Raw genomic sequence first — 288,358 nt, 5'->3', positions numbered from 1 at the left:
AACAAAATTTATTAAGTAAAAACAAAACCATATTTTAAAATATTCTTCAATTAGAAAATTCACCATGTAATAAATGTATTTAAACTTAGAAAAGCAATTCTTGCTAATAAGAACATCAGAGGCACATGTTTAAGTGTTCCATGTCTGCTTTATTCTTTGTATATTGCAACTAAAATCACTTGACTAAAAATAAGAAAATCCTGAGATTTCTCAACTGTCTTTATAAGAAATTACTGTGGTCATATGCAATTGTGTCTGTACACATTCATGCGTTTCCATGTGTGCCTCTATGAAGCAGCAGAGATATAACTGTCATAACAAGTAACACAATCAAAGATTAATCATTTACTATATTCTGAGTTCTAGATAAAAAGCTGACATCACAAAGCAGTTATTTCTTCTGGCTCAGTCTCTGCTGTCAGCATGAATGGCTCCATAATCCTTGAATGAGTCTGACAAAAAAGCTAATAAAATATACGTACAACCTCTGAAACACTTAGAAAAAAGCATTTGTTTTGTGTTATATATCCTATTTTCACAAAAACTATTTCTATAATGATTCAGTAACCAAGCAATAACACAAATACACACACATGCACACACACACACACACACACACACACACCATGCTTGATATCTGGCAAATATTTTTTCCCCTTCATTCTTATCTATGTTAGTCTCCAAGCTTGTTACAAAACAAGACATTACTTTCTTTGGGTCAATTTATCAATATCTAAAGGTACATACCTTATTTTTAAATCAATTTTCCTCCATGCTGCATGCTGAACCATCTTCATAAAGAAAGAAGTCTTAGAAAGAATGAGCAAGCTTATTGCTCCTGTGTGCTCAATTATAAGTGTTAGAAGACATAGCCAAGATGACAGTCTGTGATGTCAAGTACTTGGAAGAGATAAAGACAGGTTTTCTAATCCCTGTGGTTACAAGTAATGAGGGAACACATCATAGTCCAGAAACTTCATTCACTTGCACATATCTCTGAGGTTGGCTTTAATAGGTCATTTCTTCCCACATGAATAAATAAAACTAACCAAAACATGAAAGAGTGTTTTCTATCAAATTCATTATTCTGGAAAGGCAAAAAAAAAAAAAAAAAGTGGAATAAAGAGTTACACATTTGAGTAAAGAGTCTCCATCCCTGCATTCAAAATGTAACCAACATACCTACATCTTCAGAGAGAAAATGACTTCACATAATGTGGTCCCTTACTGTCAGAGTTCTGGAGTAAAAGTGGTCCCTAGGAATAAGACCAGGCCCAGTCTTATGTAAGACTCACATGAATGTGAGTTAAGAGAGGACCCCAGGCACACACTGCAAAGAATCAGGACCTCACCACCTCAGAGTGCCCTGAATTCTCTATGATCACACCCATTAAACCTTCCTTTTGTTTGCAGTAACCATCAGGCTCCCAGACCCAGTATCTTCTTTCTTTCCAAAATCCAATCTTCTTTACAGATTTGTAATTTCACTTCATTTTTTCCTGCCATCCTAGTAACTGAGACCCTTTCCCTAGAGTCAGCTTGCATTTTGATATAAGCTTTGCTTATCATTCTTTTCAAATTATTTTTCTAATGGAAACACAGATCTGACCAAAGGACATGGCATCTGTTGCTGGCCTCTCTGTTTTGCTCCTATAAGTTTCATAGCAGAAAGCCTGAATGTCTTCCTGAGATTTTAATCTCAATTTTAAGGTAGTCTTCATACCTTCTCCCTGAAGACACCTGGCTTCAAATCTCATGAGATATTTTCAGAGGCTAGCACTCATTGCTGCTGTCACCTGCCATCCACCACTTATTCTCCTCTGGGCTCACTGATTTGAGTGTGCTTCCAGTAGTACTCTTAATTTTCTGTAAAAAGAATACCTAAATGGATCTAGTAACAACTGACACTTTTGTTCCTTGAGCTCCATTTCTCTCATGCTCTTGTCTTCACCTTTCATTGTTTTATTCAGTCCTGTGGTTCCAGTGGGTGCAACAACTCCATGACCTTAGATTCTTGATGTCGTACATTGAATACTATCTCTTCTCTCTAATCCACTGTATAACCCTGACCCTAAAATATTCTAAAGCCCTTGAAACTCCCATTCCATTGATCTTACAATTTTTAAATTGTTTCTTTTCTACTTGGTGTCTCAGACTCTCTATTCCTAAAATTTATGTCCATTGTCATTAATTAGCTCAATTAAATATCCTCTAAGCTATTACTATGTGCTACTCTGAGTGTTTAGGACATATTAGCACTTGGGGATGAGAAGGTCTTTGCCTTCATGAATAATAAATGTAGTTATTCCCTTGTATATATACTAATGTATCAGTCTATTTAAGCTAAATTATTCTATGATAACCAATTAACCAATTACACCAAGATATTAATAAATTCCCTCCAAAATGTTTCTATATACCCATATCATACGTTTATCAGTTGACTTTGGTGTTACTTCATTAAACCAGGAATAGGCTACATCTTCAATTTATCCATTATTGGACAGAAAATAAATATAGTATATTCATATGATGGTCCTAAAGGTTACAGCTTTTAAGGGAAACATTATTTCCACTAAAATTTTATTGTCCCAAATAAACAATGTGTTCTACATATATAAATATTATTTTTGAACTAAAAGTAAAATTAGGCAAAAATATGTAGTCAAAATTAAAAGTATAAGATACCTATGGATGAAATAAATGAAGGGACAAGGTAGATTTTTGTCCTTTAACAATAACACAACCTGACCAAACCATAGCTATTGTTATATAACATCTCTGCTCATCCTTTTCAAATTTGATTGATTGAATTGATTGATTGATTTTTGGTATCAGGGATTAAACCCAGGGGCAATTAATCAATGAGCCACATCCTCAGCCTTTTTATTTTTTTTTAAATTTAATTTTTTTTTATTTTTAGATATACATGAGAGTGAATTTATTTTGCCATATTATACAACATGGAGTTATTAGGATCCTATTCCTGTGGTTGTACATGATGTGAAGTACCCTGATCATGTATTCAAATACAAGAATAGGAATGCTATGTATGATTAATTATACTGTCCTTCCTCTTCCCCTCCACCTTCATTCCCCTTTGTCTAATTCAATGGACTTCTATTCTTCTCCTCCCAACCCTCCCTTGTTGTGGGTTAGCATCGACATATCAGATAGAACATTTGACCTTTGGATTTTTTGGGACTGGCTTATTTCACTTAGAATGATGTTCTCCAGATCCACCCATTTACCGGCAAATGCCATAATTTCATTCTTCTTTATGGCTGAGTAATATTCCATGTGTATATATGCTACAGTTTCATTATCCATTCATCTGTGGAAGGATACCTAGGTCAGTTCCATAGCTTGGCTAATGTGACTTGAACTGCTATTGATGTGGCTGCATCACTATAGTATGCTTATTTTGTCTTTTGGGTATAGACTGAGGAGTAGGATAACTGGACAAAATGGTGGTTCCATTCCAAATTTTCTAAGGAATCTCCATACTATTTTCCATAGTGTTTGCACCAATTTGCAGTCCCACCAGTAATGTGTCTTTCTGCCTACATCCTGGCCAATGTTTACTGTAACTTGTATTATCCATAATTTGCATTCTGACTGGAATGAGATGGAATCTCAGTGCAGTTTTAATTTGATTTTCTCTAATTGCTTGAGATGTTGAATATTTTAATGTATTTTTGACCATTCATATTTATTCTGCATTGAGTGCTTGTTCAGTTCCTTTTCCCATCTATTGATTGGGCTATTTGTTTTTATGGTGCTGTTTTGAGTTCTTTGTATATCCTAGAGATAGCCTGCTTTTATTTTTTTTATTTTCAGACACAGTCTTGCTAAGTTGCTTGGGCCTTGTTTCATTTGCTGAAACTGGTTTTGAACTTGTGACCTTCCTGTCTCAGACTTGGGAGCCTTGGAATTACAGGCATGTGCTACCACACCCAGCTCTGCTTATTCTTGATATGCATTCTTATTGTTTATTTGACTAGAAGAGAAGAGAAGTACATGTGGTATACCAAAACTTCACATGTGTGACAACAGAGATGATTATTAATAATGTCAATAAATACAACTATGAACTTTGTGTTATGGTTTGAATTTGATGTCCTAAATTTCCTCTAGGTCATAAACACTAGTGTGACAGAATGTGACCCGATTTGGAGATAAGGTCCTACAGAAGTAATAATGTGAAGTGGGGTCATTAAGTTAGGCTGCGACCCAAAACTTGTGTCTTTACAGAAGAGATTTGATCACAGGGAACCTGACATATAAAAGCACACAGGGAGAAGTGGTCACCTTCAAATACAGTGGAGATGTCTGAGTTACATGTTTTCCTTGCATTCTCAGGAGGAATAAACCCTGATAAGACTTGATTTTGCAGTACTATCCTCCAGAAGGCTAAGACAATAAATATCTGTTGTTTAAACATCTACTTTGCAGTACTTTATTGCAAACCTTAGCACTCTATTATAATCTCCAAGCTCTCCACTTAATCTCCAACCTCATACTTTCTCTTCCAGTCACCAATAACACATGACCCATGGTCTGCCTGATGAGGACTTCACTTCCTACTAATCTGAAAGCAGCCAACTCTTAAGAAGGAGGCTTCTGCAGACTTTCTGTAATGTATCCTCATATAACAGCATCTGCATAAGTATACCCTGCATCATTTCCTGATGGCATGGATGGAATACCCCTGCTTCTATCAAAAAATCCACCAGAACACTTCCTTCCTCTCCTCAAAACGTATCACTTCAGTAGTTCTTCTCTCTTCCTCAACATTTTATTCTGTCTCTATTATAATAGATCTTTCACTATATAATATCTCTTCAAATGGAAAATATTTTAATTTCATTTGGTTTATCCAATGAATGTTTCTTCATTCACAACCATAGCATGGTTCCTTGAAATCATTGACATTTTTCTTATCTCTAGTTCCTCCCACACTTTCTTTAAAATCTGTTCAGAACAAGCCTCTCACCCTTTGCCCTCCTGATCCTACTCCCACTGTGGTTGGTAGAACAATGGTGACCAGTGAACCCTGCTTCCTGATACTTTTGCTTTTGTGTAATTCCTTATCCTCCAGTGTGGGAGGGACCCAGGCCTGGCTTTGAGGTCTTCCAGTATGTGTAAGGTGAAGGGATATGCACAGTATACCCAGGTGAATATGTCCTTATCTCACATGGGCCTCTAGCTGGAAGACTCTCTTGCTCGATTGCTTTGGAGAAACTGCGGTCAGTTTGTAGAAACTCACTTGGCATGGAACTGGGGACAGCTTCCAGACAACAAGAAACTGAGGGCATCATTGGACCAATGACAAGAAACTAAGTTCCTTAGTCTAAAAGTGTCTGAGGAACCAAAGTATGATGAGAACTGCATGAATTGGAAAAGGATCCATTCACAGTCAAGAGGAGATGCAGCTGACACTTCAATTGCATCTTTCCGATGATTCCTTTTAGCACAGAACTTAGTAAAACCATGCAGATTTCTATACACAGAACTATGAGTTTTTTAAAAGTGTGTTGTTTTATCCACTTATTTACATTACTATTGTTATGCAGTGATAAATAATGTAAATAATGCACTCACCCAGGTCAATTATGACTGCCATGTCCTTAAACTTAATGATGGGGTCTTATTCCTCCTCTTAGTTGCTCTTCAGGTAACATGGTTTATTACTCCCTTCTTCTTTCCTTGGGTTCTAGAATTCTTTATTTTTGCTAATTTGCTTGTAGATATTTCTCAGTCTCTTTTCTGGATTACCATTTTCTCTCCAAAACTTTAATATGTAAGTTTCCTAGGGATCTAGTTTAAAGTAATGATCTGTATTTGAGCTTGAATTATTGGACTTCAAGGAATTGAAATTCAGTTTAATCTTAGGCTAAAAGAAATCTCTTCTTCTCTCTCTCCAGCATGAAACATGGAGATGATAAAAGTAGAGGTAGCTTCGGTGAAGGACTAGATCCTTAATAGTGCCTCACATCAGTCTTTTCTCTCTCTCTTCTCTCTCTCTCCTCTCTCTCTCTCTCTTTCTCTCTCTCTCTCTCTCTCTGTCTCTTTCAGTCTCTCTTTTGCCATTGCATTTCTCCTCATCCAGCCTGGGATGACTTTTTCCTCTCAACTTCAGTGCCATATTTTATTCCCCTATGATATGTATAAAAAAGTCACAGGTAGCAGCAAAATGACTGAGATGTTTTTATCCTGAACTCTGGCAGTGAAAGAGTCACTTGTAAAGCATGAATAAAGTAGCAATAAGAAGTTTAATTAACTAGAAGTTGCATTTTTAGAAAATCAAAATATAGTAGATAAAAAGGTAAATATCCATTACACAGTAGTAAACTCTATTAAAATTTTAGCTTTTCTTTCTAATAATATGCTTAGTTTTGAAATGTGCTTCTTAAGTAACAATAACAATAATAATTATTAGCTTATTTTATTCTCACCACTTTTCATGAACTCTAATAAATATCTTATAAGCATATCATGTTACCCTAAAGATTTTTTAATGTGTAGACACTATTATTATTCTCATTAACACAGGAGGAAATTCAGACAGCTTACGGGATTCTCCTAAGGTACCTCTATTATTAACATTTATAACTGAAGTTCAAACAGGCTGGCTGATTCCAAACTCCTACACTAGATATTAAATTTTTCTAAAGGTATGAATCTACTGATGCCAGTTTTTATGGGAGCTGGTCCCTCCAGGTCCTCCAGTTTGTTGAAGTATAGACTATGATGACAAGTATTCCTTAGGTTTAAAATGATTCTAATAATCCTGTACTACAGTAAACTTTCTAACTTCTTTAACCTCTTCCTTGTACTTCATTTCTCTAAAGGACAATTGAAGTAGAGGGGTGAAACCCATATTTGATTAATTAAATAATATAGTGTACTATAGATGTCCTTGTCATATGGCATTTTCACTATTAATTATTATTATTGTAAACAGTTAGATGTCAAGGTTGTTTTTTCCCAAGCAATTGTGTTTCACTCTCTTAATCTGTCTTTCTTAAAAATAATTAAGATTAATTATAAATCAGAGTTATTGATATTAGCTTGTCTATCTTCAGTTTGGGGAGGAGGAACTATGATTGGATTATAGTTAAAGAAAGTTCAGGAAGCCTAGGATTAAAAATAACTTGAATTTTTGTGTCTGTTTATCATAGCACTGGAGACAAGTTATTTTAAATCGATCAGACTAGTTTATGTGCCTCAGTAATCCACCCATGTGAATCTGTTACCTGTATTTTCTGACTTCACAGTATCTCACACTCAGAGATGAAGTAATTTTCATTTCTGCTTGATGTTGGGCTCAATCATGTGACAAATATTTTCACGAGCACAAGGCAGAGTGATGTCAGGCAATTTTTGAGCCTTCACCTTACCTTTTACCTCTTCCCTCTTGTGCCTCTGCTGTTTCCATGAGATAAAGCCTGTCAGAAGGAGGCTGAAAGGTACTGGATCCCAGCAGACTAAGCAAGGCTAAGGAAGGCCTCCAGGTTGACCCTCAACCAGTATAGTGGGGAGTGAACCTGTCCCTAGATTCATGGCAATAAATTTTGCCTGCTTTAAACAGCCACTTTTGTGATGCTTTGTTGCATGTCATTTCTTAGAACAAGTAACATAGGTTAAAACTTCATATATTAGATTAATGCATAAGTACACAAATACATAAAGACACATATTTCTAAAGAAAGAATATTTGTGATGTGGGGATATACACTTGTACACACGTGCTGAGAGAGGAAGACGAAAGGGATACGCTGTTACACATTATGTATAAACCTATAAAGGTTTATGTGTTTTCACATGTAAAAACTTTATGCAAAAGTTAGTTTCTTCTTTTACATAAATTCACAACAAAAGAGTAATGTATCCCATACTTTACAGCATTGATGGGCTCTCCAATTAAAAAGGGGTTTTCCCTGGGTTGGATTCAGAGTTTTCATAATCCAGTGGACATTATCCCCAAATAACCAATAGCCATAACTTCATTATAAAAAACCATCTTTGGGCTGGGGATAGAACTCAGTTGGTAGAGTGCTTGCCTCACAAGCACAAAGTTCTGGATTCAACTCCCAGCACTGCAAAAAAAAAAAAAAAAATCATCTTCTATATAGTAAACTTTAACCAACAATTTAACAAAGTTAATATACTAAAATTTTGTTCTGGAAATTTACTGCATATGAAATCTCTCTTAATTGTTTTTATTAATAATTTCAGGAATATTCCAGTAAGGCAATATGACTTCTTTTCTTTCCTGCCTTTTTTAGTTATTTATTTTGTGGCCGAACTAATCAAACTTAAGTAACCACAATTTAAAAGGTTGGTAGGAGTTTGAGAATATCTTTGCCCCATAAGGACTGTATGGAATTATGGAATAATTTGACTAATTCAGTACATTTACAACTCAGTAGCGAGGGAGTGAATTATGGATTGATGATCATGTGTTTTGTTAGCATACATTTTATAATTCTTTCATCAGTTTGTACTGTCTAATTATGTGTGAGGAGTTATATTCTTTTATTTCAAAGGCTCTTCAATGTGTGGGATGACAGAACAGAGGAAGAGAGGAGTTCTTTTAATTGCTCCCAGCACTGAAAACTCTTTTATGTTTAGTTGGGATCTGAAATAATTTGATCCTCCTTTCCTCTCAAAATAAATTTGGACAACAAAGTAAAAATACATAAACAAACACACACATTCTGCCCATTAATCAAGTAAGATCAACATTCTGAAGTAAAAGCACAGGTATCAGTGAACCCATGTTGGTGATTGTGAGAGAACAACCAGAGCATTTTACTGCTTCTGTTCCCTTTGGTTCATATAAATATAGGTACTGAGGTACAAGAGTATGTTTTGTAAACAAAATCTATTTAATTTACTTCTCGGTAATGTTTTCACAATTTTAGATGAATAAATCTAAATTTGATACTCATAGTAAATGTTTCATGATGGAATAAATTTTGTAACATTCTACATTTACATTTTCTAAATATAATTTTTTATCTTAATACAAGCGTCCAAAGACCAACCAATTAAATCAATCCATTACTGAATTATTTTTAAATGAAACTAGAAAGTGAAATAATCTGCCTAGGGAACGTATGAATTGATGTATTTGCACTCACTTATTGAGATTATACAGTAAAAGGGTGAAATAATTACATCTTAATTTAAAACTACAATAATTTCCCAGACATTAGTAGATGAATATAAAAAAGTAATAAAGCTATTCTGAAACTCATTTTCAGTTGCAATATTTTCTCCAGGATTAATAGATATTAGTACATACATAAGATATATTAAAAATCACAGATGGAAATATTTGTCTAAAATGAAGAGAAATAGCAAACTAAATTTAAAGCACATTAAAAATCATTCACTATGATCAAGTGAGGTTCATCTCAGGTATGCAAGGATGGCTCAGTTTGTGCAAATAAAAAAATCCTGTAGGATTATATCAACAAAATGAAGGGGAAAACAACCACATGATAAATTTGGACACATACAAAAAGTATTTGACAAAATCAAGAACGCTTCAAAATAAAAATTCTTGGCCAATCAGTAAGGAAGGAATATACCCCACATAATAAGTAATAGCTAATTGTAAGCTACTATCAGCACACTTTGTTTTTCAATGTCAACTTTGTGATAGACTCTTTTAAAATATTATCTCTACTACATCCATTAAATGCATCCTATGGCATTGATAATATAAAAAATGAGTTGCTCTTGAGATGATTTTCACGTTTTTATTCCATATATATTTTTCAAGTTTTCCATAAGACATTTTACCAAAATTAGGGACTGAAAAATTGCATATATTTCCTGAGCCATAGAAGGCATTACAAGAAGCTCAGGACAAAATATTGTATGAAATTCTAACAACCATGTAGGACCTTAATGTTTCTGTATAAATCTTCTGATTTTTCTCCAGTTTCAATCATTCATTGACATGATATGTCTCTAGATATTTCTTAAATAAGACAGTGGGGATAAATCTCACTGAGTGTGCACCACAAGTCTGACTGCTCTAACCTCGTGCATACAGACAACACAAAAGGGAAGGCTGAAAAGACTTCATGACCAAGGACAGCCAGCAGGAGACGATTGAGATGAAACACACAAAGTCATGCTCAGAGATAGTGAAAAGGTATTAATACACTGAACACCAACTGGGAATTGGTAGTTCACAGAGTACACAGTAGACCTGGCAATGAACTAACAGTTTATAAATGTGTGGAACCACAAGTGGTAGCTTGTTAAAGTTGTGCTACTGAGACAGAATCAGATATAGAAGATAGTATACCTTGGATGCATATGTTGTTCTGAATGAAATAAAAGAGAGGATAGTAAGTATCCCACAAAAAGCCAGTTTCCTGATCTGTAAAGATAATATAAATTATTAGCTCTCTATCTTCCAAAACATAAATTATATAAATGAACGAAGAACTAATAGTAAGGGAAACTTATAAACTAAGGTACATGATGTTAAAAAAAAAAAAAAAGTCACACAAGACAAAGCAACAATAACAACAAAATTACAGGAATAAGCCAGGAATTGCAAATTGCTGATAGAAAATTTTGACAATAAACAAATCATGAAACTGGGGGGAAAAAAAAACTCACACAACTTTGCAATCAGAACCATGAACCACGTCCAACAAAGAAAAATAACACTATAAAGTATTACCTTGAATCAGGGATCCAAACCTAAGAACAGAGTAAAAATGATTGAGATGAAAGAAAAGTGAACCAGGTGAATTTTGTATTAGTTATTTCCCTAAAGAGAACTATCAAAGAAAATGAACCAGACAACTATTTGAAACTATAAGCTGGAAAATTTTGTATGAATGAAAGTAGAACAGGTATATACATGTTGCATGTATTGGTATTTCCTACATTAATAAAAGCATCCCAATTCTCTGACAAATGGAATGTGTATGGAGGCATTTTATGAGGAATTAAAAACCAGTTCTTTAAAATATTTGCAACTTTTACTGTCTCAATGAGCCTGAAACCTCATATAATATGGAGGGGGACACAAATCAATGCCTCTTGGGATACCAAGCCACATGGAGGATAGTTGACTCAAGGTTTGTCTAGACCCACTTTGAAACTTGGATTAAGAAATAAACATTGTTTTGATATACCAAAAATAATTTAGTTATATCACAATCAATATTAACCTGTTTGGTCACAAACAGTTATTCATGGTATAATAATAAAACCAAAAGGAATTTGTGAATGAATTTTAAATAATAAATCAAATTAATATACAACTCTAATGTGGATAGCCTCTGACTTATCATATTAGAATACCTTCTGGGCTTTGGTAAAGCCCAGAAATAGCTTTTTTAAAAAGTTCTCCAAGTATGTCATCATAGCAGAAGATCTCTCCTTTACTGAAATGAAGTCAGTACATGATTATGAAAATGCTTCAGTGAAAATCTGCTTCAAGAACAAAATATGCAGAAAATTTATCATTACAAAAATCATTATTTTTTTCTGTGCAGAAGGTAATTTATTATTTCAATGTGATTCCATATCATCATGCATGATTTGCACCTACTGATGTTTTGCAAAATTTTTCATTTCAAAGATGATTGCTTTGTATAGTTTGCACTTCTTCTATTTTAGTTTGCATCATCCTCTGAAAAACTACTTGTTTTTTGGGCTAGGGTTCTCATTAAAGTTGTGATGACTGATTGCAGTTGATGTGTACTGTATAATCACAAAGCTTAGTCACATAGCTTGAAACAAGTATGGCATCTAGTCTTTCTTAGAAAGCAATTAGGTAAAATTTAACATCTTTATAACCAAGATTGCCTTCTCTTAAAAAAAAAAAAAAAGTCGCTCCACCTGTCTTCAATTTTACATTCAAATCACATTTCAACTTTTAAAAATCCCTTTAATGATTTCTCTATGTTTTCCATTTTAGATATTTTGACTCAGAATCCTCAGTAACTTGTACTTTTTCATACTTTTAAATTATTTTTCACTGGAACAATGGAACAATAATTTTAGTATCTTATAATATGGTAATTTGCTCTTATTTTCCTTTCTCTCTCTCTCTATATATATATATGTTTATTATATATAAATATAATATATATAAGTATTCTTCATATAGACAATGCATAGAGAGATATGCATAGATGAAATTTTCCTCATTAACTTGTGTGTAATATTGTCACATATATATAACCCTTCTTGTTTAGTGACTGATGTTATTTTTCACCCTCTCATCTCATCACACAAAAGATCTGATTGTCCCTCTAGGAAAGACTTACTTTTAATTGACTTATAAAATGGAAATCATTGCCCACTTTGAGCTTTCTGTTTTGACATGCAATTCAAAAATGTATTTACGTTGCTCTGCCCAGGAAGTGTGCAGGAAAGGTTGAATGAACAGAGAAAGTTTGAGACCAGAAAAGATCACTTTAAGGTGTGAAAAAGAAGAGAGTGTTTCTAAGACTAATTCCTGTCCTATTTCATCCAGCATGCAGTTTCACATCATTATTAAAATTTTCTAAGAGCATTGTATTCTTAACAATATATGAAACCAGAAATTCCACATTAATTTTTAATGTTCTGCAAGATGTCCATGAAAATTACAAGTTATAAATTTGCAAGGTTTTATTAGTAGACCAGTTGTCATGGGTGTACTTGTATTCCAGATGATATAATGAAGTCTTAATCCTCAGTACTTCACCATATGATCTTCTTTGGAAGTAAGGGTCATTGTGGAAGTAACTAATGAAGTTGGAATTTTTCTGGATTAGGACAAGCTCTTAATTCAAAATGATTGAAAATATTATAAGACACAGAGAGAGAGAGACATAGAGACAAAGAGACAAGCAAAAAACATTCCATGTAATCACAGTGGCTGAAATTGGGGTTACGTAGCTGAAAATCAAAGAATGCCAAGGATTTTCACATAAGGAGAAAAATAAGTACAAATTGCAAAAACAGATTCTACTTTGGAGACTTCATAGAGAGCATTGACTTATGGAGACCTCAATTCGGGAGTTTTTGTTTTTGTAATAGTCAGTGAAGGCATTTTTGTTGTGTTAAGCTTCACATTTTATGGTAAATTGCTGTAGTAACTTCAAAAAACTGACACAGTAGCTCACAACAATAGCACTTCATTCAACAGAAAGAGTTGTATCTTTGCCAGATTTTATTAGAATACACATCCACACAATACCAATCAACCAGTAAGTATTACACCTTATCTTATTTTACTTTGTGCTTTTGGGGGGGGGGGATATCATAAGAGTGTGTTGGTAGTATATGACATAACTTCCATAAGCATCAGTATTGAAAAATAAAGCTAGAGTTTGAAAACTCTGGCAACGTGGATCAACATAATTCATCAGGTAGTGCCCATTATATTTTCTTGAATATTTATTCTTACTGTTCAATGCTCTTTTCACATCTGTAATTATATATTTTGAATTGGAGTCCTGGAAAGCAAAATTTAAGTTATCACCTCTGAAATTAAAGAACAATACTTGCTATTTTAGAATACAATATTGTTATGGTTTGATCTAGAGGGTCCCTCAAAGTATCATGTGCTGAAGACTTGGTCCCCAATGCAGCAATGCTGGGAGATGTAGCTTCTCAGAAGTGATTGTGTAATGAGGTTTCTTCTGTCCTCAGTGGAACTTCATCGGTAGGCCAGCAGACTACTGAAAGTGGATGGAAATTATAGGAAGGTTGAGCAGGGTTGGAGGAAGCAGGTCACTGACAGAACGTCATTGGCACTATATCTCTTCTGGGTCCTCTTTCTCTCTTTCTGCTTTCTGGCTGCTATGAGGTGAGAAGTTTCCTCTACCATATACTTCTGTCATGATATTCTGTCTTTCTCTGCCTCCAAAGAAATGGAAATCATTGACCATGAATTGGAACTTCTATAAACATGTGCCAAAAAACATCTTTCCTTCTCTAAGCTGTTTTTATAAAGTGTTTGTCACAGCATTGAAAAGCTAACACAATACCTGAAAATAATACCTGTATTTTTACTAATATATACTTAAATACGGGAAAAAAATCTAATGAATGTGCATTAAGAGAAAGCTCTCACCTTCTATAAATAGCCTTGTAATACCCATGATTATCAATTTTTGAAGAAAAAAATTTCAATTCATATCTTGATTAGTGGTAGAAATAAATCACAGCAGAATAGTCAACTTGTAGTTCAAATATTCCTTTGGCTCCAGGTGAATAAAAATTTTCTTACAGATTTATTTTATTGAAACACTCACCTTTTGATCTTTCAAATTTATTTAAAGTATTTTGAGGTCACTATTAGTTTAGACTTCCCAGAATTGTTCAGGATTATGAGTTTACACATAACAGCATAAAGAAGTTTAGATTCTTAATTTTAAATGTCAGGGAAATTATTTTCTGAGTCTTCTCACCCTGTTATTTTTCTACTGATTATGGCAGTTAGCTGTGTGCTGGATCCACTACCCTGCTGTGGTGTTAATCAGACGAGAGAAGACCCTGCTGGGAGTTGTGGTAATTACACTGGGCTAGTTCATCTCTTTTTGAACTCTCTCTAGGTTTTCATTTTTTTGTAACAACAACAGTGATACTAATTAAAAATGGATGTTAATTATAAAAGTTTAAAATATTCTTTCTTTGCAAGTTTTCCACTGATTAAACAGATAAACTTGTATATTTCTGTAGTTCTTTTGTCCAGCTATAAGAAAGTTAAAAAAACAAAATATCTCAATACAACTATTTTTATAAATGATAAATGTTCCTTTATACAAAAACATATTTTTCATCCTCATTTATGCATATTTTGCTCCCTAAAGTCTTTTTACTTATTAATAAGTAAATCTTCTATTAAACTTTATGGCTTATAAATTGGCATCCTGCTTACAAAAAGAGTGAAGTGTTTATTGAAGCTTTGAAAACCAATCTTTATTTATAGAAGGTTACTAAAAACCAGCTAGCTGATGTTTTGCAGGAATGACAAATGCAAATAGAATTTGATGTTAATGCATGTATGTATCCATTGAGGTGTTTCATCCAAACCTTTTTTTTTTTTTTTGTATTCACATTAAATTCATAAAATACCCACTAATGCAAATGAATGTGTAGAATATATATTGATGGAATTAGATATCTGAAAATAATAAAATCAACTTAAAAATCACAAATCTATTAGTAATATATGTTGGCTACAAATGATAGAGAAAATTGGTAGTAAAATCGTGCCTAGAGCATATGAATAGAAACATTATAAAAAATCTTGCGAACATCTATATGCTTAATTTAAATGTAAAGCAGTGATTCTAAGGCTGAGACCCCTCTTAGTTGTCTTTCTATTTAAATTTAATTTTTAACTTTGGATAGGAAATACTAACAAATCCAGAAAACATCATCTAAAAGAACAAACAATTCTGACTTATAAGCACTGGATAAAATTCTAGCAATTATTCCGTGAAATCTGGGACAAAGAAGCTAATTTAGCATATTATAAAATTCTAGGGGGAGAAACAACAAGTTCAGCAGAACTGTCAAAGGTTTAGAATATCTTTACCCATTATGGGATTAATCTCTCTGGAAGCACAAGATCTGAAGTAAATCATGAAAGGAGCAATCACATTTTAAGTGTTAATGCAGCCAAAGAGAATGTCACTTTACTGATAACCACAGCATCTTTAAATATTTGATGTTTGAAAAAGTTGGGTTTTTGAATTTAGTCCTCCATCAAATTCTCTTAAAACACACATAATTTACCTAATCAAATAAATTTAAATATTAATATAATGTATTAAGTATCTTATTTCACAAACTTTGTATTCAAATACTGCAAATAAATTATGTGAAGTGTTTAATTTCTTAGACATTTTTTTGTTTAAATATGTTTAACTCTGTTATCACCTATTGTTGATTCTGAGATTCTGTAATTTTTAAATTCAGTATTTATACCTGAGTTTCCAAATGCATACCTCAGATTTACTCCAATGTCATTGTCCCAGTAGTGAACCATTTACAGAGGACTGATCTGCCAGTGTCTTAGTAGACTACGAAAAATGGCTTTGACAGCTGTAAACTCCATGGAACCACTGAAAATGCCAACTTAATACAGTTTAGATGGCACAAATATCATACTTCCTTGTGCTAGAAATGAAATGCATTATACCAAAAAACAGAAAAGCAAAGGAAAATATTTGATATTAATTATTAATCGTAACTTTTAGGAAGTTACCATATGTGTGCCAGCCATAATTTCCTTATTTAATTTGTTATGGGAATTCAATTAGGTAATTGGATTAATAATATAAATATATTATTTAAATAACATTTAGAAAACTGTGAATCAATTTTACCATTTTGACCATCAAGTTTCTAAGTATTTGACATATTCATGGGAAATTTCAAGGATCTTTGAAATCAATAATACTATTTTGCTAAAAAAAAGATGGTTTGGAGAAATTATTTGTTGACCTGTGAGCCCAAATCTGTATGGTAAACTATGATATAAGTTTAAAACTCTTTAATATATGACAAACTTTTCTATAGTTAACATTTGAATACACACATATTCAGTTTCTAATGATATTATTGTGAAAATTCCATTAAGAAAACTCATATCACTTCATGCAAGTGAAAACATTCATGCATTTTATTTACAAAGTCATTGACCATATACCATTGTAAAACTATTATTTATAAATCTTTAAAACACAAAAAGTAATAAATATTTCTAATATTGATGCTCTTATTTGATCTGAATTCTGCTTTAATTAATAAGAAATATTATAGGCTTTTCCTTGGTGATATTCTAATGAAAGGAGAAAATTTTGCTGAGAATGTGCTATATTGAAATGTTTGATGAGTCATATATGTTCTAAATTCTGGAACTTTTCCAACAGTTTCTGAGCCTCATTCTAAAATGATTTGGTCTTAATGAACTCACCAACTTTTGAATCATTTATAACCCTAAAATCAATATTCTCACATATTTTATGGTCATTCTTAGACATGCACAGAGAAGTGAAAAACTTTGATTCACCCAATGTATATCTTCCCAGCTCAGTTTGAACAGGAAACACTTCGCCATTTTGAATCAGCTCTCATGCTGCAAAGGAGTGTCCCGTTTGTGATCTATTTGTTGCTATATATTAAGAATTTGCATGGGTTTTTTTTTTTGGTGATTTTGCTTTTAAAATGGTCCCAATTGCAATGCTAAAATACTATCTCCTATGTAAGCACAAAAGAAATGTGATTTGCCTAATGAAGAAAATGTATGTGTTGGATAGGCTTTTTTCAGGAATGATGTACACTGCTCTAGGTTGTGAGTTTAATGTTAATGAATCAACAATCTATGTTAAATAAGGGAGATCAAAAGACTAGAGGAAGATCCAGGGGGAGGGAGGAGAGGAGGACACGGGACGGCACCAGGGAACAGAATCGACCAAATTATGCTATGTCATGTACAGATATACTATAATGAATTCTGTTTATGTGTATAATTATAATGTGCTAGTTGATAATAACACAAAGGACATAGTAGAATAGAACTGCTTTATCAGGAGAAGTGAAGAGAGGGATAACTGAAAGTACTGGGGATTGAGATGGAACAAATTATGATATGTCCATGTATAAATATGGTGTAAGGGGCTGGGGAGATAGCTCAGCTGGTAGAGTGCTCACCTCGCAAGCACAAGGCCCTGGGTTCAATCCCCAGCACTGCAAAAAAGAAGGAAAGAAAAAAAAAAAAAGTTAACAGGGAAAAAAAATAAAATTAAAAAAAATATATATGGTGTAAGGAAACCCACTGTTTGTATAATTATTTATTTTATTTTATGTTTTTAGGTACAGTGGATTGAACTTACCTAAAAGTTCATGCAAGTGAAAATACATGAACTCAACCACTGAACCACATCCCCACTCTCAATGAGTTGTTTAGCATCTCGCTGTTGCTAAGGATGGCTTTGAACTTTTGATACTCTTGCCTCAGAGTCCCCAGTTACTGGAAAGACAGGCATGTGCCTCCCACCACACCTGGCTTATTACATAAAATTATAATACACCATTTGAAATATCTTTATACTGAAACACACATAAACAAGTTCCTTTACTGGTCTGTTGAAAAGTATTTTGTGACTAGAGGAGCATAACCTTGTATTTCCCTAGGAAAGATGGTTCAATATTTTATAATTCTGTGTTCTTGGAGAATGTATAGAATATAACTTCTGAGAATAATGAAAAGTGACTCTTTTTCCCTTCCGGGTTAATTTTTACTCATCAATGTTAATTAATTATAAAAATTGATTAGTTGCATCTTTTGTGCCTACTTGGTATTTACTCAAATGAGTCGAAAATGTGAATCTCATTAAAACCCGCACGTAAAGGTTGATAGCCACATTATTAATAATTGATAAAACCTAGAAGCAAACAGTATGCCTCTCAGTAGAGAAATGGATAAGCAAACTTTGGTATGTCTACATGACACAATATTACTCAGTAACATAAAGAAATGAACTCTTAAGCCACACGAAGACATGAGCAATTTTAAATAAATATTGCTAAATGAAAAAAAGGTCATTTGAAAACCTTTTATATTTCATGATTTCAACTATATGATACTCTGGAAAAAGAAAAAAATATGGAGATAAAATCATCAGCGGTTGCATAGAGTTACTGGGGAGAGAAGGATGAATAGATAGAGGACAGTGTTTTTTAGGGCAGTGATATTATTCTATCAGAGTGCAATGATAGAGAATGTATAAGACTAAGAGTATATCCTAGTGTAAATGACAAACTTTAACAAATAAAAAAATTCAATGTTGTTGGCTTGTCAATTTTAATACACATACCACATTAACTCAATATATCAGACCAGGTGCAGAGATGCACACCTGTAATCCTAGCAGGCTGGCAGGCTGAGGCAGGGTGATTGCAAGTTCAAGGCTAATCTCAGTGACTTAGGAAGACCCTATCTCAAAATTAAAAAAAAAAAAAAAAAAAGGACTGGGGGGGGGTTGCAGCTCAAAGGTAGAGCACTCCTGTGTTCAATACCAAATACTGCCATAAAACAATTAAGAAAGAAGTCCATGTATTAGTGATGGTAGCAACTGGTGATGGTGATAGTGAGGAACATTGAGAATTTTGGATGTCCATTAAATTTTTCTGAAAACTCAACTTTCTCAAAACTAGTCTATTAATTATTTTGATGTGAATTAGTTAATTTTCTTGATTTCAGAGAAAATACATTTAGTTTAGTTAATTTATAGAAAGTAAATGGAGAATTCAGACAAATAGGCTTTGAGACACCTTTAAACAACACCCCAAACTATTACAGCATCACAGGGATATGTTTCTACAGCTAACAGAGCTGCCATTGAATGCTATAGGAAGCATCTGCCACAGCCGTTACCCACTATTGGTGTTTCTCTTGTGACTTCCTTTTTGTGTAACTACACTTCAATGACAGTTCATGGCCTGCTTAGTCAATGAGCTGGCTTGGCAGTGTTCCTGCACTGTCCTTAAGAGAATTGTACCCAAACTAAGATGTCTTAAAGCAACGTTTCTTCATTTATTAGAAGAAGGGGGAACAAATTCTGAGAAGTCTAAAACATTAACAGTTCACTATAATAAAACAATTTCATAAATAGAAAAGGTAATCTGAAGACATTGGCAATACTGCATTTTTACCTCATGTAAAATTCTGGTAGTTGAGTCAGTAAAAAATTCAAACTTCTGAAAGAAATTGAAAAGGTTACAGTTTAATGCAAATTTATTTAATGTTATATATGAGACTTGATTGATACTTATTAGATTACACTCACACTGTTTATTTATTTATTTTTATGAATACTAATCTAGCCAATTTCCTTTTCTAGTTTCTATTTTTACCAGCAAGTCCCTTCAAAGAAAATTCTACTCATGCTAGATTTCCCCTACTGCATTTAGGTCTCTATTCCTGGAACTTCAGTGCCATAACTGTAAGTTAGCAATGCCCTCTTATTTTTTTTTTTCTATTTTAAATTTTATTTCAGCTTCAAAGAAAACTATGACTCCTTACACTGTTGAAGCCTCCTGTTAAAAATTCTCTCTCATTTATGAAAGGATCATATCTACTTTTCCACCTATTTGATTGCTCCTTAGCAATTGATCTAAGAATTCCTAATCACAAACTTTATTCTCCCTGTATCTTCACCCCTAAATGAACTTATCCAAATCCATTGCTTTACAGAGTCCTCATCTATTCCTGTTTCTTCCATTTAATCTCTATATTTTCACCTTTCTGTGGTACAGAACCAACAATTTTTTCCAGTGGACATAGCAGTGTCCTCTAGTATTCATCTCCTGTGTGTTAAAACATGTTACAGGAATAAATCCACTCTTGCACCTATAGTCCTTTCTTACATTAAAAGCATTGCTAACCACACAGATAAAGCAAATCTGGGGTATTAAATACTCATGAGTTCATCAAAACCAACCAATCCAAATCCTATATATCTTTATACCTAACTATGATTTTCCATTTTTTTCTTTCTGCTCCCAATGTCTCAGTCAGACTCTTGCTTTTTCTTGTGTTACTTGTTGCATTTTATTAGGTTTCTAACTCTTTTGTTCTCTGTAATTTTTCTCACTAGTCCCTTTCACACTATTTGCATATAAGGTGAACATGTAAGTTTCCTTCAATTCCTTCAATGTTTTACCACAGCCTATGAAATACAGTCCGTGCCTTTCCTTGTCTCTGGAAGCCATTCATCTTTTAGTCTCTGCCACTGCCCTTAACTCTTCAGATAATCAAAAGTGATCCATCAGTTTGCCTTTTCCTATGCATGTCATCCTCTGTTACAATTTTTGTGGCAAATTCAGAAGTAGGGTGATGTAAAGATAAATGACTGGGATCTAGATAAATCTGAGCATGAATTCTGACTCTGCCTCTTACCTGTAATTTGGGTAAAACATTTCTCTGAGTTTCAGCTTCCTAATCTGTAAAATGGATATACATATCTGAGGAGGCTGTGGTAAGTTATAAACTCCTTACACTTTTGCAAGTGTTTGGTACATATGTTCCATAAGTTAAGTGTTACTTATACTCTCCACAGATATCTTACAATTCACCCTTTTATTAATTCTCATTTATGAATTAATAAATACCTACTATGTGTTAGACTGAACTAAGAGTAGGAGATGTGATATTTCTATGAAAAAAACAGGCATATTTCCTTTGATTGTTCTTGTCCTCTTATTTTTACTTTTGTTAGTTCTGATCCAAATGTTTCCATTATTTATCTGAAAAACCTACAATTGTAGACTAAGCAGTGTTATATGCATCTTCTTGCTGTAAAATTTGTGAAAAATTACTTAAACTAAGCCTCAGTGCAGACCTCATATACATTTTTATATTCTTGTCTTAATTTTAATTTTTATTTGGTTTACTGTTAGATTAAAAAGACTCTGAGAGTGCAGAGTCCATATCTTATCATGCCTATATCTACCCACAAAAAATAGAACATAATTCTTAATTTAAATATTAATCTTAGATGTTTTAAAGCTTATACTTACATTTTACCAAATATATTTTACAAAGGTAACTATTAAGACTATTTAAAAATAGTAGATATAAAAAAATCTAAAAATAATCGCAAAAATATCATTTGAACAGTAAAGACATTTCTATGGGAAAAAATAGGTTAGATTGCAGCATAGTGCTCATAGCCTCACTAATTAGTATTTGAGATAATAAATTCCATAAGAGTTCAAGGTGGAAAAAACATCACTGTGGATTACTCCATTTAAGGGAAATTTCCATGGAGAGTTCAACTTTAATGAGCGGAGAGAAAAGGCAAGGACATTACAGGTGGAAGGAATGAAGTAAGCAATGGAGTAAAGCCAGGAAACTGGTGTATTTTATGGGGAAAATATTAGATCAATTTTCTAAAGTAAAGAATTCACTTAGGAAAGTAAGGAATGATAAATTTGGAGACATGCAGACCAGCTTACAAGATATTTTAAGGCCAGTATTTTAGAGGAGCTGCATGATTTAGACAGCATAGTCATGGCAGTTAATTCAGGAGGTGTGGAAGTATGTAGCCTTGTTCAGTCTTGTTATGAATTACTTGAAGATATAACTGCTAGGTATTTCTAGTAGGAGAGATCAATTAAAAGTCAATTGAAAAAAAAAGTCAATTGAAACCATCTTATGGTGAAATAATGAGAGTCAGAAATAGAGTTTCAGTATATTATTTAATCTGCAAGTGAATCTAATTATTTTTGATGTCAGAGTGATTGCAATATATTCAAATAAAATATGAAATTTTTCTGAAATGCATACAGTTTCCATAATTGTATTCTATTTGATTTATTTTCAAAAGATACCTGAAATGGATTGAATTGCATTCATGTAAATTCTACCAACTTCTCTAATAATTGTTTTAGATAAGTAACATTTGTATTTACATTTATTAAACCTATGAATCATTAAAACAATAGAAAAGAGAAAATGATTGGAATAATTTCATCTTTTATAATGTTTATAATCTGTTATGGAGACAGTCAGATTTCTTAATATGATATTAAAAATAATGTGTTATAGATTGTAAAAGGAAGAAGAAATGGAATTACATTGGTTCCTGGCATTTACAATAGTCAGTAGACCCATTAATCAGGTATCAGACACATTAGCATCTTGAGCTTTGCACTAGGCTGCCTGACCTAACGTGAGCTGAATTTTGTACTATGTAGAACCACAGTTTTCTAAAATGTTGTTTGTTAACCTCTGCTGACCTTCTGTACAAGGATCACTTTTTCCTTAAATTACCCAGAGTGTCTATACCCAATCCCCTTCTTAAAAGACAATTTAACTTCTGTCAGCACCAATCATAAATACTAAAAAGAGATGTAATTTCCAATCGCTTTGCTTTGTAAAGCTATAAATGCAACTGCCATTTTGTAAAATCTCAGAGAATATTTTCAAGACTGCTTGAATCTGCAATTTCTCAGTATGCAGTCCTAACTAGCCCCAAATAAGTGTAATTTCCATCCATCTTGACTAGGTTGTTTTTATGCTTGGTCAACATCTACAATATTGGTATTGCCTTCATTTAGCATATCATCTGGTTTTCCCTGCCTTTGTTAATACTCAGAAAACCATAGCCCAAAAGGTGAGTGAGTATAAATATATAAATATATAATACATATATATAAATGTATTTTTTTGACATGTTGAGCAACCTTGAATTAAAACTCATTGTAAAACCTCAGAAGCTTCCTCAAGACCCAGGACTTTCTAACTTTACTTTTTATTTTCTTCCCAAATCACAGGGCAGCAGCTCTCCTGGAGTTCCCTTCTTCCTCGAAAGAAGTGACAAAAACTCTGAAAGTACTGCAACTGTCCTACATGCCCTCTCTGGAAATAAATAACCAGGTAAAATTAACCCACAGAAGAAAGAAGACTCAAAGGGTCACTAAGCCCAGATAGCGTTTCCTCTGTTCTTCCAAAGGCAACTCTGACAGAGTACATAGGAGACAAGATCTCCATAATAGGACAGCCTCCATTTCAGTGAAGTTTTGCCCCTCCCTTTTCAAATTCAAATTCAAGTGTGTGTGTGTGTGTGTGTGTGTGTGTGTGTGTGTATTCTATATATAATACATTTTTATAAACATGTTTACGTCTTTCCTATATTTTGAATGTTTAATGTCCATAATTCTAATTTTTTCAAGACAACAATATATATTTTGAATATTTAATTTTCATAATTCTAATTTTTTTCAAGACAACAATATATTTTTTACCCTGTGTGGCATGCATACTTATGATTTTAAATCTTTCCAAGTAGATGACAAGGAAAACTACCATTTTGGGAATGTCTGATTTTGATCTTTGATTGTTTTTTTCTTTTTCTTTTTCTTTTTCTTTCTTGAGAATTGACTGAATAATACTGAATTTCTTCAGGCAACTGAATTTTCACATACATATTCATTCAGTTTTGATTACTAAGAGGACTAATTGGTGATCACCTCCATCTCTTCTCTGAATCCCAGACATTACTCTCTCAGTTTAAGGTTTCCAAAGAAATATGATAGAAGTTAGAATTTCAAAATTAGTGTAAATACTAAAATCTTTATCCTTAGCAGTTGATGTTTAAATTTTGTCTTGGTTGTTCAATATCTTTTCTATTGATTTTTAAGTTCTCATATCATCTGTGTGCTCTCTGTTTTGGAAAATTTCCTGCCTTCATTATTAAGCATATTGTCTCTTTTATTTCATCTTTTTACTGTTTCCATTAGAATTTTTTTTTTAAATTTTATTTCTTAATAAGACTTTTAGGTTAGCTGTGGTCACGCCTTTTCTTTCCTCTTCCAAATCACTTGCTGCAGATTACTTTTAGGAGTCAAGAAACATTGTTGGAACTCCAATTTGTTTTATGTATTGAAAGTCTTGTCTGATTTCAAGAGAGAGGAGTAATTTGGTCACCACAGATGAATTGGAAGTGAACAGTATGTCAAGGGTTTTATTTCATATTACACTCTGACAGAGAAAACTCAATTTCATAGTCTATATCGGTCAAACAATGCAAGAGAGCAAGCACAACCACATTGCTAGGGGAAGGACCTGAGCAGGACAGGGTTAATTTCTGGAGAAAGAAACATGGCAGGTCTGGTTACTGGTATGAGAGTACCCTTTTTTCCCAGGGGTAATGTAACCAGGTCACCTGCAAACAGAATTGACAATATACAACTGCTAAATATGAAATGACAATGCAACTTTGGATTCTAGAAACTTAGGCTGGACCTGTAGATGTAGTGGTGAATATGAATACTGGTTCATTCTATCTATGTCCATATTTAGATCTACATCTACCAATGCTGTGGCATCAGGGTCATAGTCAGTTTTCTCATTCAGAAAGCTAAACTGAAATGCCATTTCTCACAGACTTTCCAAAGATCATGCCTTTTAAATGTCATTCCCTCACTAAAGAACTTCCATATCAAGATTGAGGGCAACCGACATCGGTCTTGTCATTATGTCACACGCACCATTCTTACTGTAATGTAGATTTATTTTTACATCATTCCTCTACCTATCTACCTATCTACCTATAAACTGTTTATAGTTCTGCCTTTCTTTTTTGAATTCTTTCTTTCTTGTATTTTTTCTTTCCTGTTTTCTTTCTTTCTTTTCCTCCCTCCCTCCCTCCCTCTTTCTCTCTTTTCTTTCTTTCTTTCTTTCTTTCTTTCTTTCTTTCTTTCTTTCTTTCTTTCTTTCTTTCTTTCCTTCTTTCTATATCCCATTGTCATGTATGTATTACTTACTTTATTAAATGATAAAAGCAGAAGCTTATGAGGTGAATTCTTTAATCAATGGTATAAAGATGGCAAGACTTTTGAGAGTTGACAGTCAATCTAAATCTGTCCTTTCAAAACTAGTGTTCTTTCTTGTCTTTCAACTGTTTTACTGACACTAAAAATAGAAATGATCTGAGTGTGATTAGATTAGGTGTATTTATTTTCTGTTTTCTAAAGCAGAAGTATACACATTTGTTAGACTTGCTAAAATAGAATACAGGAGCCTAAGTGACTTAAGTTCTGTTGAACTTCATTGCTTACAGTCCTGGAGGCTGGAAGTGCAAGATCAACAATGTTTTGTTCTGGCCCTCTCCCTGGCTTACAGTGGATGCCTTCCTGTTGTGTTTTCACATGGTCTTCCTTTTGTGTATACTTTTATATGCACAAACCTCCTCTTTTTTTTTTTTTTTTTTTGGTGGTCCTTCGGATTGAACCCAGGGCCTTGTGCTTACTAGGCAAGCATGCTTACCAACTGAGCTATATCTCCAGTCCTAAACTTCCTCTTTTTATAAGAATATCTGTAATTTTGGATTAGGTTCCATGTAAAGGTTTCATTTTAACTTAGATCCCCTGTTTCCAGATAGGTCAACATGCTAATGTATTGAGGGTTAGGACTTCAAAATAAAAATTGAAGAGAGAATCAATTCCTCCCATAACGGAAAGCATTTGTGAGGTAAGTCAATGATCATTGAACTTGAAGTCAGAAAATCTGCATAAAATAGTGTATAACACAATAAGTGATTCAACTGGTTCCTAGTTCCTCATCTGTATATGGAAGTAATACATATCTTGAAATACTGTCATACGATAACATATACAGAATACTAGGCATAGTGTCTCATTCACCATAGCAATACATTTATTACATGTGCGTATTTTGTCATTGGCAACATGCATGTTTCTTTATTCTTATAGTCGGTTAAATAATCTGAGAGAAAAAACTGAAAATTAACATGGATGTCTTCGTTGTGCTTTTGCAAGCAACACATTGTTTTTTCATGAAGAACATATTTGAACATAATAGATCGAATATGCCCTAAAAGTGTGATAACATTTTTAAATAGCTCAAATTTAAACATTTTAGTTCCATTTAGTTTTTCATGAAGCTCTTGTTCATGCATCATTGATTTATGTACAGTTGTCACAAACAGGATAGGCCCATATGTTAAAAGCACGTGGCATTTTTTGTGACTGTCCTCAATCAGATTCAGCAGATTAATGATAGTTGTAATATGCCATTCCAGTAGTCAACTATAAGGTCTTAACTCTCCTCCATTTCAGCTTTGTCTCTTAATCTAAATCATTAATCTCCTTAGGACTTTGAGTCTCTTTTTAGGTTTATTGTTCTGCATTCAACTTGTACCTCATTTACAATATCCCTTTTCAAGCATAATTTTGTAACAAAGAATTCTTATTGATTAATGTATTTGTCTATTGTTATATGAGCTCATCTTAAATATATCTCCCCCATCCCAAATCTCCTGATTTCAGTATTTCAAATCATTTAACCTTTTATGTCTTTGTAATGCCCTTCCATGTAAGATCAGGCACAGTGGATTTACTATATTTTCTACTGCAAATTAAAAATCCATTTGTTCAGCTTGACTTATGCTTAGTGACAGCTCTGTGTATTTTTCATTGTGATGTGCATACATGAAGGACACAGTCTAAGAATTCACTGCCTTATACTTCAACTGCATTATGAGGTGGATGTAATTGGAGTAATTACTACTGCCTAAGTTTTTATTCCTTTTTTCATTAAAGCTCTCATCATGCCAGGGAAAAGGATAAATAATATCCAATACCTGACTTTTATTAGTTTCTGTCTTTGTTAAATGTGAATGATGTGAATGGCAATAAGAAAGGCTATAAAAATCATAAATAAAACATTAGCACATTTTTGTAATAGTGCAGGTGTAAATGTCACTAATGAAGTAAGAATAAATATGTGATGTTAATTACTCTGGTTTGCCTAACAGTAAAATGTGAAAGGAAATGTAGTGCTTGATAAGAAGGAAAACAGGAAAATCAGATATACTTTAACATAGAAAGACACTATTTTTTTCACTTTCCAAATAAGAGTACATAATTATTATAGATTATACTGTACACTAGATCTTTTTCAGAGTTATTTTCTAAGCACGTAAACTCATGTACAGCTATTATTCTTTTACCAGGTCATCCTAAAACTGATACAAACATGTGTGTGCATACACACACACACACACACACACACACACACACACCTGATATATATAATATATATCATGTGTGAATATATATATACATAAACACACACACTTTATCTGTAATAAATATACTTCTGCAAAGTCTTTCTTCTGTGTATCAATTGATATTTTTTGACTGCTGAGAGATAAGAAAGCCAGCTATGTTGGAATTAGGTTTAACCAAATGTAAGTAGACCAGCGATTAACACATAAATATCTAAAAGGTAACTAAAGTTTGTAAACTATTGCAATGATTTTTAAATCTTAATTACGTTGAAATTTTTGTGTTTTTTGGTTAATTTTTGCTACATTCCAGGAGGGAAAAGAAAGGTACTGATTATGACCATAGCTCACTTTGTAATTCTCATTATTTCCATTAGTACAGGTCGAGGAAATAGACTCCTGCACTAATAACCTCAACCTTAGAGTTGATTGTCGCACAGAACTCAAGTTTTAGTGATTCTTGAAGAAACTGTTATTTTTTCCATGAACACTGCCAGTCCCACAAAGTAATTCATGGAACTTTGCACCTGATGAAATACATGACTTTCTACTTGGAAAACATCTTCCCAAGAATATTCATCACTCCTTTACCCGTAAAATGCCTGGGAAGGAAGGTGTAAACATATTATCTTTAGTCGGGATATAAAAAAAAAAAAAAAAAAAGAGAGAGGAGAGAAACCATAGATGTAGATAAGCTGTGAAAACCAGTGAGAGATGGAGATGTGAAGAATATGTGAGAACATAAATAAGAAATAATCAGATTAAATACTATTAAATGCATGTAATTACCTAACTAAAGAGTGTTTCCAATCCATATGATTTCTGAAAGGTCCCAGCAACTTTGCTTATATAAATTTGTATTATTGTTCTTAAAGAAGGCTTCCTGAATTTTCTTCTGACCCTATAAAATGTAAATATATTTCTATATAGGATTTTACCAGTGCAATAGTGGAACTGAAGAAATAGTCTTCATTACTAAACATTGGATCCATGTCTAGAAAAAAAAACACACAAAAAAAAAATCTTTAAGAAAATGGAAGCCTACGGATTAATGGAGGAGAAATATACAGTACATATTAAAGATAGCATAAACATGTACCAAGATTTTTGAAATATCACATAAAAAAGAAGAAAAACATGATCAGAATTACAGGAATGAACACATTAACAATATAATAGAGCTTCCTAACTTCTAGAAAAAGTTTCCTTTATAGACCGTGAGCACCAGCAACATTTAATGCAGTAGTTCAACAGAGTGGTATTGTGTATCTTCAATTAGTCAAGTGGAATTCTAAGCACTGAGGTTTGAGTAGTAAACAAGAGTAGGTAGGAGTCAGACCCTCTGTGATCAGAGCAAAGCAAAGCAAGGGAAGGCTGGTGAAAGAAACTTTAAATAAATAGACAAATGACCAGTGCGACATATCAAGAGTAGGAATGTTTTACAATACTCGTGAGAAATAATTCAAGTGAAAAATCCTAAATGAATACAAAGGATATTAGAATCACATTTACATATTTACTAAAAATCTGTGCAGTGCAACAGAAAATAAATAGATTTATCCACTGAGCTACAACTTAAGTGTTACTTTACTTCAAATGAGAACTGTACCCACTTCATTAAGTCAAGAATGTAGAGAAAAAGAGATTTTTACACTGTCAGTGGGAATGCAAGTTAGTACAATCACTATGGAAAACAAAACTGAGAATCCTCCAAAAGCTGAAAATAGATAGATTCCCACTTCTGGGTACATATCCTAAGGAAATAACAAACAAAAGACATACTGCATGCCCATGTTTATTATAGCACGGTTTTAAAAATTAAGGCATTTCTCTTGGTCCTCATTACCAGATGAATGAACAAAGATATTAAAGTAAAAATACTAATGGAGTATTATTCAGTCATAAATACCAAAATTGAGTCCTATCATTTGCAGCAAAATGTGTGGGTCTGGATGACATCATGTTAAGCCAAAGAAGCAAGACACAGAAAGACAAGTATTCCATGGTGTCTTCCATATGTGGAAACTGAACAAAAAGCCCACCTGAAAGTAGAGTAGTAATTATTAAGGATAGAGAAAGGTGCCAGTGAAGAGGGATGAGATTGGAAGAAGGGTGGATATGACAATGAACAAGCATACACTGTATGCATGTACACAAATATATCCCTGAATCTTTGTGCTATTAATAAGTGTTAATAAAATTATTTTGGCTTAAAGACATTTTAAAATGTTTTACTATTTTTGAAGAAGTTGGCATAAGTGTATTAGCAACATCTAATGAGCATAGATGAAATAATAGCACAAATCATTTCTATCATGTAGCTCTTAGCAAAAAGTTGACTTCTATCATTTCTGAATATATCTGTTAGTTGAAAATATTTGAACTGATACATTGCAAGCACATGTCACTCAAAATTATGTATTTTCATGTATACTTGATATTTTTTCCACTTGGACTTGAGAAATTTAAACTTTTCTTTATTTCTCACTCTATCTTTTTCCTATCTTACATGGAAAAGACCCAATATTTCTTTAAGAGCTTTGGGAAGTATAACTCAGATCAATTTAATAGATAGGCAATGTTTAGTTTCTAGTTTCTAAAGTGAATTTTCCACATTTTAAAGGATAAAAATCTTATTTTATAAAATAAACATTTTAATATTTGATTAAGAACAAATCATGTTTTATAAAATATTTATTTCAAATAGTGAAATGCACCTACTGCCTCTTTGTTAAAGTTTTTATTTGCATTAATATTGTGGTGCTATATTTAAAAAACTAATTATGCTAACATTCAAAATGTTGGGCAAGTCTAACTTTAGAAATAATGAAATTAGGTATTATGAAAACTAAGATGATATGCTATCTAATAAAATTAAAAGATTTGCTAAATGTACTAAAAAAGATACTACATATAAATTTTGTTTTATTATTTTAATTGGCTAAATGCATTAAACATGCTAATTGTTAAAAATTCCCAAAAACAGCAATATGTAAAATTATTTAGTAATATAATTGAAAAATGTTGAAGTTATATATAGAAACATTATAAGATTATTAAAATATAATAAAATTCAGAATAGGGTACAATTGATAATAATAGAAAATATATTATCAAGGAGAAATTACAAAAAGCTAAAATAATGTTAAAAACTTTCAAAAATGTGGAATAGAAAATTTTAATTTTTATACAATAGAAAAAATTTTCGAGAAATAAATATATCATTTTGAAGATAATTATACTTCTGAAAAATATTTTTTCAATGTACAGTATAGTGGGTGTTTATATTGTACAATCCAGAAATTCCACTGTAGAATGCAATGCAAGGGCATTCTCATATATTTGCAAGAGGTAAGATAAAAGAGAATATTTAAAACTTGAGTAGGATATAGTTTCTTAAAACAATATACTACAAACTGTAATATGTCCATAAACAAAAATGTAGATAGTGAAATACTATGTATAGATAAAAATGTGGGAATTATATCACACTGATGAATATCCTGAACTTGGTATTGAGCAATAATAATTTCTAAAAGTACACATACAGTGGATTAATTTTGTAATGTTTAAAAACATGCAAAGCAATAGCATATATTTTTTGTGTAAATGTTTAATTAGGTGCACAGCAAACCATTGAGAGGCACAAGGGAATAAGAAACATTAATTTCAAGATGATACAAATCTCTACAAAAAGTAGTATACAAAATAGATAAGGAGTGCATAGGCCATTAGAACTGACTTGGTAACTTTCTATTTATTTTTAAATAGGAAGTGGCTACACAGATATACCTGAATTCATTTTTTACAATTCCATAAGTATTAAATCTTTTATGACAAATGCATAAAATATCTCTTTGGATATATTCTTTTTTTCACATATATTAAGTCAAAATATAATTTTCATGGGACCAATTAAACACTATAATTAATTTATGTATATTTTATTGCAATTTTTGTCATCATTAGTCATAAGACATTTGTTCTATGACTTTCCTGACTTTTTACTTTTCAAAATAGTGTTACCTGTTTTCCATTCTTCATGTTGAAGTAAGAAATTAAGAACACAGCATTTAAAAGATATAAGAAATTAATGTTCACCATCTAGGCTGGATGTATCTTATAAAAGATCTTACATACTAAATCTTGATAGTACAGCACAACTTAATTTGTGCTAGATCTCATTAAATAATAGACACAGAAAAGTAGGATAAAAAGAGGACATTTTCTACGAAATGATAAATCTTTCTAATAATTCCAATAATTATAAGGGAACACATTCATAGATAATCAAGTAGGTAGCTGGAAAAGAATAGGGTAGTTCCAAAGAGCAAATACAAAATAATTAAAGATCACAAATAATCTAAGTAAAATAATTAATATTAATATTTAATATCACTTCTTTAGGCATGTGGAAAGCCTAATGTGCACTACCATTAGTAACTGATGATGCAAATTAAACATCAAAGAGTTATTTGCTGTCCAACAAGAATGATGATCTGATGAGCATTAAGTAAATTCATGCTAATAGCAGTTATTGTCGAAATTCATTCAAAAATTACAGGAATATTTATTCATATTTAAAATAAACATATTACATTTTAAAAAGAAGATCAAATCTTTGGACTCCAACTGCAGAGAAGAAAAAATTCCTAAATTAAATGATACAGGCTTAATACAGTCCAGGAAAAAAGTTAGCAATGGCAAAATGCATGAAAACATTTGGATGTTTATAAATAGGGGAAACACAATAAAAACAATGCCACATTCATAACAGAGAATAAAATGTGTTTAAAAATATTTAAATTGTCAACTATACGTAAATATCAAAGATACTGAGCAAGTAAAATGAATCATTTCTCTTTTAGATTTATACATACTTATACATTATATATTTAATTATATCACTGAAAATAAATAAAAATAGCTATAAAATGTATGTATGTATGGTATCATAGTGAATAATATGCATTCCTTGAATGTGTACTCTTGAATCCATAATCAATAAAAACCTCAGGAATTTTGCATTGGAAGGAAAAATCAAAATATATATTTCAATATATCATCATTTCTATGTAATTATGAATATCTATTATTTATTTGATAAAATTTTTAAAATGAGAATATAAAGCAAATTATGAATCATTATTTTATAGAATTTTAAGAAATCATATGTCTTATACCTTTATTGAAATTTATATTATTTAGAAGCAGAAGAATATAGAAATAAAATAAAATTTATCTCCTAGTATATTAGTATGCAATTTTTATCTCTGTAGGTTATACACTTTCCTTTTCAGACAGTAAATGAGAATTTTTTTTTCCATTTCTTAATCTGATGCTATATGATAGTGATTAACATCTGGGAATGAAGATGACTGAATCGGCGACTGGAAAACCAAAAGAAGATTCCATTCATGTGTACAAATCAAGTCTTTTGATAATGATTGCAGACATGATGTGAAGTGCTTAGTGCTAGTGAATCATAGTTGGTCTAAAGAAGCTTTTGCTGTGAAAAGCCTTCTTGATTCTCTTAACTTTTAATAAGGAATGTCTGTAAGAGGGCTCTAGCAAATCAGAAATTTGTAGTAAAGTACCATCACAACATTCTTGATTACTCCTCCCCAAAGCTGAACCCACCTGGCAATTTACTCACTAAAAATGGACTGGATGGGAAAGGGCATAGGACATTTTTGTTATACAGACTTAAATAAGCAAAAGAACTTCCTTTTTTATAAATCTTTTTACAGAGATGTGGATGCAAAATAAATGTTATGATGAGAACGAAATACTGAGCTTTGCAAATGAATGAATTCATTGATGAGAATCAGAAATGTCCTGTGTAGAAAGAGCTTGACCTACTAGACACAGTCATGTCCTCGTTAAGTCAGCTATATCTTTTGTAGACAGAATGTTTCCATTTATGTTTTTAAGCAAAATCCTTGAAATGGTGTTTGAAGTTGTTGAGGTAGAGGGCCATGGGAAACAGCACCACTGAGAGTTTTAAAAACGACAAGACAAAAATAACTTTGAAATAATAATCACAGGCATAATTGTAAGCATCCACCTATCTAGAAGTCTGCAGAACTAGAATAAGTCCATCTAAAAGAAAAAAAGCAGAATGAAAACTATGTACACAGCATTTTTATCTCATCAAGATATCCGCTTAGGACGAAACTCCTTGTGCCTCAAATCCAAAGCACAGAAGTGAAATAAAGGATACATAAATATGATATTATGGTTTGCATAGTTAAATCATTGAAATAGAATCACAGGATAAGAGCTTGGATATGATTTAACCCATAGAGGAGTGAGGAGATTTGCACACATTTAGGAGAGAAAAGTCATCCATTATTACAACAGGGATTAATACACAGTACTGCCATCCCTTGCTTGGTAAATTTTGTTTCTATAAGAAAATAAAACAATTCTTTATTTAATTGAAGAATAAACATTTATTGGGCCCGTCTTATTAATCAGGTATTTTCTGATAGGATAGAGTCAAGAAAAGGACATCCATTGGGATGACAGTTTAGATTCTAATAGGAAGATAAGCAATAAAAAAATGAAAAAGGATGAAAAATGATAAAAATTTATTGTAGCACAATGAACAATAAAATCAGGGAATTTGATATCAGTTCAAAAGGATTATTTAAACTGGGGTCTGAAAATCTTATCTCAGGTAAAGGAATTTGATGAGGATACTGGGTAGAGGGACTTGAAATTTCCAAATAGCAAAATGCAGACTGAGTTTGAAATACACAAGTATCAGCCAGAAGGCAATGTGTTTGCTGAATAACACCCTTGCTGAAGGGTGTTAATCAAAATGGTGAGAACCATCCAGGGGTCAGATGAAGCAAGATATTGAGAGCCAATAAATAAGCCAAGATTTTATTCTCAGAATACAAAAAGCCAGTGACATATTTTAATCAGGGTGCTATAGTATTTGACTGCTATGAATGTATACATTTGATTTGTAGAAGGGCATTAATGGAATCCAAGAAATCAGTTAGAAGGCTATTGTTTTAGTTTGGAAAATATTAAATGATGCTTTGACTAAACTGCCAGCAGTAAAACTGGGGAATGATTGAATACCCATGGTTTATATTTTGAGGATATACCCTGCAATTCACTAAAACAAATGCAAAATTGGAAATTAGAGAATAAGAATAATAAAGTGTATTCACAGGTTTTCGTTTGAGTCACTGTGTGGGTTTGGACATTGTTAAGAAAGAACAGGGCACTCTGCAATGGAAGTCAGGAACTAAAATTTGGACATATCACATTTAAGAAGTAAATGAAAAGCAACATGGGATGTGAAGTAAACTCTGAGAAGTAGAAGTCTGGAAGTCAAGGCACCTTCTTGGTCTGCTACAAATTCGAAGTCATCTCTTTGTTAGTCATTGACTGGAGGAGGTTTGCTTACAGAGAGTATAGATTAATAAGGACCAAACTCCCACAGTCTCTAACCCAAAGACATGGAGGCAGATTATGTAACATAGAAGAAACGTCCTGTGAGATGAGAAGAAAATGAAAAGAACACGATGCCATGGAAGATATGAGGTAGCATATTTCAAGAAGGAGAGTGTGGCCAACTCCATTACATGGAGACTTTGAAGGCGTAAGTCCTTTGGATGGGCACATTGCAAGTCACTGCCTACCTTGAGGAGATGCATTTATAGTAAAGGACAGAGGAACAGTACCTGAAATTACATGTAATACTAGCACAAAGTCAGGAAAAAAATTGAAACAATAGGAAGGAAAGAATGATTGTGAATTAATTTGGTTTGTTCTAATTTACATGTTTTAAAAGATTTCAGTGCATTTTCAACAGGAAAAATTTTATTATTTATAATTAATCTAAGGAATTTATATAGATTAAAGATTAATGCTGACCACAATGAAATAAATGGTCCACCTTTATTGTATAAAATGATTATCTAGCAAAAATGTGGTAATGATTGTTTACATGAGTAAAATTGCCAGTACTTTAGAATAATAGATAACAATCCTTTCTTTTCCATTTTATTTTTCAATCTATTTCAAAACTAATGCTTTTGGAAATTTTTGATGTCCTAGATGTTAAGAAAGACATCATAGAACTCATGTCCTAGGAGAAATAAAATAAGTGGTGAAATAATTATTAATTTTTACCAATTCCAGATATACTTTATATGAGTTACTTTCTGGGTTACAACAGAAACACCAACTCCATTTTGTAATTGATGTCCTTAGTTCTTTTGTCTTTCATGTAAATTTTATACTATTTGCTAAAATCATCACACTGAGCAAAAGTACAAATGTGTCAAATTGTACTGAGATAGCTTAAAAGATAGCCTCAAAGAATACCCAGAACTTGAAGTTTGCTTTGCAGTAAAATAACAGATGCTAATTTACTTAGTTAACACTGTTGGTTAAGTAGGTAATATTGAATGAACCACTACAAATATTAAGTGGTTACCACTAATAATCCAATTTTGCATTAAAGTAGAACTCCAACTAACTGTAGTGGGTAATTTTATTAAGAGTAATTAATATTTTGATGTAACAATGTTGATTTTATTTCCTATGATAGATAGGTTTTCTCAGCATGTTAGCAGATTAAGATATCCAAGAGATGGTCATTTAGAAATATTATGCATACAAATTCCAGTATCCTGAACAGCATATACCATAATGTAAAAGATACTTAGGGCTATAAAATTAATTAATGTGAATTTCTGTTCTATTTGTTCCTATAGGGTATGAGAAGACCCTGACAGTACAGTAGTTAAAAAAAGGCTGATAAGCATTACCTGTGTTTTAGCACTTCACTTTATTATCTTAAAAATGACACAAGTGTTTCTTAATTTATTTGTCTGAAGAATGATTTGGCTTACTTAGAAAACAAAAACCTAGGGGACTTTTTCCACTTAAGGAAAAGGCATATTTCTTAACATACATTTTTACTGGAACTTACTCAACTTAAAAACCTTCGAATGGGTTTGTTATCTGTAACAAATTCATGAGTTAGGGCATATGATTTTAAAATGGAAACCTATAAAAGTAAAGCAGAGAATTGAAATACCAGCTATCAAAAGGTGGAATCCAACTGTTTATAATTGCTTGTGAATGCAGAAAGTGAAAAGAAGAAAAAAAATAAAGGCTTAATATTTCTGATTCATTTTCATGATCCATTGACCAGCTGCTATGAGGAGAATCACTAATGAAGCATGTGGTTTCATGCTGTTGGACTCCACAGCACGAGTGGCGCTTCACCTTATGGTCACATTCTTTCTTGCTACTAACACCAAAAGGTCCATGTGTTTTGAACACATTAAAATAAGATACGTACATATTATTCAGCTTTCTTTGAAAATCTCTGTCAGCTACCATACCATTTGTGGGAGTGACAGTATTCAGTGGAGCATTGTTCTGTGAAATAGAGTACAGAATCACCCAGTGTGAAGGAAAAATGTAAAATCAAAAGTTTTCCAGAAGCTATTATTTAGTAAGGTTTTTGTTAAGGAGTTAATACTATAAGAGCTCGCCTGTAATTTTTGTTTCTTCTCCTGAGCAAAATTGAGTTTTGCAAACAATCAGATTGTAGTGTTTATTACATGTTTTTGATGTTCCCATTGCTTATTAGTTTTGTGTTCATTTTCTAGCACCGTATAAAACTATGTGGTCTTTGACATTACAGCTTACGATTGAGTGTTGACAGAATAACAATGAGATTTTCTTGCTATGCTATTCTTACAAGCATTAAAAATAATTCACAAATGTACTTGAAGTTCTGGCATGTCAAAAGTGAACAGCATTGTTTTAAGCCACCTGCTGGTTGCAGGGATTGCTCAGTTGATTTGAGGAGTATAAATATGGAGCTCATTTTTGTCTCTGCATCTCATTCTGGCCTTGAAGCTAAGTCTGTGTTTCAAATGCAAAGAATTTGTAGAATTCCCTCCATGAATTCTAGCTGTTTTTAAAGGATGAGAATGTATCTGTGTTTATCTACTAAGACATGCACTAACTCAGAATATTTAACCTAAGTTAGTAAAGTCATTAAGTGTGCTTTTCCTACATTATTTAGTTTATTATAACATGAGTTTGTTTTATGAATAATGCATTATGCATAAAGGGAAATTAGAGAAATTATAGTAACACAGAAGGCCACACTGCTGGCACAAGCTGACTTAGAATTACACTGAAAGCATTTGCCTGGATATTATGGATAAAATGACAATTCATTGCAAGTTACCAATTTTTACATGAAGCATAATGGTAATTTTTAAAACACTTAGGAATATTTTATTTTTGGTTTTCCTCAGAATGGCTTATTTCAGGCTCCCCAGAAGATAAGATTTGAGGATATGAGATGAGGAGAAGGCACTCTGTGGATACATGGGTAAGCTAGACAGGAATGCTATTGCACTAAAGGACTGAGTTGGTTGAAAGGTCAGTTTTAGACCTAAAAAGGATTTTAAGCAAAGTTGTTAGAGCATTAAACCTTGTCAGGGTTACCCACTCAGTCACCTGGAAAGTAGACTTGAGCCTTACCCAAATTGATTTTTTTCTGTTAAGAGAAACTGCAGGGAACGGTCATCTCACCTTAAACTACCCTGCCTGTTGATATCTACTGAGACTATTTTAAATGAGTTCAAACACTTCCAAAATGTCAATCTCTTATTTAAAGGTTAGCATTTGTTATAATTAACTATATAGTCTTACCTTAAATATTAGAAAACTTCAGAAAGTTTTCATCAATTTAATTAATTCATTTATTTATTTTAGATGAGCATGATACATTTATTTATTTATTTATTCATTTATTCATTTATTTATTTATTTACGTGATGTTGAAGATCAAACCTAGTGCCTCACTCATGTTAAGCAAGTGCTCTACCACTGAACTGCAACCACAGCCCTCCATTTTAAATAATGACATCGTTAATTTCATTTATTCATTTTTCCGTGCCATTGAAGATATTGACAATTTATAATCTTGTAGTATTGATATATTATAAAGTATTTTCATTTTTGGTTGGAAAACACACTAAAACATTTTGTTGACATTTAGGCAGATGTTTAGCTAAAAGTAGACACTAACATGAAACATAAAAGTTAAAAAAAAAAAATTCTTAAAGAAAATTAAGTACTTAAAATACCTGAATATATTTAATTATAAAACCTGTGCTAGATAAATGTAAAAAAACAGGAAAGAAAAAACTAAAATAGGAATCAATCATCAACTATGTCAAAATGTCACACGGATGCTTAGTAAGGTGATAATATAAGACAATTTGGCAAGACTATCTACCCTTTGGGTTCCCTGGAGTCTGTCCTTATAACTTTCTTGCCAACCTGTCTTTGGATCGATGTTATTATCTACTTTTACAGGTAATTAAATTGAGGTTCAATGAGGATAACTTAATTGGGCATTCAGTTAACAACATGAAAATGTGGTCATACTGCATACTGCCTCAAAAACCTACCACTTTAAAATAACTGAAATCCAAGTTTCCATAAGGAAGGAAGAAGTAGAGTGAAGAAAAAAATCACAAAACAAGAGAAAAACGGAAAGGAGACACTCTATTCAGACATCAAATAATGAAATGTGCATGACAACAAATGCACTGATTTGATGAAGCTCTAGGCCCTTATTTTGCGGTGGAGTTAATTTGAATTGTATTTCCTATTACCTGCTAGGTAAAGGACATAGAATGCCTTTGCCTCACTGTAGCCAATGTGTTGATATTAGTGGTTCCTCTCTTTTTTAAAATTAGAATATTTTTATCTATAAAGGAGAATATTGGTATGTATATAAATATTTTAAGATGAGAAGTATTATTTTGCTGTATTTTAAAAAACACTTAATAGTTGAAAATAGGTTTCATGGAACTCTAAATTCAAGTATATTATTCAATAATCTATGAAAAGCAATTGTGAGTTTAGAATTTTAAAGTTTCCATCCATAATTGAAAGCATAGTGACATTTTGTTTTTATCATCAAAATCATTTTTTTTTCCTTTGAATCAGAATGTAATTTGAAAGTGGTTAGGACAGGTATCATTGTACATTTTAAAACATGATTATGCCTTTCCTGAGTGATATTTTTGTATTTTGATATGAAGATATAATTTCAATTAAACTTCTAGTACAATTTATCTGAGGTCTTCAATCTGGCTTCTCCATGTTATGAAATTTAGCAAAGAAGTTATAGATCATCAAAATGTTAAGGAAACAAGTTCTGAAAGTAAATTCATGTGAGAAAAGTAACCACTATTTCTGCAAATTAATGGCTATGTAGACAGTATGCTATAAAATAAAGTTTTATAGCTGTATAGGCTGAAAATCTTTAAAAGGAAGATGTTTATAAATTAGAATATATGTGTACAAAATTCTTTTATAATTTCCCCCCAAATTTATATTTAAAATGTTCAAATATTTTGTAAAGGTAAAGAAATTTATAGTGAATTCTTACCACTTACCATTACTATTCATCATTCTTAACACATATTCTCATTTATTTTTTTTCCACACATTTTTTGTAATATATTTTAATGTTTATATTATGTAGTAAAGATTCTCATTAGAGTCTCCTACAGAACTTTGTAAAATATCTTCTCAATTGTTCCTTGAACACACTGTTCTATATAAAACTCTTAACTCATAAAATACGTACAACATGGATTGCACACACACACATGTAGTTTTATAATATTTGCCTTTAGCTAACTCTGAGAATGTGAATTCCAAAAAGGCAAGAATTTATGTTTTGTATTCTTGTATTTCAAATGACAAGAAGAAAGCATGGTGCATAATAGGTTTTCCATATATACTGGTTGTGTTTTATTGTGTGCATATATAATGACAAAAAATATTTCATGCAAATTTTACTCATTTATAGCATATGTATCCTTAAGTTTCCATATGCAGCTCTATCATTTTAAGATTCTTTATATCTCTGCCAATTTGCCGAAAATCTCCTTTATAATAATGTTTTCTATTAATTTTTAAATTATTTTTTTTAGATTCTTTCAAAAGTTATGTCTGTCCTGGATATATAACTGCCAAAGTGTAGCTTTAAGAATGAATGTAGGAGGCTGGGGATATAGTTCAGTTGGTAGAGTGCTTGCTTTGCATGCACAAGGTCCTGGGTTCAATCCACAGCACCACAAGAAAAGAAAAGAAAAACAAAAAGGATTTAATAAGAATGAATGTATGTTGGATAGATAGCATCCTTAGTTGCAATTCCACCATCAGTGTCCTCTTCTTTTAGTTTAGCAATGGACTCTTTCTGGTTCTATAATTTGTCTCTACCTATTTCATCTATTTATTTCTACAAAGATATTAAATAAGTAAGATAATTGAAAACTAAGGTATGTTAAATTCCCCCCTTTTGTTTCAAACCACCAAAGACACATGAACATATAATCTCTTTCTCTCTCTCTCTGACTTGCTCCCATTGTAAATGGAAGCTTAACAAACTTCCAAAATGTGATGTTACAATAGCAAAAGGGTACGCTGAGTTTCTGAGGTCCTGCAGCTCTCTGTCATACCCTCAATTTACACAAAGCCAGCTTCCCAAGCTTCCTATTCTGAGCTGTGCTCTGCTTTGCCTTCCTGACAATCTGTTTATTATGATGAGGTCTCAGCTTTGACTTAATCTTGACATCAGTTGGCTTTTAGCTGAAAATCTGCAATTGAGATGGTGAAGCTGTCACTCTTGTTGACCTTTTAACAGCCTGGTGACAGAGACTCATTTCTTTTTGCTAGACTTTAGTTAACCAGAGATTCTGGGGGCCACTTTAATTCAGAGATTTGGAAACATAAGCTAACAACCTGACAAATAGGATTAAAACATTCAATGTGTGAAAACATGCTTGTTATTCTAGCAGATGACAGAAGAATTTTAGGTTGGCTTATATAAGCTGCTTTTCAAAATACGAGAGCCAAATTCAGCAGAATAATTTCATTTCTCTCTTTGCTTGTGTAGAGTCTTCCTTCAACTAAAACTGTTCAGTTCTAAAAATATAATATCTGAAACTAAGAACTTTCCTAATAAAATTCAAACACAATGGAGATTGGCTACCACACATTTAAAATAATTATATAAACAGTACTTACCACGACTATTGTATGAAATGCTTTTATAAAATATTGCAAGGATAGATATCTTAAAACTCTTAAAGCATAAAAAGTCCACAACAAGCAATAATAAAGTTTCAGAAACATCTTTATTGCTTATGTGGAAATACATATATTTAGTAATCAGATAACTATAAATACCAATTCAAGTTGTATCAATATCATTGAGACAAAATGTGTCATGTCTATAAACTTTTTTTGAACTCTTAAAAGTATCAAAAGATTTATTGATATTTACTCCTTAAGTTTAAAGATACAAGTGATAAAGTGCTTGCCCACACACACAAAGTCCTGGGTTCTGATCCTTAATACCACAGAAAAAATGAAAAAAGAAAAAAAAAATACATATACACATTTATATAGATGTATATATACACTTATATGTTTGATTTTTATCAGCAGTCTTGAACTCTTAAATTCTGTATAATTCTCCTATTACATTCTCAGAAATATGTATTTATGATCTACATTTTAGATCATATTTTCTGTTATTTCTCTGCAATTTTCCCTTTCAATTGTTTGCAATACTTTCCTGATTCATACTAATCCTTTAATAGTAATTCTACCTCATCATTATAATAAATCATTTTAATAAGCATTTTTAAAAACACTTCTGACATTCTTATCAAGCATTTAATAGCACAAATTAAGTAAATGGAAAATCATGATTTCATTTGTATTCACTGTAATAATGTTATTCATAAGGCATTATTTTGGCATCCATGCAAATGCAGCTCTCTATTTCCATGGAAATTTATTTTTATTTTGTCTTTAATAGAGTCAACTTGACTCATTGTTCTAGCTGGTTTAGTTAGTTGAGTCAGATTACCTAAGAAAAAATTCAGGTATAAATGGAAGAGGAGAAATTTCATGCTTTGAATTAATATTTTGTTGACTAGCTTAAAAAATATTAACAATTTAAATTTGTGGGTTAATATACCAATCAGAATTTATGCTTTATCTTCCAAAATACGCTTGGGGACGCAAAAAAATCAACATACTTATATAAAATACTCTCCATAATTGTCTGTTTCTTGCTCACCAGGGTGGTGCACCACCTAGGATGCAGACTTGCTTAAGGAGTAGTCAGAATACATTGTCCTTGTCACCTGTGATGCTTCCAACCTAAGACCAGGTACAGGGCCTCATTAACTGACTGTGTTATCAGTGGACAGGTAATTAGGGCAGAGCACAATTTGTTAGTGTTTCAGTCGAGCAGGAAGCAAATATCCATAACAGAATAAACCACTTGGCTGAATTAAACTCTCATCAGTTTTGATGAGAGTCAGGAAACTCTCGCACTATGTGGATGTTGTGATCATGTTGAATCTTCCTGTTCACAATTTCTAGTTTCTAGAAAAGTGCTTGACCTGGCAATATACTAAAGAACCAGGTTGTTTTTTCAGAAATTGCCAGATAATATCCTGAAATAACCATCCATTGAAGACCTTAATACTGTGTTTTTTTGTCTTTGTTTTTCTTCCTTTGTATTTACTGTCCTAAAAGAAGCCCTGCACTTCACTCTTTTAATTCTGTCAAGAGTATTACATCATATTGAGAGCTTAATTTTCATTGGATCGACTCTTCTAATATAGCCAGATATAATATTTTAAGTAAGCATATTTTTTTTCCAATTAGCAATTATTGTTGAGTATATGGTTTACTCTTACTGTTGTTCTTTCTAAAAAGGGTACTTTGCAATAATTAAGCTTCATTGACACTGACTTAGATTCCCAGTCTTCCAAGGAAAAGGAGTCTTTATAAAAGCCCTTGTACATTAGGCAACCACACACTACCCTGAACTTCCCTACTAGGAAATATTTTTATTAGCTGTCTTTTAGTTTTTTAATCTTCTCTTAAATTTGCATCATGATTAAATGATGTGGATTCAGAATTTGCCAGCCTGTAATTTTATAGTATAATGCTCAATAATAGATTCTTCTTTCTGGTCCTCTCTTTTTCTTCTGTAAATGTAGATAATGCTACTTGACTTGCCAAGTGCATAAAGATATTTTGAACACTAGAGATGATTAGGAATTTAGAGGATATTTTTGATCATAAAGTATTGTCTAACTCTGACAATTAGTATTTCAGACCAGTCTACTTCATATCTTCACATCTAAATTAAACTTGTTACTCTGGATTAGAAGCATGATGAGGGGAATGAGAGAAAAAGGAAGGGAAGTAGCAAGTTTATTTTCAGAAATCAGAAAATGATTAAATGATTTTTGGAAAGTAACTGTCTATTCTAACAATTACTTCTAGTTTTTAAAATTGTTTCTTATTGTAGATAGACAACACGACTTTATTTTAGTTGTTCATTTTGTTATGCAGTACAAAGGATGGAACCTAGTGACTTACCCATGCTAGGCACACATTCTGCCACTGAGCTGCAGCCCTAGCCCTCTAGAATTACTTTTCTAAAAACATAAAATTAACAATATTGTTTCACTGATATATTAAAAAATCTGATCCTTTGACAGCACCACTTCCAAATATGATTTTGGAAGTAAAATGATTACTCCTTTTCTTTCATTGTCATTGTGAATTATATTTTTATATTTTGTGTTTTCAGATATGGGGGAAGGACTACTAGAATGGAAAGAATAGCCAGTGATAAGTCTGAAAGAGAAAACACCACATTTTATAGTATTTGGAAAGTGTCTGATGCCTTTCATTGGGAATTAGATGTGCAGTTTTGTCTCCCTAGAAAGGACCCAAAAGATGAAGCTAACTGTCTTTTGAACTGCAAATCTTGGAACTGAGACTGATGCAAGAGGAAGTCTTTTAAATTTGAAGGGTCCATATCAGAGAGGAACAATCCAAACATGATGATTACTAAGTCAGAGCAGTTGAGTAGAGAGAAGAAAGCAGAAACTGAAATGGTTTAATACAATGAAATCTTGTGGATAGTAGCAACAGAGGTTGTGTGTGTATTTGTGTGTGTGTGTGTGTGTGTGTGTAGAAGGATAATCTCAGACTCATTCTGTGTGTGTGTGTGTGTGTGTAGAAGGATAATCTCAGAAACAAGCTGAAGGAATCAAGGCCAGTTTAGAAGCAGAAAAACAAGAATCACCTGGGTTAAGCCAGCCAGAGTTTGAAGAGTGAACTTTTGTGTTAATTATGAATAGGGTATGCTTTATCAGTAACACAGAACCAAATGATATGTAAAAAACATTTTTTTCACCTGATTTTGATAAGGGCAGTACATATCTATATAATGGTTCCTAAAATGACTCTTTTAAAATGACTATATAAGATGATAAAAAAAATTTATAAATGATAAAAATAAATTACTATTATTGAATAGTTACAATGTTCAAGACATGCAAACAATTTAGAAGCATAATAATATTTGCTCTTCTTATAAGATACTAATGACCACTTCATTTGAAAGAAGAGCTGCGTCTTGGAAGCATTATGCAATTTGAACAAGATCTACAAGAATCATTCATAGGCAAAATATAAGCCAGGTCTGCTCTTCATTCTTGAACTCTGAAAGTTTCACTCTTCACAATTGATCTATCTGTGTATAATTATTTTGTGGGTAACTTTGGCAACTCTTAACAAAGAAAGCTATTTTTCTCCTAAACAAGTACAATTTAATGTCTTTTTATTTTAGTAGTTCTCACTAACATCCCTTAACACCTACTGACTATATGATTAAGTTTTAATACACAAATTAAGTTGTATTCAGCAATAAATTACTAGAAGTCCTGTATGCACTTACAAAGCAGTATTCAGCATACAATACAAGAATAGTGAGGTGGATTTTCCACTTTCAATTTAAATAATTGCTTTCTAACATTTTTGGAGTCATATTCAGAAACATTTTTTTTAATCGTGAACCTGGAATTTTGTATTAATTAGCATATTTTAAAGCAAAATGAGACTTTAGTATTGAAATACAATGAAGAAATATTTTTAGATTAGATGAAAATGAATTTATTTCTGCTAGCTATGAAACCAGGATTTTTTTCCCTAATGCATAGTCAAATACTTCTTAGAGTATAAAATAGTCTACCTTCAGGTAACAAATACTCAAACGTTTCCTTCAATCCTCTTTAAATCTTTTGTAGTAACTCTAGGTATTTGTGATAGACATTGAAAGTTCTGCCTGTCTATAAAACACTGTGTATTGAGAAAAAGAAAAATGTTTTACTTGACTTTGCTTCCTTCTGCATTCTGTATTATAATTTTATTTGACTTTGAATATGAATATAAGAAATAAGAGAAATTCATGCCAGTAAGTGCCAGTACAGTCAGAATGATAGTTTAATTTAATAGTTGGTATGAAGTTTCCTGGTAATCCATTACTAATTTAGCACTGTGATGGTTTAGATATTAGGTATTTCCCAAAACCTGATAGGATGATCAGGTATTCTGTTGGTATATATTGAAACAGTGTTTTGTTAAGAAATAACATGTTTTAAAAAGTTGTTCAGACAATTATAAAATAGTCCTCATCCTAAAAATGGCTCTTGTCATTCACTGGAATTACTTCCCATCAACTTGGAAAATCCTGCGACAATCAAAATTTGAGGGACACCAGGTTACAACCAACTCTGAGCTATAATCCAGAAGTTCTTGTATAGTGGCAGCATAACATTTAATATTTCTATTTTTCCTGAACTTTGAACTAGAGGTGTCTTTAGAAATATCCCACTTTAATACTGCAATGCTTGGAGTAATTTACTCTGTTGCCTCAAAATATCAAAATACTAGTTCTTATCAAGAATGACACCACAAACTCAGGCTGAATTTATCACCACTGTATTTCTCATGGGGCTAGTAACAAGAAATTATTTAAGTAGACTGGGAATATGATTAATAAGACAGGTCCTTAGGGATAGTTACTCAAATGACATTTTTAATTTAAAACTAGAATATGATAAGTCACAATAAGGGGAAATTAGATATTTTGGTTTAATCTTTCAATTTTATGTAATAATTTCTGAATCTGAAAAGATAAACCTAATATTCATGGCTGAGGAGTTGCTCACTGCTATTCAGTGAAGTTTAAAATTACAACAAGTGTCTAATTGAAGGACATTATAAATAAGACATCTAAATTATTAATATATTTTGTTAAATCAGTTTGTAAAGTATTCTGAAAAATTAATTTGAATTTAAAAATGCATAAATGCATAAATGAAGGTCTTAACATAATAGTGTATTTGTTTATGGAAATAAATGGATGTAAGAGGACAATTAAAATAGCAAAACCTGAAAATGGTCATGTATATAGGGAAAGAGGTTTATATTGAAGAAAGAAAATATGAATATCCTTATTATAAATAGAAACTCCTGAAAAATCTCCATAAAAATAGACTTTCACTTAATTAATTTATTTTATTAAACCTAAGGAAATGATAGAAATTTGGGGGAATAATTATATAAAACATTACACAGTATCATCGTACAAATGAGTATCCTTCATACGCTTCAGTTATTTGTGAAGTTATTTATGAAACAGATTTCATGTAAGAATTAATTATCAGTATTGTTCAATATTACATTTTTTATACAAATTATTCAAATGTAATATTATTAACTCTTCTTAAAAGTGCATTCATGAAACATTACTATTTGTGATATTTTATATTTTTCCGTAAACAAAAATTTTCCTTCTCTTTTAAATTGTTCTACTTACAAAGTTAAAATATGCAGTTTAAGTTTAAAAAGTGGAAAAGAAAGGCAGTCTTAAGATTATAAAATATTTTACTGGAATTTCAAGACAATTTTTATTGATTTAAGAAAACCAACATTAGTTTTGTAGTTTTAGTAAACAGTGAGATTATTTAAGGGGAGTAGGACAACAGTAAAAATTATACAGATAAATTATTTGAGATTGACATTTATTTACCCCCAAATTATTTTACAACTATATTTTTATATTAGAATGAGAAACAAATCTGGACTAAAAAATTCTTAAATTGATATTATACTTCAATTTTATGCATGACATTTTATACATATATTTTACTTTGTTTTTGCTATCTTTATATTTTTATCAGTGCATTTTACATTTTAATTACTCATAATAATGTTATTAATTGTGACATATTCATGCACAAGCATAACATAATTTGATTCATTAAATATCCAGCACTTTTATTTTCCTTTCTTTCTCCCTCCCCTGATATCTTCCTCTATAATTATTTATTTTATTTTCATTGGTGCATTATAATTATATGTAAAAATGGGATTATATATAAAAATGGTATTCACTGTGATATATTCATACCTATATATCATGTAATTTGGTCCATTTTATTCCCTAGTTCCCCTTTCTCCTCCTCCCTCCCCTTTGATTCCCCACTTCTACTCACTTTAAATATTACATTGACCACTTCTTTGAGTATAACAGGATAAATAATTCATAGTGAATATACAACCTTTAATGTAGAGGAGAATATTTTGTGCTTGACAGAAAGACCTTTTCTTCCATATCTAACCATAGCATCATCTATATCTTCATACTACAAGTAAGAGGCAAAGATAATTGTACTGGGAAAGAAAGAGGATATAACATTGTTCTTTGCTTATAACTAATATTCACAGAAGAATAAATGAATAAATTACTTAATAAATAACTTGAATACAAATTTGTTAATCTTATAAATATGAAATACAAATGAAAAAGCTCATCTGATGTGGAACACTACTGAGAAGGTGAATTTCAGAGATTTTGCTACAGGTGTCTTCTCTTCCCCTACCTCCTGCTCCTTTTGCTCCTCCTCCTTCTTTTTATTATCAAGAGGTAGTATAAAACATTAATTTTCACTCTTGAAAAATCAATTTTTGCTTATTTTGGTTCTATTCCTATGCAGTTCTCTTTAAATGACATGATACTACTTTTAAACCAAGCATGTTTTGGTAGTTTGGTGTGAACAAAATGACCTTAAATTTTAACATATTTTCATTTTATATAAGTTTTATTTTTAAGTATTTTATTATTTTATTATTTTTGGAGGTGGACTGGGTATTGAACTTAGGGGCATTCTACCACTGAGTCATATCCCCAGCTCTAGTTTGTATTTTGTTTAGAGACAGCATCTCACTGAGTTGAGGTTGACATTTATTTACCCCCAAATTATTTTACAACTATGTTTTTATATTAGAATGAGAAACAAATGTGGACTAAAAAATTCTTAAATTGATATTATATTTCAATTTTATGCATGACATTTTATACATATATTTTACTTTGATGAGACTGGCTTTGAGCTCATGATACTCCTGCCTCAGTCTCTTGGGCTGCTGGAAATACAGGCATGTGCCACCATGCCCAGCTTAATTATGGGTTTAATTGTACGTATTTATGAGGCACCACATGTGCCATGTGATAAATCAACACATGTACACAGTATGTCGTGATCAAATCATTTTGATACATTTGTTCTTCACTTATGGTTAGAAAGGAAGAAACTGATCTAGAGAAAAAAATCTAAAAACTAAACTAAAAAATCGTAAATCAAAGAAGACAGCATTTCTCACTTTCAGATATCTTAAGTGGGGGTGGTATTCTTCAGTTTAAGCAGAATTATTTTATTTCTAATTACTTCTTCCTAATATTTCCCACAGCAAAAGATTCTGGCAAAATCAGTCATAATTTAACAAAACAAGATACAGAGATGCTAAACTACATTTTAATTTATATGGGTCCTTGAATTGTTACTTAAACTTTACTTTCAAAGCCTGTCTATTGTAAATAGTGTCACAGCCCTGACCCTATTTTAGCAATCTCTGGAGATGATGCTTTTCATAGCACCCTGATGGTAGAAGATATTAGAAGTGAAATAGAGACAGTGGTTGGAACACATATGAAATTAGAGAATATGAGACAAACCCATTATTTATTAGGATTAAAGTATTGTCTTGTGCACTGTCTTCTAGCAAGTGTTGAATAAATATTTGATAAATGAAATAAACAGGATTTTATGTCTTTCTAGCTATAAGTTATGTATTGTAAGCCTTTGGTTGGGAAATAAGGCATACACCTTTTCCTATGTTATTGCTATATACATGTATTGAAAGAGGAAATAATTACATAGTGGAAAAATAGTGGGATTTTGTTTGTTTGATTTTTATGAAATTAGGATACCTGGATTCAAATCTCTGTTCTATCATGTACAGACTTTTGATCTTTTACAAGAAGCAAACTTTATGTAATATAAAATGTGGAGTAATCACAGTTTGTATATTTGATGTGAAAATCTAATGAGTTTTGATCAGTGCCTTTATCATAATACTAAAATACTAAAGAAACACTTCTAAGCCCATTTAATGACCTGCAGAGCTATATTGTGTGCTTACTTATCTTAATATTCTAGTATTACTTGCTAAGTGACTCCACATACATATACAAAGTTGGTGGTACTTTAATCATAAACTCATCTCTTAAAATGAATTTTGAAAAGTAAGTGCCTTCAAGGTTTATACTTCTAAAACATTTTTAAAATAGTCACATACTTTGTTATGTTCTCTTTGTAGAAATAGTCTCCTAGAGACTCCCCCTGTGTCAGTCAAGTGGGATTACTTGATGTCATGTTTTAGCATTAATAGAATAAAAATATCCATAGACATATTGGTATAGAAAGATTGAATCTTAATGTTTCAGTAATTAGTAATATAGGTTATGAGACACTTGTCCAAATAAGCAAGGAAATAGATTTCATTGTTGTTATAGAAAATATGAAGTATGCGAAGAACTAACTTGTAATAAGCAATATATTTTAAATTCTTCTTTAGAATATGAATTATAGATATAGATTCTATTGGGCTTGTATCAAAATAATTTTCCAGAGTAGGAATCTTGCTGCTAGTCATTTTTATTCATTTTATTCTGTTTGTATTCACCTTTTCAGTGAAAAATTTACACATTGGTTTCAGGATTTTCTCTGTTGAATGAACATAATAAACCTATCCCCAAGTTGCTCAGGTGGAAAGGAACTGTTAATATCAACAGACTGGGAATTTGAAGGTGAAATTGGTGTCATACAAATATTTCTGGTAGTCACTTTCCATGCAGACATATATGAAAGAGATCAAAAATCTCTAAAGTGTTCCTTTAGACAATACTAAAATTGTTTTCTGTCATATAGATTGACTATCTTTTATATGAAAATGCAACTGGTCATTCTGAAAAGTGTATATTGAACTTATTCTATAGTTCAAAGCATAACACAAATGACAGAGCATGGTACTGGTATGATAATGCTCCTGATCTGTATTAACATCACTCTCATTCCAATGCTCTTTGACAAGTTGATAACAAGTTAGGAACTTCATATAATTCTTCAAAAGACTTCAAGAAAAAGAAAAGCTGTTATATGTAAACTAATATTTTCTCCTTCAGCATATTTATATGAAAATAGTTTTGTGAAATCATTACCCTTTTAGATATTTTCCTATAATATTATCTCTTATTCTACTTATCAATATTTAGTACAAAATTTTAAACAAATTTGATGAAAAGTACTATTGATCTTAGTCCTTCTGAAATATTCACATTAGAGTGGACTGTTGTATCTTTTTGAAAATTACAATTATCTGGGATTTAGAATGGATATTATAATAGATTAATAGATTATAACCAAACAAGGACAAGATAATGGTCTCTTCCTGGAAGTTTATTGTATAGAATGAAGAAAAATGTTAGAGTATAACAAAGATAGTCTAATGATTAGAGAATTTAAAAATCTTCTAATTGTACACAGAGGAAAATCATGGATTTTTGAGCTACAGTAACTTGTTTCTCCTGTTTTAGTTATACCAACATTTGCCAGTAATGTTTTCTCAAGGAACATAACTATGGAATATTTTGTTTCTTGATCATTGAATGTAGGGGAATGATATCATTGATTATTGTGAGGATTAAATGAAAGTTATTGGATTAAATAAAATGTTAATGGATTAGTCCAGAAAAATTACTTTCCAATTTGTAATCACGATTTATTATAGCATTATTTGCTATGCCTCCACTAGTATTCATTTCCTGAAATGGAAATGATATTCTCACTTCCATTACTCAGTTCTTATTAGGACTAACTAATAATCACTGATTCACCATCAAAACTAAGATGGGACCAAAAATAGTATGGTAAAATACAGATATCAAAATAGAGGCTAGGTATGAACTGCCAGTAAATGAAAGGGGTTAAAATCCAGTTGAATATCAGTTCAAAAAAGGATGAAGATATATAGGAAATGAGCACATTATATATACATAAAGAGCACCAACAGTGAGCTTATTTATGATTTCCATTGAAAATGTGTCTTTTGACACCGTGGCTATCTTTGTGTTTGTTCTTTTCTACTGTTTTGTTGTCTTCTGGGACTGTTTTTCATTTTTTTCCTTGTCTAATATGTCTTGTGATAGGTATGTGTTGCTTAAGACTCTTGCTGTCAAATTTCAATCAAATGTACAGAAAAATAATTTTTTTTATGTACCAATGTATTGGTAGTATACTGTTAATTTGTTAAAATTATAGAAATCGTTTCCATTTTTGCATTTCTGTGTTAAGTGAAGTTTTATTCACTATTATTCCAACTTAAGTGGTTTTTTAATTTAATATAATATTCAATGAGAATTTTTTTCAAGTAAAATATATTGTAGAGAAAACATTGATAAACTAATACTTAAAAAAGTATTATATTATAGACTTGGGAAACCATATGACCTTTGTCTCAAATATTTAACTTTGTTCTTCCAAGAGTATCATCCTTAGATGAAATGTGAATGAGTTAGTGTGTCTATGTTATAATAAAACTATATTTACCAAAACAACTTGTTGAGACAGATTTGACCCACAGACAACAGTTTACTGAATACCTTTAGTGGGGTATGGTTTTCCGACAAGCAGCAATGTCACTAAGAAAGGGACCTTTATTAGGGTTCTTAGAGAAACAGAGCCAATAAGATACGCATCCAAATATAAGAGAAGATTTATTATGGAAATCCAGTTTGTACCAAAATAGAGGGCAAGAAGTCTCATAAACTACTATATGTAAGTTGGAGAACTACCAAAGGAGTGGTTTAATTTCATTCAGTATAAATACCTCAGAGAGTTGGGTTGAGGCCCAGAGTCCAACACTCCAGGACCAGAAGTACAGACGTCTGGGGCAAGAGAGGATAGAAGATTCAGCTGGAGAACCAAGAGCAAATTTGTCCTGCCTAGGCTTTTTTGTTATGTCTGTGCTTTCAGTTTCAGATGACTGCTTCCCATGTAGATAGGGGCAGATTCTTCTTTATTCATTCCAATTCTGATGCTAATCCTTTCTAGAAGCACTCACAGACACACATCCAGAAATAACACTATTCCAGTTATCTAGGCCTCCTTTAGCCCAGTCAATTCAACAGAGAAAATTAACCATCACAGAGTCACATCTTATTATTAATCTTTTATGTCTTTTATCAAAGTTCCTAATGTATGCCATGAATTTGATAATTTGCAGTCAGTGGATAAATTAAAAAACTGTTTTCACTGGAAATATTTGAACTAATTTAGCTTTTCAAAATTATACTTTACATGTAATTCAGGATTTGTATCCTATTTTCTCAAACATTTCAACTCCATTGAAAGTGTTGTGGTTAAAAGAAGTTAAAAATTAACACATATGCCTCAGTGAGAAAAGTTTGATTTCTTATTATTCCATGAATAATCATTCATTTACCCACATAATTGATAATAGTTTCTACAATTCAAAATGTGGAATACATAACAAAGAAACAAAAGTAGATCAAACTGTGTTTAGGTAACCTTAACTTCTATATTTTTGTTTATGTTTTGTTTTGGTTGGTTTTGGATTTTTTCAGTATCAAGGATTGAACCCAGGGGTGCTCTGTTAAACTCCCAGCCCTCTTGTGTTTTAGACAGGGTCTCCTTAAGTGCCCAGGCTGGCCTCAAATGTGATCCTTCTGCATCAGCTTCCTGAGTAGATTGGCTCACAGGCATGTACCATCACCCCTGGATTAACTTCTGAATTTAATGCTGATGACTCTAGGTAAGTATAAATAGTAAAAAAATACTCAGGTAATATATATTGGTCATGAAAATTTCTTATCCCTTTGAAGTAGATAGTCTCACTCACACAACCAACTAGAATGTTAAAAGTCCTCACTAAATTTCATTGTATAAGTGAAAATTTTCTCTTGAAAACTGAATATATTTCATGTTTAATTCACTGTTTCAAAAATTCTAAAGTTATTTTGGAACACATTTATTTCAGCAAATTACAATCTATTTTAGTAGTCAATTGTAGTATTAATATTCATATTTCATTTCAGCCTGCAAATAATTCCTGTCCTAATCAGAATATGCAAACCTTTGATATTATTCACTGTCAACATCCCTTTAAGAAATCACATGGGAAACATGTTCATTAGAACAATGAGAGTGCAATGTTAAATAGAGATTTTGTTCTTGAAGGATCTAATAATATTGTTGATAAAGATGGGATGTTTTTAAGAGTATTTTTTTCCTCAGCAATATCTTATTTGTAGATTATAGAAATTACCATCATGTTTGACCATGAAAAAGCAATACAAATGATTGATGATCAAAATTTTCTCTGAATTAGCCATTCAATTTACAAGCAGCTATCATATTGGTTTTCATTAAATGTCAATAGAGATCAACCTCTTTAAATAAATCCTTCAAGTATAGTGAGATAATTACTTTTATCTAATATCACCTGTCATGTTTTCAGAATTTTCACAGTAGCAAATTTAGAATGTTGGAAAAATGAAAACTTTAATTGTGCTTTTATACTAATAATGAACTGCATCTAGAGGTGTAATGAGATAAACATAATGGTTTAGTATAATTGAAGGAAATATAACTTCCTTGTTTTTTACCGAAACATCCCCATGGTGTGCACCAGAAATTATGATTGTCACTGTCTTCACTGTGTGGTCTTCTGATGCAACACTCTGGTCCCGACCTTATATATGAGTCCTAGTTTCCTATCTCTTGAGCAAATTATTGTGCATTTCCACTTGTGTGTGCTGCTCTTACCTCAAAATATAAGGTTTAAAAATTGTTATTCTATTTGTCCTTTGTCTCTCAGTATTCCTATCTCCAAATAAACACAGTCAGAAAGATTGAATTTTCCATAAGGTAATATCCAATCAACAATCTGATGTCTCAAAGATTTAATCTTTCTGCTAATCTGCATTGAAATATTCTGTGTTGGTCTAGACTATCGCTTATTATAAACAAAATATCCTATAGATATTATAATAATAATAATAATTGTAATCTTCAAAGTACTACCAGGGTTACTATTAAAACTAATTTATTGGTGTAAGAATGGATGCTGCCACCTTGCTCACCATGGCATTGTAGATGGGACAGAAGGGGCTGAAAAGAGAAAGGGAAACAGAGACATTTATGGGGGGAAAAAAGAGGGAACGTCTGTGAGAGGAGAGAGGTTGCACAACTGAGAGAAGAAAAAGAAGATAGCAAAGTATCATGTGTGTCAACTGAGTAATACCGTCAAATATTAATGCTATTAATTGTCAATGTTGAATATTGAAGAAAATGATGAATTTTACTGTTGATTTTTATGTTTAAAACAAATGATAACTTGAATTCTGGTTTCTTTGATTTAGTTGATATTTGTATCTCCTACTAAGGAATTTATAAATTTTAGGATTTTGAACATGATCTTGGAAAATGTTGTCTCTACATCAATATTTCCTAATTGGTCATTCTTACCTTTCTATCAGTGCAGTCTAGTAGAACTTTCTGCTCAGTCCAATATGATATCCAATTGCCATCTATGACTAGTAAATATTGAAGTCCCATTAATGTGACTGAAGAGTTGTATTTTCAACTTAATGTAATTTTAGATAACTTGTTTTTATTTTCTGGATTTTTTTATGACACCAGTAGCCTCTTACTGAGTCTATGCTATCTTACCAGTTTAAACGTTATTTAATTCTGCTTATCTCTCTTTGCTTTATGGTGTGTGTGTGTGTATTTGCAATATGTGTATGAGTTCCCATTTCATGTTCTCAACTTCATATATTGTTCTTACTTAAAGCATAGTTCCATACAAATGGTACTGATTCTGTGAATATATTGTGTTCTGTAAGTTAATATTCCACTTCACAGAATATTACCTCCAAATTGGTATTTATCAACTCACTCATCTGATGACTCCTGTTCCTATCTGGTCATTTACTTCTTGTTGGTATTTTACCTCATGTTCAGTGAAGTGTGTGTACTAGTTAAATAATATATTGTGAGGATCCATCCTTCAATGGATCTGATATTCCCTGAGCTCCTCAATAGTGGTTCTAACTGAGAATCTGTAAGTAAGAAAACTAAATTTCCACCTGCAGGAGATATACATTATTGTTGGAATGAACCTCTGGTCCATGCAAGGTAGAAGAAACTCCAATTTAGTTAATTTGCAATGATGTGGCCAAATTGGTCTTCTTCAGGATGGTGTTAAACCAAAAGTTAAGGTTTAGTCTCTTCTGATAGTAAAGTTGGCATAAAGTTATATAAATAAGTATCTCACTTTTGTTAAATAGGAGAACGTGATACTGGGCCTATGTGTAGAGTTCATCTCTTCCACCATGCCTAGTCCATTGTGTGCCCATCAAGCTAGTTCACAAAGTATGACTGATACCTCCTGGCTCTCTACTGAGTTGCCACACTGTGCCTCTGGTGTCATTGATACTTGATGGGTGTTAATGTGTAAGAGAGCAGTCTTCAAAATAATCACCTCCATCCTAAAGATACCTGCCTTTAAGTTTCCAAATCTTGCAGGCCCCTGACCAGTCCATCAAGCTATTTGCCACAGCTCTAAATTTCAAGATATTCTCATATTAGCTGACTATCATTCCATACAAAGAAGATTAAGAGGCATATCAGTCTAATTTCTGCATTTGGAAATTTCTTTTATCTGTCCCTGTAGAATATGCCAGAATGAATCGACAATATAGCTACAATCTGTTTGGTCTTAAATTAATATATCAAACCTACCCATCTGTAAATCTAGCTCAGACTCCATCAACTGGCCTTGAAGTATCTCTCCTTTTTCAGCATTTCCCCAATGAAAAATAATAGAGGGTAGGTTAACAGTGTAACCATGAAGTATGTTGTGATAGTCCATATTATCAGTTCATACAGTTGACTAATGCCCTCTGGTCTCGTTGATCTTAGATACACTATTTCAAAATTATGGAAGACTACTTCTGTGCCTGCCCAGCATCATGTTTTGATAGGTTTGAGAAAACACAGGTCACAATGGTTATTTTTTGTTGTAGGTGAAGACCTAGTAGCATGCAAGAGTTGTATCTCAAAAGACATAATAAATATAGTTCTCTGCTTTAGGTACCATGATTTTGCTCCAGATTTCCAGGAACTTATATCATGATTTTTTCATTTAGTTTTGCCATAAACTCCACATTGCTTGTGGATGCTTTCCATTATTGACATCCAAAAAGAGTCTGCCAAAATGTATGGCCCACACATCAGAGTTGTTTGCATCATAGACTGGTAGTACTGTTGCTTGGTCTTAGAGCTTTTAGACTGCCTACATGTCAGTAGCACTAATTGGTATAGAATGTATTGTTTGTGACATATTGATATATTTATCTCTCATCTCTAGAGCACATTATTTTTACTTTTGTTTATTTAATATATATACCAAGACTTACAGCAAGGTAGACATCTCTTGTATAATCTGCCTATCAGCCTGATATTGCTGATATAATTGAGCATCCTGTGGGATAGACATACAATCTAGACAGATATGAACTCTTATAATGTGAAAGCAGAAGCATTATATAGTTCTGTTCAAAAGAGTAAGGAGTACTGTTGACTATTCCATGTGCATGAACATTTTTTTTGTTCCTTTCCCCTGACTTCAATAGTGAAGAACATGTTTGTCCAACTAATAGTCATGTACCATATAACCCAGCTCTTTCAATCTATGTTAGCAATGATACCACATCTAGTATGGAGCTCTGATTAGTACTACTGATTAGCTAAACTTCTGTAGTCTACAGTCATTCCCAGGATCTATGTGGTTGCTGTAGTAGCCACAGTCACATGAGTGAGTTAAATGAAGATACAACAGAGGTTACCAGCATTGCCTTCTGTATACTTTAAAGGTGTCACTGATCTCTGAAATTTGTAGGACAGAACCTGATTTCTGAACCATATTTCTCTTTAGAGACTGTAATGTATACCAAGTTCAGTATGGGGAGCACAGTTTTATTCCCATGAAGTTTTCCAGGTAAAGCCTTTGTGAATGCCTATTGTCAGACCAAAATGACACACATAATACTTTCATTAATACTTTCATATGTTTCTGGACTCCTCAACCCTTTGGCCATCATTTTAAGACTTTTAAGTTTATTTTAAGGTTATTTTAAGATACAGCCCTCTGAGTTCTGGCAATTTACATTCTGGTCCTAATTTCTTTAGGATTAAAAAATAAGCCTACTAATGAACAAGTTCAATGACTCTCTCTCCTATCCTCAATATCAACCAGTGATATAAAGCCAGCACAAAACTATTTAGTGAAGTTGATACACTCTCCACCAGCATAATCCTTAAAGAATTAAGATGTATTTTGAAATGCACAATAAGCTTGGTGTGCTCTAGAAACTAAGAAAAAACTAGAACAGCTGTGGTGACCCATGCCTGTAATCCCAGTGACTCGGGAGGCTGAGGCAGGAGGATCATGAGTTCAAAGCAAACCTCAACAAAGGTGAGACAATAAGCAACTTAGTGAAACCCTGTCTCTAAATAAAATATGAAATAGGGCTGGGGATATGGGTCAGTGAACTAGTGCCCCTAAGTTCAATTCCCCCAAAAAACAAGTATGAATAGAAAATAGGACATAAGAGTTAGAAATATAGGGAAGAGGCAGGTCCAGGAAGTCTCCTATAGCCTTGAGAGATCATTTTTACTTCATATACATAAATAGCAAATGATTTGAGTCACATAAAGTAGGTGAATTCACTATCTTTACTTAATGTTCAACTTGTTGATTAATCAACAAATGTAGAGGTGTTAGTGGAAGCTGAAATAGCGATATTAGTCCTAAAGTAGTCCTGGAAGAGATGGAAAAGAATGTATAAAGAGGTAAAGACTCAACAAGCATGTGCAAATATATCTAAGCTATTAATATGACTATGAATTGAGTCATTGTTTGCTAATCTCTAAGTCACTTATATATAGAAGTTATGAGGGCATTTAAATCAACTGGAAGAGAAGATCACTAACAACAGTTCACAATTCATATTAATTAATAATGACATTTATAAAATTATGAATCAGTGAATATTCAAAGTATTCATTAAAGTAACTTATGTCAACTGGCCAATTATAACATAAACATCAAACTTACATGGCTAATTCCTTTATATCATGCCATAATTACTTCTGTGTTTATCATCACTCTTGGCTAAAGCCCATAGTACTACCACCACACTCCCCAATTTGTTTAATAGTTCTTTACCCATACGTAATCTTCTTGAGGAAAAGAGAGATGCCATTCATTCTTTTTATCTTCAGATTTTGATCATTTCCCAACATAAAATATGGGTTCATTTTTTAAAAATAAAAACTGAAGTACTATTTTAACAGTATAAGAATCTATTTATATATAGTATGCATATTTGTTTGACTAGTGATGTATTTTATTCAAATAACAAGTAGGGAGTTATCAGTATTTAAAAGTAGATTCACATGTAGGTTGATACAGAATCTGAACCTGTAACTACATATTTGTTTACTGATTATTGGTAGAAACTGAGAAAATAAGTCAACTATACAGTTATAGGAATCAGTTGAGAATATGGGACCAGGAAAAGTTATCATAGACATTGTACATCTTTATAAAGGCACAGGCCAGGAAATGGAACTTCAATGCATTTTAAAGGTATGTCTTTGAAAACGGACACAATAAAATGATAGCTGTTTCTAAAGTTAAAAGTGTGAAGTCAACTTCAGTTTAGAAAACAGAAGCCACTTCAAGGCATTGCAGGTTTAGAGGATTTAATACAAGTCATAGAGTTTATAATAATGTTAAAAACATGGGTTGAACTAACAGCACAGACACCATCAAGATCAAAACGTTTGTTATCGTAGAAAAAGAAGAACGCACAAAGTATCTTAACTAGAAATTCTAAAATGGATGTTTTACAGGAGGTAAATTGAACGTCTCTGAATTGTGCATTTACTTGTTTCTGCTTCAAAACTTCTCAGAAAATTAAGTTTTTCTACCCTTTCCCCCCTCCATATCTCACTGAATCGCTTCCGATCTGGAATCACGCTAGGCAGGCAATCTGGGAAATGCAGTTCCTAGAATCTCTGATGAGTTGCTGAGATATCATAGATCGTAGAAGTTTCTAGTGAAGCAAGGGAAAGGGGTTCCAAAAAGGTAGTTCCTAGCATCTCTTATGACATACAGAGAGATCATAGATCATGGAAAGGCTTAATGAAGCCAAAATAAAAACAGATACCGCAAAAAACAACTATCAACTCAGTATCCACACAGTCATTTTAAACATATTTAATTGCAGAATAAAGTTACAAATTATCCCACATTATTATTATGTCACGAAACTTGGTACAAATTTTCTATGTTCAAAGTTATATTCACTTCAAATAGATACATTAAATTTCATAGTTTCCTTTATCTTTGAGTGATAATTATATACTTAGTTGCCCAGTGGAGTTTATTCTTACTCTTACTTCAATTCTTAAATATCTGGTTAAGAAAATATATTCCATGTTCATAAATATGTCAAAATATACTCTACTGTCATGTATATCTAAATATAACAAATAAAAAAATTAAAATACACTTCTTTGCCTAATCCTAAAAAAAATAAGAATAAATATTCATCATACTAATTTAAGGAAAAGGCGTAAATAAACCAGTGGTGATATGAAATCGCAAAATAAGAATACTGTTTTATTGATAACGAAACAGGAAAGAAAATATGCTTAGTGATCACCATCATCAATATTGCAATGTGTTACGTGGTTATGAGTAGTTGTAATATTTCTATTGTTTCAGGTTACTTTTTCCCTCTTTATTTGACCCATTAATTGGCCAAGATTTCTTACCACGGAGAGGTAAACCAAACCTTTGTTCCAGAATTAGATTTACAATTAATAGTTCTGTCTGCTTTCACTGAGTAACTTTTCATTACTTTTTATCTATCAGCATGGGATAAGGAGTCAAAGACTAGATAATCTTCTAGGTTGTAGAAATATATCTCTTCTTAATCCCATTATATAGTAATTACTTTATTCCATTTTCCCTCACACTTATAATTGAACAATTCAGTATAGTAATCATCTTTTCTTTTTTTTAAAAAAAAGGTTACATACTTAATTTATTTCCAACTCTATAACAGTCAAGGAAGGTGGTGGTTTTTTTTTTTTTTTTTTTTTATGTAAACAAATGGGATACATCTTGTTTCTCTGTTTGTACATGAAGAAGAGGCATACCATTTGTGTAATCATACATTTACCTAGGGTAATAGTTTTTGATTCATTCTGTTATTTTTCTCCTACCCCCCCACTCCTCCCCATCCCTCTTTTCCCTCTATGCAGTACCTCCTTCCTCCATTCTTGCCTCCCTTCCATCCCCCATTATGTGACATCATCCATTTATCAGGGAGATCATTCGTCCTTTGGTATTAGAGATTGGCTTATATCATTTAGCATGATATTCTCCAATTTCAACTATTTGCCTACAAATGCCATAATTATATTATTATTTATGGCTGAGAAATATTCCGTTGTATATATATATATACCACAGTTTCTTTGTCCATTCAGCATTTGAAGGGCATCTAGGTTGGTTCCACTATCTGACTATTGTGAATTGAGCAATTATGAACATTGACATGGCTTTATCGCTGTAGTATGCTGATTTTAAGTCCTTTGGGTATAGACCAAGGAGTGAGATAACTGGGTCAAATGGTGTTTCCATTTCAAGTTTTCTAAAGAATCTCCACACTGCTTTCCAGTGTAACTGCACTAATTTACAACCCCACCAGCAATGTATGAGTGTACCTTTTTCCCCACATCCTCACCAACACCTATTGTTGCTTGTATTCTTGATAATCACCATTCTAATTGGGGTGAGATGGAATCTTAGGGTAGTTTTGATCTGCATTTCTCTTATTACTAAAGATGTTGAATATTTTTTCATGTATCTGTTGATTGCTTGTAGATCTTCTTCTGTGAAGTGTCTGTTCATTTCCTTAGCCCATTTGTTGATTGGATTATTTGTATTCTTCGTGTAGAGTTTTTGAGTTCTTTATAGATTCTGGAAATTTGTGCTGTATCTGAAGTATGATTGGCAAAGATTTTCTCCCACTCTGTAGGCTCTTTCTTTGCATTGCTGATAGTTTCCTTTGCTGAGAGAAAGCTTTTTAGTTTGAATCTATCCCAGTTATTGATTCTTGCTTTTATTTCTTGTGCTATGGGAGTCCTGTAAAGGAAGTCTGATCCTATGCCAACATGATGAAGATTTGCACCCACTTTTTCTTCTACAAGATGAAGGGTGTCTGGTCAGATTCCAAGGTCTCTGATCCACTTTAAACTGATTTTTGGGCAGGGTGAGAGAAAGGGGTTTAGTTTCATTGTGTTGCTTATGGATTTCCAGTTTTCCCAGCACCATTTGTTGAAGATACTCTCTTTTCTCCATTGCATATTTTGGTTCCTTTGTCTAGCATGAGAAAATTGTGTTTATTTGGATTTGTGTCTGTGTCCTCTATTCTGTACCATTGATCTACCTGTCTATTTTGGTGTCTATATCATGCTGTGTTTGTCACTATTGCTTTGTAGTATAGTTGAAGTTCTGATATTACAATACCCCCTGCTTCACGCTTCCTGCTAAGGATTTCTTTAGCTATTCTGGGTTTCTTATTCTTCCAGATAAATTTCATGATTGCTTGCTCTATTTCTGTAAGGTACATCATTGGGATTTTAATTGGAATTTCATTGAATTGGTATAGCACTTTTGGTAGTATGGCCATTTTGACACTATTAATTCTGCCTATCCAGGAACATGGGAGATCTTTCCATCTTCTAAGGTTTTCTTTAATTTCTTTCTTTAATGTTCTGTAGTTCTCATTGTAGATGTCTTTCCCCGCTTTTGTGAGATTGATTCCCAATTATTTTATTTTTTTCAAAGTTATTGTGAATGAGGTAGTTTTCCTAACTTCTCTTTCTGAAGATTCATCACTTATGTATAAAATTGCATTAGATTTATGAGCATTGATCTTATGTTCTGTTACTTTACTGAATTCACTTATGAGATCTAAAAGTTTTCTGGTGGAATTTTCTGGTTCCTCTAAATATATAATCATGTCATCAGCAAATAGGAATAGTTTGAGTTCTTCTTTTCCTATTCATATCCCTTTAATTTCTTTGGTCTGTCTAATTGCTCTGGCTAGATTTTCTAGGACAATGTTGAATAGAAGTGGTGAAAGAGGACATCCCTGCCTTTTCCAGTTTTTAGGGGGAATGCCTTCAGTTTTTCACCATTTAGAATGATATTAGCCATGGGCTTAGCATAGATGGCCTTTACAATGTTAAGGAATGTTCCCTCTATCCCTATTTTTTCTAGTGTTTTGAGCATGAAGGGGTGCTGTATTTTATCAAATGCTTATTCTGCATCTATTGAAATAATCATGTGATTCTTGACTTTAAGTCTATTGATATGGTGAATTACATTTATTGATTTCCTGATGTTGAACCAACCTTGCATCCCTGGGATAAAACCCACTTGATTGTGGTAAACTATCTTTTTAATGTATTTTTGTATGCGATTTACTAAGATTTTGTTGAGAATTTTTCCATCAATGTTGGTTAAGGATACTGGTCTGAAATTTTCTTTCCTGGATGTGTCTCTGTCTGGTTTAGGTATCAGGGTGATATTGGCTTCATAGAATGAGTTTGGGAGGGTTCCCTCCTCTTCTATTTCATGGAACACTTTGAGAAATATTGGAATGAGTTCTTCCTTGAAGGTTTTGTAGAATTTGGCTGAGAACCCATCTTGTCCTGGACTTTTCTTTGTTCGTAGGCTTTTGATGACTTCTTCTATTTCATTACTTGAAATTGATCTATTTAAATTGTGTATGTCCTCCTGGGTCAGTTTAGGTAATTCATATGTCTCTAGAAACCTGTTGATGTCTTCGAGATTTTGTATTTTGTTGGAGTATAGATTTTCAAAATAGCTTCTAATTATGTTTTGTATTTCACTCTTGTCTATTGTGATATTTCCTTTTTCATTCTGAATTTTAGTAATTTGAGTTTTCTCTCTCCTTCTCTTTGTTAGTGTGGCTAAGGGTTTATCAATTTTGTTTATTTTTCAAAGAACCAACTATTTATTTTGTCAATTTTTTGTATTGTTTCTTTTGTTTCAATTTCATTGATTTCAGCTCTGATTTTAACTATTTCCTGTCTTCTACTACTTTTGGTGTTGGTCTGTTCTTCTTTTTCTAGGGCTTTGAGCTATAGTGTTAGGTCGTTTATTTGTTGATTTTTTCTTCTTTTATTGAATGTACTCCATGAAATAAATTTTCCTCTAAGTACTGCTTTCATAGTGTCCCAGAGATTTCAATATGATGTGTCTTTGTTCTCCTTTACCTCTAAGAATTTTTTAATTTCCCTCCTGATGTCTTCTGTTATCCATTCATCATACAATAGCATATTATTTAATCTCCAGGTTTTGGAGTATTTTCTGTTGTTTACTCTGTCATTTATTTCTAATTTCAATCCATTATTGTCTGATAGAATACAAGGTAATATCTCTATCTTGTTGTATTTGCTAACATTAACTTTATGACATAAAATATGATCTATTTTAGAGAAGGACCCATGTGCTGCTGAGAAGAAAGAATATTTGATTTTGTTGGATGGTATATTCTATAAATGTCCTTTAAGTCTAAATTATTGATTGTGTTATTTAGATCTATGGTTTCTTTTTTTTAAATTTTTGTTTGGAGGATCTGTCCAGTGGTGGAAGAGGTGTGTTAAAATCACCTAGTATTGAGGTTTCAAGATGGCAGACTAGAGGGGGGCTGCATTTCATGTTGCTCCAGGACGCAGGATTCAAAAGAGGAGATAGTGAGAGACTTGGGACCAACTCAAAGCTGCCGGGTGAGTCTCTCCCGTTGGGGAGGCGTCCCGGATGGGGCGGTAGCCCTGGAACGCAGGGAACTTTGTGAAGTAGAGTTGCCCGGCGAGACGACCCTCCCGCTGCTGGAGCGGTAAACATGGACAACTGGGATCATCGTAGCTCAGCACAGCGCTTGGACTCGGAGCAACCACTGGGGCTCCGGGCGGCTGCCTGAGGAGGAGCTGCATGGCAAGCTGTTTGGACTCAGAACGATTGCTTCTGAACACCGGGGGGCTGCCCGGAGGAAGAGGAGAAGCGCGGCGGGTCGCTTGGTCTAGGAGTGACTGCATCAGAGCCACAGGCAGTTGCCAGAGGAGGAGGTGAGTGGTGAGTTGTTTGGACTCAAAGCGACCGCTCCTGATCACCCGGGGGGCTACCACGAGGAGGAAGAGGAACAGGGCGGGTCACTTGGACTCAGAGTGACTGTCTAGGGCTACGGGCAGTTGGGGGGAGGAGGAGACACAAAGTGAGTTGCTTGGACTCCTAGTGACTGCATCGGAACACCAAGCGGCTGTCGGGAGGAAGAGGTGTGTGGCAGGTCTCTGGGTCTCGGAGCCATTGTATGGGGCTCCAGGTGGCGCCTCAGAGGAGGGACCGCATAGCCAGAAGATTAGGTGCAGAGCAGGGTCCCAGGACTGGCTTCTTGGTGGAAGAGCCGCACAGAGACACGCCTGGGGCGGAGCGAAGTTTGCAGGAATGCGGGCAGATTCTCTGAGGAGAGGCAGCCTAAGGAGACTGGTCTGTGAAGGGTGAGGCTCCCAGGACCAGGAGGTATGTCTGGGCCCCTGGGAACATTGCAGAGGAAGACAACCCAGCCCAGGTGGTAGTTGTAGAGTGAGGGGAACCTCTAGGAGGGGAACTGACCAGTGAGACCTCCCCACTGGGTGAGTCTTCCCTGCTGGGTGAGTTTTCCCACAAGGACAGTAAAACCAGAGACACAGGCTCAAACAGGCCTTGCCCCAGCCCGCAGCCTAGTTACCCTTTGGATGACCATTGGTCAACAAGTGGAGGCACCTCTGCCCACTAGCAGGGAATATACCCCACCTGAGGGTCACCAACCCTAGAGAGGCAACTTCCTTGTGGAGCACCGCATTATCAACTTCCTCCAAGACTGCAGGCTACTGAAGGATAAGAGGGGATATACTAGCAATCTTCAGGGACATTATAAGTCAATAGAGGAAATCTGCAATATCTTAAGGACCCACTGATTCCTGAACAATATGAGAAAACAAGGGAAGAAAATGCTCCAAACAAATCTAGATGTTACATCAATAAAATGCAACGACAGCATGGCAGAAGAAATGACAGAAAGGGAGTTCAGAATGTACATAATTAAAATATCAGAGAAGCAAACGATGAGATGAAAGAGCAAATGCAGGCATTGAATGATCGCACCAATAGACAGTTAAAAGAGCAAATACAGGAAGCAAAAGATCATTTCAATAAAGAGTTAGAGATATTGAAAAAAAACAAACAGAAATCCTTGAAATGAAGGAAACAATAAACCAAATTAAGAACTCCATAGAAAGCCAAACCAATAGGATAGAACACCTGGAAGACAGAACCTCAGATATTGAAGACAAAATATTTAACCTTGAAAACAAAGTTGAACAAACAGAGAAGATGGTAAGAAATCATGAACAGAATCTACAAGAACTATGGGATATCATAAAAAGGCCAAATTTGAGAATTATTGGGATTGAGGAAGGCTTAGAGAAACTAACCAAAGGAATGAACAGTCTATTCAATGAAATAATATTAGAAAATTTCCCAAACCTGAAGAATGAAATGGAAAATCAAGTTCAAGAGGCTTATAGGACTCCAAATACACAAAATTACAACAGACCCACACCAAGGCACATTATAATGAAAATACCTAACATACAAAATAAAGACAGAATTTTAAAGGCTGTGAGAGAAAAAAATCAAATTATATTCAGGGGGAAACCAATACGGATATCAGCAGATTTTTCAATCCAGACCCTAAAAGCTAGAAGGGCCTGGAACAACATTTTTCAAGCTCTGAAAGAAAATGGATGCCAACCAAGAATCTTATTCCGGGCAAAACTTACCTTCAAATTTGATGATGAAATAAAATCCTTCCATGATAAACAAAATCTAAAACAATTTACAACAAGAAAGTCAGCATTACAGAACATTCTCAGCAAAATATTCCATGAGGAAGAGATAAAAAATAAAGAAGCAAATCAGCAAAGGGAGGAATTATCCTAAAGGAACTCTCAAATAAAGGAGGAACTAAGCTGTGTCAAAAAAAATAAATGAATAAATAAATAAATAAAATTTTAAAAATGAACCAAATGACCAGGAATACAAATCATATCTCAATAATAACCCTGAATGTTAACGGCCTGAATTCATCAATCAAAAGACATAGACTGGCAGATTGGATTAAAAATAAAGATCCAACAATATGTTGCCTGCAAGAGACTCACCTCATAGAAAGAGATACCCATAGACTAAAGGTGAAAGGAAGGGGAAAAACATACCATGCACATGACTCAGCAAAAAAATCTGGAGTATCCATCCTCATTTCAGATACTGTGGACTTCAAGCCAAAACTAGTCAGAAGGGATAAAGAAGGACATTTCATACTGCGTAAAGGAAGCATAAATCAGCAAGATATAACAATCATGAACATCTATGCCCCAAACAGTGGCTCATCCATGTATATCAAACAAACTCTTCTCAATTTTAGAAACCAAATAGACAGTAACACAATAATACTAGGTGATTTTAACATGCCTCTCTCACCACTGGACAGATCTTCCAAACAAAAATTGAACAAAGAAACCATAGATCTCAATAACACAATCAATAATTTAGACTTAGCAGACATTTATAGAATATACCATACCATCCAACCAAGAGCGAATACACTTTCTTCTCAGCAGCACATGGATCCTTCTCTAAAATAGACCATATATTATGCCACAAAGCTAATGTTAGCAAATACAAGAAGATAGAGACACTACCTTGTATTCTATCAGATCATAATGGATTGAAGTTAGAAACAAATGGAAGAGTAAAAAACAGAAACTACTCCAACACCTGGAGATTAAATAATATGCTATTATATGATGAATGGATAATAGAAGATATTAGGAAGGAAATTAAAAAATTCCTAGAGGTAAATGAGAACAAAGAAACATCATATCAAAATCTCTGGGACACTATGAAATCAGTAATTAGAGGAAAATTTATTTCATGGAGCACATTCAATAAAAGAAATAAAACTCAACAAATAAATGACCTAACACTACAGCTCAAAGACCTAGAAAAAGAAGAACAGACCAACACCAAAAGTAGTAGAAGACAGGAAATAGTTAAACTCAGAGCTGAATCAATGAAATTGAAACAAAAGAAACAATACAAAAAATTGACAAAATAAATAGTTGGTTCTTTGAAAATATAAACAAAATTGATAAACCTTTAGTCACACTAACAAAGAGAAGACGAGAGAAAACCCAAATCACTAAAATTCGGAATGAACAAAGAAATATCACAACAGACACGACTGAAATACAAAACATAATTAGAAGCTATTTTGAAAATCTATACTCCAACAAAATACAAAATCTCGAAGACATCAACAGGTTTCTAGAGACATATGAATTGCCTAAACTGAACGAGGAGAACATACACAATTTAAATAGACCAATTTCAAGTAATGAAATAGAAGAAGTCATCAAAAGCCTATCAACAAAGAAAAGTCCAGGACCAGATGGGTTCTCAGCCGAATTCTACAAAACCTTTAAAGAAGAGACATTCCAATACTTCTCAAAGTATTCCATAAAATAGAAGAGGAGGGAACCCTCCCAAACTCATTCTATGAAGCCAATATTACCCTGATACCTAAACCAGACAGAGACACATCGAGGAAAGAAAATTTCAGACCAATATCCTTAATGAACATCGACCCAAAAATTCTCAACAAAATTGTAGCAAATCACATACAAAAACATATTAAAAAGGTAGTGCACCATGATCAAGTGGGTTTCATCCCAGGGATGCAAGGTTGGTTCAACATCAGGAAATCAATAAATGTAATTCACCATATCAATAGACTTAAAGTCAAGAATCACATGATTATTTCAATAGATGCAGAATAAGCATTTGATAAAATACAGCACCCCTTCATGCTCAAAACACTAGAAAAAATAGGGATAGAGGGAACATTCCTTAACATTGTAAAGGCCATCTATGCTAAGCCCATGGCTAATATCATTCTAAATGGTGAAAACTGAAAGCATTCCCCCTAAAAACTGCAACAAGGCAGGGATGCCCTCTTTCACCACTTCTTTTCAATATCGTCATTGAAACTCTAGCCAGAGCAATTAGACAGACCAAAGAAATTAAAGGAATACGAATAGGAAAAGAAGAGCTCAAACTATCCCTATTTGCTGATGATATGATTATATACTTAGAGGAACCTGGAAATTCCACTAGAAAACTTTAGATCTCATAAGTGAATTCAGTAAAGTAGTTGGATATAAGATCAATGCATATAAATCTAAGGCATTTTTATACATAAGTGATGAATCTTCAGAAAGAGAAATTAGGAAAACTACTCCATTCACAATAGCCTCGAAAAAAATAAAATACTTGGGAATCAATCTCACAAAAGAGGTGAAAGACCTCTACAATGAGAACTACAGAACGCTAAGGAAAGAAATTCAAGAAAACCTTAGAAGTTGGAAAGATCTCCCATGTTCTTGGATAGGCAGAATTAATATTGTCAAAATGGCCATACTACCAAAAGTGCTATACAGATTCAATGCAATTCCAATTAAAATCCCAATGATGCACCTTACAGAAATAGAGGAAGCAATTATGAAATTCATCTGGAAGAGTAAGAAACCCAGAATAGCTAAAGCAATCCTTGGCAGAAAGAGTGAAGCAGGGGATATCACAATACCAGATCTTCAACTCTACTACAAAGCAATAGTAACAAAAACGGCATGGTAATGGTACCAAAATAGAAAGGTGGATCAATGGTACAGAATAGAGGACATGGACACAAACCCAAGTAAATACAATTTTCATATACTGGACAAAGGGGCCAAAAATATGCAATAGAGAAAAGATAGCCTCTTCAACAAATGGTACTGGGAGAATTGGAAATCCATATGCAAAAGAATGAAACTAAACCCATATCTCTCACCACACACAAAACTAAACTTAAAATGGATTAAGGACCTCAGAATCAGACCAGAGACCTTGCATCTTATAGAAGAAAAAGTAGGTCCAGAGCTTCAACATGTCGGCTTAGGACCAGACTTCCTCAACAGGACTCCCATAGCCCAAGAAATAAAAGCAAGAATCAATAACTGGGATAGATTCAAACTAAAAAGCTTTCTCTCAGCAAAGGAAACTATCAGCAATGCAAAGAAAGAGCCTACAGAGTGGGAGAAAATCTTTGCCAATCATACTTCAGATAGAGCACTAATCTCCAGAATCTATAAAGAACTCAAAAACTCTACACCAAGAATACAAATAATCCAACCGACAAATGGGCTAAGAAAATGAATAGACACTTCACAGAAGAAGATCTACAAGCAATCAACAAACATATGGAAAATGTTCAACATCTCTAGTAATAAGAGAAATGCAAATCAAAACCACCCTAAGATTCCATCTCACCCCAATTAGAATGGCGATTATCAAGAATACAAGCAACAACAGGTGTTGGCGAGGATGTGGTGAGAAAGGTACACTCATACATTTCTGGTGGGGCTGCAAATTAGTGCAGCCACTCTGGAAAGCAGTGTGGAGACTCCTTAGAAAACTTGGAATGGAACCACCATTTGACCCAGCTATCCCACTCCTTGGCCTATACCCAAAGGACCTAAAATCAGCATATTACATAGATACAGCCACATCAATGTTCATAGCTGCTCAGTTCACAATAGCCAGATTGTGGAACCAACCTAGATGTCCTTCAATTGATGAATGGATAAAGAAATTGTGGCATATATATACAATGGAATATTACTCCGCAATGAAGAATGATAAAATTATGGCATTTGCAGGCAAATGGATGAAATTGGAGAATATCATGCTAAGTGAGATAAGCCAATCTCAAAAAACCAAAGGACAAATGATATCACTAATAAGTGGATGATGACATATAATGGGGAGTGGGAGGGGTTAGTGTTAGGTTTAGAGTTAGGGTTAGGGAGGGGAGCAAGAATGGAGGAAGGAAGGACGGTATAGAGGGAAAAGAGGGGTGGGAGGGATGCGAGGGAAGGGAAAAAAATAACAGAATGAATCAAACAACATTACCTTATGTAAATTTATGATTACACAAATGGTATGCCTTTACGCCATGTACAAACAGAGAAACAACATGTATCCCATTTGTTTACAATAAAAAAAAAATCACCTAGTAGTATTGCGTTGTGGTCTATTTGATTTCTGGAATTGAGAAGGATTTGTTTGACGTACATGGATGAGTCACTGTTTGGGGCATAGTTATTTATGATTGTTATGTTTTGCTGATTTATGCTTCCCTTAAGCAGTATGAAATATCCTTCTTTATCCCTTCTGACTAACTTTGGCTTGAAGTCCACATTATCTGATATGAGGATGGATACTCTGACATTTTTGCTGAGTCTATGTGCATGGTGTGTTTTTCCATCCTTTCACCTTTAGTCTGTGGGTATCTCTTTCTATGAGATGAGTCTCTTGTAGGCAGCATATTGTTGGATTTTTCTTTTTAATCCAATCTACCAGTCTATGTCTTTTGATTGATGAGTTCAGGCCATTAACATTCAGGGTAATTATTGAGATATGATTTGTATTCCCAGTCATTTGGCTCTATTTTTTTTTTTTTTTTTTTTTTTTTTTTTTTTTGAGGAGCCTTGATTTCTCCTTTATTTGGCTGTTCCTTAGGGTAGTTCCTCCCTTTGCTGATTTTCATCGTTATTTTTCATCTCTTCCTCATGGAATATTTTGCTGAGAATGTTCTATATTGCCAGTTTTCTTTTTGTAAATTCTTTTAGCTTTTGTTTATCATGGACGGATTTTATTTTGTCATCAAATCTGAAGGTAAGTTTTGCTGCGTATAAGATTTTTGGTTGGTATCCATTTTCTTTCAGAGCTTAAAAAATGTTGTTCCAGGCCATTCTAGTTTTTAGGGTCTGGGTTGAAATATCTGCTGAGATCTGTATTGGTTTCCCCCTGAATATAATTTGATTTTTTTCTCTTGCAGCCTTTAAAATTCTGTCTTTTTTTTTTTTTATGTTAGGTATTTTCATTATAATGTGACTTGGTGTGGGTCTGTTGTAATTTTGTACAATTGGTGTTCTATAAGCCTCTTGTATTTGATTTTCCATTTTGTTCTTCAGATCTGGGAAATTTTCTGATATTATTTCATTGAATAGATTGTTCATTCCCTTGGTTTGTTTCTCCATGCCTTCCTCTATCCCAATAATTGTTAAATTTATCCTTTTCAGAATATCCATAATTCTTGTAGATTCTGTTCATGATTTCTTACCATCTTCTCTGTTTCGTCAACTTTTTTTCAAGGTTAAATATTTTGTCTTCAGTGTCTGAGGTTCTGTCTTCCAGGTGTTCTATCCTATTGGTTATGCTTTCTATGGAGTTTTTAATTTGGTTTATTGTTTCCTTCATTTCAAGGATTTCTGTCTGTTTTTTTTTTTTTTTTCAGTATCTCTAACTTTATTGAAATGATCTTTTTCTTCCCGCATTTGTTCTTTTAACTGTTGAGTGGTGCAATCATTCAAAGCCTGCATTTGCTCTTTCATCTCAGCGTTTGCTTCTCTGATCATTTTAATTATGTACATTCTGAACTCCCTTTCTGACATTTCTTCTGCCATGCTGTCATTGGATTTTATTGCTATACCATCTAGGTTTGTTTGGGACATTTTCTTCCCTTGTTTTCTCATATTGCTCAGGTATCTACCCCTCTAGCAGTGAAACTCTGAGATATTTCAGATTTCCTCTTTGGATTAATATTGTCTCTGTAGATTTCCAATATCTCACCTCTTAGCCTTCAGTAGCCTGAAGTCTTGGGGGAACTTGATAATGCGGTGCTCCACTAGGAAGCTGCCACTCTAGGGGTGGTGGCCTTCAGGTGGAGTTTATTCCCTGTCAGTGGACAGAGGCACCACCACTTGTTGACTGATGGTCAGTCAAAGGGGATTAGACTGCAGACTGGGGCACATCTGATCTAGGTCTGTGTGTCTTTGGTTCTACTGCCGTGGTGAGAAAGCCTCACCCAGTGGGGAAAACTCACCCGGTGTGGAAGTTTTGCTGAGCAGCTCTCCTCCCTTGCTGAGTGGCCCTCCTCTGCTACGTTCTCTGGGGACCGGAGTTACCACCTGGGCCTCGGACCCTCTCTCTGCGTTGAAGCCTCTCTCTGTGCAGCTCTCCTCTACAATGTTCCTGGTTGACTGGATTCACATTTCCAGCAGGGGAGTCTCACTGGGGTACTCTCCTCCACAAAGTTCCCTGCATTTCAGGACTACTGCCCCATCCGGGGAGCCCACCCAGTGGGAGAGACTCACCTGGTGGTTCTGAGTTGGTCCCGAGTCACTCTATACCTCCTCTTCTTGACCGCTGGGTCCTGTCAAAGATCCTCTAGTCTCTGTAGGTGTCTTAGGAAGGGAGCTGCCCTTCCAATGATGATGGCCACACCCTCAGGAATAATTCTAAATGCCCACACTAGCCTATAAAGAAGTTGTGGAGCCCAAGCAAGGGTGCACTGAGTCAGCACAGAGGCAATTGCAGTGTCCCTCATCAGTAGAGGGGGCAGGCAGGCAGGCTCAGCAATGGCACCTGACCTTGGTGTGGGGGTAGGTGAACTGGCTCACCCTCTGGCTAGCTCCACAATGCAGGCAGGTTGGATGCCTGCCGGCTAACTCTGCAATGCAAGTGGCCTGACGCACCTGCCAGTTTGCTCCACGACTGCAACTGATCAGTGATGGCACCTGTCCTTGGTGCCATCTTTTTTTTTTTTTTCTTTTTGGAATTTTAGTGGGAAGAGTAGCAGCAATTCTCAGGTGATAATCTCAGCTTTCAGATCTAAAGAAATGAGGTATTTCTTCATTCCAATGGATCCCAGGGTATGAAGAGGAAGGATAGAGAATAGAGAGAGGAACAATTGCAATTTGCACATCTCTATTCCCATTTTCTCTGACACACAGTCTATGGGAGTTTAGAGCATATTAAATTTGTTGCCAATAAAAAGCACATATTCCATCACAGGCTAGCCCTTCAGCTCTTACTGTCACCACACGTATGTCATAACTGAGTCTACCTCAGGCAGTCCAGGTAGCCAAGTTGCTTTGGTACAGTGAATATGTAGGATACTTGAAATTCTCGTAAACTCTCTGCTTTATTTAATTTCCTCTGAAATGAGTTGTTTCTTCAAAAGCGATGCTGGGAAGCATAAAATGACCATGAACAAACAATACTATCTAAACCCATTGATGGTACTCTTGAAGAAATAGTGTGAGCCAGAAACACATACACAGAAATAAATGCCTCTTCTTATCGAGTACAAATCAATTCCCTATTATTTATACTGGAGTCCAATGCAATTAATATGTCATCACATGGGTAGATGGTCCGCCTGGACAGAATTAGAGTTCAGGGGCTCAAGTTTCTTCTCTGCTATTCAAAGTTTAGGATTAAGCAGGGATAACAGATTATTTTTACAGAGACTTAAAATTATCACAGAATGTTACAAAGACTTCTATTCTTTTTCTGAATGCAGCTAAAAATCTTACAAATTTACGTATTATTATTTTGTAAATGGATCCCAAAAATGTGCACAAATAATACATCTCAAAACTATGAAAATTCTACTAAAAATTAGTCTTTCTTGTTGTCAGAAACACCAGAGAGGGCCATCTCAACATACTTAGTCCACTTGAAAACTAAAAACCTCACTGAATTATAGGATTTACAATTTTGTGGGTATTTCCTATACTTTCTTCTATACAAGACACATGAGATATACACTGTTGCTTGGTTAACTGGTATAATGGTTAATTTGAATTGTCAACTCTATAGGATTAAGAGATGTTGATGATTAAGTGGCTTCTGGTTGTGCCAATAAGGGCTTGTCTAGGAATGATTAAATGTGTGATAGTGAACTGAAATGGAGAGCCTCCCTAAACGTGTGCAGCACTGCCCAATAGGATGGTGCTTGGATGGAATAAAAGTTGGAAGAACAAGGAAGCAGATGCAGATGCAAGCTTGGCTCTTCTTCTTGAATGGGTTTTTGATTGCTGCTTTAATTATCTGAGGATATCGGACTCTCACTTGTTTACTCTTCCCAAGCAGACTCTGCCGGTCCTTCTCCAGGTAGTTTCCAGAAGCCTTGGTCTCCAACTAGGATAGCATTGTTCCTTCTTGTTCTGGGGCTTCCACCTCTTGGAGTGAGCATCTACTAATTCTTCCAACTCTCTAGACTGCAGAACACCATTGTGGACTATCCAGTTTCAGGTCTTGTGAGCTAGTCTAATAAATCTCCTTTTTATAATCATCCTTCCTGTTGATTCTGTTCCTCTAGGGAACCTTGACTAATACACTCAGTCTATTCAGTATTGGTACATTTTTAATGTATATTCTTCAGCTTGACATTGCTAAGCTGAATGTTTTCTTTGAGCACACTTTACTATACATGAAATACACTGAAAATGTTGTGAAACTGACAACCATCCCTCAGGAAGAAACTCAACCAAGACTGAAGAAAGTAAGATATGCATACTACAGTTCACTGCATCTTCCTAAGCCTTTGAGCAAGTTAATTCTTAAGTACATGTCCTACCTTGACTCCTGAATATCCTCCTTGGGATTTGAGGGCAAGTGCTAAATGTGGTGACTTCACTGATAATGAAGTGTAGGGTACCTTCCTTTCCTTTTTTTAAAATAATTCCTCTACTTAAGATGATCTTTGAAACAAACAGAAAATAATGAACTTGATATCTTAGAATCTGATTGGAAAGACAAATCATGACAGTAAATTTTCTTTGCAATGCCATAATAAGTTAATCAACACACCCTTCCCCCAAACAGTCTCAAACATAAATTGACCTGCTATTGGTCAGACATAAATTAAACAAGGATAATTTAATATGATGAAGAAGATAAGTCTTGCTCATTTGCTTGGGAGCTAGAGAGCCACCACAAAGACAGTTGTATCAATATGTAATTTTGCTACTTTGATATTTCAGGGAGACATAGGGCCTATACAATGCCAATTATTCAAGTCTACCAATCTTCATTGGATTAGCTACTTATGTGGGATTCTGTTCAGACCGTCTTTTAGTAAATTATAAGAAAGGGAAGAATTTTATATTTGTAACTTAGCATAAAAGTTGGTGTGTATAAGGAATTAGGTAAGATTCTTTTATTTACCCATCAATCTTAAACTGAAAACATATATGCAATTATTTCATGACTATTAGCTATTTGCTAATAACATTATTAGCAAAATGTTCCAATCTAGAAGTCACTTTAAATAAAGAAAAGAAAAACAAATAGAAAGAAAATAGAAACAGCAGGGAGAGGGAAGAGTGCAGGGGAGAGAAAGGGAGAGAACGACTCATCTTCATGAAGAAATATGAAACTGTCAATGACTTTGAAAATCAATCTAGTAGTAGTCCAATCACAGTTTGATAAGATGAGTTTAGATAACAATTTATGCATTTCTGTTTCTTTGGTTTTGTCAGTCATAGTTTGTAATGGTAAGGGAAAGTCTTGGGTTGATGAAATCTAAAATAGTTCTGACTTAATAACTGTATGATTGACAAAACGTGCTTGAAACAGAAACTTAATTTGATTGTCAAATGCAGTGTCAGTGAGGCGTCTCATTCCACTTTCACGGTACAACAATAGGAGTTATGTCACTCTGCCTAAATTTGTTTCACTGTACAGTTCATAATTAAATACATGGTCACAAGTACCTTTTTTGATTTTAAACTAGAGAATGACAAGGAAGGATAAAAACTAGATGGCATGAATTGTTATACAAAATAAATAATTCCTTTATATTTACATATACAAATCATGCATATTTGGCTTTTAGTGAAAGCTTGGACCAAAATCATGTACATATTTATAAATATTGTGATTCCTTTAGTTATATAGTTTACAGTTACATATTATTTAGTGTTATTGTTTAAATTATGTCAAATATACACATCCTTATTTGAGGAAATACTAAATAGGTTACACACTTTTTCAGCATATTATATTTTTCTTTCAAGTAATAATTTTGTTTTATGAATTTAGTAAACTATATTTTCTAAAAATATTATGTTTGTGTATGAGTGATATTACATTCAATTCATTTTGATGATTCTATTCTTATCTGAATCATTACATAGATTTAAAAATATCAACTTCCTAATATCTTCAAATAGCATCTCTGTGATTGAAAACAATACCAATTGAATTTGATTTAAATGGAGAATTACATTGTTAAGTGGGTGAGTAGAAATAAATATGAATTCTAGAAATTTAGAAAGTCATTTTACTGTATGGATTCTAGACTTCTCAGAATGTGGATCCTAGAATGGAAAGCCTGACTAGTAATTGTGAAAACTACCTCAACCTCAGTTGTTACTATGGACTGTGTGTGTGTGTGTGTGTGTGTGCGTGTGGCGTTTGCTATTTAATCTTACATTGGATGGTGCTTATGATAATCAGAGATACTTCATTTGAAGCACTAACTGAATGATGCCAATATTGTTTAACAAATAAATGTTGTTATTGAATTTTTTTCCACAATACTTCTTATCATATATTAATCTCTACCATCCAGGTGCACAGTACTAGGGATATGAATGCAAAACACTGGAGAACAAAGGTATTTTTCTAGACATACACTCTAGAATGGGATTATTAAACATAAAAATGCTGAGATAAGATTATGTTAATGATATATGGAAATATAAGTCAGAAAACTCAATTTTTAATTTGTATGCAGGAGAGAGATGAAAAGAAGGTGATATTTGAGCTGAGTGTTAAGGTTTTTTGTTGTTTTTGTTGTTTTCAGTAGTTAAACATGACAATAGAATGTCATCATACATAATATAGAGTACAACTTTTCATTCCTCTGGTTGTACATGATGTAGAATTCCACCAGTAGTGTGATCATATATGCACATACGGTAATAATGTCCAATTCTTCTGCTATGGTTCCTATTCCCATATCCCCTCCCCTCCCTTTACTTATCTCTGTCCAATTCAAAGGAACTCTATTCTTCCCTAGCCCACTCTCCTTACTGTGGATTAGCATACACATATCAGAGAAATTATTTGACATTTGGTTTTTTGGGTTTGGCTTATTTCACTCACCATGATATTCTTCAGCTCCATTCGTTTATCCACAAATGCCATAATTTCATTCTTTAAAACTGAGTAATATTCCATTGTGTATACATACCACAGTTTCTTTATCCATTCAACTGTTGAAGGGCACCTATTTTGGTTCCATAGTTTAATTATTGTGAGTTGAACGGCTATAAACATTGATGTGACTGAGCCACTGTAGTATGCTGATTTTAAGTTCTTTGGGTAGAACAGAGGAGTGGGATAGCTAGGTCATATGGTGGTTTCATTCCAAGTTTTCTGAGGAATCTCCATACTGCTTTCCATAATGTTTGCACAGTTTGCAGTCCCACCATCAATGTGAGTGTACTTTTTCCCCATGTTCTCACCAACATTTTTTTGTAATTGCCATTCTGACAGGAATGAGATGGAATCTCAGTGTAGTTTTTGTTTTAATTTCCTTAATTACTAGAGATGTTGAACATTTTTTCATATATATGTTGATTGATTATATTTTTTTCTTCTGTGAAGTATCTATTCAGTTCCTTAACCCATTTATTGATTGAGTTATTTGGTTTTTTTTTTTTTTTCTTGGTGTTTTTTAAGTTTCTTTATATAGCCTGGAGATTAATGCTGTATCTGAGGTGCATGGGGTAAAGATTTCCTCCTGTTCTGTAGGATTTATCTTCATTTCATTTATTGTTTCCTTTGCTGTGAAGTATCTTTTTAGTTTGATTCCAGTCAGTTTGTTGATTTTTTATTTTACTTCTTGTGCCTTAGGAGGCTTGCTAAGAAAGTCATTTCCTAACCCTACATGGTGGTGTTTTTTACCTCCTTTTTCTTCTATTAGGTGCAGGGTCTCTCTTTTGGTGCCTGAGTCCTTGATTTACTTTGAGTTGTATTTTGTGCATGGTGAGAGATAGGGATTTAATTTCATTTTGATACATATGGATTTCCAGTTTTCCCAGTACTAGTTGTTGAAGAGGTTATCTTTTCTCCATTGTATGTTTTTGGCACCTTTGTCTAGTATGAGGTAACTCTACTTGTGTGGGTATGTCTCTGTGTCTTCTTCTATTTTATACCGTTAGTCTATCTGTCTATTTTGGTGCCAGTACCACACCATTTTTGTTACTATTGTTCTGTAGTAGAGTTTAAGGTCTACTATTGTGATACCTCCTGCATCATTCTTCCTGTCCCTGATTGCTTTGGCTATTCTGGGTCTTTTGTTCTTCCAGATGAATTTCATGATTGCTTTTTCTATTTCTATGAGAAATGTCATTGGGATTTTAATTGGAATTGCGCTGAATCTGTATAGCACCTTTGGAAGTATGGTCATTTTGATAATATTAATTCTGCCTATCCAAGAACATGGGAAATCTTTCCATATTCTAAGGTCTTCTTCAGTTTCTTTCTTTAATGTTCTATAGTTTTCATTGTAGAGGTCTTTCACTTCTTTGGTTAGAGGGATTCCCAAATATTTTATTTTTTTCGAGACTATTGTGAACGGAGTTGTTTTCCTCATTTCCCTTTCAGAGGTTTCATCACTTATGAATAAAAATGCTTTAGATTTCTGCATGTTGATTTTATATCCTGCTATTCTGCTGAATTGATTTATGAGCTCTAGAATTTTTCTGATGAAGTTCTTTGGATCCTCCAAATACAGAATCATGTCGTCAACAAATAGTGACAGCTTGAGTTCTTCTTTTCCTATTCGTATCCCTTTAATTTCTTTAGTCTGTTTAATTGCTCTGGCTAGTATTTCAAGGATGATATTGAAAAGAAGTGGTGAAAGATGGCATCCATGTCTTTTCCAGTTTTTAAAGGGAATGTTTTCAGGTTTTCTCCATTAAGAATGATGTTGGCTATGGGCTTAGCATAGCTAGCCTTTACAATGTTGAGGTACATTCCTACTATCCCTATTTTTTTCTAGTGTTTTGAGCATGAAATGGGTGTTGTATTTTGTCATATTTTGTCGAACACTTTCTCTTTATCAGTTGAAATAATCGTATGATTCTTAACCTTAAGTCTACTGATGTGATGAATTACATTTATTGATTTCTGGATGTTGAATCCACCTTGTACTCCCAGGATGAACCCCACTTGATTGTGGTGCACTATCTACTTAAAATGTTTTTGTATGCAATTTGCAAGGATTTTGTTAAGAATTTTTTTTATCTATATTCATCAGGGATATTGGTCTAAAGTTTTCTTTTCTTGATGAGTCTTTGGATTTGGTATCAGAGTGATACTAGCCTCATAGAAAGAGTTTGGAAGGGTTCCCTCCTTTTCTATTTCCTGGAATACCTTGAGGAGTATTGGTATTAGTTCTTTAAAGGTCTTGTAGAACTTGGCTGAGAATTCATCTGGTCCAGGGCTTTTCTTGGTTGGTGGGCTTTTGATTGCTTCTTCTATTTCAGTGCTTGAAATAGATCTATTTAAATTGTGTACATCTTCCTGATTCAGTTTGGGAGGAGCATATATCTCTAAAAATTTGTCAATATCTTCGATATTTCTATTTTGTTGGAGTATAGATTCTCAAAGTACCTTCTAATTATGTTATGCATTTCAATGATGCCTGTCGCAATCTTTCCTTTTTCATCACAGATTCTAGTAATTTGAGTTTTCTCTCTCCTTCTCTTTGTTAGTGTGCCTAAGGGTTTGGTCTACTTTGTTTACTTTTTCAAAGAACCAACTTTTTGTTTTTTTCAATTTTTTGAATTGTTTCTTTTGTTTCAATTTCATTGATTTCAGCTCTGATTTTAATTATTTCCTGTCTTCTACTCCTTTTGCTGTTGTTCTGTTCTCCTTTTTCTAGGGCTTTGAGATGTAATTTTAGGTCTTTTAGTTGTTGACTTTTTATTATTTTCTTGAATGCGCTCCTTGCAATGAATTTTCCTCATAGTACTGCTTTCACTGTGTCTCAGAGATTTTGATATGTTGTGTCATCATTCTCATTTACCTGTAAGAATTCTTTTTATCTCTTCCCTGATGCTTTCTGTTATCCATGCTTCATTCAGTAGCATATTATTTAGTCTCCAGGTGTTTGAGTAATTTCTGTTTTTTATTTTGTCATTGATTTCTAATTTCATTCCACTATGATCTAATAGAACACAAGGTAGTATCTCTATTTTTTTGCATTTACTAAGGGCTGCTTTGTGGCATAACATATGGTCTATTTTTGAGAAGGTTCCATGAGCCGATAAGAAGAAAGTGTATTCACTCATTGATGGATGGAATATTCTATATATGTCTGTTAAGTCTAAGTTATTGATTTTGTTATTGAGTTCTATGGTTTCTTTGGTTAGTTTTTGTTTGAAAGATCTATCCAGTGGTGACAGCATTGTGTTAAAGTCACCCAGAATTATTGTGTTGTGGTCTATTTGATTCCTGGCATTGAGAAGGATTTGTTTGATGTACATGGATGCACCATTATTTGGGGCATAACTATTTATGATCTTTATGTCTTCCCGATTTATGTTTCCCTTAAGCAGTATAAAGTGTCTCTGATTTCAAAAAATTTTTTAACAGAAAAAAAAACTAAATAGAAAAAAGTAAAAATAAAAGAATACACAACACACCTGTAATATACTATTCAGACATCCCAGTCCTCAATAAACAGATGTATGAAAAATATCTGGTTTCAATAATCTTAGATATGTGAGAGAAGAAAAACAAAACAAGAAAAAAAGAGCGATCTCAATTAAAAATTGAACAATTGTTCAATTGTTTCTGTTGGAATTTTCTCAGCTTCCCTTCAGCAGTTAGGTGGTATTATCTGGATTTTGATGGTACCTCCTCTAAAGGGGGTCCTCAGGTGAAAGGTCAATCCTTGAGGCAGAACTCCTGGAGATGGGGTGTAGTCTTACCTATGCTCTTGTCTCTTCACTAGGAACCTGTTGGTCTGGCAATTTTAAGTCAGAGTACTTCCAAGGTTCAGCATTTCCAGTTCACTTTGGAAGACTGCAACCTGGGAATCCTCTTTGTGGTGTAGGAGCCTGTTTGTAGCCCCCTACTTTGCCTGTGGACCATAAGATTCCTAGTCTCTGATTCGGTTTCTGAACTTATTATTTCCTTCCCCTGCACATTCTAATTCCACATTAGGAGCTTCTCTTCCAGTTGGTCCTGCAAGCAGCCAGATTGGAAGGGGAGGGGAAGCCAGGTGGGGTTTCCAAGAGCAGTATTCCTCTGAGTAAACCTCTCTCCAAGCTTAATTTCCTCCAGGTCACTTAAGCACACTCTCCACAGTGTAGGTTTTCCCCATTCTTTTTTGGGCTGATTTGCCAGTAATTGGAACCCCTGACTGCCAGCCCATGCTCTGCAGCTTTGAAATGATTCCTTCCGCTCTCCTCTTTGCACAGAACCCAGAGAGCTGATGGCCTCATTCCTATACATGGATACTGTGCAGTACAGTTTATTGGTTTTCTGAGGAGTGTCTCTGATTTCTAAGCTCTCTGTACCCTGACACACCTCAGTCTTCCCAAGATTGGGATTTTCTTTAATTCTTTGTGTTGGAATTTACTCAGGCTGACTCCTTACTCCCTGGTGAGTGAGCAAGATCAAGGCCTCAAAGGCAGTTTCAAAGGTTAATGACGATAAATTGGACCACCTTCAGGGATTGGTTAACAACAGTGCACAGTTACGCTAAAGTGATCAACTCATGCTTGCCATATAGTACTAAGAGACTCTCGCCTGTGTGAACCCCACCCCCCCGTACCTTGCTGAGCTTTCAGCTGATTGCTGATTGGTTCCCACCTAGCCTTCACCCTACATAAAACCTGTGTGACTTCCTCAATAAGTGAGTTCCTGCTGTGACTTGTCTCTCTGACGTGTCTGATTGTCCTCCGCCTGGAAGGCTGGTTGCGGGCAATCAGTTGGCCCTACCTTTCCAGGTCTGGCCTTGTTGGGGGGTTCTCCCTTCCTTTGTCACTGGTCGAGAAGAGCAAGGGGGCTAAAGACCCCAACACTTTGTTGCTTTACTGTGTTCACATAGGCAATGCTCCCATTTGTGTCTCCAGCTGTTGTGGCTGTGGGGTTGGGGATCTTTCCCCTTATTCTATTATATAAAATTTCCTGGATCTGCAATCTGTTTTGAGTGTCCAGTATTAAATTCCAGTTAAGTGCAGCCTAATGCTTGATCATTCACTCACCTTGTTGAAAAATTGTTTGTCTGCTTTTCTCAGTTCATGTCATGGATTCACTAGGGAAGTGATCCATCTATTCCACCATCCTCCTACTACCATAGTACCTACTACTATGCATTCATCATTTGGATTAAGTTTGAAGTTGCAGTAGAAAGAGGGAAAGACGAAAATGAATAGGAGACTTTCTAGTCAGAGGAAATAATATATGGAGGCTAAAAGAAAAGAAATGACATAATGAACTACCTGAAAATTGGAGCAAGTGACTCAGATTCAGGCATTTGCACAAGCATGAAAGTTTTACACCAGTCATCTGTATGGAAAAGAGATAATAGCATCCTTGTGAATTGCTTCTTCCCTTCTTGGGGTTAACTAATTAAGGCACTAATTTTTCTCTACCAGAGCCATTTATAAACATATAGCATATACTAAATAATTTTGAGCAATTACATTAAAATATTTTGAAGAATATCTCTTAAATTTTAGTTTGCTTGTTAAAAATAAATGAAGAATTTATGAATGTAAGTTTATCAGGCTAAAATATGCCTGGCTAAAAATAATGAAAACTTTTCTGTTTTGTGTCTAGTGAAATAAAGAAAGTAAAAAATTCAAGACAAAATGACTTACTTCCAGAACAAGAGTTCACACGTATTGTACAAAATATTCTTTTCTTATGCTAAAACAAAAATATATCCTTTTTTGAAAGAAATAAACACAAACAACCCAAACTAAAGTCACATCTGATTGATCCAGGTCACTGCCAAAAGAAGTGAAGAGTTCCTATATTTCTTAAATCTTTATTGAAGTTTGGTTTTGGATATGGTTACATGATTTGACAAATCAGTTTTGTAGTTATACATTGTCATAATATGTACTCTTCACTTTTTCCTTTATCCTACCTAGAGGAATGAAGAACTGGCATGATCAAATACATTTTTTACATATGACTACATGACTGAATCATCTGTAGAATATTTATTATCTGTAGACAAGTGATACTCCTGGATTCTATACCACTTTCATTAAGCATCTATATGCACTGGCAATTTTTCTAAAGTTCTCTCTGGGTAATTCTAAGCAGAAACCCAAATCTGTAATTTATATAAAGCACTCTACTGAACCCTCAAGAAAAGAAACAATCAGCAGAGTGAAGATACAATATGCAAAACAGGTGAAAATATTTGCCAACTATTCATGTGAGAGAGTGTTAATAACCAGAATATATAAAGAACGTAAAAAACAACAAAGTAATCCAAGTAAAAATGTGCAAATGATCTGAATCAATACTTCTCATAAAAAGAAGTGCAAAAGGCCAATAAATATATCAAAAATGCTCAATATCATTAGTCATCAGGGAAATGTAAATGAAAAGTACAATGAGATAACATCTCACCCAACCCAATTTAAAAGGTTATTATTTAAAAAAAAAAAAATACTGGTTAGGATGTGAAGAAAAAGGAACCTTATACACTATCCATGTACTAATGTAAATCAGTATAGCTAATAAGGGGAACAGTATGAATGTTTCTCAAAAATTAAAATAGGTATACCATATAATCCAGTTGTCACTCTTGGGTACATATCCAAAGAAAATAAAATTAACATACAAAAGAGATAAAGAGATATTTGTTTATTGCTTCACTAATCACAAAACTTAAGATTCAGAATCAACCAAATTGCCCACCAACAGATGAATGAATAAAGAAAATAGTTTGAATTAATTTCTTTGATAATTATAGTGAAATATGTATTAAATTTAGTGACTTACTTTGATGAGTACTTGGCATAGGAATACTTTATACTTGACACATTAAATCATGTTAATTGTGTCAGAATACTATTCCTAAACAGACAGTTTACAAAATATAACCAATGATTAAACTGTTCAATCAGTATAATTTTATTTTTTAATTTAAAGGAATAATGAAAGCATTTTAATCCTGGTCATGATATAGATGAGCTGTTAATGAACTTTCCTCCTACCTAAAACAACGACAAGATCTGGACATTAAGTACTTATAATTATACACACACACACACACACACACACACACACACACACACATATATTTAGAGAGAGAGAGAGTACTAGAATATCAAATTCAGTGCCATAACAATTGAAATATGTGGAAAATTAAAGGTGAGTTCCACATTTACCTGAGTGTCTTCTCCTTCGTCTTCTTCTTCATCTTATGTATGTTTTCCAAAGGTGAAAAAATACATTCACTGTTTTTGCATGAGAGAAATAGATTGAAAATAAAGGCAGGCAGGTTAGCCAAGTTTTGAAGATAAGATTCTGAAAAGTAGAAGCTATGTTTAAGGAGTTCTCAATATCTATGAAAATTCCTAGATAAATTTGTTGACTTATTCAACAACAAACATTGGAACATTTTGTTGAAAACAGATTCTGCATGCTCAGTGCCAAATAAAAACATGAAGAATTCCACAGAACTGAAAATACTTCAGTGTATGGACCAGTTATAATGGAAACAAATTATTAAAGAGTCTAACTATTCAATTGAGACACTGAAGGACACCAATGAAAAGAACATACAGAAATGATACATTCTAATGATCCTAATATCAAGTCTCAAAGAGATCACAGTGATCAATGAGAATTACAAAAACAAATATCCACACTCTTCAGAAGAAGACATAATCCAAATTCTCAAAAAGTATTACTCAGGATGTCCCATATAAGATAAAAAGTTTCTGGCCATGTTAAGAAAGAAATTTATTAAGTTATATTCAGGAGGTCAAATTGAAGCAAATCTGAAAATATTTCCATTATTGGAGTAAGAAAAGGAAAAAAAAAAAAGAAAGAATTTGTTAAGTAGAAAAAGTATTTAGCCAAATTGATTAAAAAGATGAGTTAGCACAAGTTAGTGAATGGAAAATTGTGTTAGAATTCTTGAAGTTAGTTAGAAAGAAATCTCCCAGTCTGAGAACTAGGGATGTTGCTCATTGGTAAGTGCTTGTATCATATATGAGAGGTCCTGCGTCCAATCCCTAGTGCACGCGCACACACACACGCACACAGTGTATATATATATTTATATCCAGTGTGAAAAGTATGAAACAGAGGGAACAAAAAGAATGAAAAAAAAAAAAAACAGATAAAAAGCATAGGAGATATGTAGCATATGACCCCAAATCAACAAACATATAAATAAGGTCATGGAAGAAAAGGACAGGAGAATGGGGCAGAAATAATATTTTCAAGTGAAAAAAAACAGATATTTTCCAAATTTCAAAAGACACATACTACATATTCAAGAAAATGAATAAGCAAAAAGAAATTCAAAAGAAACTACAACTAAGAAAATCATAGCAAAATTTAGAGAATGAAATATAAAGAATCTAAAAAACACCCAAGAAATTGAAATAATTTATTTCATAATCAATAATGAAGAAGAAACTTTGCTTCATAACAAAACTATCTCAACTCAAGACAAAGGAATGTCATCTTTACAATGCTGAGAGAAAACAAGCTTGTTAACAAAGAATTCTATGTCCAGCAAAAATATCCTTCAAAAGTGAAGGCAAAGTAAAAGTAGATTCATACAAATGAAAACTTTGTTTTTAAGTATGAAAGAAGTCACATCCCAAAATGAAGCACAAAAACATGAAAAAATAAACACTATTGAAAATTGTAAATATATGACAAAATACAAAATACTATCATTATTCAAATATTTAAAGCAACATTAGATTGTAAGTCTTCTGTATTTTAACATATGTGATATTAAAATATATAATAAAAATGGGCAAAAAGCTAGTAGAGGAAATGAAGTTAATCCTTTATAGTAAGTTTTACATTGTTTTTGTGGGACAATACTAATGGATTGTTACTAGGAAAATATGTATGGTGTTGTTTCTGATATGTAAAGTCTATGTCTCAATTTAAAAGACAAGTAGAAAAGTAGAAATGGAATATACAACAACAAAAAGGTAGTTACAGAGAAAAATGAAATAATAAAAAATATGTAATACAAAAGATACCAAGAGGAAGGAAGCAGTAAATGACCCATAAATACAAACAATAATGTGAAACTTCAGATCAACATTATCAACTTCTATATTAAAATCAGTGATCTAAACATTGCAGTTAAAACACTAAGATCTGCAGGATAAAAATAAGAGCAACCCAAATCATTTTTAAAACATACCCACACAGAGGCATTAAAAATAGTGAGTCACTTAGGAAGTCTATCACATCCAAAGTCATGCACTACTGTTAAAATATGTGATATGTAAAGCTTCTGGGAAGCTTTTATTTAACATACAGTGCAGGAATATGTACAGTATAAAATATAAATGTAACACTGATGACAGTACTACTACAATTTTTTTATTACTGTGCTTTTCTCCTATGTAAGACAAGGTATGTGTTCTCACATAGAACACTGTAGTGCTTTAGTAAATGCAATTTGAATTTCCTTTGGTTTCCACTAGAACAATTTTGGCAGACTTTTCTCTGTATACAATATAGTGGTTTTCCTATTATTCCTTTGGCATATTATTCATTATCAAGTTCATATTCCATGAGCAAGCTTGGTAAATGTGACCTTTTAGTGTAATCTTGAATTATGAATTGGGAAAAAAATCAGACATCTGAAATTTAGTTGTGAGTGAGCTGATGGTTCAGGACCCAAACAGTAGGGATATTCAGTAAGGTACATAGTAATATAAGCAGTTCAGTGGGACGGGAAGGACTCTTGAGGTAGACAGACCTTGCTCCTGCTGTTATACTTCTATGTTTTGAAAGTATTGCCCTGAATTGATCACTATCTAATGTAGACACAAAATATCACATTTCACCATATATATGTATAAATAATATACATCAATCAAATTTTTTTAAATAAAAAATTTTAAAATACAAAAATTTTGATTTTCAGACCAGTCCCTTAAAACCAAGTTCTCAACAACAATGTCACTGTTTCATTTGGTCCTCATGAAGAACTCATGTTTAAGACCCTTAATTCCTCCAATGTGGTATAAAAATAGGTTGTGAAACATGAACTAACTTGCCCAGATCCACAAAGCATGTGACAGAATTTCAAATAATCAAAATGACAATTATCATATCCCTAAAGTGTGACTTACATAAGAAAGTTCAGTTATTTGTGCCAACAAGATGTAATTTGATTTTCTTGTGTACAGCATGCTAGATATAGTGAGGGTGTCATGGTGAAATAGAGTAAGGTTCGATCGTAGTCATGCCCTACTAACTCTGCAATTTGGGCATTATATTGACCATTTCTGAGCATATTTTCTCATCTGAATGGTGAAAAAATTAATGAATGCCTTTGTATTGTGTCGTGGTGATCCTATGAGTCAAATTTAACAAGGTTGAATTATTTCAAACACATAGTAGTTTTTATTGTTAAACACACTCAACAGTTACTTAAAACAAAACACAGATAAAATATACTCTAATTCTTTTGTCTGCATTTTTGAGACCTGAAAATATATGCAGGTACTAACATATTAATCTTTATACCCAGTGGCTGAACTTATCAAAGCAGGTATAGACATGTTCTATTTACTTTTAAGAAGTGTTTACAAGAGTGGTGCTATGACTTTACCTGTTCAACTAGTTTGCTGTATGTATAAGTTTAGTTATATTTTGCAAATAATAAAGTGATTTTAGATAGCCCCTCTTTAAGAGAAAATATCTGAGATCTTAATATTAACCAATAGAGTAACTGAAAAATTTTGAGTCCTATTGTACGCCAAGTAGCAACATTCATGCTGGTAATGCCTCGGTACAAATGAAAAAAGACCATAGTCTCCAAGGAACTCACAGATTGATGGATGGAAATGGACCTGTCAACCAAACACAAAGAGGCAGAATAAAATGTGTGTCCACGAGAAATACCTGAAAACGACTGGTAAATTGTTACCTGGAGAATAACAGACACCATCACAGAGGAGGTGCCATTTATACTGTCTTGAAGGATGAAAAAACACAGAGAATAGCACTTTCCTGGTGGAAGAAACAATGTATGTCAGTGCATAGAGGTATAAGCGAAAATAACTACAGACATTCATAAAGATGCGAGCAGTTCCATTTACCTTGAGCACAGCATGCTCAGATTGGAATCACTGGAACCTCCAGCACCACATGCTCCACCACTCCTGAACATAACCAGTGGCTGGAATTGCACACTTATAAGATTATCTCCCTAGCCTGTGGTTGTTATTTGACCTATCTATCTGCATGTTGGAATCACCACAGGAGACAGAGATTGTCAAGATCTGGGTTTTGCTCTAGAAAAATTGAATTGGAGTCTCTGGACAGGGAGATCGGCAAAGTGCATTTTAATGTGTGTCCAAGACTGAAAACCACAGACCCAGTTACTCCAGCCTGGGTTATGTGCTAATATACTTTCTAAATAGCAAGAGTAGGAGTCAATGGTTCACTCTTTTATTTAACTTAAAAAGAACTTCTCAAGGTCATGTTCACTCTGCAAGATAAAATTATCCCTTTGGGTCCTTAAGAGAAGAAACTCAGGCTTTCTACTGGCATGCCAGTGTTTCTAGCAAAGTACTTTGTTCATAAAAGTACTCCTTATAACTTTGTTTGTTTATGCAAATGATGTTATAGTCAGTGTTTAACCCAGCTAGCAATCTGATTTTGACAGAACTAGCAATCTATTTATCTACCTATTATCTATCTAACTTTTCATATTTGTTGTAACTATAATACAATATCCAGATATATACATTATAAAATATACAACAAAAGTTTAAAGTATTAAAAATATAAACTAAACAATATAAAATTTTTAAAAATTGTAAAACAAGAAAAAGGGACAAAATAGATAAATTTTGTATTCAAAAACTTGAGAGGTAAAAATGGAAAGGGACGTGGTTAACTAAATTCTTTGTGAGGCTTTTATCTCAAATAAATAGGTGACTCCTTATGAAGGAACTATTAGCAGTTCCTATTAACTGAATCAAAACTTCACACACAGGGGTAAATACTCAGTGGGTCACTTATTTTTAATTCTCTACCATTTCTTCTATTTTCATGGGCACTCTTCTTTTTTGAAGTTTTGAGATATTATTTGTCATAATTCTTTAAGAATCTAAGTTTTAAAATTTTAATTATTAATACCAAGCTTTTCAGTGAAAAAATCTCTCAATTAATATTTTTCTTTTCAAATTTGTTGCAGATAATACCATTAATTTTGATGCTATGGCCATTGCTTTTCTAGTTTACTGATGAAATAAAACCTCAGCACAGAAAATATGGACCAATCTGAAAACTGAAGAAATATGTGTGGGCTGGGGAGATAGCTCAGTTGGTAGAGTGCTTGCCTTGCAAGCACAAGGCCCTGGGTTCAATCCCCAGCACCGCAAAAAAAAAAAAAAAGAAGGGTAATTTCTTTCCTTCTTGTTAAACCAATCAAGTACCAAAAAAAAAAAAAAAAAAAAAAAAAAAAAAAAAAAAAAAAATGTAAGAAAGGAGAGAACAGTAAATTTTGTAAGTTTGAAAGCAGATGAGAAAAGTGTTTTATCAAGAAACTTAGATCTTAGATTTTAAGTGAGAAGAACTCATAACCAGTCCTCTAATTCACTGCCTCATGACTTTTGGAGTATTATAGGGGAAGGTTTAAGATATGGGTGGAGCCCAATAGATTACAAAGTCATGGTGATGTTCTAATCTTACTCTGGATATACACAAGTCCATTATACAGTTATTCATTAAACTGTGTTTTATAACCATTAAACAATCAAAAAAGATAGACATATATTATACCTCATGGTTTCCTTTTTGTTTCCTCATTGGAAGAAAAAAAAATACCCAATGTTCTAATCATCATTTATTTAATCCCTATTCTGTTGTCATCTTACTTAATATAGGAAGGAATGATGATATGTAATAAATACAGGTGAATTCAATAAGCATGTAGGGCATTATGTCATAGCCACATGCTTACAGACTGGGACAGATCCTTTAGAATAAGAATTCACAAGAATGAAACAGTACTAGAGCCCCTGAGAAACTGAGCAAGAAGGACAGACTGAGTTTCATCATAGAAATTCAAATTAGACTTTTTTATTTGTTCTGATTAGTTATACATGACAGTAGAATGCATTTTGACATATCATACATACATAAAGTCTGACTTCTCATTCTTCTGGTGATACATGATGTAGAACTATTCTGGTCATGTAATCACATATGCACATAGGGTAATAAAACCTGATTCATTCCACTGTCCTTCCCACTCACATACACCTTCCCCTCCTTTCTCTCCCCTCTGTCTAATCCAAAATACCTCTATTCTTCCCTAGCCCCCTGCTTATTATGAATTAGCATTGGGTATCAGAGAGCAGTTTCAGCCTTTGGTTTGGGGGATTGGCTTATTTCACTTACCATGATATTCTCTAGCTCCATGCATTTACCAACAAATGCCATAATTTCATTCTTCTTTCAGGTTGAATAATATTCCATTGTGTATGTATAACACAATTTCTTTATCCATGTATCTGTTGAAGGGCTCCAAGACTGGTTCCATAGTTTCACTATTGTGATTTGAGCTGCTATAAACATTGATGTGACTGCGTCAATGTAGTATGCTGATTTTAAGTCCTTTGGGTATAAACCAAAGATTGAGATCACTGTGTTAATTTAAGTCAAAGATTAAGAAGTCAGTTTTTGTTTGTTTGTTTGTTTGTTTGTTTCAGAACTGGATTGGATTAGTGGAAATGAGGCACAGTGGCAGGGTGTTATATTTCCTTAGGATCTTCTTGAACATTTAACTACATCTGCACTTATAGCAAAGGTGAACTCTAGTCTTTATGTAATATTATTGTATATTCTGAGGCATTAAGTCTCACATCTACCTAGTGGTATACACCTATTACTTAAGAAAGAAAGTAGAATTCATGGTTATTTATTTCTTGCCTGGAGCATTTTTTATCAAATGGAAACAAATCTGTAAATATTCAAGAAAATTAGTGTCAGGAGGTGGATTTGACATACCAGTTAGGAAAACATGCTAGGAAGCTATGATTATTAAGGCAACAAGTATTGCTTTGATAGAATTTTGGGTAGAATTATTCCCTATAATTGTAAAAACAACTCTCAGAAAATGAGAAGATGTCACACAATGACCAGTTTTCATTAAAAGGAGGGAGCTTAGAAAAATATTTTTAAAAATCCAGAAGACACAAAGGATTTTGTGACAGCAGGAAAAGACAAATTAGTGGGTGTCACTGGTTTAAGAGGATTCTAATGAGATTTGGGGAAAGTACAAACCACATATTGTTAAGAATCCTGATGATGATAGATGATTGGAGACACCTAAATGCCTAAGATGGACTAGTATATGTAGGGTATGAAGAGTGATGGAGTTAACATTAATAATTTGTTAAGGAACAGGAGGGAATTTATATGTTCGGCTCAATTCCTAATTAGAGTTTAATCTTCAGGTTGTAGGAGCATGCCCTTTGGTTTTGAGGTCTGGTTATATATGTTCAAAATAGTACCATGAAAAAATTGTCAGGCAAAACATTCTAGTTTTATATGGGGAGGGGTGAGCAGGTCTTGTCATAAGAGGATGATGGTCGTAGATTCCAGGGTGGTCTTATGAGTGGTGTCATCACACAAGGGGCTGCTGTCTCAAGGTGCCCTCAAGATAATATACGTAGCTTTATGAACATAATTGATCACTGTGGGAAAAAAGTGGATGACCAAGTCACACTTGGTTATAATCTTTATTTTTTTCCCGAGGTCTCATTCTTTTCATTTTATATTTCAATAAAAAGGTGAGCTAGTGTTATGTCAATTTTACTTTAATATTTCTTTCCCAATAATTTGCAGAAGGATTATTATATAATAAAATAATAGCTATAGTAATAAAATTCAAAAAAATTGAATTCTTTTAGTGGCAGGGGTATATTAGTTTTGATATCATTAAATAAATGGAAACCTCAAGTATGAAGATGCATTAAATGAAAAGAAAAAATGCATAAAATATTTTTTACCATAAAGTAATATCCTTAATGTACAGGATAATTAATAAAAAGTTAATTCTAATCTCAAAAGAACTATTTCAGATAGCATTTTACATTTACTGTTAGTAAATTTTTAAGTCTACATAAGGACAGAAAATATATTCCCACTCCGACAAAAATGATGATGACTAAATTTGTGCAAACCTGTTTACTATGATTAATATTCATTATTCCAAGTATTAAAAACCAGCTGCAGACAGGGAGTATAGTTCAGTGGAAGAGTGCTTGCTGAGCATGCACAGTGACTAGGATTTGATCCCCAGCACCACACACATGCAAAAACTTGTTTCATAGAAGATAGAGTGCTACTCATTATTGAAAATATCATGGAGCTGTGCACAATTAAGAGTTTTTGCTAATTCCAAGTTTGAAATCCTACATTTTCAGAGTACTCTCACAAATGGAGAAATGTAGACTTTTATTTAGTAAGAGCTACCCCACCTCCATTTTCTAAGATTAGTAAAAATAACATCGAATCAGGTTATAAAAGTCTCTGTTGGATTTCATGCAAAACTGTTTCCCTGTAGCTGAATTTCAGTAAGAAATTAAATGTATGCAACGTCAGGGATTTAAAGCTTTTATTTGTGAATATTTACTTTACCCTATGATAAAATATTGTGTTTGGTTCCTTTTCCCCCACTTTACATACATTACTTTATCTCAGTAATAACACAAAAGTCTCTATAATAAGTAGTTTTATTTAAAGAAACAAGTAAACCTCGAAGAAATAAGTCTGAAGGAGTCTGGGAATTTTAAATTAAGTTTCTTTGCCTCAAGAAAACACTCAGTCTCCATGAAGAATTCACTAAGCTGTCTTAACCACTTGAAATTTTCTAACATTGAAAATGTGCTTAAAGTTTTTCCTTCTTCATCTGCCCTCATTTGTAGATGAACAAATTCAAACTTGCTTTTTTGCCCACCTTCTATATTTAAAATCCATAATTATTTTAAAACTATGAACTCCAAGTTCAATCACCATGTATTAGTGGTGCCACAGTTTATTTTGGGAAATGTAAAGTTTCATTTTTCCAAGCATTTATTTTCCCTTCTCAGAAATAAATTTCCATAATGCACCAACCTCAAATAGGCAGCTTTATTATTTACACTTCATGGATAAGATTCACTATTGAAAAACTAGTGGAAATTTCATTTTTTTTTTTCTGATCTCGGTTTTCCTTTGAAGCATCAAATAGGATATTGATATTTTTTGGCACTTAAGCTATTTACTTACTGAGACTTAACGAGCCGTTATAAAGTGAGTCATATTCCCTCTGTGCATTTCATACAACTATTACTAGAACTTCTCTTCAGAAGGATTTATCTACTAATCAATATCTTTCTTATTGTGCCATTTCCAGAAGTACTGAAGAGACTTCCCTTCTGAAACAGGGTTGGACTCTCTGGCTTAAGGGTTTTAAGAGTTGTAGAGTGTGCAGCAGGGACTCTACAGGTGGACTTGAAGTTTTGTGATGTGCCTGTGGTCATCATTATTTTTAGGCATTTCCAGGGAAAATGAAAATCCCTCAACTGCATTAACAAGTAGAAAACAAAGTGTGCCAGAAATTTGAAACTATACTTCAAGCTGTTCTCTGTACTGAAAAACATGTCTAGACGTCACTAATCAGATGTTTTTAAATGATTGTTTCTGAAAGAGCCTTTTACATTATAGATCCATAGAGGTATATATAAAAATTCATAATGACCCATGTTGAATATACTCTGAATTCCTTCTCTTCCTTTCCCTAAACTTGGAAATTTGGAACTGAATCAAATAGCAGTGAATTCTGTAAGGATTATACACAAAATTCCTTTTCAATAACAACACTCTCCACGTGATGATATGTGTTTCTATGGATGATTTACAGGTTACAGGCATGCTGTGACCTCTCTCCCAATTGCGGACAGATTAAGCAGAGCTGATTAACAGGGACTAAAAACACTGGGCTATCTTCTCTTATGGGGGTCTTTGTTAAAACCTCCTCTCTGAGCCCTCCCAGTTTATTCGCTTGCAAATCACTGTTCCCAAAGAGGTCTTCACTTCCCCAACCCCAACCTGGAGCCCTGCAGCGCCATCAGCTGTAATATCTTCCTATTTGAGGGACGTCTCTTATTAATCAAAAAACGCGGAATGGAAACCAATCAGATAGAGAGTTCCTTTGGCTTCAGCTTTCTGCCTGTCTGAGTTAAAAGTGATGCTGAAGAGAGAGGCACACTGAGATGCGTGAAGATTCAGCTGTGAAGATACTATAAAAAGAGAAGAGAAGGAATGAGACAGAAGCAGAAACAGAATTATCGGTGCTGAGCACGGCTAGACTCAGTCCCGTTACTAAACAAGGTATGCGTTATTTACTTTGCTTGATAATATAAGCTATTCAGTTTTTGCTTTCTTATAAGCAAATAGTACAAATATTGCTTTTCTCTCAGTTGCTGCATTCTCTCTCTCTCTCTCTCTCTCTCTCTCTCTCTCTCTCTCTAACACTTGGAAGCAGGTAAGAATATATTTTGTAGTGTTTGAATAAGACATGTAAATGCTTAGTGATGAAACATGTATTATTTGCTTATTATACTTTTAGAAAATCTGATATCTATCCAAGCTCCTTTTATAGTCCTCAAATGTGCATATAGAATATTATCCTAAAAATAAAAGTAAACTTCAAATTGCATTAGTGGCCTGGAATTCCTCCCATCTTAGTGTGTTAATGGATATTCTTAGTATATTAATTGGAAATGGACTTCCAGTGGTCTCATAACTTTTGTTTAAATAATTTGATTCAGAATTTTCAAACATAAAGGTATCTTGATTCATAATTTAATAACAAGTGACTTTCTTATTTTCAATATTAAAAATGAAATGATATATAAATAGTAATAATGGATCATATTTAGATGGATATCGGATGTCAGGATTAAGGTGAGCATTTTACATGATAAAGGAGACTTCTTCAGATATTTGTGGTCCTGATCTGTGTCAACATTCTAAATTATGCCTCTTGGCTATACCTGGCAAATATATCTAAATATAATGAGGACATGATGAAAATCAAAGGAAAGGGAATGTGTCAAAAACAAAATAGTCATTTTTATATTTGGACTGATTGAAAATGCATTGATTTGATGGAGTATTGTTTTATTTTCCCCATTGCACCCTAATATAACCAACTCACATTGATTACGTTTGCAAGTTCACTAATTTTAAAAAAAAAGCTTTATGAATTTTACCTGTTAGATTCTCAAAATTCAATAATATTTATAGTTAGATACTGCTAACAGAGTACAGTTATGAGAAAATGTTTAAATATCAAAGGTGCAAGAAAAGGAAAGTTAGAGTTATCTAACTAGAAGATAAGTTCAAATTTATCTGTGTGGTCACATTTTTGTAAGCATGTAATACAATGTGAGGAGAAATCAGTGATGTTTTCTGGAGACTTGTTGTCACTTATTATGTTATGCTGTAGATATATGAGACTTGTGATTTTCTTTCACAAGTCTCCAGAATGCTATACATCAAAAAGAATTAGTGATTTTGTGACATCAAAAACAGTGGTAACTTTGTAAGATAGGAAGAAATACTCAATTGGTTGTCTTTGGTTTTATCTATGAAATTAGAAGTTCACCCATTTTCAATATTCTTAATATGATTAAAAAAATAACATCCTGCATTCAGCAAAAGATGAATCCTATTTTCAAATTTCCATACTGACTCATTGCCTAGGCAATGTTATGTCAAGTGCAGAACATGTTTGTTTACGAAACTGGTTAATACAGGTTTGAATGATTCTGTGGAAGATAGAGAAAATGAAATAGCATGCTTTTCCAGCACATAGCACCAAAGAACTTGGACATAACACAAACAGCATGGAATTGCAGTCCTGTCACCTAACATATGATGGGTTCAACTGAAGTTTTCTCAAATGAGAGAGTGCAGAAGTAACTGTAAACATTTAATAGATATATGCGTGACATGTATATTAATGTATTTTGAAAACTGAGCAAATATAAGGTAAAGTGCAGGCTACAAGTAAATCTAATTCCAGAAATAATGAGCAGGAAAATGTTTTAGGGAAAGCAAATGGTGTTATCATTTTAAAAGTAATGCACTAATTTCCGGTTACATAAATTTGGTAGTACTAATAAAGCAATAGTTACATAAGCTAATAGTATTGTGTAAGAATGAAAATATATTTCTTGCCATATTACACTATGTGGTAATTAAAGAAATGTTTGAAATGGTTTATATAATCATGTCAGCATTTTATATTTATTGCATTTTTCAAATAAAAGTGTCATACACTACCTACCTATGTGTAGCCAAATCCCAATTCAGAGTCAATCTTGAATTTATGTTTTTAAATGCTGTGTTGATAGACCTGATGAATTCTGTGTGGACCAGAAGCTCTTCTGAATGACACCTTGCATGGAGAGATTATGGTTTTGCTCTTTCCTGTAACCCCCATGCACACAAAGCTTTAGTCAATGCCGTATCTCTACCATGCTATATTCACCACGTGAGACTGTTTTTAAAAATGCCTAATTCTTCCTTACTTGTTAATAGCTACATGAGACAAATCATCCTCCCACACCATATTTCTACAGTGTAAGACTGTAGTTAACCAGAATGCTTTAGTGGATGATTAAATTATATAATACAAATTATGTGAGTGATGTGGCAATATATTTATGTGAGAAAGGATAAATCTTGGTGACAGAGAATTTGAAGAATGCATGAGAATGTGTGGCAAATAAACATTGACTAATTTATTTTCAATGGAAGGCAACAGATTAGATGGATCATTATTTAACATTAATACAAACACAGATGCTTCAATGTAACTGATCATTGATTTGCTCTCTTCTTTAAAATTAATTTGGATCACTGATATATACATTTGATTATAATGTCTAATTAATCTCACATTTGTAAAGGAAAGTGTGAAACTTTTTAAAATGTTTGATATAACATTTTAAACATGTATACTTCTGAATTTAAAGATATATGTATTTATATACATATAGTAAACCAATGGCAGTATTAAATGCAGAGTAGGTTTGACTTATGGAAATGTATTAGTTATGAAAGCTATAGTTAGGTTCTTGGGTTTTTACTTCCTAAATAATCTACTGAAAATTAAGTTTTCTGAAGGAAGAAGGAAGCATACTAAATATCACCAAAGCCCATGGGTTTAATGTTAACTTTGCTTGATTTCACAAGATGCTATATTTGTAAATATGATCATTTTACTGTAAGACCTAAGACCTGTTTCCCATAATACAGCAATTCTTTCTTTGTATCTTACATATTTGTTTTAAAAAATGAATTGTTTCTTTAAATATATCCCAAGTTAATTGTCTTAACACCCATGTTGTTATCTTATTTAGGTGTTTAAATAAAATTCTAGAATATTAGAAAAGGGATTTTAAGTACCTTCAACTCTGATTTTACACGTGAAAAACTGAGCATTAGAAGGACAGGGTTGTATAGACAAAGTTCTTCAATCAGAGATGAATAATGGGCAACCTTATGTGATAAACATCTCACATTGTCTTAAAAAGTAGATTAGGAAGACTGACAAGTACTTAGGTAGGTAAGTAGATTGTTAGGTAGATAGCAATAACTTCCGTATTGTTTTAAGTGCCCTGTAGAAGTTCTGTTTCTTATGAGATGCTTCAATTTCTCTGCCTAAAACCACCATTGTCTTCAATATTAAAATATGGTAAGGAGTGCAGAGTGTGGAGAGTGTCCTTACAGCACTTTTATACATTTTTGTTTCAATCCTAACGTGTTATTTACTTATCCCTAAATTTAGCACTCGTAAGAGATGGTCTTAGAGCCACATTAGAAATGCAAAGTGCTGGATAAAAGCAGTCCCTGGAGCCTAACCAGGAGATTTTATATTAGCACTACCAGGAAACACCTCCCAAACATAAAAGGCTTGATAATGCCTTTTACTGGCTGTGAAGGGAAAATGGAAATATCATGAGGTGTTGTTGTCAGTAATGTGTGTTTTATTTATTTTATTTTTAGGATGAAACAGGGGGGAAATGAGAAGAGCTAAATATTTCTTTAAAATTATGTTGGATGTTTTTACTTTATTTATTTATTTTTTTCTTTTGCTATTTCTTGAGTTTGGTGAATTATGAGTTAGTTACAGGAGGAATGACTATGCTCATGTCCGTAATTTCTCTTCAGAACAACATGACTCTGGGTCTTTCTAGTTATAAAACATCAGAACATACAATTATTTCTCATGTATGGTTTAAAATATCTGTCCCTCACATCTAGTTTTAGGGAATTGCTCTACAGTTCTGAAGAACAAGTTTGATTTCATCTTTTTTTTTTATTGCAAAAATTTATTCCAAGTTATAAAGGAAATATTGGGAACTAATAGTTATTTTTAATTTGAGTTTAAAGATTTAATATATCCCAAGGTACACTGGAAGAAGCAGATATCTCTGATGGAAGTGTTATTGGATTGTGCTGCATTTTCCACACTTCATATATTAATAGAATATCCAACGGATAATAGACCTTTCCATCATATTTAGTGAAACAGGATCTTGGGGAATCATACAAAACATCAAATTATACCTACAAGAAATCATTCTGACAAGGGACACAACAAACAAAACATAAAATATGGATAGATGAGGCAAATGGGTACCCATAATTCTCTTCCTGGGTCAAAAGACATGACAAAAATACATACTTTTGTGATAAAACTGGGACATCAGTCCCAAAATTTCTCAAAGGGAAATTTCTCTCCTTCTTTATCATGTATTTTTTTTCCACCAAAGCAGGTTAAATTAACAATTTTATATAAGTACCTGAATTTTTTTTCAAAATATTCATATCTATGTGAACATTTCACAATACAAAGAATTTAGAAGAAATTTAAATAATTTCCCATGTAATACTAATAAAACTACAGATTAAACATTCAAGAAAATTTCTAATTCAAATTACGGAATATCATCTCTATATGTCTATCTTCGTGTTTTTCTATATAGTAACATATATGTATCTCCATTTAAATTTCTATGTATCTGAATTCAGTACTACATGTGTATGTATGGACAGATCCAAAATATTTCCAGAAAATAGAAAGAGATAACAAATTCAATTATTTAAAAATGTAAATTATTTACAGCCTTAGTTATTATTATGCTGTAACTAGGCACTAAAAACCTTTTTTTTTTTTTTTTTTGGTCAATTGTAGATAATGTCATGAACAAACTTTTTTAAGTTAAACTCAATTATAATCCATTTTTTATAGTTGACTCAGATAATTATTTGAATTGGGTAGACTGATTTTTAAAAACTATCCAGAAAAAAATTGTGTTCACAATTTTGAAGTTCTCATAAAAAATATATATCTTTACCCACACATCTGGTGAGTGAGGAAAATATCATGGAAAGTAAAAATTATAAAGTTCTCCCAAGCCAGATTTAAATAAATATTAGATTTTAGATTTTTATCAGAAAATAAAATCCTTATAAATTTACTTTTGTCAGAAATCTCAAGTTTTTTATTTGACCACTTTTGTTGAGGAACAGCTCAATAGGCACTTGATATATTTTGCATTAGTTAGTAAATTAGCAATTTACTCAACTAAAAATTTGTTTTGCATTTAAGTCTTCATACTGATTTTTAATATCATTGTATTATAATTAATAAGAGTACACAAGAATTATTAACACCATCAAGGATAAATGCTTTCATTAAAGCTATTCCTTCTAGGTTAATTTCATAACTTATTTGTACATTATAATGAAACTAAACATGATATATTGAACAGAGTTTGAAAGAAGAGTAACTATTTGAAAAGAAATAGAAACTGTGATATTTTAACTGAGTCTTCACTTTATTCCTTATATCTTAACTAAGGCACATTTAACAAGATTCAGATTTGTATTTCTGACAATAAATAATGTTTAAAGAATTAAATAATTAGTCTACTATTATAATAATATGTATGCTTGTGTATAAATATGATATTCATCTGACTTTTATGTTTTATTTAGAATTCAGCTCCTTGATTCAATTATTTGCAATGAAGAATATTATTATACCTGCAAATATACATAGTTTTCTTTGTAATGAAAATTAACTTTGGCTAGTTTAAATTAGAAAATTCTATAAAATATAAAGCATGAATTCTAGTAATTAAAATTTATTTTGATATCTTACTGTTATTTTAGTACGTTAAAATGAAAAGTTTTTCTATATTATTTACATCTATATCTTATCTTCCTAACTCTAAACAGCAGACATCTAAATACATATGATGTGTCATACATCTTCCTATGAGTTCACTATTTTGGATCTGTGGCCTGTGTTAACCTCAATTTTCAATAGCTAAATATGTAAGAGAAAGATATTTAAATGGAAAGAGAGATTTGAACTTTGGAAATGTTTTGAGATACTAATTAGTTAAAAGAATCGTTCTGGTAATTTTTGTAAATAAATATATTTCAGTAAGAGGCTCTGAGATTATGTTTAAACTGAAATGTAACTATTGAAACCCACAGAGACCAAATGATAGAATCGGGGGAGACAAGTGGTAAGATTCCATAGCAGACTCAGGAGCAGAGTCATGCAACAGTTCACGTTTAATAAAGACACCGTCACAGAGATTTTACTTCTCCCCTGACCTAAGCTGCATTCGGGTTTGCTGCTTGACAGATGAAGCTCTGGCTCTGGGATCTCAAAATGCTTTATTTAAACATGGGTCCAGAGATTGTTCTTTTATGCCTGAGACTAAACTATGTTTATGGAAGTCTTACATTGAAATTGAGCTTTAAACATATTCTGGGATAAACAAAATGTTATTTCAAAGTGAAAATGTCACCTACATATATTTTGCATTATGTTTCAATGACCTTAATTATAAATTGCACTTTTCCAAATTTGCAAGAAATGTAGACAATTGATATGGGAAACAGCTGAGAAAATTCTACACTAGAATGAAATTCCTCTCCAGATTATAGTTTTGGGGAAAGATAACTGCTTATGAAAAATATTTTGTTCTTTAAAATATGTATTTCAAAGCAAATTTTTAAAAATAATTATTTCATAATTATAAAAATACATATATATTCATAGACTACCTTGACTTTCTCTAAATCTGAAATGTTTTCCAAACCATTAGTTAATATATATTTATTAAATTTTCACTTATACATCATTTATCCAAATATAATTAATCATTTTTTCTTTATTAGTATTAGACTTCTCTCAATAAGAACTCATGTGAAAGGTTATTTTTATATCATTGTGAGAAAAAAATTATTAATAATCAACTTATTAAATGTGAATTTTGAACCGATTTTAACATAGGATAGAAAACAGAGATTTAAGATCACAAGTCTTTTTTATTTAGCATTTGATTGAACATGTTCTCAGTGACATATACCCTAATATGATGATGTATCAACTGATATACTAATAAATACATATTTATATCCAGTGCATATGTATATATAATGAATTATTGAGTTACTATTTACAAATACGTCAAGGTGTTGGGAGTTGAACCCAGGACCTCACCCATGCTAGCCAGGCACATGCTCTGCCACCAGGCTGAACAACAGTAATGTGCTATGTTTTGAAACTGTTACCTTTATTTTCTCCTTTAAAAATGATTGTAATCTATGAAGAAAGATCTCCACATCCTTCTTTCATTCTTTCTCTTGAGCTAGAATTCTAAATCATTTTGTGGCTAAGGTAGACTTTAATTGTGTATTTTAATTGTACATTGCCTATTGTTTCCCACAAACTGACCACAGGTCTACGGTGGTTCACAGAGAGCAGACACGATCTTCTCCTGCAGTGAACTGAGGTGCTGCATTTCTGCTGTGACTTGGACTCCTTGTGCTTTCCTACCTCACCACAGCCCTATGGTGGCCACCCCTCTGTCTCCACCCTACCACTTTTCTTCCTTCCCTCCTTATTCTTCCCCTCTCCACTTCTCCTTCACTCTGAAGACAGAATATATTTAACTGCAAGTGTCTATCCTTTGTAACTTGGCTTTCATTCTGGGAGATGATTCAGTGTGTAACAGAAAGTGCCTTTTGCAACAAGAAAAACTCCTCAGATGCCAGGATTGGAGAAAAATTTGTCAATATAGTTCAAGATCAATTTTAGAAACTCCTCTCCTCTGCTGTACCTCTCCATACTTTCACTTTCTAATTCGCTGGAAATGGGCCTTTTAGGGAGTTGACAATTACCAAAGTCATATTTCTTTTTCCTTTTCCATTGTTTTTATTGTTGCATTGTGGTTGTACACAACATCAGGATTTATTGTTGCATATTTATATGTGCACATAATGTAAGAATATAATTTTGTTAATATTCTCCAGTATTTCCCCTTTCCCTCCCCTCCTCCCTCCTCTCTCTCTCTCTCTCTCTCTGACTTCTTTCTTCTATTCTATTGATTTTTCAATTTTCGTGAGATACCCATCCCTCTCCATTTTATTCCCCCTTTTTCCCTAGTTTCCACATATGAGAGAAAGTCGTATTATTTGAAGAGATATAGCAAATCAAACAGAAGGATTTCATGAATAAGAGATTGATTAGTCCAGCATTATAGTTCACCAGCATATAGCTACTTGAGGATTTTCGAGACTTGTTCATAAAAAAAAAAAAAAAAATGTGTATTGAAAAGTTAAGGATTACCCTGTGCACTCAGTACTCTTACAAGAGGTGGGTGGGAGGAGATAGTTGGCAACATATTTTTACACTAACAACTTGGCTGTAGGAGCCCCATACCAGATACATTCAATTTTTCATATTAAAAAAAAATTCTCACATTCTATTTCCATGTGGTAGAACCATCAGTCTATCTTACAACTTGCAGGTGCAGTTGGAAGCAGTGCTTCCCTAGCATTACCACCAGTGTGTCATCCTCGGCGAGGGGAGGCTTGTGGAGAAGTTATTCAGAATATGTCACTGGCCCTTCATTTTCCCTTATTACAAACTCATAACAAGGAAAACAACTTTTATATTATTCATAATAATCCATTTTTCCATCTATTGACTGATTACTTTTCTTGCATTTGAATTTACTCCTTAGTGAACCACTGCATCCAAAATATGAAACTATAATATAGATTGCACCTGCTGTGCTGGGTGCCATGCTGGGAAGGTCACATTCAGATGGAGACAGCAGTTGTTTCCAAATAACTTCAGCCTTCAGACATTCCTTTTGGCCATGATGTTAAAATATCTCCTTGAAATGTCTCCTTTCTTCTCTCTCTCTCTCTCTCTCTCTCTCTCTCTTATTTTCTCCTATATAGCTTAGAATTCATCTAATGGCATTTAATGCCTTTCTAATACCATTAAATTTTTCAAATAAAATTTTGCTGAGTCTAATTTTTCTATTTATTATACACTCTAGTTACTTAAATATCAATTAGGAGCATTTTATGGATTATGCTACTTATTCTAAATTAATCCTGAATGAAGGTAAATCTCATTTTGATATTCTCCCTAAAACTTAAATTAGTAAATCTTGTATGAAACACAGAGCACACAGTAAGGAGAACTATGACTTCTTTTAAAAAACTACTTTTCAAATTAGTTCAATACAATGTTTTTATTTCTCCTTGTTGTTTCCAAATGACCTGTATAGAGGAAAAACAACTTCATGATTTGTAATCAGGTCATACAGGTTATATGTTGCTAAATTCTGAGAGAGATAACCTTTGTCATATTATACTTTGGTCTTTCACTATCTATTCCTTGGTCCACTTTTTTTTTGTTATTCAGAACCTCAATAACTTCTTGGGTATGTGTGTAAGTCTGCATGTGTATTGTGTGTGTGCAGTACTGGTAATTAAACTCAGGGGCACTCTACCACTAAGACATATCCCCAGTTCTTTTTTTTTTTTTATTTTGAGACAGGGTCTTGCTAAATTGCTGAGGCTGGTCTCAAACATTTTCCTCCTATCTCAGCCTCCTAAATTCCTGGAATTACAGGCTTTGGCTACATTGTCTAACTCCTTGTTATATTATTTGAACAACCTGTTAATTGTTTACTTGGTCAACAATTTTTTTAACTACTGATACATACTTTATTGTGTAATTTTGTAAATTAGGGATGGGTCCAAGCAATTTTTCTCTCCTACACTTACCAATCCCACATCCTATCCACAAATACATCAGTACCCCTCGGCCTGGAATTCAAGATTTGAGCAATTTGTTTTATCCTATATTTACATTTTTTTCCTGCTATTTGTGAGTCTTAAAAAATGATGTCTCAGTTTATATCTATATGCTGGCACACAGATATATACTCAAAAGACCAAATTTTGTCAAGAAATATTTTAAGAGCTGAACAATATCCATCTGCAAATTCAAAATTGCTCTTGTCAAAATCTAGTAAAAATAATTCCAGTCAAAACAGATATTATGCTTTATAGGAAGGAAAAAAAAAACCTTTTCCTTCCTTGTCTCATGCTCTTTTTTTAATATTATTCTATTATTCGAGTATTATTTTCTTCCACCATTCCACTGTAACAGTGACTGCCAGTTATTAGACAGTACATTAGTGCCTATCGATATATTCTAAATTCAGGAAGTAGATCCTAACATCTTATTTTTACCAAAGAATACCGGAAAACTTGGTCACAAAGTATCTGAGAACCATTGCTTTAAAATGTAGGTCTTGAATGGTCAGAATTGGTTGGAGAGCTTTGAAAAATATAGTGTTTATGATTTAATATAAGTTACTTGGAAGAAAGTCCATGGAATTCATACTCAAAAAAGGTCTGAATTACTTACCAGTCCACATATCAAAATTTTCTTTTAGCTTACGAACACAACATTATTGGAATATAAACCAAAGTACACAAGATTTATGATATGAATAGACCCATGATCTCTTTCAAATTCCCACAGTTACTTATTATATCTTTATTTTTTTATTTTTATTTTTATTTTTTGGTACTGGGGATTGAACTCAGTGGCACCCAACCACTGAGTCACATCCCTGCCCTGTTTTGTATTTATTTAGAAACAGGGTATCCCTGAGTTGCTTATCTCCTAGCTGTTGCTGCGGTTGGCTTTGAACTCACAATCCTTTTACCTCAGCGGCCCAAGTCACTGGGACTACAGGCATGAATCAATGCGTGGCACTTACTGGGTTTTGTTTGTAGGTTATGTTCACTTCTGGGTGCAAATGGTCTCAAATACCATGCAATAAAACAGAAGTTTAGATAAGCAGTATTTTGTGGTTAGAACAGATAGCATCCTGCGATCCAATATCTTACTTGTAAAACCCATTTTCTTATATGCCTCAGGTGTGAATTCTAGAAAATAATTTTAATGTCTTCAAGTCACAGAGCTTCCTTAGCAAAATGAAGATAGTAGTGTCTATAATTTAGGGCAAGATGAAAAAATACAAAATGGATTCTACCATTATTATTATTGTAAGAATGTGTTCCTCAGGTTCATGATATCTGAACCTGTCCATGCAAAGCATATTGGAATCCTCCATTTGAATAAGGTGAAGTGAGACTTTGCTTAATTTAATGAATAAATTCATTGTTCTTGAAAGTAGGAGAATTGAAATTAGGAGAGTTTAGAAGTAAGATTTTATATTAGGAATATAAATATTCTTACATGATATGGTTCCTGAAGTTTATGTAGCATAGAATGAAAGTATTCAAATTCTGAATAATTTTGTGCTACAAGTTTATACCAGCTTGAAATTAATGTAGAATATTTACTGTCACAGATAAAATATCACCAAGTTTATTGCTTAAAGTTTAAATGGGCATATTATTCGCAGATCTTAGAGATATGAATGAATTATATAAGTCGTTTAGATCAATGGTAATAAAATTTCATAGCATTCATATCATCACATATTTTAATGCCAGATATTTAACTTTCCTTTTCTATCATTTTTATTATTTCCTCCTTTTATTCTTTGAGTTATATTAATAATGACTGTAAAGTAAATGACATTCTTGACCTTAAAGTGAATACTGCATATAAAGATGTTTTATATGTGTAAGAATTTCACAGTGCTTCGAACAAAAATGGTAATAATGCATATGTGTGAGAAACATTTACTAAATGTTACTTAAGTGTTATATTTGTGGTTACTATTAATAATTTAATAGTTACCTCTGTGCTCTATAAAATAGCTTTTGTTATTTATAAAATATATAAAATCTTAAATTATACTATTGAATATATTAGCCCTATAATCACATATTAGTTACAAATAATTTATTCAACCTTCACTATGGATAAAATATTTTTCTGGATGTTGAATTTATAACAATAAATTTTATACAAGGAGTTTTTAAGGTATCCCAAGGTATATTACAGACAAGTTATACAAAAAATAAATAAGACAATCATAGGTGTTAATGGCTTGTGGCAATAGATGGAGTGATGGAGAGTTACTGTAGGATATGATGGAACTTCATGATGGTGCTAGAGGAGTTTGCTTTGAGAAGGTGACATTTGAATTGAGTTTGAATGGAGAGGGGACAAGAATGAGGAATAGCATTTTAGGTGGAAAAATGGTAGATATAAGGGTATAAATGTGTTAACATAATTTGCTTATTTTATAAATAGTTTTATTTAATTTCATCACAATATTATGTATCATTTGGTAAAAATTTTTGTTTTGGTGAACTTTTTCATTGATGAGAACAAATCACCCAAAAAGAACAAATTAGAGGGGAAAATGTTTATTTGGGCTCACAGTTTCAAAGGACTCGGTCCATAGATGGTCAGTTTTTTAAGCTCTTGAAGGAACTAGCTAGAAATTCTTTAATGATAATCCACAGTACATATTGCGAGATCTCTACCACTTGTGCAGAGTAAACAACTATAATGACACTGTTCTTTCTACAAATAACATGGAGCTAAACGTGTTTTTCCTCATACTTGATAAGTACTATATTTTGACTAAAATGTTATAAAATGAAAATAAGACCTAATTTGGATTTTTAAAGACTGTATAATCAAAGTTTAATAGATTTTTTCTGAGAGGAAATTCAATGTTATGTTTCGGTTGAATTGTGTCTTTCTAAGTTATTCCTTAAGAAAGTTCATAATTGCTAAGTTGTCAGAATGATTCATATGCCTTTTTGAAAATAGTAGGGTATTTATGACTTTGGTTTGAAGCTATACCTCTTCTTTCTATACCTCTAACTTTCTATTTCTCTTTTCCCAACCCACATTCTTTCATCCTTGTGTTGAACTACAGAGTAGGCAACAACTTAAGTTTACTTAAATATTGACTATAATGGGTAAGAGTTCAGGTTCTGAGTCAGAAATGTTAGCTCTATTTCTTTTTTCCTCTGTGGTTTCAACATATTTGATCTTCCTCAATCTCAGTAGAAATGTAGATAATTCTAATTCTCAGGGTTAGCAATGACTGTGGTAAAGCATGTATCAAATTATTTATAATAAGTATTAGTCTTTATTGTTATCTTGACAGTGCACTCAAACTTAGTATCAAATTCTAGTTTTGGAGAATTTTATTATTGTATATGAGAAAAGTAGTAACAATATTCTGTGTGTTTCAATTTTTCTTACCAAACTTTTAAAAGAATGTAGAAAATGAAAATTAATTCTGTCTCCATATATATGATGAAAAAGATGCTTTGAGCTCCAGGTACTATTTTATTTGGTTAATGGATATACTTTTGCAAAAGAAGCAGATACCATATTTTTCTTTTATTTTATGTAATAATTTACATTTGTGGGATGCAGTGTCAATATATTGCCCAGGTTCCTTTCAGATTCCTGGACTTAAGTGATCTCTGACTCAGTATCCCAAGTAGCCAGGATTATAGTCATGTGCCACCATGCACAGTGTACATACTGACGTTTAAAAATGCCATATTCTCAACCATGAATACAGAGTGTGAGTAACCAGAAAAATATTTGAAAAACTGATGAAATGTTAAAAAGGATATAAGCAACCACACTTTCAAAATGCACAGAGCAAAAATAATCTCCACCAAGTATCAGACTGTAGAAAATATATTTGTAAAGGTATGAAAAGTATGTGTTTTGGAAGATTTTTATCCAGTTTTCAGCATTAATGAAAATAAGTTGGAGTGATAATGGTTGCTGGTGTAATATGCTATTTTTAAATTAAAAAAGGTAATCATGCAAAATGTGATCACTTTGTTGAAAGAACAAAAATTAAATTGAGAAAAGAATAATTCTATAAAGTCAGGGATTATTACAACAAAACAAACTGACATTTTATGTAATTAATTTTAAAGGTAAGGATATTAAGATTCAAAAAATTACTGAAGGTGATCATGAAGCAGAAAAAACAGGGGTGGTATTGAAGGTCATGTGATGAAGAATGCCTCACTGATATGAATCTTTATATTCTTATAAAATCATTTTTGAATGGTCACTGCAGGTTGGCTAGATATCCAATGCACTATCCATTGTGCCACAGAGTCAGTTACCAACAAAATCGTTTTTGATTCAGGACCATCTCCATGTAAAATACAGCATTATATTAATTATGAAAAACCCAAATTAAAACATAACTGCTTCTCATTACCCATTTGGTTAGGCTTGGCCTTCTCCATAAACCTTACTGTAAGAACAGGATGGATCTGAACCTCCCACACATTAAAAAAAAAAAAAAAAATTAATTTATGCAGAGCATCTATCTTAGGACACTTAAAATGGGGTTAACTAATTGGTTCCCAGAGTGTACACGGTGGGATTATACTCTGCTGTGATATCGTAAAGACAGCAATGGGGGGGAGTAAAAAGACTTAATTTCTGTATTTTGAAAATGATGAAGAGAAGCTAGAAAATATATGAGGGATCCTTCAGTTTCAAATCATTTCAGTGTTTGCAAATGTTATTTTCAACTTTTAGCCATTTCTCTAACAAACTCCCTGTTATGGTTTAGATATGAAGTACCCCCCAAAAGTTCCTGTATGAAACAATGCAAGAAAGTTTAGAAGTATAATGAGGAGTATGAGAGCCTTATCTTTTCAGTGCACTGATATTCTGATAGGGTTTAACTGGGTGGTAACTCTTGGCAGCTAGGGTGTGCCTGGAGGAGGTAGGTTCCTGGAGGCCTGCCTGTCTTTGGGATGTATATTTTCTCTTTGTTCAGTGGAGCTCTCCCCAGTCACTTTCTACACTCTTCTCCTATGATATTCTGCCTCACCTTGAGCCCTAAGGAGTGAGCTAGTTACTGTGGACTGAGACCTCTGAAACCATAAGCTCCCAAATCAACCTTTTCTCCTGCAATTGTTCTTGTCAAGTCTTTCGGTCACAGCAGTGAAAAGTTGATTAAAACTTTTCTATCTTACAGGAAAACATAAAAAAATAGAAACAACTGAAATACTTGGAAATATCTGAAAAACTGCACTTCTTGCCCTCAGTTCTGCCCCCACAAAGGTCCTAAGATGTAGATTGTTCTCTGTGATTCTATTTATACAATATCCATTGAATCTCTTCTACTGGCTTCTACATCTCTCCACATTGATATCAGGATTTCTTTGTATAAATAGCATATGACTTGAAATTTCATTATTGTCACACATATTCAGATATTTATTCATTTACTCTTGTTGGAGCATCTCTCTGCCTCAAGCATTCTGTCAGCCCATTCACATCTATTACTACCTTGTAACAAATCCAAATATCATGCGTGAAAGGAAGATACATTTCAAGCATCTATTTTAAATCTTTTTGTGTGTGCACCAGTTACTTCAATTTGTATAATCAACTAATTAGTTTAAACTCACTATATGTGTTTCTGCAGCTATGAAATTGTGCTATATTTTACACTGTTCACACAAACTGATATTTCACTATGTCAAGGAATTGCATTTTACAGATAATTTAGTTAATACAACTGACCAATTCTTTCTAATAAAAAGTATGTAAGTCAGTTTGACTATTTTAAAGATAAATATTGGGATCATTGAAAAGTAAACAATTCTAATGTCTAATAAATCTGAACTCAATTTGCAAATGACTAGATTGTTTTAAAAGATAACTATAAGATCATTTATTATAATTTATTGTCATCTTTACATAAATCTATATTTTGGATTATTATTTCATCAGATTGTGTCTTGACAATAAGCCTCTTTTAGACTGTTTAGATAATAGAACCATCAAGCAAATTAGAAGAAATAATTATTAAACATGTTTATCAATGGTGTTCTGGGAATAATAACAAAAACTTGAGTATGGAAGAGGAACGTCCCAAATCACTAAAGAGCAATATCCTCTGTTTCATTGTGGTTTCTTGGGGAAACATAACAATAGGAGTATCTGATAGTCAATTAAACATTTGCTTTTACAGACTATTTACATGAAAATATATTATTTATAGGTAAATTATCTCTTCTTGTGATTTTCTACTGGAATGAAAGATTTCTGTTTGATGTTGGGAAGAATAAAATTAATCTATTCACTAATTAATTGTATGGTATAATATCATTTTGCTGGAAAGTACTTCCAACTTTATTCGTCTTTGGCAAAGAAAGCTTTATTTATAATGGTATCGTGCTAAAGTCTATAGGGGAAATGTTTGGCACCTGCTTTGGATATCCACACACAAAATCAGCTTATATAATCTCTTTATCATTGATTTTGCTGAACCCATATATTCCCGGGTTTTGTTTTATATAGGCATCATATTTAATATTACTGTAAAGGGAATTTATGCATATGGAAACAACCTCAATATTATTGGTCTTATTTATATAAGTGTAGAGAAAATCATGTGTTTCAAGTTCCCGGAGGCCTGTATGATTCCAGTCCTTCCTTTGTAAGACTGAATTTTATAAAGAAATTATACTTAATGAAACTTTTATAATTTGTTTTTATTTTTCTATGACTGAAAATGTTTCCATCTGGAACAATACAGAGTTTTAGAACCATAAGTTAATTACTGTCCATTAATATGTCAATAAACATAAGTGAGCATCTGACCCAGTTAAATTTGCATCTAAAACACTGTTCAATTCATATGCGAAACGGCTTGAAAAATCTTACATTCATAAAACTAAGCTACTTAGCACAATGCTTTAGCTCCCTCTTTTGGATGGCCCAGACTACAATATGAAAATAGATGGAAATGCCCTAGCATGCCCTCATTTCCACAGACATGGAATGATATTTGATGCAGTATTTATTCCATTATTAAACTCTATAAATGTCATCATTTTAATCAGTATTCAAATAGACATTAGCCAAAATTATATCTTGAAGTAGTTTCACAAGTTGAATGCTGTCATTGAACATTTTATTTTAAAGCTATGTTAAAGAATGATTTTTGATGCAAGTGTTTTACAAAATAGTGTTTGAAATGAATTAATAGATGTTAAGTTTTATAAAGACTTAGAAACATTGTATCTCCAAATAAAATATTTGAAATCAAATAACCCACAAATTAAGTAGCAATTATCCTTAAAACATTTAAACACCAAGAAAGATTTTGAAAAGTATTGACCCCCAGATGTTGCATATTTTACAAATTCTTGTTTTAAATATTTTTTACTATTTTCCTCAGTTATTTCAATAATGGCATAGACAATAATGCATCAATATATATATAATATAAACAGGAACTTTATGCAATGTATATATACATATATATATACACACACACACGTATAACAAAGTCCTAAATATATTTCTTTTCCTATAATAACATCACAACATAATTTAGTACTGACACTAAAGCAGTACAAATTCATAAAAATCTAATCATCATATTGGTTTTAAGTTTTTAATTTTTCCAGTAATTAAATTATATACATTAAATTATTTAATATCTAATATCAGTAATCATAATTTGTACTATTATACACTGTAATTGATGAGAATAGTTGCCTTCCAGAAAAAAGAAAGGTTAAACTGTTATTTTAATTAACTAAATGTATAAACGTATGGCACATTTTAATTTTTATTTACTTGCAACTGAAACTTGTTTGCCTACCCATTATTTTGGAAAAACAACTTAAAATTACTAAATGATGTTTAAATAATGATTGTCATTAGTATACTCAAAATAATGTAGTAGGCAATTGAGACAATTCAATTTCCACATTAAATTGAGACAATTGCATTTCCACAGCTAAAAATATTTAGACATATTTTGAAATGCAAATGCTATTTTCAAGTATATAAAATAAATTATAATGGAAATATCAATCACCCAATATCCAAATGAAATACAATTTTATTTCATATACTACAAAGCAGTTCACATCCTAAACCCAGTCTTCCAATTGATAGCACCTTAAAGCCAGCTTTCCAATATGATAACACCTGTTCTTGAGCATCAAATTTTATAATAATCTAGATTCCAATCATTATTTTAAGAATCTGATAATATAAAATAATTTTCAGTACTATAAGTAATAGATTAATATTAACAATATTTTCATGCAGGGAAATAATTCTCTCATTTGCTTTCACTTTCTCTTTCTTTTAAATACCATCTTATTTCAAAGGATTTATAAAATCACTATTTCCAATGAGTAAATTTAAAAATCGATTTCACTTGTGTTCGTTTGTACACTTTTTACATATTATTAATTGACTTTATTTTTCTCAGTTAGAGGTAAGTTGTTTCTCCCTTTTCATGCCAACTTTTCTGCCTAATGTGTTCTGTGGAAGAAGAAATGAATGTACACATATAGGAAAGTTTTACCATTAGTTTCATTTTACCATATGCAAATGCTACATATGGCTATTACATTGCAATAAACTCTTCATAAAATGACATCAACATCATAAAAAGATATTTATATGATAGATGTCTGCTGCTCTATATCCATCAATATCTTCATCTTCATGTCTTCATTCGCATGTGTAACAGCAGCTATGTACCTACATTTTCCAGTCTCCTATACTTGTCTTTTTCTTTCTTAACCAAATACTTAATCCTAGTTCCACCTAGGAAATTGAGTCTATCCCAGCATTTATTTCTTTAAAATACGAGTCCATCTAAAACTCTGTTTTTCACCTATTACCACTAAGGATTACTCCACAAGTTTGACAGCTGATCTTGATATTTAACCCAAATTAGTCCCTGTTGTTTTCCTCAGTATTACTAACGCTCAGACCTACTAGTAAATTAATATACGTATATGTACATATTTAGTTATGTATATATAACTATTACACTTTATAGGAGGGGGTGATGAATAAAGATTATGTAGGATTCACAAGTTCCCAGAGAGAAAAAAGAAACCCAAAATGCTGTTGCTAAATCTAAACGATATTTTCCTGAAGGGCCTCCACATTTGACTACTAACTCGTGAATGTGTCCCTCCTTGTCTGCTCATAGCTACGATGCATCTCTCTAAATAAGTACTATCAGGCATGAATTTAAATTTAAAGGTACAGAAATCTTAATCCTTAGATTGTAGAAGAGGATTTTTAAACATAAAATAATACATCATGGTCCTATTAGTCTAAAGATGCCAGCATTAAAAAAAAAAAAAAAATACAGTGTTAAACAGCACTCTTTATATTTTATTATGATACATGAGCATTTGATACATGAGTGTAAGACAAGCAGTTTAACTACATCTACATGACTAAAAGGGGCCCCTGTGAACAGAAAGATCCATAAAGACAAATTGAACTTCCTAATATGAGAATCCTAAAAACAAGTACTAATATTGTCAATATTTTATCATTGATTATAACTGTTATAATTAATTAAATAATTAATGTACTATTTTTCTCTCAATTTTAAGTAGATATAAAATATTTTCCTTTGTGTATGTGTGTTGTTAAATCGACTACATACATATGTAAATATATATATATATATACACAAATATGCATATATATATATGAGGAATAGTCTATACGTAATATGTGAAAAACAAATAACTCTAATTTTTTCTATAAATAGGAGGCTAACCCAGATTAAATGGTTTTCCATTGTTTAGATTACCATAGTTTTTTAAAGTATTTTCATTGGTAACATATTAACCAGTTCAAATAATTTTCTGAGAAAGATAATGGGTCTTACAACGCTTCATTTTAGGAAATGATAAAAAATACCATTTGTATCCTTCAACCTTATCAAAAACAATGCCTAATTTACTATTCTGAAGCATAAAATTACACAAAATTTCATAAAAATTAACCAAGTACTTCCCAAAATGTAATATCAGTGAAAAAAAGAAAGACTACAATACACAAATACATGCACAACTACAATAGGCCATAGATCAAAGGTCTTGTTTATGAACCAGGCAGAAGGCAGTGCTGATAGACTCAGGAGTGCTGAATTGGGATCTAATACCCCCTCACTGGTTTTGCCTTTTGAAATGTGTCTCCTTAAATGCTTTGCTATTAATGAATTTCTAAGCAAAATGAATGTCAATCTTTCTTTAATTTATTAAGTAGTTGGAAATTAAGTATTCAATTCTAAACTTGTTAAAAAATAGATCTAACAGAGTGTTTAAAAGTTAAGTAAAGCAATGTATATTGTGTTTGGTCCTAGAATCAAAAAATAAAAGTTAGGTACAGACATTTCACCTGTAAGAATGTGGGACATGAGAAAATGCTGTAATATTTGGGATTGCCCTGATCTACACAGAGCGCTTAGAGTCCCTGGTGCCTGCCATCAAAATCTTATCAATGAAAACAGAAAAAGATTCACTTTGAACAAATTTCTCAAAGACAACCTAGGTGCATTTCTACATTAGGGGACCTCTGATGTAAATAATGATTGGAAAACATAAGAGTATTTTTGGTGTTAGGAAAACAAACAATAATATCAGAAATAATGAGGATGAACTTAATTATCTAAATTCTCTCTGCTTCTCTGTCTCTGTCTCTCTCACATGAACACATTTTTTTTCTCTCTCTCTCCCTCTCATTCTCTCCCTCTTTGGTAAAGAAGATATGCATTAGGATGTAGTGGGCCAGAATTTGGAAAGGCAGCATGAGATTAGATAATGGAACTGTGGTAAAGAGGATAGATTTGACTTTATGGGTACCAGATTCTAATTCAAACAATATAAACCAAGCATATTCTCTGGAAAGAGACCATGCGGATTGAACCCAATCTTATCCTGGAGGACCTTTCTCAATCTCAATTTTTTCACTGTAGAAGGGACTCAGAATAGTCTTCCCTACATAGGATGTACATCTCCCATCCTTAATTAAATGTACATGAGAAGTATGTGTTTCCTATGATAATGGAAATACAGGACAGAAATAGTATTTTTCAAAAAGTACTTTGACACTTACATGACAGAAACTGACAAAAGTGAGACTGAGGGAAAAAAATCTAGAACGATGACATGAAGAGTTTTGAGGTGAGGAGTTTCTATAGTTACTAATGTTAAAGTTCATGATGAAGGAGAAGAGTAGTATAATGTTTTGGATATGAAGGGTCCCTCAAAATGTCCTTCATTAATGGAGGAATTTTCAAAGGTGAATGACTAGATTATGAGAGCTGTAATTTAATTGGTTAATTAATTCATTTACTGGATTAATAATATGAATGATTGAGTGGTAACTGTAGGCAGGTGGGATGTGGCTGGAAGTGGGTCACTGGGGGATATGCCCTGGAAGGCTACATCTTCCTTTTAATCTGTTTCCCACCCTCTTTCTGCTCCCTGGTCTTCATGAACAGAGGAACTTTCCTCATCTACACCCTTCTGCTACCATATTCTGTCTCCTGTTGGACCCAGAGCAATGGATTCAGTCAAATATAAACTGAAACCCTGCAACCATGAGTCAAATGTAATTTTGATAAGTCGAAATAACTTTTCCTGCTCTAAGTTGTTCTTGTCAGTTATTTTGGTCACAATGATGAACCCCTAATTTACCCAGGAGATAAAGAAAAACTCAAAGAACTTGATAACTCTGGCTCCCAGAACTCCCCATCATATGAATACAACCCTTCAGAAAACTGCCAAGGATTAATACTAAATGCGGGATGGGTGGGGAGGGCTTTCCTTGCTTTCAAACAAAAAACAATATTCTCTAAAATTTTTTGTCTGCTTTGTTAATTTTTCTCAGTCTCAACAAAATTTCTTAAGTGAAAAGTGTATATCCAATGCTTTTGAATTTTAAAGACATTTCTAGTTTTGAAGTTAATTTTATTTCATGATTTCTACAATAGTTTTCTATTACTTTTTATTTAAAACTACTATTTTAGGAGAAAATTATGTAGCCATGTATGCTGAAATTTCTCCCTAAATGAATAGAACCAAGTCCTCAGATTATTTAATGCAGCATTTGGAAAACTAAAAGTACGTAAGCAGCCAAACATTACCATGCCTTATTATGCGATGAATAATATGGAGATTTTCAAATACATTGGTAAAATGGGCTTCCCTTCTGAATCGAAAGCAAACCATAATATGTAAGGTAATGAAACATTTTATAGAGTTTATTTAATTGTGTTCACATTGCAAAATTCTTTAATGATAATACATCTTTTTATCAAATGATAACTTCTCTCATTTTCATTTTTTACCCTACCAATAATAGAGTATATTGATTATCTTACTGTGCTGTGAAAATGAATTGCAAATGTGCCCCAAATCCATACTTCATACAAGTTTCTGGAAAATGTTCAGGGATAAAGTTTATTAATAGAAGGCACTAGAATTGCAGTATTGTCAGAGATTTATTGAGAAACTATAGTTTTCATCTCTAAGAACAGTTTTAATTAAAGAGAGAATGGGCATTTCAAAACCAGTGGTTATTCACATAAAAATATGCACAAAATGTTAAGGGATAGAATTTTTTGCTAATAATTTTCACACATTTGAATTTGCCTCAGTCTGCACAGTCCCTCTTCCTATTTACCTATATCAGTTCTCACGGTGATGAAGATCTCTGTTAGATCAGGATGACAAAATCATTAACTAAAAATCATGTTGCACTGTGTTATTATTAGGAGATGATACCATGGTGAGTGTTCTAAGTACCACTGTTGACACAGACGACCCTCACATGCTTTATAAGCAGAATCCCATTAGAAATACAGCTGGTGAAAAGTAGTGACTTTCATTTGCAAAAGTTTTTGTGTCAAGTGTTTGATAGAGTAAATGGACATAATATAATGCAGGAGAAACCTGCATTAAGTAATTCTGGGAATCTATATTAATTTTCAAGGAACCAAAGCTTATATGTTAGGTTTTATATTTAGTAACATACAACTTTCTAAGAGGCAAGTATTTGAAGTTATTTTAGCTTTGATAAATACATTTCATTTTAGCATTTCATATCGCTGATGCCCAATGGTGCTGCTTAACCAACAGACAAATGTTGCTTTGGTAAATACACAAAGAAAAAAGCAGAGTGAACTGATTTTATGACATAGTAGTTAAATCAGTCTCCTACAGAGAAGAATTCACATATAGCAAGAGGTAAAAGGAATTTAAAGTCTGATTTTAGGAGGTTAGCACTGATGAATTTTTGTCTATTTAGAGATTATTTCTTATGAAAGAGAAAAGATGTATTCTGGAAAGGATTAATATTGAGAACATGATCATGTAAGTGAAAAATAATAAATGCCTTCCCTTTAGAAGTGTCTCTGTTCTAACAGAAATATTGCAGTCCTCTATGAATCTCCTTAGTTTTGTGATAACTCTAGTTAAATTTAGACATTGTAAACTTTAAAGTGTTCTAGAAATGAATTCCAATGATTTGAAATAAGTGCAAAGTGAAAGAGAAGATGGTTGAAGTGTTGAAATAATCCACTACAGTTGTGTGTCTCAGTGCATCCCCAATTTATAAAGTCCAGGTGACAGTTGGAGTCACTTCAAATCTTCCTTCTACAAACTGGATCATAATTCTACATTAACCTCTTGAGATATGAAAAGGATAATTAATTTTCATTGTAAAACACTTTAGATTCACAGATTCTTATTTATTGAAAAACCCTTAGGGAAGTGGAATGGTTGAGAGTGGCAGATGTGGATAAAGATGAAACAATGAAACAAGAGAAGGTCTTATGAACAACAGTAATTACAGTCCATGAACTAGGAGAATAATTGGTTCAACCCTCTCAACTTATGTTTCACTATTTTTTTCTAACACATCTATATCGATATATCTGTATCTATAGCTATTCAAGTCTTTATTACTATATTGATAGTTTATATATTTATATATCTTTTGGGTATCATATTCAGTTCCCAATAAATCATATTAATGCAAATTTTGCCATACTATCTTTAACATGATGTTTTAATCAGATTCCTCGTTTGATTCAGTCAAATCTAATTATTACAGAAAAAACTAAGACAATAACCTGTTATAATCATATTATTATCTCTCAGAATTCATATTTAGATTGCAGCAAATTACTTTGTGGGCATTAGAGATATACTCTCTGATAGGAAATCACAGATATCATTGCAAAAGACTTAATATGGCTCATAGCATCAGAAACTCAAACTCTGTTAGGTACATATTACATCTTACAGAAAGGGAATATTTAGTTCTTACCCATGAAGGGGAAGTCTGAGATATTGGGTTCAGTAGGGTAGGATAGAATTATTGTAGAATTTGTGGGATGTTTTTAAAAAGAAGGGTAAGTACCTGATTGTCAGGATTGGAGAATTCTCTAGGTGCACATTAATTTCTAGTTACAGTGCTAGATGAATAAATTTGAAGTTCTTATTAGAAAGGGAGCAATAATCAGGAGAAGAAATTTCATCCTATTCTGAGGTTCTCACTGTCCCTAATTTGTCTGGTTCAATCACAGCTCATCAATGAGGACATTCTGTCAAAAATTTTATGTTCACAAAGGGAAACCATAACTTAACTCTTAATTACCAGGGTGGGTACCAGATACTGGTTCTCAGCCTTTTTTGTTTTCTACTTCACTACCTAGTAAATGTTTTACTTTGGGCAATGTGTTTAATTGTTCTCAACTTTCACTTTGTATATGTGAAAGGGGAATAACACCACTTTTATCAAGTGCATTTTGGGAATATCATATGATTTAAGATATATGTCATTGATGAATGGCTACATTATGACTAGAGTGTTACAGTTTGAGTGTGTCCCCCATGGATTCACATACTGGATAATTTATCCCCAGGTTTGCAGTGGTAGAAGGTGGCAGAACCTTTAAGAGATGGAACTATGGGTAGGGAATTTGGTTATTGGAAGTATCATCTTCAAAGGAGATGAACAGATTTCTCATAGAACCTTTACTAGTTTCCACAAAAGTGGGTTGCTATAAAAGGAATAAGTGTGGTTCCTGAATCTGTCTTCCCTTCCTGCACTGTTATTTCTTCTGTTATTGCTCCTGTAATTTTAAAGCCATTGCCATGAGGATCTGACATAAGCCAAATAGATAACGCCACATTATCTTGGAACTTCAGCCTCTGAAACTGTGAGCTAAATCAGCCATTTTTGTTTTTAAAGTCTGAGCCTTAAGCAGTTTGCTAAAACGACAGAAAATTACTCCGATAGCTTGTACAATATCGAGATGCCAGTGACACACAATTCTATATATACTGGGAAGAGTGGATATATGGACCAAATAGAAAGAGATGATAAATGTTTGAGGAGACAGATATGTTCAAACAGATTATAATATACAATTTTTACATGCATCAAAACATTATATGGAAATGTACATCAATGTACAATATTTTGTTTCTGTTTCAGTTAAAATGAATGTAAAAATAATTTACTAAAAGATGAACTTAGGTATATTAAATTTATAGAGTTGAATGATTGATGGATGAGATACCACCAGACTACAAGCAGCTGGGCTCCACCAGAAGGATATGTGGGAGCATCTTCTCTAAAGTTTTTGTGGAAGTAAGAGAAAGTAAATATTTCATTGTTTAAAGTAAAATGTGAGCTTTAAAATTCTGAGTTAAAGAATAGTTGGCAGTTTGTGACTGGTGAGGCCTGCTTCATTTTCCTGGGATATGAGCAAACACATTGAGCTGAGTTTCATTTGCTCACATGGGGATGCCGGGTTCATGAGCCACCTAAATATAATGGCCCCACAATTAATTAGTTTAACAAACAAATGACTACCACAAACTGTGCAACATTCAGGATAGTGCCTGGCATGTTCTTCACAAATGCTAATTATAACAATAATAAATGAGTGTTATGTTAGTATTATCATTTCCCTTTCTCTATTGCCCTCCTGCAGGTTTTAATAATAATGGTTCATACATCATATGTGATTGTGTTTGTTCATCTTTAGATAGTCTTTCTGGCTGAAATAAAACCTGGAATTTTAATATCAGTGTTTGCCATTGAGATATTAAGGATATATTCTTTGTAACTATATTGTGTTCTGACAGGGGATTTGCAGAGGGAAGCATTCTAATTTCTTTTTATATTAAAATACCTTCAAAGTTTATTTAGAGTATTTTTTAAGTTTTAAAGCCTGGTGATAGTTTCATGGTTGTTTCTACTCTAACTTTATTGTCCATTTAGATTTCATTTGACTGGTACAATTAAATAATCTATAGATCCAGTATAAAGTTGCCAAATGGTACACTAGACTCACATTATGCCAGAGACTGTGTCTCACTAATTGAAAGCATTACCATGGTGATCACTATAGAAACAGTTAAATTGGTATCAGTGCCAAGAAATCTTTACTATTGATCTGATGATAGCTTATTTCTCTGTACAGTTCAAGAATGCAAATGGAATTTTGCTAAAGTTTTCGTATATATATAGGATGAGGGAAAGGGTAATTTATATATGTAGATATGGTCTCTTCTTTACATCAATCTTTAAAAATTAAATATTCATTATTTAGATAGATCCTTATTTTTAAAGATATCAGACTTACCTCATATAGTTCTTTTACATATTATGTTTCCAGGTTTAATCCTAAAAGTAATTATTAAGCACCAACTATATTATTAAGTATTAAGGCTTTTTGATTTTTATGTGTCTTTAATATATGTTTTTGAGATTTTGCTCTATGAGAGGATGCAATGTGTGGATTTGAAAAATTGTGTTCTGTCTTTAAATCAGTGTTGCAAAGAGAGAGATTGAAGTAGTTTAAAATAACTAACCTAAGCTGAGCACATTTAGAATTAGCAGTGAACCCATAATTTTTTTATTGGGATACATTAATTACACAGAACGATGGGTTTCATTGTGGCATATTTGTTCATACATAAAAACATAATCTGTTTAGTTTGCCTACCCTTTTCTTTCCCCAATGCCACCTTCTGTCCTTATATCTTCCCTTCTAATATCATGGAGTCCCCTCCCCCCTTTTTTTTATTTTTTATTTTTTGCAGTGCTGGGGATTGAACCCAGGGCCTTGTGCTTGCAAGGCAAGCACTCTACCAACTGAGCTATCTCCCCAGCCCGGAGTCCCCCTTTTTTAAAGACCATTTTACATATTAGAAAAAAGTTAAGACACTGATCAGTAAAGGAGATTAATGCTCAACTAGTAAATAGAATAGTTTTCCAGAACATTCTAAGTATTAAATCATAAATATTTTCACATGAATTCTTTGTCAGTATTAAAACTCAGTAGTCCTGCAGCATAGGCAACATCTCTTGACCTCTCTTGGTGAAGTCAAGGAAGTACTACAAATGAATAATAACTACTTATTTTTAATTAGCACTGTATTGGTATCCTGAGGCTACCGTAACAAAGTAGGCCAAGCTGTATACCTTTAAGGAACAGAAATGTTTTCTCTTGCAGTATCAGACACCAAAAGTTTGAAATTAAGGGTGTTGGCCAGGCCACACTGTCTCTAAAGTTTGGAAGTGAAGCATCTTTCTTTGTTTCTTCTGGTTTCTAGTAATTTGGCTTTTGGCATAGTTGCTGCCTCCACCTTCACATGTCAATTCCCCCTCTATGCCTGTGTCTTTTTCTCTTCTTTTAAGAACATCAGTTAAATTGGATTAGGGTCCTATTCAATTCAGGATGACCTCATCTTACACAGGATTATATCTTTGAAGATAGTATTTCCAAATAAGATCAAATTCACTTATATTTAAATGCCAAGAGGTGGCATTTAAATATATCCCTTGGGGGTTCACAATTCATCCTACAACAAGAATTTTCACATGCATTTGAAATAATCTTCAGTGCTTTTAAAAAATATTTCTGGATTTTTCTCACTTAAATATGTCATAAAGGGTTGGGGTGTAGCTCAGAAAGAAATTCTTTCCTAGTATGTACAAGGCTAGAGATTCGATCCCTAGCACGGCATAAATAAATAAATAAATAAATAAATAAATAACCTGTTATGGTTTAGATATGTGGTGTCCCCCAAAAGTTCATGAGTGAGACAATGCAAGAAAGTTTGGAGGTGATGTGATAGGGTTAAATCACATTAGTCCAATCAGTGAAGTAATCCCCTGATAGGGATTAACAGAGTGGTAACTGAAAGCAGGAGACATATGACTGAAAGAGGGGGGTCACTAGGGGATGCCTTTGTGGATTATATTTTGTCATAGTGAGGAGAGCTCTCTCTGTGCTTCCTGGTGCCATGTTGTTCTGCCTCTTCTGCCACATCCTTCTGAGAAATAGAGTAGTCCATCTATGAACTGAGATCTCTGAAATTGTGAGTCCCCAAATAAACTTTTCCTCCTTTCAAATTATTCATCAAGTTTTTTGGTCACAGCAGGGGAAAGGTAACTAAAACAAAAACAAATAAATAAACAGGTCAAGACTTGATCTATCATGTCACTTTACCATGGAATTCTCCAGTCCATTGAAATGTGAATGCAAATGAGGGTGTCTCTTCTCTAAGCTAGGTTTAAGAGCCATGGGACTGTCCATGTCCTCTCTTTTCTCTAGGGGATCAAGGAAGAATCGTGATGGAACTTTCTATACATTGAGTTCATGATAATGAAGTTTGTCACAGTCTCTTAACAAAACCACAGTGTACTTACAGAGTGAGCAAGAATAAATATTTGCTATGAAAGTTTCTGTGATTTTGAAAACTGTCTGTTACAACAGCATAATTTAACCCACTGCAACCAGTACATAGATATTTACCAGAAATAATATGCTGTCTTAAAGAAAAAAATTAAAACTTTAGCATTAACTTAATACTAAGAAAGTCTTGTCAGGGTCTCAAAAGATGGAATTCCAGTTTATGCAGAAGTATAATATTTTGTAAAATTTATAACTTGTGATAACTTGGAGGAAGATTCTAAACTCTGAATTGTAGCAGTAGGGGAAAGTGAAAAACAGAATGTTATTAGTTTGGGCTTGTCACTGTAGCAGTATCTTTGAAGTACTATATAATAAAGAGATCAATTGAGAGAAGCTTTTGTTAGTTTGCCGGCCAGAAGGTAAGGGAATAAAGATGACGAAAACATGAGGGACTAGCAAGAAAAGGGACTAGGACTACTTTTTCTCATTCTCTTTGTAAAATACATAAGGATACCTCTGTGTATAACTGGCTTATTTCCTTTAGCATGAGGACAAACACTGAATGATTCCACTCCTATCAAGAATTTCAGCTAGTCAAACCCATAAATGCAGAAAGGAGAATAGAGGTTTCCAGGGGGCAGAGAGAGTGAGAAATGGGTGTAATGCTCCTGGATGAAGGTACATTTTCAGTTATTCAAGATGAAGATGTTCTGGAGATCTTCTGTACAACTTTATGCCTATAGTTAATAAGAATGTACTGTATAATTAAGAAAAAAAATATGAGATAGATCTCATGATATGTGTGGGTGCTTTTTTTTATCACAATAAAGTAAAAGGAATACCTTTGTGTGAAAATGGATTATTTGAAGTTTTGTAGCAAAGAGCAATTCAAGAGAACAGCAATTCTAATTTTAAACTTCTGAATGTATTATATAAGCAAGATGAAGGATATCACTAAGGTTCTCATTCTCAGTGAATCCTTTTTATTTTACAAAATCTCTCATGTTAAATTTGTGACTGGTTCAATAAAGTTGAGGAGTGATAGTAAGAAAATAAATATAGAAAACCTCAGAAGTATGCTAAAAAAGATACTGCCTCTGTGGAGTGTCTCTTGATATATGAAATTAGAATCAAATAGAGAAGAAGCCCAAGGGTTTTAGACAGTCATCTTGCTGAAAAAACCACCAAAACAAGCAAAAAATTTTGGGATCTTGTTGAGGTTAAAATGCTGCTGGGACAATCTGCTTTCATAGCTAGTGAGTATGTACGTACTGTCTGCGGCCTCCTGCAGGGATAGCCAGAGAGAGCTATAGACATGGGAGCCCTTCTCAGTAAGCAGAACTAAAGACTGAACTCTGCTCACAGGCTTACTCCTGGGTTACCAGTGTTCAAAATTGCTGTTTCAATGAGAGGAATTGAGGGGGAAGGATTGATTGATCAGTGGGGACTAAGCTATAGCTAGATAGGAGTGAGAAGTTCTGGCGTGTTGTTGTAGATATATAGATGTATAGATGTGTGGTGTGCATGATGGTAGATTGTAATAATATGTGATATATATATGTATATATATATAGTTTTAAACATATGTATATTTATATATTTAAATCCAGAAGAAAGTGAATGTCTTTACCACACAGAAATGATACAATTATAAAAGATAAATTATATTCAAACTGATTTAAATGCTGCACAGTAAATACATGTACTAAACATCACATAGTATCTAATCAATATATTTATGTGTATGATTTTACAATATCACTTATATAAATTTAACATAAAAATCGCTATGAATAATCCTGTGTTTCTCTTCTCCTCTCAGAAGAAAGGTATTTATGGTGCTTCCAGTGCCCTTTAGTCACCATTGTTTATTGCTCATGGGGGAAAGCTGGTACACTGTCTTTCCATTCATAAATCTCTTGGTCAGAAGCTTCCTCTAATCTTGATGCTAAAATTATAGCCTGTTACATGACCCTGCAACTGTCTCCCACTCCAAACATGTTGAATCAATTTACAAACTATCAAACTCTTCAACTTATACTTAAGAACAATCCTGGATGTGACTCAGGTGGCATTTTTAAATATTTTTCTCCAAGAGGAAGATTCATTCTCGTGTTTACTAATCAGAAATTCATTATCAGGATATCTGTGTGGTTTACTAGCTATTTCTAATATCTGAGGGCATGATGGGGAAGATACTTCACCCATTCCCTGTAGCTAGACCAAGAAACCTGATTTACTCAATAACTTTTTTTTTTTAATTGATGTATGCCTATTCTGGGTAGAGTTATTATAAAACTCAGTCCAAACTGTAAGTCTGTTGTTTCCTCTCTTAACAAAGTTGGAACAAATAATATTTTAATGTATTACACACAATGAACTGTGGTGGTACTTTAGGTCTTAATGTTTGTAGACTGAATTAGTGATTGGGATCTGGATGGAGAACCACGTCATCTACTACACGACCATATTGAACTTACTATCTACCATAAATGTGCTTATGTCTTTAAAATGATTAATGTAATAATTTATAATGACCATCTCCAATTTCATTTGTAGTTCCCTGGGTAAATACACACTGTTGTAATTTCCTTTCATAAAATATAACTATATTATAACCTAGTCAAAGTTCCAGGAGAAGAATGGCTAATTATATTTTATGGATCCACTCCATTTCAAGTTCGTTCTATACAAATGTTTCATATAATCATTTTATCTCCTCATAAGGTAAGATTATCATTCTCAGTTTAGGCAAAATGGGAAAAAACCCAGTTAATAAATTCAGAAACCCATTAAGAGTATAGCAAACTCCAAATATTGATATGTATCCACTCACTGCAAGTTTACAGTTTGTTCCACTCTCCCATTCTACTTGTCAATGACTATATAAAATTCCATAGTTTTCAAAATGTAAGCTCTTCTGTGTTATAAAGTTAATACAAATATTTTTAGAGTTCATAAATTCAAACTAAAAAAAACTTACACCAATATTTCTACCAATCTTTTAAAGTGCCATTAAAGTGTGTACCTTAGTTATGATTATGAATATGCATATCTGTATTAGAAGCATTTAAGACTTTGCCATCAGTGGAATTTACATATACTAAGTGCCTTGTGTATACAGTCCTTCTCTGAGACAGTGGCAATAATTAGTTCTGCTACTGGAGCTTGTTATTTACTACATTAATTAGGAAGCACACATATTGTTTTACCACAACTATTTTCTAAAAATACTTTCATATTTACATGTTAATTTTTTTCTCATATAATAATATAAGACTTAGATCTTATTTTGTGCTTTAAAAACATTACTCTGTCACCAGAATGACAAAGAACTATTAAAACAACAAAAAACTACCTTGAATATTTAACTAATCTTGCTTATCATTTGTATCTCTACTGAGAAAATTATCAAAATTTCTGCATGTTTATTTTACAATTTATCTTCTAGAGTTAATTCAGTTCCCCTTGCTCCCCTTAATATCGCCACAGAAACTTGGCCACCTACCCACCCATTCCTGTTCTCCCCTCCTTACACTTCTGATTTCCAAAACCAATTCAAGGAAGCAGCTCTGTCAAATCCAACGCAGTTTTACATATGAACAATTTTTTAACATTGAGTCTCTTCTTATGTGCGAAGTACTTACTGTAGGCTGACTCATATAAGATACTCATTAACTTGCATCTGACAGCCTCTGATGTTCATTTCTGAGCTGAAAGCTGACATGAAACCAGAGGCTGAAAATTCATTTATAGCTTTCTCCACTGATTAAAAGTCTGGCATACAAATTCAAGTTTTTCTTTCATTTTCTCAGGAGATTAAATATTAGTCAGTAAATGACTTCTAATGGCAGTGCTTTATTCAGAGATGTGTCATAAACTCTGCCTTGTTATGTATGTGAATCATTTTCCTACTGTGTAAACTGTCTTAGAAGTCAGCCATTGTGTTCACCTAGAAAAATGCCTAGAAAACAAGTACGCATTCCGTAGATATTTGGTAAAAGAATAACTACTTAGATTTCTTAATGATTTTGTAATATTTTTCATAAAATAGGCATGATTTGTTTACCCTCTTCTGCTCTTAGACATTTAGTTTATTTTCCTCTTTTCCCTAATATTTTCTACGGAGTGCTTTCCAGAAATTGATGATGTACTCAAATGAAACACCAGGGAAGGGTTTAGTAGAAGGTGTAGGCACACTTGAAGGAAGGAACTAAGGATAGGTCAACAAGATTTCTTAAGGGCATGAACTCCTTACCCATATTGGGCATGGAAGTGATAGGACTGGAGCTGACATTACTCTAGGGAAGAGACCCTGCTATTCTAGCACAGTTCCATCTGAAGAAGCTGTGGCTTATGTCAGAGAAAAGTAGTCGAATCTTAGAGGTGCAACATGGAGGAAATGAGACCCCTCCTGTCATCTCCCTAGATATCCTGCCTGTGCTTCATGCTCTGGAAAACCAGCCTAGGAGTAGTGAGCCCACAAATTCAGTTCTTGGAGGTTTATTTCCTGTGGCACTGGGGAAAGTAAAGAAGAGCTTAGAGTTAATCTGAAGGGAAAAAATCTTCTAACAAATCTAACAATATTTCAAGATGTAATAAACAGGCTTCTGCCTAAACATGTCTCTCAAATGACTAATTTTTTAGGAGACTTTCTCAAACTTAAGTTACTTGGCCAAACATTGTAAACAATTTTAAAATCTTTTGTTTTTGCATATTGTTAAATTACATTGAAGAAAAAAACTTCAAGATTTTTTCTCTTCACTTAAAATATTCAAATAATTATTTTAGTTTCCCTCTTTATACCAAGAGCTATGCCTGTCCTATTTCATGCATAATAACATTGAATACTGTACTCATTTTTTGTTGAGCAGTTTAGGTATTTTAGCTGAAATATTTTGCTGATATCAAATCTTGTAAACTCAAACATTCATTTTAACATTTGTGTTTTCTTGACTTGCACTGAAATTGAAATTTTATTATTATTTTTAATGCACACTTATAACTACTTTGATAATTTTATCAACTGTAGAATACACTCATGGACTGCAGTACCCTATTAGTCTAGTCCCCAAAACTATAAATTCCAGCCTTGATTTTCCAAATGCATATTTGAATGATGATATCCACTCCCATGTCAAATGAATATTTGATTACCTTGATATATATGTTAAACGGAATATAAGGCTCAACTTTTTCAAAATCAAAACCTTGGCCAAGCACAGTGATACATACATGCAATCCCACCAAATTGGGAGGGTGAGGCAGGAGGATAGTGAATTCAAAGCCATCCTTAGCATCTTAGGAAGGCCTAAGCAACTTAGTGAGATCCTGTCACAAAATAAAGCATAAAAGGTGCTGGGATGAAGCTCAGTGGTTAAGCGCCCTTGCGTTCAATTCCTGATACCAAAAAATATATAAAAACAAACAAACAAATAAATGCAAATAAATAAATAAAATCTTGACTTTCCACTCCCAAACACAACCATATGAATACCTCTAGTGGCTCTTAGTAAATGGCAATCTAATCTGTTGTTCAAAACAAAGTCCTAATTCTTTCCTATTTTCCTGCTTCTTTTTATTTAAATTAATGATTTACTTTAAACAGGGATTATTTTAATTGCCTTCTTACCACTTTTCCTACCTTTTTCCTTATGCTGTTAAGTCCATTTTTCATAACTGCCAGAATTACTAATTCAACATTTCACTTGTATCATGATCTACTCTCCCACAAACCCTCTTTAGGGTGAAAATAGTGTATGATTTTAAGGACTGTGGAGTCTGCTGCCACTTCGACCTCATTGCTGTAGCTCTCTTGTTCACGTACCTACAGGTACACTTTGTCCTTTCTATGAAGTCTTCTTTGATAAACATCATTTCTCCCCCACCTTGCAGTCAAGAATTTGCATTGTGCTGGGTCTTTTCTCTACAGGTCTGTTCCTGTAGAAATCCTAATAGCTTGCTCCTTTACTCCTTTGAGCTTTCTACTCAAATGTCACCACACTGAAGAGGCTTTCTTTGACCTCAGTACTGAAAATAACATTATTTTTATGGTTTGGATGTGAGGTGTCCCCCAAAAGCTCATGAGACTTCTAGCATTGAGACTGTGCTAGAAGGTTTATAGATGAAATGATTGGGTTGAAAGAGCCTTAACCTAATCAGTAAATGAAAGTCTTGACAGGGATTAATTGGGTGGTAGCTTTAGGCTGGTAGGGTGTGGCTGGAGGAGGTGGGTCACTGAGGGTATGTTTTAGGATTACATATCTGGTGAGCTTAGCTCAGTTTCTCTTTGCTTCCTGATGTGATGTCTTGAGTCCATTTCTTCCATGGCACTTTTCCACCATGATGTTCTCTGTCAACTTGAACCCAGAGAAATGGAGTTGGCCTTTTATAGACTGAGACCTCTGGAGCTGTGAGTCCCGAGATAAACTCTTTCTCCTCTAAAATTGTTATTCTCAGATCTTTTGTGACTGCAGCAAACTAACTGACTAAAACAAGTATCTACCCCCAAACTTTTCTCTATTCGAATTGCTTTATTTTCTTGAATAGACTTATATTTTATCATAGTTTTAGATTTATCAAAAAATTGAGAATATAGTTTATAGTATTTCAAAACTCTGCATCCATTTTTTTCTACTTTCAAGATTTTACATTCATCTGATATATTTTTATAACTGATGAAACAATGTTGATACATAATTAACTACCAATGTCCATAGTTTGTTCAGATTTTCCTAGTTCATACGTAGCATTCAGGATTCCATCTAGGATAGTACATTTCATTTAAGAGTCATGTCACTTAAGGCTTCACTTTGGCAAAGATAATTCATCAGAGTTTTCTGTTTTTGATGACCTGAGCAATTTTAGGAGTACTGGTCTTATACTGTGTAAGATGCTACTCCATTGGAATTTTTCAGACTTTATTATCTTATTAGACTGGGATCAGGTGCTTGTGGAAGAGGATCAGGGAGGTCAAGTGACTTCATCTCTTCATCTCAAGAGTCCTTGTTATCCTTTATTTAACATTCTTGATACTGATCTTAATGATCTGGTTGACCTGCTGTTTGTCAGGTTTCTCTAATGTAGAAGTACTTGTTTCACCCAATTTCCATTTTGTCTTTTTGGAAAGGAAGTTACTAAGAGTATGTTATGCTTAGGAAGTGGGCATTTATATTCTTCCTCCATGAGGAAAGAGCATCTACAGAAATAATTGGAATCCATATTTAGAGAACTTCCTCTCTTCTACCCCAATTATTACTCAATCACTCATTTATATTAAAATAAATTTACCAATAATTTATGTATAATTACCCTATTATGTTATGGTACTACTTTTTTAGTCTAATACTCAGATCATTTCAGTCTTTTCCATATGGATTCATCCATCATGTATTATTTTAACATACCCCTATTAATATATATTTTTGTTTTGTATGAGGGGGAGAGAAAGAGAAAGAGAGAGAGAGAGAGAGAGAGAGAAATTTCTTGTGCTAGCAGTTGCTTCAGGCTCATCATATATTTCTTGTTCTTGTACTAGAGGTTGCCATTTCTCTTTGAATCCTACTTTCTTTTATTGTAATATGATTATTAGAAACCAAGACCTGAGGTATAGGTGAGTTACTTGGCACTGGGTGTTACTGGTTCTAGGCTATCACAGCTGGCACAGCAAATAGTATGCACATGTGTGTATAAACCCCACATATCTACATATATCTCTAAATATTGTACCATGTAGCCATCTATATTAATGTAAATCAGTTTACATTGATAACTCCAAATTTTATGCAAAGAGACTTGCTAGCCTCATTCTCTTATCTACTTGTGAATTTCTAGAAGATGAAAACAAGAATAAGAAACCTGACTCTGAGACCTGTTGTTTATTTACTTAATTGATCATGTCCAACAAGAGAATTATCATCCCACATCCTGTGGAAAGAAACTTTATTAACTACATTGCAGTGCATAGGTGCAATTCATTTTCTCTACTCAGAAACTCCCTCTCACTGCCTTCACGGAGTCCATTTCTTCTATTTGTAATGAAGCCAAGTACTCCTGCCACAGTCTGCTTTTCCTCCTGGGGCTGTTCTTCCAGTCCTCACCTCTCTTTTAACTTGTATACATTGTTTTTCTCTGTAAACTTTTTATTCAAAGTTTTATGGTTTGATAAATGCACAATTTGTAGCTCACCACTGTACTATCATACACAATAGTTTCACTACCCAACGCATTTCCTGAATTTCACCTACTAAGCCCTCCTACCCTTCTCTAGAGTCATTGGAAATTGTGGTGATTTTAGAGCTTCTTAGTTTTGGCTCTTTCAGGAAGGCATATAATTTGAATAATTAAGTATGTAGCCTTCTCAGACAAGAATCTATCACTTAGTACTTTTCATTTAAGTTTTCTCATACTTTGTGGGGCTCAAAAGTTCATTTATATCACTAAATAACATTCTATTATAGATGAATATCCCAAAGTTTGTACTTGTTCACCTATTAAGTCACCTCTTAATTTTTGTTTTCTAGAGATTTGAATAAAGGTTAAATAAACATCAATGTACAGGTTTCTGGGTGGAAATTATTTTTTGATCATTGTGTACATACCTAGAAGTGTGCCTTTTTTGTTACATGATAAAACAATGTTTAGTTTTGTAAAACCAAAAACAAGTAAGAGTATCAAATATTTTTCTAAACTGCCTGTATCATTTTGCATTCTCTCCAGCAATGAAGGATAATTCCTGTTGTTCTATAACCATGCCAGCATTTGATATTTTAATTTTAGACATTCTAATATGTGTATTTTAGCAATTTCAATGCAATTATCTAACTGCCAATGATTTTGAGAATGTTTGTATGCCTATTTGCCATCTGTATTTCCATTTTACTGATGCATCTTTTCAGACCTTTGGTTCCCTCTTTAAAGTTTTTAGGTCTTTCTGTTGAATTTTAGGTATTTTGTGTATTTACATAATTGTCCAGTATCATACATGTGTTGCAAATATTTTCTTCCAAATTTTGCCCATTCTTTAATTCTCTTAATAGAGCAGATATTTTTAATCTTAATGAAGTCCTTCTTATCAATTTTAGTTTTTACAAATTATGTTACTAATGCTATATCTAAAACTCTGACAAACTCAAGGTCACTGAGATATTCTCCTGTATTTTGTCTGAGAAATTTCATAATTTATAATTCACATTTAATATCTGGGATGCATTTTGATTCAACTGATATGAAAGATTTAAGGGTTTTATGCAGATTAATTTTTAAAGATTTTGTTTTTAATTTTTTGGATTAGCTTTTAATTATTTATTTATTGCACATGGTTGCCTAGTTGTCCTAAACCTTCTGTTAGAAGATGATCCTTTCCCCATTGAATTGCCTTTGCCCAGCTAGATGTGGATTACCCTTGGTTTTATTTAACCCAATTCCATAATGCATATTACATTTTGGGGCCATCAATTTGAAAATCTTTTTTTCTAGTTTCTGTTGTTCAGGAGCATATTAACAGAAAATATCACCATTTTCTTGTGATGATACCAAATTCTACTTTACCCCAAGCCAATGACATCTAGTTTACCAACATTCTTAAGCAGTTCATAACCTACACTTATTGTTGCTCTAACAGTTGTCTTTCCATCTCTGACACTGGCTAAAATGATTACCTCAGAAAGTATATATCCAAATTAAAATGATTAAAATGTAACATTCTTTTCAGCTTTCTTCTGTTTCACCTGGGTTGTCGCAGCCTTGTGAAGCATTAATTAAACTGATGCAATAGAAACTTGGTGACCTTCAAAAGGCAGATCTTTGTAGTAGAGGAAAAAAATGTACATTTCAATTCCCTTGATCCTCATTGTGGGGGAGTCAGTATTAGAGAAAAATTGTTGGGCTATGTTCTTTTAATTGAAAGTGGATGTGTTTTTCCATATGCTATAGAAATAGTCATAGTCATAGATCCATAGTCATAGATCATTACCATTTCTTTAATCTAGTTCCTCTATCATAGATTATGATTATTTTTCTCAGAATCTGGCAGTGGTTGTTCATACATCTTTATGGTCTGTCATTCCACACATCATCTAATATACTAAAATACATAATGCCATCATAGTTATTTTGGTAAGATGTAGTCAAAACCTTATTTCAGAACTACTCTTATTTGAGTTTATACTGCAAATTTTGTAGGGAAGATTTAAAAACTCAATTTTTAAATCCAGAGGCTCAGTGTTGATACCAAATACAGATAGTTTACATGATGCCAGAAGCTCGTATTTCTGCAATATAATCTAGTTTTCCTTGAATTAATTTCGTACTCTTTATCTTGATGAAAATAGGATACCAGATTACAGCACAATAGTATTAAAAGAAAAAAATCTACAAATGATTTTAGGAAACTTAAATATGTATATATTAAATAAAAATAGCAAACTAATGGTGAAACATTTATGTAAGTATATATATTTGCACACAGGTGCATGTAATAAATATAATATATATATTATATATAATATATAATAAATATAAGTCATCAATTACCTTGAAAAAGACTTCTATATAAGCATGTTTACCTATCAAAGATTATTGATTTTAAAAGATCCATAATTTTGGTGTCAATAATATCGGTTGAATATGTTCTTCATATATGTATCATGTATTTAAATTGTTAGATTTTTTTTTTTACAAATGATACAAGAGACAAAAAAGAGGTTGAAAATTTTGCAGAAGTGCTGGGATTATGGCTCAGTGGTAGAGTGCTCACCTAGCACGTGTGAGGCCCTGGATTTGATCTTCAGCATCACATAAAAATAAATGAATAAAATGAAGGTATTCTGTTCATCTACAACTCAAAAAAATATTTTTAAAAGATTACATGAATTAAATAAACTAAGAATACATGTGTGACTTTTCCAGAAACAAAATTACTTGGTGAAGAAATGGTTTGTTTCATCTGCACAAAACTCAGCTATGTCATGTAAAAATATGAAAAACTCAGAGATGACATGTCATACAATTATTTCTCAAGGTGTTTCTTGAAGATCAATATGTTAATATATGAGGAAATTCAATGTTGATTACAAATGGCATCATGATAAGACAGTAAAATTAACCACACACTTGATTTTTATGTACCTTTCATCTGAGAAAATTTGTCTAAAAATACCTTATCAGAATTAAAAGTATATAAATGTTTATTTACAGGGAAAATAATAAGAAACAATGCAATTTAATTTTAGATGTGTTTATATGCTGAACATTCTACTTAATTACAAAAATGCATGTTTTTTTCTTGATTCATAAATAGCCAAAAACCATTTTTTAAATGCAATTGACATATAATTAAGGGAACAAGGGAATAATAATAAAACAATTTTCAATTTTAAAAGTTAACAAGATTGCAGTGAATTCCCTGATTATAAAATCAAAGTTAAACCAAATTTATAATATTGTGCTTTATCATGCATCTGATGGTATTTATTTATCAACAGAAATGTGATTAAAATGCAAAGTATTTAAGGCTGATAGAGATAATTAAGCATAGAAAATTTGGTAATCAGCTTGTTGCTGTTGAATGAATAAAGGCTATGAAGAATTTTTAATAAACCTCATGGGATAAGAGCTTGCTAACTTTAAAATCAAAGGCAGCAGAAAACCTTTTAAAATGTGCACTGTTATCTGAGAGCCAAGAAAAGTACAGGTGTTAAATTAGCCACAAGAGAGTTGTACTAATGTTCCCTAAATATGAAACAAATGTGTGAAGAGTTATGTGAAAAATAAAGTTATTTAATGAAGGGGTTGTAAAGTTCATACAAACATTCTATAATTCATACTAATCACTAGTGAAGTTCATTATTAAACATATTTGATGCAAATTTTGTGAATATTAATCATATCACTGAAGATTTTTTCCATTTGTTAGGAAGAAAAAATACTAAATTATTTCAAAAGAGATACTTTCTCCTAACTCTTCCTATGTTTTTATTATCTTGTTTGTACAACAAAATATAAAGTCATATGGAATACTGGACTCAAAATTGGGGTTATCTATATTAGCATTAATCTATTAAACAGTTAATTTAGCACATACATTTCTGCTTACTAGGTGTCCAAAACTATTTTATGAAAGACACAGTGACATACAAAATATATCACACAAGTTACATTAGAGCTAAGGGAAGCAAGCATGTAATCCAAGCATATATTAAAAGTTGTGCTAAATAATGTGAAGAACACACGGGGTATAAGAGAAAGTAAAAGAAACTGTAATGTCGTAGACTATCTTTTGAAAGACTGTTTAGAGACTTTTCAAAAAAGCAGAATGTGATGAAGAACAGGAAAACGAGGAAGGGATGCCTTAGATGAACCAGGTAAACTGATCCAGGTTAGAGTGTCATAAAAGCAAAGAACCTGAATTGTACAAGGCTTCAGGTTGGTGCATATACAGTAATATCAATGTGTCATTGCTGATTCTGGCTGCTATAAGAACATACCACTGAATGAGTGGTTTAAACAGCAAACATTTATTTCAGAGAGCTCTAGAGGATCAGAATCAAGGTCAAGGTGCCAGCAGACCTGGTGCATGATGAAGACTTTTCTTGGTTTGCATTTTGCAGTTTTCTTATTGTATCCTTGCCTAGACAAAGTCACATAAGAGTTCAGGCTCCTTAATGTCCTTGTAGAGATACTAATTTCATCATGAGGACTGTGTCCTCAAGGCCTGATATAAACCTAATTGCTTCCTGAAATTCTTACCTCCTAATAATATTATCTGGGGAGTTAGGATCTCAGCATCTGGACATTGATGTGGCACAAACATTCAGTCAATATTTCCACTACAACCCCTCCAAAATCCATGACTTCCTCATGTATAGTGTATAAATTTTATCCTGAAAGTTCCAAGTATCTTAGTGCATTTTACTAATACTTCTATAGTAAGTCTCAAAACTAATCTATTGTCAAGTAAATCAAATATGGATGAGATTAAGGTCTGATATATTCAGGAGTAAAATTTCTCTTTAATATGAACCTGAAAAATCAAAGAAGTTTTATGTTTTCTAAGTACAATGATGGATAAAGTATAGGATAGGCCCTCTTAGTTCAAAAGGAAGAAATGAGGAAGAAGGAATGGGAAGAAAGCAGAACAACCAAGAAAAAGAAGCCAAATAGAGGTGTCGGATTTCCAGATTTAGCATAATTTTTGTAGGGTAGTTCTTGAAAGTAAATATTGTGTGGATTTTCCCAATTCTGCATCTGTTGAGTACTAGCTAAGGAATTCCATGAGAGATGCTTACAAACTTGTAGGCACTTTAGTCTCCTTTTGCATGAGAATAAAGTGGCTACATTCGCCAAGGAACATGGTTCAAAGACAGTTGTAGGTGCAGGCCATGAGAAGGAAAAGCATAGCAAAATTGTAATATGTGTGTGACCATATTAAAGGATCAAAGGAATTCTTAGCAGACAATCAGCATTCACATCAAAACACATCTCTGTATATCGTGTTCATCCCTTGCTGGACTAGAGCAACAGACTCCAATTGATCTCTCCCTTAACCAAATCCCTTTCCTACTCTCTAGCCTATTTTCTATTTAGCAGCCAGATTGATCTTTTCTAAATATATTATGTAAAAAGCTTTCAACAATTTTTCATTTCACTAGAAATGAATGTGAATTTCATACTCTAGCTTGGCAAGGCCTATGGGACCATGACCTCTGCCTGAATCTCTGGATCCAGTTAATATGGATAGATTTTTTTGATCAAAGGCTTACATTCCACATGATGTGGGCATCTAAGTTAGAATATCCCACAGAAAATCTAGAGTGATCTTCAATAGCTTCTGCAAAGGTGGTCATCAAGGTCAGTGGCAAAAATAATTTCCTCCTGTGGGAAGAAATCAGGGTAGCAAGTGTGCTCAGCTGAGCAATTTTGCTATATTTTATATAAGTGAGACATCAGCTTCCTTGAGATTCTCCTGCTACTCATTTTTCACTTCACCATGGCCACTCTAAACACTACAAGGTATGTTCTGCAGTAGTGGTGACTAGATGATATTTTTCAGCTAGCTATTTTCTAAATACTAGTTGTTAATTTAGATATTTATTAAAGAGTTTTACCTTAGTTGTGGTTAAATTTGCCAGTTGTCCCATAGCTTTCAGGATTATTATTACCTGTAACAGTCCTGATAAATGACAGTTACTGTCAACTGATATTTCAGAGTCAGAAAATGAAGAGTTTTAGGATTTTTTTTAACTGGGGAGTGTATTTGCAATCATGTACTCATGTGTACATTTTATTGTAAATCAACATTCGTTTTTAAGTAATAGATTTGGGAATTAGATGACATAGGTATGTTGGATAGAGCTGATAGTTTTGCACTATAGATCTGTAATAATATCTACTGGTGTCCATTCTTTCTTCTGTTATGTCCATATCTCTATAGTAGGAGAAACTGTGGCTGATGATGGCAGATTTAATTCTCCTTTGAATATTCCTTTGACTATTTCTCCTTTGATTATTCCTTTAGTGTGGTTCCTCCCTTAGCTGCTTTTCACTTTTTTCTTTTTTTTCACTTCATCCTCATGGAATATTTTGTCAAGAAGGTTCTACAGTGCAGGCTTTCTAATTGTGAATTCTTTTAACTTCTGTTTATCATGGAAGGTTTTATTTCATCTTAAAATCTGAAGCTTAATTTTGTTGGATATAAAATATTGATTGGCATGCATTTCTTTCAGAACTTGAAATATGTTGTTCCATGAACTCCTAGCTTTGAGGGTCTGGTTTCAGAAACCAGTTGAGATCCAAATTTGTTTTCCCCTATATATAATTTGTTTTTTCTCTCATGGTCTTTAAGATCTTATCCTTATTCTGTATTTTAGTCATTTTCATTATAATGTGTTTTGGTGTGGGTATGCTAAAATTTTGTACATTTGGGATCCTATAAGCCTCTTTATTTTATTTTCCATTTCATTCTTTCAGTTTGGGAGATTTTCTGATATTTTGTCATTAGAAAGTTTGTGCATTACTTCGCTTTGTATCTCTGCTCCTTCTTCTATCCTGATAACTCTTAAATTTGGTCTTTTCAGGTTATTCCATAATTCTTGGAAGTTCTATTCCTAGATTCTTACCATCTTCTCTACATGGTCAACTTTATTTTCAATATTAAATATTTTGTCTTCATTGCCTAAGGTTTTATCTCCCAAAATGTCTAGTCTGTTGCTGTCCATTAAATTTATAATTTGATTTGTTGATTCCTTCATTTCGAGGATTTCTGCTTGGTGTTTTTTCACAATCTGTAAACTTTATTGAAGTGATCTTTCACTTCCTGTATTTTCTCTTTGGTTTCACTCTTTATACCATCCTTTATTTCGCAGATCAGCTTAACTGTGTACATTGTAAACTCCTTCTTGGATATTTCTTTTATCGTGTTGTCACTGGCTTCTCTTAGTGGGGCATCCTGGTTTATAATGTGACATTTTGTTCCCTTGCTTTTCCATGTTGCTTTTATATTTTCCCATCTAGTTGTATGGAGCTGAGACAATACACTCTACCTTGTAGACCTATGTTGTCACTGAAGGTTTCCAGAATCCTGCTTTTATAAGGGAGACCAATATTAATAGAATCTAGTACAAGCAATATGCAGCCTCAAAACTAATACCTCCAAGCAAGGCTTTCACTGTCCTCTCAGTATAAACAGCAATGGCGAGTTTAGTCACTGTCCACAATAAAAAAGAGAAAATTTGCCAAACAGATTTACAATCTCAAATAGTTGACAAAGAAAGAACAGCAACAGTGCAGGACATGGTGTTCGTGAGGGAGAAAGAGAGAAGCCAGAAGCAAAAGTCCACAGAAGAGTGGAAGAGGAATCAACAGAGATTGGATGTTAGGTGGAGAAAAGATAGGGAATCTAGGAAGACTTACGAACAAGAGGAAGAATACACATGAAGAGAAAAAAATATATATATACATATATATATATATATATATAAGAATATACAGCAGAACTGCAAAACACCATGTATATATCACTGTCTTCAACAAACTGATGCACAAAAAGCACCCTGCTCCAAATATGGTGGTGAGAGATGCCAGAGAAGAAAAAAATAAAAATAAAACAAATCTTGGTGGAAAATTGAACAACTCTCTCTGCCAGCATCCAAAAGCTTCTCAGCCCTGTCTCTGACTTCCCACAAGACTGCCACTATCTCTCCAATTTGGGTCTCAGATGGCCTGGGTTCCGTCACATTGCAGTTCCAAGATCTCAATGCCACTGTAATTTGGGGAGAGATCACCAGGGATGAACAAACCTGAGAGATAGTAACTAGATGTCTGCAACCCACACTCCTAGGATGGAAGACCCCAGGTGCAGCCCAAACTGTAGGCACCCTGACACTAAACCTCCAGGTCCTGGCCAATGTCACCAGACAGGGGAGGCTGCACCCCAGGATGGCAGTGGCAGCAAACCCATCGGCACCCCAAACAAACCCCAGACGGTGTCTCAAAATGGATGTGGCGTGTGCAAACAAACCTGGGGTCTCCCTGGCAGCAGACCTCTGGGCAGTGGTGGAAGAGGTAGTAGCAGGAGTCAGTGGCAGCAGGCAGGGGGTCAGCAGCAGCTGCAGATATGGGTGGCATTGGCGGCAGGTCGGGGGACTGCAGTAACAGTGGTGGTGGTGCCACTGTGGCTGCAACTGCAGCAACTCCTGGAGAGAAGACCTCCAGGTGACCTCCAGGGAGCAGCAGTGGCTTTGGTGACAGCAGTGTGGGTGGTAGCAGCAGTAGCAACAGCGTAGATGGCAGCCAAGAGTCCAAGGCAGTGTTGAGGGAGCAGACCTTTGGGTCACCACAACTGTGACAGCATCAAAAGCAGCAGCAGGGCCTGGAGAAGAGACCTGCGGGCACCTGCAGCAGCAGCATCAGGGGCAGCTGTGCCCCACAAGAAAAACCTCTGGGCGTTGGCAGCAATACCCACGATAGCAGCACCTGGAGAATACACCTCGGGGGTCTCCACATATACTTCTGATTACATTGTGTAATATGGAAATAACACTAAACATCTTTTTCTTCAAATATTTACTATTTGCTTATGGTAAAAGCCTTAAAACACAGCCTTTTGAAAAGTAAGAACGTTACTTTTATCTACAGTCACCGTACTGTGCAAAACCATACCGGAGTTTCTTGCTACTATCTAACCCTAACTTAGTACCCATTGGTCAACTTTTCCCATTTGTCCTTTGCTCGAACTCCCCAGTTTGTGGCAACCACTATTTACTACTGACTTCTAGGAGCTTAACTTTTTAGGTTCCACATGAGTGATGCAGTTATTATCTTTCTGTGACTGGATTATTTCACTTAATAAAACTATTTCCCATTCCATTCATATTGTCATAGATGACAGGATTTAATTCCTTATAATAGACGGATAGTATTCCACTGGGTATATGTACCACATTTCTTATTCCATTCATCAATTGGTGGACATTTAGGTTGTTGGTGAATCTTGGCTGTTATTAATAGTTCTGCAATAAGCATTGATGTGCCCACCTCTCCTTGACATACTGATTTTATTTTCTTTAGATATATACCCCATAGTGGGATTGCTGTGTCAGATGGTAGAATTTTCATTACTTTGACAAACATCCATGATATTTTCTATAATATGGTTCTAATTAGCATTCCTATACACACTATTCAAGGATTCCCTTTTCTCCACATCCTTGCTAGCCCTTGTATGTCTTTTGTCTTTTTTAATAATATTCATTTCTACTGGGTTAATGTAATATCTCACTGTGTTTTTGATTTACATTTCCCTGGTGATTAAAGATGTTGAACATTTTTCACGTAACTATAGTTAATTTATATATCTTCTTTTAATATCATATCATATCTTCATTATTTAATATCAATTAAATAATCATTTAATCTTTTTAAAAATTTTGTGCTCTCAAGTTTTTAGTGTTTTTTGTGTGTTCTGCATATCATCCCTTTCTCAGATGAAACGATCACAAATATTTTCTCTTATTCTGTAGGTTGCCTCTTCACTGTATTGACTATTTCTTTTGATTTGCAGAAAAGAAGCATTAAAGTTTAATGAATTCCCATTTGCCTGTTGATTTGTTTGTTTGTTTCCTGTGTTTTTGAAGTCTTGCCAAAAATTTTCTTGCCCATTTCAATGTTCAGAGGTTTTTCCCTCCTTTTTTATGTACTATTTTTTAACGTTGCAGGACTGTGTTTCATCCATTTTAGTTGATTGATTTTCATGATTATTAAGTGCCCAGTTTATTTCTTTCATTTTCTTTCAACCTATTTCTGAAGGATGAGGTAGAAAAGCACCTTTTTAAAAATGGTAGGTGATAGAATATAGTGTTAAATATGCATGTATGAATATATGTATATATTATATAAATGTTAAATGTTCTGCTTTTAGTAGTCATGAGCTTTGGAGTACTCTATGATATTATATATTATAGCACTTAGTTTTTCAAAAATGTATACTTCAAATTACAAACATAATTCACCTTTTTTTTTTGGCAGTACTGAGAATCAAACTCAGAGTTCTTCTAGCAATAAGATACATTCCTATTTTTATTTATTTATTTATTTTTAATTTGAGACAGGGTCTAATTTGCTCTGTCTGATCTCAAATTTAAGATCCTCCTTGCTTAGCCTCTTGTTCATCTGGGATTATAGGCATACCACTGCACCTAGCTCCATATATTTATACTTAAATGAATGTAATGTAATAATCATAAAGTAAGTTGTTAAATTTCTATTTCATTTACTTGAGCTATCCATATGTGTATATCAGAAGATATCTATATTTCCTTAATTACCTATGTGGTACATAAGTTTTTAATGCTGGTTCACTGTTGTAGTATAGAAAAAAAAGTATGTATATGCATATATATATATATATGCACATATATATATATATATATATATATATAATTAAATAGCATTCAGAATAAGTTTTAGTCTACAGGTTGTGTGAAAGTATAACACAACTTAGTAAAACTGTCTTCTCTCCTCCTCCTCAGGAGCTACAGACAATACATTGAATCTGACATCCTCTGAAGTAGCAGATAATGAGGACTTACCATTGTTTACCATTATTCATCTGGACCTACATCTTGCACACAGTTGACACCATCCCATTACAAGAAAAGTCTAGCAGTTATTTACCTAGCCAGAGGATAGTGAGCCTGACAAAAGATGATGGTAAAACGCTTCGTCGCACCAAGCGTGGCTGGATGTGGAATCAGTTCTTCTTGTTGGAAGAGTACACAGGTACAGACACACAATATGTAGGCAAGGTAAGGACTTTGCTATGAGAAATCCAAAACATGAAAGTGATACCTGTTTATTATTTGTACTGATTTTCCACACAAATAATAATTATTCAGAAATATTTGCCTAAATATGATGTTTGAAAAACATGCTATTGCAGATTATTTTAAAGAGATAGTGTGTGGAATGTGATGAAGTCACATACTCATTTTGTATCGCTATCTGCAAAAAGAACCAAAGTAAGATAGCTCATATGTGGTCTTGGTTCAATGTTAATCATGTCATGATTTAATTTTATATGTATGCCGCTTAAAACTTTCCTTGAAATGTAATTTACAATTATGTGTAATTGTATGCTATATAAGACAAAACAAAGCACAAATTTAGTATACCATAAAATCATTAAAATATAGTGGTATCTATTGATGTCTAGTTCATCATAAAAGTAACATGCTCTGTGTGAGAAATTAAATATTTCTGGTACTTCCATGCCTTAGTATCAATCAGTCTGAACTACTTCCTGCCTGTAATCCAGACTAAAGGTTTAAAGGCAGAAGGAGGAAGAAAAGGCAAAAGAAGGTGAAAGAAGACACTACTTTTAGGGAAGTATGCCTCTGTTAATAGCAGCAACATGCATGGTTTCTCATCAGCAATCAATAACAAATGGTAATAGAAAATGTATTATTCACTTCTTATCCTTCATTATTTTATAATGATCATTTCCTTTCATCTATTAATTCTTTTGTTAGCTCATTTTTTTTTTTTTGTCTTTTACTTTAGTGACACAATTTGTCTGACATCCATGATTTTCAATTTATCTGTCATCCCTCACCAATCTCATTCATACTATTCTACACACAGGACAATTCATTTCTTCACCATCTTTGTTTTCTTTGTACACAATGTTGATGTCTTACCAAATTCTGAGAATAAGCATGTAAGTAAGTGTAACTACTAACATTATACACAGACCATATATTTATTTTTCTTAATTCTTGTACAAAAATACTAGATGTAATTTTAATAATCAGATGAGTGACTCACTAACATCAGGCAAATAAATCAGAATAAGCCAATAGTGAAAAGATAAAAGAGTACCTGATAGAACAAAGTAATATTTTTTTTTCTTTGTAAAAACCAGAAACACATTTATTCTGTGAAATTGCTTACATCTTGGTCTACTTCTTCATTTGTGTGTGGGCCAATATACTTTTCAAATGCAGCCTCCCTTTCCAGAAGCCAATTTTTCCACTTCTTTTGATATCTCTCCTCTGGTCCCATAGGTCATCTCACTTGGTCCCTCTGGTTCACTTGCTGCTTTTTTCTCTGTCATTTCCCCTCAGGTCAGTCATATGGCATCCTCCAGTACACCTCATTTAACATCACTTTCCACACCGTAGTTATTAACTAACGTGAAGACATTTCCAGTTCAACAAGCAGACGTTTGTGTCTAAAGACTTGAAATTGCCTTATGATTCTTTTTCTAAGACAGTGTATAAAGGGCACCTTCAGGTCACAGGGCCTTACAGAAATGGTTTCATTCTTAGAGATTCACAGAAAAGTGGCCACTGATAAAAGGAGAGATACTTGCAATCTCAGGGCTGTTAAGGCTACTACAAGCATTTAATTTTAGTTGAAAATAAAAATGCTTCTTTCTGAACACTGAGATGATTATAGATTGACCACATTTATACATGGACAACTTAAAATACACATTATGTTTGAATTCTTTGTGTAGTACTTTGTTTATTTTTAATACATTCTATAATCTGTTACAAACAATTACTAAAAGAGATTGCCAAATCTGTTTACCTATTTTCATAAAATGTTTTATCATTCTCTTTGGCAAAGTGACTTATTTTTGTAACCCATGAACAAATTTAAGATATTCAATTTTTGTGTCTAGTTAGCCTCCACAAACAGACCATAAGTCAAAACTGGAAAACATTATAATAATCAGAATTTTTGTCTAATGAGAATAATTAAGCCAAATATACATGTTCAATTTTATTTTCCACAGGTAATATATATATATATATGGAAGAAAGTTCTTTAACAAAATAAAACATCTATATTACAGTTTGGAACAAAATACATAATTATTTCTTAGTTTTGGTGTAGAGCCAAGTCTTACATGTGCCTATATGTAGTTCACTGTAGAAGTGGGATTCCAACCACTTTGGAGCCTTTGTTAAGTTATTAAGGGCTTATTTCATCTCCCCTACCCTATTCTCATTACTTTTGACTTCATTCATCACACGCCTATCCAGAAACCAGCAGTGCCTTAACCCTGAACTTAGAGAAACACAAAAATTCTAGTAGAAATTGAACCTCTTGAACACCACACAGATAGTGTCTATGACCACCTGCGGCTGGTTGGCCTCATAAACCAAACCTATCCTTCAGGATCTACTGCACTAGAGATATAATGCCCTCTGAAGTTACACCTGCCACATTTACCATGCACCAGAACTAGAAAGACACTGGTGGCTTCTGATGAAAAGCAACTTTTATAGCTTGCTCTTAGTTTTTGTACATGCTAGGTATCACAGAAATTTTTTAAAAAGAAACAGGTGATATAAAATTATATAAAATTGGAAGAACATAAAATCCTTAAATAAAAACTAAGGTTTGATCTTAAATATAAAAGAAGCAATTTGAGAATAAGCAAAATAATAGCATCAAATTTAATATATTCTATCTGTTAACAGACACAAATACGAAATTTATAAGATTAAATCCTGATTGTGCCATTCAGAAACTATATAGAATTTATAAGTCATTTAATTTTCAACCCTCAGATTTTTTTACATTAAATTAATTGCCATTATTTTTTTTTTTTTTTTTTTTTTTTTTTTTTTTTACTCTAAGATTCTGCTGTTTTCTAGGCTTTTGTAAGCATCTGCCAATGTGGGCAGGAGGAACCAGTAAAAATGTTCATGTGGACAAATTCAAGAAGGTGGAATTGGATGTAGAGGAAAAATACCTAATCTAATGGAATGAAGTTAAACCTAAAATTCCAGACAGTTGTTTTCACAGAATTGTGTGTAAATAATCTGTTAAAAATCTGTTGAAAGTTAGTTATGGGCAAAACACAAGTCTTGATTGACTAGTTTGCTTTCATCATTGAATGAATTAGAAGAGCAAGAAAGTGATGATTAAGATGATATTTTAAGAAGGAAATGCTGTAGAATTGTTTAATGCCACTTTAGTTATTTATAATAACTTTTGACCGAAAGTATTAGAGATTTACTAATACTATTTTGTGTAAGAAGAAAATTCTTTATTTCTTACTGAAAAGAACTTCAGTTACAACTGTAATCTAGTTTCTCTTCTTTTGAACAGATATTTCATTGAATTATTTATGCAGAATATTAATATTTCTCAAGAGAGAAATAAATAAAATTTAGTAAAAAGTACAGCAAGTGTTCCTCTTCTTTTGTTGGAGAATTTTTACATGCACTTCCTTTGTGTGGGCGTGCGTGCCCAGGGCCTTGCATAAACTAGGCAGGTGCTCTACAACTGAGCTACATGCCCCATCCACATTAGATTATTTGATACATTAGAACAAAATCCTGAAGAATACTTGGTTACTATAGATCAGTCATCAGTTATATGTCCAGTATTAAGAATTGGACAGAATTACTCTATGATTTTAATATCTGGTTGCTAAACCACATTATTGTATGAAGAGACACCAGATTTCTAGACATAACTGATATAGCACCAATTCTTCTTAAAAGAAAATATTAGTAGTCTTTGAATTTTTTTTAAATATCAACTTAATTGACTGCTACATTTTAATTTGAAAATACGTATCAAGCACTAGTTTTGTTCAGGACACAAAACATGGTGTCAATGACTTGCCTACAAGTAACCACCATAAGAATATAATAGGATCTTTGTTAGAGTTAGTTCTCAAGTCTTATAAATTTACTTTAGAAACTTCCATTATTCCATAATTGAGGTAATTTTGACTAATCATAGACTATAAAACAGGTGTTTAACATTTATCAAGCTTTGTATTTTTTGGTTATACTGGATTTTGTTGTCAATGAAAACAATGTGAACCACAGTACCAAAAATAAAGTGGAAGAATGGGACAAGTCTTGTTTATATTTGATTGGGTATCAAAATTCAGATAATTCTTCACATTCACTCATGCTGATAATGCACCAAATATTAATATATTCCTAAAGCACATATAAAATATTGGATTGACTGGGAATTTATTTCTTAGGCTTTTAGGACATGGCAGTTTGATGTGTTTAAGCATCAGGCAGAGGAGACATTAAAGACAGATATAGAGTCTCAAATTTACTAAGGGAAATTTGATGATTTTAATGGTATTTTATAGTATTTTTAAGAATCTAAATAAAATAACTTTATGAAGGTTTTAGAATGTCATTATTTATGGTGCAGTACATGTAGCAGCAACATTTTATTTACAAAACATCGTATTTCAAAATTATCTTTTTATATTGATTGTTTAAAGCTCAGAACACATGACAAAAATACTAAACATTATCAACCATTATAACCAGACTTTCAAGATAGCCCACAAAGATTCGTTTCACATGAGTTCTATTAAAAAATCCACAATGAAAGTTGAACTAGTCTTCTTATATTTACTACCAATACCTTACTCACCAGACCAACCAGTGCATCTCAGCACACTGAACTAATACTTTCTTCTAAATTGTTAAAAAACATATTATACACTTTTTCTTTCTTTTAAAAAAATTGACACATAGGATAAAAATCAGTGTGATTTGTACATCTATCCTCTCAGATATTTACCATTACTTCATGGTGAATAATTAAAGAAACCTTTCTTCCAACTACTTCAAATACATTTTTATTCAAGTTTATTAAAGTTTTTTGAATAATAACATTCTTGCAATTTTATAGAAAATCAATCCAAAATTTTCCAAAAGGAATTAAAAGTGTTCAGTGATCTCTCATAAACCAGTCTATGTTCTGTGTTCTCCTAACTGTGCATCCTTAGTTCTGGTTGGCATGAAATATTTCTTCTTCCATACACCTTTCTTTTTCTTCCATGTCCACAGACCCTTTCCTAGGTAATAACTGATCCCTTTTCCAGAATCTCCTTCCTTGCTATATCACAAAAGGAAACCCATCCTCATTTTGCCTGGCCAGTATTTTCCCTCAGATTGGTAAGATGATCAAAATCATAGTCATGAAATATTTCCATTACTGTGTTCTATCTTCTATTTTTTTTCCTTCTAGAATTTGTGAATTCAAATCTGCTTTAGACCTAAGTGTTCTTTGTCCCTTTCCTCAATGTTTGACATCATTTGTTTTCTCAAAAATAATATTTAGTTGGTATTTCAAAGACTCTTTATTGGGAATTTATTAGTCTGGATCCTGAGAGATTTATAAAAATCAGATCAGATTTACCATAAATACATTTACTTTTCCCATTTATGTGCTACTACAAATTCAGACATTCTCAATAAACGATATTAGTTTTTGCTGTTCTTCTAATTGTCCGTATATTTCCATTACATTTAAGGTCCATAACTGCGTTCAAACCACTGTCATTTTCCCATATTACCTCAAACACCACATACTTCAGAATGATTTCTACTAAAACTAATCTCTATTCTTTAATAGAGATAACTTTAAAGTAGTATTTTGAACAAAAATATAAGATGAGGCCAATTTGGTCTGAATTAGGATTTGCAACTATTCTTACATATACCTGCTTCTAAAATATAAGCAAACTTTTTTATTTTATTTATTGTTAGAATATAAGTAACTGTGAAACTACTTTTAAAAATATTACACGTGGAAGAAAATGTTATTACTATGACTACCAAATGATATGTGTAATTTTTCGTCACACCTCCACAGGTTTTAGTACTATTGAATTATTCCTAATATTACAATATTTTCTTCTTCTACATCAAATTTGAAAGGGACAAAGCCATCCTTACTCATAAGGAACAAAGATAGAAAGAAGGAAGGAGGAGAGGAACAAAGAGAACTGAAACTGCAGAAGTAGTACTGCCTCTAGAATGGTACAGAGGGAATACTTGGGAAAATATTTAAACACAAGGACATCAGTTATAATTATTGCAATTAATATTTTACTATGGTAAAATATATCATTATAAAGCAATATGTGTTACCATTTAGAAAGCTATGTGCAGAGAATTTTAAAAATAGATGAAAATACTAAGATAACTCTAATCATATCACAAAATATTAAGATATTTAAATAATAATTTCATTTATTTACTGGATATGTTCTTTAACATTTCTGGTTTTCTATTCCTTATAAATATTTTATCTTGCCTTTTGCAGATAATGCTACTTTTGCATATTTTTAAAATGTTGGAACAAGTCATGACAGACAAAATTTTGATTCTGATTTTATATACATATACATATACACATACATATATACACAAACATCTCTGTGGAGGTTATGTACTTAAAATTCTCTCTATATTACAAATTACCATATTTAAGATTAGATTAATGAAGTGGAAATTCTTAAAGTAAAAATAACAATTTTAAGACTTTACGAATATATTATTAGCCAATTGTACCTCAGAAAATCTATAACTCTATACCACCAGCAGTTAATCAATGCACCAGTATAGCACATTAATGCATTGGATATTTATTTATAAGTTTCCAACTGCATTTTAGTTTTCATTTTATTCCTGTGTAGTAGTATTAATTAGTGTGAAAATGGAAAACCTGGAATTTGAAGCCCTAGAAGTAGGAGTAAGAAGCATTCACCCTTTCTTAAACAATTTTTTTGTGTACAATAATCAAATGCTATTATTTCTGGTCTAATAAGTGAGAGACCTACCAGATGTGTCTGTTCATGGTAGACATATTTTATTTTATTACCCAATGTACTGAATTCTTGATTTTAGTTTTGGTTTGTTTTAAAATGTGTGCTCTTGTGTGTGTGTGCCTGTGTGTGTAGAAGATTCTACCTGTGACCACGAGCCCCAGTTCCTGTTTTTTAAGCAATTACCATTCTGAGATAGGGTCTGCTAAGTTGCCAAGGCTGGCCTCAAACATGCAATCCTACTGCCTCAGTCTTTCAAGTAGTGGGGATTACTGGTGTACACCACCACTCCTGGCTAAGACTAAATCACTAATAAATTCTGTAGTGCCTAATTTGAACCTAGAATTATTATCCTAAGTAATGATATACGCATACTTGTTTTTTTGTTTAGAATTACCATGTTTCCTACTTCCAAAGAACAAAAGACATTTGTTCCAAATACAGATGTTTCAACAGTACTCATACAAGTCTTTTGAAGTTTGTCCTGAGCAAATCTTAAAAAAATGAAGGCCACAGAACTGAATTGTTGGTGTTTATGGAAATGGTGTAAAGAAGGTACTCTAAAACTGTCAAAGTTTTACAATGAGTTTATGAAGTATTTGAATTCACTCTAAATATGCAGTTGAATATATAGTTAGCTGAATCCACCCAGTAAATACTCTATTTCAAAGTCAGAATTTCTTAGAAATGTGATTATAATAAATCATCGTATTCAGAAATAAACATTAAAAACAAAGGGACAAAGATGAGTTCAAGATTAGTGAATAAAGGTTGACTCTGCAAATCTATGATGAAAAAGATATACAATATTGTATTTGAGCAATTTAAGAAAGTTCTGATACTCTCAATATTTCTAAAAGCAAATGTTTTTTCTTCAAAAACTATAATCATTTTCTCCCACAGTTTTTCTTCTATTGGTCATAGTCTGTAATCAAATAAAGAATTACTCTCATTTATTAAGATTTTAGAACAGAATGTCATTTGAAAGGTGTTTTGATATATGTGTCATATGTACTTGAAATGGGTATTTATTTCATATTACTGGATACTATTAATATTCTATCATTAGGAAAACATGAAGGTATTATTCAATTATCTATCATTACAATATTTTTTTCTCCTTGCTCAATTCTTATTGGGAGTAGAAATTTGAAAACTATGTTGCTAAATTTATCTCTACTTTTGTCAAAATGTTTTCACTTTTATTAATGCATTTATGAGGTGTGTATTCAATTCTTTCTTGAGTTTGTGATTAAATGGTCTTTTATCATTATGAAACTCTGCCCTTTGTCTGTAATAACACTACTAAATTGATTTCACTTTACCTGAGGCATGTGATTGTGTCCTTTGTTGTTTGTCATCCTTTAGTTCTCAGCATTTTTCCACATAATTGTGTTTAAAAAGCAGCTACCATGATTTATTGAAATGCAAAGAGTTCATGGTTGGCTTATGCATTTTTATGAAGTTGGGCAGTCTTTGATATTTACCTGGTAGCAGTTTATTCATATATACACAAAATAGCTTTTGTATATCGGAAAATATTCCATTTAACTTTAATTTTTGAAAGATATTTTAATGAATATAGAAACATACCTCGATCTGACTATTTTATTTTCCTTTTAGCATCTTACATTTTCTTGCCTTGTGGGTTCTATCATTTTTTTTTAAACTTAAAAAAAATTTGCAAGTTTTTTTTCAAAGAGATTTTCATAGAATGAGAGATTTTTAAAGCATATATTCTAACTTTTCACTTCTTTACCAAGGGATTTCAATATTATCATTATAATGATTGTATCATTTTTGATAACATGTCAGTCATTGTCCTTTTTTAATGGAGGGAAGTAGTAGGGATTAAACCCAGAGTGCTTCATCACTGAGCCACATCCCCAGTCCTTTTTTATATTTATTTAGAGACAGGGTCTCACTGAGTTGCTCAGGGCCTTGCTAAGTGGTCAAAGTTGGCTTTGAACTTGGGATGCCCCTAGCTTAGCCTCCACAGTTGTGCCACCCCACCCACAGAGTCATTCATTATTCTTATTGTTGTTGTCCTATATATAATGTGCATGTATCTCTGGCTGCTTTTAAGTTTCTGCTAATATTTATGGTTTTCAGCTCTCTTGCTTTGATATCCAGATGTAGTGGTTATTCTTGGAATTCATTGACCTCCTTAGTTCTGTGAGTCGTTTTTCATTGAATTTTAAAATAACATAAACATTTAAAAGATTACTTTTGTGACTATTCTCTAATTTGGAAATTTCAAATATAAGTAATGTAAGACATAGTTGAAGACTGTAGCTGATTTATCAAAATATTGACTTGTTCCTGTGCTTAAATTGGATATTTTAATTGTACCATCTTCAGATTTATGTTTTTATATGTTTCAATGTCCAATCTACTGTTAAATGTTTTTGTTTCAGATATTTTATTTTTTATTTCTAGTATTAGTATTTCACTTCTTTGACTTTTCACATATTTTGTGACATTCCTCATATACTTATGCTTTCTTTTAGTATGCCTAATTATATATTTTAATATTTATGTGAGTTATTTTAAAGATTTTCCTGTTTAAATCCAGCATCAGGATGCTCTTTATTTCTATTTGTGTTGAATATTTTTTCTTTACATACTGACCTTTATAAATAGCACAATGGGAGGATTCTAGATTCTGTTATCTTCCTCTTAGGAGTATGGAGTTTTGATCCAGTAGGCAGTACAATTACTGTATTCTTCTTTGATGTTATGTAAGTTTTGTATTAAAAATTTAAAGGCAGATTACTCTTTTCTTTATCTGTTTAGTCTTGTGATATAACCTTCATGCCTAGTACACCATTCTTACTCATGAATTACCACTCTTCTAATGTTTCACTGGAAATTCCAAAATGTTTACCAAGCTCATGGTGTGGAGCTTCAATCTTCTCTCCTAGGATCTGGAGTGGCTAAAATCTCTGCTAAGGTATCAGTCTTCAGGCTACTCGTTACCTCTGATTTCTTTTTCTTACCCACATATTCTTTGCTCTCTGCATGTTTATTTTAGGTGTTAGCTGCATGTTACACTGTATATGTAAGTTTTAGTACCACCTCCTCTGTGGCTTCTTCCATTCCTGGATTTTCTCCTCTCAATTTTTGACACTATGAGGGGCCTGAATCTTGACTGTGATTCCTCAATTTAAGAAATTTGTCTTCTGCATAATACAAGAAATAGGGTTAATGTAGAGCTTACTTCTTTCCCTTGTTTGCTTGTATTCTTCTGGTTTTTGTTTGTTTGCTTTTGTTTTCCTCCTCGTCATTTGTAGCACAGGTCAGGTTAGTCAGGAAGTGTCTTTGATCTCTGATACTTTCTACCCAGATGTGCCTCAAACCTCCTTAAAATGCAGGTTTCTTTAATTGACTTATCCCTCCACAATTTATGCTGGTGGGGGGGCAGTCTGTGAGTAGGGGGAGGCTGGACAGAATGCCTCCACCAGCAGCAGCTGCCCTGGGGATTTCTTTATTTTTTTATATCCATCCTCCTGAGTCCCTGATCTGCTTTGAATGTCCAGAATTAAATCCCAGTGAAGTCACCACTTCCCACCTTGCTGAGAAGTGGCCTGTCTGCTTCCACACCAGCCTCCTGGTAAAATTGTGTGTGTGTGTGTGTGTGTGTGTGTGTGTGTGTAATCTGTGAAGAATTAACTGTTATTACTAGTAATATCAAAAGTTTCAATCCTACCAAACCCATGCACATGACTGGAATCAGAACAAATATGAATTTTTTTTTCCTATGAATGTTTACCTTTTGGCAGTTTAAGCTTTGAAGCATATCACAGTCACTAGTTTTAATGAGTTAAAGCTCTACTAGGAAAAAATTGTGTATTCTCACCAGTGTATTTATTTTGTTTCAAGTAATGACCAATATTTACCAACAATTATGTGGATATCTGTTTTGGAAATACATATTTTAAAAGTTCCTACTTAATAAGTTAACTCCATTATTTGTCTCTTTATTTTTGTATTAATATCTGTTGACAAGAAATGCAAAATTAATATCTGTTGACAAGAAATGCAAAATTAATATCTGTTGACAAGAAATGCAAAATTTATAGTGAAAAAAGGTTACTTATTGAAAATGATTTTAATTTACAAATTTCTGAAAGGAACTTCACTGCCATTTTTATGTTTAACCCAATAAACATGATTTAAATAATCACTAAAAGTTCTATTCCAAAGTACATGAAGGAATTTTTTGTATACATAAGAAAATAATCTAAGATGGATTAATCTAATGATAGTACTTTATAATTCTTATATATATTATGAAATAAGTTTTTGTCATGCATAACAAAAGTAACTTAAACCATATTCCATTTGGTGAAGGTTTGTGATAAAATCTATTAATCTTAAAACATAAATAAAAAAATAAAATTAACCAGAACTTTTTTCTCATAACAGTATGAACTCATTATACCTTGAAATTAATGTAAACAAAGTAATACTGAAATTTTATTACATTATAGATGTCAGACAAACACTTAAAAGGAATAAAATGAAAGACCACAAAAATAAAAGAATAATTGCCACTATAGTGACAACTCAAAAGTAAGTTGGTAGGTAAGTCAGTACTCTTCAATATCTAGAATAGATAGGGTAATGAAAATAACATTCTTTTCCAGTTCCTGTTTGTCCAATGTCAGCAAAGAATAACATGCTCTGTTGGTGATAAATTGGAAGGTCAAAGTGAAAGTTAAAATCTTTGAACATTTCCAACAGGAAGACAGACAGTACTGGATGAGAGAAGTGTAGGTGCATTCTCAGTGCTGTGTCTGATTATGCCTCACAGGAGAAAGCCACAGAGAAAGGTCTAGTATAAATCCCCTGACACCGTGTGACTTTAAGAGTGCCCTTAAGTTAAAGACAACAAAGCAAGAGGGATTTTCCAATGATGAATATGGGAAATCTTTTAGAATTAACTATATAGAGGTTACTCACTAACAATTTATTAGGAGGTTTAAGGAGATCGAAAGAGATCCAGACAAGGCATACACACAATTAATTTTAGTAGAACTCTTAGAAAGGGCAAGAAAATACTGTTACCTATTCCTTCCAAATTTTTTTCTCACTAGTTTTATTCTTGTCTCCTGATTGGTCAGCAATTATCATTATATCCTTTGCTGCTTTCTTGAAGTTGTAAGTCAAATGCAGTGATAGAGAATGTGAAGACTTGTGATTAGAGAACAAAGACCATTAGAAGGTTTTGAATAGTTTTAAAACATAGATGGGCAATTTTAAAGTGATGTCCTTTGTAAAGAACAGAAACGCTTTCTCTCCTGGCATGCAAGGAGATATTAAATGCATATGGATAGTGGAGAATTGAGTAAGCGAAAAATAATTTTATAAAGCATAAAAAAAAACATGAAATACCTACATTGACAACTCATTGACAACTATAATTGTGACATGGTAAATTGATTCTGCTCTTCTTGTCTCCCATAAAATTGAATCTACTAATCATATGGCACAAACGAACTGTATTCTGCCTTTTATAACTAAGTTTAACGTAATTTTCAAGGTGATTTTCCATGAAATAATTTTTAATTATTTTGTAATGTTGTATCAAGTAGAAAATGCAATCTAAACAACTTGATTTAAAAAATAAACAATCACTGTGAATATAAATATATCTGGATCAATGGTTATGGGTTTTAATAAACGTATATATGGGTGTGTGTTGTCAATTTTGACTGTTTAAAGGTGTACATATATAAACTAACATATAAAAAAGCTAATTGTAGCAGTGGTGCAAGACAGTAATCCTAGCAGTTCAAAGCAGACTTCAGCAAAAGCGAGGTGCTAAGCAACTCAGTGAGACCCTGTCTCTAAATAAAACACAAAATGTTCTGGAAGTATGGCTCAGTGGTCAAGTGCCTCTGAGTTCAATCTCTGATACCCCACCAAAAACTTATTTGTGTAGATTAATTACATTTTATATTTTTATACCTATGTTATGAGGATCTGTATGTGGCATATTTTTGCATCCATAAAATATAACTTGATCAATATCACTCCCCAATATCTACCCCACTTTTTTCTATATCTGTCATACTAGTCTTTCTTCTAATTTCATGGAAATCCAGGGGTTTTTTTGTTTGTTTGCTTATTTGTTTGTTTGGTTTATTTTTCCTTCTATCTTCTACCTAGGAGAGAAAATATACCATAATTTTCTCTTTGAGTCGGTCTTATTTTGCTTGATGTTTTGGTCTCCAGTTCCATTCATTTTCCTGAAAATAACATAATTTGGTTCTTCTTTCTGAGTGAATAAAACTTCATTGTACATATATTCCACATTTCTTTATCCAGTCATCTGTTTATGGACATACAGGCTAATTCCATAATTTGGTTCTTATAAATTGTGCTACTATAAACATGGTTAGGTAAGTATCTCTAAAATATGCTAAATTTAATTCTTTTGGAGAAATGCCATGAGTGGAATAGCTGAAGCATATGGTAGTTCTATTTTCAGCCTTTTGAGGAGGTTTCATGCTGATTTCCATAGTAGCTGTACCAACTTACATTCCCGCCAACGATGTTTAAGGAGTTATTTTCCCCCACAATCTTGCCAGCATTTATTAATTTTTGTATTTTTGATGTTCTCCATTCTAACTGGATTGAAATGGAATCTCAGTGTAGTTTTGATTTGCATTTCACTGATGGTTAAAATTGTTGAACTTTTTTTCATATAATTGTTTTGTCGATCATTTGTACTTCTTGTTTTCAAAAATGTGTATTTCGTTAATTTGTCCATTTAAAGTTTAGTTTTATGTTGAACTTTTGAGTTCCTATGTTCTCAAATCAGCCCACTCTTGGAGAAATGCTGACAAATATTTTCTCGCATTGGGCTGGTTGTCTCTTTACTCTGTTGTTTCATTTGCTGTGCCGAAGCTTTTCAATTTGATACCATTCCATTTATTGATTCTCTTATTTCCTGAGCCATAGGAGTCTTATTCAGGAAGTCTGCCTGTGCCTGTGTACTGAAGCGTTTGCCCTATTTTTCTTCTAACAGTTGCTATGCTTTAGGATTTATAGTTAGGTCTTTGATACATGACATGTTTTTTTTCGTACAGGGTGAGAGATAGGAATCTAGGTTCATTTTTCTAGATATGTTTTATCCAGTTTTCCCAGCACCACTTGCTAAAGAGGCTCTCTTCTTCAATGTATGCTTCTGGTACCTTCATCAAGAATCTGGTGAGAAGGGTTGATATGTCTCTGTAGCTTCTGTGATATTTGATTGATCTGCATGTGTGGTTTATGCCAGCTCCATGCTACTTTAGTTACTATGACTCTATAATTAAAAATCAGGTTTTGTGATGTCTAAGTTTTACTGTATCTGCTCAGGATGGCTTTGGCTATTTTGGGTTTTTTGTTAATTGAATTTTAGGATTTTTTTCTCATTCTGTGAAGAACAAAAACTATGTTATTTATTAAAACTTCATTTTTTTTTTTCAATCTGGTCTTATAAGCCCCACTTTCAGTTCCCAATCAGGGTTATTTTTTTTTTTTTTTTTTCAAAATATCTAGATTTCAAGACTCTTTATTCTTTGAGGGGCTGGGTTTGTGGCTCAGTGGTAGAGCACTAGACTAGCACATGTGAGGCACTGGGTTCAATCCTCAGTGCCAATAAAAATAAATTAAATAAAATAAAGGCATTGTGTTCATCTACACCTAAAAATATTTTTTAAAAAATTCTTTATACTTTGATAAAACTTTTAAAATTAACTTGTCAATTTCTACTACTCTGAGAATCTGTTAAACACTAAAGAAACTAAAGTGACATGCCTATTTCAGAAAATGCAATTCTGGATATGCAAGGAGAAATACTAAATGACATTATAGGAACACTTGGCATATTTGAAAAGAGACTAATTAATGGAATATTAAGTATAATTGATTATTAAATATCCAAGTCTAATTATACAATAGTGCTATGGTTATATTAGACAATTTTCTTAGACTACTGATACCAAAATACTCATTCAAGGGTATGGACATATACTCTGTCTACAAGGGGAAAAATAATTCTAATATACATAATTTATGTAATAATAGATATGATAAAACATTTATGCATGTAGAAGTCTATAAATCAATTCTAAAAGATGAATAGGAAATAATAAACTTTAGCAAAGAGTGAATAGATACTTCACAAAGATAATGTCAGTAAGCATATGCTAAGCTATTCAATTAATTTGGATAATGTAGTTTTAAACCACTCAAATACTAGAATGACTTAGAATAACTAGAAAGAAAATCCCCAGGGGAGGTGATGATATGAACAAATTGGAACTCTCATAGACCAGGTTGAGCTGCACATGTTGCAAACATTAAAGGAGAATCGAAAAAGGAGAAATGAGATATGTCTAGAAATTAGAGAACTAAAATATCACCTAACCATTAAATGTCAACTCAGTTGATATCCCTGCTTACTTCTGGGAACTGTATTTTGAAATCATTACAAACTTTCAAGTGCAGTGTCACTCAGATTGTGCAAAGAAGTTCTGTTCAGCCTTCAGCTAGATTCAATAATTATCAATACTTCATATGATGTCATATCAGTCTGTTCATGTAAATTTTATCTAAGGTAGCCATATTTCAAATAGTTCGTTACTTCTAGGACTCAGTCTTCCTGTGTTCTACAAAATGTTTGAAACACTAAAAAACCCACACTAACTTGACAAGGATTGAACTAATTTCTGCGTCCTTCTCATAGAATCTCTGTTCAGTTTTCTAACCTTCTTTTTTTTTTCTTCTAACCTTCTTATACATTTTTTAAATTTGTTTTAATGAGTCATACATGACAATAGAATGCACTTTGATACATCATTTATAATGGAGTGTAATTTCTCATTCTTCTGGTTATACATGCTATAGAATCCCAGCAGTTGTGTAGTTATATATACACATGGGGTAATAATATCTGATTCATTCTACTATGCTTCCTACCCCCAAAATCCCTCCCATCCTATCACCCCCTTACCTAATCTAAAGTGACTCTCTTCTTCCCTAGCCCCACTCCCCAGTTGTGAATTAGCATCTGCATATCAGAGAAAACATTTGGCTTTTGGTTTTGGGGAATTGGCTTATTTTGTTTAGCATGATATTCTCTAGCTCCATCAATATACTGGCAAATGCCATAATTTCATTCTTCTTTAAGACTGAGTAATATTCCATTATAATGTATATATAGATATAGATATAGATAGATATAATATTTTGATGAAATTTTTACTAAGTTACTTGGAGCTGTATTTTGGGCATGTAAAATATACACAACACATTGTCTAAGTACTTGAGAATTTTAATAGAGATTAGAGAGTTCTGAATGTCTCTCGACTCTGCCCCAAGATGCTCAGAGTCAAAGCTTGGAATTTTAGTAGACCATAAAAAGTTTTATTCAAGGTCATAGCTTTTGCAGTTTTCTTTCTTTGCTAATGCCCAATATCTCAATTTTTTTTTCTACCAGCATATTTCCTTGTTTGGAAATATAATTATCTTTTGTTCAATATGAATAAGCAGGATTCATGCAACACTAAATATTCTAATATTGTAATACTTAAAATGATCTCAAATGTACTCAGCCCAAATAGCTCCTTCTCCAAATAGCTCCATCTTTATTTAGTTTTGATTCATAATCTATTACATTAGGAAGAAATTTCAGATTTTTTTTCTATTATACATGATGGAACGAATCAGTTCCTTCTTACATGTCCTTCTTAAAGAATATGAGCTTTGATATTTTGAGACAGACTCTACTATGCTAAGAAATATGAAAGCCCCTACAAAACATTTTCTATTCACCTTTCGTATGAACCTGTAAAGTCTATTTTAGAGTCAGAGCATTGCTCTTCCTGTTAACAGCTCAGGTGCTTGTGAAACCAGTGATTGGCTTCTCCTTTCAAGGCAACTCATTCTACCCATGTGTCATTGAATAGTGGGAGCACTCGTCAAGTATTACTTGTCAGCCTTTGTCCTTTTGAACTTTCTACTCTTCTATTGTACTCCACATACATAAAACAGATATGGTGCTGGATGAGAAAGGAAATGGAGACATGTTCGTCAAAGGACACAGACTTTCAGTTTTAGAGATCAAATACCCAGAAAGATAAGTACAGTCAATAATAATGTGTTTTGAACTTGAAAACTGCTGTGAAAGTAGATCTTAAGATCTCATTTTTCAAGAGGGGTTTATGTACCATGGTGGAACGAGACAGACATCATTACCCAATGTGCACGTATGATTACACGAATGGTATGAATCTACATTGTGCACAACCATAGAAACAAAATGATGTACCCTATTTGTGTACAAGGAATCAAAATGCAGTCTGTGATAATAAAAAATGATCTCAGCAAACACACATGCACAATTACAAAAATGAGAAACATTATATAATCATTTCACTATATACATATATATGATTATATTATATATATATAATCTTCAAACATCTTGTATTTTTAGTTGCCATTAATAGTTCAATAAAGTTGGAAAAAATAAAAGAACACTCATCAGCATTTTCTCAAATTTAGAATCCTATTTAAATGCTCCCATCACATCTATTTAGACTGGTTGATTCCTGAAGTGAGACATTCCATACACCCAGTTCAGTGCCTGAAACTTAGATCTTAATTCAATGTTGATTTTAAACCTGACTTTTGAAACCAAGACTGCAATGTTGTTTATTCCTGTTTTAATCACAGCACTGATTAAGCAAAGATATTACAGCTAAAAATAAATAGGCGACAATCTTCCAAACTGATTGAACTGTTTTGCTGGAGCTTTGTGAATCTGAATGAGGGCACACATCATGTGCATTTATTTATTTATGTTAATAAGTAGAAAACCATTCTTTTACTCATTCAGGATGTTCTTTTCTTAATGTGAATACAAAACATTTAGTTAAAACGGAGCAATATCAAATAATATAAACATTACATGTACTTTTGTTGATGCTTTAATGCATTTTAAAATGTAAAAATTCTTTACGCCATTTGAGTCACTGAATTTCTTCTTCATATAAAAACAGAACATGAAATAGCAACATAAAAAGAAAGAAAATTCATTTAAAGAAATAGTCATTAACACATACTCGTTAAAATTATTAGGGAAGAGAGACAGATTCAAATCAGTGAAATTTCTTCTCATTAGAATCACTTGAAAAACTTTGGTTATGGAAGAGATTGAAATACATTGATAATATTCTATAATTATATGCTTGTGATAAATTTCAATTTTGTCTCAATTGTGTTTCCATAGTTTGTACACTTTGTACTGCTAATCTTCAAGGAATAGTTTTCGTAAAGAATTGCAAAATAAAACATAAAAATGGGATTGCAAGCTCACGTACAAAAGAAAATACCATAGTTATGCAGTCAGATACTGAGCAGAAACTTTGGAAGTCTAAACAAGACCACTGTAGTTTAGGCTAGCTTTTTTTTGCTATTTTTTAATCGGTTATTTGAAGTCATAACATAGATCTAGTATATATGGCATAGGCAGCAATCTATTGTAAAGCCTCAGTGATCAGGTATTGCTTCAAATTTGGATAAATATCTGAGTTTACAATTACCTGACTCCATTTAGCAATCCTAATTTAAGACACACCATTTTGATTCCTTAGTCTCTTCGACTTGCATATAAAGTGCAGGATCTGCAGAATTTTTTCAGTGATTGCCTATACATTTTGAGTCCTAATAAGAATTCCTCTAATATTTTTCCTCAAACAGAGACTGAAAAACATCCAGTAGAGAAAAGTATGCAGGAATATGATTCCATTTAGCTTATTATTGATATTTCCTCTTTTTATTCCTCTTTAGTGATTGATATAGTTCTATTAATTTGTGTCTCAAAATCCTGTGCACAGTGGGCATACCTTGTTGTTCTAAGCAGTCAGTCTCTCAAGAACTGTCTCAGAACCTCAACTGAACCTCATATTCCTGATTTCCCATTCCACCTTTCAAATTAGTTCTATGTGCTCTTTCCAGACTACTTTCTTCTAAATAATGTATAACAATTTTGTCCTTCTTAAACACTTAATGGGAAAATTCCCAATTATGTTGATATCGTCACTCTTTAAATACTTTTAATCATAAACCATTCACCATTCACAGAATCCTCATGCCACATTTAATTTCCACACCTCCAGTTCTTTTATAAATACATTCCATTTTATAATTATTAAATCACATTCATATTTTTAAGGTGTGTATATGTTGTCACTTTTCTTGAGGCACTTTCCACCTGTCCATAGTTGCTGTTTCCTCTGTGCTCTGTTACTATATATATATATTTTTTTTGATGTTTTATCATCTCAGTCCTCTTTGAGTGAGTTTGAGCATGTGTACATTTGTGTGCAGTCTGTCAAAATAAAAATTTAGTCCCTTTATATTTCCAAAGCCTTAGCATTGTGCAGGAATGCCACACATACACACACACACCACACACATACACACACACACACACTTAGAGCAATAAGAACAGATTTCATTGTAAGGAGATTAAACTTCACAAGAAAATGTTCTAATGTAAAACTTAATGCCAAAGTACTTTCTATCCATGTAGTTGATTTTAGCAACATATACAAATAATGTGTTGCAAGATACTGATTCACTCTAAATCCTGTTCTTTTTGACTCTATGTTTTATATTTAATGAATTTTGTGCAATGAGAGCAAAATGGATATTATTATTTATAGCTGGTCCTACTGAACATGCATTTCTCTAAAGTTAGAATGAAAATACATCACTATAGTTAGCACTCTCCAGAGTGTAAAAATTGCCTCTTGAAAATGATGTGTTCAAGGCTATAACCTTCGTTTGTATTCTAGGAGATATAATATGACCAATGAGTGAATCCTAATTTTCTCTCATGTCATTTCACTCCTGCTAATGTGTACTTCATCTTGACCATTTTCATGGTGAATAATGCTGGAATAATAGAGTACACGTTCTATTCTGACTTTCTGGTCAAGGCTAGAAATAGAGGCTCTCATTTTAGCTTCCCATAAAGCTGAAAAGAAGCAGAGTTTGCATTTATGTCAAAAGGAACTTCATAGGATAAAAGGTAGCTGAAACGTGTGAATTGTGATAAGAATGGCCTCTTCTGTGGCAAGAGCATTCCTAGCGGCTTACTGCTACCATTCTTTCCTCCTCTATGGATCAGAAAATTTAGAGGAAATGAAAGTTCATGTTGGTATTCAATTTGAATTGTATGTGAGCATCCCAGGACCATCCTTATTGTATTTACACTGGGCACTTGAATCACTTTAGGACTTGCAAGACTCATGAGAAAAATCATCTTATTTATATTTATACAGGTGTGCAGGACAAGATCAACGTTGCAAAATGAGTTCTTTTTATTTTTTACCTTTAAATAAATAAGGCCCAGCTTTTGTAAATATCTGGAAAGAAAATTCAGTGAAGGCAGAGAAATGAAAGTTCTGATTATTAATGCATAAATTTCAGGAGGTACTGAATTATTCTGCCCTGCTTCTTTGGAAAATATTGCACTGACTATTTTCTATGCTTCCTTTAACCTAATAAACCTGACAAGTACAATGTGACTGGAGCAATGCAGCTTGAGCATGAATATTCAAGCAAAACTCTCATGAAAAAAAATGTTTACAGCACAGGATAACATGTATCATGTGTGTGGATACATTCACACAGAGTAAGACTGTTTTTACTTAAATTTCAGGTTATGTAAGTTACCAGAAACACTTTAAATAAACTTAAGATTATTGCTCGCTGTAAAACCATATGCCTCCTGTGATTTCTTTATCTAGTCAATGAAAAAATTAATTGATCAGAAAGTACTGTAAGACCAGTAAATAGCTATAATTTAAACTATATGCATAAAGAAAAAAAGAATACTGTTTAGCAGATTGTTGACATTTTCATAAAATTAAAAGAAATTTGGTGCATCTTACATTATTAGAACTCAGGATTTATTTGTATTTTTTAAATTCAATGAATTAAAAATTTAAAAATGTCATTTGAAATTCATTTTATTAAAAAAGAAAAGTTCAGAACACTTTTTTAAATTTTAGGATGGTAAATAATATCAATTAGCAGTTGCATACTTTTAATCTATGATATATCAGACTGTATTTCATTGAAAACAAGTCATGCTATTGCTTTATAGGATTATTAGATAGTTATTTTTTAATTTTATTTTTATTGACACATAAATGTATATATATTTGTGGGGCACCATATGATGTTTCAATACATGTATACATTATGTAATATAAAAGAGTTTCTTAAATTTTTATGTTTACATATAGCCTTTACATTAAGAAAAAAAATATTTCTATCCTATTTTGTGTGACATAAAAACCTATTGAGACATGGCCCCATCTCCCTCATTAAGACATTCCGTATGCCAGAGATAAGACCACCAACCTTACAGATATGCTCATTAATGTCCTATCATGCTTCATATACCACCAAGTATTTTATAAGTGATGTGTTCTATGTTAAGTATCCTGAATCATTTCCCATGTATTAGTTTTCCATGTATTTAAAATAATTCCTGGGCTGGAGTTGTGGCTCAGTAGGAGAGCACTTACCCGTCATGTGTAAGACCCTGGGTTCGATACTCAGCACCACATATAAATTCATAAAATAAAAGATACATTGACAACTAAAAATTTTTTTTTTAAATTCCTATTCTTTTTTCATTAGTCATCTTTTCATCACAATAGCCAAAATATCTGACAAGAACAACTTAGTTCATTTTGGGCTCATAGTTTCAGTGATATTAGTCCATAGTTGGCCAGTTCCATTGCTCTGGGCCCAAGCTGAAGAAGATCATCTTGGCAAAAGTGGGTGGAAGGGGAAAACTTCTCAGCTCATGGTAACTTGGAAAGACCAAAAGACAGAGAGAAAGTGAGGAGCCAGGCATGATAGAGTGTCCAAAGGCATGACCCCAGGGACCTAATTGGCCCAGCCATTCCTCATGTACCTTCATTTACCAACCATTAATCCATTCAAATTATTAACCTATTGAATGGATTAATTAACTGATGAGATGAAAACCCTAATCATTGCCTAAAAGTTGAACCTCTGAACCTTGGTGCATTAGGAACCAGGATTTAACCCATGAACTTTCTGGGAGATATCAAAGATATAAACCATAATGCCATTTTTCAAAGTTTACCTCATTTATCACCAATTCTGGAAAGATTTTCCTGGGTTTATTGTGCTAAAATTTATAAGAGAATATGTAAGAACATGTTCTTGTATTTCCTTGTTTTAGATGTTTAGCATCCCATGAAATTATGAATTTTATCAATTTTATATCTCAGAAAATATATTGTATGCTCAGTAGCATGTGCTAGGGTCTATAATGTTTGTTAAATGAAAACACAAATGGCTATAAGAAGCCAAAAAAAAAAAAAAAAAACCCAGAGTTTTAAAGAAATTCGTGTAATTTAAAACAAGACAGTATGATAATCTTTCTCTGCCACTTACCACCAGAACATATACCCCATTGGGAAAGCATTGTAATTTGTGTGGTTATTGCTATATTCTTAGTTCCTAGAATACATTTTAATGCCTGATGAATGAATGCATTCATAAGTAGTCTTTCTAAGGAAGCCGAAAATTCAAGAAATTAAATAACTTTTCTCATGACATGAACTTAAAATTACTCTAACTTGATAGAATTTTAAATTCTAGTGGAGGAATACAAGCAAAGTCCCCCAGATACCTGGTTTTGACACTCATGAGCAAGGTTACTGCTTAAGAGGGACTTGCTCAGGAAAATATGGGGGTGATGACAGAGGTGGGAATTAAGTCGAGAGAGAAACCAGTGTTAAGAAGAGAAGAGAGAAGACAAGAAAAGAAAAATCAAGAAAACTAAAGGGACTGATAGCTGAAGAATACATGTTTGAGAAGTAAAAAATGTCCTAGTAATTCCTAGTAATGTCCTAGTAATTCCTAGGAATAAGCAGAGGCTAATAGGAGAGCCAGAAAATGCAATGTCACAAAGCTTAAGCAAAGATCATTTGCAGTGAGCAAATGTGCAGCCAAATCGTGAGATCTCTGAAGACCATGAAGAGAAAAACTAAAGAAACCTGGTAGAGACCTCTCATTTACTGTAGGGGAAAAAAAGGAAAATACAAAGACATAACTGCTATACATAAAATATGCTGAAAGGAAAGTTTATTCTTGGATAGATAATTCGAGGAAATTCTGGCAACATGTTTTTAGAGGAGCAATTTGAGCACCAACTGCATCATACACTCTTGCTAAGAAGAGCAATCTTGAGGCAGCCTTTTCATGGGGAAAGCTTATCACTTGATCTTTGAACAAGATGCAATAGGCAACGAAGGACTTATTCAGGTTGGACAGAAGGAACATTTGAACTGTTATATGATGACAGAAGTCAATCCCCTGGTGAACTTTGGGTGAAATTATTCTTCAAAGTGAGGCAAGGAGATGGCTTTACTGCATGTGAGGAGTCCCAGATTAAGTCTGTAAATCTAGGTAAGCTGGCAGTCAAGACAGAAGAGAACCTCACTTGCAAGCTGGGAAACAAATGCCCTGGTCTGAATAGGATCTCAGGTTGATTAGAATGTGCATGTTTATAGCACCCAATTTAATTTGCAAAAGTAGTAGTATTTCAGATGATATAGATTTTAAAATGCCAAACATATTTTTACAGTTATTTAACATTTAACATGTTAAAAGCTCATAGAAATATGAAGTATTTTTGCCTGCTTTCTGTATTGTCATAGAATCTATTTTGAGTCTTTTTCTTTTTCTTTCTTTTTTTTTTTTTTCTGGGGTTTTATTGCTTATGGATTAGTTTTTAGGAATAATTTGGAAAAAAGATGAACAAAGTTAATCGTATGCTGGAACTGTTGGACTATTCATCATCTGAAACAATTCTAGAAGTGTTCAAACAATTAGGCTAAAATAATTAATGTAGTTTTGAGTTTTCCAATTATTATTTCCTGTTCACAGAGCTCACAAATGTATCGCCAAGTGTTAAATGGATTTTTTTTTTTTAATTTCAGTGATAAAATAGGAAGACTATTCCACAGGTTTTGTGCAACTAAAAGTCAGTGTCAGTGGAACCTGAGTATTTTAATGAACAAATATTCCACTTTGTGATTGAGAAATTTAAAACTATTTCATTTGGCCCATTAAGTTCCAAGTTTTGAATTCTGTGAACATTTCAATGAAATTGACATGGATTATGATCAAAATCTTAATCTAGGAGTTATTTTTTTTTTACATATTTCCATATATATGAGCATATTTTATTTTTAAAAACTCATTTACCTATTACTTTTCTCAAAAGAGTGAACTCTAAAATCATAATATTTCTTGCAAAAATGATGATAAGTGGTATGTTTCTGGCTGGATTTAAGTTATTACATGTGTCCAGCATCTGGGATGATGAGACTTAATGAGTTCAAGGAAATTCTTTGGGTAACAATGTTGAAATTTATCATTCTCACTGATGAATTTCTTCACTGCCTGTCACTGTATAATCAATAAACCACTGAGAATAAAAGTAACTCAAGATTTTATCCAAGTAGCAAGTGTTTGGAGTTTTGCTGAATCAGAATCCTTCTCCTTATCTTTCACAAAACTTCAAAACAAAACAAAAACAAAAACCCCCCAAAACAATTTAAAAAAATAAAAGAAAAAAATACCTCTCATCTGTGTGATTGTTCTGGCTAGAGTTTCAAGGACTATGTTAAATAGAAGTGGTGAAAGAGGACATCCCTGTATTTTTCTAGTTTTTAGAGGGAATGCTTTCAATTTTTCTCCGTTTAGAATGTTGTTGGCCTTGGGCATAGCATAATAGCTTTTACAATGTTGAGGTGTGTTCCTACTGTCCCTGGTTTTTTGTGTGTTTTGAACGAGAAGAGATGCTGTATTTTGTCAAAACCTTTTTCTGTGTCTATTGAGATAATCATGATTCTTGTCTTTAAGTCTATTGATGTGATTATTACCTTTGTCGATTTCCATATGTTGAACCGACCTAGCAGCCCAGGGATGAACTCCACTTTTTCAAGTTGCACTATCTTTTTAATATGTTTTTATATATCTTATTGAGAATTTTTGGGTCTATGTTCATCAGGAATATTGGTCTGAAGTTTTCTTTCCTTGATGTGTCTTTGTCTGGTTTTGGTTTAGGGTAATTGTAGCCTCATAGAATGAGTTCAGAAGGGTTCCCTTCTTTTCTATATCATAATTTGAGGAGTATTGGTGTTAATTCCTCTTTGAAGGTCTTGTAGAATTTGGCTAAGAATCCACCTGGTCCTGGGGTTTTCTTGGTTGGTAGACTTTTGATGGCATCGTCTATGTCATTGCTAGAAATTGATCTGTTTAAATTGTGTATGTCTGCTTGCCTCAGTTTGGGTGGATTACGTGTCTGTAGAAATTTGTCAATGTCTTCAAGATTTTCTATTTTGTTGGAGTATAGATTTTAAAAATAGCTTCTAATTATGTTTTGTATTTCAGTAGTGTTTGTCATCATATTTCCTTTTTCACCATGAATTTTAGTAATTTGAGTTTTTCTCTTTGTTAGTGCAGTTAAGGTTTTATCAATTTTATTTATTTTTTAAAAAAACAACTTTTTGTTTTGTCAATTCTTTCAATTGTTTCTTTTGTTTCAATTCATTGATTTTGGCTCTGACTTTAATTATTTCCTGTCTTCTGCCACTTTTGGTGTTGATTTGTTCTTTTTCTAGAACTTTGAGATGTAACATTAGATCATTTATTTATTGACTTTTAATTCTTTTAATGTATGAACTCAATGCAATGAATGTTAAGTACTGCCTTCATAGTGTCCAAGAGAGTTTGATATGTTATATCGAATTTACCTCTAAGCATTTTTTTATTTCCTTCCCAATTTCTTCTTTTAGCCATTCATCATTCAATAGCATGTTATTTAGTATCCATGTGTTGGAATAGCTTCTTTTTTGAAAAATATATTATTGATTTCTAGTTTAATTCTGTTATGACTTGATAGAATGTAAGATATTATTTCTATTTTTTTTTTTTTTTTTTTGTTTTTGCTGAGAGTTACTTTGTGGCATAACGTGGTCTATTTTAGAGAAGGGTCCATATGCTGCTGAGAAGAAAGTGTATTTGCTCCATGATGGATGAAATACGCTGTATATCTAGGTTAAATCTAAATAATTCATTGTATCATTTAATTCCATAGTTTGTTTAGTTTTGTTTGGAAGGTCTATCCAGTGGTGAGAGAGGTGTATTAAAGTCACCCAGTATTATTGTGTTTTGTTCTATTTTATTCTTGAAATTGAGAAGGGTTTGTTTGATGTATTTAGATGCTCCATTGTTTGGGGTATACATATTTATGATTGTTATGTCTTGTTGATGTATGATTCCCTTAAGCAGTATGAAATGCCCTTGTTTATCCCTCTGACTAACTTTGGTTTGAAGTCCACTTTGTCTGATATGAGGATGGAAATCCCTGCATATTTATGCAGTCCATGTGTTATGATTTTTTTCCAACCTTTGACCTTCAGTCTATGGATGTCTTGTCCTAGGAGGAGAGTCTCTTGAAGACAGCATATTGTTTGATATTTTCTTAAAATATGACCTTCCAATTTGTGTCTTTTGATTGATGAGTTTAGTCCATTAACATTCAAGGTTATTATTGAGATATGATTTGTATTCCAGGTCATTTTGGTTTATTTTGTGTCTTTTTTGCTTTTGTTTTATTGAAATATTTTTTAGTTGTCAATGGATCTTTATTTTATATATTTATATGTGGTGCTGAGGATTGAATCCAATGCCTCAGGCATGCTAGGCAAGCACTCTACCACTGAGCTACAACCCCTGCCCCTTATTTTGCATTTTTAACTTGATTTAGTTTCTCCTTTGATTGACCTTTCCATTAGTGTAGTTCCTCCCTTTGCTTGTTTTCATCATGTTCTGTTTTTTTTTTTTTTTTTTTTTTTTCCATTTCCTCCTCATGGAATATTTTGCTGAGAATGTTCTGTAGTGCAGTCTTTCTAGTTGTGAATTCTTCTTTTGTTTATCTTGGAAGGTTTTCATTAATCTTTAAATCTGAAACTTTATTTTACTGGACACAAAATTCTCAGTTGTCATCCATTTTCTTTCAGAGTTTGATATATGTTCTTTCAGAGTTTGATATATGTTATTTCAGGATCTCCTGGCATTGAGGGACTGGGATAAGAAATCAGCTGAAATTCGAATTGCTTTCCCCCTATATGTAATTTGATTTTTTTTTCTCTTGCTATCTTTAAAATTCTATCCTTATTCTGTGTGTTACTCATTCTCATTATAATGTGCCTTGGTGTGGGTCTCCATTAATATTGTACATTTGGGGTCCCGTAAGCCTCTTGTAGATGATTTTCCATTTCATTCTTTTGATTTGGGAAGTTTTCTAATATTATGTCATTGAAAAGATTGTGCATCTCTTTGGCTTGCATCTTCATGCCTTCTTCTATTGAGGTAAATCTTAAATTTGGTCTTTTCACGCTATGCCATATTTCTTGGAAGATCTGTTCATGTTTTTTTATCATCTTCTCTGTGCAGTTGACTTTATTTCCAAGAGTATATATTTTGTCTTCGTTGTCTGAGGTTCTGTACTCTAAGTGGTCTAGTCTATTGATGGTATTTTCCATTGAAGTTTTAATTTGGTTTATTTTTTCCTTCATTTTGAGGATATCTACTTGATTTTTTTTTAATAATCGTTGTGTCTTTTTCACAGTGATCTTTCAATTCCTGTATTTTCTCCCTGATACCATTCTTTATTTTGAAGATCAATCTATGTATTTTTTAAACTCTGTCTCTGACATTTCTTCTACTGTGTCGTCTATGGATTCTATTGTTGGAACATCTTGATTTGTTTAAAGTGCTTTGTGTCCTTGTTTTTTCATGCTGTTTGTGTGTCTTCTCATCTAGCAGTATGGATCTGAGGCTGTACGTTTTCTATCCTGTAGTCTTAAAGTGTCCCCGAAGGTTTCTAGTACCTTCTAGAACTTTAAGGGGGAGACCAATATTAACAGCACCAATGCAAACCATATACCACCTTAAACCAAATGGTTCCTATTAAGGCATTAAGTTTCATTTCAATGAGCAAAAATTAAGTGTTCAATTATTGTCTACGGTATAAACAGTAGGTTTGCTAAAAGGGTTTACTGTTTCAAATGATGGACAATGAGGGAATAGAAGTACTATAAGATGTGTTGTTTATGAGAGAGAGGGAGAGAAGATAGAGGTAAAAATGTATAGTAAGAGCAAGGGAAGAATTAATAGAGATTGGCTGCTAGTATGAAAGAAATGAGAAAGAGAATTCAGGGACACAGGTGAGAGAAAAAAATATACACAGGTTTTCTTTTAAAAAGTAAAAATATAAGAATACACAACACAACTATAATATATGATTCAGATATCCCCTTCCTCAATAAATTGATTTGTGAAAAATATTTGGACTCAAAGATGGTAGAGATGGGAAAGAGAGGGCAAGAGGGTAAAAAAAAAAAAAAAAGTCTCAATGGAAAATTTAATGATTGCTTCTGTTGTCTTTCAAGAATTTCCTCAGCTTCCCTTCTCCACCAATAGATGGGGTTGTCTGAAGTTTGATGTTAGCTCCAGTGGGTGCCAGGTCAGTTGGGTGAGTGAGTCAATAGCAAGGTGCCTCAACCCTCTTACAGTCTTCCCACTTGCTGTAGCCAGCCCCTTCCATTCCTATGCACTTCAAGATCACTAAGCGGCAGAGAGTTCAGGTTTCTGCAGTTTTTCAACCTGTGCTCCACCCCGCTCCGGGTACTGTCCCTAGTATCTGGCTTTCCACAGGCTTGCCAGACCCAGACTGACCCATACAAACCCAGCTGCAATCTGATGGACCTAGGCTTCAGCTTCCCCAGGTCCTGCCTTGCTGCAACCCCAAGACTGCAATGCCCTTTCAGCTTGCAGAGACCACCAGGAATGCACTCACACAAAGCAGTGACCCTGCAAAGAGTCAGTCAGATGGCAGCCACTACTACCACAGAAAGACCTCAGGTGCAACCAGACCTGCAGGTACCCCAATATATTTCTAGGCCCTGGCCTGTGTCCCCAGACCAAGGTGGCTGCACACCAAGATGGCAGCAGCAAATCTACAGGCCCCAGGTAGTGTCCCAAGATGATGGCAGCCACATGTAACCAAAACTGCAGGTACGGTGACAATGGACTTCCAGGCAACAGCAGGTAGCAGGTGATCCCATGGCAGACTGTGGATGTTCTACAATCTAACAGCAGACAATCAGCATGTGGGTGTCAGGTGGTGGGTGATGGGTAGGTGAAAGGAGGACGATGGACAGGCAAGAGGCGAGCAAACCAGTCATTGGAGGATGATAGGTGGTGGTTAGCGAGCCATCTGCATTCAAAAGGCAGGGAGGGCTCAGGTTTTGACTCAGTGGTAGAGCATTTGCCTAACATATTGAGGCACAGCATTCGATTCTCAGCACCACATAAAAATAAATAAATAGAAAAGAGCTACTGTATTCATCTACAACTAAAAATATTTTAACAACAACAACAAAAATGGCAGGCAATATGCTGGAAGATGGGTGGTAATGGCAGCAGATAAATGTGGGGGAAGCTGCAGGGGATGGGTGGGCAGTGATGACTGACTCATAGAGAAACAATATTTTCTTTACTTGAATCCTGAGTCATGGAGTGACAAGGAATGCAGCTTCCCTCTAGTCCGCCATCTTGGATTGTAAATTTGTAAATTATTTTTTTTACAATGTCATTCTATAGTTCTTTTACATTTTCCTTGAGGCTAAACAAACTCTATTCCTCTAAAAAGACAAAGATCTGATTCTACAAAATGAAAAATACATTATCCCCAGTACTAAATGATGGAATCTAGTGTCATTTAATAAGTTCTTATCAAGTATAGCTCAGTAATTATCTGTACCACAGTATTTTTTGGCAAATAATAATAATTTGTACCTTCTTTTCTTTAGAAAATAATTTTGATAAACTGATTAGTGTGGAACCTTAAGGAGATGTGCAGGATTGAAACTAACAAAAGATAGAGGAGATGAGGAAGGTCATTGTCATTTTATCGGAGAGAAGCACAACAGAATACACAGGTTGAAGAAGTCACCAGTGACAGAAGATTGTACCTTATGTGAGAAGGGTCAGTGTGAGTCAGCAAGAGAGAACTCTGACATTTGGTAGTGAAATGCACTTCACCGTAATAAATACGTAGTGCTCTATAGATCTGAGGAGTGGTCAATGTAACTCCATGCTCATGTTTCCAAATAATGAGGAAAATCTCCTTCAACACAAAATGTTGTATGAGGATTTTTTAGTAGGTGTTTGGAGTAGAAATTTAAGTAGATTAGTATCTTTTTAATTTTTTATTTACTTTTTAAAAATAAAAGATGTTGCCTGGAATGGCCTAAAACAGGCAAGAGAAGAAGATTAAAAGTGATAGGATAAAGGTTTACTAATTATTCAGAGAATCTAGAAGGCTTTGCAACTCAGTGAGAGATATAAAGATCTATACAGTTTCATGCAGAATTTTAAGTGGATGGAAGATCTCAAATGATGCTCAGTTTACAGCTACAACGATACCATACATTTTAAAAAGTATTAACCATTGAAAGTTGTTGGTCAAAGACATACATTTATATTAGCAGGAATAAGTTCAAAAGATCTGTTGAACAATAGGGGGATAACAATGGTGTTGTACAATATAGTTGATAACAATGTTCTAAACTTGAAAATTGCTAAGAGATTTGATTTGAAATATTTTTGCCTCTCCTCAAAAGAGTAGATGATAAAAGAAATATTTTAACCAGTTTGATTTAGTTATTCAGCAGTATGTTCATTTACCAAAATAATATCTTGTGTACTGCAAATACATACAATTTTACTTGCTAATTTAAGAAATAAAGTGATAAAATTAATGAACATCAGTCATTGTTAATTATTATTAACCTGAGGAGTTGGTAATCAACTTTAGAAGAGGAGAAGGAGTACAGGAAGAGAAGGAATCTCCTAAGCAACAAATGAAATTAAGATATCAGAGTATAAATCATCAGTTAAATGTTTGTAGACTTTTGATTGGGTATTTTTAAAATTTTTTCTTTACATAAGATTAAGTAGCTTCATGATGCGATTTAGGTATTCTACATTACTAACAATAATAAATAAATAATAATAAATAAATAAACAGTAAAGAAACATACCACATAGAGATAAAAACTCATGAATGCCGATTTTCAAATTTTTAGGGTATTACTGTTCCACAAAAAACCTTTAATTTTTAAAATTTTTTAAATTTAAAATTTTTTATTTGTTCTTTCTAGTTATACATGACAGTAGAATGAATGCATTTATGTCTTTTGATAAGTCATACATAAATGGAGTGTAATTTCTCGCTTTTCTGATTGTACATGTTATAAGATCACATTGGTCACGCAGTCATATATGTACATGATGTAATAATGTCTGTTTCAATCTACTATCCTTCCTACCCCCATTGTTCTTCCCCTCCCTTCACTCCCCTCAAGCTAATTTAAAGTAACTATATTCTTCTCCAGGGCACCCTCCCCTTTTTGTGAATTAGCATCTGCATATCAGAGATGTCAATGGTTTTTGCCTTTGGTTTTTTGGGATTGGCCTATTTGGCTTAGCATGATTTTTTCCACCTCCATCCATTTACCAGCAAATGCCATAATTTCATTCTTCTTTAAAACTGAGTAATACTCCATGGTGTATATATATATCACATTTTCTTTATTCATCTGTTGAAGGACACCCAGGTTCCATAGTTTAGCTATTGTGAGTTGAGCTAGAAAATTTTTTATAATTAATTTACTAATGTCTGTGGAGATATTTAAAATATACATTAAATAATATTTTATGATTATTTAATCATTATTTATGATTTGGTATATAATATTATAGATACTGGAGGCATATTTCATTTATAAGCAAGAATTCTCAATAAAATGGTAACTTAAATGATTAGTGAAAATATTCAAAGCTAAAAATCATAGTGTTCTATTAATATCTACCAGTTATTAAAATAATGCCCCTCCACTTTGCTTCCTAATTGAACCGTCACTACTTTCCATATGTTAAAAAATGAGTTGTCCTTCTGATACCGCTGTTTACCAGTGACGAGTCCTGCTTCCTCAGGTGTTGAAGTATAACGCCAGAGAAGCACGCAGAGGCAAGCTTTATTAAAGAAAAGTAAACGCAGACTTCTCCTGGTGGAAGAAGGGAACCCAAAGGCGGAATCCATAGGATGAGCAAATTTTGTCCTTTTTATAAGTTTTATTCTCCAATTCTTTCCCCCTTATCTCTTTCCTTCATACCTATGGGATTAGGCCGGGTTTTGCAGGTGAGATGTAAAAGTGAGAAGGGGTGAGGCAGGGGGAGGGCCAAAGTGATTCAGCCAGGTAAGGGCCCAGGGGGCATTAATTAGCATCTCCATGCTTGCAGTCCCTGACAAGGGCAGGTAAATTTGGTTATCAATGGGCTCTGCAGGTCCTTGACATTCCATTCTCCCAGGGTGGTTTCCAACTTCCAGAGGCAGATGGCTTTCCTGGCCTCCATCTTCTCCATTTAACCCGATTCCCTATTTCTACACTAACTGCCTGTCCCCAATTCTGGCTTCACTTCTAAATGATCAGTGACAGACTTCATAGAAAGTCTTGGTATCATAAGTATGTTAATAATTCAAAAGTCTAATGTGATGTCTGAACTTTTAGGTTTTGGATTTAGAAATGACATGAGAAATAAACTCTCTCTATATAAGTATATTGTCTTTATTTTATTCTCACATTGAATTTATAACTTGCAGAATACAAAATACATTTTCAAAATGATTTATTCTTAGAACATAGCATTGATCGCTTCTTTGTCTTTACTCTCCAGTGTCAGATGAGAAGTCAAAGGTTTAGATCATGTAAATTCCTGCGCAGGTGATTTACTTGTTTGCCCTTCATGTAAATATTTCAGATGTCTTCTCTTTATGCAATACCATGAAATTTCAAGATCATAGAAGAGAAAGAGAATCAAATGAAGGAGCATCAAAGTTGCATGTTTGAACCCTTTGTGTTTTCAGGTATTACTACCAGAATATGAACCATTTTTTGAGTGCACAATTCTGTGTAATTTAGCACATTTTCAGTGCTGTGCAGCCCTCACCTGTAATTTCAGACATTTCTTCACCCTCCAAAAAACGTTGAGTTGCAGTTACCCCTGACTCAGTCATTGGCAATCATCAACCTGTTTTAAGCAAACATGTATATTTAGGTGTTCTGGGAAGTTCCTTTAAATTGAATCACATGTCAAAAGACATTTTGTTTCTTGCTTCTTTGATTTAGCAACATTCCTTTGAGGTTCATCCACACTGAATCACATATCAGTATTTAATTTGTTTTTATGGTTGTGTAAAGCTCCATTGTATGAATATATATCATTTTGTTAAGTACTTCATCCATTCATTGGGTCTTTGGTTTCTTTTTTGTTGTGTAACACTGCTTTGAAAATCCATGGTTTCAATTTGTTGAGGGACTCTTAGAAAGAATAGCAGAGAAACAAGATGTATCCCATTTGTTTACAATAAAAATAAATTTAAAAAAATTAATAGAATTGCTACACCACATGATAATTCTGTTTAATATTGTGGGGTAGTATCAACCTGTTTTTCACAGTAGCTTATATTCACAAGATTAGTATATGGTATTGTAATTTCTCCTCAATCTTACTAGGACTGGTTATATATATTTTTTATATGTCTATTCTGCATGAAGTGGTATCTCACTGAGGTTTTAATTAACATATTTAAAATGACAGATAATATTAAAAATCTTATGCATTTGTTCATCACTTACCTATTTTCTTTTGGAGAATGTCTATTCAAAATGTTAGTTAATTTTCTTAATTGTATTGTAATCTTTTCACTGTGGAGTTGTGAGTGTTCTTTATAAACATGAATATTAGACACATCATATCAAATATATATTTTCAAATAGCTTCCTCCATTATATAGGTTATATTTTATCTTCTAGGTAAATTAGTGGTATAAACAAAAGTTTGTGTATCACCATAAATGCAATCAAATTTATATAGGATTTATTTTATTTCTGAAGTTGATGCCATGTCTAAGATTCAGTCAAGAAAGGCAACATCTTTCCTTTCTTCTTGAAATTTTTTTTTTTAAATTTTAGTATTAAAATACAGGTCATTGTTCTATTTCAGGTTAATTCTTGACACTATTTTATTTTTATCTTTACTTTTCACCAGAATTTCTTAACAATATTACTGTTTGTTTACTTAGTTTTTAGATTATTCCTAAACTTGTACTTGTCCTCTTTTTTTAATCATTGTTTTATCATAGTGAATGGAAAGTGTTCATAACTAGAATAATTAAATAACTTACAAGTTGTTTAAAACAGTTTGGCTTTCATTGGATTGATGCAGTCTCTTCTGGGCTTACTGTGCTGACATAAACTTGAGTCACATTCAAATCACTGATGACTTCAAATATATTATGTGAATTTTTATTTATTTATATATCTAACTGCTGTTACTCCCACTATCCCTCATTTATAGGCGAACTTCAGCTTTGTGCATCTTCAGGATGCCCAAGAATGACATGATTTATCTCAGGAGTCATGCAGTGGATCAAGAAGTTGTATCAGGAACATGTGCTTTAGTTAAACAAAAAAAGGAAACATGAGTTTCATAGCAAGTATCTCTCTTCTTTCTTTATTTTTATTTTATTTTTTTTTAGTTGTAGATGGACACAATGCCTTTATATTATTTATTTATCTTAATGTGATGCTGAGGATAGAACTCAGTGCCTCACATGTGCTATGCAGTTCTCTATACTGAGCTACATCCCTAGTCCACATCTCTTCTTGCAATATAGATAGGAATCATCTTTTTTTCCCATAATGGTTAGATTGGAAGAGGTACAAAAGCTCACCAACTGTTCTTCAATTAATTCTATCAGTGTTCATCATTCTTGTGTTTGTTTTTCTTTTCTGTTAATTTTACAGGTTCAAATGTATTTTTAAGTGTCCTTCATTCCTCCCCACAGTATTCATTTTTACTTTCAAATTTTTTTTTTTTTTTTTAGTTTTAGGACACAATGCCTTTATTTTACTTATTTATTTGTATGTGGTGCTGAGGATTGAACTCAGTGCCTCACCTGTGCTAGGTCAGCGCTCCACCACTGGCCACAATCCCAGCCCTCCCAACAATATTCTTTGTTGCTCTTGTTCTCTGAGCTTTGTGTCTCTTTTGATTTAGTGAAAAGATCAGTCCCGTCCATTTTCTCTACTCCAGAAATTGGCTAAAATGTGTTCTCATAGATATTATGAATTAATTCTCTTTAGTATTTTCATTTTATATTTCATTACATTTTTACAAAGAATAGGAAGCTAAATTTGTGTGCTTCAAAATGATTTTAAATCAGTACCTAGAATCCATATATAAAATTTCTTTAAAGTATATGCAGTACCAGAACGTATTCACTATTGGAGGTGTAGGTATGTTTACAATGTGTTCTGCATATTTCCTGTAGCAGTCCATCAAATTTGTCACTGAAGAAAAAAATTCTTTCACATAATTCAAAAAATCCATGTGAACATCAATCCAATAAGATAAGAAGATAAGAAGAGATTTTATTATTTCGAATCTAAGTTTTACTTATTTACTTTTCATTCAGATACAGTTTGTTTTTATGTGTTTTAACACAGACAAAAACTGCACATATATATGGGATACTATATAATGTTGCAATGTGTATCAACTGAATAATATTTAAATTGTTACACATATATATATATCCTAAATATTTACCATTTACTTATGCTGAAAACATGTAAAATCTTCTCTTGTAGATGTTTGAAATATGCAGTATGATGTCATTATCCATAGTCACTCTACCACACAACAGTACACCAGGGCCCCTCACTCCCATCTAGTATTTAGTTTGCATGGAGCAACCTTTTGCCATCCTTCCCTACTTTTTCCAGCTTGTGATAATACTCACCTTACTCTCAGTTTCCATAAGATTGAACTTTCTTAGATTCTCCACATGAGTAAGATCACATATTATGTTACTTGTCTTTCTGTGAATGTTTTATTCACTTAACATAATTAATTCCATTTTCAGCTGTTTAATTGAAAATGACAGAATTTCATTGTTTTAATGACTGAAAAGTATTCCATTGTGTAAGTGTACCACATTTTATTTATTCTTTTATCACGTGATGGGCACTAAGTTTTATTGCATTCCTTGGCGATGGTGAGTAGTGCTGCAATGAACATAGGACTATAGGGGTCTCTTCAATATACTGCTTACATTTCCTTTGGATATATATTCAGGAATGGTTTGTTTGATTATATGGTTGTTTCCTGAATTAAGTTCCCAGAAAAATTTCTCATGTGAATCATAGTAAATTGTTCTTATTAATAATATGAAATGCCCTCATAGTACTCTTAATACAAGTAGCAAACATAATCAAACATATCACAGGGTTTATTTTCTTTAGTGTTTTAAATGAGAACCAGGTATATGATATTAAAATCAACTAAACAAAGGGACATTTTTGAAGAGACAATTGATAAAATAAAAAATTAGAGGTATGATTAATCCCATGAATTCTGACAGAATATTTAAAGAAAAAAAAAACCAAAATCTATGTAGAAAGATAGGAAGGTAGTTGAATGACCACACAGGGAAAGTGAAAAATTAAAGGGAATAAACATATGGAAAGTTGACTGCATTATATTTGCTGAGGAAAGCAGAAGCAAACTGACCTGGGTTTTTGGAGGCCATGATAATCTTCTGATTGTGTGTGTGCGTGTATTTGTGTGTGTGTGTGTGTGTGTGTGTGTGTGTGTGTGTTTGCCTTAGTGGAAAAAAAAAAAGCCTTTGGTGTATTTTAAGCAACAATTCTAAGAGACTTTTCAAGTTTTGAAAATAAAATATCTTGCTGTTGTGAACGACATAGATTCTAATGGCGAAAGAGAAAGGAAGAGGAGTTAGGAGAACTTTGAAGTAATTCAGGAGGTCGTAAGTGTTCAGAATGGAGGTTTGCATTAAGTTGCTTGCAGAAGAGGTGAAGTTGTTGGACTTGCTGATGGATTGAATGAAGGATATGAGAGAAAGAGAGAAAACAATTTTAATTTGAACAATCTTCAAGGTGAAGTGCAATTTATGACCATGGATGTGTTGGAAGAGGAAATGTGGGGGAGCAAAGAGTGGGTAGCTAAAAGAAAACAGAGAATTTTAATTTGGGCATTTCTATGGTTTGGATGTGTTTTGAATATGCCCTATGAAAGTTCCTATATTGGAAGCGTGGTGTTGGTTACGGCAATGTTCGAATGCATTGAACTTTTAAGAAGTAGTGCTTAGTGCAATGGAATTAGGTCACTGGGGTTGTTGCACTCAGAAGGTACTGACACCATTCTTCTCTGCCTCATTATTTTATATGAAATAAGATTTCTGTAAAAGAGCAATGCTAGTCTCTGCCTGCTCTAAGGATTCCTGTCTTACTATATAATTTCTTCGTTTGGCCTGTGCTTCCACCAGGGTATCAAACAACACGATGCGATGCAGTCCAGGGTAACCTTGGACAAGTAGAACCATGCTGGTTGGATCTTTATCAGCCAGCACTGTGAGGTAGATAAATATCTTCACATTGAACACAACTCAACCGCAGATATTTTCTATGGAAATGAAAAATGAACTAATATAGTCACATAAAATTTTAAATCATTTATTTGACACAATGGTGGGGATTAAACAGACAAAGACGAAATTTCAGATTCAAACAGACAATAAAAAGTTTAGAATGTGGATGTGGTTGTAAGACTCATTAAATATAATTGATACTTAAATCTGTTTGAGTGGGTAAGCTGTTTATGGATAAACTATAAGTAGAAGACAAAGATAAGCACCCTTATGTCTGTGTAATAACAAATTAATTATGGCAATATCCATGGTAATGTGCAGGAGAAAATGCATTGCAAATACAATGTAGCTTTCACATGCATAAGTTTCACTTTGGTTTTTTTTTCTTTAATTATTTTGAGGTACAACAGGAAATATTTAATAGAATAAGAGACACATTTTCAAATTCACTGAGCAATAATTGAATCCAAATTATATAGTGTCTTTGTAAAAGCCAAATTATTGGCTCATTATGGTTTCTGAAGAGGAGTGTTTGATATACTATAGAGTATGAAGTTTAATGTTTTACAATAAAAATGAAGGAAAAACATTGCAAAATAATAAAGGCTTCCATAAATACTGAGGATTTGCTGAAGTTAAAGTGAAGCATCAGAGAAGGCTGCATGTTTAATGCTGATACAGCATAGACTATCAATTATGTAACATGTTTCCTAATTACATATTTGTTTAATGTCTTTAAGTTTTATGAATTGTCTCACCATTCAAATTACAACTTTATTTTCTATTTAAATCATGTGTTCTCCAAGTAATGAGACATTTTGGTTCAATGCAATGAGAAATATTCAAGAATTGCAAAATTCCCAAGAATTTGCAAGTTTCCCCTTATCTTTTAAATTGGGTCTACATGTTTGAGAATAAAAGTTTTCTGGGCACATTTGAATCAAGGAAAGAGATACAGTTGAAAATGGTATTATGATGATATTTGATTAAGAAGATGTTTTAGTCAGCTTTTCCACTACTGTGACTACAATACCAATAAGACCAATAATACAATATGAAAAGTAAATTTGAGGCCTCACAATTTCAGAGGTCTTAGTCCATAGAAGGCCTGCTCCATTACATGGGACTCGAGGTCAGGCAGAACATCATGGTGGGAGAGTGGCAGAGGGAAGCAGCTCACATGACGATTAGAAAGCAGAGAAAGAGAGAGTCCACTCCCTAGATACAAAATATATACCTCAAGCCATGCCCCAATTTTCACTTCCTCAAGTCACACTCTACCACTTTAGTTACACCTAGGTAATACCTATCAGGGGATTAACTCATTGAGTAGGTTAAGGCTATAACCCAATAATTTCTCTTCCAGACCTTTTTGTATGTCTCACACATGAGCTTTTAGGGGACACCCCACATCCAAACCATAACAGAGGCAACAAAAAACAGATAAAAATAAATCTTTCCGGGCTAGGGAAATAGCTCAGTTGGTAGAGTGCTTGCCTTGCGTGTATAAGGCACTGGGTTCGATCCCCAGTACCAAAAGAAAAGAGAAAAAAAAAATAAATCTTTACTCTTTGTATTCATTTATTTCTCTATCAACTATAGTCATCTGAACTTTTCTTTTTCTTTTTTTTTTTTTTTTTTTTTTAGTACCAGGATTGAACTCAGGGGCACTCAACCACTGAATCACATCCCCAGTCCTATTTTGTATTTTATTTAGAGACAAGGTCTCACTGAGTTGCTCAGCGCCTTGCTTTTGCTGAGGCTGGCTTTGAACTCAAAATCCTCTTGCCTTAGGCTCCATAGTCATTGGAATTACAGGCGTACACCACTGTGCTCAGCTCATCTGAACTTTTCTGTGTGTTGATATAAGCATATTCAATGTGTAGGTTTCAGAGGGCCAACTTTGCTTATTCTCTCAATATTTATAGAGGAATTTTTATCAAGTCATGACTTCAGTTCATATTGTAATGTATTTCCTCATTTTTGGAAAAGTATTACTTTCATAAGTCTGAATTTAATTCTGTAAATGAATTTTCAAGGGCTTTGCTCATCATGTGACTTTTTCAGAGTATATTTTTCCCATGCTCATATAATCCCACTGACTGGAGTGTTGACCAAAAGACATCATCCTGCCAATTCTGGAATGCATTTTGTGTGTAGACATCATAATATCCCAGATATCACAGCAACAGCTTCACAACACTGGCTTCTACATTAGCATGTTACCTATTCCATCCATACTCAATAGGTATAATAAGGTTGTCTATCTGTTCAAACCCAACAAGTTGCTCTATAGTGAAGAAAAACTTCTTTTTATCTGTGATATCCAGACCACTAGAAAAAAAACAATGGCCAAAGCATCCTATAACTCAAGTTTGAAATAGCAGTTCAAACTATTGAATATCTGTTGTTTAGGCCATATACTCTCCTACCTTTGAAAACAACAGTGCAATGATAACTGAAGGCTTTTCTTTGTGATAGATAGGTCTCGTCTGAAATTGCTAACAGTTCTACCAATGTGATTACCGAGTTTATTCACACAGTCAGAGCTCATTTTTTTTTCTTCAAGACCAATTTTCAGCTATTGACAATTGACTGGAAAAAAAATCATTTCCTTGGGTTCATATTTTAGTTAGCAAGACTTTGTCAGCATGCTGGTAACCTCCTAGGAATGTTATTCCCATCCCACTCAGAATCCCAGGATGATATGAAGTGTCCCCCACCAAAAAAGCTTAATCAATGAATGCAGGAGGTGAAATGATTAAATTAGGAGAGTGGCAACTTAATCAGAAGATGAATCCATTGGATTCATTAATAATTTGTGAAGGCTACTCTTCTTTTTTGCGGAGGTTGTTACTGAGGATTGAGCTCAGGGGCGTGTTACCACTGAGATACATCACCAGCCCTTTTTACTGTTTTCAGAAGGGTCTAGCTAAGTTGCTTACAGCCTCTTAAGTTACTGAGACTGGTCTTGGACTTGCAATCCTCCTGTCTCAGCCTCCTGAGCTGCTAGGATTATGGGCATGCACACTATGCCCAGATTGACAGGGCTGCTCTACTAGGTGGTGACTGTAGAGGGGTCATGGCTGGAGGATGTGGGTCACTGGGGGTGTGCCTTTGGGAATTATATTCTATTTCTCTTGTCTTCCCTTGGACTGAAATCTCTGAAACCATAATCCCAAAGTATATTTTGTTCTTGTCAGGTATTTTATTCACTAACCGACTAACATAAGCTCCTAACATAATTACAGAATTTGAAACAGTGGAGTCAGTCCTAATAAGTCATGGCATATGTTATAGTGTAAAGGGTGAGAGTTCTATATTATGCAGTGACCATAAGAAGTCCTGAGATTTCTCCCACCACCTGCCACTGGACATTGTGAGATGAGAAGAACAACCAACGGGGAGTGTTATTCCCTTGTTCTGATGTGCTCCCTTGGAAATCACATAGTTGCAGCCCTCCCTGGGAGATTAATCCTTTTACAAGTGCCTTTTCTGTTTTTCAGTTATTTCTACAAATTACTTTCCTTTCACATCAGTTTAAAGTCAACGGTCAAAAATTTTTTTTTTCTCATATATGGAAGCTAAACCAAAATAAGGAAAAAGGAAAAGAAAAGAAAAAGGTTGTGGGATCCCATGAAAATAGAAGTGAGATCAATGGAGAAAAGGAGGGGTATTTAGGAGGAGAGAGGAGTATCAGGAACAGGGAAGGACAGTGGAATGAATCTGACCAAACATTCCTATGTACATATGAATGTACCACATTGAATTTCACCTTTATGTATAGTTATAATGCACTAATTAAAAAAAATATAAATAAATAGGAAAAAAAGATCAGTAGAGTGGAGGAAAGGTAACAGGGATAGGGAGAAAAAGAGGTAAAGGGGAAGTACTGGGAACTGAATTGGAGCAAATTTTATTCAATGCCTATATCATTATGTCAAAACGAGTCCCAATATTATGTATAACTAAAATGAACTAATAAAACATGAGACTGACTTCTTTTAAGGTCAGCAGCTATTTTATTTACCCAGACACTTGACAATAAAAGCAGCCTGTCTCATATTTTTCCTTTCCTACTTCTCCAGGACAATTAGAGATTTAAGAGCTAAATATACGATGGGTCCTGATGCTTGGTAATGGAGCTACTTTTACTGCCAGTCCTACTTTAACCACAAATATAAAAGTTCTGATGTTTTCCAAAATAGCTTTAGAAATTTGCACTGGTAAATTCAATATTATCAAAATTAGGTGATAGATATTCTTGAGGTCTACAAAATTTTAAAATATAGCTAACAAATCTGAATGAGAAAGAACAGAAGAAAAAAAAGAGATGACAAGATGGAGCATTGCTTAATTGCAATTGCTCTACTCTCTCATTCTTAGTTTTAGATTGTAAGATAACATTTAATTGAAATTCCTACCTTGGAATTCCATATATGAGAGAAAAATATTCAACCCTTGACTTTGAGTGTGGCTTATTTTATTTAGCATGATATTCTCCAGTTCCATCCTTTAAGCAGGAAATGACATAATTTTATTTTTCTTTGTGGTTGACTTAATACTTCATTCTGTATATACCACATTTGCTTTATCCATTCATCTATTGGTGGGTACATGACCTGGCTCCATTAGCAAGCTATTGTGAATTGCTCAGCTATAAACATCGATGTGCCTCTCTCACCTATATTGCACTGAATTTCATTCTTTTGGGATAAATACCGGGGATTGAAATAGCTAGATCATATGGTGGTTCCATTTCTAATTTTTGTTTTGTTTTGTTTTGTTTTAGGAATTCTCATACTGTTTTTAGAATGGTTGTACTAATTTGCAGTCCCATCAAAGATGGATGAGTGTATGTTTTCCCCTATATCCTCCCTAGCATTTATTGTTTATGTTCTCAATAATTGCTATTCTGACTGGAATGAGATTAAATCTCAATTTGCTTTTGATTTGTGTTTCCCTGATTTCTAGGAATGTTAAACATTTTTTTCATGTATTTATTAACCATTCATGCTTCTTATTTTGAGAAATATCTGTTCAGTTCTTTTGCCCATTTATTGGGTGGGTTATTTGAGGTTTTTTTTTTTTTGTGTGTGTGTGTGTGTTAAGTTTTTTGACTTCTTTATATATTCTGTATATTGATGCCCTGTCAGAGGAGGAGGTAGAAAAGATTTTTCTCGAATTCTATAGACTTCATCTTCAGGTTCTTAATTGTTTTCTTTACTGTGCAGAAGCTTTTTAAATTGATAACATCCCACTTATTGACTCTTGATTTTATTTATTGAGATTTAGGGGTCTTGTTTTGGAAGCTAGAGCAAAATAAGAGGAAAGAAAGGGGAGATTGGATGTCATAAAGATGTAAGGAAGATCAGTGGAGTAGAGGAAGAAGATCAAGAGTGAGTGAAGAGGGATGGGAAAAGGGAATAAATGTAGAATGAGTTTAACAAAACCATGCTATATGCATATATAAATATACCACAGGGAATTTTAACTTTGTGTGTGTGAGTAAAGCACCAATTGAGGATGGATACGTGGATGAGCAGGGGGAAAATTAGTGGAGACAGGTGGTGATAAGGGAAGGAGGGGAAGTTTGAAGGGGTGAGGAGAGGAAAAGGGACTGAAATGGAGTGAATCAGATTCTATGCATGTATGATTTTGTCAGGATGAACCCAGCAAGTATGTATAACTGTAATGGTCAGAAAAATATCTTATTTTATGCCCTCTCATACTCAAATTTAAGATATGTTCATTTAAATATTAAGTCAACCTAGAGCCTTTCCAGTTACCCATTTTCAAGAGTAAAAGTTTGAAAAGCACATTGCTCTGAGTGTGAAATGATCATAAAATATATGATTTCTTGACTCTTTCTGTAGGTTGATAACAAACACATACTTGAATAGAAGAAATGTACTCATATTCACCATAAGAAGAGAATTTGCTGTTCTGAAATTTATAATCTATTTTTTTCTGATGTTAAGTCTGTTACATGATTAATGAAACAGGCATTAAAATTAGAGGCAGCACCAGATGAAGTGTATTCATGACCCCTCAGGTGAACAGTAGATGTCATGTAGTGTGTACTATATGCTGTTATGGTCCTTAGAGATTTTAAACAATTTCAAGCAATTTTGTACATGTTGATTTTAGGTGAGATTTTGGACACATTAGATCATTTGCTGGCTGCAAGGAAAGTTACCATCTCTCACTCCATCAATGACAATTTCAGTTCCGACATAGGCTTTCATTTCAGAAATATCTCTGTCCTGTCTGAGGCACTGCCTCAGCATTCTGTTTCCTTTATGAACTGTCATGTTTGTTGTTGTTTGTTTGTTTACTTGACAACTCCACAGAACATGATAAATCAACTTTAAGTCTGCACTTAAGTTTGCTTAACCACAGAGCAAGGCTATAGCCCAAGATTCTATGAATATTAAAAAAATTTCTCAATGAAAGGGGTAAAATTTTTCTTCTAATGCTAAAGGAGTTTTGCTCAATAACCAATGTTCAAAATTTGGTTTTTCTTTTTTAATCACAGTCTTGTAATCTGCAAGTATATCTGCTCGTTGTCAAATGAATGAACACTGTCATGAGTGTTTTGTCTGTTATTGGTTTAGATTAGTTGTCTACAAAAAAATCATGTTTGAGACTATGCAAGAAAATTTAGAGGTGAAATGATTGGGTTATGTGAGCCTCAACCTAATCAGTGCATTAATGCCATGATAGGGATTCACTGCATGGTGACTATAGGCAGGAAGTTTGGGGCTGGAGAAGGTAGGTCAGTGGGGGTATGCCTGTGGGGTTTTTATTTTGTCATGGTGAGGAGAGCTCTCTCTCTCTCTCTTCTTTCTCGTTTGATGTCCTGACCCACTTTCCTCAACCATACAATTCCACCATGATATTCTGACTCACACTGATCTACAAGCAATGGAGCCAGCTGTCTATGGACTGAGACCTCTGACACTGTGAGCCCCCAAGTAGACTTTTCCTCCTGTAAAATTGTCCTTGTCAGGTCTTTTGGTTGCAACAGGAAAAAAAGGAAACCTGACTAAAACATTGGGCTATAAGAATGATGCAATAGTGTATTAATGGGAATCTCTATCTCCAACTTTTGGTCAATGAAAAAGCATGCCAGTGAATGTGTTTGTGTGGTGGACTTCCCCTGAACTGTTTCCTCTTGATGTAGTTCTTCACTTGCTCTTATTTAGCCAAAAGACCGAGAAGTGATCTCATGCTATTCTTCTTGATGATACCTCACTGTGTAATTTTTTCCAATCCTCATTTGCTGTCATTAGCCAGAACAGGATGTATTTTCTGTCTTCATTCTACTCTAATACGCTGATACTTTTCCTTGCTAGGTGAAGCAACTTTTTACACCTTTTAGCAATTGCCTTTCAAGTAAGCTATATATGTATAGCTTCTTTAGGCTACTTCTGGGGTGGAAAATTTGAGGTCTCTATTAAGGATTCATGATTGATTTCTGCCAGAGCTTTGGTCTGTGTATGTTTTGGTCACAGCTACTTTTAACATTGAACAGTGGCTCTTAAGAGCTTTCTGGGACTATTTGTGTCACCACTCTTTGTAAGTATTTTAATGGTTATTCTTGTTCAGGGATTCACTAAAATTCATATTTTGTTCCATGAATAGGAATTGTATTTGCTGACAAAGAAAGATGGTCTCCAAAGGAGTTAGTGAAAACAAATCTGTCTTGGCAATCATTTCTCTAAACTAAGTTATACATTGGTAATGTTTTCCATCATGAGCACTAAGACAATCCAAAGTTTCCCTTTAAATGTGGTTGGATGGCAAATACAGTGAAATGACCCTGGGAAAAGAGTAGACAACATGCCCCCTTTATATATAATGATATTCATCAAAATTATGCATCAGGTAAAAGTCACAGAGCTGCTGAAAAACTCATTAATCACACTTTGCAGATCTAGAATGCACCCCAACATATCTCCAATGCCATTAAATTTAAGAATGTATCCCTGCAGATATTTCTCTGAATATTTTAACTTATTAACAGAATACCTACAGGATTCAGAAGTCATTTGTTCTTGACCCATGTTGCTTACAGAGTTTTTCAGGCAATCAGCAATTTTCTGCTACTTTATGAACAAATAGGATAATTTTTCATGTAGCTACAGAATTATAAGAAGGCCTGTTGCCAATTCATTCTCTGAAAAATCAGGCTTGTAACAAGCATGCTAAAAATTGCTAGAAAATGAAACTTTTTTTTTGCTATCTTCTTTTTGACTTTCTTCTTTCACTTCATTCAGCCTGTTCATCTGGCTTTCAAGTCTTTTGCTCTTAAATTCAGTTGGTGAGACTTAGCCCATAATCTGCTTGAGAGCCTTTGTCTCTTAATAATAAATGTAAATGTCCTGACATCTGGTATCAGATCTTCATCCTACTTGTCTTCTCTTATCTACTTTCCAAAAGAGACCTGAGTCATGAGGGTCTGTAGTTGCAATGCAATCTTGTCCATTATCACTAATCTGAGTTAATATAATGTGCTTACAAATCAGACTTAAACAGATTTTACTGAGTAAAATCTTCATGATCAATTTCAAGTATGCAAAAAATAAAAAACAGATGAATTAGGGAGGAGTCTGGAACATTCAGTGTAGGTAACTAGATCTTCCTCTAAATATTAATAATTCTTTCCAGGGCAGGTCATGGAGATGTGTGAGTGTCTCAATTACACAGGCACATGTGCAGAGTTTGTAAACATCTCTGTTTCTTATCCAGTTACATAGCTTATATGACAATACACAGGAAACAACGCTGCATTTGTCATCATAGCTAAGAAGCTTAAGCCTAGCAATCCTATGCCAAGGATCTACTTTTAAAGTTTTCCTTGGATCAAGATTTTCTCCTTAATTCATTTGTTAAATAATCCATTTGCAAGGAGTCACCTACCTTCTTGTATTCCCAAGAATAAAAAGCTGGGACTAGATACCTAAATGTACCACAATTTATATGAAGAAATAAGATGAGATAGCTACAGATAGATTTTTAAAATAAAAATAAATAGATATATGTCAATGAAATGTTTTTCCCAAAAGGGTTAACACATTTCATTTTTGGAAAAAATAAGCTGATTATTATGTTAAAACTTGACAGAATAGATTTTAAACCACATTTGACTTTCTGTCCTTAACTAGCCATTATATATTGGCCTTGTAATTGCTTCAGCTGAGAGAGAAGAAATTTAGGAAAAAAATTATTTACATATATGCATAATATTTAAAAGAAATCAGAATTGTATCTCCTAATTTTCTGAATAAAACATGAGGTGTAAACTCTAATATCTATGGGATATAAATTAGGGACAGTGTGTTGAGGGAGTATCTGATCCTCGGGTGGGATAGAGTCTAACTTAGAGTCATACTGATAGTTCATCTCTAAGTTTATAGATTTGATATAATTGTAATTTAAGTTCTTTTGTATTATCATTTTGGTTTAATATTGAGTTGTGTGTTTATGAAAGGAGAGTAGAATTGTACAAGTTTCTGGTCAGTATTGCAAATGGGGCTGAAATGCATATTCTCTATAGTGTAAGTAAAGAAAAACATAAGAAAGGAAAAATTGGGATTCAAAATACTGAAACATAAATGTGCAAGCATATAATAATTTTAAAGAAAAAGAATAATAAGATATTCTTCACAGAGAAAAGAAATTTTGGAAAGCCATTTGATTTTCTTCAAGAGAACAATGTTTATTGAAATTTGGGTCAATGATATAAAAACATAGAAATAGGAAAAAAAATAAAGACAGGAAATGGAACTATGAATGAGTTAAAGCAGAAACCCTAGGAAATTTAAAATGCAATTGAAAGAAGTGAAAAATGGCATTCACAGAGGAAAAAATCAGAAACAAATACACTAATTAGTGAGTGAGAAGAAAAATATATCCTAATATGGAGTAAAAATCATTAGAAAAAACAGAGATGTTTACAAACTCTGCACATGTGCCCGTGTAATGGAGAAAAATTAACAGGAATGCTGGTAGGTATGATTTGAAGAGAATCGAATTGTTGTGACTTAGAACAATTGGAAATACAATAATAATCAAATTTAATAGACATTTAATACAAAAATAACAAAAGAGCAGTCTTAATCTCATCCTAGTTTATTGAGTTCATGTTATATGCTAGGAACTAAGCTAAGACTTTGCAAACATTATCTCATTAAACATTAAATAACACTATGAAGCAATTAGTATAACACAATTGTCACATGAACAGGACTTAATGCTCTCTTGGGAGCAAATATTTTGAGAGTGAACTTTGTGTGCCATGCACCAATCTGTCATCTTACTCATCGCTCTTGCAGACACAGAGTGAACCAGCTCCTAACAGCAGTTGCTACTACATCCACAAAGTTCATGGCCTCCACTGTAGCCTTCCTCATGCCCCTTGGAACTTCTGTCCAGTGTAATTCACTTCTAAAACTGATTTTGTCCTCAAAGGCCATTCAGTCCTATTTGTCCTTATGATAGCCCTGAGAGTCATCTGTACCCACTACTGAATTGCTTGGTGTGTATGGCTAGATCATTAGGAACAAATTATTTAGCATTGTCTCTGAGGAGAGTTGAAAGATTAAGGTTTTCATTTGTTTGTTTGTTTGTTTACAGTTTTGTTTTTGCCTGTTTGTATTAAGAGAATATCTCAGCAAAATTTGCTGCTATGATTGGCAGAAAGATAATTTCATCCACTTGTTTGATCTTTAATAACAGAATGACTAATTTTACCTCCAAATTTATATTTTTTTTCTTTGCAGTTTATACTAGATAGGAGGAAAATAGCCTTACCTTTAAGATTGCTGAAATCAAAATAAGGGGGAAAAGTAACTTAAAATCTTGGCTCAGGTTGTGAAACACCAAGGTATAATAAAAATTCTTGGTTTCAGAGTAGCTTTGGCAGAAATTCCCGGAGATAATAGTTATATCTCCCTGGCTTTGTAGGGAATTTAGACATGTAACTGATTACACCAAGCATAAGCCATCAATCTATAGGATCCTGAATATTATAAACACACTGACCCAGGACACTACCACAGTTTTTTGTTTGTTTTGGAGTTGTTTTGGTACTGGTAACTGAATCTAGAGTAACCTTATCACTAATACATCCCCAGTTCTGTTTATTTATTTATTTATTTATTTAAATTTTGTGTCAGGGTCTCACTAAGTTGCTGAGTGTCTTCTTAAATTGTTGAGGCTGGCACCAATCTTCTGGTCTTCCTAGCTCATCTTCCCATGTGGTTGGGATTACAGCTTGACCAGTTGTAGTTTAGAACTCTAAACAACTATTTTAAACCACCAGTTTACCCAGCACATTCTGTCCTGATGTAAAGTCAATACCAGACTTCGAGACATCCTGAAAATAAACATAGCATTGTCACAGTCCAGGTCTAAGGGACCTCCTGTACACAGTACATGGCAGTAAAATCATTCCTCGAGTGTATAATCATTCAGAATTAGTTTTCCTTTCTCATATCCATAGACTATTACACAAATACATCAGATCGGTTGCTCTGTGAAAGATCTGGAGACAAATAATTGTTCTTGTTGTAGGGTTCTTCAATCAACTTTCTTTGTGTATACTAAACACCTAGAAAACATTGTGTTTGGAGAAGGAAAGGGTACCCTAGTTGCTTCAACCCTTAACTCTGACAAGCAGTAGGTTCTTTGTACCACAATGACAGGGATCAATTGAGTGAAGTCTGTATGGCATTGTAGGGTCAGAGAGTTCCCGAGTTGTGAACACCAAGATATTGTCATTCCAAACATGCATAGAAAAGTGGAGGAAGTCTCTCTCTGGTTTGAAAGAGTATGAACATTCCCACTTATAGAAAGTTACCTACAGCTGAGTAAAGGGCCCTTTATAATGTAACAAAGCTTTGACAAAATGGAAAATGTCAAAGTCAATCTGCGTTTACCTTATGGAACACAGAAGTTTTCTCTCAACAAGGTGGGCTGCTCATTTTATCATTGTTTATATCTAGTTTTTCTTGAGAGTTCTTCTTGAGATACATTGATGTGACATTAATCCGTGTTTAATACCGAATCATCTTGAGTTTGATGTGAGGGAATGAAGAGTATAGGAAACTGTGTTTATGCATATTGGTTTAATATAAGATATTCATTCATTTCTTCATTCCCTGATTATTTATTGATCAAATATTCTAAGCACAATTTCAGTTTTCTGAAATAATGTTTATTATATCAGGCTCAACCGGAATAAGCTCAGTTTATTTTCAATAGTATACCACGGGAGGTAGAAAACAGAACTTTTCTCTCTAATTCCTGAATTAACTTTACAAATGAAGCAAATGTCCTCAGTATGTTAATATAAATTGATTTTCTACAATATTTCCTTGTTAATTATTTTCACCAGTTTAACTGTACTTTAATTTTCAAAATTTAACTCCACCCTACCACATAATTTGCCTTATTTTAGAACACTCACAAGTTAAAATCTGTATAGACAATGGCTCTGCTCCATTTTAAAGTCTGAACAGAAGGTTTTTTTTTTTTTTTGTCACTGAAATAACAATTATTGCTAAGTATCTTGTGAGATACTGTAAGATATTTTCTTAATAAAAGATGAATTTGTGACTGAGCCAGATCTTGAGAAGCCACATATGAAATGTCACCACTTTTCTAACAATTTGGTAGAAGATTCTAATGACAGCCTTAATAACTATGAGTCATCTGGCCCCTCATTCTCTTTAAATGTCTAGATTCTGATAATGTGTGCTCTCAATTTTGCATCACTTAAAATTGGTGGCTCCATTTAACCACTTGTACAGGCTCCTGGGAATCTTTTCATAGATAGTGAAGCAGGTTAAAAGAATCTAAATGAGAAAATCTTTTTGCCAGTGCTTTTCTTCTCCTATTAGAAAAAAATTCAGTAAGTAAGCTATTGTATGTCGTCTAAGGGTTTATAAAACAAATACACAAACTCACATACAAAAGTGTGTGTGTACTCACGGACTATTATAACTCCATTCCTACTAATAAGTATTTACTCTATCATTTTGTGTTTCAGAAATTATGTCACCTACCCTATACATACTCTCATTTGTTACTTAGTAATATTTTATTTCTTTTTTTCTTAATAAATTAATTTTCATTTTGTTTTCTCTATTGAATAATAGGTAAAAATCACACATAGCTAAGCAATTTTCTCCAGCATGTTTGTTTTATTCTATTTTATTAAAACCTAAATGGTGACAAAGATCTTTTTGGACATACTTCAGTTATATACACTTTTATATCCTTGGAAGAAAATATATGCATAGTTAATTCTTTGAAAAAATATGACCATTTGCTTATTAGTTTTTAAAAATAAGTTCACATATTAATTACAAATTTTTATTTCTATTTATACATCCTAACATTATCATCATTCTCTGGTCATTGAAAATTGGGAAGCAAATACATATATATATTTCCAATCTTTTGGTAACCAGTTAGAAATAATATTTTTCTTATGTGTTACCTTCTTTTTGAATTATAATTATATCTTTAGTTTGGTTTAGTTTTACTTTTTACTTAGTTGCAAGAATTCATTTTATATTAACGATTGTTTGATAAATATGCAACCACTATTTTACCAGGATGTCTTTGCTATTTTATTTATTCTTTTACATTTTTTTCTCGATTATAGGTACTGCTATGATATTATGACTGAAATTTAAAATAGATTCACTATGTTTAAAAAGTAAATTTAAGGATATTTGTTACACTTCATTTCAGAAATTAATTTTGGAATAGTATCATATTTACAATATTTAGCATTCTATCCCAATAATATGGTAGATTTGTCTTTTTATTTAAATTATTTATGTCACATCCCTGAAGATAAAACATTTTCTCAGTATCAATCCTACAGACATTATAATTTCAAATAGTATTTTTAAATATTTTGTTAATATTTTTCCACTTTATTTACTGAATGTTCACTACTGTTATTGAAGAAAGTTAGTATCTCATGTTTCAGCTTAATGAGTTATTTCATTAACCCTTTTTAAGTAAGATTATATTTGAACATTTTTTTAGTTTCTTAGCATAATTAGTTTTCTTTTATAATTTAAAGTAACTGAAATTGATGGAGACATAATGGTTTTATTGTTTAATATCTAAAATTTTATGGTGAATTTAATTCATAATTTATATACTATGAAAATAAAATTGTACTTAAGTGAAAAACCTAATTATATCATATATGTTTTTGTCTTTCTCTTTATGTATGCTCACACACTGATTCTCTGATGACAAGTTATCAAAGAATCTCCATATATCTACATGTTACTTGGTGGTCTTTTCAGTTAGTACATCAGTACTCTGAGTTACACTACTATAAATAATTTCCCTGTTGTTGAGCTTTAAATAAATAGATAATATAAGATGTACATTTTCATGTTTAAGTTTTACAGTCCATTATGATGTATGTAAGAATCATACAAATTGCTGAAATATCAACATGTGTTTTAGTTGCTAATAACTGTTCATTTGAAAGGATATATGAAAATTTATCACTTTTACAGTTGATTGTTAGACTTATATAACTAAAACTTACATGAACAATTTTACACAAGAGTTTGAAGTGAGCATTAAAATGTATGGGTATATATTGAGGATTGCACTTGCCCCATTCTAGGGTAGATATATGATTAATTTTATAAAATTAAAAATGTCAAAATATAGAAAATGTCAGAGGTTTTCAAATATGTAAGATAATTTACTCTTCAAATTACAGTATTTCATACACCTATCTTCTTTGTCAATTCAACTTTTAACTTCAGCTATTAATAAACATCATTTCTTTTTAATTTATTTTTATTTTTACAGAATGCATTTTGATTTATTGTGCACAAATTTCCATTTCTATGATGGTACACACTGTAGATTCACACCACTTGTGTACTCATACATGAACATAGGGTAATGATATTTGTCTCATTCCACTACTTTTCCTTTCCCCCGCCCCCTTCCTTCCCCTCATTTCCTCTACACAATTCAACAGTACTGAATTCTGCCCTTATGCCCCGCCCCTTGTATGTATCAGCATCCACTTAAAGAAAACACTTGATTTTTGGGGATTGGCTTATTTCACTTAGCATGATATTCTCCAACTCCATCAATTTACCCTCAAATGCCATAATTTTATTTACCTTATATGAATAGAGAAAGCAATCATGAAGTTCATTTGGAAGAATAAGAGACCCAAAATAGCCAAAGCAATTCTTAGCAGGATGACTGAAGCAGTAGGTATCACAATATCAGACCTTAAACCATACTACAAAGCAGTGGTGACAAAAATGGCATGGTATTGGCATCAAAATAGACTGGTAGACCAATAGTACAGAATAGAAGACACAGAGACAAACCTGCATAAATACAGTTATCTCATACTAGACAAAGGTGCCAAAAACATACAACAGAGGAAAGATAGCCTTTTCAACAAAATGTGCTGGGAAAACTGGAAATCCATATGCATTAAAATGAAATTGAATCCCTATCTCTCACCCTGCAGAAAACTCAACTCAGAATGGATCAAGGACCTATGAATTAGACCAGACACCCTGCACATAATAGAAGAAAAAGTTGGCCTGAATCTTCATCAATAAACATCATTTCTTAAAGCAGTTTTAGTCTTATGGAAAACAATAGCAGAAAAAGTTTTCATATGCCTCCTTACACACACACACACACACACACACACACACACACACACACGTCCAAATAGTTGCGTCTCTTATAAACATCTTGCTAGTTTGGTATCATTATTTTTACATTACTATAAACTAAGGTCCATAGTTTACATTAGAGTTCAGTTTTTGTCCTGTACCGTTCTGAGTTTTGACAAATGCGTTGCTCCTTGTGTCCCCCATTGCAGCATCCTATATAATAGTCTCATTGCATAAAGGTTCCCTTTGCTGCTTCTGTTCATTCCTACCACCACTTTAGTTCTTGAATGACTTATCTTTGTACTCTGTCTATATAGTTTTGCCTTCTAATGGAATTAGGAATCATGATGTATATAGTCTTTTGCAGACTAGTTCCTGTCATGTAGTGATCTGAATTTAATTTTCTTCCGTGTATTATTTAGGTTGGTAGCTAATTTCCTTTTACTGTTGAATAATATTTTATCTTAGGGGTGTATAACAATTTATTAATTCAGCTACTAAGGGACATCTTGAATGCTTCCAGTTATAAGCAATTATGTCTAAGGTTGTATATATGTTTGTGTAGGAATATTTCAACATATTTAGGTAAATACCTGGATAAGTAATATGATAAGGCTACTGATCTTGGTAAGAAATTTCCAAACTACATTATAAAGTAGCTTTAGTATTTTGCATTCATACCAGCTATGAATGAGAATTTCTATTCTCTACATCCTCACCCACATTTAGTGTTCTCAGTACTTTGAAATTTAGTCATTCTATTAGGGATATAGTGGTATCTCATTTGGTTTTTAGTTCACTAAGGAAATAAAATGTTGCACATTTTCATATACTTGATTTATATTTTTTTGTCTTATTTGGTAAGGTGGTTCTTCAGATCTTAATTTTTTTTATAATTTAAGTTGTTTGTTCTCTGACAATTTTCTTCTTATAGTTTTTGAAATATGGTTTGCTACCATTTTCCCCACACTGTGGCTTTTTCCTTCTCTTAATAATTTTCACTGAGCAGATATTTTTAATTTTCATGAAATTCAGTTTGGATTTTATTTTAATGTATCATACATTTCATCTAAAAATACATTGTCAAGCATAAGATGATTTAGATTTTCTCATTATCTTTCAAATATTTATAGGTTTGCCTTTAACATTTAAGGCTGTTATGGATTAGATATGACCTGTCTCCAAAAAAAATTCATGTGTAAGACAATGCAAGAAAGTTTAGGGATGAAATGATTGAGTTATGAAAGTCTTAGCCTAATCATTGCATTAATCCACTGATATAGATTAACTGCGTAAGTATAGGCAGGCAGGGAGTAGCTGGAGGAAGTGGTTCATTAGGGGCACAGATTTGGGGTTTATATTTTGTTCCTGGTGAGCAGAGTTCTCTCTGGTTCCTGTTGCTATGACCTGAGCTGCTTTCTTTCACCAAGAATATCTTTTCACCAAGATATTCTGCTGTGATGTTCTGCTTCACCTTGGACCCAGAGAAATGGAGTCTGCCACCTGTGGACTGAGATCTCTGAAACTGTGAGTTCCAAATAAACTTTTCCTCTTCTGTGTTGTTCTCATGAGGTCATTTGATCATAGAGATGGATAAGCTGACTAATACAGGGGTATGACCATTTTGAGGTATATTTGTGTGTGAAGCATGTAAACTATCTAGAATCATTTCTCAATGCTGGTATTCATGTTTCCAGGGTCGTTGACTAAAGAGGCAATTCTTTCTCTTTTTGTGAAAGAGCTATTGAATATATTTACTTGGACCCATTTCTGCTCCTTAGTCTCTTCTATTAATCTGTTTGTTCTTTCATCACTATCACATTTTCCTGATTATTATATTTTGTATACAAACTTCAAATTGGGTATTGTCAGTTTTTCTCCTTTGTTCTGTTTCAATATTTTGATGATTATTCTGAGTCTTTGGCCTCCCATATAAACTTTACAGTTAGTTTGTCTATATCCACAAAATAACTTGCTTTAAATTTGGGTAGGTTAGATCAAGTTGAGAAGAACTGACATCTATAGAATATTGAATATTTCTACTGATGACAATGAAATATGTCTTCATTTATTCAATTTTTTTGTATTCATTTTTGGTTTTCTTTAATGAGAACTATACTTTTGCCATGGAAACTCGTACATATTTTGTTAGATTTATATGTAAATATTTTATTAATATAAAAAATGCTATGTTATTAATTGCAAATTCCAATTGCTTATTGCTATAAAAAAACTGACTTTTGTGTGTGTGCTTATGTATATATATGCACCTTTCCTTTTTTTTTTGTTAACTGGAGATTGAACCCAGAGCCCACTGAGCTGAATCCCCAGAACTTTTTAATCTTTTTAAATTTTTTTTTTTTATTTTTTGGTGGTGCTGGGGATCAAACCCAGGGCTTTGTGCTTGCGAGGCAAGTACTCTACCGACTGAGGTATCTCCCCAGCCCCTAATCTTTTTAAATTTGAGACAGGTTCTTGCAAAGTGACTTGGGTCCTTGCTAGTTGCTGAAGCTGGTCTTGAACTTTCTGTTCTTCTACCTCAGACTCCCTAGCTGTTAGTATTCTGGATGTGTACCACCACTTTTGGATCTTTTATATATTAGCCTTGTTTCTTTCAACCTGCGATTGCAATTTTAAGGAATCCATTATTATTGTTTTTAATTTTGGAAATAGACCACATAATCCATCACATCATTGATATATAGGCATTTTTCTTTCCACATTTTCAATTGGTATGCTTTATATTTTCCTTTTTTATGTTACTGTATTGTATAGGACACATACACTAAATGAAAATAAAGAAAGAATACATTCTTGCCTTATTTCTGTTCTTACAGGAAAACCAGATAGATTTTCATTATTAGGTGTTATGTTAGCTATAGTGTTTTTTGGAGATATTTCTTCAGGTTATTTAGAGACAATTTCCTGTCTTTTAACCGTGCTGGAAATTTTGTCATGATTGGTTGTTAGAAAGTCCTAAAATATTCTTTCTAAACCTATTATTATGAACATATGATTTTTTTTAATCTTCTTGTCTGTCATTTTCATGTGAATGTTCAAATAGCTTTGTATACCTGAAATAAATTCTACTTTTTCATAATATAAGTTTTCTGTTTAATATTCGTTTAGATTTGCTGACATTTTATACAATGTTTTTTCATCTTTGGAGACAGTTGGTTTTTAGTTACTTTTTGTTTTCTTTTATTTCTTGGTTTATTCCATTTTTTCTTTTTCCTTATTCAAAATGTTCTTTATTTGTGGATTTATTTTTACTGTCCTTTGCTTGTTTTGGTTTTGGAAGGGTAATTCTGGTCGGACAGAATGAGTTAGGATTTATTACTTTGTTTTCATTTTGGGAAAGAAGTTTTGAAAAATTGGTAACATTTTGTCCTTAAATGTTTAATAGAATTCAGCAGTGAAACCATTTTGGCTCAGCTCTTTCTTTCTGTTTTCTAATGGTGTTACTAGTGATTTTTTTTTTTTTCTAATAAATGCAGTCCTATTCAAATTATTTCTTCTTTTGTGGTTTTTTTTTTTTTTTGCTAGATGTTGACTTTTTAGGAATTCATTTTAGGTTATGAAATTTAATTTTTAATTTTTTTTGTCAACGGGAGAACTTCTGATTTATTTTAGAAAATCATTCCTTTCTAATATATGCATGCAACTCTCTCTCACTCCCTCTCTCCACTTATTTAGATAGATGGAAAGAGTGATGGTCCATGACAATGGACAGTGTTACCAGTATAATAATTATTAATCCAATTTTGTCAATAATGCTTTAAAATGTGAATTTTCTAAATACACTAATGAGAGAGAGAGGAAAAAAGTACAAGACCATTATATGTTGTGTATAGTAAATTCACTTTAAAATGAAGACACAGAGTGAAAAGAGATATGAAAGGTATTTTGAACTTTGTCAAATGTTTTCTCTGAATCTATTCAGATAATTATGTAATTCTTGTCCTTAACACTATTTATGTGGTAAATTACATTTATTGATTTGCACACGTCGAACTCTCCTTGCATACCTGGGATGAATCCCACTTGATCATGGTGCACTGTCTTCTTAATGTGCTTTTGAATGTAGTTTGCCAATATTTTATTAAGGATTTTTGCATCTATGTTCATGAAATATGCTGGTCTGAATGTTTTGTTTTGTTTTGTTTTTTCCATGACGTATCTTTGTTTGGTTTTGTTATCAGGGTGATAGTGGCTTCATAGAATGAATTTGTCATGCTTCCCTCTTTTTTGATTTCATGGAATAATTTGAGGAGGATTACCTTTAGTTCTTCTTTAAAGGTGTGGTAGAACTAGGATGAGAATCCATCTGATCTTGGGTTTTTCTTAGTTGGAGCATTGTTGCTTCAGTTTCTTTGTTTGATATTTTTCTATTTTATGTTTTCTCTTAGCTTCATGTTTTCTCTAGCTTCATGTTTCAAATGGTGCTGGGAAAACTTTATGTTTTCTCTAGCTTCATATTTTAATTGGTGCTTGGAAAACCAAATATCCATATGTAGAAGAGTGAAACTAGATTCCTATATTTCACCCTGAACAAAAGTCATCTCAAAGTGAATCAAAGACATAGGAATTAGACCAGAAACTTTTTAATAGCTAGAAGAAAATTTTGAACCTCAAAATTCCAACTCCAACACAAGCACCAACTTCCTTAACAAGACTCTTAAAGCACAAGAAATACAACCAAGAATCAATAGATGGTAGTTCATCAAATTAAAAAGTTTTCTCACTGCAAAGGAAAAAATGAAGAGCATGAAGAGAGAGGCTATAGAATAGGAGAAGATCTTTGCCACTGCTCCTTAGACAGGGGATTAATAACCAGAATATCTAAAGAATTCAAAAATTACCAACAAATAACAAACCCAATTAATAAATGAACAAAAGAACTGAACAGATACCTCTTGAAAGAAGAAATATAAATCACCAATAAATGAAAAAAGTTTGATTTCTCTAGTAATCAAGGAAATGCAAATCAATTATCTCACTCCAATTAGAATTTGAATTAAGAATTTAAATAGAGGACTGGAGTTATAACTCACTGTTAGAGTGCTTGCCTAGAACATGTGAGGCACTGGGTTTGATTCTCAGCACCCCATATAAATATAGGTCCATGGACAATTAAAAACAATTTTTTAAAAAAGAATTCAAATACTAATAAATGCTGGTGAGAATGTGGAATATAAGGTACATTCATATGCTATTGATGGAACTACAAATTAGTACAACCACTCTGAAAAGCAGCATGAAATTCCTCAAAAGACTAGAATCAAATCACCATGTGATGCAGCTATTCCACTCCTTGATATTTGTCCAAAAAAACTAAAACCAGCGCACTATATTGATACATGCACATCAGTGTTTATAGCAGGGCAATTCACAATATTCAAGTGATGGAGCTAGCCAGGTGTTCATTAATAGATTGATTGATAAAGAAAATGTGATATATATATATACACATGAAATTTTATTCAACCATAAAGAAGAATGAAATTTTGACCTTTGCTGGTAAATGGATAAGAACTAGAAAACATCATGCTATGTGAAATAAGCCAAACTCAGAAAGTCAAGGACAAAATGTTTTCTCTCAGAAGGTAGACCAAAACAAGGGAAAAAATGTGTTTTTGTGCAAGGAGGAGCATCACATGAAAATAAAAGAGATCAGTGGAATAAAGGAACAATAGAGGGGAAGGGAAGAGAGATGGGAAATGACAGGAACTTTGGAATGAAATCAACCAAACTATCGTATTTACTTATATGCACATAAACTAAATATGCATATATAAAATAACATAAGACTAAAATGCAGGTTTTCTCATGAATAGATTTTTATTTTGGTAAAATAGCAAATATTGTGTTTATATTTTTAGAGATTACTGAATTTTACATGAAATGTTTGCCTAACTTTATATCCTGAGATCATGTTTCTTCGTGGGGTCCTCTCTCATGTGGAGGAGAAAAGGGTTAATTGCCAGAGGAGGATGTTCGAAGTTTTTCTATCTATTACTCAAAAAACTTATCAGCTCAATAAACACACAAGAGCCAATACTCTTTATATGAGAGAGGGTGTGATGGGTCTGGCCATACCTGCTCTGGCCTCTTTTAACAACATGGAGTTGCCCAACTCTCCTCTATTTATAATATACAGGTAAATGGGGTAAGGACCGGGAAGAACTTCTGTGATAGACAGGATAGGGTGGAGTTAGGGAAGTCATTCTTTCAGGGGGAAAATTTCAGAAGGAGACAGGGAACCTCTCAAATGCAACGCCACATGCTTCCCGGTAGTTCCTAGAAGCCAGGCCTCTGTGTCCCATGGCTCAAACTTGTCTGATTCTTCTAAATAAGGAAGATTTCCCACATCTCTCCCCTTTTAATATTTTAAAATGCAAATAATGGCTTTTATGTTGAGGCTGTAGGTCTTGGTTCTGAGAGTGTTTCAGTTCCTGGCTGTTGGTTTAGGGGGCTGCTCCAAGGTCCAGGCTCTTGGTTCAGATGGTATGGTAACCTATTATCATGATACAAAAAGAATTAGTAGCAAACATATCATTCCAATACCATTCAATTTAGGAAATATCTGATCAACCAGGAATGTAGAGTGCATGAGATCAATTCTATCTTTTGATTATTCTGGGTATAGTGATTCAATTTTATAAGATACAGGTTATTATTATTATTATTACCTGTCAAATGTCCATTACATGATTCTTAATTATCTTAGTCCCATTGGGAAGTATGATATTTAGTTGCAACAACATACATGCTTACAATCCTTATGGCATTTAAACCTTTATTTAAATTTGAGAGAAAAAGACTCATCCCTGATATTTGAAATAGTAGCTATTAAAGCATTTAATTTAATCTCAATCATTCTATTAATACTTAACTTTCAGGGGTTATAGCACCTTAGCAGAAAGAATTATGCCCCAAGATACAATGAATGTGGAAATAGACAGAAACCTAAAAGAATACATTAAAATAAATAGGAACCAAATTATCATCAGAGAACTGTTAGAATATAAATGTGAATTATTCATCTTTCTAGTGTAATATCAATCTGTTATATTCTAATTTGGTCTTTATTACATGGTACCAGTAGTGCAAAGTAATATCCCAATAACAGAGAATAGTCCAAATTACGTGGAGTTTCAAAAATCAGAATGATTGTATACCTAATCTTATTTTGTATTCTGAAAATAGTTTTTAAACAACTCAATTATTTGCCTAGTTCCTTATATATTTCATTGCATTAAAGATTTAGATTAAACACGGTTACTTATAAATTCCTTTCAAGAAGAATTAAAAACAAAACATATTTAATGGCAATGTTGCCATGTTAGGCCTTGCTGGCTTTGAATCTTCTAGAGGAAACTATCTTGATATAACTATCTTTCATCAATTTTTTAAAGTCAACCCAAAAGACATCCATCACCTTTAGATATAGTATGTAGTATTGGCAGGACATTTGTATATTTTATCCATTTAGGAAAAGTATCAGATTCTATCGCAGAACAATTAAGGCAGCAAGATATTGGTGGATATTTCATAGAAATGACTGGCTTTATATGAGAAAGTCCCATTCCAATAACCAGTTGAACATACAATCCTAAATTCTATGGGCCAGTATAATTGGTTGGCCTAGGTATTCTTTATGCTGTCTTTTTCTTAAAGGTTACCTCTAGACAGGCAGAGTCTATCATGGGACCATCATATAAATAAGTTTTCATTATAGCCAGTATAGTCAAATCCAGTCACATGGATTGGTATAATGGGAAATATATAAAACCTCCCATCACATGAATACCATCAGCAAATATTGGGATTAATTAGCCAATCCACATTGTTGGATGTATTAAAGATGGCTCTGGGAAATGGGTCCAACAGATTTCCCATATATTTCGCTTACCTGAGAGCTCAATAGAGCTAGCATATAAATATTGTGTTGGAGATTTGAGATCTCCTTATTGTAAAATCTGATGCATTTTATTACTCCATGTGTCACTCAACAGCCGTGAAACTTCTAATATCATAATTTTTAGACAATATTTTTTGAAATTAGAAGGTTTACATAGAGATCTCTTTCCCCCTTTTCATTTTATTATTTTTTTTAATTGTAGAAAAAGATTGCTAAAAACTGGAACATTATTAACCTTAAATTATAGACAATGGCCTAGCACTGTACAAATAGTTAAAAAACAATGTGCCTCAATAAATATTTCTATTTGGTCAGGAAGATTACTAAAAGTTATGTATTGTTAAAGTCAATAATATTGAGTTGAAAAAGGCATTATATTAAACAAAGTTCCAGTTTCCACCAAATATAGGATTTGATTTTGTATTTAATTATGGGCTGATTTACAAAGCTATAAAATGCAATCAGTGCAGACATTGAAAATTAGCCTTATGACATGTTCGTTTTATAGGTAATAGTTTTATTATTCTAAATTAACTTAAGTTATCATATTAGAGTTGGGAGTATCTGTCAGGATAGTGATTTAATAATTTATTTTAAAAATCTTAGAATTTATGTCATTGATCTATGAATTATATTTTAAGGGATCTATGGAAAAATAATCTTTATGTATAAAAATATAGTTGTATAAATATCTTTAATAACCTTTTTTTAAAATAGGAAAACTAATCCAAATGTCCAACATAGGGTTTTGGATAAATTAACTATATGACAAAAAGCTGGCATTAAAAGTAATGTTGTAGGACTGAGGATATAGCTCAGTTGGTAGAGTGCTTGCCCTGAATGCACAAGGCCCTGGGTTCAATCCCCAGCACCACAAAAAAAAAAAAAAAAAAAAAAAAAAGTAATGTTGTAAAAGAATACTAATTGTGTGCAATCTAAAACAATGTTGTAATCTTTAAAATGAACAATATAGTTGTGTATGTACAAAATACATATGTCTCTGAGCTTATGTATGAAAAGCAGTTTAGAAGATTATTTAGTAAATGTTAATAATAGTGGTCAGAATCTCAAAAACATTTTTTTTATGTATATTTAATTTTTCCTAAGTGGGTCTCTTGACAAAATCTAGGGAAGTTACCTTAATCTTGAAACCCTCTTTAGCCTTTTTATCTGAATATTATTTTATAAAACTTCCATGTATAAATCTTTGGATTAATATAAATTCAGTAGCATATTCTAATATCTCATCTGAAACATGAAACAGACCAGCCAAGAGTCCCATCCCCTCTTGGGGGAAAGTGTCAAAATACTTCTATATCCCATGTTGTTAGACTTTAAATAAGCCAGTATCTCCTGAATGTCCTCTAAAAATATAGTTAAGTTTACTTCTTACTGTACAGAGTATTATAAAGAGCATATAACTTATATTTATTTAATTTTAAAATGTTGAATAATATAATTAATTTTTAGACTAATTTGTTATTATTATATAAGTTTTTAAGAGACCATTATTGAAAAAGCTTTAGTTTGGGGAGCATCAGCTTAATAAAATGTTCTTTAAATCTAATATTTTAAAGACTTCTTTAACTGGAAAACAAGAATATAATCAACATAATGTCAGTAGTAATTACCATAGTTAATTACAATATAGCCCTGATGTTTTAAATTAATCAAATTGGGCTTTTAAAGAGAAATTTGAAATTTGGAATGCAAGGTGGTATTGTAAAATAACTATTGTTTAACCAAAATGTAGAAACCATAATGTGTTTAAAATTAGCCTTCTTTTTATTATAAGAGAAATTCAACAGGCATAAGAAATTATTTTATTATAATGAGAAATTAATGTTTAAGTATTTTTTTAGTTAGAAGGGACAATTAATAGAGGTTTGTGAAATGATTTTATCTATATTTGTAAATACTCTATATGATAGAAACTTAGTAGAATTTAAAGAATAAAAAACTTTTAATAACCTTAGCTGATTGTGTTAATTATATATAACCAATTATATATAGCCAATTTAATTACATGTAAAGCTTTTGAAAATTATTTTGTACAAATTTTGTTTTAATTTATTCAACTTGTTATAGTTTTCTTTTTTATCAGATGAAAAGAAAAATACTTTTAGACATTTATATATCACACCTGATAGTTTAAGTGCTAGTATCTTGGTTCTCAATGAGAACATAGAAAATAAAGGAATTTTAGACCTTCTCTGTATTAACCAAATTACAAATATGTCTAGTGTTTAAATATATTTTAGTTAAAAGTATCCGATGTTTTCATATTTAGTAGACAATGTTCCAATCCATGATCTTTGAGCATCCCATCCTTGTAAATCAATTAAGTATCTCCTGTAATAAAAGCTTAGTAATTAATTTTATTTTTCTCAAATTAAATTTATTTATTTTAATTTGCAAAAGTCAAGACATCAAATATAAATAATAATATAGTTTCTTCCCTGTTTTAAAAAAATTAGAAACAAGGGATATAGATCTTAAATATTATAGGATTTAGCAATTTTATTATTTATTTGACCACCTGGAAAAATGTAAATTAATTAAGAAGAATTTTTACATGGATAAATGTGATTTAATAAATGTAAAGAAGCCTTTCTTATTTTTAGATGTTTACCCAATATATATTAAATTTAATTAATTTATGTGAATTAAAATTATATGGATCCATTTTTATTTTAATTTTAAAATGTGAGCATGCTCATTGAACTGTAAGAACATTTTGAAACCATGTAAATATAGTCATTGTGTGCACACATTATCGATCAGTCAAAAAAAAGGAAATTTTTATAATTTATTGTAAGTGAAGCTACATAGCAATGAACAAACTTTCATTTAACATTGATTTAATTTGTCTAAGAATTTAAGATGTAAAAAGAAAAACTTCAGAATAATTTGGGTTGCCTGTTTTTGTCCTGATGATTGTTATTCACGTTTAAAATCATCCCTAAAAAGCAAAAATTAATATAGCTAAAAGCACAATTAGAACATCTTTTATTAACTTTAGGAAAAAAAATTACCCCCCCCCTCGCCCCCGCCCCTGCCCTGCCCTTAGGTCTGAGTGGTCTCCTAGTGAGTTTCGGGCTTCTCCATTTACAAGTTGATATAACTCTTCACTGAGACCTGTAATGAACTAAAAGAGAGATTAGTGGTTCCAGCAAAACTTGATGCTGAGGGCATTATAACCATTTCTTATTTTTAGGACAGGTTTGGATGTCAAAGAAAATTATGAGACCTTATTTTCCATTACTTTTGAGAAAGAAGCTACTGTGCTAAGCTCCTTACTGAGATACGCCATTGGCTATTGACCTGATTTGTCCAAGGCTGCCTATCCAGCAGTTTTGGGCGAATATTTCTAGGGTTATTTTTCTCTCAGTGACAAACAGGTTAAATCTTGTTTCTTAAGTAAGTTGAGAACAGGGGATTGAAGTAAGGCCTCTTTTTGATATCTTAAAAACCTTTAGTATGTTTTGGTTCTCACATCAGGGCAGTTGTTCCTTGGTGTAGAATGTTTTTAAGAGGTTGTAAAAAGGCTTAGCTGATTCTCTATACCCAGGAATCCAAGGCCTGCAGTATCCAGTTATCCCTAGGAAGCCTCTGTAATGCCTTGATATTCCTCTGGTGTGGTAGCACATACGGAATGTCATCTGCATATTGGAGAACAATTACACATCTTTTATCTCTGAATTTTGTTAAGTCCTTAGCTAGGGTAGGGTTTGTCCAAAAAGGTGAGGGCTATCTCCAAATCCTTGAGGCAACACTGACCAGGTTAGTTGTTACAAAGTCTGAAAAATTTTTCTCTGGTCCCTGCCGACTGGGGTCTAGGGTTTTTGTTTTTGTTTTTGTTTTTTCCTAGGAAGGTAATTCTCTTCATGATCTTTGTGCATATGCACTTAATTGAGTATAAATTTGTACGTCATAAGTCAATTGTTGTCCCAAATCAGTAAATTGTCTTGAACCAGTAAGAATATCCAAGGTGATCTGAACTCCATTTGATTTACTAATTTCTACCTGATCTAAACAATACCCTATCCCATTGGATTTCCATGTTAAATACTCACCTTCAGAAAGGCAGGAGCTAGCTAGTAAGGGCCAATCCTTAGGTGGCAAAGTCTCATTACCTATGAATTGTAAGAGACAGTACAAATTGTGTGTTCGCTCCATACATAAAGTATGCAGATTTGAACTCCCTTAATGTTGTAAAAGGAAAAGACATATGAATTCTTTTTGGTCACTCAGAACTTTGAGAATCATTTTGCTCAAAAATAGGGTATAACCCAAATTTTGTTAATTCCTTCTCTGCTGTATTAACAGTGGTAGGAATTCTTGGTCATGACTTCTCCAGGGGCAGAGTGAGGCAATTGGGGCAGGACCCTTCAAATGTACATTACGGAAGTCCCATGCTAACTCATCCTCCTCTACATCTGTGTGCCTTCCAGTCCTCTGAATAGAAACTTTGCCCCACTCTCAGATGTCCTTGTATCCACAGAAACATGCTTGTGGCTAGTTTCTGAGTCTTTTCCTTTTTAATCAACCAACAATTCCCCAGAAGACAAAGAAGTCCTGGAGGACAAGCATTTCTAACTCTTAGAACTAAAGCTCTTAACAGCATTTCTAAGACTCATGCTCAAATCTTCCAAAAAACACAAACCAACATCTTAGTTCAAATAAAAGCAAGTTTCTATTATAGTCCAAACTAAATTCCCATAGCCTGTCATTGGGCTTCCAATCCCTGTGCTATCTCTTCTCTCATAAAGAAGCTTGGCCCTGAGGAGTTCTGCCTGAGCAGGGAGCAGCCATGTTCTGTAGGCTTCCATCTTTCCCTGCAGGGAACAGAAATCATGCTGTTTCTAGAGGACTGGAAGCTATGGCAGGAACACATGTATTTAAACTAAGAAATTCACTGAGGAATTTCCCCTTCTAAGTTAGAAATATTTTCTGAATTCCTGATTAGGATCTTTTCTTCCCTGGATTCTAAACTTTTGCACCTATCTAAGCCAAGTTATTTCTCAGTCTCACACAGTCACAGAGATGCGGGCAGATCTGCCTGGTCAAGTCTGCAGATTCAAAGTGACCAGGTCTCCATTTACATTTCAAGGACTGTAGGAGTTGCGTTCTTTCCACTGAATTTTCACTCTGGCTAAGTATTGAACATTGCTGAATAAATTTATTTTTATTTCTCTCCCTGTAGAGAGCAAATTCCCCAGGCTTAACATCACACAATTAAACTCCCTTTCCTATCTTACTATTAAACTTGTTTATATGCACTTGCTTCTCACCAGAAAGGGGTCAAGCAGCCTTACCTTTCTTCGTTCTTCTAAAATCCTCTCAGTCAGTCATTATCTGGGTGCCAAATGTGGGGGTTCTCTCAACCACATCCTAAGTCGGGGAGAAAAGGGTTAACTGCCAGAGGAGGATTTTTGCAGTTTTTATATTACCCAAAAAACTTATCTAATCAATAAACACAAGAGCCAATACTATTTTATGAGAGGGGACGTGATGGGTCTGTCCATACCAGCTCTGGCTTCTTACAATAACATGGAGTCGCCAACTCTTCTTCATTTATAATATACAGGTAAAGGAGGCAAGGACCAGGAGGAGCTTTTTCTGTGATGGACAGGATAGGGTGGAATTAGGGGAGCCATTCTCTTAGGGGGAAAATTCCAGAAGGAGACAAGGAACCACTCCTACACAGCTCCACATACTTCCTGGCAGTTCCTAGAAGCCAGACCTCTTGTCCCATGGCTCAACCTAGTCTGATTCTGCTAAATAAGGATGGCTCCCCACATTCCTTATTTGTAAATATTTTTGTTCAAGATTCATTGTTTAGATTTATGATACATGTTTATTTTTACAATGTGAGTAATGGGTAAAGTGTCTTCATTTATTTACTCACTGATATAAACTTGCTTAGGCAGAATTACTATGATTTCTTCTGCAATAATATTCCATTGGCACTTTTTTTTTTTTTTTCTAAATGCAAGTTATGGTGTGCTTGTGGAATTTTGATGGGAGTAGATTGATTCCATATATCAAGTTTGGAAGTGTAGACATAATAAAGATTATATATAAACAGGTCATAAGTAAGATTTTTGTCAATCCCAACAATTTAGTATGTAGTATAATCTGGTGAATGTCCCATGTGTGCTTGAAAAGAATGTGCATTGTGAGAATATGATTGTTGTGCTTTATACACATTGAGATTGATATTGATTAGGTTAATGGTATTGTCCAAAGAGTCTATTTGTCTTTTTGGTCCTATCAATTACTGAAACTAATGTGAAAACATCTAATGGTAAATATTGTTATGAACACATGTATAAACTAATATTGATAGAGCTAGTCTCAAGCAGTTTTTTGTATTTATGTGACTTAGTGTATCCAATTGAGAAGCTATAAAGATAATGACACCCCAAGCAGCAACAACACACCTAGCAACCAGATCTAATTTTACCACCATTTTCTCAGGAATGAGAGTTTATCAAATAAATGACTGATTGCGCAACTGGACGAAGAAATACACAAGATGATCAGGGAGCATCTCATAGTGCCATAAAGTCAGAGGTGATCTTACACAAAAAACAAACCATGATAATGGTGTGTCAAAGAGAAACTAGAACTGATTGAAAGAGCTCTCAGTGGACAAAGATGGAGAAACTACAAGAGAAAAAATTTGGGTTTGTAACCCAAAACATGAAATAAAAATCCATGAATACAAAGTAATATAAATGGAAGATTGAATAAATTAATAAATTGAGAGAACAAACAAATTTTCTATGCTAAGCAATCCCCCCAAATTTAATGCTTAACCAGTGTAAACAGGTGTAGTACAATTCTATACTCCGTGTTTTGGCGACATGTAATGAGTTTTCTTTTTCTAAGGAAGATAATAAGGAAAAGGGGGTAAATAGAGCAATTTCACATGGGAATCATGAACTAAAAACTAGTCTGAACTAGGTGATTAATCAAGATTAATATAAATAATCATATGTCATGTTGATAGTACCCTTGATAGAATAGGATGGAAATGAACATTCACAACTGTGGTGTATCTTCCCGTAGCACATAATCCAAAACTAATTATGAGGAAAAAACACACATAAACCCTGAGAGAAGAACTCTCTATGAAATACATGACATATAGTAGAAATTGTCAAAGTAATTAAAGACAAAAAGGCTGAGAAATTTTTATTTCACACGGAAGCCTAAAGAGACCAGAATACTGAAGGGAATGAAGATCATTTAAAAGACATTAGGAAGAAACTAAGGGAGTCTGAATATAATATAGATTTTGGTTAACAATAACAGGTCTATATTGACTCATTAATTATACAAAGCATACCATACTAATGTAAGATGTTAATAAAGAAGAAATTAGTTGTGGGGTGCATTAGAACTAACCTACTGTTTAAAAAATTCTCTATAAATCAAATGTATAAAACAAAATGTTATTACATGTGAACAAATCTGTTAATGGTGCATTTATTACAATTAGTTGCTTTAATTATGAATAAATATTGATTTTTTTGCAATTCTATTATACGTTTTTTAAAAATTTATTTTGTGCTGTATTTTCATTAGTTCTTTGTAGTTATACACAACAACAGGATTTATTGTGACATAATTATAAATCATGGGAAATAATTTGTTCACATTCAGTCCCCAGTACTTCTCCTTTTCCGGCCCCCAGCAAAATTGAGTGGAAGATTTCCTAAACAATGCTTTATACATCATACCCTTGTCTGCGATGACATGTCATTTCACCCCAACTACAGAGTCAACACTAAGTTTTTCTCTTGGTATTGTATATTCTTCTATGGATTTGGACAAATATACAATGACATTCTGAGAGTAAAAAAAGTGGAAATAACTTACCATCAGAGGACTTTCACTTCAAGTACTCTAATTGTCTTTAGGTAAAATGGAAAAGCACCTAGATTGAATCCTTGACATACAGGAAAGAATGAGCAGCACCAGGAAGTGCCAAAGAGTTGGCAAACATGGGACTATTTTAAAAGGTCCTTAAAGACAACAGACTCTTTAAGTGCCATATATCGATATAATTAAGAGGTTTGTACAATACAGCATAAGTAAATTATATCACAAAAAATAACCAATTACATGAATGGAAGGAAAATTATACTGTTGCAAAGTTTTATCATTTTAATGTCATAGCATCATATTAATTTTGATATTTTAAAGGTGTATATTATTTGTTTTTATCAATCTGACTATGACATGCTTATGATTGTATTTTCTTATCATTTATATTGGTTGAAATTTACTAAACTTGGCTGAATGGATTCACACCTTGGAAAATGGTCACTATTAACACTTTAATGAATTCTTCAGGGCCATATTAGTTCTCCCCATTTTAAAAATTGTATTTGTTCTTTTTAGTTATATATGACTGTAGAGTACATTTTGACATTTGATATCTTATTCTAATTAGGATGCCAGACTTGTATTTGTTCGTGATGTGAGATTTGTGATGTATTCATATACAGGAAAGTTCAGTCACATTCATTCCACTATCTTTCTATTCCTATTACCACTTCCGTCCCTTCATTTTCCTTTGTCAAATCCACTGAATTTCTGCTCTTTCCCCCAACCACATGTTGTGTGTTAACATCCACATATCACATAAAATATTTGACCTTTGGATTTTTGGGGGATTAGCTTATTTGGTTTAGCATGAAAGTATCCAGATCCACCCATTTACCAGAAAATGCATGAAGTCATTTTTTATGGCTGAATAGTATACCATTCATGTTCATGCATTTTATTTGGTTCTCCTATTACATTTATCTTAATTTCTATATCTATGTTATCTTTGTTTCTACTTTTATTAACACACACATACACACATTTCATATAACATTTTTGTATTTGGTATAGCTATTTTATTACCATATATTACATTCTGGACATTGTAAAGTAATACAATGCACTGTCAAGTCTTAATTTTATGCTGTTTTTAGATATGTCATTTTATTTTTACTTTTTATTTTTTGACTGTACTCTTTACTCAAATAGTGCAGTTCTTACCCAAAAGTCATGACTTTTCTCAAGTCTTAACTAAATGACTATGATGTTCAGTTATGACAGAACCATTCTGGTTGGGACAAACAAAATTTCTGCTTCTTTCCATGTTTAACAGAGTAGAAATGCTCAGTTAAAATTTCAGATGTCCAGAAGCATTGTAGGTCAGAGAACCCTTTTCAGGCAATTTTATTATTACAGATTTTATTATTCCAGCATAAATTTTAGTAGAACTCTTACAAATAGATCTTGGTTGGTCTCTAATCTGTGACTTTTTTATCTTTTTATATGGTCTAGGAAATCGATGCCACAATAACATCCCTAAATTTTAGCTTCAGTTTTCTATGTCTGCCAGGATTACCAGTCTCTGCTTATGTGACACTTTTGTGACATAAAATTCTTCCCAAAGAATGAGAGTGAATATGTACCTTGTGCTGCTTCCTTGTACTGTCTGATTCCAAGAAAGAGTGAATTCATACATACTAACCAGGTTTATAGTTGCTAATCCAGAGAAATCAAGTCCAGTCAATTGTATTTTAAAGCGAGCAGGAATCCCTCCCCCAGCAGTACTAGGGATTCAACCCACGGGTGCTGTACCACTACGCTACATTCCTTGCCCCTCCCCGCTTTTTTTTCTTCCAGTTTTAGTTTTGAGATAGGGTCTGAGGCTGGCCTCAAACTTGAAATCCTCCTGCTTCAGTCTCCCACTTTGCTGGGATTACAGATGTGTATCCACAAGTAGGAAATCTTTATGGTGTACATATATCACATAGTAATAACATTATATTGAGTTTGCATTTCTAATATATTAGTCATGAAGCAATATCTAATATGAGTTGATTTATAGATATAAATTGACTTATCTGAAATAAATGAGAAAAATGTAATTCCAATACTGAAAGGCAACAACTCATTTTTGAAAATGTTTTGGAAATGTATTTGGACATGCAATCTTCAGAAATACTGTATTGTACCAGTTATTTTAGCTATTGTCAGCATACTATGCCTTTTATCATTAAAAACTAAATAAGAAGATAAAAAATCTGGGGTATCTTTAAGGACATACAAGAACTCTTGATTTTAAATATAGTCAGTTTATTATATTTTGCACTTAAAGCATTTTAAACAAATGTAAAAGGATCATAATGTTATTGCCATAATCATCTTAAGAAACATTCATGACAGATGTATGTGTCAAAATTATCATATTTGTATTTATTAAATGTACGTTTTTATTGAATATAAATTATGTCCAAAGTTAGTTTTTTTAAAAGGTTAAACAAGGAAATAACCAAAAAAATCCTCACTCCTGATTTTGAAGATGATTTATTATGGATGAATTTTCTTTGCTTTCCCAGTTTATTTTGGAAAAAATTGAACTTAGAGTTATATGAGTTTTTCAGAGAAACAGAAAATAAATGTAAATATATTGTAAGGAATTAACTCACATTATTTTGTAGACTGAGAGTAGATGATATCATTTCAACTGAGTCTAAAAGAATGCAATGAATGGAATAAGTTACAGACTGGATATGAGTCCAAAGGATGGACAAGACTGGTCTTTCAACTCAGAGTTAGATAGAGTAAATTCTTCCTTTCTCAACATTTTTTTAGTGCCAAGTCTTCCAGGCATTGAAGGAACACCACCCCTAGGTGGTGGTGGTGAGCAAAGCACCTTGCTGAGTCTACCAATTTAAAAATTAATCTCATCCCAAAGCACTCTCAGTCACACATTCAAAATAATATATAACCAAATATCTGGAATAAGCACAGTCAAGTTGACATATAAAATTATCAAAATTCCAAAACTCATCAAGTGGACATCCATAGCTATCTTGTTATACCATACATAGTCTCCCAATAAAACAGAAACAAGGTCATTATCCCTAAAAAGACAGAGCAATACTGCCTACAACAAAACATTGACTCCTTCCCCAGAGGAGGAGGTTATATCCTCAAGTTCTGTTTATTTTATCCTGGATATACTATATCTTAAATGCCATGATACATTAATTAGTATAATTAAATAGTAAGATTTAAAGTCACTTTATTTAATGTTACATTATAATGGAGTGAATAAAACAAAATTATTTGAAATATGTATACACATACATGCATTCAACAAAATAAGGAGAAAAGAGTCACAAAATATACGTTCTTGTTTCTGCAACTGGTCATATGGTCATAACTGAACTTTTTTCACTAGTTTTCGGTATATTATCTTCACATGGAAAACACCTGAGTGAATCATGGTTCTTTTCTTGGTTGGCTGAACCCAAGATTTATTCCTTAAGATGTATTATACATTTTTAGCTTATTCTATATATACATGTTTAAATTTTCAAGTTTTTACAAACAAAATCTGATAACAAGGTCAAACTAAAATTATAGTGTTGAAAAATAAAAGCAATTCAAAATATTTTTCTAGGATTCCTTATGTTGTCTATGTATAGATTTATTTTCAATTTTAGAATTTCAAAATGAGTTATTTCTTGAAAGAGAGAATTATATCATTAACTGAGATCTGAAGAAAATAATGAAATTTTGATACTCTTTTAGAGTAGATGTGTGGGGAGGGATGAAGAAAGGTTAATCAATGGGTACTAAGTTACAGTTAGGTAGGGAGAAGAAGTTCTGATATGCTATTGCTCAGTGGGGTGATTATAAAAAACAACAAAAAGGTATATAAAGGAATTTTGAAAGTATTCAACATAAAGAAATAATAAATGATTGAGGTGATAAGTATATTTAAACTGATTTAAGCATACACAATGTATATATGCATTAGTGATTATGTAGTACCCCATTTATATGTATGATTTTTATATATCAGTTAAAAATAGGTTTTTAAAATATACTAAAAATAATGGCTAAAATGACCTTTTATATATGTATGTATGATATTACATAAAAATTGCATTTTAATAAACAGATAAAAACATATATAACATTTTGGACAAAATCAGAGCTAGTGGGTATAGAAAAAATCAAATTATTGTGATGTCAATAGTTAAATGAATAAAATATTACCACTTTGTTGCAATCTTTTATTTAAAAATGAAATTACATTCAGACAATATACTTCTTTATAATATCCTACAATTTCATGAATATTTTAGTTTGTTTTAATCAACATCTTCAGTACTCAGAATACAGTAATGCTCAATTTTCCTTGACACTGTAAAATTGATTATAAAACCTTTCAAATAGAAGAGGAACTATTATGATAACTACCAGGTTTGGTTAAATATTTTCCAGAACCTTAAATATTTTGAGTGAGGACAAAATGTTTGAACATGAAGTGTTTCCATGGGTATTTGAACATTAATCTAAGCAGAATGTAGAATCATATCTAATTTTGAATGAGTACTACAAATTCAGTTATACAGAGATGAGTACAACAAAGTGTTGAATATTACTTAAATCATAAAAAGGCAAGAAAATACTTCATCACAATAATACCATTATGTTAAACACTCTGGGAAATAACAGGAAAAGATAGAGAAAAAGCAAAATTATTATTGCTTTTATGTATTCAAAATTTCTATAGAAATAATTATGACAGTTTAGACTTTTTTCATCTGTGTCTAAGATGCTTATCAATAATTTCCATAATGTAAGAATTAAATAGGTGTCCTTGACAAATTTATGTTTTTTGCCATATAGTACTTAGTATTCCATGATTTTTCAGTAAATTTCAGTGTCACAGTGAGATTTCCATGCATTCATTCTCAAAATATACCAGAGAATAGAGATAATTCGTAAATCTCCTATGTTTATATTTCTGTGGATATAGTAATTGTGAGACAAAGAACAATACAATGAAACTGTGAAGAGGTACTTTACAATTCATTTCATATGTGGTTTCTCTCACCTTTTCCTGTTTTAAGAAATCAATACAAATTTATTTCTAAAATACTTAAAATACATATATTAAAAATAAAAGGCAAATTAAAATTTTAATAAATATTGTTAATGTATGTAGTTGGTCGAGTATTTTTATGAAAAATAGTCACATAAAAGCATAAAAGATAATCCCTAAATTGCATTCTAACATTAATATCCTGCTTAAAATTATATAGCTTAATAAATGATTTACATACATTTATGTAGACCATGATTTTAATAACTCCAGATGATTATATTCTACATTAATTAGCCTAATCAACTCAATAAAGTGAATTTTTTAGTTGATTCTACACTCTTTGACAAATTAAGAGATTTTCATATCCATATTATTCTCTATTTACCCATCCATCTCTTTCTTCTTTTTCTAATTATTTTCTTCCTTAAAATAATTTTTTTTTCTCTTTTAGAAAAAATAAGCAGGTAATGCAGGCATAAATATACAAAAATACTTTTATAAATATTTTGAAAAAATTTGATCACTAAAATTATCAATTTTTATCAATAAAAATTATAAAATTTTATCAATAAAATATTACTGAAGTTAGAGATTTCTAAGATGCAATTTGTTAATTTATTTCTGATCTGATTTTTTCTATTAATCAATGATGGACAAACCTTTTGTATTTATTTGAAAAGGTGCTGTTTAATAAAAGAAGAATCATTTGGTCTTTAAGAAATGTATATTGAGTTTTTAAAAACAGACATCAATATTTTCCTAATTTATTTTACCTTTTGGGAACAAGGTTCAAAACTACACTTTACTTGATGATTGTCGTGATGAGGAGTGAAGTATGTTACCTTACAAGATGCCCTAAAATGGAAATGTCAAAATGAGATATGGCAAATATTTATTTAGGGGAAAACAGAAAAGAGTGGAAGGTATTAAAAGGTGAAAGATCCATATGCAAACACCAGCTGTAAAAGGTGTCCTGAGAAGTGAAATTAACCAAACAATGAAAAACGGGGTAGTCGGTAGGTATGGAATGCATAAAGAAGGGAAGAGCGGCAGAGCATCCAGGAAGAAAGGCCACATTTTGGAGAATGTGTGAATGAGGTCATAGACTTCAGGAAATTATAATGACTATAATGTAAAGACTGTTTTTGAAATTGGCATTATCCTTTATCAATAGAAGAGGCTTAAGTTATAAAAATTTTAAAAAGCAAAACAATGTGTCCATTATAACACTTAAATTTGCACAAGACTGATCTGGTGTGTAGGACTTTAAGTTCATGGTCTAGCTTTGCTTTGTGAATATTTTCAATTTCTAGTAAAATGTCCCTATTTGTGATCTAGAAAAATTGCCACATTTAGTATATAAAATTGCTTGAATAAGAGCAAAAATAGGGCTATCATGATCAGGAGACTTCTATAGTGATCTGGTAAAGTATGCTGGAGGAAGAGCCAGGGTGTTAGCCCAAGAATGAGACAGATGGAAAAGGTATTTCAAAGGACAGCTTACATGCAATGATTATTTTTTTAATGGTTTTAAAAACAAGGAGTAAAATATGAAACAAATTTTTAAGTTTGACTACCATAAAAAGCAGCATTTAGATAAACAATCCAAAGATGAAATTGGACACAGGAAATATATAAGGTCAGAATAATGGGAATTGTGATGTATATGATATAAGACTACATCAAGGAGGAGAATAGTTAGGACTCCAGTCTTATTAAAATGTACTGTGTGGTCAAATTTGGAATAAACATAGCATTATTATTTATTATATTTAATATTTTATACAATGGATCACTAAAGATTATTCTTCCTGTCTAGATGAAATGTTGTACTCTGAATAATACCACACTTTCTCCATCAATTTCCCTATGAATAACTTTAGCCCACACAGGAACATGGTAAGCATGAGAGATGATGGATTGGTTAATTAGCTTGTTTTAATCAATCTACAATGATTTAATCATTATGCAATATAAACATACATCAAAATATCATAATGTGACCCATAATCTTATAATATGCACAATTATTGTTTGTCAATTTGATTTTTTAAAGGATTCCAGTTTTGAAATAGTGTTGGTTATCAAAACTTTTACAACTTTTGCAAATCAGTTTCTTTGATTATAAAACTGTTTTGCATATTCATCGGTGAGTTTTCTACATTAAGAAGTTATTTTTATAGAAGGGTAGTTTTCGAAAGAAAATAGATAATCTGTGAATAAATACTAATGATTTCTGTAAGACATGATTTATATGCACAGAGGGAAAAGTCACATGTTTTGTATCACTTGAAATTTAAAATGTCTGTAAATTAATTTCCCCCAAATGAGAACACTGTGATTGGAAAAGGACTATCCAAAGTCATATAGAAAGTAGGAGTTTGAAGTTTTCTGATAGATCTCCCTAAGTACAGAGCCTGTGCTTCAACAATGTTGTATTGGAGGATGATAAAATAAGTTTAAATTGTTATTTATTTTAAAATTAACATTATAACAAGTTCTGAAATTTCTCATACCTTTGAATTCCATCCTTTAAATGTAACTAAAATTAACTGATATTTTAAAGTCAATATCTGGGTTAATATATGTTTTTTATCTTTAGAGGTTTAAATCTTAGCAACATTCTTCTTATAAATTTCTTTGAAATACTGTACTTTGAAAGAGATATATTTATTTTCATTTTATTTTAAATCTAGCCTCTTATGATGTGCAATTGTTTAAAAATATCTAACAAAAAACCTGAAATGTTTAGTTTCCCCTCAATAAAAATAAGATAGCATTAAAATCATTTTTGTAGTAATATTTACTAATTAATGTGTGCCAAAATTATTTTTACTTTAATAATAATGCATGTGATTACAGAACTCTTCTTTTCTACCTCTTTGAAGCTTCACACTGACCAAGATAAAGGAGATGGAAATTTAAAATACATTTTAACAGGAGATGGGGCTGGCAGTCTGTTCGTTATAGATGAAAATACAGGAGACATTCATGCTGCAAAGAAATTAGACAGAGAAGAAAAATCCCTGTACATTCTTCGAGCCAAGGCTATAGACAGAAAGACTGGTCGACAGGTGGAACCAGAATCGGAATTTATCATTAAAATTCATGATATCAATGACAATGAGCCAAAATTTACAAAAGACTTATACACTGCCAGTGTTCCTGAAATGTCTGGAGTGGGTAGGTATTTCCTAGTCCATGTCAACTAATCACCATGTTTGTTTGAAAAATTATATGTGGATGTGGATATGATATGTGACCTCTTTCAAGAAAAGAGCTGTAACTGAAAATTGCTATCTAGTGTAAACTTTTTATTTAGTTTCAATTGTATATACCTTAACATCTCCAGTTACATAGTAAATTATTGAGAATAATTATTTCATTGCATTGTCATGGATACCTCAGCTCTACTCAATTTCACTCAAATGAGAGTCAAGCAGAGGACATTTCTATGTGAAATGAAAGGAATAACACTGCAGGTAGTTTTGGACAAATTTGCTTGCATTATTTTAAATAATAAAACCTAATGCTTGCATTTGACGAATTTCTTCTGAAGTACCTCATTTCATTATTCAAAAACTTTTTTTTAAGAAGCATGGGAAATAAAATTTTAAATTCCCATTCTGTTAATTAGTAATTCAGGATTCAGAAAGATTTAGCAACTGAATTAATATCAAATAACCTGGTAGCTTCATGGCAAGATTCCAGGCTATTTTTATTTTTACATTTTTTAGTTTATTTTTGTGTATGTTCCATTACTAAACAAAAGTTTATCAAGGAAAATGAAAATAACTTTCTCTTTTTACAGCTGCCTAAGATTATAAATTCTACTCATTAATATCCAAAATTTTTATCTGTGACTACATTTAATACTATTCATGGAAAAGGTGTAGATTTGTTAACAAGACTAGATGCTTAAATAATAAAATATTTCTTAAAAATCATAAAACTTATACCAGCAACATATGAAATTGAACACAGTCTAAGCATATATTTGATGGTAATATAACTATTATATGTTTCAGCCTAAAATAACTTCTATGTAGGTAGAAAAAACTTTTACACAACTTTACTGAGAATTTTATGTAAAATACTTCTTAAATTTGAGTACTATCTGTCAAGAAAAAGTAAGAATTTGTAAAGAAGTAATTTCCTCTAATGACAAATTAAATCTCACCTATTTGAGGAAAGTGCTGTCCTATTGCTTTTTTGGATATTTTCTCCAATAATTCAAAAAGGAGTCCTGTGAAATCATAAAGCCCTGGAATAAAACATAAGTGGATATGTTTTCTTGCATGTTCTTCTTGTATCTTATAACCTGATACAGTTACCTCCATTGGTTTATAATGGTCCACCAGAAGGGTAATTTAGGTACACATCATGATCTTTTTATATTTGAGGTGAAAGTACATCTAAAATTATATTCTTCTCATCAATTTACTATTGAAGTATTTTCAAGTGATTTGATTTTTGATAATACTCTAAGATTTGTAAAACCTTTTTGTATATATGTTTTGTCAGATATTTTTTCATATCACAGTACCAGAACTTATACTTTTCTTTTTTCCAAAAGATTTGACATACATAGAGAATTCAAAAGTAGTAGCTAAGATGATGTAAATATTTTAGTATGAGAAATTTTGATCATAATTGATTAAATATGAATATATTTTAAATTTACAAAGCATTACTTCATATTTTAAGACAGAATATTTTTGTAACTGACTGTTGATATTTAAATTCAAATAGCTTATATTTTCTCTTAAATTCTTTAGTAACATTTAATGAACTATTATCTCTCACTCTATACATTCCCACCATCTGTCTGCCTAACGCAGTTCTTCCTCATACTACTATTCTAATCTAGATTATATTAATAAGTACATAAAGTCATCAAGACTGAACTAAGCACTTTGTATATTATTTTTAAAAGCCTTCACTGATTCAATTCTTCATAATAAAAAATAGAATATACAGGTGTAGGTATTTTGGGCCAGTCCATGTACAGAGTGAGCAAAGTCCTCAGACAATAGGCCTTCTGTCTCAATGGCTTAGAAATGCTCAGCAACTCCTCTGTCCTTGAAGCCTGGAGACATTACCTTATTATAATAACATTTGGTACAAGTGGACTCTGAGAGGCAAGCAAGTTATATGATCTGCACAAGCGCAAAGCTAATGCACTACGTAACCTAGTGTAATTTGATATGACCCTGGAATAAATAATAAAACTGAACTGACTTTCCCATGGGAGACACTTCTTGCTCTTCACCATCCTGTGTGCTTGCCTCTTTATTAGCTCTTCCCTTAACCTTTATAGCTCAACCCCAATTAATCTTTACAAACAAGTTTATGCATGAATGGAGGCTTGTAGATTGTCTTGCTCAAAAACACTTTCTGTATTTCATTCACTAAGGTTGAGTTGTGACAAGTGTAGCTTCTCATCAGGCCTAAAAAATGTGAATTTGGACGATTGCCAATTGCACTGCATGATAGGATTCCCACAACATTGAAGAAAGAACACAGCAGGCAGTTGTATGACTCTGGTTGAAGCTAATAAATAAAGATTTAAGTATGTAGTTTAAAAAATGATTATAAAGATAAATCCTGATCCTATTTGCAGGGGAAAATTATTACTCTTTATTACTAATACTGATATTTGTGAATGTATTGCTTCCTATGGTCCATCAACAGGTTTTGTGTTTCTATTTTTTAACTATAAATGCACATCTTATAAAATATGGATATGCCAAAGGCACTATAATTTTGGTTTACATACTTCTTTTAATAAATATGTACATGAGTCCAAAAGAATTAAGCTGTTCTGCCCAAAGTACACAGAGTCAACTTATTAGTAGCGTAGATTTAAAAAGAAAAAAAAAAATTGGGTTAATAGATACAGAAATAGCTGGACAATCTCAATACCTATTTCCTTCCATGCTTAGTTATGCTTGTTGTCCAAAATGTAATTTGAAAATCTTCTACTTCATTAGAACCTGAATAAATCCCCTCAAATAACATTTTTTCATATAATCTGTATTAAATCAAATGTTCCTCTCGAATTAAATCTAAATGAGAGTACAAGGGGAGAAAGCACTTCGTTTTTCAATATAATTTTAGGTACAGTTATACACACACACAAATACACACACACACACACACACACACACACACACACACACACGTCCAAGTAAAATTAAATGTATTTTATGACCTGAAATTGTATCTTTTTGTTGCAACTCTCAAACGTTTTAAAAGTTGAAATCATTAAAATTATTGCAAATGGATATATTCTCTGCTACTATGTGTACAAATAAATTATTTTACAAAGGAAAACTAAGTGGCGATATCTAGGAACTTCTCAGACTATGTATCATCCATATATTAACAGTTTAAGCATACATATAGTTACATGATAAAACATATCTAAATAAAATAATGCACAATAACTTACTTCCAATTTTATTTTCATTATATGAGTGATTGTCATTCAATCAGTGTGTTGAAAAACTGTAAGTACCTGAGGAGGAAATGAAGTTTAATAGAATGAAATGAAACTTCTCATTCTCTAATGATTTCCTTCAGTCTGCATCTTCTTTCCACTCACTTTTGCTCTGAAAATATTTGTCCCTTCCTCTTTTCCATGCCAATAATTGTCCATGAATTTTCCCTTTACCTCTTTCTTTCAAAACCACACATCATATTCCATTTTATTTCTGTGGTTATCATGCCCCCTTTTTTGCTTAAAGTTGAATGATTTTAATGAACTCAGAAAACCTGAAATATATTGTCATCCTCTGATTAAAACATTTAATCTTGATGATACATAAATATATGCAATTTAAAAAATGGGATGTACTTCTATTAAAATGTTAGTGGAAGTTCCCTACATTTTCCATTTTCCATTTATTGTGGTCACGATACTATTGATTGAAGATATTCTTTGAACTTCCTCTTTTGCATGCATTCATGTTTAAGCAAGTTGCTCTTGCATAAATTTGGTAATTTGGGGTGCATATTTTCTCAAAGCCTGGATATATTCCTAACTTCACTCTAAAATATTTTGTCGGTCCTCCTTCCAATCCTGGATAATTTTCCAACCAGAAACTCCTCTGTAGTTGTTCATACAAAAAACATAATCAACAACTCCTTCAGGTCTTAATATGGTCTTTACTTTGAGGTTTACCTGCTCTGGATTCAGTAGTGTACCCAATTATATCCATACACTACACAGGACATTTTTAAAAATATTTAGAATAACTGTCTTACTCAGTCTACATAGGTCTAACTCTAGTCTTGATATTACTGGGTATATAATCAAGATCAACTTTTATGTGCCCCAAGGCCTATATAACTCACAAGTACCATGAAGATAAAGAAATAATACAAATCAAATACTGAGAGTCTTGCCTAGCTTACATTAAGCATTCTATGCACACTAGTTCTCATTATTAACTTCATGTAAAATACACTGATAGGTTGTAGGGACAAAAGGTTGCATAGAACTAGACATGAACCCAGAAATCCAGAGTTCATGTTTCTCATAAAAAGAAACTTATATTGAACAGAAGATAGTTTTAATGCTTATGCATCTAATTCATGAGTTGTTTTAAAAAGGTTCCACCACACTGCCTAGAAATATCAAACCTACTTCTGCTGGTGTCCTGACAGCATAAACCCTTATGCAAGGGGTTCTCCCACTGCTACTCAACTTAATGATTGTCATAGCTGAAGACACAGGCAGACAGTTAACTTGGCCAAGGCTATAAGATGATCATGAAAGACTGAAGAACTACTTCCATCTTTGTTTTCTCTAATTTTCATCACCTTATGGTATCACAGTGCCAAGTTAAAATAAATTCAATGTTTTATTCAGGACTCAGTAGGAAAGCCTTGGGAAACCGAATAGGATAAAGACCATGCTACCTTTCTTATTATCCTTTGTTTCCTTCAGTTCGTAGAGCAATTCTTTTCCTCTTCCCTTTAGTCGATTTTAACAATTTGTTAACAGCTCCCATGTATAAAGAAAAAGTGTGGGTGAGTGTGTGTGTGTGTGTGTGTGTGTGTGCAATGCACATTTATGAATGTATACACACATATATACATACATGTATATAAAAAGATATATAATATGCATTACATAAGTACATTATATAGAGAAAAATAATTTCAAAACAAAAATGTTTTGCTTTATCAAATACTTAAATTAACAAGTTATTGTTTGATTTAACTTTGAATGTTTTTAATAGGTCATAATGTATATTTTTCAATATTACCCTGTTTATTAAAGGTGACTAAAAGCAGTATATCAGTATATCTTTTTCCCAATACTGTGTGTGTTTATCAAGCGAAAATTATTTTAAACTAGTAAATTTGATAATAGCTAAATAAGCTTGTACACAAGCTTTTACTGAATTTTAGTTTATCTATATCTATGCTTTGATTAATATGTAGATACATAGATAGGTACATACATTACATACATAATACATTGGTAGACATTTAGATATGAGATCTATGCTCTGGTTCATTTACATTTGAAAAGTTAAGGGTCTCATGTTCTATTGAGTGAACTAGCCCAATTTTATTTTGAAATTTTATACATCTTCAAAACTTTATATCCCCAAATATAAATGTGTATAAGGCATGGAGACACAGAAGTTTCTCTTTTCTTTTATATATAGAATGCATTTTATAAAGTGAGATAACCTGAATGTTTAACTTCCCTTAATTTAATTTATAAGCATAAAATTGATCACTTGGTATTATTTGGTTACATTGTGGGATCTAAACATTTTTACCTTTACACTACAGCCTTAAATGTAATGCATATGAATATTACTTTCATTGCCAAATATTTTGTTTTACCGAATACTTAACATAGCAAGTTATTATTTGATTAACTTTTAATATTTTTTCATGATTTTGAGCTTTTGTGTCTTGAATTTTCCTAAACATTTTTAGCTTTATATTAAATGGAAGATTTGTTACGGATTATAAAAAACTTTGTTGATTCCATAACATATTTTGTTTAAAGAAAGATAATATATGCAAAATTCTTTTGAGTTTTCCAAAACTAGCAACACCAAAACCATGCTCAATCTTTTGACATGAGAAATGTAATATATATTTGTCATCTAGGCTTCACTATATTTTGCCCAATATATATATATATATATTTTTTTTTTTTTGGGTGCTGGGGATCGAACCCAGGGCCTTGTGCTTGCACGGCAAGCACTCTACTGACTGAGCTATCTCCCAGCCCCTATTTTGTATTTTTAATGTAAAAAAATTCATTTTGAATAAAGAAAAAGTCAAAAAATCCATTTTTGAAAATGTCAGCAATATAATAGTCAAAGTGTATTTACCTTCAACTGCTGTTGATAAACAAATGCAAAATTAGTTTAACTATTCACTGCTTAATTTTATTACTAAATACTGTTCACTGTTAATGCATCATTACATTTTTTTGGAAAAAAATCTATTCATTCCTTATACTCCAAAACAATCAGTGTTTTTCTTTTTCTTACTTTGCTGGTATAAATAAAACATTAGATATATATAATCAGTGTTTACCTGTTTTAAAAACATACTCAAGTATTACCACAATTCTGAAAGATGGAATGTGAGTATTATATGGGTGTTTTAAGTTTTCAGCTACATCACAGGAGTGATTTGTATTCTTTAAAGGCCACACATTTTTTCATAAGTTTAAAGATCACATACCCATAATATAGAACAATCAAAACATTTTCAACATGAAAATATCATATAAAAAAATGTGAAAATGTAAAGACAATTGTTTTCTACCTATACCCATAGTGAAATCTTCAAATGTTTATTTTTTAAAACATGGGACCAGTAACATAAGAAATGTCCAAAACTTGATGAAGTAACTAGTTAAACTTTCAAAGTTTAGGCAAAGCTTAGTAATTCATATTTCAATGATGTCCAATGTGAGAACAATTCGTATTTTAACTCACTTGTACTCACATAAGATTTAACAAAAATTTAAATATAAATCAGAAAACAACTTAATTTCACTTCCAAACATTATTGAGGAGAAAAATCAGTTTATATATTTGGGTGTTGTAGGAAAACTTATCAATAATGAATCAGATCATTGACACAGACCTAGTGAGTATGTGGTGTTTCCTGTTACAGGATATATCAATTCCATCACAGATGAGGAAAGAGTGGTTTTTAGTGAGTAAGCTCAAGTTCTCTTTGTGTGTGAATTAATTTTAAGAAAGCATAAAAAAGACTGTTGCTGAATTAATGAGGTACTGTTGAGATACATTGATGGGAAATGAGCATTAGTATTAATCTTAATGAACACCATATCTATTAAATGAAATCTACATCTTCATGGACAACATATTTATTTAATGTAATTTACATAAGTATATGAACTGGAAAATTGAGAGAGTTTTTCGCTGTAATTCACTTAGACAAGTTTATGAGTAAATAATATACATGGGGTATTAGGTGAGATGATAGAACCAATGAGGAATTCACTCAGTCCTCGAGAACATTAATATCCAAGTGCAATAATCAAACTTGAAAAGTTGAGTATAATGTACTGGAAGTTTTGCAAACTCATTTTGCCCAAGAGAATACATGGTAGGCTTCAGTTAAGATTTTAAATCTTAAATCTTTATGGAGGTCGAGTTAATATACATATCCATTCATATATTACATTTTGTTTATCTCCTAAAACTATTTCTTTTAAATCATCCCTAGTTTTCAAAGGATAAGGATTTCTAACTAACCAAAAATAAATAAATTTTATAAAATTAAATACATATCAGTATGTAATTTTTAGTGAACTTTACTATTTTCATTAAAAAAATAGTACTGTGTAATGATTTATCACAAGTACAAGTACACAAGTGTGTTTTTCAAAATTAGAAGTATTGACATGTTTATGTTTGGGGGCTTTTTATAGGTACATCTGTCATACAAGTGACTGCAACAGATGCAGATGATGCCAACTATGGAAATAGTGCCAAAGTGGTCTATAGTATATTGCAAGGACAACCATATTTCTCAGTGGACCCGGAATCAGGTAAAACACTTTTGACTTGGTCTATTTTTCATTATATACATCTGAATGTACAATTACCTTCAAGAGTTATTCTCTGTATTTTAAGACCTACTCATTTTGCATCATGTTACTATTTATTTCTGATAGCTAGTTGATAGAAATAAAAACAAATTTTGTATTATTGAAACAATACTCTGAATTTTTAACTCTCTAAACTATTTTACTTGAATTTAAATTTCAGATACTTACTGTAAAATTTTGCAGTTTCAGTATATTATGCAACATAAGGAGCTACTCAAAGAATATGACAATAATCAAATTAAGCAAGGCTATGTGTTAAAAATGTTTAACTGAAGTAAATTTTTCTATGAAAAGAATAATTACATTGACTTAGAAAACTGATTCCATGAAGAATAGCCTATGGGAAAATTCTTTCAGTTTTATGAATTATGTTGAATTAGTTGTGAATAGGAGGATATACTTAGACACATCAACATTTTATCTATTTGTTATGATTAACTTCTATAAAATGAATCTTGCATTACTTAATTTTAGAAAACCAGTGATTTAATTTTCTTTTTTTTTTTTTTTTCCAAAGGCATAATAAAGACTGCACTACCAGACATGAGCAGAGAAAATCGAGAACAGTACCAAGTGGTTATACAGGCCAAGGACATGGGTGGCCAGATGGGAGGACTTTCTGGAACCACAACAGTGAACATCACTCTGACAGATGTTAACAACAATCCTCCTCGGTTTCCACAGAGTAAGGAAGGTTTTAGTGATCTCTTGTTGAAAAACTTCTCAAATGTACTCTTATTAGAATCTAATATTTTTACTACCAATTTCACTATTAGATTATGCATACAAGAAAATGCAAAAGGCTTCCCTCTGCACACACACACACACACACACACACACACACACACGCACAACACAAGCACAATTTCCTTCAAACTGAAAGTGATGGTTTTTATTTTCTTCATTGGGTAGACAATGGGAAAACAAGCTTCTTCAGCAGCTTCAGCTTTTAACTATCCTTTTCCACCTTTTGAAGTGTTAGAAAATTTTTGAGGCTAAGTTCTTTCTGATTTTCTTCTGGTTGGAGTGTGTTCTTTCCAGTCAGTCTGAATGGATTCAAATTCTATGCCTCACACTTGTTTGTGATGTCATGTGTGTCAGAAGCATTGAAAGCCTTTTTTAATTGATTTTAAAACAAAGATTTAATGTTTTAACATCTCTGAAATCAAACAGCATGTGAACATCAATGCAAGTGGGTTAAATTGGTAGTATTTCTTTATTTTTATAGTAGACTATAATGTCATGATTTACCAAGGCTGTGTGTGATGGCATCTATTCATATTGACATCATTTAATGTGTGATGACATATTAAAGTTCAGTAATATCAATGCTATTGAGCCATGACAAAATCAGTTAATTTCCTTTCAGTTGTTACCATTTTCGGATACACTTTAAAACATGGGAAGTTTGCATTTCCTGAGATCTTACAAAAACTGATTTCAATTATCTGATGAAAATATTTGATTTTGCAGTGACCAAAATATAAAGGATTCTTCCTTGAAATTCTCAGTTAAGAGGTCAAATTTAAATCCATACTGGTTTCATAACAATAAAGCATTTTTTTTTGGTCGACAAAATGTGAAATATTTGGTGTGTCGGTTTTTTGTTTTTTTTTTAATTATTGTAAACAAATGGGATACATGTTGTTTCTCTGTACATGGCGTAAAGGCATACCATTTGTGTAATCATAAATTTACATAGGGTAATGTTGTTTGATTCATTCTGTTATTTTTTCCCCTTCCCCCCCACCCCTACCACCCCTCTTTTCCCTCTATACAGTCCTTCCTTCCTCCATTCTTGCCCCCCTCCCTAACCCTAACTCTAACCCTAACACTAACCCCTCCTACCCCCCATTATGTGTCATCATCCACTTATTAGCGATATCATTCGTCCATTGGTTTTTTGAGATTGGCTTATCTCACTTAGCATGATATTCTCCAGTTTCATCCATTTGCCTGCAAATGCCATAATTTTATCATTCTTTATGGCTGAGTAATATTCCATTGTATATATATACCACATTTTATTTATCCATTCATCAATTGAAGGACTGGTGTGTCGGTTTTGATGAATAAATTCCTATGATTAATTTTTAAAAGTAAATTTCGCTGAGAATATGAATAATAAGACCAAGTGACTGAAACCTAAATTTGCATTAATATTCCTTAAATGTAAATAAAAAATTATAAATTGACAAATTGTTTATGGCTTGCTGCTTTGTAATTCTATGGTCTGCTACAAGCTTAACAAATATTTGAAGCTATTATAGTACTAATAAAATGCTAAGGACTAGATCCTTAGCTGAAGGAATTACAGACATACTTTCATATAATCTGACAAATTTATAATTCAAGTGCTATAATTCTCTTTCTCATTTTATAGATGAAAACATGGTCATCAAAGTTTAGAGAATTTAACTACCTTGCACAGTAATGAAAATTTAAGCTCATACAGGTGGACTTAAAAGCTCATATTCTTAACCACCAAACACTGAAAAGAGTTCTGACTATGAAGTCAAAGAATATCTAGTCAGAGATATCTTGTTGGGGATTTTCCTTTTCCTAAAGTTGCAGGATGATTTTCTTGAACCCAGTCCTAAGGAAAATTTACCTCTATTGTTAATTAGAGAACCAGTGTGAAGACTAAATAAATTACTGTGGAGAACATTTGGTTTTACACACATAAAAAATATTTTAAAAGTATTTTTGACCTTAATATTTTTTGACCATTTTTCCTATTGATTCTTGAATAGATAATTACAAACTAAAAGACTCAGAAATGACAGAGTGCTAGGTAATGAATGGGTGGGTCTGCAGAACAGAAACACACAAACAAAACATGATCTACTAAAAAGATGTTCAATTTGAAACAAATAAGTCAAAAAATAGCTAGGGGGGAATGGACATTGATCTTTGTAAAATTGTTTTTCTATCTCTGATTTAGAATAAAAGAATAAATACATTTTTTAAAAACAATTGAGTCAATGTAGAAATATATAACAATTGTGAAGCTCCACATAAGCAGTAAACAATTGGTTTTCATGTTCTTTTAAGTAATTCCAGATTCTAATATGAGATTTTCCTATCTATTATATAAATAGCTTCCTAAAACTTACATTTCTCACTTATAAGAGTTCTCTGCCATTATATATTCTTTTCCCAACTTAATAAATCTATACATTTTGACAGTTTAAAATTCAATGAAATAGAAATCTCTTCCAATTTAAAATTAATTTATTTAAGTAAAAAAGAGAAGAAATGAAATAGTTTTTGTCATATAAAGAGGAAATGCCAAAGCAGTTTTGATTTCATCTACAGGTACGTATCAATTTAGTTCTCCTGAGTCTGCCCCTCTTGGAACCCATCTCGGAAGGATAAAAGCCAATGACCCTGACATGGGGGAAAATGCTGAGATGGAATACAGTATTGCTGAAGGAGATGGAGCGGACATGTTCGATGTCATCACTGACAAGGATACACAGGAAGGGATTATAACTGTCAAACAGGTTTCTTTTCGCTGTCTTCATTCTTCCCTTGAGTGCTCTTTAGTTTATTCTTCCTTTTCAGTAAAGGAAGAAAAGTCTTGGATTTATTTTTTCTGTATCTTTTATATGCTGTCTACTTTTCACATAAGTGGAAATAGTTGTGATTTCACTTCAAGAAGTGAAGTGTGTTTGTCATTGATACTTATACAGTGGTTTAAAAAGCTCAAATGCTTGTATTTTCAGTAAACCACGATCAAACTAGGATTAAACTGAAAGTACCTGTTTAGTCTTTCTTTTTGGAGAAAAATAAGCATCTAGTCATCCACGTTGTTTCACACAGTTTTCAAAATATTATAATTTGGGCTGGGGAGATAGCTCAGTCGTTAGAGTGCTTGCCTTGTAAGCACAAAGCCCTGGGTTTGATCCCCAGCACCCCCCCAAAAAAAATTATAATTTTAGGTGTAATGGTTTATATAAATAAGAAAAGATAAAAGTGGTATGTGTATTATGTTGTTTTTATTAATCTTCAAATCAGTATAAAGAATCTTCTGAAACCTTACACAGAATAATACAGGTCACTATTAATTTTATATTCTATTCATAGCTAACTTTCAAATTAATGAAATATAAAGAATTTTACTTTAAAATTTTACTTCACGGACTGGGATTGTGACTCGGTGGTAGAGTTCTCACATAGCATGTATGAGGCACTGGGTTCATTTCTTAGCACCACATAAAAATAAATAAAATAAACATATTATGACCATCTACAACTACAAATATCTTTCAAAAATAAATAAAATTGTACTTCAGTCAATCTTTCTTCTGGTTTTAATTATGTATAACTTTATTACCAATACAAAATATTTACGCCCATTACAGAATGCTTCATTCACCTGTGCCTAAAATTACTGAAGTACATTACTGAATGTGAATCAATCTTATTTACATATTCCATTATATTTAGTTAAACCTGTAAGTATAAATAAGTATAAACCAAAAGAAAAAATACTAATTTATTTGATATATGTATAAAAAATGACTGTTGAAGTTATTTAGACATAATTGTTGGTATAATTAATAGAGAAGGTTTTTATGTCTAGAAGTTGTCATCTATGGTTATGGCTTGTAAAATGTGCTAATTTTTTTCTTGTTTTATCTAACTTCAGAATTTAGATTTTGAAAAAAAGATGTTGTACACTTTAAGAGTGGATGCAAGTAACACTCATCCTGATCCTCGATTCTTACACCTGGGACCTTTCAAAGATACAGCTGTAATCAAAATATCTGTGGAAGACACAGATGAGCCTCCTGTGTTCAGTAGACACTCCTATTTGATAGAAGTGGATGAGGATGTAAAGGAGGGCAGCATCATCGGACAAGTCACAGCATATGACCCTGATGCCATGAACAACTTAATTAAGTAAGTGCGTTTAGAAGAGTTACGTTTGTAGATATAGAATCTTATTTTCAAGCCATCTCCCCAGATGTACAACTGTGTAGCACAATGTATAGTCAACCACAGAAATAAACACACAGTACAAACTCATAGGGAATGTCTTCTAAGCAATTTAGGTATATTTTTTAATTAGCATCCTAGAATTCTAGATATCAACATGATATTTCTCTAGAGATGATAAGATCAAGACACTAAGCATTTGAATAGTTAGCCCCATTGCGGCAAATCTGGTTTTTAAAAAATCAGGCAGTCTGTCCAGCTGCAGAGTCATGAATTTTAATCTCTTTGTTTTTGTTGTGATTCTTGTCCATTGTCCCTCTTTGTTAAATCAAAATTCATGTAAAAATGATTAAAGAAATTGGAAATACACATTTTTCCTAAAGCTATGTCTTCTCTAAAATAACCACTAAAAGTAATTTATATTAAAAGTTTGGTGAAGCAATGTACTGTTTCATCATATTTCAAATATAAACAATTGTATTCTGATTGCAATACAGTGTTATTAAAGAAATAATGATATTTAAGTCAATAGAAAGGTTAAAGTACTAGCAACTAGTAGACTATGATATTCTTCCAATATTTGAACATTATATTCCTTGTTTAAAAGCTCTAATAATTCAAGAAACTTCAATGATTCTTACAAAATTTTCCTAAGGAGAATGGAAAAACTGAAACCTAAATAGTTGAATAGGACAGGTGGATGCTGATAGGTAGACTTGTAGAGTAAGATAGAGACGACAGAAGGTGGAAAAGTAACCTTATCTGTTAAACATATGGCTAGTAAAATTTCTATGATTCTATTTTCCTTCCAATTTTAGTTAAGAAAAATAATTGGTTAGATTTTTTTTTCATGCCATCCTTTACACATAGAAAATTAACAACTAAATGTATTAAGTAGTTTTCAATTTCAGGACTTTCCCAATGTGTTAATTCACAAAGTAATGTTTCTGCACAACATATATTCTGGTAAAGATTCATTTTTTATTTTTTGTCCAGTACCAGGGACTGAACTCAGGGGCAATCAACCACTGAGCCACATCCTTAGTCCTATTTTGTATTTTATTTAGAGTCTCACTGAGTTACTTAGCATCTGCCTGTTGCTAAGACTGACTTTGAACTCAAAATCCTCCTGCCTCAGCATCCCAAGGCACTGGGATTACAGGCATGCCACAGTGCCCAGCTAAAGATTCTCTTTGTTAGTGGCATTAATACACTATTGTTAAACTTTGTAACAAAGAAATAGTCCATAAAATTTTAATCTGTAGATAATACCCAGAGCTTATATTAACTTAATATTTTGGTTAGTTTTAGGTTGGGTAGAAAATCATTCATTGAATCTCCCTGTTTAAAAAGTAAGTAGTTAGCCAGTCTCACTGGTGCAAACCTGTAATCCCAGCAACTTGGGAGGCTGAGAAAGAAGGATTACGAGTTCAAAACCAACCTCAGCAATTTAGCAAGGCCTTAAGTAACTCAGGAGACTCTGTCTCTAATAAAATACAAAAAAGGGTTGGGGATGTGGCTTAGTGGTTAAGTGACACTGGGTTCAATCTTTGGTATGAAAAACAAAAAGCAAATAAATGCTTTCAAATTTTATTTTTTGTACTTTAAACATTATTTTTATAAGATTCATTCTAGTTGATACAAGAAAATATTTTACTTTTAAAATATTTTTATTAATTTACATAAAATTATTATTTATAAAAAATAGTCTGAAAAAATATTATCAATATACATAATAATATACGTACAATATACATATATTTTCATCAATATAGATATATTTTTGTCATGTTAAATTTCCATATTATTTAAAACAAAATTCTTTAAATAAAAGAAAAATTAATGGTTTTTCTGTGATCAATTTATCTGTATTAGAATGTTCATATCTGAAATAATGTGAATGTTTATGTTATTGAAATGGTACATGCTCATTGATTTTTTTGTCTGCTATATGTCAATATATTAAAAATAAATGTGTGTGAAATATACTGTTTCTTTGCAATGCTAAAATAGAAACTAATGCTCATTTTTTTTTCTCTTAAATCATATATATTTGGAACTTGATAAGGATCTTCACAAATTTGGCAATTATCCCCAAATTTACAAAGTCTATATGACAATGCAAATAACACATTGTAATAAAATGGTTTCTTTTGTGATAAAATAGAGATAATTTGGTTGTCCCACTAGAATGAATTTGGTTGTCCCACTAGAATGATGGAATTTTTTTTTTTTTTTTTTTTTACTGATTGGTGTTATCATTTTTTTCTCTAACTTAACAACTTGGTAATACCCGCCCATTTTTAAAAAGAATTAGAGGTTTACCATCTTAGTGACTACAAATGCTTAATGAGTGTCTGCTCTTGATAGTTTGGGTAAGTTTCTAAGAATAGTGGTCAATGTTGGTTGTATTTTCATTTCTCCTTAGCATTTTTTGTGCACAAAAGTTTTTGAGAGAAATCCTACATGTTCATTTAAAAATTAAATAATTATAACTTTTTAAAATGACAATAACCCACTGTTAAAAAGTCGATGACAGTGGCAGCATCTCAATATATTCAGATATTGAATCATCTTTTTGTTTGACCACTAAACATTTCTGAACCATAAGGAAACCACATTCTAACAGTAGTCTGTGAATCTTTCCTACTTTGTCTCCTAAATTTGCACATTAGGTAGTCAATCAATGTTGCAAAAGGCATGCTAATTCCTGCATGACACCAAGGTTACTTGTTCATTTACTCAGGTGAGGTGTTTCATAAACTTTATCAATTCTTAACACCCCTTTCCATGGACATATTTTCATCTCATCAGTAAATTCTGCAGCAGGAAACAATATATATATATTGTTAGTCAAATCATGTCATCAAATTCAGAACAGTTAACTACCTCAAACACCTGATTTTCTCCATTCATTATTTCTATTTCAATGCTTTTGTTTTATTATTACATTTTTTTTTCTGCTTACATTGTGGGTACTTTGTTTTTGTTTTTGTTTTTTTCCTGTTTCCTTGACTTAAAAGCTGAGGTTATTTATTTGAAATATTACTTTTACATTTTTCTTAAATACACACGTTAGTGATATAGCTTTCTCCACTAGAATGACTTTAGGTGTTTTATGCAACAGTCTGATATTAATAGGTGGCCTTCATCCTTCTTTTAATAACTGTTTTCAATTAAAATGTGACTTGAATAGTAGTCGTATGTTCTTGTTTTATAACCCAGTTCAATATGCTTTATTTTAATTGAAATATTTATAGTATGATCATTCATACTGTTACGTTTGTCATCTTGCCATTTGATTTACGATTGTTTCATCTTTTCTTTATTTCCTCTTATTTTCTGCCACTTTGGATTAATACAATATTGTAGATTGCTTGTTTTCTAACAGTACAGTAAATATTTTGCCCTGTAATAATTTCTTTTTCCTGGGTGGCATATATTTTGTTTCTCAGGCTGCTTTTAATTTTTCACTAATTTTAAGTCACTTGATTAGAATATGACTTAGAATAGCGTACTTCTTTACTTTTTTGCTTACATTTTACCGAAGTTCTTGGATATGTGAATCCATACCTTTTGTGAATCTGGAAAATTTTAGGCGTTGATTATTCAATATATCTTCCCCCATCTTCTTCTCCTTCAGAGAATATAAGTGTTGTTATTAGGTCCCATGAATGTGCAACTGTTCACTGATGCTGTAATTCTCATTCATTCTTTTTCTCTTTGTCATTTAGTATATACCACATTCAACTGCATATTTGAATTCTTTAATTATTTCTGCAATGTTTAATCAAATTTAAATCCACCCAGAATATTTTCTAACTTATGTAATTGTCATTTATTCTTTAGAAGTTCTATTAAGATATACACACATATGTATACTATACACATATACATATATACATATATGTATGTATATGCACACACACATATGCACATATGTACCTGGAACACAGTTAAAAACCTTTGGAACATCACTGTCAGTTAATTCTATCGACTGAGTCATTTCTGGGTTGGTTTCAACTAATAGATTTTTCTTTTCACTCAAATATTTCTGTCTTTTGCATGCCTATAATTTTATTGGATTATATACATTGTGACTTTTACCATGGTTAGTGTTGTCTAACTTTGCATTTTTGTTAATATTCTTGAGATTTTCTGATGTGGTTAAGTGAAGGTTCATAATAGTCCAACAGTATTCCTACTTGATATTTTGTAACCTCTAATTCATAAGATAGTTTACCTTCATGGTTATGTTCCCTGCTCTCATTCATGTTCTAACAGGAACCCAGCTGGAGCCAATTTGGACCATCTTCAGAGTTCAATTGTTCTCTTACCCCCCAGTACTCCCTGCCAAATCTACCCTCCATTGTCTACCTCCAATTTCAACATCTTTTTACAATTTAGGGAGATTGGCAGACTCTCTCTGGATTTCTACTCATAGTACTATAGGAACCCTACTTAGAGGCCACTTGTGGACATTAAAACTCACCTCCTTTCTTTTCCTTCTCTTAGCAATTGCTATACTGGTTTCTAGATGTTCAGCTCTTTAACAATCATTGTTTTCATGCATTTTGTCTGTTTTTTGATGTTTAGTGTGTATGGAAAATCCATCCCTTACTATTCTACTTTTGTCAAAAGTAAAATGAAAAATTATCTTTAAAATTGTCCCTGTTGTTTTTAATTGTAGCAATTCATTTTAGGAGACAGGAAATTTTGGAGTAAATAAAACCTATGAAATTCTCTCTTACTCCAGTGTCATTTTACTTCCTTCTATTAAATATCCCATCATGCAAACAATTCATCAATCTGTTTTCTCATTTTTATACCATTGAGTTCATTAGTCTATGTATGTTTTAAATTGTGTATTCACTTATATCCCCCCAAACTCAGTAAAATTTTGTCTTAAAAATAACATAGTACTATGTCAATAATATGTTATTGATAAAAACTTTAGATTGCTTGGAGATTATATATATTGTATATTACATGTAATGCTATATATAAGATTATAAATTTTAATATATAGAGATTACATCTATAGTTTCTTTTACTATACATGATTACATATGTAGGTTTCATAGGTTACATAAATACTTTGCATATATAAGTTATATATATAAAATCTTTACCTAAATATGATAATTTCATGAAGGTATATTTAAAAAGTAAATTTCTGGGTCTAAAAGACCTGTAGTCAAATCTGTATTCTTGTTTCACAGTATTAACAGTTGGATCTTCCATTTTTAAATTTATAGTACTCCTGGAAATATTTGCTTTGGGAAGAGAACTCACATCCCGGAGAAAAAACAATGAGAAGTAGTTTTACCTGTAAATCTAAGAAATTGTTATGCAAAGAAAAATATTAAAACAACAAATCAATCTCAAATTATATTTCTTAAATTGTAATACTGATTCTGTCAATATAAAATGCTATACCCCTCAAAAAAAAAACACTATGGTCTTAGCATGTAAACATACATGGTATTAGCATGTAAACGTATTGAAAAAAAAACCAAAAAACAAAAAGCACTTTAGAACTCCAAATATAATGTGAGGAAAAATCTGTGATAATTCAACAGGGATGAAACAATGTTATTTTTTGGAGGGTGCTGGAGATTGAACCCAGGGCCCCCATGAGCTAGGAAAGTGCTGTATCACTGAGCTACAAGCACAGCCCATGTGGAACTCTTTGCTTTGTCTAATGCAATTTAGAAAGATGACTGGTCCCCAGGACAAAAACAGGCTATAATTTGCATCATGGGGATACACATTTTTTTTCAGAAAATCTTGGGAACAAATTCTCATCAGCCCCCACTCAGTAAATCTGTCCATCAAACATATTTTCTGAAATACATTTGCTGCTTGAAACATGAGATTTTTGTTACAATTAGCAGCTGTTGTCACCTCTGCTTCACCTCATTAGTTAGCATAGATCTCCCAAACTGCAGAGTTGATTATCCTTTACAAGTTTTCAAAGAACATCTTGCTTCACTTCACACCTATTTTATGCATAACATATTTAAAGTTCAATGATTTTTTTAGTAGAAATCCTTTTCTACCGCTGCCCAAAACTAAAGTAACAAAACAAAATTATTGGCAAGGAATTTATTTATGCTTCGATAAAATGTGTATGATTCCAACATAAATAGAAATATGTGCATAAGAGCATTTATATATAGTGGTGCTTTTCTTATATGTTTGCTTTTTTCCAGAGGGTAACAGTAATTCTATGATAACAGTACTATGCTCAGCAAAGAATATTTTGAGTTAATACAATCAACAAATATATGAAAAAAATGTTCAACATCTCTAGCAATTAGAGAAATGCACATCAAAACTACACTGAGATTCCATATCACTCCAGTCATAATGGTAATTATCAAGAATACAAGTTACAATAAATGTGGACCAGGATGTGGGGTAAAGGATACATGCATACATTGTTGGCAGGATTGCCAATTGGTACAAAAACTCTGGAAAGCAATATCCGAATGGAATTAGGAATGAAACCACCATTTGACCCAGTTATACCACTCCTTGGTACCCAAAGGACTTAATATTAGCATACTACAGTGATACATAAATGTTTACAGCAACTCAATTTATAATAGCTAAGCTATGGAACCAAACTTGGTGTCCATCAACTGATGAATGGTAAAAAAAATGTAGTTTATATATAGAATAAAATATTACTCAACCATAAAGAATGACTTTAAGACACTTGCCAATAAATAGATGGATCTGGTGACTATCATGCTAAGTGAAACAAGCCAATTTCCCCAAAAATCAAAGTTCAAGTATTCTCTCTGATATATCAATGCTAACCCAAGGGAAGTGAAGCGAAGGGCAGTGGAGATAGGATTAGGAAAGACAGTGGAGTGAATCTGACATAACTTTCCTATTTACATATGTGAATACCCAACAGTGAATCTCAACATTGTGTACATCCATAAGACTGAACTCCTAATTAGAATAATATGTACTCCATTTTTGTATAAATATGTCAAAATAGACTCTATTGCCATGTATAACTAAAAAGAGCAAATAAAAATTTAAGAAAAATAAATGAGAATTTCAGAGTATAACCAATGTTCATTTTTTGAAGGGTAACAAAGTTTTCATCATTCTCAGCTGGGGAAAATTCATTTCTGGAAAGTAGTAGCTGGAATAGAAAAAGCAGATCCATATCTTAACTGTACTGCCTTATTAAAAGAAGTAACTTGAATCCAGTAAAGGAAATATAATGCTATCACTACCTATACAGCATATTGCTGATTTGTTCTATTGTCTTAATTCAGTTTAGTTTTTACTTTTAATTTTATAGTAGAAAAAATACAGGGATCTGATATGTGTTTGATTTTTAATGTAGAACATAAAAATGGAAACCAGACAAAAATGTAATCTAGAGTTAAGTTACAGGTTCATTTCTCTTTGCCTTTTTTCACTTATTTGCCACTCAATGATTGGATCCTCTCTCTAGAGAAGGTATTCATACACCAAAAAAATTATGCCAGGGTTTTTTTGTTGTTTTTTTTTTTTTTTTTTTTTTTTGTAACTTACCATTCAGCATTCAGTGTATGGAAATCAATAATATATTACTGCTATTATGGGCCATTTGTTAGGACACAGAGATAGCTTTTCTTCTGTGTTAAGTGTTTATCGGGCTCTTTCTGGTGGTTTGTTATAATTCAATGTATTTATTATTAATAGGTAAACCAGAATGTTCCTATTCTGTGTTGAAAATAGAACTTGGCTGCTAAATAAAAGAAAATTACTTTGGGCTTTTGACAAATCGTGAGGCATCATTTGCACTGAGGAAAATTGCTAAATATAGACCTGGAAGTTTGCAATGTTTATGATAAAAAGTAAGCTATTTCTAAATTGTTAAAGTGATTTTCCTTCATGAATTCTTAACTTGAAAAGTAGCTCCTTTCATGCGCCTTTCAAGGTTAAACCTCGGAAAGCCAGAAACTCAGATCCGTTTTGATCCTAGTAAGCTACAGGAGAGTCAAACCTTGACTTTCATACTGTTAGAATTGTTGTTTATTCCTTCCTCACAGAATCCCATGCTAATCTCTAGGGAAAGTAACCATGGGGACAAAAGGAAATTTTACTTTTCTTTTTGATCTTAACAAAAACAGTAGGAAAAAAAGTTCAAGATCTCTTCAGACAGAAACAGATAATCGTCGACTGTTGACCTTTCCAACAATGGAGAGACTTACCTATAGCGGATACTGTAATTGCTTCATTCAACAACACAAGATGTGGTCCTATTCTTTGCTTTCCTTGTGTGCATTTAAAGTTGTTTTTACTGATAAATAGAATTTGATGTATTTAAGGAAAATAAATCATTATTTAATGTTGCAATAACTTTCTTTTTTTTCCCCCTAAATACTTTATAATAGAGATTTGATCCCAAAGGTAAGGAAAGTCCACATTATGAACTAAATTTTAGGGTGTTGAAACTTATGGATAAAAAACTCAAAATTTTGTTTAATTTTAGCACAATTCATCAATAAAGATTAAAAATACACACTTCTAAATAACTGTCATCCTCAACTTTAGTGGATTGGTAAATTTTTTTAAAAATCAGATCTACTGAGGATAATTGTGTGACAGAATTGTTGGCAAAATCTTATATACCTTTTGTTTCCTTTATCCACTTCCACATGCTTTTTTAAATATAGAGATTTCTAATTGTCCTGTGACTCCTTATTTTTTCCCATTCTAGAATTATATCTACTCATGGATGAGGATCATAAATCAAATCAGTTTTGTGTTATTCTCCCAAATTCTTATTATGTAGGAAAATTACAGTGATTTTTGAAAAATTGAGGAGGCATTACCCTTTCTGTGTATTTCTGTCACCCATTGCACTTCTTCCAAAGGACAAGGAAGTGACTAAACTGTTTCCATGAGTTAGGAGGGTAGTAGACAGAGAAATCTGAGACTATAAAAACTTTTTGGAAATTCTGCCTTTGGGATGAAACACAATATATTTTGCATAGGCCCAAATACTGTGTCTGAAGCAATATTTATAACTTTCAAAAAATCATTTTACATAGTTTAGCAGAACATAAATTAGGTAAGAACCTTCATGAAGAACATTAAACTGTGAAAATTATGTTCAGATCTGAATTTTCTTTTGGATCTCTTAAGTTTAGCATAGGTCTTATAACAATAGACCAAGTCTTTAATAAAACAACTCAAACAAAAATCCATAGAGTTTAAATAAACATGTTTTTATCCAATAATATTAAAATTGACAATACACCATGAGTTTAGAATCTTAAAAATTTACTATTAATGTTTTTAAAAGTTAGTGTCAGATACTGACTCACACAGATTTATGATCAGGAACTTAATTTATCTAATACAGTAGATCAAAGGGAATGCTTTGTTAAATATCTTTAACAAAGTACATATAAAAATGAGAACTGAACTAGATGTTGATTATTATAGTCTCTGTCCTTCATGGCTCTTCTTCTGTCCTGTTCTAACCGCTTTATGCAATGGGCTATGATTGAATGTAAAGCTTCGTCCAATACAGAATTCAGCTCAGTTTATCAAAAATGTAGAATCCAGCTACCATACTGGAACTACTAATGCAAATTTTAGAGTTTGTTGTTGCAATCTGCAGATCAAATCCAAGACCTCATGCATACTAGGAAAGTACTTTATCAATGAGATGTACCATCAACCCATCGACCATATTTTACTAGGAACCATACATGATTGATGTGAATGTTTGTGCTTGACAAACAGTATTTCCTACCTGGATCCTTTGCTAACTCAGTGACAGAAATCTCAGATAGATATAAAAATATTAACTAGTAGCGCATAACAAAATTGGATCTAACAACCATCTTGAATTTAAGACAGACCAAAAAAAGACCTTAGGACAGTATATTAATATTTCTATTGCTGCCATTAGAACATATCACAAAACTAATGGCTTAAATTAATTTGTTTTCTTTTAGTTCTGTATGTCACAAGCATGGTATGCACCCCACCAGACCATAAGTAAAGGTGTAGTTGTAGACAGGACCATATTTCTTTCCACAGACTCTAAGAGAGAAATGTTTTCTTGCTCATTCTGATTGCTAACAGATTTCAAATCCTTGCAGTTGTGGAGGCAAGTTTGCTGTTTCATTGTTGACTGTCAGTGTAAAGATTGTTCGCAGATTCTACCACCTGCCTTCATTCCATGACTTGTTCCTCCATCTTCAAAGCTAATCACTATGAGTCCTTCTTGTCCCCTCAAATATTTCCTCTTCCTTGTCTCATCTTCCTAAGCCACTTTTATGACTTCCCACTTTCAAGGACTCCTATGATTATATTAGATTCATTTTTATAATTGAGAAAAAATCTCCCATATCAGTGTTTTCAACCTTAATCACAACAACGAGGCTATTTTTGCTATGTAAGATAACATAGTCACAGTTTCTGGGAATTAGAGTATGAAACTCTTTGGGAAAGGAGACATTATTTTGCCAATTGCAGAGTGAAACAGAGCTTAAGATGATATCTGCCATATCCAGCCTTAATTAAAAAATCACAGAACTCTGTGGTATCGTGAGATGTGATTTTTATTTGTGAGAGGTTGAGGCATAGATTGGAGGAAGACCTTTGATTCAGCTGAGATGTTACTTGAATAGAAAGTCATTCAAAACTGCATTTATGATATCCTTCTCTATATTCACTCTTTGAACACATGTTCATATTTTGTAAGTTTTATAGTATATTCCATTTAGTCAATGATATTGACTCTAGTTTAACATGATTATTATATATATTAAATACTAAGATAAACTGAGTCAAGTGACAATAACTCTATTAATAGCTGCCGCAGGATTCATGAGTATAAATAATGCCTTCAGTGTGCATACTAATACAGTAGTAATATTAGAAACAATTATATCAAATCATTTATGAGATAAAGATTCAATAAAGTCACCAGTACTTTATATTTCATGTCTTTGTCATATCATTGTGGAAATTGCCTACAACTTTAAGAAATATTGGGAGAACTAATAATCTTAAAATAATGCCTGTATTTATAAGTCTCTTTCCTGCCAGGTACTCTGTTGATCGGAATACTGATATGGACCGAATTTTCAGTATCCACTCAGAAAATGGCTCTATTTTTACTCTGAAGCCCCTTGACCGGGAATCATCCCCTTGGCACAATATCACTGTTACAGCCACGGAAATAAGTGAGTTTTGAACACATCTATCTGAATGCATTATCTTTTACTGAAGTGTTCAGGTAATGGCCCAAATAGACTCTCTCCCATAGAGGAATGATTTCAAGTGTTTGGGGTTTAGTAATTATTTTAAGTATTATAGAATCATTTACTCATTTCAAATTTTATTTTTCATACCTTACAGTAGGATAGAAATATAATCTAATCTCATAGGAATTTTTAACCAGTCTATGTAAACACAGTACTACATTCTCAATATTTTCATCTTTTTATTGTCCTTTCCATGTGGACCATGGAAGAGAGTTGATATATTCATCAGCAATCAACTGAGAAAGTGAATACCACAGAAATGATCTGTTGCTAAGCTACAAATGGGCAAGTGGTTTTACTGCTTCTCTGTAAATGAGTCTGAAATCTTATACATTCTTGTTGCAGATAATCCCAAACTAAGTAGCCATATTCCGGTCTTCATCAGAATTCTAGACATTAATGACCACGCTCCAGAATTTGCCATGTATTATGAAACGTTTGTTTGTGAAAATGCAAAACCTGGGCAGGTAAATAAAATTATTATAAATTAAAAAAAATTTTTTAGTTGTCAGTGGATCTTTTGTTATTATTTATTTATTTATATGCAGTACTAAGGATCGAATCCAGTGCCTCACACATGCAGGCAAGCACTCTACCATCAGCCCCAACTCCAGCCCAATGAAATTATTATAAATTTAAAAGAATATTTTTCTTTTTGAAGGCAGATGACATTACTTTATTGGTATGATTTTTTTTCATGCTACTCTACTCTACTTGCCCCTTATTTACTTCTGCTTGATCTAACAAAATTATTTTTAAACTCATTTTTATCATAAATCTAATACAAAAGAAAAAATTATATGCTTTAATTAATATACCAGGCATATAAAGAATATCACATACAAGTTCATATTTGGATTCATAATTAGTCTAATGCTGAGTTACATACACTAATAGTACTAAAGTATATTATTAGATAAATGTGAAGTATAAAAATAAAATTTTCTCTCTTAACTAGAGAAAATCATGATAATTATTTTATTGTTTACATTTTGTCACTTTAAATAGCTCAATTTGAAATTTTTGTTTTGATTTAAGTGATATTTATTTGTGATTTATAATTTTCATATTATCAAAATAAAAACATTTGTTAATGAGATGTAAATTCCTATTACAAAGTAATGTTTCAAATATATAAATTAGTTTAAAGAAATGCAGAATATGTCCATTTTTTGAAACAGTATTTTACAAAATTTTTAATTGAATAATTCTTACTTTAAGGCAGAAATAGGCAAATAGAATCATCAACAATTTCATCATGTCTATTTAAGTGTAGAAGATAAAATGGAAAACTCTTTCTTTTATTCCAATTGAGATTGCTATAGACTGAATGTTTATGCCCCACTACCCACCCCATTCACATGTTGAGGTTATGCATTTGGAGAAAGGGTCTCTAAGGAAATAATTAAGGTTAAGTGAGGTCATGAGAGGTGTTGATCTGATATAATGAATGGTCTGATGTAATGAATAAGGAGCGATACCAGGGATTTCATGTTGTCTTTCTCTCCCTGAGCTCATGAACCCAAGAAAGACCATGTGAGGACTCAGAGAAAAGGCAGAAAATGCAAGGCAGGAGGAGAGTGCTCACCAGAAGCCAACCTTGTTGGCAAGCTGATCTCCAACTTCCAGCTTTCAGAACTGTGAGAAAACTTATTTCTGTTGTATAAGCCATACAGTCTGTGGCATTTTGTTATGGCAGTCTGGTAAGATGAAGCTACTTTCCACATTCCACATACATACTAAAAATATAATTGAAGCCAGTAATGGTAGCCTATGCATGTAATCCTAGTTACTCAGAAGGCTAAACCAGGAGGATTCTGAATTTGAGACCATTCTAGGCAACATAATAAGATTTGTCAAATATAAATAAATAAATACATAAAAAATAAATAAATACATACATAAGTGAAGATTTTGTTCTTTTTCACATAGTTTTATTACATGTTTTTTTCAATTGGAAATCATTTTTCTTTTTCTGTTTTGGTACATGGTAATGACCATATTTTCAGTTCAATGATGATTATTTTTGTTTGATGCTTAATTTTTGTAGCATGTCTGCACATTAATAAACTTATTAAACTATTCTTCTCTTAATGGACTTTAAGTTTATCAATAAAATCTTATTCTTTCACAGAGCATTATAATGAATACTAGTGTATTATATTTTTTACTTCCTACTATAATTTTCCTTTGCTATAATCTTTGAAGTAGGAATAAATAAACTTTATCTATAAATATTAATAGATGCTATCAAATATCTTCCAAATATATCATTATTTAAATGGTTCTTCTGCCAAACAGTTATGATTGCCTATTTACTTGGATGAGTCTAGATTTTAAATGTCTGCCAACTTCTAAATATCTCATAAGAGGTTAGTATGAATTTCTCTGAACTCCATTTAAGCTGAACATTCTTTCATAAATGTATGCATTTTTTAAATTTTCACATTTGTATTAGGTTCTTGGGGTTGCCATGAAAAGTTACCATACGGTAGATGATTTGAAACAGCAGAATAATTTCTCTCATAGTTCTGAAGATTTCAAGTCCAATATTGATCTGCCAACAGGGCTAAGCTCTCTCTGAAGGTTTTAGGAGAGGATCCTTCCTTAACTCTTCCAAGCTACTTGTGGTAATCATAATGCTGTGGCATTCCTTGGAGCTTGGACTGCAATCGATCCAGTCGCAAGCTCTATGGTTGCACCGTATTCTTACTGTACATCTTTCTGTATTCAAAATCGTCTGTTGTTTTGAGGACTGCAGTCATTGGATTATAGCCCTCACTATTCCAGTAAGATCTCATTTTCACTTGATAACATCTGCAAAATGCCTTGTTCCAAATATGATCACATTTACAGGTAATCTGATTGAGGACTGGAATTTATCTTTTTGAACCTATCTTAGCCAATAGGTGTTCTTGATTCATTTATGTATTAGCAGGCTTTTATTGATTCATGTGTTACTGACATAATGTATACTAACATTGGATGTAAAGTACAGTTGATAATAATTATAGTTATTTAATATATAGTCTTCCTTGTTCATTAAATCCACAAAGGTAAAAATAAAATATACTTCTTAAACACAAAACCCATCAAATCATTTCAAGAACATGAGTCATGGAATTAAAGGACCAATGTTTTTTAATGATTAAGAAGAGTTCTACAAATAAGATTTATTATTTTTCAGGATAAGGAGTTTGAGCAAGAATACTAAATGTTAAATAATTTTTTAAATGTTGTGCTCCAATTTTCTAAGGGGAGAAAGATGATTAAGTTTTGTATTAATAATCGTGCACCTTCAGAAGCATCAATTATATGAAGAAACACAAGGTCACAAGTTAATCTGTCAATAAAATGAATGAAATTATATGTAATATCAAGTTAAAGTAGAAGAGTATTGACTAGTGAGTAGGCAGCTGGTATGGTTATAGTAGGTACGCAAAACCTAAAAGTATGTGTAAATTATCAGGAAATTCAATAACTGTTCGCCACAGAATGTTGGACTAGGATACCTGGAAGTGGTGCAGCTGTTTATTTTTCTAGAAGAGAAAACTGAAAGTAAGCATAATTCAGTGACTGCAATTTCAAATCACACAGATGGCAGACCCAGAACTAGGAAAACAGAACATTGATGTGTAGCTTATTGCCTTTTGTGTTATGAAGTTCTCAATGGGATTCCCCCCCCAATCTAGTGTTTGCTTCTCCGTCTTCCTTTATGGCTCACTAAAGAATTATTATGGGCTCAGCTAACAGGGTCCTAATTTTGCATCTTCCACAATGATTTTATGATACTTGAGAAGCGTTTCTTTTTATGTATTTGTCTTTGCAAATAACATTAAAAGGAAAGCAAGCAATCTGAGTTAAATATGCAATATGTTGTAACGATGCCCATAGCTGTAAAATCTTCTTTATGATCCTATGTGATGAAGAGTTCACTTGTCTGGAAACATATCAGTAGTGTTCTTGATTTGTAATAGTGGATGGGGTAAACAGTGATATTTTTAAAAGAAATCTCTTAGGATTTATTCCTTTGAGAAAATATTTTCTAGTGGAGGAAAGGAGTTAGGAACAAAATACTAATAAAATTAGTGTTTTACTGGTGTTTTACAAGAGGACCAAAGATGATTCTTATTGAAATGAGCACATTTTCTTTAAAGTTCTTTGCTTTAGTGGCAAGGAGGCAGACAAGCATTGAGATGCACTGAAAACTAATAATAGATGGACTTTTTAAAATTAATTAAATGTTAGCTTAGACAAAACCATTAAAAACACCTTAGCATAGTTTACTAGAAAGGCCTTTTTTTGTTTAAGTTTAGTGACATATTCAAAATTCAAAGCATAAACACTGGATTTAAAACATTTTGTAATAACGAAAGAGTTACTTTTTGTTCTGTTTAGTTAAACACATGTGTTTGTTGCATTTGTTTTACTTTCAGCTAATTCAGACTGTCAGTGTCATGGACAAAGATGACCCTCCCCGAGGTCACAAGTTCTTCTTTGAACCAGTGCCAGAATTTCCCCTCAATCCGAACTTCACCATTGTAGACAATAAAGGTATAGAAAATTTTAAAACGATTATTTAGAAACCTTAAGAAGGAAAACTACAAGAGTGTGAAATATTTTTAACTTTCCCCCCAGATAATACAGCAGGAATTATGACTCGCAAAGACGGGTACAGTCGCAACAAAATGAGCACCTACCTACTGCCAATTTTAATTTTTGACAATGATTATCCTATTCAAAGCAGCACTGGCACACTCACTATTCGGGTGTGTGCCTGCGACAATCAAGGGAACATGCAGTCCTGCAATGCAGAGGCCTTGGTCCTCTCAGCTGGCCTGAGCACCGGAGCTGTCATCGCCATCCTGCTGTGTGTCCTCATACTTCTCAGTAAGCTATGCCCCCTGAATGCTTATGGAATGCAGAATTGTGCACAAAGTCGTGCTCTCCAGAGCTAATGGTGAAGGCTTTTCACATTTATTAAATTAGATTTTCAATGAGAAAAAATAATTCTAGTTGTTGTCTGTGGGGTTAGTTCTAGTGTTCGAGAGGGCAACAACAGAGAAAATGCTTGGGAAGGAAATGGAGTAAATTATGTTACGTGCAGGTACCAATGTCACAATGAACCCCACTATCCTGTATAGTTACAGTGCACTCATAAAAACAGTAAAAACAAATATATGACATGTGCTAAGTACATATTTTTAAAATATTTTATGGCATTAACTGTTATTTCTTTGACTATGGTCACTTTGCAAAGGGCATTTGATTTAATAAACTGATCTTATCTTCATATCAACTTTATAAGGTAAAACATTAATCCTTCTACAGAATGGCTATGTAACATTCCAAAGTCACTCTTTAGAAAGTGTTTTTTACCAGCACTCGAACAGGTGAGTTTACTTTAGAATTCTCTTTTCTATTATTCTCAACACTGAAGATTGTCTTACCTTTACAAATAATATTACTAATACATATATATATATATATACATACATGTTATATGAGGTCTAATTGACAAATTTATTAAAGGTGTCAAAATAAGACATTTTCCCCATAAAACTTGCTATATTTAGATGGAGTACACCAAATTAAAAAGTTAAAATTTAGTTTTTAAAATACCACTGTGACCCTGTGGTATACTTACCCTGCAATATTTTCTAAATAAAGTTGTGTTTCCAATAGCAAATGTTTTATTTGAGCATACCCTAACAGCACAACAATTTAATTCAATTAAACAGTTGTTCCACTGCAAAACACTCCAAAAAAATATTTCCATCAAATATTCATCCAAAATTTTTATGCTTAGGGCAGGAGAGCAAGCCAAATTTATATTCTAATGCTCATATATGCTGGCTTCTTTTTATTGCAAATCCTTTCAAGCTATCTGGATGAAATCCCTTTGGCCAGATATCCTTGCAGGACTTCATTGGGGAATTGATGGAAGTGAGAGGAAAACATTTGTCTCAGTTAAGATGATCCAACTATCTAGAAAAAAACATTTTTCTCCAAGTTGAGAACACAGGTACTACCACCATCAACAGGAGCTATTCCCAACTCCACCTGATGCTAGAAAGTTCAACTCCTCTGTAAAATATTTTTGTAGCCCTGTGGATATTTAAATTTGGCTTACCCTTTTAGTTGTTACTGATTTCATAGCTTACACAGTTCTACTTTCCTAACTTAAAATAAGGTAAATATATATATATATATATATATATATATATATATATACACACACACATTTATACATATATACATTGCAATTTCATTTTTAAAATTTCTGTATTAATATAGTATACACACAAAGATATTTATGTACATATGATATAACAAAACATCTACCAAATAGATTCTGAAATTCAAATACAATCATTTAAAACATTTTGTTGCTTTTGCAGAAATCCTAGAAATTTATTATTATTATTCTGGGAAAAAAAAAAAAAAACTGTTACCATTCTTCATGGAGTAATATAGAAGACACATTTATTTTTCTCCTTCCCAATATATTACTTAAATGTGGAATGATTTCCTATTATTTAATTAAAATTGGTTGTAATCTAGGTTTCATTATAAAAATTACTAAAACATTCTTGTTGTTATTTGAAGTCTTTATAGTAATGGCCAGACATAGTTACTACATTTCTATACTTAAGTTAGCTCTTTCTAGGACAGAATGGGAAATGCTTCAGATCTGTCTGGATAATTTTGAAGAAATGCAGTCAGTCCTTAGTTTCTCTCTATGCTACTGGGGGCAGGATAAAATGTTACAGCAGGGCTTTATAAGTTTTTATTCCTGATACCCCTTTGGCAGTCTGATGAATCACGAATTTAGTCAGAACAATTTAAACAGTTGAGAGAATAAGTTAAAGATGTGCTTAAGTTGAAATATAATAATGTAATTCTTGGAGTTGTTTTTTTTTTTTTTTTTTTTTTTTTTTTTTTTTTCAGATTTTAAGCAGGTTTTCAAACCAGACCACTAAAAGAATGTACTAAAACAATTCAATTTGGAATAGGATTAAACCAGTAGTTCATACATATTTATGTGTATATGTAAATACATGCACACATAATATAAGACTGTAATGCAAATACAAGCATATATTCATCTATAGATGAGTAAATGATTGTACATACTCCCTTGGGTCATTAAGAAAATATTCAAAGGCTGCTCAAATTCTCTTGAGATAAAAACAATTGGTGCTTTATCATTTTTGTATTTTGAATCAGACATGCATTCGAGAGGAGTGATGTGTTAGATAATTTTAGTTGGTTAAATGTAATAATTAACACTGAACATGTTCATTTAATATCAGAGGCCCATAGGTCTTGAACATAAATCGACACTGTTATTTTATCAATGTAGTATATCCATCCATTGGCCCAAGACATTCTGTGCTTGTATAGGATACTCCATCCAATCAGTCTCACAAACTTCCACACTTTAAAGTAGGTTGTATTTTACCTTGCATCATGAAAACTCACTAATTTCTCATATTTTATAAATAGTTTTAGTTGTGCTGTTTGCTGCATTGAAGAGACAAAGGAAAAAGGAACCTCTCATAATTTCAAAGGATGATGTCCGGGATAATATCGTGACCTACAATGACGAAGGTGGTGGGGAAGAAGACACACAGGCTTTTGACATTGGCACATTAAGGAATCCAGAAGCAAGAGAAGACAGCAAACTTAGACGAGATGTAATGCCTGAAACTATTTTTCAGATAAGGAGGACTGTGCCCCTATGGGAAAATATTGATGTGCAAGATTTTATCCATCGAAGATTAAAAGAGAACGACTCAGACCCAAGTGCACCTCCTTATGATTCATTGGCCACTTATGCCTATGAGGGGAACGATTCCATCGCGGATTCGCTCAGTTCCTTAGAGTCTCTCACAGCTGATTGTAACCAGGATTATGATTACCTGAGCGACTGGGGTCCTCGTTTTAAAAAACTGGCTGATATGTATGGGGGTGATGACAGTGACCGAGACTAAGCATATCGTATGACTTAATATTAGTGGAACTGTCTTTGTTACTAGAATGAGTGGCCTGCATTCTCCTCCTGGGAGGAAATTTTTCAAAAATCGAAATTACAAACAATACGTAGGTGTTGTCTTAGTAAGGGTTTGCTTAACCAGTAAGTTTCCGTGAATGAATATGAATGATATAGATTTTAAAACAGTAATAACCAGTTCACCCTCTTTGCCTAATAACCTTCAAAGGAAATTATATCACATTAATAATCAATAAAAAATATTTAAAAGGCTTTTTGTGCCTTTTCTTAGGTATAAGAACTTTATAAATGTTTTATTAACTGACTTTCAGTCACCTTTACTATTAAATTAAACATTGTGCAACTGCTTTGTAAAATAATATAGAAAATATATATCCCTGATGAAATAGGAATGACTACTACTGCCATATTTATTTAGTTGAAGAATGTCTTTGTGTTAATTCATTCATATTTTTATAAATGTATATTTATATTTTTGTATTTTTGAAATAAACTAGTATTTATAAAATAAATTTCATTTTATTTAATTCCTGGGGGCAGTTCTGATCTCACTTAAGACATAAATGCTTTACATCTTTAAGTGTAAAACATGATTTTCTCAGGGAAAAAGCAGTTAAGAAATTACTGCTTGGGATTTGGTACTAAAGTGAGGTGGAATTATAAAGGACCTTTGGTACGATTTGTTATTTGCTGTTTCAATTACTTAAATATTGACAAATGTTTATTGAACCTCTAAAGTCTACGCATGGAAGAATATGAGATACTTTTGAAATATAAAGTATTATATATACATATATATATATATATATACACAAATATATAGTTGTGGAAAATAAACTAAATTTTTTGCAAGTCTATCAACTGGTGGATTGTATTTGAGAGTAAATGAAGTGTCAGTGATGTTATGTAGATGAGAAAAGTCTTAATCTCTCCTCTGTTTTTGTTTTTGTTTTTTGGGGCTCTGATCAAATAATTTATAAAATATTTAGGGGGCCTTGGGTAATAATTTAAAATGAAATTGACAAACTACAGGAGGAAGAAGGAAAAGTCCCTGCAGGAAAATCATTTGTACATCTTTGAAAGACCATCATGCAGAAAGCGTGCCCTGACTTGACTAGGGTATAAAACGCAAACCAAAAGTTGGAATCGTTACAGGGAGACTACGTGCTATCTATTTTCTGTGGCAAACATTATTTGTCTTGTTTAATTATTCACCGTGTAAGGAATGAATGCAAGACAATGGTAATTCATAGCTGGAATTAATGTGGGAATAATGGAAGACTGACCAGTTTGTTGACACGACTTTTAAAGTAGGAAATATTTCCCAAATTGCAAGCAGATACTTGTGTGTTATTATATTACTTTTACTCTTTTGGAAAAATTTCTGAAGACTAGATAACTTTATCACCAAAAGCTGATACATATTAAACTGTCAACTTAAAACTTGGATTATTATGAGCAGCACAATAAACTAGGGTATCCTCCAGTTCTAGACCTACAATTGCTATGAAAAAGACACTGAAATGGGATAGAATATGACAGAGCAAAATTTTAAACTTGACAATTAAGCGATGTTAATTCAATTACCATTATTTTTGTCAATTAAGTCATCAGTTAGAGTTCTCTCTTTCCTTGACTTTTGAAATGACCAATATCCTACTTATAAGAAGAACATAGCTGTGGATTTCATATTTAATATACCTTAGGCAGATGTTGTAATCAGAATTCGAGTTAATTAAGTAAATTACCAGTTCTAACTCTAAATATTCCCTAGAGTTTTTCAATAATGTTCAAAATTTCTTTAGTGGGAAAGATGGATTTAAAAGACAGATGGACAATGTTTTTAAAGTATTTCCTTGCTGTAAACTAAAGAAATCATTAGATTTCTCAAGAAAATAGACATAATAATATCCACTATATTTGGTTTAGGTAATTTTCTTTCACTAAATGCACACAATATATCCAGAAATATTAGTTTCCATCCTGGAAATGCATGGATTATGTATTCATTTTCTTTACTTACTTGCTAATTAGAACAGTTAATTAGTTTTGAATATTTAAAATTAAGATAAATTTAAAATCAGTTGAGTAACTACTAGCCAAATATAATTAAAACATAATTTAATTGTTTTATTTAGGTTTACCAATTTTCAGAAAAATGTCTGCATTTTATCTGAATATGTTTCAATGTGAATAGCTTATCTACATTATTTGAACTTTTATATATAGAGCCAACATTATTCCATTCAATGTTGTTCTCAGACATACCGAATAGATCCCAATAACTTAAAGAAAAAAATAGATCCCAATAACTTAGTAAAAAAAAAAAAAAAGAAAGAAAGAAAGAAAGAAAAAAGAGAGGAATGAATGAGTAAAACAGCATAACAATTAAAAACAAGCCAGGAGTGGATGTAGACCACTTCTTCTGTGTCATAAGAACAACTGGCTTCCAGGATCCTTTATTATTTGGACGATGCTTTTACTTTACGAGGTCTCCTTAGCCAGTTCCTTCTCTTTTTTTCTGTCTTGGAGTGGTTCTAGATCTGATCTTTTTATTTGGTGATTCAATTCTGGTCCTTGGTCATCAGACCCATTCTCCCTGTTATCATTTATATCTATAGTTATATTTATATTTCAACTGAGATGTGCATTATTTAGATTGAAACTATCAAATTTACACTTCTCAACTTCCCCTCCTTCTAGTAAAGCATATATCCAACTAACTATTCTACATTTCTACTCAAATAGACATTTCAAAATTTACCTCTCTGGATTTTAACTTCTAATCTTCACATCTATATTTTCTGTACCATCACCCTGCCTGACAACAACTATATACTTCTAGTCAATGACCACTCACTAGATGACAATTCTATGCTTCTCACTGTTCAGAGCAACAGCATTGGGTCATCCTTTATTTCTTGCATATTGTTGTCCCTTATCTCCAATATTTTAGACAATATTTGGAAGGTATGGTCCTACTGATACCCAGTGATTTTGATCTTACCTACTGTAAGGCATGGCTAACACTATTACCTATTTTATTGCAATTACCTAGATTATTGCAATATTAAGCACTCATCCTTAATAGCTGTGCCCATACCGTCTATTTTTAGCTTAAAAAAGAATAAATATACATATACATGTGTATTTATTTATTATTCTTTTTTATTTCATTATGAGCATCCCATTTCTATATAAAAAACTTGTAAGTTATTCATTTGCAGTGACAGTCTTCACTATAGTCTCTAAGGACCTATTAGTTTTGGTTTGCATTACCTCTCTGAGCTTACATCTATTTCTTTAACTCATTTCATTGAAGATATTCTCGACTCCTTGCAGTTCCTCAAAAATGCCAAAGGTTTTTCTATTGGAAAGTTTGATCACTCTCCTTGGAACTATGTTTCTTCAGATATCTCTGAAGTTAACTTCCTAATTACTTTAAGTTCATTTTAAATTGCCAGTTTTAAATGAGAACTATGTAAGAATCTATTTAAAACTGCAACCCACACCCATTGCTCTTCTCATGTCTTTTTTATTTTTATAATTCTAAATCTTTACTTTTCTCCTTAAAATCAAAATATTATGGATTTTATTGTCTTATTTATCTTTAATTATAAATAAAAAGCAAATCCATATTTCCCATCCCAAAAGAGCAAACTAGAAAGTTTAGAAAAGAATTCTTATTTTTCTGAAAGGTAGAACAACATCATTTTTCTTGAAATTTGATTAAAAAACCAAACAAACAAACAAATAAAAAACCAAAACTTAAAGCCCTCAGTTGGAGTTAATGAACACTTGTCACCTCTATCATGAGTGGCATTATCTTCCAAGGAATCTTTACATCTTAATAGTGAAATTTGCTTTCATTCTGGACCTTATTTCTCATTTTTAAAAGCAAATATTTTGCACAGCACGTAGCACCATTTAACATAACATATGACTTGTTTTTCATTTAATTTCTTGGTTTGTATATGTCTATCAGAAAGTTTAATCCTTTAGAGCAACAATTTCATAAAATTTATACATTAAGACAATCTCATATGTCTAAATTAGTACCTTATATCTTAATGGAATGCAATAAATATTTATAAAATGTTTAATACAGAGCACCATATTTTCTTTATTGGTTGAGATACTATGAATAGATTAAAAATAAAGCAACTGAACAAAACAGGAAAAAGAATATTCAAATTTACAGTAGTGTGCCCACCTTCAATACAATATTGATAATAAATTGTTACATCAGAGGACAGTTTGATAAATTCCAGGTGATGATAATTGTGTCCCTATTTGAAAAGTACCTGTCAAAACTACAGAAAAGTGTAATTTTTTTAAAAGAAAAACTTCACTCACTTAATAACTTCTTCAATATTTTTACTTCCTAAAATAATATGGTAATGGAATTTTACAGGATTTCAGACAATCCATTCCAAATGTTGAAACCAAACACTAGCCAACACAAAGGGATTAAATGAATAGTCTTTTTTTCTTCTTTTCAGCAAATGTAATTACCATTACAATGACTTTATCATTGGACAGTCCTGGCTGTTGTCTTGTAGTTGGGTAATAGTATATGGGTTCTGGCAAATGAACCACTCTAATGGAAAATAAATATTTTACATTTTAAAATTAAATATTTTGGGCCATCACTTATATTAAATAGAAACATCAGTTATTGAAATCTATTTGGACAAAATAGCACCCTGGAAATACTGGGCCTCATCTCATATACAGTCATTTATTTTTTTTGATAGAATTTGGTTAATGTATACAGTGTTAAAAAGTATAAGTCACCATATTATTTCTAGCACTAAAATTCAGTACACTTTATCTATACATTATTTTTTTTTCTGAATTTTCTTGAAGAATCTACCAATGAGGTTAAGCATTTTTTTCTATATGTATGTTCCACCCAGTTAACTATAAATTTCTAGTTCATTACTGTGACAGTTTTCTTTAGATATTTGTTATTTTCTTGTAATTTCTAAACAGAGAGTCATAAAGTCTGGAGAGTAATCATTTTTCAATATATAAGTATTTTTCATAAATAAGGAACTTGTTTTTAATGTACTAAATTTCAACACAACTATAATTATCTATGGTAAAATTTATATCTGCAGTAGTTTGTTTGGTTTTCTATGTTTCCTCAATACTAATCCTATGTCCACACCAAATTCTATGTCATTTATTGAACCTCCTCTCTAGCATTTCAGGCACAAAGAAGTAGAAGAAATTTCCCATTCTTGAAGTATCTATTCTTAGCTGATCTACCTGTTCCTGTCTGGTTAGGATAGTGGTCCTCCATGCTGGTGCTGAGTTTGAATCCTGCTGTCAGTTCCCACCATCAGCCTGGGGATTCCCCGGATTTCTCCTTGAGGGCTGGAATCCTGAGTTCCAACTCCCACACCAGCACTATCTGTTTGCTTTCCTTGTTCCTCCTCTCTACTAAATACAGGTGAAGTGTTCCTTAACTAAAGTAGTTGAGACAGAAAGTTTTTAAGATTTTGGAGTTTTTCAAATTTTGCAATATCTCCTTTGCTGGTTGAGGGTCCCTAATTCAAAAATTTGAAATCCAAATTTGAAATTTGAAATGTGAAATTTTCAACACTCAAAATGCTGACTTCAGATGTCATATTTTCAACCTGTATAAAATAATTCATACTTCACGTCTTTGAAATGATATTATTGCTTGTTTTGTTTAATAATTCCATTATATTTTAACCTGAATAATTCCTTGGCAGTCAGGCAATCATTTGCTCTTTTTGCTCTGACTATTCTGGCTACCCTGAAGTTTCTAGTACAAAGAATATATTTTAATTATTTGGTCACTAGAAATTCCTTTTAGATCATTTACATTTAACTATTTCATAATTTAGATTATTTGCCTGCCCTTGGTAGGTATTAGGCATTTAAATTTGTAACTCCTATTATATAAAAGTAACCAGAATTTTTTAAAAATATAGTGAAGGTTACTATCAATAAATATCTCAGTATTTTATTTTTAATTATTTAAAAATCAGTACACTATTTATGCTATTGAAAAATAACCTCAGATGTAGAAATTATACTGAAATATATTTTCAAGTGAATATACTTGTGAGGTAAATGTAAATATTCAGATTTGTTTTCTCCTATTTGTTTTAATCATATTCATACAATACTATTTTTCAGTATTCAACATTTCAAGATCCTCTGCCCAAAAGAAGACATTCCATTGACAGAGTCTTAAGTGAAAGAGTATTTAATAATTTTATAAATCTTTATTAAGTGCAAGCATTATACAAAATGATTTGAGAACTGTAGAGTTAAATTCAACAGATAAACCAGGAACATAATTAGCTAAAATTAAAGTTATATTTTATGTATACACACACACACACACACACATACACACACACATGCAAACACACATACACACAAGTGTGTATGTGTGTGTGTATGTGTATGTATGTGATTAAGATTTAGAAAGGATATGAAGATTAACCTAGAGAAAATATTATTTTTCCACTTCACATATGTTTCACTACTATATCTTTAAAATATAATTAGTGGTAGATTACTATATTGGGTAAATCAAAGTCCTACTTCAATAAAATATGGTAAAAAATTTAAACTGATTAAACATTCAGAGTTGAATTCTTTATTAATTTTAATACTACACTATAATGTCACAATGTACTAGTGGTTCCCACTCCACTTTTTGACATTCAATTGCTGATAGCCTTTAAGTAACAGTCACTCTAGACTTTGAAGTCCATTTCTGAGCAAGCTGGTAAGAAAACCTGAAATTTCCCTTATTAGGAGCAGGCAGGGAATTCAAACCACACAAATCCTAAACCCAGGAACAAAATCTCCAGACTTCTTCAGCCAGGGCAAAAGCCCAGGTCCTTCTCTTTGCCTTGCTCTCACTGCCCAGCTAGGACTGGCCTAGGAGGGTTTCTGGGTTCTCCCTAGAGATCTCAAAACCTCTTCTTACTCTCTGGTTGTGAGTATAGTGTCCTCAGTCTGCATATCCAAATAAACCTTTGGGTAGGGGACCAAATGACCCAGCAGATCAGAACACACAGATTACAATCAAGTTTTGATTTCTCAAAATGATAACTTGATAAAGCTAAATACAATTTTAATATTTGTGTGACTTTTATAAACATATAAAGTACATATTATTCATTGCTTTTCGTCTTTATCTGCATCATTTCTTTATGATTTTCTTAATCATAAAATTGATCAAAACCTCATTTCATAATGTATTAATTGCTAACTACATTATTAGAGAACATGCTTGTGATTCATTTTTTTGCTTTCTTTTATTTACATTTGATGAGAGCTTCACAGTTATGCATAGCAGATGTGTGATGGCAAAACCAGACTTATTTGTGAAATGAATTTATAAAAATATTATGATGAGATACCGGTGCTTGGGGAAGGGGTCAGTTCCCCTACCTTGTTCAGCCTTTCTCCAGGTAGCCTTGATTGACCCTGGGTCTCTACCTTTTGGATTGTAGATAACTTCCTTTGGGAGCCTGATTACTCCTCTTTAAAGTGTAAACACACCTGTGGAGGCTCCTGGCCCTGGCTAGAGATTTATTAAAAGCCTTGTAAGAGGAGCCAGTTGTTCCCTTTCTCCCCCTGTGCTTCTATAAACATGTTTCCCTGTGAACAATAGTATGAAACCCTGTGAACCCTTAGAAACCCTGTGGACAATAGTATGTTGGTAGACTAGAAAATTTATGACACTAGAAAGCCTATAAATATTGTGAGAAAGTGTAGACAAGGGCTCAGAATTAGGAGTTTTGTTGTCCTCTGGGCCCACCTGTGTAAAAAATAAAGTTTGGAGTTTTCCTCTCTGAGTGCTGCTTGCTGTTTCTTGACCAGTTTGCTTCCTGCAAGGGTTGAGTTCATCCTGACAAATTCATATATAAATGGAAATCAATTTCTGTCCAATTCACTTTTCCCTACCCATTTTTCCTCCCCTTCTCCTCATTTCTTCTTCTTCTACCCTATTCAACTTCCTTTCACACATCCATTAATTTATATTTGATGGATTTTTTATGTTGTCTATCCTTCCCTCCCCCTCTCCTTAATTTTACTCTAGCTTCCGCATGTAAGGGAAAGCATCTGAGCTTTGAGTTTATTTGTTCATTGAGTGGATGGGGATTGGACCCAGGGCCTTATAAATGTTAGGCAAGTACTCTTCCACTGAGCCACATCCCCAATCTGTGATTTAAATTATAGGTTATTCCTTTAGTTTATGAAACATTGAAGAGTTTGATATATGAAAAATGAGAATCAATTTTAGATTAGGACAATATATGAATCCAAAGTTATTTAATATCTAATAATAAATAGTCAACACTAATTTAAAATTGCAGTATATGCCTCTGTGGTATTATAAAGCCTGCAGTTCAATATAATATATAAAACAAAAACCACTCATGAACTTTAGTGAACCAGGAACTGATTGACTACTTCCCCAAAATAACTTCAGTAAAACTAAAATGCTCTATGTAAAGGATTTCTGTTAAGTATGTCCCTTAGATAGGAAAATTAATCCATAATCGGAAAAATTCTCATAGGATTTTGTATATAATTATTTTACCTTGGAAAATAAGTCATATGGAGTTATATGGTCTCGATATGTCTACATTTTTTAAAGCTAAGATGTATTTTAAATTTAATCTTAGGTAAATAAAAATAATTGGGTGATTTTGTATTCACACCTTGAACACAGTTAACAGTGGGAAGCTTGGTCTGATCTCTTTCATGAGTTGGAGAAGGGAAAGCACTTTATTAAAATGCAAAATTTTCAGTTCAGAAATTAAACCATACATCTTGAATTTCTATGTGATGCTTTGGAAGTTTGAAAGAACACTTTGAAATGTTTCTGTGGGTCAATGAAATGAAGGTGGGGCTTAGCAATTAAGTCTAATTCCAAGACAACATTGAGCATCACACTTGTGATTAGCTATATTCATCACCGAAGACAGCCTAGCAGTGGAAGATATCATCTTCCTATGTGCATGAGAGAGTGGAGGAATGGCCATTGCTACCTTTTTCTCTGCCCAATGAACATAATGTTATGATTTTCTGTTTACTTTTTTTCTGCAATTATATGCAATTAAGTCAAGACAAGGGTGAGCCAGCAATGTCTTTAAGGGGCTCTAATGACTACCCTCATACATATGTCCAATTATTTCCAAAGCATATTTAAGTGTAACAAAATGCAATTATTTTCTAGATTTCCAATCTAGAGATTCTAGCTTTGACTAATTGGAAGCTCTGTGCATTGACAAAGGTAAACTAGAATGATTGTGTGCTAAACAGTAGTTCATTTATTGATTCCAGGTCATTGCTTGCTTCTGTTATGGTTTAGATATGAGGTTTACTCCAAAAGTTCATGTGTGAGACAATGCAAAGAAGTTCAGAGGTAAAATGGTAAGATTATAAAAGTCTTAACCTGATCAGTGTATTAATCCCTGATGGGAATTAACTGGATGACAACTGTGGGCAGGTAGGGTGTGGTTGACAGAGGTGGGTCAATGGGGCGTGCCTTTGGGGTACATATTTATCCTTGTTGAGAGAAGAAGTTTCTCTCTCTGCTTCCTGGTGGCCATGTTCTGAACCATTCTTCTGCCATGATGTTTGCCTCACCTCTGACTGAATGGAGTCGTCCATCTATGGGGTAAGACCACTAAAACTGTGAGCCCCCAAGTAAAATTTTCCTCTTCTAAAATTGTTCTTGTCAGGTTTTTTGGTCAGGTTCTGGTCAAATTTTTGCTGACTGAAACAACATCTATACAACCATGCATTTTAAAGATGGCTTAGTTATTCAACTATGTTACCTGGGTATGTATTTATAGTCACATTTTAATTTTTATAGAAAAAACACATTTTGAATTACAAATTGCCATTTAATGTGAATGGTTAATTTGGCAAGCTGACAGTGATCTAAATATCTAATTTTCATGGCAAATGTCATTTCCTGTATTTATGGCAACATGATAATACACTGCCTAACTTGTTAATGTAGCTAACAGATTCACTCTTACTTTAGTTTCAGAACTGTTGATGTATTTGCTAAATGAAATATGGCATCTTATCAAGAAATAATCATGTAATATGATCTAGTTCTTACTTGGATGTTATTTATTAAATTATATTAACCTAATGAACTGATGGAAATGCTGATCTAGTGCCACAAAATAAAAGAATGGACATGCTCTGAATAAAAGAGTTGATTATACTGATCTAAGTACTGGTTAATAAAATAGTAGGGAAATTATTTCCATTTCATGGTCTGTAAAATTAATTCCTTAACCTTCTAGCTATAATGAAAGATTGCATTTTGCATTTTTTCATTATTAATCTACTCTCATACTTATTATCATGAAATTATATTAAATATTCTCAACCTTTATTCATTAAAACTTCAACGCAATAACCATTAGTTTCGTTCACTGAATAACAAATAATTTAGTAACAATGTTAGAAGATATTTAAATGCAAATATATGTTAAATGGACAAGTGATCTGAATTCCTGATTTTTTTTATTTAAAAATCTGCTTTAATTCAGTTGGAACCAATAGATCTAAACTGCTCACTCTTGGTATGTATATGACAAATTAATTAATTAATATGACGTTTTTATTTTCAGCAGACTAAAGTATGTCCCACTTATTTTCTAAAACCTATATTAGTCTTCCACTTAAGAATAACTATGTGTGCCACAAGGCAACAGAAACCTACAAATAAAATAATATATCAGAAGAAAAACAAATATGTACTTAATTTTAGCCATCCATTTTTGATAAATTTCTGCATATCCAGCAAAAAAAAAAATGTGAATTGGAATAGGGGTGTGATTTAAGATTCAGTGAGAATTCTGCTCATCTTTAATAAACAGGCTCTTTTTACTAATTTCTATGAAGGATCCATGAGGAAAAGCAGTAAAAATAAGTGATCAAAAAGGAAAGCCCCAAGCTAAAAAACATGTTATAAATCTCATAGGGAAGTTGTATTTTCAAGTAGAAGTCTTCTTGGAGGAAAAAATGAAAAAAGATTATCCTTATACTGCTTCGATTTATGAGGCAAAATAGACTACTTCATTAAAATTTAATTTAAAATTAAATCCCAAGTAGAGGAAAATGAATCATAGAAATGAGTTAAGTTCTTGTACATGGAGAATCAAGATGACTATGATTTAAAGAATAGTAAGTTCATGTGAAAGTTCTTGTGTGCCTTATGGCACTGATCATCTTCCAGGACAAATATGCTTTATGAATACAAGGCCTAACAATGCATTTTGATGGAAGAAAGCGTAAGTAGCCAAGAAAACATTAAACAATAAAAATTACAATTATTGTTAAATGTAGGTGTTCAGGTTTCTCCTGAATATGCTGCTATGCCCCTTTTGATATGTACCTTGAAGTAGAAAGCTGGATCATATAGTAGATCAACTTTTTTCTTTAGTTTTGGGAGTAAAAAAACATATTTTTCTCCATAATAGCTTCACTACTTTGTATTCCCACTAAAGTGAGCAATGATTCAAATTTTTCCACATTCTAACCAACATTTATTATTGTTATTATTTGCTTTTTTTGAAAATAACACTTCTTACTGGGGTGAGATGATATCTCACTGTGTTATTGATTTACATTTTACCGGAAGGCTAATGATGTGGCCTTCTGAATGTCTTTTGAGAAGTGTCTATTTGTATATTTTCCCCGCTTTTTATTGGATTTTTTTTATTATTTATGTGCTATTCACAATAACTAAGAAATGGAATCAACCTGGATGCTCATCGATGGATGAATGGATAACCAAATTGTGTTCATATATGTACAATGAAACATTATTCAGCCATAAATAAAGAATAAAATCTTAACATTGGCAGGAAAGTGGGTGGAACTAGAGAACATTATATTAAGGCAGACCCGGAATGATAAATACCATGTTCCCTCTCATATTTGGATATAAAAAATGTAAATTTGAGTGAAGAATAGTGATTATAAAAAGTTATGGAGGGTGAATGTGAAAGAGATAGAAGGAGGTTTGGTAACTAGTACCAAATCAAAATTAGAAGGAACAAATTCTAGTGACTTACTGCATAGTGGGGTGACTATAGTTCATATTCAATTATTACATGTTTTATGAAGAGTTAGAAGAGAGGTGCTCAGAAGTGTCAAACACAAAACAATGATGAGGAGATGGAAATGTTAATTTGATAATTACATACTGTATACATATATTGAAATTTAATACTGCACTTCATATGTGCAATTATTAGTTGCAAAATAAAAAACATGTTTCAGGAGATAGAATTGTTAACTTCTCTTTGTTTGATCATTACATACGACATACTTGTTATAAATTTTGACTCCATATCCCATATTTATGTATAATTAAAATAATATAATTAAATATAATATAATTAAAATGTTTTAAAAAATTGTTATGATCATTCAAATACAATCTGTTCTGTACAGAACTGTAGACTTTTATATGGACACAATGAATTTATGGAATTTTCTCTACATCTCCTCTCATCCATGCCTTAAATCTGGGCTGGGTGACTTTTATCTATCTGACTAAGGACGAATTGATTTCCACAAATTCTGAACCCATAGCTCAAAAGGACTTGCAGCTTTTTCCATTGACTTAAGAAATAGTTCTCTACCACATAAACAGGTCTGATAAACATCCTGCAGGATAAGTCATATTGCTATGAAAAGAACCTTTGAGTTATTCAACTTAATGCTGAAGAACCTCAATAATATTAATTAGGTCAACGTGAGAAGGATCACTGTTTTAGTCAGCTTTTTTGGTGCTGTGACTAAAAGACACAACAAGAACAATTTTAGGGAGGAAATGTTTATTAGAGGGCTTACAGTTTCAGAGGACTTAGTCCATATATGGCTGGTTCCATTCTTTAGGGCTCGAGGTGAGGCAGAACATCATGGAGGAAGAGTGTAGAAAAGGGAAGCAGAGAGGGAGGTCTCCACTTGCCAGATACCAATATATATCCAAAGCCACACCCCCAATTCCCACCTCCCCCAGCCACACCCTACCCCTTTAGTTACAACTCATTTCCCTACCAAGAAATTAATTCACTGATTGTATTAACCTGATCATTTCTCTTCCAAACTGTCTTGCATTGTCCCACATGTGAGTCTTTGGGGGACAATGAATCTAAACCATAAGAGTCACTCACCATTGCTAAGCAATAGAATGGTGAGCCCAATAAAATGGTTTTGTTTTATTCCATTTAGCTTTGGGTGGGTTGTTATATAGCAAGAGGTTGCAGAAAAAACTATTTCCTCCACTGCATATTAAGGAGGGGAGTCAAAGCATCCATCATTCATGAAAAGGAGATACTTTGGCAACTATCACTGTATTTCTCAAATATGTGAAAGGTAGGTGCTTCATGATTGGAGAGCTGAGACTTTTCAGGGGTCCTTTAGTTAGCCTCAAAGGAGTGTTTAATGATATATTTTGTCCTCATATTTAATTTAGTAAAAAGAAAGATGGAATAATTGGTATGTTGAATGTGTTTAACTGAAGTAGATTACGTACAATTGTGCACAATGTTAACGGAATCAACAAGGGAGAGTGAAGCACCCAATTGTTAATGACAATGAGGCTTTCCATTCATAGTCCAGAAAGAGTAAGAAGAGAAGCAGTGTGCTAGGAGCACAGTTGGAATAAGGTTCCCAGTGTGGTGAAACCTGTCAAACTCCACAACCATGGCAAGGAGAGAAAGAGGCAATAGTACATCCAACTTTCCTTCATTTTGTCTTCCTAGTTACATTTGCTATTTTCTATTGGTTAAACTCTATGGGAAACCCAAACACAAGGAAGTCCTATGGTATAGTCTATAGTTTTTAGCACCTCACAATATGATGCTGATGAACACAAAGCAGTCAGAGAAACAAGGGAAATTGATGTGGAGCACCAAAGTGAAAAGTGGCAGAAGAGTTGTCTATTATGAAGCCATAGTACAAATTCTAATCAGCTGAATAAACTTATTGATTACTGACTGATCTTATGTACCAGGCATTGTACTAAATAATTTTTGTCCATTGTTATGGTTTAAATATTAGGTGTCCCCCAAAAGCTCATGTGTGAGTCAATGCAAAAGAATTTAGTGGTGAAATGATTGGGTTTTGAAAATCTTTAACTAATCTGCACATTAATCCCCTGATAGGGATTAATTGGGTGGTAACTGTAGGCAGGTAGGATGACTGAAGGAGGTGGGTCTTTGGGGACATGTCTTTACGATTTATATTTTGTTCTTGTTAAACAGAGCTCTCTTTCTGCTTCCTGATGGTCATGTCCTGACTGGAATGCCTCCTTCACATTCTTCTGCCATGATGCTCAGCTTCAACACAAACCCCAAGGAATGGAGATGGCTCCCTATGGACTGAGATATCTGAAACCATGAGCTCCCAAATAACCTTTTCCTCCTCTAATTGTTCTTGTAAGGTCTTTTGATCACGTCAGCTATAAAGTTGACTAAAACATTCACATATGCTTTAACTTTTCTTGAAAATAGTCTGAGACTTATATTCTTATCATCCATATTCCACAGTTGAAGAAAGAGAGGCATCTAGATTATTTGTGCACACAGCTAATAGAAGAAACATTCAGGATTCAAACAAAAGATACTTTAGCTCCTTAATATGTGGCTTGACCACTTTACTGTATTGTTTCAAAAATATTCTGTAATAATGTTAACAACTGAAATAAAATTGAATGATTTGAAAAACTCAGTACCACTGAACTTCATTGGCACAAATTAAAGCAGTTTTGCAAAAGGAACTGAAAAAAAAATAGGTGAGTTATCTCCCCATAACATCTCACAAATATTGAGCAGACTCAGCCAGGAGCAATCTTTAGACACATGTTCATTCAGATCAGAGGAGACCATCATGTTCATCCTACACCCTGGAGAGTCCATGAGAATTTCCCCTAAAACCTGGGAGCAAATTCCAAAGTAATGCTTTGTACTAAAACTTGTTTAATATATGCCTGGTAGCTGTTCAGTCAGCCAATCACTCACTTGACCTAAAGATGTTGGTTCTGTCTCCTAAGGGGAATCTAAACAAGCTGAATTACTGTATGTGTCAGCACTTTCCAAAAAACTCAACCTGGTAAGCATCCTTATAACTCAAGGTAGATAGGAAAACAGCCTATGTATGATATTATATGACCTTGATTTGCTCCATAGACTTTAAAAAATGTCCATGTGCTATAATCTAAGTATAATCTTCAGAGAAATGATTCCAAATTATTTTGAAATAAAATATTACCCAAATACTAAACTTGCATAAATTCTTATGATTTAAATTTTCATAAGATTTGGAAACTTAATTTGCTCCTAATTTTACATTTTGGGGATCAAATTACAAATTTCTGTATTAATAGTAGTGACATTCTGAGTAAACAAACAAATATAAGAAAATAATCTGCAAGCATGCAAGTCTTTTGTAAAACATTCTGAAGGTTAAAGTGTTTTTAAAATTATTCCTTAGACCAAAAATAAATACTACATTGAATGGAAAAGGATCATTTTGAAAGTATTAGACCTTAGCATATGTGGGAATAATTTCTAAAGGTTAATAAATTACAGAAATGTAAAGATATTTTGCATTCCTAAAATCTAAAAGTTAATAAATTCTTATGAAATGCGATCTGCTGATGATTTAGTGGGGTGTTTTACTTTTTGAAACCTGGCACTGTATCAGTAGAAACTGTGAGAAAGAGCAAACCTATTTGTTTAACATAAATGATTTCTATTTCTTGGTAATGAACTGTCTTCTTAAATACAGTGACTGACAATGAAGTAAGGGACATTTTCGAGGTTCAAAAGTCAATTCAATGAATATCCTGGATGAAATGTACAGCTTTGCCCTCCCTTTTTCCAAAATTTAATACTTTAGAGTCTTCTAATACATATTCTAAATGCATCAGTCACATATAACCATTTTATTCAGATTCAGCCATTTCCCAAACTAGTGTGTTAGCTCCAGAACAGAAACCAAAGCCTACTTTTTCAATCATTCCGAGATTATAGCACGTATCAGTATCCTTGAATTGGTTAATTGGTATTAGTTGGTGATGTGAATGATAGACACTTGGAATGATCATTGCATGTTTTAAAAGAGTACAGGAGACAAAAAAAAACTAATCTTATAAAAGCTAGAGGGTGTTCAAAATGAGGCTCGAGAGAGAAAACTCAGTAACAGACGGATATCTTTCCAAAGAAATGGTCCACTAGAAAAACTTATTCAATAATGACAATAGAGCCAAAGTTTACTTGCTTGTCCTCTGTTAGTGATAGAATGAACAGAAGGACAGTACATATCATCTGTGAAGACCTTTTTTAGGAACTCTGAGTACAGGATCAGTGAACCAATGCCTGAGAGAAGCATTCTATTATGAGATATGATGACAAAAAATTAATTCATTTAAATGAAGAGTATATCGGAATGAGACCATGCCTCTAAGAGGTTACTGAGTAGCATCCCTGTTAAATGATATATGATAAAAGGAAGAAAGACACAAGAAATTATCACAGAGAAAGTGTTTTACTTTATTTTACATCTAAAGAACTCTGTCTAAATCACTAGGATGAATCACCAGTCAGCAATCATTGCAGGCATACACTAGTGAGAACAGATGGAATATAAAATGCTATGAAACAGATCTAGTGAGGAAACAAGCATTTGAAAAGTTAATGAAAGACTAGTCAACAAGGGAATCGTGTAGGCCTACGGAATGCTAATGTAATTACAGCATAGAATATCCCTAAGTTTTGTGGGGATTTTTTTTTTTTTATACTAGGGATTGAACTCAGAGTCACTCAATCACTAAGTCACATGCCCAGCTCTATTTTGTATTTTTATTTATAAACACTGAGTTTATTTATTTATTTTATTTATAAACACTGAGGTTATTTATTTTATTTATAAACACTGAGTTGCTTAGTGCCACGCCGTTGCTGAGGCTGGTTTTAAACTTGCAATCCTCTTGCCTCAGCCTCCTGATCCACTGGGTCCCTAAGCTTTTAATGATCCTTCAAATGACAAATAACAATAATGGCAGTAATAATAATACCCAAAATCCATTTATTCATTTATTATTTTTTCTAAGCACTATATTAAGCACTTCAAGTGCATCACCTTGATGTACCAAATAACTTTGGAAGGGTATACTTTCATTAATTATATTTTATTGATCAGATGCATGAGTCTCAGGGATGTAAAATAAATCTTAGGGTGTGACAGATTCAGCATTCAAATTCAACCAGATCCTTCCTAATACATTAGGTAGCAAAAAAATATGCTATGTCAATTACATCACACCGTACTCTGCATATTAGATTGCATTAACAAATAGTTAAATAATAAAAGCAACTTGGTAGATTCTAATACTCTATTAATTCAACAATTATTTCAGCAGGTGGTAAATGCAGGCACTTTGGGTATTGAAAATGAAACAAGAATTTGGACAAAAACAATGTGATAGAATACCTTAGCCATTCCTTAACTTGTCCCAAATGCTTATAATTATAGTGAATGATTTTCAATACTACTTGTTGAACCCTGTGGCTTTACTGCTAATTCTAAGCTCCTTAAGTCCATCTTACCAATGAGATTGGTGTTATTGTACTTCCATTTTTGAGATGAAAGAATAAGCACAAACAGATTAAATAATTTGCTTCACCTCTCACAGTAAATAAATAACAAAGCTGGATATTTCCACCAGGCAGCCTACCTCTAAATTTTGCATATATTTCCACTATATAATGTACCCAGAATGTTTTATCAGAGGGCTATCCTAGCTTCTAAACTGCTTGTTTTCTTTAGTTGTTGTTGTTGTTTAAAATTGCATGTTTTAAGTCAACTCCAAAATCTGTTTCTTTAAAAATGTATTAACTTGTGGAATCTAAAGATGGAAATAGTGCCTGAATAAGTTAAATATATTAGTTTATGATCAGAAGATAAAATGGCCTCAAATATTAACCATGATTGTGAAGATGGAGGGCATATAGAAGAGAGTTATCTCTCTATGGAGAAGAGATGTCAACCAATTGTAAAAATGACCTTGAACAAGAACATGAAAGAAAGAAATTTCTGTCCTTTTAAGGAACAAACTTATTGTTGGCTCTTTCTGTTGCATCCAGTTTTACTCTGACTGCCTCAACTGCTTATCAGAAATTCAGAAAAAGTATTCAATTAGAAAAGGGTATAATTAGCAATACCAAAGAAATAATGTATTTGGAGAAAAATCTGAATCTAACTTATCTTATTAGCCTGTCTTCCAAATATAGAATAGAAGTAATTTTCTGTTTGGGCACATTTACCAAATTTTGTCCTCAGGGGAACTTGCAGCCTCATGACATTTATGTGAAATACCCCACACTTAGCAAATTCTATCAGAAATCCATTCAAGCATTCTAGTATCCTAGTAATTCTACTATTTCCCAGCCTGCATTATTTAGTTAAACATCAATAGAAACCAATTACTGTACTGAATTTTTCTTAGAACCTTTTTCTTTCATAATATATAATGCAGTCACGAGCATGACATGATATTTATTAAATTCTAATTTTGATTCAAGTTAAAATCAATTAGCAAATTTTGCAGGTCAGATAAAGGACTTAGCTTAATTATGGTGACTGCTTCTGACGATCTTGTGTGCACATTTTTATAATACCAGAGCTATTTTTAATTAAAACTATTTTGTGAAGTATTTATATAAATTTTCAGCATTATGTGAAATGAGATTCAAGGATCTGAAAAGCTAGCAACATTGCTGTTGGCTTGCTTTTTCTCCTATATGTTGAGGCTAACAATATATTTAGTAGCAAAAACAGTAGAAGTCTTAGTGTAGCAAAATGCCATTCACAATAAAAACTTTTTCTCAGCCTCCTTGCAACTGGTTTGACCATATCCCTGATTTTTACCATTGCTAGAATGTGTTTTATGAGTTCCACTTCTGAAATGAGGCTTCCCATTCCACTGCTTCATGGAAGGAAAACACATATATAATAAAGTAAATTTCTAGAGAACAAGGGTTCAGAAATAGTGTGCAGGCCACCTCAGTCTTTCATACGAAAAGGTAAAGCTTCTCTTTCACACATAGGTAGGTATATAGTTAATGAAATTGCCCAACCGTAGCAAACATCAAAAACATGACCTCTATTCACATATAGGTTTTGAAATGTTCAGTTCTTTGCAATTATTAAAGCTCTGAACTTATTTTAATATCTCTAGCTCAACAACTCAAGCTAATTTCTCCTGTGGGGTATTCCTTTGCTGTGGAGTTTAGTCCATCATACCCTTAGTTATTCTTTTCCATGCAAGGTAGTTAATATTCTACACCCTTCCAAGTTATCACACACACAAAAAAAAGAAACTTAATGAAGAAAGGGAAGATAAGAAAATAGTTACCATCAAAATGAAAATATAAAATAGTTCAGCTCTTTCTTCTTTACCATTCACATCTGATGCATGTAAACTAATACACACATATAATTTAAAATTTCTTGACTAAGAATTTATTTCCAGCATGTAGCAGACTCTTCCTCTTCCACAGATCTTCCAAGAAATCTCATTGGTATAATTCTAATGATCTCCAAATATCTTAGGCAGAAATTATCCCTCGTTAATACAAAAGGAAGAAACAAACTTAAAATTTCAAAGGTAAGATTCAGTATAAGTAAAATCTGTTGTGCTCATTCAAAGATTCAAAGTAGTTCTCCTGAAGGTCATATTCACACAGAAATTGAATTACTCAAATGAGCTCTTTTATTTTGCAATTACATCATTCTTTGAATCTGGCTTATAGACAGGAAAGAGAGTGAAAAAAAAAGAGAAAAATAGAGAATGGAGTGGGGACTTTTGGTCAGGCTTGAAAGTATTGTACTTAAAACTCCCTGTCACACTACAAGAGCTTAAACGCAAACCTGTGGCCATATGTAAGGGGAGTCAGAAACTACTAGATAGAATTACAGGAAGAGAGAAAATATTTGGGTAAATTGGAAGCAAGAATGATAGCAAGTCTCTCACAAAGCTCTGACTACTTGTTTCTTAGAGTATAGTGATACCTCTCAGACTCTTCCACAGTCCCACTGAGGTCCTTCTCTCTGTAGGGCATTTTCTACCCCTTTCATTATTCAAGGGTTATTTTCAATGAGATCTTTTAGCACTCCACTTATTTCTGTAAAAGATCTTTAAAAAAAAGCAATCCATGCTATGGAATCACTTTTTGGATTTTACTACTTTGATTTTGTTCAGGGGTCTCTGACAGAGACCCTAGACCCATTGCAGAAGTTCTTGGCAATTGTTTTGACTATTTGTACGTGGGACTAACCTTGATATTTGAGGTAAAGCAGCAATCTTGTAATAGTTATTTTTGCACAAACTGCAACTTTAACGTCTTAGAGAAGAATGTATTTAAATGACATTGAGGAAAAATTAGCAAAATTTAAGATAGTAAAGACATGAAATAACTAAGATGAAAGAGAATTGTGAGGAAATAAGAGTCTTTGCAACTCAGCATAATTTGAAGTGTTATTTTTTTGTTTGTTTATTTGTTTCATTTTTAGGTAAGAGAGAGAGAATAAAAAACTAATAAAAATTCAGGTAATTTTCCTGAATTTCTGAAGGAAACTTGAGTGAGTTTCTGTTTAATGACTTGTATTATCTACTGTTAGCTGGGGAGTGTTAGAAATGAGAAAGGTTTAGAAAATAAAGTCTCAAAATAAATAGCAGGATTTTCCCAAAGTATACTTCCTGGAATATTCATCTTGCAAGATTCACTATGAATAAAAGATTTAGTGGTCAAATTTAAAAAGCATTGCTGGATATGCAACAAAGTTTCTCACACTACATAAGCATATTATAAGTTCTGAATTTTGGTGCTATGGACTGACATGTCCCATTATTTAATCCAATAATTCATTAAACTATTTAAGACTATAAATTTTTATGATTATATCAACTAAATGACATTGAATTTAGCATTATATATGAACCAGATAGCAGAGGCTAATCTTTAGAATACATTGCTCAGGTGCTAGCAATATTCTAACATTTTCAAAATAAAAAGATTGATCAGGTCCATACAGATTGTTTTCTCTCTATGCAGATAAACATCAATTGTGATTGTCTCAATTGATAAATGCATATCAAGCTGAATGGTTATGTGGATGATTGGAAGCTGACTCACTTTTCGTTCTGCTATGAGACCATAGTGGAAGGAAGGAAAAATGGAGATATAGTAAGGACAAGTTTATTTTCCATCAGCTAGGAGATAAATATTGTTACTTCTGATCACCAAAACCATAGTCATATTTTTTTCCTTGATCTGATTGGAATAAATTCACTCTTTTCCCACGTGGTGTGTTTATTAGAGTCCTGGTGAAATGGCTGGCCCATTATGTATCAGAGTGGAAGGTAATAGGCACAGAAGGTAGGAACCCTTGAGGTTCACAAACTTCTATGACTACTTATTGAAGTAGAGATTCCTAATGTACTCTTCTAAGAAAACAAAAGATTTCATCAAGTTCAACTGAAAGAACAATTTCCCCCAAAAGCATGCAGAAGCTCTGTATAGGTCAACTTACTTGCTCATCCCAATGTCTTCTAAATCAATCTTTTTCCCATAAACTTGGCAGTTATATTACCCAATCCTAGGAAATTAACTCAAAAAAAAAAAAAAAAAGGTGATTATCTGGATGTCAAGTATTTCTTGTGATTATATATTATCTGAATTTCTTATTTATATAGATTATCAAAATTTGGATAAAGTTTACAATATTTTTTGACAGAATAATAAATGCATATAAATAATTATTTACAAATAATAACTTGGCTTTGCAAACAAAAGTAGAAAAAAAATCTTAATCTATCTAATAAACAATCCAAGGGCAAAAAACAAAATATCCAAATTCAGAACTAAGTTGTTATTTATCAGAAAGTGTTTATTTAGTGAAAACTCTGGACAAACGCACAATGATAGCAAAGAAGTTATAAGTTTCTCTGTTTACCTCAATTCCACTGACTTGTCTCTATTTCAAGGCAATCAAAACAGCAGTGATTTGCCCAACATAGGATGTAGTTGCAAAGAATTAGTGTGATTAAGGGCTGGGGAGATACCTCAGTCGGTAGAGTACTTGCCTTGCATGTAGAAGGCCCTAGGTTCGGTCCCCAGCACTGCCAAAAAAAAAAAAAAAAAAAGAATTAGTGTGATTACATTTATATCTATACTATTTAATTCATTATATTAACATTATATGATACACATACTATATAAAGTATATGATATATACATATAACCACTTGTGCAATACTAGAAGTAGAACATTATTTTGCATTAAGATGTTCACTGGGGAGCTTATAAAACTGTCTATTTAGAGATTTTTTATATAAATCTTTTTTCTTCTTTCAGATCCATCTCAATTCAAATTATTCTTCCCTTCCTTCATTGATTTCTGCCACTTTCTGTGCTTTGACACAGCTCCATTTGCAGTGCCACTCTCTGAATGATCCAATGTTCAAAAATAACAATCCCATCAAAACTTTGTTGTACTCAGTGAGAAAATTTGTAAGCTTTCTGTAATCCCTGTTCTCTTTTTCACCCTACTTTTTCACTTTGCTCTTTGAGGATTTTACTTCTGACACTATGCCTCTCACATTTTGTAATACTAACATTAATGCAAAAGAGACACTCATTGTGTTGACTTTTGGGGTTGTATTATTTTGGGGTTGTAGTATTTACTCTTTTTTGGCACAAGTAGGATCATTATATAATTCTCCCAGGAGTCCATAATCAAATTTTCAGAAGTATTACTTGACAAAATACCAACACAGGGAAACACCTTACACACAAAGGAAACAAAATTACTCCCTTAGCTATGAATCTCCTGGTTATCACATTCTATAGACTCAATTATAACTACTGGGCAGGATCAAAGGAGCCATTAAAGAAAAGGTAGGTAGAAATTGTTATAAGATTAATTGTGCTTCTAATTTTTCATTGCTCATCATGTATAGATGTAAATGGTACAAAATAACCTCAGACCTACGTGGACTGATGGTCCTACCCATAAGCATTCAATGGTGCTTTTCTCAGCTTTTAGGTAAATGTCAGCATAAACATTAAACAAAAGCCTCAACCACTGCCGTATGGTGATGTAGTGGAATTCTGATCCTATGAATAATATGGCTACACACTTTAGAGATTTGTATCATACTACTTGAAGAAGGAAGATAAGAGAGGCACTTCTAAAAGTTACTGGAGATGTTTTTAGGAACCAAAGTATTTCATAAATTAATGCTTTTTAACTGATGCCCTTGCTTTACTGGTGCATTAAGCAAGTATTTATCTAATTGTATCCGTAAAGTCTGGAGTAAAGAGCATGTAGAGTATCTCTGCTAAATATATTTAAAAGGATGCTCTCCAATTTTAGCATCCATTTTCTGACTAGCAATTGCATAAAGGTTCTTCTACTTGGTCAATGATAGCTTGTCTTCTTTATTTATTTTGTATAACAGTTACTATATGTGATGCCAAGCACATTGTAGACACATGAAATTACCCATTGAATGAAAATAAATTCCATGATTTGAGTTCCACAAAAGATAAGGGTGTTCAATAGGACAATTACAAAGAGTTTCACTTTATACATATTTGAAATATTTCTTCCACAATCAAGTGAAAGTAACTGAGGAGGTACTTCTCAGGAGTTAAGGAGTAAGAATTGAGCTGGAGATATTAATTTGCATCTCATCGATATATAGTTTTTCTTTTTCTTTTTTTTTTTAAGCTCAGTAGTCTGGATCAAATCCACAATATAATGATCAGTTGTGTCAAGTGCTGGTGATTTTTGAGAAAGATGAGGCCTTCAAACTGCCCATGGAGATTGTCATCCTGGGTCTATTAGCTATCCTGAGGAGAGCTGTCTCAAAGGAGTCATGGAAACTGAATTATTACTTAAACGTGCTCAAAGGAGAAAGGGAGAAGATTACTCAATGTTGTAGCAACTGAATTAAAAAAATTTCATCTACATGAGAAGTCAAAATGAAGTTTATATTAATTGGAAGGGATTCAGAGCTTAAGAATTTTTGTGTTGGGAGATATTAAATCAAGGATATATGTTGATGAAAATAATTTAATAGAAAGAAATTTTTTGTAGGGAAAGTATAAAGAAGGGACAGTTTGTGAAATTGTGGTCAAGAAGCAAATATTTAAAAAACATGGGTGGTATTCTTGTCTTGGAAAGGAAACCAGTGTATTTCTTGTGACAGGAATGAAGACATGGAATGCAGAGTCAGGTAAATGTGGTAGATTTGGTGGCGAATGCCTGTGAAATGTTCTTCTTGTTGATTCCATTTTCTTAATGAAGAAGACCTAAACACATCTTGGAACAATGTAGTTAAAGAAGTTTTAATGATTTGGGGGAAAGAAGAACATGTGACACAGGACTGTAAGAGATTACATATCTTCAATCAACTGTACTTAATTATATCTAAAAAAGACCATTTTGCTCTTCACTCTTTTAAGACTCTAATTTTGATGTCCAAGTACAAGAACCATACTTTTCTGTGAGATTCTCCTTGACCTTGGATGCTGTGCTCTTCCCATGACACTCTGGGGCACTTTAACAATATAGTGGACTCATTCTAATAGATCATAAGTGCTTCAAAGTTAAGGACTTCCTTCTTAAAGTCATAGTATGCCTGGTGCTTATTTCAAGAAATCATTTTACTCTATGTTTCATTAAAGATGTAATTAATACTTATACAATGAATAAGTCTTATTTCAGAGATATCATTTGAAACTCATTGTCTACTTCACATAGAAGCCAATTCCCACAACATAATAACAAATATTTCAAATTATATTATTGACACAATATCAATAATCTACTGTATAAACAATAGTATCTTCAACAATTAAAATGCCCTTTGAGGCTTCCAAAGTCTGAATCTTCACTAATCATGAAAATCAATAAAACATTCTTGTCTTAAGTGGTAAACTATTTTTGACATATATTTGAATCCACAAGTATATAGGAATATTCCATTCAGATACCACAATTTTTCTCAATTATATTTTAATTTTTTTCTCAATTATATTTTAAATTTTACACCAAATTTCAATATGCCTCTAAATTATAAATTGAAAATCAGTAATAATTTCAAAAATAAAGGCTTTAGTAGTTTGTTTGAGAATAATGTTAGATTTTAAAGCATGATTGCATTAAATCGGCTTGTGATAAAGACAATTTTAGTAACAGTTCTACACTGTCAACTAGAATGACTTATTTTTTTTCTTTTAATTTCTTCTATTCACATATAACACTACCATAAACTACTCTCAGTTCTAAATTTATAACCCACAAGACTACTTGAATCACTCACAGGATGAATCAATGGAAAATTAAACTCTATAAGACGAAATTAAAGTCATGGTACTTCTACCTTCAAAAGTGGTAGTTTTCAGGAATTTCCTAGGTAACTAATTCTACTCAATTATAAAAATCAGAATCATATCATTACAATTCCCTGTGGTTTTCATTCTCTAATCCATCATCACTTCCTGTCAAATAGTTATTTTGATCCTAAAGACTATTGAAAGTTGTCTACTTTTTGACATGCAAAACTACTTTCTGCGCCTTTTGCACTAAGCTCTGGGTTGTGTGATCAGATCCAAAAAAGAAAAGACAAAATAAATAAATAAATAAAATAACCAAACAAAAACCCTGCCTTCTTTACTTTAAGATGTAGTCATATGACTGCTACAGTATAGCCATAACTTTTTAATTAGCCTTCAGATATTTTGACTTCTTATAAACTATTATATTTATGCTGCAGAATTACTTTTATTAAATTCAAATCTTATTCTTGTTACTTCATATAATTAAAAATTTAAAAGAACAAATTGATGCATCTTTGTTGGCCTTAAAGTCTTAAGCAAATCATAGATAGGCTTTCAGAGGCCTGTCTGGTTTGGCCTCAAAATTCACTTCACTTTTCTGTCCATTCTGTCTACCCCCATTCATTCTATTCTTTGTCTGAAAATGTGACATGCTTCTCTTCAAAAATGATTTTAGTTGTTAGCTCCATTGTTTGATACATTGTTCACTTTGCCTCCTCATAGGCTTGCGTTTTATTGAATTTACTGTTGCTTCCAATTTTAACTTAAAAATCACATTTTAATGAAAGATTATTTCTCTGCTAGATCTCAAATGACTAAATCACCCTTCTGCACCTTTTCAGAGTGAAAACATGTATGGATTTATCAGAGCTATGTTATTTTATATACATCAGTATGTTTTTATGATTCTTTGATCACTGCATACCCCCTTAGATGAAACTCCAGGTGGTTAGGTTAAAAACCTTGTGTGAAGGTTTTGTTTACAAAAATACCACATTGTCCATTCAGAACATGGCACATAGACTAGCCATATTAAATATTGGCTGAAAGAATATCTGGCCATAAATGTACAGAATTTGTATTATAATTTTACACAGAGCCATTTTAAGCTTACAGAAGAATTCTGTTTTTAACTTAATTAAAATATTTATTTTTCTATTATTGATTTGATTTTCAGATACATGGGGCCAGAAGCAATTCTGGGACCAGTTTTTCAGAAATTCACAAGCTAAAAGAGCATTCCAGAATTCTTTTTCTTTGAACAGATGGTAGCTGCTCATGTAAAAAATACATGCTATGTAAAAAAACTAAAAAGAAACTAAAATGAGTTTATGTCAAATAAAATATATCTGGAATTCCAGAGGATATATTTTTCTTGCAATGATTATTCATAAATTATAATTTAAAATTCTATTTTATGATATAATTTGAAGCTAGAACTTTCACCAGTGACAAGATGAGAAGTTTCTTATATGTAATTATGTTTCAGTTTATAAGGAAAATAATACATAGTATTATAATTAATGAACCATATTTAATGCATATTAGAAGTTTATTATTGCCTCTAATCAATATGAATTATAGACATTATTTTGGGAGAAAGACTTCATAAGGGAAGTATTATCTAGAAAGAAGTCTTAGAAATAAATGAAATTTGTGCAAGAGTGTATTTCATTGTTAATATGAATAATTCCTTCAATTTATATTCTGTATTTGTTACAGCTTAAGTAAGCTAGCCCTGACATGGAGTAGGGAGAATTGTATTTCCCCCGGAGGCTCTGCCAGTCACCAGCTACATGGCCCTGGGCAATGCAGCAAGGCTTCCTGGATCTTGCTTTCCTACTACCCAGAATGAATGTGCTACCCTTGATTATTTCTAAGAGAACATTCAAAGCAATGATTCGGTGGTCTGATTTTCTTATTCACATAGAATACAGTATTTACACGGTCTATATTTTTATCCTTGAAGTTTTCATAATGGGTAATTTAAAATAGCTTAATGAAAATCACAAACGTGTAAGTAAAAAGGATAAATAGACCTGGGAATTGTTTCCCAATTTGGGTGATTTTGTTGCTGAGAGATTGTTTCCATGGTACAAATTCTGTCATAATCACTAGAAAAGATGTCTATAATACTTTTATTTACTCTGACAATATCAGTTGTTAAGTGTCTTACAATTCATTTTCAAAACAAAGATTGAAGCAAGGACAAAGCCTAAAATGGTGTAAACTCATTACTGTGACAAAATTTAGTCTTAACTCATCATCATTTAAAAACTATAATCTTGTGCTCTCTCAATATGTGATAATCACTCAGGGATACTGCATCATTATCTTTCCTTAGAGACTATTTAAAAATTTCTCTGCAGGAAAAGGGAAGACCAAAATATTCAGCACCTTGTCTGTTTAAAATAAGACGGTATTTTAACTTTTTATATATATGCTCAATTTAGAAATTATCTTCTGCACTATAAGTCAGACATATTAAAGTATATTTCTATGTGCAGATGCATGTGTATACATTTAATGCGTGAAAATATATACTTACATATTTACAAGTGACATGATTTAGGCACATGTCAAAGCATACTTTTTCCAGTTAAAAAAAAAAATCATAGATACCTATTTAGGTAAATTAATGGAGATCTGACTTGCTGTTTTGAATAGGCAATGATTCTTCATATAAATTATTTGGTGTTTTGTTCATTTCTAAATCATACTCCTGAAAAACTAAATTAGGTAGTATAACATTTAACCTACTTCTGTATGCTCCATGTAGGCAGATTGGTGAGTTCCTCTGGTTCACCTTTTTGATGTAAATAAATAGAGTAACAAGCTTTGTTATCTCTTGTTTATTACTTTTTTTCTTCCTAAATTTGTGTTTTTCACATATATTGTGCCACTTTATACCTTTGGCATATAACAGAAAACAATTGGATTATGAAACAAGCACTTTCCTTTAATATAATGTTTACCTTTTATACAGTATCATTCAACTGTACATTGCACTGAGTTAATATTATTAACTCTATTTTGGTGTTAGATATATGAGACTGCTTGGTTAGTTAATTCAAAATTGTTATTATTGTTTATTGTTACAATTCTGGATATCAAAACCAGGGTCTCATGCATACTAGGCAAGCCCTGGGTCACTGAACTTTATCACCAGCCTAAAAGTATTTTTAATGATAAAGTTAGTTTCTAATTTTAATGTATTCAGTTTTATATAGAGTAGGATATTTTATTTTAATATTTCTTAAATTTAGTAATTCACCATGTGTAACAGCTGGAAAATAATATTGTTTTTTTTTAACAAATAAATACATAAATACTATGTGCATATATACTTTCCTATAGATTGAAGTTTGATTAAAACAACCTCCTCCAGGTAATATTTTGCATGTGTTCTTTGTTGGTTTTTTTTTTCTTTTTTTTTGTTTGTTTGTTTATTTCCTTTTGTTTTTTATTGCTATTTATCTAGTAGATTCTGCTCTTATTTCCTTAATCTTCGTATTTTAAGACTTGCATTTTTTTCTCCTAGTTAATTAAATAATTCATATATTATTGTTTGTTGGTTTGAAGATCAAACCCATGGTCTTGCATATGGTGGTTGAGTACTCTGTCACTGAGCTACATCCTGGCCCTAATTTATCAATTTTTCTTCTTGCTGTGGCTTGTTTACTTTGACTTCCCAACATGTTTGGCCTTAGTTGATCTCTGATTTTGACAATTCCCCAAGATCTTGAATGGGAATAGCCCTACTTATGGTTCTGGCCTAACATAAAGACACTGGCTAATCAAAACCTCAGATTTCACAAGAAGGGAATCAATGTGGCAATTTGCATCAAGTAAATGGTTCTCATTGATACATTCACTCAGTTGGTTGCAAAAAAAGACTTGGCTGTCTTCAGATCTCTCTTGTACTTAGTAAAAAACCCACATTCAAATGCTCTTTGAATGATAATTTGGCTCAAATATCAGTTGAAAGAATTGTACTTCTAGGGATTTAGAATATTTAATTCTGGTATCACTATTTTCACCAGAGACTGAGATAGGATAGCAAATTTCCTAAAGTTTTTATACAAATACAGCTGCAGGCTTTATCAATATGTTGGACTCTTGGTACATGGTTGATAAAGAGTTAATGAATTTTATTTATCAAGCCTACTTTATCAGTGATGAGATTTATATTCCCATAATGAATAGAAATCATTTTTTTTTTCAATTTTACTAGATTACAAGTAATGGGTCTCTTGGTTACTTAAATGGATCATAGTCTCTTTCATAGGCCTGGGATGAGGGAATTACTTTTAGACTGTTAATCTGTATTACACCATTTAAGTGTTTACCTGCCATATTAAGACCATCCACTGAACGAACTGTACATTTGCAGGCTTCAAAGGCGAAATGTAACTTTTATCTCTAATTGAGTCATTTTTGATGGTTGATAGAATCACCATGAGTTAAAAGTTCAAGAACTTTCCTTTCCATTCCTCCTTTCAGCATCAAGAGTGCAGAGAGCAAGTCCTCTGCATACTGCAGTGTGAATCCACACTCCTCCTCCAGCACTTCCTGTGACTGAGTCACCTGAGAAAATGCAGGTGTTTCCTTCTTGCTTGGGACTTCTGTCCAACCCCTAGTGTCTTCTCTTTGTTGGATAATGGTAATATCATTAGTTTCTTATCTCTGAACATGAGAACATAGTTATGTCAGATTGTTATAGGTTGAATTCTGCCTCCCCTTCCAAAAGAAAAAAAAAGAAAAAAAATATATATATACTGTTATCTTGACTTTCAGGATCTCATAATGTGATCTTATTTGAAGACAGGGTTTTTATAGAGGCATTGAGGTTAATATGAAGAAATGAGATCCTAAAGGCAGGCACTAATCCAATACCACTGGTGTTCTTATGAAAAGGGGGGATTTAGAGACACATAGAGGGAAAACAAGGTGAAGAAACTGTCAAAGATAAGCATTAAAAATAAACCACTAAGTGGAAAGGACAGATTTCAATTAGCAATAACTATGGCAATAGGAAAGTGTTAAGCATGAATTGATTTCAACTTAAACTTGTACTGAGCTTGATTTTTTAAATTTGAAGACTCATTGAAGGAGTACAAAGAGGGGCAAGAAGGGTCTCAGTAAAGTAAGGAAGTGAAACAATTGAAAGCATTCGTCAGTATAAATGTGATTACGCCAGCTGTGTCTGCTAACTGGCAATTATCAAAGTTAGAATTTTATCCTCTGGCAGATCCTTAGAGATAGAGACCCTGTCTTCACCAGTCTTTGCAGAAAGGCACCATAAATTGTTTTGACAGCCTTGAGTTTTCTGAAGCAGGCTATTTAATGGGAGTTAGTGATACCGCCGTTTACTGGTGATGAGTTCTGCTCCCTCTAATGTTGAAGTCTGAACACTTGAGAAGCACTCCAAGGCAAGCATATTAAGCAGGTTTTATTTAAAGGGAATAATACAGACTTCTCCCAGGAGGGAGAAGGGGGCCATGACTGATGTTCTAAAGTCCCAAGAAGTGAGCGTACCCTACATCTTTTATAAGTTAAGGTCTCTTTTTTTCTCCAGTTCTCTACCCCCTTATTGCTCCTTCCTGCCTATGTGACTAGGCCTGGTTTTGCAGGTTAAAAAGTGAGAAGTGGATGGGGCAGGGGGAGGGCCAAAGTCATTCCGTCAGGAAAAGGCCCAGGGGGCATTGATTAGCAGCTTCTTACCTGCAGTCCTTGATAAAGGCAGGTAAATTTGGTAATCAATGAGCTCCAGAAATCCTTAACATTCCATTCTCCCAGGGGCAGTCTCCAACTTCCAGAGGTAGATGGCTTTCATGGCCTTCATTTCCTGGATTTGACCCCATCCCCTATTTCTACATTAACTGCCAGTCCCCAATTCTGGCTTCACTAGAATTGCCTTGTGGATTTGACTTTAAACTCAGTTAAATTATGCTAGTGTATACGTCTTCACAATCCAAGCTTGAGGCCTAGGTAAGGGGGCATACAGGAGCTTCTCCAGAGTTTGGTTGAGGTCAGAATCTTTGTCAATACACACAGAAAACATTACGTTCTACAAAACAGTGAGAGAGACCTGGAACAAATTCTTCCTTCTGCAAGACACATGTGTTAAATACAAGAGGCTCAATTCTCCCTGTTGAAAATAAGGAGGGAGAATTTTTTCTATCCCTTCCTTTTCATACAGCATTTATTTTAGTAAACAGCAAGTACATGTTATTTCTCTGTCTATTCAACTCTATATGAATTTTTTTTTTTATTATTGTAAACAAATGGGATACATGTTGTTTCTCTGTACATGGCGTAAAGGCATACCTTTTGTGTAATCATAAATTTACATAGGGTAATGTTGTTTGATTCATTCTGTTATTTTTTCCCCTTCCCCCCCCACCCCTACCACCCCTCTTTTCCCTCTATACAGTCCTTCCTTCCTCCATTCTTGCCCCCCTCTCTAACCCTAACACTAACCCCTCCCACCCCCCATTATGTGTCATCATCCACTTATTAGCAATATCATTCTCCATTGGTTTTTTGAGATTGGCTTATCTCACTTAGCATGATATTCTCCAGTTTCATCCATTTGCCTGCAAATGCCATAATTTTATCATTCTTTATGGCTGAGTAATATTCCATTGTATATATATACCACATTTTCTTTATCCATTCATCAATCGAAGGACATCTAGGTTGGTTCCACAATCTGGCTATTGTGAACTGAGCAGCTATGAACATTGATGTGGCTGTATCTCTGTAATATGCTGATTTTAAGTCCTTTGGGTATAGGCCAAGGAGTGGGATAGCTGGGTCAAATGGTGGTTCCATTCCAAGTTTTCTAAGGAGTCTCCACACTGCTTTCCAGAGTGGCTGCACTAATTTGCAGCCCCATCAGCAATGCATGAGTGTACCTTTCTCCCCACATCCTCGCCAACACCTGTTGTTGCTTGTATTTGTGATAATCGCCATTCTAATTGGGGTGAGATGGAATCTTAGGGTGGTTTTGATTTGCATTTCTCTTATTACTAGAGATGTTGAACATTTTTCCATGTGTTTGTTGATTGCTTGTATATCTTCTTCTGTGAAGTGTCTATTCATTTCCTTAGCCCATTTGTCAGTTGGATTATTTGCATTCTTGATGTAGAGTTTTTTGAGTTCTTTATAGATTCTGGAGATTAGCGCTCTATCTGAAGTATGATTGGCAAAGATTTTCTCCCACTCTGTAGGCTCTTTCTTCGCATTGCTGATAGTTTCCTTTGCTAAGAGAAAGCTTTTTAGTTTGAATCTATCCCAGTTATTAATTCTTGCTTTTATTTCTTGTGCTATGGGAGTCCTGTTGAGGAAGTCTGGTCCTAAGCCGACATGTTGAAGCAATTAGACAGACCAAAGAAATTAAAGGGATACGAATAGGAAAAGAAGAACTCAAACTATCCCTATTTGCTGATGATATGATTGTATACTTAGAGGAACCAGGAAATTCCACCAGAAAACTTTTAGATCTCATAAGTGAATTCAGTAAAGTAGCGGGATATAAGATCAATGCACATAAATCTAAGGCATTTTTATACATAAACGATGAATCTTCAGAAAGAGAAATTAGGAAAACTACCCCATTCACAATAGCTTCGAAAAAAATAAAATACTTGGGAATCAATCTCACAAAAGAGGTGAAAGACCTCTACAATGAGAACTACAGAACACTAAAGAAAGAAATTAAAGAAAACCTTAGAAGATGGAAAGATCTCCCATGTTCTTGGATAGGCAGAACTAATATTGTCAAAATGGCCATACTACCAAAAGTGCTATACAGATTCAATGCAATTCCAATTAAAATCCCAATGATGTACCTTACAGAAATAGAGCAAGCAACTATGAAATTCATCTGGAAGAATAAAAAACCCAGAATAGCTAAAGCAATCCTTGGCAGAAAGAGTGAAGCAGGGGGTATCGCAATACCAGATCTTCAACTCTACTACAAAGCAATAGTAACAAAAACGGCATGGTATTGGTACCAAAATAGACAGGTAGATCAATGGTACAGAATAGAGGACACGGACACAAACCCAAATGAATACAATTTTCTCATACTCGACAAAGGGGCCAAAAATATGCAATGGAGAAAAGATAGCCTCTTCAACAAATGGTGCTGGGAGAATTGGAAATCCATATGCAACAGAATGAAACTAAACCCATATCTCTCACCATGCACGAAACTAAACTCAAAATGGATTAAGGATCTCGGAATCAGACCAGAGACCTTGCATCTTATAGAAGAAAAAGTAGGTCCAGAGCTACTATACGAATCTTTTGGAAACCAAATAAGATTTTCGTCATCTCTATAGTCCAGGAGTATCTTTCTTAAGGACCTGGGATCCATCTATCTGAATGATATAGCAATCTACTATACTCAGATACAGCACTCCTGACTCCCAGTTTCTGTGAAGGTAGGACCCTATCTTCAGTTAGCATCTGGCTCCAAATTGCTCATCTACCTCCTGTCATAACAATAGAGTTGATTTACCTCACGACAAAACTAGTTAACGAACACAGGTGGTGATCCCAATTACTAGGTGAATCAGGGCAAATAATGTATGACTACTGGTGAAAACAAGTTCTTTTTTTCCAGACTAGTTATAGTTTTTTCTTGAGAGCTCAGAGACACTTGTTGCATCTGTTGGTCTGCATGTATGGGTGAGATTTCTTTCTGCCTTTTCAATCTCATAGCAGATTTCCTGTGAAAGCAACAGATTCTGGTTTAAGGCTTATTCAATAGCAAAACTGTTTTCTTTCTCTGATACCTAGTGGAGAAGTTTTCTGGGTTATGAGATTTGTTTTTTAATTGTATTTCTCCAATACCTCACAGTAATCAGAAAGAACCAACACTACTGACATCTTGCTTTTGAAATTCTCCCACCAGAATTTTGGGACTGTAAGAAACTCACAAAAACCACATGGGACACGGGAAATCGCGTAAGGGAGTTTATTAAGCAAAGAGTGTCTCCCTGCAAGGTAAGAGAGAAAATGAGAGGAAAAGAGAAAGGGTGTGCACTAGAGAGAGTGGAAAAGTGAGGAGGAGAGAGAAGGAAAGTGAGCAGGAGAGAGAAAGCAAGAGAAAAATGGCGGGTACGTTATCCTTAAGCAGTTGAATTCCACCAGGCTAACAGGGAACCAATAATGGAGAAGGATACTTGCAAGCTGACTGATGAACCAATAACTAGCTAGGATGTTCACAGACTGACAAGTAGTTGGGAGACGGGGAAATGGCTGCAGTGGAAAGGGGGGTAGCGACAAGAAGTTGGGAGGCGGGGAAATGAATGCAGCATAAGGGGCAGGGGAGCAGCTTTATATTACATTACAGGGACAATAAATTATTGTTATTTAATTACTCTGTGCTACTTTGTTACAGTAGTTTTGAAAATGAATACAGATGATAGTTTGTGTTTAAAAGAACTGGGGAAAATGTTGAGAGCTTAATTCTAGTGTTTCAAGGATTTTTTTAGGCTTATTTTCTCCTGAAGACATTTCCATGAAAGATGAATGGGAGTTGGGAAATTCATCAACATATGATCCCAGTATTCTGGGGCTCTATCAATATAATACTTCCCTACTTCACATTTTCAACTATTTACCACAAATTTGACAGCTTTGCACATTCCAAATTCTAAAGACTAGTGTCTCAGAAACACATCCTTGACCTCTAATTTAATATGTCTGTGCATCAACTTGAGTCTTGAAACATTTTAAAAGTTGTGAAGTGAACCCCAGGTTAGTAACCACCCAAATGATTCCATGATAAAAAATTATCAGTCAAAATAAGATTTTAAAACTTTTATTCATTAATCAATCAAAACTGTCATTAGAAGTCAATCATATATTAAAATAACTTGTTGTTTTGGCCCTATGTCTACACCT

The 288,358-nt window shown here is 32.7% G+C and overlaps 1 protein-coding gene across 3 annotated transcripts; it reads left to right on the top strand.

The window, feature by feature from the left end:
* The first annotated feature begins 95,610 nt into the window (after positions 1-95,610).
* On the top strand, positions 95,611-253,740 carry Cdh9 (cadherin 9). 3 transcript variants are annotated; one of them, XM_047556798.1, is made up of 12 exons: positions 95,611-95,723; positions 143,263-143,538; positions 220,486-220,780; positions 228,546-228,665; positions 229,243-229,410; positions 232,044-232,231; positions 233,380-233,633; positions 244,752-244,888; positions 245,315-245,436; positions 249,406-249,523; positions 249,608-249,859; positions 252,479-253,740. In XM_047556798.1, the coding sequence occupies exons 2-12, from the start codon at positions 143,311-143,313 to the stop codon at positions 252,964-252,966; spliced, it is 2,370 nt and encodes a 789-aa protein (XP_047412754.1). In that variant the 5' UTR covers positions 95,611-95,723; positions 143,263-143,310; the 3' UTR covers positions 252,967-253,740. The 3 variants fall into 3 exon arrangements, with proteins under 3 accessions (XP_047412754.1, XP_047412755.1, XP_047412756.1); XM_047556799.1 differs by having other exon boundaries at positions 249,608-249,839; positions 252,479-252,686; XM_047556800.1 differs by lacking the exons at positions 95,611-95,723; positions 143,263-143,538; positions 220,486-220,780; ... (4 more) ...; positions 244,752-244,888; positions 245,315-245,436 and adding an exon at positions 246,512-246,672.
* Positions 253,741-288,358: the final 34,618 nt, after the last annotated feature.

Source organism: Sciurus carolinensis, chromosome 6, assembly GCF_902686445.1.
Source record: "Sciurus carolinensis chromosome 6, mSciCar1.2, whole genome shotgun sequence".
NCBI classification, from domain to species: domain Eukaryota; kingdom Metazoa; phylum Chordata; class Mammalia; order Rodentia; family Sciuridae; genus Sciurus; species Sciurus carolinensis.
The sequence above is the reverse complement of the archived record's forward strand: the minus strand, read 5'-3'. Positions and strand labels throughout refer to the sequence as shown.

Excerpts from the sequence above, each read along its gene's own strand:
- Cdh9 (XM_047556798.1), top strand. The coding sequence starts at position 143,311 with ATGAGGACTTACCATTGTTTACCATTATTCATCTGGACCTACATCTTG. Across the intron at positions 233,634-244,751 it reads GCCATGAACAACTTAATTAA|GTACTCTGTTGATCGGAATA; the intron begins GTAAGTGCGTTT and ends CTTTCCTGCCAG. Across the intron at positions 249,524-249,607 it reads CACCATTGTAGACAATAAAG|ATAATACAGCAGGAATTATG; the intron begins GTATAGAAAATT and ends CTTTCCCCCCAG.